This window comes from Nilaparvata lugens, chromosome 9 (genome assembly GCF_014356525.2).
Source record: "Nilaparvata lugens isolate BPH chromosome 9, ASM1435652v1, whole genome shotgun sequence".
NCBI classification, from domain to species: domain Eukaryota; kingdom Metazoa; phylum Arthropoda; class Insecta; order Hemiptera; family Delphacidae; genus Nilaparvata; species Nilaparvata lugens.
The window spans coordinates 24,023,630-24,304,972 of record NC_052512.1 but is presented as its reverse complement, the minus strand read 5'-3'; the positions used below and the strand labels follow the sequence as shown (position 1 = coordinate 24,304,972).

Below are 281,343 nucleotides of genomic sequence, written 5' to 3'. Positions count from 1 at the left end.
TCAATTTTTCCGCGATAAATGCATTTAAATCTTCAACTTGGTGCCAACCTAACAAAGTCATCTCAACTTAATGTAAACCTGACAAAATTATTAATTTATTTGCCAGTTAATAACTGTTTCGAAGAGGTACTCTCTCTAGATTATAGTTCTATATTAACATATGGTATGGACATTTCAATTATAATAATTTTAAGATATTGGAATAAGAAGAATATACATGCTAAAAGAACTTTAAACCCTTAGAGTTAAAATATCGCCAAAAGATTTCTTAGTGCGCCTCTAAAGGGCCAACTGAACATACCTACCAAATTTGAACGTTTTTGGTCCGGTAGATTTTTAGTTCTGCGAGTGAGTGAGTGAGTCAGTCAGTCAGTGAGTGAGTGCCATTTCGCTTTTATATATATATATAGATAAAACAACCTGTTTGCCAATTCGGATGCAATTCACATGATGGGATGTAAACCGATGTAAACAAAACTATACTGGCGCTCAGCAGTCCAAGCGAGAATAGTGTGAATCAACGTCTAATGGGCCAACTCAAAGGGGCCCACTTGCTCCGTATACTGATGTATTACTCCCAGCCAGTCCAGCGCCGCCGGCTTGCATTGCCTTGCCAATACGTTCTTATGAGAGCAAGAAGGGCCTGAATTGTTGGGCCCTGCAATGTGCTACGCAATGATTCGTGGCCATCGTTGAACTCGTACGTATTCTACGATGGCCACGGATGATTTTTGCATGGTATTTCAACAAGAGTTTTCTCCAGTTGACAGTTCGAAATCAATTTATATCGTATATCATTTCTCCTTCCCCAAGCTCGAGCTTGCTCTTTTGGGGAAGTAGTTCCTTATGTTTATTTGTATTTCCTATTGATTCATTTTGTTGTTATATTTCTAAATTGTGAATTATTGTAATGCTTTTTCAAGGAATAAATAAATAAATAAATAAATAAATAAATCATTGAACAACTAACCTAAAACATTTGAAAATGTACTTTACTGTTTCATTTTGGGTGGGCCCGGCCCACTTGGCCCTTATGGAAGCGCCGCCACTGTTCTTTAGCGAAATTTATGACTCCAGTCAATTCATAAGCTATTAAACGATTTTTCAAAACTATTTAAAAAACGTACCAGCCCTGGATTTTTTTATCTATTCATTTCGAATATTATTCCTATGAACTTCCACCCGTTTATTATTTGCAGGAGGATTTTCTACCGAATAAAATCAATATGATAATGACGGTACAATTGTTGTGGTAAAAATTGCTCACCCAGATGATGAAGCAGTAACAGTGGAGGAAATGGAAATATCACACGACTTGATCAGCGTCTCACGGGTGGGAACACAGCCCAAATAACAATCACATACTACAGATCTCATTACAATGAAGCAAAGAATGAAGTCAAACTAGACAGTGGGAATGATTACAGAGATAATTGATTTCCCGTGATTACCTTAATTTTTTATTTTGAGGGTGGCGGGGGGGGGTTGGTTCCTTGGGAATCCCTCCAGGGGGATTTCTTTGGACTTTCGGGAAAATGCCCCTCTTTCTATCAATGGTGAGATAGAGCAGATAGAGCGAGATAGATTCAGCTTCTATCTACTTTTCGAACTAAAAAAACCTTTATCGACTGGGCAATATACTATAGCCTAATCACTTGATGAGGTTTCAATTCCAACATGGTTCATGCAACTTCCAGAACTTTAGAAATTCTAAAATAGATACTGTACTATCTCATTATTAATACTTATATCTTATGTTATTCTATTGTATATTAATAACTTGAATGTTCAAAACTCATGAATGGAATTGTGAATTGACGATGAGGAGCCCCGAATCACTTTCCTTTCGTGTCTTCATTCACCTTTGAGGAAGTTTCCAATCTTGTTTAATACAGTCCCAGTGTATAGCGTCACTTTAGCGTCTTCTGAAAATTATAGATATGAATGTTATTCAAAACTTTAAAATATGGAAAAATCAATTGAATGTTGTGAGACTCAACACTTTTCATCCAACAGATACTGCATAACTGTTGACCATGATACTATTGGATATTTTTTGATGATAATCTATTCTCAATGGATGAATAATATACTATTATTATGAAATATCGTCTAATAAAGCTATTGACGTTTTTCAAAAAAAAATCGATTTATCTAGAAAACTAAGGTCGATATCAGAAACATTTTTGTTGCAAATTTCATGTGGAATCTACAGTCTTCGGCTGTTACACCATATGGGACACTATAAATAGCTGTGATCAAAGTCATCCCGCTATATCTGATCTAATATATTTACAAGTAGTTCTAGTAGTTATGAAAATAATAACTTTTATTACTTGTAGTTCTGTGAACAGTAGACCTCGCGCAGTTATAAACCACAGCCTCATCTTATACTGTCCATCAGAGTAAATCCTGTCTGTATATGACGTGTCGGCAAGATATCGGCGTGAAAACGGCTAATGGCTGTTGGGGTTGGTGTATCAAAAATGCTACAGTAACATCAAAAGCTAATCTCCTTCAAGACATACTGTCAACAGGTCAGCCCGCGAGTTGAAAGCAGAGAAAGGTCGAGAGAAATTATTTGGTCTTTGTTAGACTCTGTTGAGAGGTCTATGTTATTTTAGTTATTAATTGCATGCGTCATTTTTTTAATAGTGAATAAAACTTCCATGTGAATAGAAATAGTTCACACGGCAACTGAATTTTTACAAAGTTTAATTGATATATTGCTGTTTGAATAAAAACTACTGAGCATATGCTCATGAGAATTGGAGGTAGAAGCATAATATAAGCATTTTGCTCATTTTTATATGAATAAGCTTTGCCTTATGCTCCTGAACTCTGGAGCAATAATGCTCACGCATTTTAAAGATTTTTTATCAGCTGATTCGTCTTACTCTGTTTTTATAGTGGAAGCAGGTTAGAACGTGCTACTCACGTAAGCGCTAAATATGCAAGTGTAAACACCGCTTGTGTTTGGTCGTCTGCTCTGTTCTCTATCTATAAATTGGGTTCGAGTTTAATTGATTTCTAAGTTTTGAAATAATAGTGTAAAAAAGTGTCATCTCTACAATAATCTTTAGCATGATCTTATAATCTCAAAAGCCTTCTTATAATCGTCTACACTCTCATCTTCTTAAAAGCCTATTTCTTATTCTGTGATGGCAGAAAAAATCCTATACTATTAAACGAGCAATTTCTGATTATATTTATGTTTATATGTGTAAATTTTTATATATGTTTATAATTATGTATGTATGTGACTGGATCTCGAAAACGATTCTCACGAAATTTGGAACATAGTAGGATTATGATATAAAAATTCGATTGCACTAGGTCTCATTCCTAGGATAATTGGATAAAGGATAATTTATCCTTGGAAAAACAGCTGAGACTTTCTTCGTCTGTGGATAATGGAAGTGAGTGAGCGAGTGTATCTGTGGAAAATCAAAATATCTCATCCCCGAAATTCATAAGCTGACATATTATAAACACAACCTAAAAGATGCAGAAACCTTGAGGATTTGAAAGGTGAAATCAATCAAAAATAATAATCATATTTAAAATAGAAACATATTCTCGTGATGTTTGCAAATTCATCAAATAGTTGAATTTCCTTTTAATTCTTCAACCCTAAACTTTTTTTCTCAGATGCACACAGCTGTTGGATGTGTAGTATTTTGTTCATAAAGTGATGAGACATAGTATTAGCAATGGCCATAAATTTTCAGTGTTCATTCATAGTGGATAACAGTCCTTTTTTGGATAGTAGAATTAGAAGTAATTCTCAAGTGAAAACTTCATATTATATATAGTTGTGAATGTTTGGCTTAATTTTTACTCCTAAAAATCCAAAACAGTATATATCATTTTATAAACTATAAATACCTATATTATTATAATTTCCTCTTCCGTTATAAAATGTCTATGCTTTTGTACTCCAGAGCAAAGCTTGGTCCCCCGATATTAGAAGTAACATGACAACTAGGGCTTTGCCCATTGGAACTCCATACGATAGGTATATTTTGTATTTACTCTTTTGTAGGAATAATGGTGATATATATCATGGTTGAATCTAAAAAGAGTTTTAAATTTCTCAACTATTGGTTGTGATCGTATCTGGTATAGTTTCCTCTTCCTCACACGAATCAGTTGAGCCATTCTACTATGAGCAAAAGGTGAAAAGCTGCTCTAGACTAAACTCACCTTTTTTGAAGCTTCCAAAGTTGAGTAAATGCTCTAGTCTACTCATACAATTTTGAGCATAAGCTTTACTTTTGAGAAAATGCTCAAACTATTTTTTTGATGAGCATGAACAAAAGGTTTTGCTCGCGTTCATTCATAGAAAATAACGCCCAGGGCGGCAGATTTTTGGGGGCGGCAAATGTTAAGGAACGGAAAATTTTAACATACAAATAGAATAATAAATTTATAATATTGAATGTGAATATTGAAATAATATGTATTCAACCTCACAGTATCATATTGATTTTTTTCAATACATCAATTCTATAGTATCGATTGGATCCTTCTCAATCTGAATCTGACAGCCTTTTGTTTCCTCAATTCCAAACAAAATACCTACAATATCCGTTTCACTCCGAATTAACATTATAACTGAAGAATATAAAATCTATTACTAATTTTATGGTGATGTATTCATGTTTTTCTTATGAACTTCAATGATACAGCATGAAACCTATGTCCATTTAATTTTTACTGGTGGCAAAATTTTATATTAAATAATTATTTGATGAAATCCAAGTTCAATTGTAATGAAAAAAACTCTTTCAAAAAATAATTTATAATAAAACGTTTTGAAGAAAAAATTAAGAACAAAAAATGTTGGAAGAATCGGGACTCAAACCTAGGAACTCTCGTTACGAAAGCAAGTGTTCTACCATTACGCTACGGGCTCCGCTCGAAATTGAATGTCTTGTAGCAACATTATAACCTCCTTATAAAAAAACACATTTTAGGCCTACAACAATGTATGCCGTTTGGAACTTCATGTAGCAAATGAAATTTGAACATTAATTCTGAAAAGTCAAGAAGGAAAAATGAAATTTGGGCTTCGAGGTGCACGATATTGATATTTTTAGAATCTATGTGCAAAATTTGGAAATCTGAATCATTCCCGTTTCTCCGGTATGCAATAATCCACAAGTTGACATGTTTGATGCGAACAAACACAACCCCACTCTCTCTTATTATATAGATGGATGCAGTGACACAGCCTCCCTCGCATTTCTATCACTTTGAAAAGTAAGGCCCACTTGCACAAAAGCCGGTTAAATTTTAACCGTGATTAATTTCACGAGAACCAATCAGAGAAGGACGGTTTCTCTGATTGGTTCTCGTGAAATTAATCACGGTTAAAATTTAACCGGTTTTTCTGCAACTGGGCCTTACTTTTCAAAGTGATAGAAATGCTAGGAAGGCTGTGTCATTTTTCTGTTTTCTCTTGAAATTAATCATGGTTAAAATTTAACCGGATTTTGTGCAACCTGCACTAAGTCTCACACCTGGTTGCACAAGTCTGTTAACGTTTAATTTTCTAAAATATCACGAGAACCAATCAGAGAAGCCTTCGGCTCAGAAAAACCTTCTCAGATTGGTTCTCATGGAATTGAATCATGATTGAAATTAAGTAGGCTTTAATGCAACCGGGCCTCAGTGTAGGAAAATGGATCTAGATGTATTCTCTACTCACTTGTCTAGTTTGACTTCGCTTTTTGCTTTATTGTCATAAGATCTGTAGTATGTGAATGTTATTTGGGCTGTGTTCCCACCCGTGAGACGCTGATCAAGTGTGATATTTCCATTTCCTCCACTTCTACTGCTTCATCATCTGGGTGAGCAATTTTTACCACAACAATTGTACCGTCATTATCATATTGATTTTATTTGGTAGAAAATGAAATTCCCCTGCAAATAATAAACGGGTGGAAGTTCATAGGAATAATATTGGAATCAATATATGAATGTGTGTTTGTTTGTTCCCTCCATAGACTTGAAAACTACTTGACAGAACGGCACGAAAACATATTCTTCTCAATCATGAATCGCATATTCTTCTCAATCATGAATCGCATATTCTTCTCAATCGTATAAATTTTATCAGTGAAGTGTTGAATTAAAAAAATAGATAGGTTAAATCAGTGTTTCAAACATGAATTTTACATGATAAGTCATGTCATACTTGACTTTATTTGGTGAATTATGAAATTTATCTGCGACAATCAATATTTTAATTTACATCTCAATACGGACTTCCTATGTGCTTAGTCAGGCAGGATTTATTATTCCGAAAACATATTGTACTCAATCAATTGCTAGTAATATCTATCAGTAAAGTGTTGAATTAAAACAAAATAGATAGGTTAAATCAGTGTTTCAAAGATGAATTTAATGCGTTCATAGTTCTTTATTAACCAACATAATCAAATAACGAACATAAAATCAACGGGTTTTTAATTATTGGAGAAATAGAATTTGAAACTGCCGACATTTTGTTTTATGAATTTAAAAATTCCCATATTTTTTATAGCTCTGTCTTGTCATGAGTGATTGTGCAAAGTTTCATTTCATTATGCTCAGCTATTATCGAGAACTTGAAATGAGATGAATCTTTCCAATATCATAATAAACACTTTGATTAAGACCATGTCAAGATCTTTGATTAAGACTTGATTGCAAGTCTTTATCATGAAGTAGATATAGTCATGACAAAATCGATTCTATAGTGTTGTAGTTTTTACCTCATGCTTATTATAAAAACGCACCAGGAATAAAACGATCTAAATTTCATACAATCTAACATTCTATTGTATATCGTCTCGCACAAAAAGCTATATTAGGAAACAATTGAGAAAATGAAGAGGAAATGTTTGTTTAGAGTTTTGGATGTTTATAACTAATAAAAATTACATTTAAGAGAAAAATTCCATTTATGAAAAGAATTGTAGGAAAAGTTTTTCGAAATATCTTCGTGAAAGAAACGGCGTATGATATCTTAAACGGTTATCAATATACAAGCGATAACAATACCCTGAGAATTTTGGCGGTGATCTTGTTTTGTACCGTAGGTGTTTGCCTGTTGTTTCGACTGATCATTGTTGCGTTTCTCATTATACTATAGTCCGAGAGATATTACTTTTTACACGGCTCTCTCTCGAAGACAGAGAGGCCCGATGGTCTTTCCTTCACTAATCACTGGCACTACCTAACAGCATTCTCCCTACTTTTGTCTCAGCATCCAGCATGCTTACTCACTCTACTCTTACTACTCCACTCTACACTCACTCTGTCCATGCTACAAACTGTGCAACCACAAATCGGTTTCCTCTATCCATGTTGAAAGTATAATATTATATCTTTCGGAATATAGTCCCAAGGAAGAAATTGAAACATCTTTCACGGCTTTTAACCGAAAATGACCACGAGAAGTACCTTTTTTTGTTCATTTGCGCACGTACTTATACTCTTGACGATATTGAGAGACTTCTACAATAAAACGATTTGATTTAATTCAATGGATGACCGCATTAATTGATAAATGAATGAATTTAAAAAATTAAAAATGTTATTAAAAATTACTTTGCATTTCCATGAAGCACAGTTTTGACGGATCTTCAGGTCCAAGTAGTTGCATCCAAACATGAGTATCCTCTTACTATACGATGTGGTTTGGCAAAAGTAATTTCTTTTGCACATACTACCATTAACATGTCTGCAAAGTAATATCTTATTAAAATACAAATTTATTGCAGGTAAAGACAAACAATGGAATATAAATCACAATTTTTTAAAATATTCAACACTATAGTGAGGTCCACGTTATAATGGCAGTGGAGAAAGATAGGAGAAAAATGTTGCCGATCCTCTGTCTTGTCAATGCCTTCTATAGACGGTAGCTGGAGAAGGTTTATTGATGTAATATCCTACTCTAAGAATGATGTATTTAACCTACTCTAGAACATGGTACGCCATAGTAGAGTGGGTCAATTTCCACACAGAAAATCTGGTGTGGTACACTCACACAACTTTCCTTGCTCATATTTGAAACTACGATCAGACTTCTGTCAGTATATGTGTATATATAATTGTTTTCAGAGTACTTTTTCTTTGTGTGAATTGTAAAATTCGATTATTTTTTTCAGTCGTCATTTTTTAAAGTCGTCAAAACAGTTGTTCTACAGATGAAATATCTCGACTATGTGTTCTTTTTATGAACTGCGCTAGAAGGAGGTTACTAAGTCCATTTCCCAAATGGACCCTCCATTCGTTTCCCAGAAAGGAGACTTATGCCAGTTGATAGAGCTGATAAATAACTATACAGGTATGAATTTGAAAAAAAATCGGTCAAGTTATTTTTGAGAAAATCGTGAAAAACATTTTTTTTAGCAATTATCCGCCATTTTTCTCAAGAATATTACGGAGCTCCTGAAATTTCCCCAGAAATGAGACTCATGCCAGTTGATAGTGCTTATGAATATCTATCTATGGTATGAATTTGAAGAAAATCGTTAGAGCCGTTTTCGAGAAAACCGTGAAAAACATGGATTTTCAGTCATTATCCGCCATTTTTCTCAAGAATATTACGGAGCTCCTGAAATTTTCCCAGAAATGAGACTTATGCCAGTTGATAGGGCTTATAAATAGCTATCCATGGTATAAATTTGAAGAGAATCGTTAGAGCCGTTTTTGAGAAAACCGTGAAAAACATTGTTTTTTAGTCATTATCCGCCATTTTTCTCAAGAATATTACGGAGCTCCTGAAATTTCCCCAGAAATGAGACCTATGCCAGTTGATAGGGCTTATAAATAGCTATCCATGGTATAAATTTAAAAAAAATCGTTAGAGCCGTTTTCGAGAAAAACGAGAAAAAACATGGTTTTTTAGTAATTATCCGCCATTTTTTCTGCCATCTTGGATTGAATTTTATTGAATTTCTTATTGTCGGATCCTCAAGGTATAAGGACCTTAAGTTTAAAATTTCAAGTCAATCGGTTAATTAGGAATGGAGTTATCGTGCTCACAGACATACACACATACACACACACACACACACACATACACACACACAGACCAACACCCAAAAATCTTGTTTTTACTCAAGGGACCTTGAAACGTATAGAAAACATGAAATTAGGGTACCTTAAATTTTTTTGGAAAGCAATACTTTCCTTACCTATGGTAATAGGGCAAGGAAAGTAAAAAACTCAACAAGTAGAGGACACATTATAAGAATTTTTGTAACTAACTATTGTATGTAATTGTAATGTATTTTGTGTAATAATTGATGTTGTAGTTTTAGTTTTTTTGGAAATAAACATTTATTTATTATTTATTTATTATTATTTAAGTCAATAACGTTTTGATTGAATGAATGAACAATTACGTTAAATTAAATAGAATTGTAATCTAATAAAAACACTCCAAATATGAAGTTCAATATTAACGGTTCATTCTCGTTTAAAATAATCAATTATATTTTAATAAGCAAGAAATTATATTTTTCAATAATTTCATAATATATTTTCTTAATTACGATTAAATATTTTGTCAATTAATTATTAATTCTACATTGTTGAAAGGCAATCTGGCAACAGAGCAAAGCGAGAAAGAGATAGCGCTATCCGCTTTGTTGAATGATAGACGAGGATAGCAGTACCATTGCTTATCAAACACTGCCATTATAACGTGGACTCACTATAGAGTGGGATTTCGCTCTCCTTATCCGTCTAGCCGCCATCTGGACCCCTGGCTGGATCATTCAAAAAAATCTGGTGTGGTGCACACAACTTTCCTTGCCGTTATGAAAATTGATACCTTGACACTAGTGTTCACGCGCATCTCAAGTCTACTATTCAAAGATCTGAGCCAGCTGGTGACAGGACAATACGCTGGAGACACACGAGGATCCATCTCTTCATAGTGAATGAATCAACAGTTGAAGCTTGCTATTGAATAATCACATTTTCTCGAATTTCGAGCTTATTTTCAATTTTAGGTGAAAATGTTACAATACATTAATTGTAGAGATTTTCATGCTTTTTGCACATATGGGAATTGTGGCAGTTGATAGAGCTTATCAATGACTATTTTAGGTATAAATTTAATAATAATCATTGGAGCCGTTTTTGAGAAAATCGCGAAAAACCCTGTTTTTGACAACATTTTACCTATTTTAGCCGCCATCTTGAATTGCATTTGTTTGTGTCGCTTCCTCATATTGTAAGGACCTTAAGTTCCAAATTTCAAGTCATTCCGTTAATTGGGAGATGAGATATCGTACACACACACACACACACACACACACACACACACACACACACACACACACACACACACACACACACACACCACACACACACACACACAGTCGCACACACACACACACACACACACCAGTGCTTGTAAGAGGGTTATGTGAATAGTTTATATTGAGTAACATGAAAAATTAGAAGGACTTGAATCACGCCTCCAGAGAAATTTATGCTTTAACATTTTTTTATCAAATTCAAATTCATTTATTTGCCATAAAATAATACAGATTGATAAAATAAATATTTTAACTTATAAAATGGCACTACCGGCAAAGAAAACTTGTGCGCCGGCAGTGAGTTCGAACAACTAGGTACAGTAAACATGTCAATAGAAAAAAGAGCTTATTCAAACCACTAGTATAAATGAAACTAAGGAAACCAGGTCACATCTCAATACTTACAAACGATAAGACAAAGTAACAAAATCACAAGCAAATGACAAACTCAAAAAGACGAATTCAAGGAAGCCATGACATATATATGACAAATAAAAAAGTCAAAGTAAAAAGTAAATTAAACAAAGTAGATGAATGGATAACTGAAGATATTCTTACTCAAAGAAATATTGTTAGGGAAGCTTATGAGGAATTTAAATTAGTGAGGGATGTTCCGAGTGAGGTCAAATACAAATGTCTAAAGAAAAACTATGCAAAAGAAGTGAGGAAAGCTAAGTGTAAGAAAACAGCTGAAATATTAACAACTAGTACCAATTTTAACTCTGCTGTTTGGGAGGTAATTAATAGGAATAGGAGAGCAGCTCAAAAAGATACAGTTACTAATGTCCCTAGGATAATCGATGAACATGGAAATTATATGGATGATAGTATAGACATTTGTAACTTTTTCAATAAATATTATCAACAGGTTGCATATAATCTCCAAAAGTCACTGAACACTAATACTTATAATACAACTACATTAAATGCTGAGCCAATTGAAAAGGTATTTAAATTTCATCCATTATCAAGAGATGAGTTGTCAAGAATAATAAAAAATTTGAATAACAAAAAAACAGTAGGATTGGATGGGGTCTCAAGCAAAATTTTAAAAGAATGTGAAAATGAATTACTGGACCCTTTATTGCATCTCCTTAATACTTCACTAGAGCAGGGTATTTTCCCTGATGATCTGAAACAAGGAAAAATTTTGCCAATTTTCAAAAGCGGTGATTCTGAAAGAGTTGAAAATTATAGACCCATTAGTATTCTAAATGTAATAAGTAAAATTTTTGAAAGAGTAGTTTTAAATAGGTTATTGATGCACCTGGAAGAAATTAATTTCATATGTGATGAACAGCATGGGTTCCAGAAAGGGAAATATACTAAGACTGCAATAGTATCCCTTGTTGAAAGACTAATAGATATAATAGATTCAGGTGAGAAGGCAGCCGCAATATTTCTTGATTTATCCAAAGCTTTTGATTGTGTGAACCATAGAATATTATTGGAAATACTAAAAACTGTAGGTGTGAATGGTATAGAACTAAAATGGTTTGAATCGTATCTCATAGGTAGAAACCAGTGTGTTGAGCTTACCAAGGTGGATGGGAATGAAATAGTAAAATTAAATCTCAAAAACTGGAGGTCCAGGCTGGAGTACCTCAAGGCTCAATTCTGGGTCCCTTACTGTTTCTGTTGTATGTGAACCAATTACCAAAAGAGTTAAAAGATCACAGAGCTCTGTTGTTTGCTGATGACACATCGCTTATCTTTAACAATTATTTATTAGATAGTCTACAAATAAATGCTTTTACTGGAGTACAGTCAATTGTCCAATTCTTGAAGCAAAGGCAATTAACAATAAATAGTAAGAAATGTCAATTCCTACAATTCAAAAGTAAATATAATTCAGTAGAGGATAGAGAAATAAATGTGTTTGTAGAGGAAAATGAATTAGACCAAGAAGAGAAAGTAGCATTCTTGGGAATTTTATTGGACAGGAAATTAACATGGCATCCTTACATTGAGAGGATATGTAATAAGATATCATCTGGGGTATTTGTCCTGCGGCAGCTTGCTAGGCTGAATGATAAAAAACTACTGTTAACTGCTTACCATGGACTTATACTATCTCATATTAGGTATGCTATTTTAGTATGGGGTAATTCATCTCAACAAAATATGGACAGAGTGTTTAAGATTCAAAAGAAGGCACTCAGATGTATAGAGAAAGTGAATAGGTTAGACTCTTGTAGGCCTTTATTTAAAAAGCTTGGTCTATTAACTGTGCCATCTTTGTATGTATATGAAGTTGTAATGCATGTGAAAACGAGTGGTGTGATCCAGAATTCAGATGTTCATGAGTATAATACGCGAAACAGAGCAGATTATCATATAATGGGTCACAATAGTAGGTTATTTGAACAAAAACCAGATTATATTGGTAGGAAATTTTATAACAAGCTACCTCAAATCTTGAAAAGTAATGATGATTTGAAGATTTTCAAAAAACAAATGAAAAAATATTTAGTTGATAAAGCTTTTTATAGTGTACAAGAATTCCTTTCAAACCTAAACTAGGTTGAACTACTTAGTGTTAGAATTATTATGTAATAACATGACTTGTCTTATACTCCATGACTGGAGTCTTTAGGACGTAATCTTAAAAAAAAATAAAAAAAAAAAAAAATTTAAATTTATAACACAAGAATGAAACACTACATAATGGATATAGATAATTTAAAATAAACATTTATCCTAATCAAATCCAGTATAAGATTCATTATGAATTTTTTAATTCTATTAATAATGAATTCAGTTGGGACTTTTATTCATAAACAAGTAACACTGATATTCAAACTGACGTCTACATACACTTAAGCTGGTAAAGTCAATATCAAATTGTAATGGATTGGAGGGACGCAAATTATATGGATCATTCCTTAAATTGAATGTATCACACTATTCTTATTAATAAATAATATATGATTCTTTTAACAAGTGTTTGCCTTACTGTAAGCACCTGGAATTCTTAAAAAAGAAGTCTACTAGGGTACAATCTTGGCCTGCATAATGCAGCTCTGATAAGATGTTTCTGTAATGTGAATAATTTGTTTGTTCATATGGATATCATAAGCAGCCCCCATATCTCGATTGATTACTTGGGTTAAATGTCAGAAGAGAAAAAGAACAAGAACTTGGATTAGCACTGCTTGCTTTTGTTAATTATTAATTCTCCGGGAAAATTTTGTAAGGGAAGACGCTCAGAAGCAGAAGTTGAAGCAATTTCTTACATGATTATTGTAGCTGAAATTCAGCAGAAACTTTGTGTAAACCGATGTTTTATTTATTACTTACATCACTGCCAAATATAATTCTAGAGAACTTGTCAAATTCACGAGAATAGTTGGTTAGCTTTGTGAAGTTATGGAAAGCAGTAGGCTCATTTTATTGGGTTTTAACATAGAAAAAGATACCGATGATAAATTATTGATGTAAGGTATGTAAAAGTAAAATAAACCAGGCACCAGAATACTGAGTGTAGCTCATGGAAACGAATAGTTTAATCATGAAGAGATATATTTTCCTCTATAGTTTTTATGCCGGCATAACTTGGATCACAAATATTATTTGTTTTAGAAGGCGGTGGAAAATGTGAATAAAACAAATGACAACAATAATACTCTCCTATAAAATCCACTGATTTAAAATAAAAGAATCTTTATGATATACAAAACTCCACTCATCAATCATATACAATGAAACATCAAATCGAGCTCATTCCGATAAACAATAAGGGAGACATCACCTGTTAAGAAAAACGTTTTTTCAGGAACAAATATGTTTTTCCAAGTGGAGAAATTTCTACTCTCTTTTAATTTTCCAGTCATTGTAAAATTCATGTATCATTTAGAAACCTTTTGAGGAAGTTATTCATAAGACAATATTTTCATTGAGCCTATAATGATTGTAAATTGATCAAATAGTCCGATAAGAAATGTAATGGATTATTAGTTATATGAGAGCTTGATGAGAGTTTTCAGGAACTGGACGAGAGAAATGAGTAGAGGTTTAGCTTGTGAATAAACGAGTAATAGTAATGAATATGAGTAATATATTTTTTTCTGGATTTTTAAATCACCTAGTTAAAGACTAATAACCTATTCTATTTTGACAATTGATAAGAATATTGTTTGTGAAGGTAAAACCCATTGGTTTTGTTCCCCATTTGCATGCAACAGAAAACCAAGGAAAATCTTTCCAATTGGAGAGGAAAACTTTATATGAGTTGAGGTAACTTAGAGATAACTTGAGATATTTAGTCACCAACATAAGTTACTTGAAACAATAAATTGAGAATAATTAATATACTAGTGTTTCATTACATCTCTACATAGTCTAGAGACAATACTTACAGCTGAAAAATGAAGATGACCAGTGCATAAACACCAAACAATAAACTGACAAATAAATATTTATGCATCTGATAAACAAGAGATGATCATCGTTGATGCTTCTAGATTAATCCATCTGATCAGTTACAGTTCGACATTTGGTGTTACAACAAAATGTCGAACCTTAACTGATGGATTAATCTAGAAGCATCAACGATGATCATCTCTTGTTTAACAGAAAGCGAGTGCATAATTAATGTAAAATATTCTATGAATGTCTTCAGCTAAACACAGACTGATTTGATCTACAGCGCGTTTGCATGTTGAATGGTAGAATGCTATGAGAGAAAATTATCATATAGAAAACTTCAAACTGGCAACCACTTTGACTCTGATCCAGTAGCACGGATGTCTATTCAATTTTTAACCACTGTTAACCCTTAACATGGTAAGGATAGGCCTATATTGGAAAAATTATATCTTACTCAGTACGCTGAGGAGGAGTTGTTATGGCAAATTCAATGTGTGGGAGTTATACGCCCTGAAGGAGCAAAAAATTGGATGAAAAGCTGTTTCAACAATTTCATACTTTCAAGAGCGTGAATTTGGTGAATAAGTTTACGAAGATGGGCGCAAAGTAATAGTAGCATTGGGGCGCAGTCAGACTAGTTATACCACTTATGACGTTATTCTTTATATTTAAATAACGATTAGCCTCCTGCTTGGCATCAGTCGGTAGAGCATGAAATATTTGATATAATTATAAAAATTATGTCGTGGTTTTTTAATAGGACATAGTCTCATAAAAATCTTTATAGGCCCAGGTATGAGCTTCCCCTATAACTCTTGTAATTCATTAAAAATAAATAAATATATATAATATATATATATATATATATATATATATATATATATATATATGATACTTATCCTATAGTGTTGAGGAATTAAAATAAATTGCACACCATAAACAATTTGATACATATATTAACAAATATTGCAAAAAATAGATCAAGGCAAAAAATATAAAGAGCGATAAAAATATATAATATAAAAATAGGACAATAATTGAAATCAGTAAAATATCACAGGCTAAACATTATACTCTAAATTTATAGCACGAAACGTTACCATGTGCTTTTATCTTTTAATCATATGCATCCTTTTGCATGTAGCCGCGATATAAGCTTGCTAATACTTGTCGACTTGGACAATTCTATTAAAAATAGGTTCCTTAAAATCAACTTGGTAAATTGGCAACTAATAATCCAAATATATATCTTAAATTCTCTAGTATCTAGTAGATTTCTTTGTAATGAATATATATTTTATCTCAGGGTGCAAGATTCGGCACCTGATGGAATAAGTAGAGCAATTCATTTAGTGAATCAGAGCTACAACAAATTATCGCAAATTATATTGCAAAATTAAAGATCATATGAATATGCATTAATAGCCTAGATTTTATACTTCTTTGATTTATTAGAATTTTCTGAAATGTACTGATTCATTATTCCTTTAATAAAATACCTTTAATACTATATTTACTTGCGCAAGTATTTTTTATTAAATTCTTAATTTATAAGAAAACCCTTTCGACGAGCTAGCTTTGATTTTTAGATAAATTCGAAGCACTAAGGGCGCCCATCACTAATTCAATTTTTTCACTCACGTGTCGAAATCTTCTTATGAGCCGCTGATGTCGATCCAACTCCTGGTGGTCCTGGACTATGGTAGCCGGAATCGTTTCTTCCAAGGGGTTACAAAAATTATTAAAAATTGAAAATGACTTCTGCTTTATAAGAGCATCACAAAGTCTCATAAGAAATTTAATAATTCAATCTAACTTTAGCTTTTACAAGTTATAGCAAGGTATTACGCTCTAAAATATTTAGGGTCCTCTCATGGTGGCATTTGGCAGGCGAGTGTTCGTTCTCCTTCCTCAATTTTACAATTCTTATTTCCGACTTTCAAATTTACATAAAATTTGAATATCCTAGTCCTCCGCCATTTAAGGTTCAAATAGACCGTACTAAAATATTAAATTATTACTTATGTTGTGTGTTTAATAATTTCTTTGCCTTCGGGCCATATCCATAACATAGACTATATAACATTTTTACATAAATCCCAATCATTTATAGAAATATATATAAATATTTTTGAATTGGCATACTATTGCCGCCTATTAACTGCCATTATGTGATTGGTGCATGCAAATTGTTTCAGTATTCATGCGCTTGGTAACCTCCTATTTCCTGGATACATTTAATTATTTTTATTAGGTTTTTCAAGTATGCTCTCTACATGCTAGTTAATATTCTATATACTACTATTTATTTCATGCTTCCTAATAGTTAGCCACGTGACCTTTTATTCTTCCAAATTGCATACCGTTTTGCTGCAATAGATCTCTGCCAAAGGGTTTGGTCAGATTCTACGTTGCATGGCTCGGTCGATTGTTAGGTCGCCGATCACTGAATGTTTATACCTAACCTCAATCTTCAATATTTTATATAATATATTATATATTAGCAAAAAATTATTTCAATTCCTTTTAGGCTATTGTACCGTTTAGCCATGACAAGCTGATGCTATCTAATCTTTATTGTTATCTCTTTGGCGATATTAGCCAGTTACTTTACTCAGACCTATTAATACTTCAGCTAGGGGTTTTTATATCTACTCAAATTTCAAATATGTTACACACTGCACCACCAGGCTCTACATAGTTTATGTTTCAAATTAATCTTTCTTAAAAGCCGTTTGTTTTTTCTCACTCTAACAGAGAGAATTTTTCAGTAGGAGAGGTTCTTAAATAATAATAAAAACAAGTTTCGCAAGAAATATAGATATAATCGAGTAGCATCCAATTCCTATAATAGTTTAAATCTAACCAAAGTATATCACAATTCACAGCAAAGTAAATAAACTAGAAAATCTATTTCAAGTAAAAAACTCTAAAACCTATAGTGAGATTCTCTTAAAACTGTCAGAATTGCTGATAAAATCATCAATTCTGACAGTTAAAAAGTGAACTCCACTTTACAAAATATAAATCAATAACTTAGTATTTAAATGCAAATAAAATGATTCACCTCTTCAATATACATAAATTTATTAATCTACCCTCAATATTTATCTTCATAAAATAATCTAAATGTTTCTAGAGTACGATCAACTTCAAACTGTCAGCATCAACTTATTAATTGGGAATGCTGCCAATTCAAAGTGAATCTTACTATAGATATTATAATAACCGCATAATTATATTCTGAAGATTCTCATTAGAATACAACATTAAAGTATCTTTATCGTTGACGTAATGAATAAAAACTATAAGGACGAGTGCTTGACTAGCAAGCTAAGTCTAACAAGTATTCAAACTCGTGTAAACCGATGTGAATATCTGTTTATAAATCGTTACAGTGAATATATTTAAGTAGAGAACAAGTAGTCCAGTCACTATATACATTGGTGCTTGCAATTTTATTATGGTTCTGATTTTTCAATATATTGTTTGGATACATAAGAAAAGTCCAGAACCAATTTTTTCATGAAAAATTTCCTTGTGCTAGGTACAGAATGGCTCAAAAGCCTCGTATTTTCGGTTCATTTTTCAATTTTCAGCTTTTTCCTCTCCAAATCCTGTTATCGGAGTTCGCTCTCGCTTTTTTTTAAATTACGAAATTCCTAATAAAATGAGATCATTCGGAGCTCTCTTCAATGACTACTGAGTTACAATTTTCCAAAATTTGAGTCAAAGCTTTATAAAAAATCAATTTTGATTAGTTTTAGTTTTTGATCGACAATATCTTCCGATTGCAAGACATAACCTCATTTCGGACTTTTTAAAGTTTAATAAATTTGGGTGAGAAATAGTACAAGGTCTCCTTAGTTTTTCTCTCCCGATCTGTGCTTCATTGTAAAAAAGAATAAATAAATAAAAAAAATTGCTGCTATTCCAATGTATAATTCAAAATCCCTCTGGTATTTTATACCAGGAAATCTACATGGGATAGAGCGCTCTACCTAGTCACAGATTGTAGAGCACAAAATTACGCCCAGAGGGATTTTGAATTATACATTTGAATAGTAACAATCGGGAGATATAGTTGATCAAAAACTAAAATTAATAAAAATTGAAAAAATTTGACTCAATTTTTGAGAAAATGTAACTCAGTAGTCATTTAAGATTGAGAGTTACGATTGATCTCAAATTATTAGAAATTTCATAATCTAAAAAATATGGTTTTTTAGTGATTATTCGCCATTTTTCTCAAGAATATTACGGAGCTCCTGCAATTTTCCCAGAAATGAGACTCAAGTCAGTTGATAGGGCTTATAAATAGCTATCTAGGGTATAAATTTGAAGAAAATCGTTAGAGCCGTTTTCGATAAAACCGTGAAAAACATGGTTTTTTAGTAATTATCCGCCATTTTTTCCGCCATCTTGAATTGAATTTTATTGAATTTCTTATTGTCGGGTCCTCATGGTATAAGGACGTTAAGTTTAAAATTTCAAGTCAATCGGTCGATTAGGAATGGAGTTATCGTGTTCACAGACATACACACACACACACACAGACCAACACCCAAAAATCATGTTTTTGGACTCAGGGGACCTTGAAACGTATAGAAAACTTGAAATTTGGGTACCTTAATTTTTTTTGGAAAGCAATACTTTCCTTACCTATGGTAGTAGGGCAAGGAAAGTAAAAAAAGGCTAGAGCAAACTTTTCTGTCCGATAATAGGATTCGGAGGAAATAGCTGAAAACTGAACCGAAAATACGAGGTTATTGAGACACCCTGTATGTAGCAAAAGTGAGTTTTGCTTGAAAAAAAATGGTTCCGGTCTTCTCTTAAGTATCTAAACAGTATATTAAAAAATCAGATCTACAATATAAATTGCAAGCACACTCCCTAATTTCGTGTCTATTTTGACTGGACCCAAGTCAGAGACCTTCTAAAATTACGAGTACTTTTTCACCATGGAAGTATTTACTCTCGCTGATTCACACCAATCTAGTAGTTTATTTACGGTTTACTTGACTCGTTACATATTCATCAGATGGTTATGATGGAAGTTTGCACCACATTCAATTTGTAGCCAGCTTACGCATTGGTTCTAAGGACATCGAGTCATGAGTCTTCTCAGCTGATGTCTGAATTGAACCCACCAATGTCATCAAATCGGAGCTTCAACACCGCGTGACATGAATCTGAGATGTGACCTATCTCACAAGACCCGTTCGCTTTGTAACATGACGCATCATAAAGCATCAACTCTGCGCATGCGCACATTTCATTTCTATAATAGCTGACAGATCGACCAAAGAAAACTAATATTGTTGGTTTTAAAACAAGGCAATGTTCGTGTCATAAGACACGAGACATACATGTTTCATTGAATTTCATCAGACAGACTTAAGACGTATTACTGCCTTGTAAAAGTACTACAAATTCGGTTGCGGAAAATATTAAGGATAAAGGAGTTTAAACGGAGTTTGAAATCATTTCTAAAGGAGGAGTGCTTTTATAGTCTGAAGGACTGTTTTGACAACTGTAATAGAGTCGGAGACAAATAGTAACTATATACTAGACATAAAATTCATGTAACATGAATGGTGTGTTGCTTTTCTGTTAGCACTTTGACTTGTCTGACGCCGTTGAGGCCAACCAGACGTAATGTCTATTTATCTATGACACCAATGTGTAAGCTGGCCAGTCAGCATTGTATTGATATAACACATTGGGATTCAATTTAAATTGTCATAAATCCTTATGAATAACATTCACGCTTTCCATTCAAACAATGCTGACAGATTTTAGTCAATCTTACTGTAGCCTAATACCAGTTATTTCAACATGATAAACCCCGTTTTTCTATCACTATAATTTAGATAAATAATACACCGGTCGATAAATAATACCTTATATAACAAGTCAATAAGAGGCAGTACTGTTAAGATTTTAAACCGACAGCATTCCTTGCAAAATACATCAATACTTTATATTCAAATAATGATGACAGTGTAAAGTGAATCTGAGAGAACATTCCAATAGGTTTTACAATTCTACAAGAATACATGTTTTATAGTGAAATAAATTCACTTTCAACTGTCAGCATGAATTGATGTTATTTATAAGATCAAAGTGAATCTCACTCAAGTCTAATGATCAAATAATATTATGAAATCTTGCAAATAATCTACTTTTTCAAAGTAAAATATTTAGTGTTGGTTATCCATCTTGTTTTCACTATTATTATTACTATCGTATTTCAAAAAAACTTTAAAGTGAAAAACATTCACATTCTTTGATGTGGCGACGTCCGTTTCGTGCTGGTATCGCACATTTTCAAGCCAAACAGAAACTGGGCTATTGCTGATAACCTTAAAATACTTCAGTTAAATACTTCTGTTTGGATTGAAAATACCAGCACGAAACGGACGTCGCCACATCAAAGAATGTGAATGTTTTTCACTTTAAAAGTTTTATGAAATACGATAGTAATAAAACATTTAGTTATTATAAGACCTCTAAAAGTTCTAGACAAAAGTTCAAAGTCAGTTTAATAATATAGAAGAAAAGTACATGTACAACAATTTCTAAATCATGTCACTTATTCCTTCTCTCAGTTTTCTACTTCTTCTGTCCCAAAATCTTCTTGCTTCTCCTTCCTATAACTTTTCCCCTAGTTCTTCTTTGTCCCTTCTTTTTTCAGCTTATTTTTCAACATACAATGCGAAAATTACAGTTAACAATGGCATTGTCACTTTATGAAACGCCCTTCTTGTAAAACAACAATCCATTACTTTTCGAACAACCCTTGTAGAGCAATTAAAAATTGGAATCTTTTGGCATCAATATATTTTTAAATAACTCTTGTAAATAACATTGCCACTTTACTGGCTTTTCTTGGATGACACTTGTGAACCTAAAACCATAACCTCTTGTCTATAGATAGCATTAGGCTCATTTAATTCGAGATTGAAGCTGTTTTTGGAATAAGCCTGTTGCACCATCTCACTTGTAATGTACATTGTTAGAAAAATAATTTGAACAAACATTAATTTCTTGAACAACTGATTCTGAACAATCCTGGTATTCAATATAACCGGTAAACTCATGCCTGATATAGAACATAATTGCAAAGAGTGTCAGTTTCTCAACTCTTCTAAACCGGCCCTTGTAGAACAGCAACCAATTATTTTCTGAACAATCCTTGTATTCAATATAACCGGTAGCCATAACTCATGCCTCATATAGAACGTAGTTGCAAAGAATGTAACTTTCCTAACTCTTGTAGAAAAGCAACCAATGTGAACATGCCTTGAAGTTTCATCATCATGAACTGGCCACAACTGGTAATCGAAACTCGCGCCTTATATAAAACATAATGTAGGGCTTGCATTTGGCCACTATGTCCGGCTGTGTGGGACGAACAGAACTGTCATTGAAGTGAAACCACTGGCCGTCATTCAATGCAAATGCAGTATAATGACCCGATCCGGCGCCGGACCCATGATGGACGATAACTGCGGCCAAATCGTACAGATTCGAACCACCGGACACATTTTCTGGGCCATCAGACAATTTTTCCGGATCATCAGTCAGTTTCCCATCTGATGCAAGACTGTCAGACAGTTTCCGATCCGATGCGGGACCGTCAGACTCTGGACCATCAGGGACCATGTCCGCTGTCATATTGTTGGACAGACTTTGTTTGCCATCAGCTGGCAAAGTCCGGTCCGGCATGACCGGTCCATCAGACAGAACAAACTTGGACATGTCCAGTGAGGTGACCGGGAAACTTATGCTCGTGTCCACTTTTGTGTAGAATGTGTGGTTCCAACGGAATCGTTTGAAGTGCAGACAAAGAACCTGAGAAAAAACAAAGTCAAAATAAGATATTGTATTATATAATGATAATAGTTATCTGTATATCTAGAGTGGAAAGTACAATTTTTTCTCCCCGTGGGAAAAAGTTTGAAGCCCAAGGCGAAGCCGAGGGCAACAATTTCCCTGAGGGAGAAATAGTTATTTGTATATCTAGAGTGAAAAGTACGACTTTTCTCCCTGTGGGGAAAAGTTTGAAGCCCGAGGCGAAGCCGAGGGCAACAATTTTCCTGAGGGAGAAAAAGTATTTTTCGCTCGTGATGTACACAACATTTTTCCTCCATCAACATTTTTTTATAGAAACTGCAAATAAAATCATTTTAATAACTTACGTATTGGTGACAATGTTTCCTAACAACATAACCTAAAATCTAAAACCGGTCGTATGATTGAAACTGCCGATTGCGCTATCTATCGGCAGAAGTTTTAACAATTATATCAGCTGGGCAGCTACCAAAAATGGCTGACTCCAGATCATGCCTTTCAGATTTGAATTGCAGATGAAAAATATTTGTTGGCTGGTATTTTGAATAGAATAAAATATTTTAAAAATTGTATAAATTTTTATTGTCTACTAATATTAAGAATATAATAATTATCATACAAACATATATTTCATGAGTTAATCAAATTTCTGGTTGTGGTATTGAATTCAGTTGACTCAATGACAGACACCTCTATTATGCTTTCTCATCTGAGCTTAGACCTTCTAACCTATTACAATGTAAGTTTCAAAATAGAGATGCTCCCCATGTTATTTAAATGGAGTCACTTTTACTCCCTAGGGAGTTTTTCTGTTTTTTACTACTAAGAGCGAAAAAGTGACACTTTAGTATTAGGTTTCAGGGAGTAAAATAAGTACTTTAGACAGTAGGTGGAGGAAAAAGTATTTTTCGCTCGTGATGTATACAACATTTTTCCTCCATCTACATTTTTTTATAGAAACTGCAAATCAAATCATTTTAATAACTTACGTTATTGGTGACAATGTTTTCTAATAACATAATCTAAAATCTAAAACCTAAAAACCGGTCGTCTGATTGGCACTGCCGATTGCGCTATCTATCGGCAAAAGTTGTAACAATTATCAGCTGGGCGGCTATCAAAAATGGCTGACTCCAGATCACGCGTTTCAGATTTGAATTGCAGATGAAAAATATTTGTTGGCTGGTATTTTGAATAGAATAAAGTATTTCAAAATATGTATACATTTTAATCGTCTACTAATATTACATATGTAATACCATACAAACATATATTTCATGAGTTGATGAAATTTCTGGTTGTGGTATTGAATTCAGTTGACTCGATGACAGACACCTCTATTATGTTTCCTCATCTGAGCTTAGACCTTCTAACATATTTCAAATGTGAGTTATTAAAATAGAGATGCTTCCCATGTTATTTAAATGGAGTTACTTTTACGCTCTAGGGAGTTTTTCTTTTTTCGTCCCGAGAGCGAAAAAGTGACACTTTAGTATCATGTTCCAGGGAGTATAGTAAGCACTTTAGATAGTAGCTGGAGGAAAAATATTGTATCATATAATTACATACAAGGAAAATCCACCAAAAATAAATTAAACTTGAATTTTAAAAACACTTATGGTATGAATAGTATATTTCGCACCTAGAGCAGAAAATGAGATTTTTGCCCATTGGTGCGAACAATATTTTTCGCCACACTACAGATATTGCTGACAAAATAAAGAATACTTGTTATCGTACCTATATCTTGATTTTAGTGGTAGAAGATTTGCAGTCAGGATTTCAGATTCTTTTAAAATTTCACTTGGAATATCACGGGCGTCGTCATCTTCAAACATTTTTGAAAATTTGGAATGTGCTAATCAACAATAAATAATTGAATAAAACTGGTTGCGAAGCGAATTAGTTTGATTCGAGACTCGAACTGAAATCATGGCGACTTCAGCTGATGAAGAAAGTGGACACTCACCCGGTCTAGCGGATGACTTATTAACTACAGACTTCCATGAGCGGCTGGAAAGAGACAACTCTCTGGCTTAGACCGGAAAAGAAACCCTTTTCTGACGTCAGACGAGAGTCATCTGCAAACAAGGTCTTTCAGATAGATCTACGTAGGGACTGGAAAACAGCTGCTTTCTGTGCAGTGTGGCGAAAAATGCATTTCATTCATTGATAGCATTGAATGTGCATTCATTGATAACATTGAAAATGCATTTCTACATTGGTAGTTACGATCGTTTCGATCTGTTGTTGGTCATCATGAGACTCAGAGTCCAACAACATGATGACCAACAAAAGATCGAAACGATCGTAGCTATGCATTTCACTACATAAGTGTTTTTTAAAATCCAATTTTAAATATTATAGTGAAAAAGTATGGATATGCAACTGAAAAATAAATTTTTCAGGAAATCAATTACTAATTTCCAACATCAATCATAATTTCCTTATAGTGATTTTTCACAAAATAATTTCATACTGCAAGAAATTAAATATATGCTTCATTTGTTTGATATTTGATTATTCAACATCCATAGTTTATAGAATTAATTAAAAACTAATAAGAAATCAAACTTTTGAAAAATTGGACTTAGTAGTGCATTTCCTTGTACGCCCACGAGTATAATGTCTGTCTCAATTTTCAATACATGAAACAGCCATAGACCAAGAAATGGGAAAAAAGCATACAAACCTACAGGAATAAGCGTTCACAGAAACCTATAATGAGGTCCACGTTATAATGGCAGTGGAGAAAGATAGGAGGGTTCGCAACAGCGTTGCCGAGGATAGCTGACACCGAGGTGTATCTGATGAATTATCAACTGTTCACTCTTGTTCAAGTAAAATAATCTATTTTAATTTATTTGCCAAGAAGATATATTTTTCATCACATAATGATGAATTTTCATGAATGAGACTGAAATTTTGGAAATTAACCAAATTTCTACATTGTTGGAAAATGATCAGTCAACGTTGCAGAGCTAGAAAAGGACAGCGCTGCCTGCTTTGTGGAATCATAGACAAGGATAGCAACACCAATGTTAATCAAATACTGCCATTATAAAGTGAACCTCACTATAGTAATTTCTTATGCTTATTCAGTTTTGGATTTTGTTTATTTCAAATTTATAGTATAATCTGATTGAATTTATTATACAGAGTGTTTCAGAAGTAGTGTCGAACATTTTAGGGTATTGTTCCTGGATGATAGGATACCTTATTTAAGACTGGTCAAAGAATAACGAAGAACCACTTATCAACATTTAAACATCAATGTTAAATTGTCAATACCAATAATTATTGTATTTAAGATGAAGCTTTGAAACTCGTTATGGCTCCATATGGCCATCCAGCTGATTTTACAATGTTTTTCAGATGATCTTGTTTGTTCATGATCATGCATGCTGTACGAAAATAATTAATTTCTCTGTTATTCTCTGACCAATCTTAATAAATGAAATGGTATCCTTGAAATTTTGATAACATTTGTCAACTTTTTTGTCTCTTGTAAATTTTCTGTTAAGTGAACGGTGAACGGTTTTCGTGAAATTTGCAATCAAAAATTTAAAATGGCCGCCATTTTGAAAATTTAGATCGAATTTTCTTATTTCATTTTTTTAAATTTGAGTTTATAGCATAAATATTCATGCCAAATTCCAGATCAATGCATCATCTCGTTGTGGAGATGAAAATTCTCAAGTGAAAAAAACAAAATGGCAGCTATAAAGATAACCGCTGAGTTTTGGACACTTAAAATACGACATATTGTAGTCTCCTATCATCCAGGAACAATACCCTAAAATGTTCGACACTAATTCTGAAACACCCTGTATAATTTTGAAGACATCCCCATTGAATTTTCACATTGTCCTATATGGTTCATCCTCAATCTCAGAGCTTAAAAACAAAAAAAGAATACCAGAGATCTTATGAGTGTGTACACACTTTTTCATTCTATCAACGTTTGAACTCTACCATAAGCATCAATCTATATTTTTGCCAAGGATGACACAGTGCAGGTATTTCTTTTCTTCAAAGTTGAAGCTTTTGCGTGGATAATGGGAAGGATGATGAGTGGAGCTACAGCCTTAGTGGGTTCCGAACCGGAATGCAAACTTACATTGGGCAGCCGTCTGATCCAGAAGCGTTTTGTTGACCTCTGCTTCCCCTTGCAATTGTTGCAGTAGTAAAGTTCCGACTCAGCGAATTCCTCAACTTCTGTGAAATTTGTTAGACAATCTGAAATACAAACATAACAAGTTGGAATTCAATTCTTTTAAAATTCAATTGTTGAATTTCAACAATTCTTTTCTGTAATGTAAATAAATTATATTCAAATGTATAGTTACTAGCAGAGCTTCCGTGCTAGTAACTAAAGGTAATGGTTAATTTTCAAGAAATAGTTACAGGGTTTAAACTTCAAAATCGGACTTTGGCTCTCCTCAATTTACCGGATCTTCTAAAAGCCCATGTATTTGACATTCTTTCGTTCTCACTGTAACTTGTAACATAAATGATTGAAGATTATTGACAATTGACATAATATGACTACTGCTAGAAATTCTTTATTCATTTAAACAATAAGTTCATCATCGAAATTATAGGGAGAGGAAAAAAAAGGTAACCTAGTGCTATTCCTTTCCTAAATTTAGGTAAGGTTACACATAGTCCGAAATAGGTTAAATTTAAAAAAATATATTTTGTTTCGAATATTATTGGGGCGTTTCGATTATTTTTTCTTGAGTAGTGGTAAGCTCCTTTCCAACTACAAAAATACTCCATACTTGTGCCAGACTATTGATATATCTTCATATATCAATATAATATATCAATCAATGTGTACGTTCTGGGAACAGTAAATTGTCCCAGTTCCAATCGTAAATTGTTCCATCACGTGACACTGGTTGTTCCGATGGAACACTACTTCAGATCTTCGGTTCAAGTTTTTGGCGCGCACTTTTGAAATAAATTTCCACCAAAAAGTGTCATAGAATAACTGCGTGAATTAACAAAGGCCGCTGTAGTGTATTATAATAATAATTATTTCAATTATTAAATTAATTTTATGATTAAGCAACAGTACAAACTCAAATCAAGTATCTGGTGCTGGTGTAAGCAAATATTCTACAACAGATATGATGGCTATAACAGATCAAAGAATACTTTAAAGGTTCTAGGTTGGCTATGTTGTAAATGGAAACATTTTATTATTATCAGTGCCATTTAAATCCATTTAAGTAAAAATGTTGGTAGTAAGTCGACATATTGGTTGGAGTTGGTTCTAAAATGATGTGGAGGAAGCAAATAATAGATTGTTTTGCCTGCGCATGCGCAGAGAAGGAAGCAGACTACAATTCAATCGACCAATGAATCGGACAATTTACCACATTTTATGTTCCCAGAAAGGGCCCAATGTATTCATATCAATGGATGTTGGTGCCTATTGTTCAAATATATTGCGACTTGAAAAAAAAACAGTTAAACATTAAAAGAAGCCACCATGATTCTTCACAATTAAAAAAGAGACCGATAATATTTTATAATAACTTTTACACACACTAATCTGTATTATTAGTATTTAATGATGAGTATACTAAAAATATTACCGAAAATATGGCAAGGAGGGGGTTTGTGTGGTTCATCAGGCGGCGTGGGTTCGTCTTTATCCTTATCCTTGTGAGAGGAGGACACCTTCCTTTGCTGAAGGTATTTATCGGGAATCTCCAGTGAGAGATCCAAAAACGGGTCGTTCATCTTAGACTCCATGCTACAGTTGAGACATCGCACCTACACATAAAAACAGAAAATCTATATACAAAATGCATCAAAGAAACTTACTTATTTGAAAAAATTCCCGCGCGGTAAATTGGTCATGGGCAGGAGGGGGCGAATATGGAGGGGGAAGTTCCCAATTTTATCCTCCCTCAAGTAAGTAGCCATCATGCTCTGGTCTAGAGAGCAGCGGGCCTTCGCAGTTGAGAACTTCTTTACCAATGGTCGCTCACTTGTTGATACGCAAAGTCCTTCCTTGCTCGATTTGAAATTCCTCCTCACAGACTCGTTCCTGGCCGTAATTCAGTTCTGTAATGATTTAACTCATTTTGGGTGTGTGGAAGTGTCGCTAAACCCAGAAATGGACTTGAACGAACCATCAGAACTCCATAAAATATCGAAAGAGTGAGGCAGTCAGTTGTGCGTTCTCCCCGGCGTTCGGCGCGCAAACATACAGCTGCTATGGCAATTTATGGCTCCACTGTTCGACGAATTTTCCATGAAGACCTTCAATTTCATCCCTATGAATTGGCTGTTAGAATTGACTGAATTGCCCGTCTTTTGCCCGTCAAAATGCATGTGATATGCTGATTGACAACCTGCCTGATGACGCGGTCCCTTTTTTTCTGTTACGAGGCTCATTTCCACATGTTTCCCCAATGCTATTTTTCTTTATGGGGTTATTTGAAATCCCTGGTTTATGTTGATCGACCACGGACCATAGCACACCTCAAGAACAACAATCGCGACGCCATGGCCAACATACTGATTGATATACTGCAACGAGTGGATACAAATTTCAAAAATCGACTTCATCAGTGTATGCGCAATGGGGTTCGCCATTAATCTGATGTCATTTTCATCCCTGCATGAAAAAAAATGGGATATTGTATTCTCACATAAAAAATAAAACCAATAGCTAAAGTACTTTTGTTCTTATTTATCTTTGAAATAAGTTTCTCTGGTGCTCCTTGTAAATATATTTTAAAATATAATAAAGGAAATGAGTGACTTATACACACACGTACGGGATAGAAAATTCACGAATAACGCATCTTCACGTCTAAACTACTTGACTGATTAACTTGAAATTTTGCATATATAGATTCTTAATTTACCGAGGATGTAAATAAATATACGAGTGCTTGGTTTCGATTAGAGAGAATTCATTTGTACACCACAGCTAATCTGGTTCACATTCATGTCCATACATTCAATCTTACCCAGGGTGAGATTGGAAAGATCCACGAAAAACTTTCCCATAAATGGTATGGATTTCTCAATTACCTTTCAAAAATATCAAGGTGAACAATTTTGTACTTCAGAGTTATGGCCGGGACACACATAACCGCACCGAGCCCGCGCCGCGGTACGGCCGAGTGTCGGACGTACTATGGCGAGTGAGAAAACAAATGCTTTCAAACGTGTAGGGACACATACTACCGCACCGCACCTTCCCAGTGTTTGTTGCCCGAGCCGTGTCCGCGCCGTCACCGACTAGTTCAGTTTATTTTTGACGGTGACGATGCGGACTAGTTTAACATAGAGAGTAAAAAACTTATTGAAGAGATACGGAATTTTCCAGTTTTGTAAGATCAAAGTTATGAGAAATATGGTTGAACAGAAAAATAAGTTAAACCAAAAGTAAAAGTAGAACCAGATAAGCTAAGCCAAAGGTATAATAGACATAATATAATAAATAATAAAATAAACAACAAAAAGTATAAAAGAAGGAACCCGTGACTGTGTATTAATTTTTAAATTTAAAACTGATTACGTTTAGATACATAAGGCAGAAGATAACAATTTTATTGCTGATATATATTTCCGATACATGCCTGATTCTAATATTGTTATGCATCGAAATATAGGCTATACCAGCACTATGATTCTCATCTTCTGTGTCTACAGGTAATTAGTTTAAAATTCAAAAATATGAATTTAAATCAGATGTAACAAGCTTTTATAGTGTTATATTATTAACAAAAGTTTAACACATTCAGAAATCAGACCACAGTAACACTACAGAACTGAGACAGTGCTGCCGCTCGGCTGTTGCACGGATACGTGTGTTCTCCTACCACCATCACTGTGTCGCAGGCATAGCTCGGCCCTACGTCGGCGCGGGCTCAGTGCGGTTATGTGTGTCCCGACCTTAAGAAGGACGTAAGTCTCAAACAGCTGATTTTACAGGAGAGCCCAAAAAGTATTACACTCCCAGGTGGGGCTAAAAGGGCCAAGTCGAATCAGCATTACACTTACTTGTGAATTATTGGACTCACATTGTTTCCGTTCAAATGCTTACTGTACTTACACTCTTTCAGCTCTGGAAAGTGATCTTCAAAACAATCAACTGCAGAGGACTTACGTCATCTTGATTCTAAAGAGTTTGAAAAACTGAACAAAACCTACTAAAACATCATTTTGTCAAAAAATGGACTTGCGCTCCTCTAGCTCTGAGGTACAGAATTATTATATGGTTGATGAAAACCTTTTTACTGTAGTATAAATATCACTGTTTCTAAAATAGGTGACTATTTACTAAAAAAGCACTAACCTCACTCTGCAGTACGCCGCCAAACACACTGGTGACAATGGAGTGGCCAAGCGAAACATATAGGTTATCTTTCAGTGTATTCTTCAAGTCTGGCAGCAGATGCAAAAGCTCCGTGTGAACGCGACTTAGCATGTACAGAAGAAATTCATGGGCGTCTTGCTGCTGATAGCCTCTGCAAAACACAAAAAAGGTTTTTTAGTAATTATCCGCCATTTTTTCCGCCATCTTGGATTGAATTTCTTATTGTCGGGTCCTAATGCTATAAGGATCTCAAGTTTAAAATTTCAAGTCAATCGGTTAATTAGGAATGGGGTTATCGTGTTCACAGACATCATGTTTTTGGACTCAAGGGACCTTGAAACGTATAGAAAACTTGAAATTGGGGTACTTTAATTTTTTTGGAAAGCAATACTTTCCTTACCTATGGTAGTAGGGTAAGGAAAGTAAAAATCTATATATTATAATAAAGTAAAGAACTGGCTTATACACGTATGAGATAGGAAAATTATGTTTGACGCATCTTCACGTCTGAACTACTGGATTGATTGACTTGAAATTTTGCATTTAGATTCTTAAATTAACCAAGGATGGGTATAGGCCTATTTTTAATTCTTCAAGATTTCATTACGTCAAGTTTTCAATTTGTCATGCTCCCAGTTCTTATATAGAAACAGCTGAGCATTTCTTTTAAAGGGGAAATTAGATGATAAGGTATGATCGGGGATCCTTTTCGAATAAAAATAACTGATTTTCTGTCGCTTAAAAATTTTTGCCTACCATCTTGGAGACGCCACTTTGAATCCAACTTAATTTTTTTTTTTAATTGGAAGGTGGTCATATAATACATGATTTCGATACAGAATTTCAAGGGAAAATGAATGGTGAATACCGCACATCGATATCTTAAACCGTTCAAAAGGTATTCTCATTCAAAGATACTGATAAATCATCCATCTATCCATCATCCATACTACTGTATAATAAAGTAAAGAACTGGCTTATACATGTACGGGATAGGAAAATTATGTTTGATGCATCATCACGTCTGAACTACTGGACTAATTGATTTGAAATTTTGCATATAGATTCTCAATTAACCGAGGATGGTCATAAGCTTATTTTCAATTATTCAAGATTTCATTACGTCAAGTTTTAAAATAGACCCTTGCGGAGCACGGGTTACCTGCTAGTTTCGAATCTACGAAACCTAAGATTAATAGATAGATGGGTGAATACTAATCGGTTATTAATGACGATTCATTGAATTTCAATTAGGTTACCATTATGGACCCGCCAATAACAAACAGATATATTGATAAAACTTGATATCAAGATATAATTCTACAATTACTATCAAAAGAATAATCGATTAACCTTGATATCAAGATATAAATCTACAACTATCAAAAGCACAAATCGAACTGCGATGTATGAGTATTATTAAAACCTGATCAAATCGTGAAAACTTCGAAGCGAACAGAATACAACGAATTGTCATTATTTCACTACGGAGCAATCTCTTTAGTGAGATCAACTTCTAACTGACAACATGAACTGTTCATTCCGAATTTTGTAATTATTGCTTTACGAATAACAAAGAGTGGGGTTGTGTTTGTTTGTGGTAAAGACTCGTGGCTCGAATTCCAAGAAAACAGAATTGATTCAAAACACCAAAATTTATGTATAACTTCACCAAATATTGAATTAGATATGTTCATAGTCTCATTCAGCGTGGAAGAAAATATTAAAAAGTTTTTGAACTTAAAAATATACTTGGTTGCAAAGTGGAAGCACTGAAGAAGGCCAACCTGATACCGCAATGCAAACGATGCCAAGCATACGGTCACACACAAAAATACTGTAACAAGGAGCCTAGGTGTGTAAAGTGTGCAGGTAAACATCAAACAAAAGACTGTACAAAACCCAGTGATGCTTTACCAAAATGTATTCATTGCGGGGAAGCACATCCAGCCAGCTATCGAGGCTGCACTGTTGCAATCGAATTGCAAAAGATTAGAAACTCCAATAAAACAAAAAATATTCCAGATTTACGGAAGAACACAGTGAAGAATATTCCACCAAAAATCACAGAAAATACACAAACCCACAATTCAAACAATGAAAGCGCGGTTAAGAAATTAACTTTAACAGCCATATTATCAGTAGACAGTAATATTCATATTGCAACAGAAAAACTACAGAGATCCATCAACAAAATTCAAGATTGGACTAGAAAATGGAGGATGAAACTAAATGAAGCAAAGTCGATTCACATCAATTTTACCAATAAGAAGGACCTGCCCATACCAATAACTATCAACAACCAAGTTGTACCATATGCTAATGATGCCAAGTATCTAGGTATGACCTTGGACGCAAAGCTTCGCTGGAAGGCCCATGTGAAGAAGAAGAGAGAGGAGCTTGGAATCAAATATAAGAAGCTGTCTTGGCTGATCGGAAGAAACTCCATTCTTTCAATCCGAAACAAAGTACTTCTGTACAAACGGATATTAAAGCCAGTATGGACGTATGGTATACAACTTTGGGGGTGTACCAAAGACAGCAACATCAATATCATTCAACGTTTTCAAAACAAAGTGCTAAGGAACATTGTGGATGATCCTTGGTATGTCAGGAACAGCGATCTTCATAGAGACCTGCACGTCGACCTGGTGTCCACCGAGATCCAGAGGCATGCGGAGAGGCACGAGGGACGACTGCACCAACATGACAACGTCGAGGCGATCCAGCTGCTAGACAATGGAGGGTTGGTGCGGAGGCTCAAAAGGAGGAAACCGTTTGAACTAGTGTAGTGCTTGTTCAAGTAGTGTCCAGTGAAAGAGCAGAGCAGTGATTGAGTGAATCTAGCTTCTATAGTGCAGTCAATGAGTGTACATATTAATTGAACAATAGCAGTAAGAGTTCCTAATGAGAAATTCACTGTTCAATTTTTCAAGTAGTAATTTAGGATAGAAAAAATTAGCTCATTAGTCTTTTAGACTAGATGGCTATAGTATTGACTAATAGGAAAAAAAAATAAATTGAATGAATCAACATTTCTTATAAATTGCATAAATGCAACACATATTGAACCAATGCGGCCACTTAAAATGAATATCACTCTAATTTAATCATTATGTATTGGCATGAACAGCGAGACACTAATTCTACACACGCGTCGCTTACAGTGTCAATTCATTTGAAACAATCATACTACTATATTATAACATCATCAATAATCAATATACATCAATAATACAATTTCATAATTTCAATGCTAATTCAATCATTTATTTATTTCAGATTGTATAAAATTATAACTTATGAAATGGCCCAACTGGCTTGTGTCCAAAACTGTTCTCATTTCAATTTATACAACATTCCAAATCTAGGTTATGTACTGTGTCACAATTTTAAATATTTATAGTCCAAAACAGTACAAGATAGAATTTCACTTTAAATTATAAAATGACATTAATAGCACAATTGTTGCCAAAAAGAAATTGACTGTCAAAAATAATGTCATAGTTTTCAACGATGCTAACATTCAATCAATTGGTTCAATAAAAAAACATCATAAAATATTAAAAACTACTGTCTTGCTTGAAAATGTGTGTTGATCTAAGCTTTTTCCCACACTTCAGTATCAGAGTCCGGTTCAGTGAAAATAATATTCTCATGTGTTTTAATGGGTCTATTCCCACTCAGCCTGGCCGAGCGTGTATAAATAGTTCCATTAGAACATATGGGAAGAATATATTTACTCAACCAGATACAGACTCTGATAGGTTACTGACATGTGGGATTTCCATCTTCATTTGATTTAGGCAGTACACAGTCTTATCATAATATTAGAGTTCAAAATACAGCAGAGTTCTTGCTTCTAAATACTTTTAGATGAGGCCATCTGTATTTTGACTACCAATTTCATCATTAAAAGAATATATATACTAGTGACCTCCTGGGTTGGAAAACTCGCTCAAGAACTGGTGTATTGTAATCTTTGAAACCGGCAACTTTTAATAATACAGAGTTGGTGAAAATTATGGAAACGGATAAAAGTTTATTTTACAAGAATAATTTAACAGTATGTCGAATTCATTGGGGATCCTATTTGGAATGAGAAATTATTCTCGAAAACTACTCTGTCGTTTCAACATCTTTGACCCTCATAAATTTTATAAATAAGAAGGTGGTCATGTGATACATGATTTCGATACAGTGTTCCAAGAGAAAATGAATGATGAAAACCGCACATTGATATCTCAACCCGTATCAATTTGTTGTGTAAATTATGTTATATTAACCAGCTAAAATCATGTATCAGCACATGAAGATCTGTCTGTGTGATACAAAGACCTTAAAGAGATAAGGCATCTTTAAGGTCTTTGGTGTGATAGCTTCTAAATATCCTCAGCTGATGTTATAAATGAATGAATGGGAAAGTGTTGTAATTGCATGCAATGAATTCTTCAGCTGACTAAATGATAAATCACAACAATTTTTTTCTCATGCATTTTCAATGTTATTTTTATATCCTGAAAAAGGACGAAGGAGTGAGTCAATTATGTTGTCCAACGAACTTGACCTGTAAAAAGGTTCGAAGAATATGTGTTTAGAATTTGAAGCTGGTTGATCAATTCTTTATAAAGTTATTGTAGAACAAACAAAAAGACGGACAACGACTTGGGCCTTCAGTAAGCTGAAAGTGAGAACTCGCTAACGCTCCTTCAATTGTAGATGTTGGCAAAATTTCAAGAATAACTGCTCACCGAAATCGTGGCACCACCTTCCAAATCACCAAGAACAAGCTCTCAGGCGAAATAGCACTGGTTTTTGACTCATCACTCTGATCCTTCAAGTTGATCAACACCTGTTGATAAAAAACTCTCGTTAATAAAAGTCCTGTTCAAAGTAGTATAGTCAAATCAATCAAAATTTTATTTACAATTCAAACAATTTAGGGTCCTGCCAAACCCGAAGGTTTTTCGGCGGGTGCCTAGTTATAGAAAAACAAGTTAAAAAAGTTAAATAAACTTGGACTAAATAGATATGACACTTCAAAGATTTCAAGTCAAGATAAAAGAAAACAAATTTACAATATGCAAAAAGAAAATAAGAAATATACATAAGATGTTGATATTGTATTAATAAAAAAAAAAGGAAAATAACAAAAGAGAAATAGATTAAATAGATAGATGATAATATTGTAGTCCCAAAAAAAGGATCAGCAGGCCTTACGCTGCTGCAACTTCAACCTTAGGGAGCAATTCCTTAATGTGCGTACAGATTTACGCGCCGCGAACATGAGCAATTCACTTTTAATCAGCTGATGCCAAGCTTTTTATATCTGTATCTTACCGTTTCTGTAAAAATAAAGATATAGTCAGCTGATTAAAATTGAATTTCTCATGTTCGCGGCGCGTATATCTGTACGCACCTTTAACGTTTGCGGCGTCCGGAGACGCGTAGTTAGAGCCGCCGCGGTTAGAGCACATAACCTATAGACTCATTAGATTAGATTATTCATAAGATATGAATTGTGTTACAGTAGTAGCCAACACTTCTAATTCTGCCGCCTTAACGTTCATACAACATAAAAATTCAATGAGTCATCGAATCTAATGAATTTTTAGTTTATATGCTCTAGACGCGGCGGCTCTAAATAACCACGCGTCTCGAGACTCTGCTGAGGAATTGCACCTTTAAACTGCTGTAAACTGAACCACAGAATATCTTACAGAAAGGAAACTTTCAATCTAACCAATGTAATTCACAGAGCACCAAGACGCCATCTTGAAGGAAATTAGATTTGCTCCAACTTCCCGACAACCACCTACCCTAATCGAAGTTTGGCTCAACATATCAACAATATTTACATGGACATAAATTTTAGAAGTTCAAAGTCAAATGTGTAGAAAATATATATCAACACATTTTTCTAATCTCACCACGTATGCAATCTGCGAGTGTTTCATGAATAAGTAGCTGATAGCTTGTTGAAATGGAATAAACATGTTCTATATTATCATTATCAAATTTCTAATCACTTAGTTCCGGCTACACAAAAGCGGGTTAAACTTTTATCGTGATTAATTCCACGAGAACCAATCAGAGAAGCCGTCTCAACACCTTCTCTGATTGGAAATTAATCAATATTATAATTTAACCATATTTGGGCAACCAGACATTAACTCTTTCAATATATCTTCAATAAATTATAAATATCAAAAATACAAACTCCACACAAGTTAAAACTGCAGCGTTATTTTCAAGTGAGCTTGAATTTTTGCTTGACGAACCAGTTTCGATGAGTGCTTGAAAGTTTGATAACTTCAGTTCAAGAATGCTTTTATTCATGTGGATTTGAGTATTCAAGGAGCTACATAACTAAGAACGCTACAAAAATAAGGGCCGGTTTCCGAGCTCGGGATTTAGCCAAGTCCTAGACTTTCAACAGCTGGAGTCAGAAAATTGGCTTCCCGGAACGGGGCGTAGTAATAATTTTTATGATAATCTTTATTTTCTCATTTCTATATTTGGAAACGTTTTTTGACGAAATAAAACATTCCTAAATCATTCAAAATAGCTGAAACTTTACACTATTTTCTCTTTATTTCATTTTATGATCAATTTTCTAGTTTTTCGAAATTTAATTTAAACGTAGACTACAACTACGCCCCGTTTTGGAAAGCCACTTTTCTGACTCCAGCTGTTTAAAGTCTACAACTTAGCGATATCCCAAGCACGGAAACCTGCCCTGATTGTCTCTAAACCAGGCCCTTGGAGAGATTTATTCAGTAGTATCTATCTATAATATTATTGCAGGGTAGATTTATGGAACCGTTCCCTTTGAATCGCCTTTGTAATAGTAAAAAGTAAATTCGTATGGCTTTTATTGGTGGGGAGTCCCTTGCGGGAAGGTCCCACCGCCTGAATATATAATTTAAGCCGTCAATGGGCCTTACGACTGTCATACTTCAGCCGGGACCAATAGTTTAACTTGCCCATCCGATAACACGGGAGTGATCTGGTTAAAAAACGTGAGAGGGTTGAACCCGGGATCTCTGTGCTGCTACGCAAGCACAATAATAATAGTAATATTTGTGATAGAATTTTACGTCACATGGACGGAAAGAGCCCTGCAAGAGACATTCACGTCCAAGTAACGTACACTATTTTTTGTCATAATAATCTAATAAAGAATAATTGGGAAATAGAAAACATTACCTGCTTGTGCTGAAGTTACTACTTGCATTCTATTAACATAACCTAGTTTACAATTTCCGAATCAGGAATTTCTTGATTGCAGTTGACAAAACTTCTTCCTGGAGCGCTAAAAGGCGGTTTTTGAAGCAGTTTTGCTGTTCCGGAACTACGAAACATACTCGACTGTAAAGAAAACATATGATTTTATCACAGTACAGTATGCTGTAATGAGAATCATGTTTATTTGTTCTACAATCAGCTATTTACCGGCTTGATATTTCATGCATGTAAAACAGCTGAAATCGAATGACTATGACAAAAATGAATAAAGAAATCACCTTTCTCAGTTCTTCGGCCATGAGTTCGTCACTGAGCTGATGACTGACACTCCTGCTGCTACGGCCGTGATACACCTTGGCCCGTGTTGTTGTCGTGTTGCTGTTGCTGTTGCTCTTACTGTTGCTTCTTACCACACTGTCCAGCGAAGGCAACCGCTTGAAGTACAGACAGAATTCATCGATGTTGCTGTAACAGAAACGAACGCTGAAATCATACCACAGAATACAATACAGAATGGAAAGTCGGCTAGTAGGCCTATCCTGACGCCAAAATCCGCCATCTTGAAAGAAAGTCTAGCATTGTAATAGTAGCGGTAATTTTAATTTTTAACAAGATGGCGCAGTCAGGTGACGTGGTCTTGGTGCACTCAAGCCTTGGCGTCATGTAAAATGCATTGGTTGGATTGATACTTTCCATTCTGTATGTATTCTTTGATCATACCCTTCTTGGAGAAGGAGAATGAGGAGAAGGGGGAGGAGGACGATGAGGAGGAGGAGGAGGAGAAGGAGGAGGATGAGGAGGAAGAGGTGGAAGAGGAAGAGGAGGATGATGAGGAAGAAAATGAAGAGGAGGAGGAGGAGGAGAAAGAGGAATAGGAGGAGTCAAATACAAGCGTTCTAATAGGATTACTCAATAACAACTATTATTAATTGAATAATAAATTCAAATTGATGTGTAGGTACGGGATAAGGTGCGTACAGATATACGCGCCGCGAACATGAGCAATTCACTTTTAATCAGCTGATGCCAAGCTTTTTATATCTGTATCTTACAGTTTCTGTAAAAATACAGATATAGTCAGCTGATTAAAAGTGAATTGCTCATGTTCGCGGCACGTATATGTGTACGCACCTATAGGAAATACATGATTGACGCATAATTTAAACAACAGAATGCCTAAAAGCAGTCGCTGGGACCCTTAAAATTGATCAGTTGCGACCTGAACTTCACCAGACCTGAGCCAGCCAGGTCACTTAATATTATTTTTTTCATTAACACATCAATTCTGACCTAATAATTGAATTCATTAGTTATTTCCTACATAGCTCAAGTAAGAGAAAAGTACGTTCAAATCGTGCATCCACCCAGTGTAGTGTCAACGTGCGTGACACTGGATCTTAAGATCTCCAGTTTGATACCAGACCGAGTCAATATTTTTGTGCTATTCATTTTCAACTTCAATGAAGATTATACAAGTAATTTTGTAATTTTGAAATGTTCCTGAAAACGTACAGCAGTATGTGACAAGCTTGGACCACCCGCACGTCCATTTCCGTAATAATGCTCTACAATAAAAGTAGTTTCTACAGTTGTTAGCACCATGTTAACAAGAACTAGCCTCATAAAATCTGGTGTGGTGCACTCACACAACTTTCCTTGTCGTTATGAAAATTGATCACCTGACGCTTGTGTACTCGCGCTTCTCAAGTCTACTATTCAAAGATATGAGACAGCTGGTGATAGGTCAATAACGCTGGAGACACACGAGGTCTGCTATCTCTTCGTAGTGAATGATTTAATAGAACCAACAATTGCCAACAGTTTGCAATTTAATAATCACATTTTCTCGGATTATAAGCTTATTTTCAATTTTATGTGGAAATGTTACTGGACATTAATTGCAGAGATTTTCATGCTCAATCTTTTCCACTTGAATTTTTTTGTTTAAATTGTATATGAAGGCTGATAGTTGAGAATCTAAAATCAAACTTTGCATAGATGGGGCAAAGCTCCTGGAATTTTTACAGATATAGGTCATGTTGCAATTGATAGGTAGAGCTTATCAATGACTATTTCAGTTATGAATTTGATAAGAATCGTTGGAGCCGTTTTCGAGAAAATCGCGAAAAACCCTGTTTTTGACAACATTTTCGCCATTTTAGCCACCATCTTGGATTGCATTTGATCGAAATTGTTCGTGTCGGATCCTTATAGTGTAAGGACCTTACGTTCCAAATTTCAAGTCATTCCGTTAACTGGGAGATGAGATATCGTGTACACAGACGCACATACACTCATACACACACACACACACACACACACACACACACACACACACACACACACACACACATACAGACCAATACCCAAAAACCACTTTTTCGGACTCAGGGGACCTTGAAACGTATAGAAATTTTGAAATTGGGGTACCTCAATTTTTTTTGGAAAGCAATACTTTCCTTACCTATGGTAATAGGGCAAGGAAAGTAAAAAGAAAGAAGTAATGCACGCGAAGCCGTGGCAACAATCACCAATTGAATCAGCTGATCGAGAAGGCAACTGTAGCTGATTCAGTTTCAGTACAGTTTATTTTGGCTGATAGGGTATAATCTTGTTTGAAGTTGCGCTAAATCTACATAGCTTTACAAAATCTAATAAAAAAATTACCTGAGCGACTGTAGCACAGCATTCATAAAACAGGTATTGCCGAGATTTCTCAATCCAACCACTTTTTTCTCCTTTTTCGGACTCTTTATAGGCGAGGACTGTGAGTTGTTGGCCATCTTGTGTGGAGGAGTAGGGGTGGGGTTGTTCTCCGAACCCCCACTGCCGCTATCTGCCGAGTGCGACCTGTAACAGACAATGCAAGAGGCTCGGTCAACGTTTTGGGAGACTATTCACAGACCTAACCAGAAATCCGCTCAAAATATACCAAACACATTTGGTCACCATCAAACTGTCTTGTTTTCTTTAGGGCTACTTTTGAATATACATTTAATAAAAATAAAAATTCAAGTACACTTTTTAAAATTATTCAGTCATAACATGATTAATGTTGTCTAAGTACTAACATATAAGTACTCTCTTTATTTACATTGTTCCACATATTGAACGAATTCCACTACAAATAAAGCTGGATTTCCGTTTGTGCGTAAATGCCGTCGTCAACCACGATAGGGTGAGGATCTCAGATTGGTTAGATTTCAATTTGTCTGAATTACCTAAAAAATTGTGTTCAATTATGTTTTAATGGTGGAGGTATAATTTTTCATACTTTTAATAAATGGCAATATGTTGATATTATTAGGAATGTTTCGACTCTTGTATAATAAAGACAAATAATGAAAAGCTATTTGATGAGATGTTTAGCACACTTGGAATTTGTACAATATGAATGTCAACACTGCTTGTCGTCGTAGACTGCGGAAATTTACGCACAAACGAAAATGCACCTTAAGAGCCTGGACACACAGAGAGCAATCTGTGGGAAACGATCAAACAAAACAGTCTTGGTATAGTAACGATATAGACATCTAAGATATAGATATAAATAACGCAGCCGGCAAATCACTCACTGTGTGTACAGGTGCTAAACTTAGATCCTTGCATCCTAATGAATATTCAATTCATTTTATTTGCAATACATTTTTTTCTACAGTGCATCCTTAACCTATGACAATATAAAAATATATAAACAGAAATAATGTGATAAAATTTGAAAACAAAAACAAAATTATACATTCTTTTAGACAATAATTAGTCTGTTTGCTAGCAATCGAGTTAAATATACAGTACTAGGTGGTAGTGCCCTATCCTGTACTGAACTGCTTTATTTGTAGAGACAATTATTATTTGAACTTGTATCCAAGTTAAGGTGCAACATTCTCTGTAAAACATTTCAAATTTTCAAATGGAAAATACAAATAACAGAAATTATCTCGCTTGAAAATAATTCGATATTTATATACATGAAAATAAATGAGAAATTGCATAGTTCAAATGCTAATTAATAAATACTTATTATTAAACGAAAATCCCAATTAAATGCTGTAAATCAGCCCGAAAACTTCTGCTATTGCAGATATTGACAACAGGGTGAACAGCTAGATGGGAATTCGATGAGAGCTACTATCTATTTTCAAGGCCAGGAATCGAATCAGGTACCTCCTAATTGCTAGTCAGGAATGCTTACCTTTACACAAAACTGACCATTATTGTTATTATTATTATCTCTGGATAGCAGCGCTCATTTTATACGAAGCAATAGCTTAACCCTGTTCCAAAACAATTATTAATGTTCAGTTAGTAATTTTCCACAAGATAGTGTATTGAACTGATCTGGTGGATAGTTAATATTAAATAAAATATAGAATACCTTTTCCGCGACCTGGGTCGGAGCGTGCGTGTACGCGCAGTGGGCGGAGGGGATTTGGGGGGGTGCTGAGCCCCCAAGCCCCCCCGCCACCCAGCCACCACCCGTCTCGCCTGCTCAACCAATCCACCGCCCACATCATTCACAACAAACTCGTCACAGTCATAACTGCCAACAAACATCGATAGTTCAAGTATCAATATTGTAAAAATCGAAATTCAATATTTTTAATTTTAGAATTAAACCAATAGAAATGTAGATGGAAATTTATTACAGTCTCAACTGAAAACAAAAAAGGTATTATAAATGAATCATAATAATAAAAAAGTCATACTATTTTTTTTAATAGGCTGAAAATAATAATAGACCGATATATTTATTAAGGTCTCAACTAGAAAAAAATTGAATAGAAAAAACTTTTTCCAAGACAAAACCAGATTAGTTAACTTCAAAGGAGAGGCGTTATCAATAGTAAATTTCAATACCATTCAAGAATTACTTGAATATATCTATACTGAACGAAGAATATACTTGTATCAACTAATGATGACTTAGATATGTGTTTTTTGTTTTTTATTTGTTATTCAAAAAATAACAAGCCAACAGATTAAAAATCCAATTAACTATCGATAGAATATATCTCGGAGGTTAACAAGATTTTTCTCACGTTGATGTATTCCTTATAAGATACACTACTTCAATTATTTATGCCTATTTAAGTTGTAATTATTTTGTTTTATTCAAAGTTGTAGTTCTGTTGTTGTATTGCTGTATTTGTGATATCTGAGAAATTAATGTATTTATATATTAGTAATAATTTTGACATTTAGAAATTTAGACAATTGATACTATCAAATGAAGACCTATACCCTAATACATTAATTTGGGCATTAAACATTGAACGAGCCTTAACGAGTTCTTACTTTTGACTCACTCAGGGCCAAAGTTGTTGTCCGTCTGTTTGTATGTTTTAAAATAATTTTAAAAGAATTGATCAATCAGCTTCAAATTTTAAACACCAACTATTCGATCTTTTTTACAGGTCAAGTTCGTTGGACAAAAAAATTAACTCACTCTTTGATCCTTTTTCAGGATATAAAATAACATAGAAAGTGCATAAGAAAAAATTTGTTGATTTATCATTTAGTCAGATGAAATTAATTGCATGCTATTTCTGTAATTTTTCATTCCAAAAGAATTTGAAAAAGCTGATATTTTTAGGGAGTTATCACACAGATTGTCCTTTATGCGCAGACACATGATTTCAGCTGAATATTTAACAACATATTCAATTTAAAAATTTTATATTAACTCGCTTCCGTTAACGTCTGTCTGCCTGTAACATACGCGTAATTGATAATACTACTTGTGATAACAGTTGCTATGAGGTTGACAAATTTGCAATGACATTTTTTTCAAAGTGTTAAATTTTGTGAATAGAAGCTACTGTTAGTGTTCACTAACACTTGATTATTCAATGTAGGTACTCATTATTTCATTTTTTTATCATTTATTAGTATCTTCAAATACTGAGATCATTTAAAGGTTTTGAGATTTATCGATGTGCGGATGAACATGATCACGTCCCCATTTGAAAAAATGAAGTTGGATCCATATGACGGATCCAAGATGGCGGACAAAAGATTTGAAGCGACAGAAAGTAGTTTTTTGATTGGAATAGGATCCCCATGAAATCTACATTCATATCATACTTGTAAAAGAAATATTCAACTGTTTCCATAATAATTCTCACCGGGTCGCCGCCAACCTGTCTCCCCGACAACTAGTCTCCTCGCTATTTTGATCACAGGCGTCAGTCAATCCCCTGGCAAAATATACCATTGCCGCCAACTAGTCTCCCCGACAGTAAATCCCCTACTAGAACGAAGAAGCCTAGTTGTCGGCGACAACTAAGCTCCTCACATGCTCACGACAACTAGTCTCCCCGACAGTAAATCCCCTGCTGGATAGGCCTATGAGGGGTCTGGTTGTCGTGATCGTACCCGACAACTAAGCTCCACGAAAGCTAATACCCTATTGAACATTGAAACCAGCTTGAAGCGGGCGGGGGAGTAGTACAATCACAGATACTGTTGTACACATTCTATGAATTCGATTATTAGAAGAAAAGCTTGTTGGAGTTGTCACTTCTCCCACTGCAAACATAAAATTAAAAAATAAACTATTTCTCTTTCCGAATTCAACTGACTTGGAAATGTTCCTTATTGAACTGGCAAGCAGTTTCAGAATGAGTTTGTACGTCTCGCAAGTGATTCCTGCATGTATGCATAGAATATAACATTATTATATCATCAAGCAAAACTCTGATCTTCTGTTTAGTCTTCAACTTAGGGCATTCAAAACTTCAGATTGAAACTCTATACTCTTATATTTTTGTTTTTCCAAGTAATGTGAATTGTAGGAATAATTCTACATTGATTTGTCACTGTTCTCTTTTGAATAACTATTCATTAATTTGTAACTATACTCTTTTCATTAATTATGATTAATCAAAGTTGATCTTGATTTTCTAATATAGTATGTATTTTCTTCTAATATGAAATGTAAAGGGTTGTGTGGCAGCGAGTCCTGAGGCCCGCCGCAAAGTAGACCCACGCTAATACACGAAAAGCAACCTACGCCATGGGATGTTTTGTAAACCATTGCAATACAATTATTCATAATCCATCAGCTGACGAGTGGAATCATATGATTATGGGCATACAAGGAAAATCCACTAAGTCCATAAAAGTAAAATTTTCAGGAAATGAATTTCTAATTTTTAACATCAATCGTAATTCCCTTATAGTGATTTTTCACAAAATAGTTTCGTGCAAGGAGCTTGGTTGTCGGGTTCGTTGACAACAACCAATCTCTTTGCGTCAACTAGTCTCCCCGATAGTAAATCCCCTACTGGTTCAGAGGGGACTAGTTGTCGGGACCGTAGACGACAACTAAGCTACTTGGACGCTGACGACAACTAGTCTCCCCGACAGTAAATCCCCTACTGGTTCAGAGGGGACTAGTTGTCGGGACCGAAGACGACAACTAAGCTACTTGGACGCTGACGACAACTAGTCTCCCCGTCAGTAAAGCTCCTCTCTCAGGAGCTCAGTTGACGCCGTCAGTAAATCCCCTCGAATGTTTAGTTTTAGAAGGAGCTTTACTGTCGGGGAGACTAGTTGGCGCGTTCCCTTCTCACCAAGCCGACCTAAACATGCCCCACCTAACACATAACAAGAGCATGCTCAACCCAATCTAACCATGCTCAACCCGACCTGAACATTACCTAAACAAGCAATTAAGAGATCAATACAACAGTTCATGAGCGAGTTCTTCAACCTGTCAATGAGTACCTAGAATATTTCAATGTATATGTGTAATTTTGTTCGTTTCTATAGTCCAACTCGTGATATTTTACTACAATATTTCAATGTGTATTTGTAAATTTGTTCGTTTTATAGTCCAACTTTTGATATTTTACTTATTATTGACGAAGCCTATTGCTTACATTTTTGTAATGTTTTATGGCCAATAAAATTCTTGATTCTTGAACCCAGGATGTCACTAGTATAATCTAATAGGTAATGGATTTTCAACTACTATACAATCTTACTATCTACAGCTATAATATGATTAAATAAATTCAATTTAAATCAATTTAATAAATTTATTTCAATCAATTTGAAGATAAATGAACAACAAAATGACAGAATATTAAGCTACAACTTCATGATCAACACCGAAATTATCGATACTATCAAATTAAAATTCCATGTTTCAACAATTGATTTGTTGAGGCTGTACCGCTTGTCTTGAATAATTAAATTTATAATAAATAAATGAAAAAAAAAACGTCTGAATCGCTTACCAAAATACGGCCAAACTCTCGCAGTCCATACAGACATTGTGACAGGTAATACTTGAGGAATGTTGTAGGGCATGACCGTTGACATATCTGCCGCAGTGTATTTTTCCGCAATGTAAGCAAATCCACGGGCTACGATCCGTAGAACAGTCTGCGAAAATGAATTAAAATTTGATAGACTAAGTAGAAAAAAATACTATAATATGATATAATAGATTGAAATTAAGCTTGTATTATAGAATAGGGTAGAACTACTACCATGTGCCGAAGCAGAGGAACATGTCACCGATTCAAACATAATATAATATGTGATGATAACGGCCTGGAATGTAAATAACCACCATACGATCATCTCCCCTCCACCCACCGAAATGTCGGACATGGTAAGGATCGAAACACTGCCTGATAAAACCAATTCCTAGGTAAAGGAATATGTTATCATTTTGTAAGGTAAAATTGGCACTAACTGGGAACAGTAGTTGGAGAGAATCTAGGAAAGACTGGACAATTTATTACCCTATCAAGTTATTATACAATTATATTTCTTAATTGTTATAAGAATTAATAAATACTCTTTAAACTTATATTGTGTGTGAATTATTGAGTGTCTCTAGTGTTGCTCGTTGCTCATTCAGAAAAGGGCTCAGAGGATCCTTTTTGGTGCTGAGAGTCTTGCCTAATGTCGTTCCCTCTTTGAGAGAAAGGAGATCCTCTCTCTCTCTCTCTGTATTTTAAACTCTTTTCAGAACTTATGCAAATATGGGGGAGCTTGTAACCAGGCAGAACATCCAACCACATGAGACCAGAGACCATATGAGACAGACTAGATGTACCTTACCAATGACTGAGCAGGACTTGGCCCATCTGTCTGTCAGGCTCATCCAAAGTTGCCAATGGTGGCTAGGAATCTTCCTGTCAATTGTGGAGGGCTTTTGGAGGCTTATTGGTGGATGAGCCTCAGTACTCACTACGTGAGTTTTTCATGTTGAAAACAGTAGCTTGGTAAGTGCGTATTTTTGACATTTCGTTCTGTGTTATGCCTGCATTTGTTTGATTTTTTTTGACTTGGGATTTGTGAGCAGGCCTACTTGTTTTATGTTTTCTTGAAGTTGTCTCTGAGATTCCCAATGCCGACCATATGGACTTGAAATGAAATAACTCAAGTTGAAGAAGCATAATAAATAGGATAGGCCGTGAAATGGCCTAGGTCAACATTTGAAATAAACTTTTACCTACACTACGAGATGCTTGAAATATACTAGGCCCTATACTGCAAATAAATAAATTATGTACCTTCTCACTCAGTCACTTAAAAATTCACATTTTTAAAGCAAATACATCCTTATTAGGCTGGGATAAAATAATTGTAGACTACCTAGTTAGGCCTATATTTAACTGAACTGAACTTTGAAAATTACTAACAATTCAATAGATCAATTTTACACTATGCAAATCCAAAATCTAGTCAATTTAAGCCTATACTGTTAGAGAAATAATAACTAGAAATTAAAATTTATCAAAATATAACGTTTTATTTGACGTTTAAATTGATAACCTACAAGAAGCAAAGTAGTTTCAATTCTGTTCTTCATCACTGACCAGCCGTTCTTTTGGGATAAAATGTTGTCATAAAATATTTGTGTCAGTTAGTCAGTTAGGTACAATAATTATAATGGGGGATAAAAAATGAAGACTATACAAAGACCTTATTAGTCTAATTTTGAAACATAAAGCAATATCAAATAAAAGGTGTAGGATAGGTACTAAGTAGCATAGGCTAATATTTATTCAGACACAATCTCTATTACGAGCTATTGTAATGGATGATGTTGATTGTAAATTATTTAACATTTAAAATCAACAATAATTTTATCTACCAAAAATTGAATTCATTTTTTAAATTATTATTGATTGAGCTGTCATTGTTGAAAAAGCAAGAAGAACAAGACTATAAGAAAAAATAAAACAAAACAAATGAAATTAAATGGATGCTCTACAATGACACCATTTCAAACCAAGTAAAATGTATGGTCTAAAAACCGAACAAAGTACTCACCTGAGCAAATCAATTCCTTTGTTGCGTTTGTTTTATCAGTCAAATTGTTAGTTTGTAACTTTACACAGTTGATGAGATGTGGGCATTCCATGTTTGAATGTAGTCTAGGCTATCGCGTACAACCTACCCAAGAAATCTTAATTATTGATTGAATTTGGAATACTTATAAAAAAACAATCACAGTCAATAGCCTAGCTTTGTCACAACTTACTAACACATTTAGCTAAAGTATAAATAAGCAAAGAATTAAGTAATTTTTGAATCCTATTTTTACAATAATTCAGCAGGACAAACCCGCAGAAGAACAGCAGATCAGATCAGTCTGCCATTTTTAAAGCCTTCCAAATCTCTTGCAATGTATACCTATGTTTATGATCATGATAGATTCTATATACATATTCAACCAGTACTTTCAAAATAAGAGCATTGCGCATGACCAAAATATTGAACAACTACTATACAGTGGCTTCAATGGGGAACCACCATAGCCTCGACAAACTATAGCATCGACACGACATAGCCTCGACAAACCATAGCACCGACACGACATAGCCTCGACAAACCATAGCATCGACAAGAAAAATAAAGTTAAGCCTGCCACCACAGCCTCGACAAACCATAGCACCGACACGACATAGCATCGACAAGTCACGTGACACATCTATGGAAGTATGGCCAACCTACCAATTAACATGCAAATTTATTATTATTTAATAATATTATTATAGTTATTGATATTATTATTATTTAATAATATTATTTGAATTTATTTATTTATATTCATCATGCAATGTAATTATATAACATGAAAATACGTTAAGAATGTACTGCACATACTTTTGTTCTTCTCTAGGAGTGAATCCCCTTATAGTGAGATCCACGTTATAATGGCAGTGAAGAAAGATATTATGAAAAAACGTTGCCAAGTCTCTCGATTTTGCCAATGAGTGTACACAGCTGTTACTATGTATTCATCCCATTAAATTTGATCTAGTAATAATTATCATTTCTTGATAGAAAAATCAAATTAATCAAGAAATATATTTTTCATAATTTGATTCAATAATTTGCTTTCATAATTGATATTAGATTTTTATTTTTTTTACAAACCTGAAATAGCGGCTAATTTAAAAAGCTGTGATGCAACAATCTAAATTTGAAAACAACAGAAATCAAGTCATTTGGTGGGTATTCTCTATCCCAATTTCTTTTAAAAATACTTGAAAAATATATATCCTATTCAAAATAAGTAATTTTAATGAAAATAATTCTGAAATAACCTTTTAATATTATTTTATACCGGTACGAGTAGATCTAACGTGTAGGCTAAATGAAGAGTGGATCAAGCTTAGCATGGCTAGTCATTTCAGGTATTTCAATTTGTGTTTCTCATACGATAATGTCTAAAAATTATTTAAGTTCAAGTGATTTTAATGAAATCTTATTTTACTCACGCAAGTGCCACTTCCACTTCCTTGGAAAGAAATCCACTTCTTGGCACAAATTACATTGAGGAGATGTCCTTACTCAATATTTAACTCGAATTTTTCTTCTAAATTGTATGAGGAGAAGCAGAGGATGTTGATTCGGTACCGTACGTATGGAAAGTGTAATGTTGAATTACGGTATGGTAAGGTATCTTTTATGTTAGTTGTAAAATAACACCTTTTTTATGAAAACAACTTTTTTTCATATAAAATACAATACCTAACAACTAGTTTGTTAGGAATGTTGGATCCATTATCAAGTTTTTCTTGAACTTTTCTTAAGAGAAACTTGATAATGGATTCAACATATTTCGAAATTAGTTATTGTATTTTATATGATCAAGTTTAAAAAAAGGGTAGCCTACTTTAAAATTATTTTCAACTAACAAATCAAGTAGCCCTGATAAAATAGGCTACTTAATTAGAAAATGTATGTCATTTTTTGCCATTACACTTCTTTCACTCCCCATGTTAATGACTTTTTATAGCAGGAGAAAAATATTTGTATGATTGTGAAAAAAGACAGTAGGCCTATTAATTTATAACAACATAAATTTCACATTCCTTGCCCTACTGAGGCTACTAAAATTTGCATAAGCATTTCTAAAGGAGGGATGAATAAGGTATTTCCTGTCACCACTGTGCTATGTGTTACCATACCAATAAGAACTGGCATTTGTAATATTTAAAGGAAATGAGAAGAAAGAGGAATTGGTTTTGGTGGGTGTGATTGATGACAACTCTAGGAGAGGAAAGGTAAACACTTTATTTTACTTTACGTTCACTGTTAAACAATAGGCTATATAATAATATTATGCTAATAATCACACGGACAGAATTTATTTACTAACTTTAATTATTATTGAAACTAGAAAAAACTTGCTATGGATGTTAATTAATATTGGATTGAGCTTAAAATTCCTATTATCTAAACTCCTACACCGTATGGACCCCGGTTTGCACCCAGCACATTTTTAAAGATTTTTTCTTGCTATTTGTCTTTTATGAACGCAGCGTTTCTAATAAAGAAAAAATGGAGGCTTTTCCCTGGATCGCTGACCTGGCTTTTCAACTGGCTCGCAAACTCTATTAGCAACTTGATAAGGTACATGGATTTAATCATAGACTAAGTTAGATCTGTGATTAAATAATGTCAACTTATTCAATAATAATAAGATTTCTGAAAGTGAATCCATATCACTAATATTGTTTTCACTTAAATCAATCGAATGTTACTGGTGGTATAAAAGTTCAGGAGATACATATGTAGCAATAGTTTAATATCTTGTTGTCTCACTTGTCAAGTGCCTGATTAACATATTCATTTCAAAATTGTGATAATTATTGGTGATTGGGACTTATATAAGTACTATTAGGATGACACAACAATGACGCGTACACGTCGGACATGCATCATCCAACATCATGGGAATACATGCCGTGCAAAGGCGCTAAGTAGGCAATGTGCATCACACGTTCATAGAAAATAACGCAGGTCGGTAAAATGTTTCATGTCAGAATAATAGAAAATCCTTCAAATCCATGCTACGATATTTTTGGATCTTAACTATATTTCCTGAAAACTTACCAATCTTCAAGCGTTTGATTTCAAAATTAATAGTCAGGTATAGAGGTGGGTTCAACTGAAATACCAAATTTGCAAGGCGCCAAGTAGGCAATGTGCCTCACAATAAATTTTCAAGTTTATTCGGATTTTTGGACATTCTCAATTATTTAATTTTTATTTCAATCTTATTCTATTATGTTAATATATCAACTATTTCAAAATACGAAAGTTATTTTCTTGGTATGGTGATGTATTGTATGATCTCGATTGAATAAAATTCTTACTGTATTGTCCTACATTTATAATCAAGACATATAAAAGGTAAACTAAAACTTGTATACTTACCCTTTCCCAATTATTAAAATCCATATCTTGCGAAGGACAAACTAAAAGGTTAAAATGAAAGTTTAATCAATGATTTTGTGGAAGTAGGTACCATTCAATAATAAATTTCATTCTTATCATCATACAACCCTGTCAATAAGAGAATAAGATGAAATTAGGAGCAGGATAATTCAAATAATATTTAGAAATAATGGTATCATTTTTTCGTATTAATACAGAATTATGAGAATAATGTAGTTAGTTATTATAATCTAATGGCTTTATAGGTGGGGATCCCTGACGGAAGTTCCATCTTGCATAAATAGGTATTTAATTTACGTCATCAATGAGCCTCACAACTATCAGTCGGGACCGACGATTCAATGATTGTCACCCATCTGATAACATAATCATCTATCTCTACAAGAATGATCTAAAAAATAATTCAGGAGCGAAAGATGTTCGAGCTGGAAGTCTAGTGTTACATTTGCAAATAATTGTCAATGGATATTACAGCAGTATAAGCAGTGGCGGCGTGTCCATGAGAGCACAAGAGCACGTGAACCCCCTATGAAATTGCTACAATAAATTAAAGTTCAAATCAATAGAAAATTGATTGAAGTAATAGTAATACTCAAATTTCTTGTAATATTAAAACAATAAGGAGCGCACCAAGCAAGGTACACGCATTGAGATAACCTTTTGAATTATGCGCTACAGCAAGCAGGATCACTGCTCCAAGCGTTAGTATGGGTTCAAATGGTAGCTGGGCGAGTTCAATTCCCTCCCCGTGGGGGGTGGGAGACTATTTACATTAGCTTTACGGTGAGCTGCTTTCCAAGCAGCTCATAGCTGTGATAGTGTGCTTTGCATTGGCGCCATTGCCTTCTAGAGCCGTTTCCACTTATGAACTGTTCTAGCTGGCACTGGCTACTACTTTGTTTACTGTTTGCAGTTTTGCGTTCGCACTACATGTGTTGTCGATTTTGAGGTTAATTCTTGTTTCTTCTTTCTTGTGTTTTGAAAAGTGAGAATGGAGGGTTCAAGAAAGGTTTCAGTTAGCTATTTAAAAGATATAGTGTTCTCTAATTTATCAATCGAGGAAAAAATATCGATTAAGGAAAGTGGTAGGCCTACACCGACAATTGATATACATCAGACTTCTACATCGAAATCCAGGACATACAAGAGAGATTTCAAAGACCAACAATATGAAAAGACATCTTGGCTGTGTGGTTGTGAAGAAACTAACAAACTTTATTGTTTTCTGTGCTTGTTGTTTGCTCGCGAAAAAGGCGATCCAGCATGGATTAAGAACGGTGCGTGTGATTTAGCTCATTTGATTCAAAAAATTAAAAAGCATGAAAACTCACATGCGCATATTAGTGCTTCATTGGATTTCAATTTACTTGGTAAAATTGATGTTCGTCAACAGCTTGATAGTGCTTATCGTTTGAGCATCAGAAAACATAATGAGCAAGTCACCAAAAATAGGTATGTGCTTTCCAAACTTATAGACTGCATTAAATTTTGTGGTGCATTTGAGTTAGCTCTTAGGGGTCATCGAGAGGACGACAATGCTTTAAATCCGGGAATTTTCAAAGGCCTTGTGAATTTTACTGCAGAGCTTGATTCGGCTTTGAAAGAACATTTAAATAGTGCTACAGTTTTCAAAGGCACCTCCAAAGACATTCAAAATGAATTGCTGGACTGCATGCTTTCTGTGTGCCAAGAAAATATCAAACAGGAGATTAAAAATGCTCAATATGTTTCTCTAATAGCAGATGAGACAACTGACATTTCGTCTGCATTTCAGTTAGTTTTAGTTTTTCGGTATATTTTATCAAATGGTCAACCAGTAGAGAGATTTTGGAAGTTCGATAATCCTGAGGGTCATGATTCACAATCGATTGCAAAATGTATTTTTTCAAGTTTGGATACTGTCATAACAATTCCAGAAAAACTCATTTCTCAAAGTTATGATGGTGCGAATGTGATGAGTGGACAACATGCTGGTGTGCAGACAATTGTGCAACAAACCTATAAGCATGCTTTTTTTGTGCATTGCTATGCACATCAACTCAATTTAATTGTAGCACAAGCAGCGAGTCAAAATCAAGATGTAAGAATTTTTTCTCAGATTTGAGTGATATTACTAATTTTTTTTCAAATTCTCCTCAAAGAATAGATGTTTTAGACAGAGTAGTCGGCAAACGTGTACCTAGGGCGTCAGCAACAAGGTGGAATTTTAAAAGTAGAACTGTGAATACAGTTTTTGAATATAGAGAAGAGCTAATCGAGTGTATGGAGGAGATTCAATCCACATCAAAACAACCTTCTAGTATTATAAAAGCAGGTGCTATTGCTCGTCTTCTCAAAGATAATAGATTCATTTTTTGGCTCTCGGTTTTTCACAGGCTAATGCCTCATGTTGACATTTTATATAATCAGCTGCAAACAGTTAAGACAGATGCTATGAAAATCAAATCAAATGTTGAACATTTTATCAAAGCTGTTGAAGAGGAAAGAACTAAAATGAATGATTTGATGGAGATGGTAGCAGACTGTGCAGGAAGTGTGCCCAAACGTTCAAGGCGCGAAGAGGACACCTACCTCAGTAGAACAGTGGCTGCCAAGGAAACCTGTGACATCATCACCACTCAAATCAAAACCCGGTTCTCATTCACAACATTCTATTCAGCAATCTGTTTATTGGACTCACAAAAATTTGAACATTTCAATAAGGATTTCCCAGATACCTTGCTTGAAGATACTGTTAAGGTTTACTCATTTCTTGAGAAAAATCGCCTAAAAACAGAACTTGAAATAATTTTTAGAAGAGTAGACTTCAGAAATTTGCTTGGTGCTGTCAGTTTGCTACAATTTTTCATTGAAAATAACTCAACTTCGTCATTTTCCGAAACCTATAAACTTTTGTTGATAATTTCAACCATCCCAATGACAACAGCTGAAGCTGAGAGGTGTTTTTCTACACTAAAACGAATCAAGACGTTTTTGCGCTCCACAATGAACCAGGACAGGCTATCAGCATTAGCAATGCTGACTATTGAGAAGGAAATGATAGCAAATATCATTAACTTCAATGAGAAGGTGATCGATGTTTTCGCAGCAAGGAAGGAGAGGAGGATGGATTTTATTTTCAAAAAATGCTCTGTAAATGCCAACTAGAAGGAGGGTGAGTGTTAACAAAGTCTCTAAAAGCATGTTAATCCTTATTTCTTTGATTGGAAATTATCTTACATTGAGGAAAAATTATTGCTGTTTTCTGTATAATTTATGATTTGTACATGAATTATTCAATGGGAGTATGGGAGTACATCTTCTAGGTTGAGAATCCTGAGTATATCTAAATACTTATTATTATTAAACGAAAATCCAAATTATTATATAGGTACTTAATATAATACAACCCATTAGAATATTTTGTTACCTACGTAATAATATGATAGGCCTAGTACTCTTCTAGGAATAAAAAATTACATTCTACTACGTGAAACGAACAAAATTCACTTGAAACATGGGGTTTAACAAATTATTAAAGATCTAGATCTTGTTGCTCATGTTAAATGTGAACCCCCCATTAGTATTTGCACGAGCCGCCACTGAGTAGAAGGGAAATAACGGATGCGGCAGTGAATTTTTAAGAATAGTTCATTATGAAGAATATTCGGTCTTAGTGAGATCATTGTTACCCTGAAAGATGCATGCCCGTTTTCGTATTTATTGAGAGTGTGCTATGACATTTTCTCCGGTTCTCATTCAGACATTTACCATTAATTTCATAATTTTATTATGATGAGAGCTACACTTTGTACAACGAGAACAATTTCCTCTCATGGAGGGAAAACCATTTGGCATGGTTTCGAACACCGTTGAGAACATTCAATGCGACGAATAATAATAGTAATTTATATTTGATGGTGTACAATCTACCACTTATAGAGGTGCGTACAGTAATGCGCCATGAACACGCGCATTTCACTTTTAATCAGCTGATGCTATTCTTATATCTGTATTTGTACAGAAACAGTAAGATACATACATAATAAGCATAAACTGATAGGACGGCATGCATCGGACAATTAGATTTGATGCATTGTTTTCAATTGTAGTGTGCATGCCTATACAATGCAGATAGGTATGCATACTCCAATTGAAAACAATGCATCAAAGTCTGTACTCACCTTTAGAAACAAAATCGACATCGAGCGTACAGCCTAACGGACACAGTTAAAATTATTATAAAAGCTCAAGACAGGGTATTTAGTAAATAGAGTTTTTAATAACAATTTTATGCAATCTATTACACATTATGAGAATTATAATGAAATTATATAAAACAATTTCAGAGTATAAAATGTGACAAACTCTTTACATAAACAGACAACATTACTTTTCAAGTGTTAATTTCGTTTGTTCAAATACACTTATTATTTATTATGTTTATTGATAAAACACTTCATAAGTGTATAAAAAATATTGGATTGCTCTATGTAAAACAAATAATATGGTGAGGTATCAGTGGAGTTGGCACGTTCATCAGTCTGAAAAAGAGAATGAAAAATTAATAGAGAATAAATAAATGAATTTATTTCTTCCTTGAATTAACATATTAAAATATTAAATTTACATATTATAAGTACAGATGAAATATTAATCACGTCTTCAGTTGTCCGATCAGTGATTAAGTGAAATATGTTTGAGAACGTAAAATATGCATGAAAATAACATAATAATTATAGAGGAAAGAATTGGCTTATACATGTACATAATGGAAAATACACGTTTGACACATTACCACATGAACTAATGGAAGAACTGATCAACTTGCAATCTTACATGCAGATTATGAATTTACCGAGGTTTGATAATAGGCTTATTTTCATTGTTTTCAATCAAGCACTTTAAATGTAATAATTAAAACAAATTTATCAACAAAAGTCCATCCAAACAGAGCTTTCTCCAAGAGAATCTTTAGCGTAATTGGTAGTACACGCGACTCATGAATCAAACATATGTTGCGGGTTCGAGACCAATCAAACTCACTTTTTTCCTTTGTTAAGAATTTTCAACTCTGATAAAGATTATCCAACGGTATCTAGAGAAAGCAGCGGTGAGACCAAGTGTCCTTCTGATGAACCTATGTGAAAGATACAAGTATTTTTCTCAAATATTCCGGACCAGTACCCTCCACAATTATTTTGTAGGTTTCACATAGTATTGAGTACTTTAGTCTTTGTCGTAATTTCAGCATATCAAGTTCTCTGATGAGGTGTTATGTAATTATAAATTATGTGGTTATATCATTGCATAACTTTAGTCAACAGAGCATCCTCTAATGTGAGGAGACTCCCTCTCTTGGCGGCTGATAAACTCCAAGGACGAAAACGGACTCAGCGCCCACTCTCACATCAAGTAGAAGCTAGAAGGAATTCGGGAGAATGAGAGTGCACCGGCTTCAGAGACATTACCACTCAGGGCCGGAATAGAGTATCTTACATAGATAATCATTCCCCCGCCACCTTTACTAATGGTCGTTCCTAAGAGTAAATATTCAACAAGAATACCGTAAGCTTACGATTGTAAACTGGGTTTGAGTCAAGACTCGCTTAATACTACAATATCCAGAGGAGCTGAGGATATCATTGAGTTAAAATGCGCCGGCATAGATTGAATGTTTGTATGACATATTTTCAAGGAGTTGTTGATCATTGAAGAATGCATCAACGACATACAGTCAAACATTTAGAGAGATAAAAGTAGCCTGGATAAATTTAAAACAGATTGTTACATTCTTTCAAGAACTACTACATTACTTTGAAATGATAAGAAATAAGAATAGATTTGAAAGATAAGATTATAGCATAGAAATCAACACGGACTCCTGCTTAAATAAAATGTGAAATCAACATAGATTTTTATTACTTTTTAGGTTTTATTAAATTTTAGTTATTATATAAGTGTATTGCTATTTTTTAATGTTATCCTAATCATCCTGCAAAGAAAAAGTTGCCAACAGCAACGGAGATCTGCAAGGTGAACCTGTGCTACAATCAAATAAAAGATTCAACTACAATGACACAAGCTTATATTCTATCATACCTAACTTCTCTTCAATTTTCCCGCTTTCTGTTTACCCTCACATTAAATGATTTTCTGGTTGGCCGAGCGAAGTGAGGTCTAAGATTCAAGTCGACGGTTTGGCATTTCTCTTTATGTTTAAATGTTTATATATGTTTATATGTTGCCCATTTACAGCTAAACGTGGTAATAGATTTTCATGAAATTTGACACGTATGTTCCTTTTTAAATTGCGCGTCGACGTATATACAAGGTTTTTGGAAATGTTGCATTTCAAGGATAATATAAAAGTAAAAAGGAGCCTCCTTCATACGCCAATATTAGAGTAAGATTACCTATAGATTATTCATCATAAATCAGCTGTCTAGTGGACTATAATACTACCCGTTCAAAATCGAACATCTTGAAAAAGTATCTTTCCATCAACGTTAGTAGACAACGTTAGTAGACAGTGTTGTCTACTAGCTTTGTCTTTCCATAAGCTGAGGCCATGATTCTAGTTTAGAGTATAGAACACATTTTTCTTTTTTAATCTGATGATCAAGATTACAACAAATATTATTGAAAAGAAATTGATTTCTAAAATCATGAAAAGTGAGAAATGAAGTTTGTAGGAAATCCACATTATGGTAGTTTATTTTTTAATTTCAACACACCGATTTTTCGCCAACACGACAACACAGAATGTTCACTGATGGGTTGATTGGATTGGCGTATCGACGGCAGCCAGACCTGATAACAGCGCTCACACTCACATTTCGGGACGACACATCACGATACGATAGGACAGGAAGCTCTATGTTTATTAAAGATTTTTCTAGACATTTTAAATTGATAAATAATTATTTATTAATTTTTAAGGAAACATAACAACAGGTCAATGTACCTTACTGAGCGCGAGGTCTACTATTAACAGACCAAGAAATTTAGTTTGATCTTTACAATCCAAAAGGGTGTTATTCATAGCTACGCTTGGACACAATTCACTCCTGTTCTGCCTTGTTGAAAAGGGGACTACAATAGACTTACTTGAGTTCAGCAAGAGATTTCGGCTATTCAGGTATTCATTAATAGAGGACAGGCCTACAGCAGATGAGAGTTCTACATCCTCAATCGATTTTCCTGAAAATATGATGTTAGCATCATCTGCATAGAGACACACAGAGGCATGTGCTCGAACCACATCAGGCAGACCCTTGATGTAACATAGGAATAGTAAGGGACCCAAAATGGACCCTTGAGGGACACCATACTTTAAACTTCTTAGGTTAGAGCGATAACTGTATTTGTAACTATGATGTTTTTTCTCTCAGTATGCTCTATTTCAACAAATTGCCGTCTGCCAATCAAATAAGATGAGAACCACTTCCTCTCCTTATCATGTACTCCCAATTCCTCTAATGCGCGCAAAAGAACATTATGAGACACACTATCAAATGCACGTGTCATATCTAAAAATATGCCAATAATTTTCTCACCTTTATCTATTGTATTAATTATGGTATCTATGAAATCCACCATTGCTGTAATTGTTGACTTTTTTGAGCGGAAACCATGCTGTTCTTTATCCAATAAATGGTTTGCTTCTAGGTATTTCATTAATTGAATATATACCACACGTTCAATGATTTTTGAGAAAACTGATAACAACGCTATTGGTCTGTAGCAACCTGGATCTTTGATGTCACCTTTTTTAAATATTGGAAAAACTTTAGCTATCTTCAGTTTATCAGGAAATTGACCTGCTATAAGGGATGAATTTATAATGTGTGTTAATGGCTTGATTATAGCGCGTAAAACTCGTTTCACTACCGTTATTGGGATATCATCTGGCCCAGAAGAGTGTTTGTTCTCAAATGACATCACTATTTTATGTAATTGACACTCAGTAATAGGTTCAAATCTAAACCTCAATGAAGATTGACAACAACGTGGATTTTGTACAGTTACAGGTCTAGAACCATTGGGAATATCTGGTTTAACAAACCTATCAACAGCCGAAACAAAAAAATCGTTAAATATATTGCTCACAGTACTAGGATTCGTTGAGTGTATACCATCGCTTATTACACTTAGATTTGAGTTGTTCTTCCTATTCTTACCCACCTCAGCATTTATAATTTTCCAAGTTACTTTATTCTTATTTTTAGAATTAGAAATTTTCCCATCAAAGTATTTTTGTTTATTCTTTACAATCATAAGTTTAAGAGCTTTTCTATTATTTTTTATTTGAATCTTTAATTCTTCTCTTTTTGTTTGTCTATGTAAATTCTCTAACTCTAATAATTCTCTTTTTTTATCAGTGACCTCTGGACTCATCCCGTTCCTACTATCAGTTTCTTTCATAGTTCTCAGGATTTTTGGAAAATTAATATTAAAATAATGTGAAAAAGTCGAGATAAAGACATTGTACTTTTCATCCACTGGTGATTGATAAACCTCCATCCAATTTAAATGAGCTAACTCTCTATAGAACACTTCTAAGTGGCAGTCATCAAATCTACGACAAAATTTCCTGATCGGCTTACCGCGGAACACACTCATACCTCGGATCTCGAGCAGCTGCGCATCGTGGTCCGAGATATGAGTGATTATACCCGATATCTTTAAACTATCATCAGCTATGTTGGTAATAAAGTTATCTATCGCTGTTTCAGATGTGGTAGTAATTCTTGTAGGGAAATTGACTTTATAAATCATATTATGCATTTTCAGTACATTCACGAACTTATTATATGTGTTATTTTCTCCAGAACATTGATATTTATGTCACCTGCAACGATAACTTTTTTATATTTTTTACATAGAATTTCAAGAAGTATTTCTAACTTTTCTAAGAATGGATCTAAATAACAATGCTGAGGTGTTCTATATAAGCAAGCCAGGACAAAATTAAAATTATAAAGTGAAAACTCAGTTAAACAACATTCAAACTCTTTTTCAGTCGTTATTGACTGAATAGCAGGTAGATTTACACGTTTACATATTGAGAAAAATTTATTGTGCACTAGAATCATGACCCCACCCCCAGTACTGTTAAGTCTAGAAAATTGTGAACTTATCAGATAGTTTGGTAGATTTAGTATTTCTGTTTCAGCACTTGACATTTTATGCTCTGAAATAGCTAGTATCTCTGGCTCCAACTCCTGTAAATTTATTTTCAACATTTCCAATCGTGATGGTAGGTGTTGAACATTTTGATGTAATATAGAAATCTTGTCAAAAACTGATCTATTTTTATGAATAGAAGTCTGATTAGGAGAAGTAACTCTCTTTTGAGCCTTGTCATTTACTGTCCGTTTAAAGTGCGTCTATGTGAGTGTAGTGTACCATCAGCAACGTTATCAGCCAGTTTATCAGTGGAAATAGTATAATAATCTACAGTGCTAGAAGAGTCAAGATCCAGTGACAAATTATGATACGCTTTTGCTATAGAATCCGATATGTAGCGCTTTCCCATGAAACTGAAATGCAATCCATGGCGGGTATGGAAACGACGGCCAATGTAATATAATATAAAAGTAAAAAGGAGCCTCCTTCATACGCCAATATTAGAGTAAGATTACCTATAGATTATTCATCATAAATCAGCTGTCTAGTGAACTATAATACTACCCGTTCAAAATCGAACATCTTGAAAAAGTATCTTTCCATCAACGTTAGTAGACAACGTTAGTAGACAGTGTTGTCTACTAGCTTTGTCTTTCCATAAGCTGAGGCCATGATTCTAGTTTAGAGTATAGAACACATTTTTCTTTTTTAATCTGATGATCAAGATTACAACAAATATTATTGAAAAGAAATTGATTTCTAAAATCATGAAAAGTGAGAAATGAAGTTTGTAGGAAATCCACATTATGGTAGTTTATTTTTTAATTTCAACACACCGATTTTTCGCCAACACGACAACACAGAATGTTCACTGATGGGTTGATTGGATTGGCGTATCGACGGCAGCCAGACCTGATAACAGCGCTCACACTCACATTTCGGGACGACACATCACGATACGATAGGACAGGAAGCTCTATGTTTATTAAAGATTTTTCTAGACATTTTAAATTGATAAATAATTATTTATTAATTTTTAAGGAAACATAACAACAGGTCAATGTACCTTACTGAGCGCGAGGTCTACTGTTTACAGAACTACTAGTATACATTTAACCTTTATCAGAAAAATCCTTACAATCCTCAATCCTTATTATTATTTATTTTTTGCTGAGGGCAAAGCCTACATGAGCTATTAGCTTGTGCATGGGTAATGAGGCGGATGTTAATAAGAGATGAGTGGAACTACAGTTTTAGGAGGCTTCCGAACCACCAGGAAGCGATTTTCCTACTCATGAATCATATTCAGAGGAGTTGGCTCAAGTGGTCACTCTTCCAAAGGGAGAAGCAGACGCATGATTCTCAACGTATCTAAGCGATGGCTTAATAGCGCAACCACTGAGTCAAACCGCTTCTTAAATTTTGCACGAAACCTTAATTAGTATTTAATATATTCTATTATGAAGTTTCTTCTTGAAAATTTAAATAATTTTGAATGTGAATTTGCAACTATTCATTGAAAGGATATCCATTGCTTCTCACAAGAGTAGGCCTAGATAATCATTTTGTTATTATTATCAGCAAGGTGGAGTGGCCATAGTCGAGTGGATGAGATGCTGGCTTAATAATTCAGATGCCCGGGTTTAAATCCTGGATCGGGAAATAATTTTTTTCGGGCAAAAACCTTACACGTATATCGACGCTCAATTCAAAAGGAACATTCCTGTCAGTCAATTTAATGAAAAAGCTGTTGTCGCGTCGATAAAGCGAAATAAAGCGAAAAATATCGCACGTTACTTGGCCGTGAATGTCTTGCGTTATCCTCAGGGCTTGCATAAAACATCATGCTCTCCCTGCTAACGGCCACTTCCGGTCACGTGACTTGAATAGTCAGTAAGTTCAGTGTGTTATTTTTATTGTAAATTTTTTATTACTACGAGGGTGAATCAAATGAAAACATTAAAAGTGTTAAGTTATAGGATTGATCCGGTAGTTGACAGGGATGTTCGTTGAAGCTTACACAATGACTACTAGGTACGTTAGTGACCTTGCTACATACAATTAGCAGTGACTTCAGTTACAATATGGCCGCCCCATTATCAATATGCACCGCATTAGATCAGCGATCAGTCACTCGTTTCTTGAGCAGTGAAGGTGTCAAACCAATGGAAATTCATAGCAGGATGACAGTACATATGGTGATTCATGTTTGTCCAGAAACAAACATTGTCATCAACCAGATACACGAAAAGGAATGGTGCCATAGCTCATCGCCAAAATAAAAAAAAAACCTCCGAAATCAGCGATCAACAGGAAAACTCTTGCTGACTCTCTTCTGTGATGTGAACGAAGTAATTTTGGAGCATTACATTGACAGGGGGATGACAGTAAACATTAATTCTTATTCAAATCTCTTAGAAAATCATTTTCGACCAGCAATCAGGAGTAAATGGCGAGGACTTCTCCTTTCATGTGTTTTGTTACAGCATGACAACGCCCGACCACATACAGCCCGTCTCTCGGTTCAAACTATCCAGAATATCAAATTTGAAAGCCTCATTCATCCACCTTATTCTCCAGACCTCGCCCCTAGTGACTTTCATGTGTTCGGAAATCTTAAAGATGCAATGGAAAGCATTTCCAAAGTGATGAAGAAGTGAAAACCGCGGTGCACGAGTGACTACAGGCACATAAAACTTCAAGGAGACTATCTCAGAAAATTATAAATATAAGGTTCACTTAGTTATCAAAATAAATTATATATAACCGTTTTAAGGTTTTCATTTGATTCCACCCTCGTATAAATTGATTGCAATACATATTTTTAAGAAATTCACTGTAGTATTAGAGAGCTGTTGAAACGTCGATGAATAAAAAACCCACGTTTGTTGAAAAACTATTTAAAGTAGGTTCAACTTACAGAATGGTTAGCCTCTTTGTTATTAGAAGTAATCCACTTGTATAAATCGCTCGGCTGAAACTCTGGTTCTGTCAAATTTCTCCTTGATTGGATAGTTGTATTTGATCCCTTGCTCTATGTTTGCTGCAGTATAAATCGAAATCTGTAAAAATAATAACAGAACTGACTAAGTAATGAAATTTATTTTTCTCAATTACAACTAAGTGTAATTACAACAAAAATAGGTGAATTGGAACTTTCTAATTGAATAAAAAATCATTAAAATAAACAATTACGTGTCTAAATATTAAGGTTACGGCATACAGAAGGCAAGCGTTAGGTCCAAACTTTACAAACATAACTTTTTCCGCTGAGGCGCGTCTATTCCGCTCGATAGTGCTTTCCATAAAATACAATGCATCTTGTAAATTAACAGAAAATTCCTCGCTTCTGTACAGCTCTTTTACTTTGTGCCGAAATGTATAATTCCTAATCGATGACTCTAGACGCGCGTCTATGCTAGAGCCGTCGCTAAGAAATTGTACCTTCGGCATATACTCTAATAATAAGATTATGAGTATATAATAATATTAGTAAAATTAAAATAATACAGGTAATGATGTCATTGTACTTGACATCATGTGGAACTAGGCTATTTATTTTCAAAAGTCTTTCATTTCATGTATTAGTACCGGTAGCATATTAAGCTGGGTTTACACCAAAGTTATTAACAAAATGTTAATAACTTAATCCTTATATATTCTATTAGATTGAACGGATCTTGACAAACACATATGATAAGATATGTTCAATCTAATAGGATCTATTAGGATTAAGTAATTGAAATTTTGTTATTAACTTTGGTGTAAACGCAGCTTTAGCCTATTCATTCCATAGTAGAATATTACATTAATCTACATCAATATAGAGAAATTGGACAACATTGCTGTTTCTAGCGTGAATAATATTAGTAATTTTTATTAGGGAATCTTCTTGCTACATTGATACTCTGTTGGGTTTTGATTACCAACTAAGACTTGATTGAAAACTATTTCCAACCTAAATTCATCATTTGATCATTAGTTAAACTGAAATTGGATGAAATTATTATGTATTATTTAATTAAAATTGTAATTAATTTAATGAAAATTCTAATAAGAATTACTGTTATCAATATAATTTAGAATCGTCGGTTCTTCAAAGTAAGGTTAGTTTTGAAACAGCTTTTTTTAATATTAAAATTGAATTAGATTGTATCAAAATAAGCTAGCACGGTTTATTTTTCACCCCTGTTTCATTTAAAAAATTGAGTCGATAACTTTAATAATAGCCTAACTGAGATAACAGTGATAGCTGACCAGCTAGACTTTAGCTCATATTCTTTCAAACTTCCTGAATCGGATTAAGCAAAATCACATAATTATTTCAACTATAACCAGTAGCTACAAGACCAATAGCAAAAATTATAAGAATTTATCTACTTGATATAAACAAAATAATAACATAAGCTTACATACCTGAAACACAATCCAGACATCGTCTAGTAACTAGGCAAAGAAGTATAAAATAAACTTTATAGAACATTTCGTAGTTAAATGGTCTACCTTATTCAATTTACATAAACATATAAACTTTGTAGAAGAATAAAACTTCAAGTCAATTTATTTTGAAATTTAAAAACTTTCAAAATTGTGATAATTTATCGTCAATCAACATGTAACCTATAAAATTGAACAGTTTTGGATTTGGAGTTAGGAGTTTTTCAACGGTCAAGACACAAGCCCTACAACACAAAAAAATCAGAATTATTCGGACGTCAAATACGTGACAAGTGAAATGTATTATTAAATAACAAATATGGAAAATTTCATTTTAAAAGTTGTTGATAATTGATTGATTGTTTTCTATTTATCATTCTACTAAAAACTTTATTTATTATTATTATCATCGCATGTTTATTTAGTAGGTTGGCCACATTTCCATAGATGTGTCACGTGACTTGTCGATGCTATGGTTTGTCGATGCTATGTCGTGTCGAGGCTGTGGTGGCAGGCCTAATTTTATTTTACTTGTCGATGCTATGGTTTGTCGAGGCTATGACGTGTCGGTGCTACGGTTTGTCGAGGCTATGTCGTGTCGATGCTGTGGTTTGTCGGAGCTATGGTAGGTAACCGGCTTCAATATTATGGTGTTGCTACATTTGTCTATCATTCGACAAAGTAGATTACGCTATCCTTATTTAGCTCTGCAAGGTTGCCAAATCGTTTTCAACAGTGTAGAAAAATAACCAATAAACAAAATATTCAATCTCAATTATAAAAATTTATTATTCAATCATTGAAGAATTTAAATTACTGACGAATAAAATATAATTTATTATTTTAAGCAAGAATGACCAGTTGATATTACATCGGCAATCAGCCATCCTATATAGAAGGCAATGACAAGACACAGAATCGGCAACGCTGTCCCATCTTTCTTCACTGCCATTATAACGTGGAACTCATTATAACAATATTATAATAATATAGTGAGGTCCACGTTCCTTATCTATTTTAATAGTCAACTATTATTAAATGATAAGAATTATAGATTATCTATTATTGAATAATAGATAAGGAAAGCAGATAGCGCTATCCTTTTCTAGCTTAGCAACGTAGGTAGACATATAGTTTTTTTAACAATGAAGAAATAATATAATTGGCCTATTAACAAAATTTTCCATTTCAATTAAGAACGTTTACTATTGACAAAAAAAATAGCCTAATTGATTATTTCAAACAAGAATGAACACAGTTTTGATATTACATCGGCTCCATAAGACAGGTATCAGCTATCCTATGAAAGGACTTACTTAAGGCAGTGGCGATGCAGAAAATCGGCAACGTTATCTTATCTATCCATGGCAAGCTCATATGGAATCGGTGATTTAAGTTCAGCTTTCAAGTAATTCCATCTTAGTCCAACCTCACCAGTGTATGGGTTCCGTCAGGGGAGATCAACCACAGAAGCAATGCCTTATCTAGTGGAGTCGGTACTTGGGGGGCAGGCCGTCGGTCTCTGTTTGCTTTATGTGATTTGACCAAAGCATTCGACTGTGTCTTACATGACATTCTGCTGCGTAAGATGAGGAGTTTCTCTGAGAACCATAGAGCATTACCTCTTCAACAGAATGCAGGTGAGATCGGTGAATGGGGCGGAATCACGGTCAAGGGAGGTGATCTTCTGAGGATTATTGGTCCTCTGCTGTTCCTTATTGGAAAAAAGTGAAATAGCAAGTGTTGGGCCAGCCAACCAAAGTGACACTAAGGCCAACAATTTATAATTCTGAAACAGTTATGCTCTGGGTTGGGAAATTCAACTAAAGCTTCAATTATTGGGCCAACACCACTACCCCACTTAGTTGGATTTCCCATCATGAGATCAAAAAACTTAAAATTCAATATTGTGTTAGAAACTCTGTATCAAAAATAGTATAGCTACAGATGAAAATTAACGAGAAATTGCTTTTATTCAAATGCTAATTAATAAATAACTATTAAACAAAAATCCATTATTTTCTTCATTAGTTCTTGACCCTGTTGTCAATATTTGCAGTAGCAGAGGTCTTCGGCTGATTTACAGCATTTAATTTGGATTTTTGTTTATTACTTAGTATTTGAATAAATGCAATTTCTAATTAATTTTAATCTGTAGACTCACAGTCAGCAGCCTGAGGTCCACGTTATAATGGCAGCGGAAAAAGAGAGAACAGCATTGCCGTTTCTCTGCCTTGCCATTGCCTCTATATAGCTAATATGTATGCCTGATACAATATTAACTGTTTAATTATTCAATAATACATTCTCATTATTGACATACTTATTATTAATATGATAAAATATTTAGTCAATTATATTTTGGCAACGTAGCAGGCAGAACAAGAAAAGGATAGGGCTATCTGCTCTGTCGAATGAGACAAGGATAGCAACACTAAATATTAATCAAAAACTGCCATTTTAACGTGCACCTCACTTTCTTCATGTCCGATTTGGAACGTGAGAGTAGGGATGTTGGTCTAACCAGCCGGAGCGTAAGTGGTGAAGGATCCAACGTGGTGGCCCGCTTAATGTAGACGCAATGCTTCCTTTCCAACTAATAATAACAGTTCAAAGTAAAATAGCCTTGAATGAAATTTCTTTCAACAGAACTTTGTCAACTTGATTGGAATTAAAATGAAACAAATTTTTTGTATTTTATAAATTTTTATTCATTAAAAATAACAGTGAAAAACCTATGGACGTCTGCCAAACTGTGTCTGTGTCAGCTGAAGCCCATTGATGTTTTGGAAATCCTGAAAAATAAAACAACTTTTATAGACTTTATAAAAATATATATTGTGTCAAAATAGGCAAAAATAATTTTATTCATTATGTAAGAGGTTTGTTTATCAACGTTTTTGTGGGTGCGTTAAACACTGAGTGCTGTGATGTCTGGAATATCATGAGCTCTAGGCTTGTGCGTGGGTGATGAGGCGGATGATGAGGGGTGAGTGAACCTATAGCTTTAGCTGGGTCTGAACGAGTGATTTTCAAACTCATAAATGGTATTTGAAGGAGTTCAACTCTTGAGGCTGTCACGAATTCAAATTACTTCCCTAAAGACCGAGGATTAAGACGTAAATACAGTTTCTCATTCAATTCAGATCATCATAATTAATATAATGTCATATAAATTGAAAATAAATAGTATAAAATTTTATTATAATAGCTCGAATTGGATATTTTGAATAATTATTTCTGTATTACTTACTACACTACTTAACACTCATAGAGAATCAATCAAATATCAGGGAATGATTATGGAAAATACAGTTTTCAAGATAGAGACAAACAAGTTCTTGATACACTAGATAAAGATCCATAGTAAGATTAACGTTATGAAGTCAGTTGAAATTATAGCACTACAGTGTTGCGCATTTTCTTATTTTCTTCAATATCTTAATAATACGATATCTAACTAGCCGTCAGGCTCGCTTCGCTCGCTATGTCCGTCTAGCCAGGGGGCTCCGCCCCTTAACCTCCGACTGGATCGTCCAAAAATGAGATCAGCGGGCTCGCTTAGCTCGCCTGCATTTTTCATTTTTAACGTTGGAAAAACTCTGATTTTGGGCGTATCTGTGATGAAATATTAAAGTCACCTTATCACAAAATTTTTAGACCCTAGCTAAACCTCTGTACCAAATTTGAACATTTTCTGTCTAATACTTGATGAAAGAACTGAGAAAACGCAAAAAACAGCTAATTTTTTGCGTATCTTTGGCGTTATTTTAAATTCCTTCCAACACAACATTATTTTAGCTTCTGTACTAAAATTGAACAATTTCTGTTCACTTGTTCTCGATAAATCTGAGAAAAAGCAAAAAACGCTGGAAAAACGTTAATTTTGGGCGTATCTTCAACGTTATAGCAAATTCCTTCTAACACAACATTATTACACCCTAGCTGAGCTTCTGTACTAGATTTGAACATTTTCTGTTCATTTGTTCTCGATAAAGCTAAGAAAACGCTGAAAAAACGCAGATTTTGGGCGTACTTTGGAAAATTTTCCAAATCCGTTCTTCGTGCGCCTCTAAAGGGCCAACTTAACATACCTACCAAATTTGAACGTTTTTGGTCCGGTAGATTTCAAGTTCTGTGATTGGCACTCACTGACTGACTGACTCACTCGCAGAACTAAAAATCTACCGAACCAAAAACGCTCAAATTTGGTAGGTATGTTAAGTTGGCCCTTTAGGCGCACTAAGAACGGATTTGGAAAAATTTCCAAAGATACGACCAAAATCTGAGTTTTCCAGCGGTTTTTTAGCGTTTTCTAAGCTTTATCGAGAACAAATGAACAGAAAATGTTCAAATTTAGTACAGAAGCTCAGCTAGGGTGTAATAATGTTGTGTTAGAAGGAATTTGCAATAACGTCAAAGATACGCTCAAAAGTAGCGTTTTTCCAGAGTTTTTTTTTGCTTTTTCTCAGATTTATCGAGAACAAATGAACAGAATTTTTTCAAATTTAGTACAGAAGCTAAGCTAAGGTGTAATAATGTTGTGTTAAAAGGAATTTGAAATAATCCCAAAAATACGCCCAAAATCTGCGTTTTTGGCGAGCGAAGCGGGTCCGCTGATCTCATTTTTGAACGATCCAGTCGGGGGTCCAAGGGGCGAAGCCCTGGTTGATATGGCGAGCGAAGCGAGCCTGACGGCTAGTCGATCATATTGTAGATATTCCCTGCGATCGGTTTGTGGTCTACGACCGATTGTTGCAAACCGATTCTGAGCCAGCCAGACTATAGGGAGAAACTAGACGGATATTATTACATGTCGCCAGTAGCACCATTGTCAATTAGAACTATACTAGTGCCCCCTGGGTTGGAGAACTCGCTCAAGAACTCACTGTTGTATAGTAATCTTTAAAATCAGCAACTTTCAAACAGCTAAATATTTCTTCACAAGTATAATTTGTCAGATTTCATTGGGGATCTTATTTGAAATTACTCTTCAAAAACTACGCTGTCGCATCAACATTTTTGTCCCTCATATGAATCCAAACTCATTTTTTTAATGAGAAGGTGGTCATGTAATACATGATTTAATACAGTGTTCAAAGAGAAAATCAATGACGAAAACCGCACATTGATATCTCAATTTTTATCAGTTTGCTGATGTAAAAGTTGTAAATTATGTTGTGTAATAACCAGCTGGAATCATGTGTCAGCGCATGAAGGTCTGTCTGTGTAATAGCTTTCAAGTAACCTCAGCTGATGTTATGGATGAATAAAAGGAAAAAACTGTTGTAGTTGCATGCAATGAATTCTTCAGCTTACTAAATCACAACAATTTTTTTCTCATGCACTTTCAATGTTATTTTTATTTTCTGAAAAAGGACGAACGAGTGAGTCAATTTTGATGTCCAACGAACTTGACCTGTGAAAAAGTTCGAAGAATATGTGTTCAAAATATGTAGCTGATTGATCAATTCTTTCTAAAGTTATTGTAGAACATACAAAGATACGGACACCGACTTTGGCCTTCAGTAAGTCAAAAAGTGAAAACTCGCTGACGCTGGTTCAAAAGACCGTGGTTTCGAAAATAAATAAACTGTCGGGAATATTAGCTCGATCTCAATTGTCGGGTATTTGCTACTTACCATCATCTTCAACATGTCCTTGGTCTCCGCGTCCACTTCGATGACATCCTGCTCGAGAGCCGACACCTCTGGCACGTAGTTGTCTCTGCGCTCTCTCTCTTCCTCCTGCAGCTTGATCGAGATGCCACGTACCTGCGAGTGACGGAGGCGCTTCATCAGGTGGGTCACGAACCTGCAATTCAACATACAACATCAGTTCAGTTCATTCTTTGGCGACAGAAAAATAGAAGTTTATACAACGGTTTTAACATAAGGGTATTTAACGCACGAGTTAGATGTGGAGACAAGACAAAAGTAAGTGTCTTAAACATCTCACGAGTGCTTTAAAGATGATATAAAACTGTTGTATACACTATTTTATCTAGAAACCATTCAAGCAAAGTACCTATCACATAGCCGACTTGTTGTAAGGTTAGAGATCAACTAACAAGTCTATATGGTAAGGATATTGAAATAACAATAGGTATAATCGTATAAAGCTACTAAGAGAGAGTGAACAGTAAACTTGAAATACTTGAAACAAGACAAAATGATAACTTGACAAACTGAAAACGTGACGTACTGAGAAATTGATGAACTGAAAAATTGATGAAATGAGAATTTGAAAAACTGAAAACATAAAAACTTCAAGAAAATCAGAAGGACATGTATGCTCTTATAAAATATCATCATTTTCACTCATGTAATTTAATGAATGAAATAACTTAAATATTTCAAAACTGAAATTCGTAATTATCCAGACTCCATAAATATACATAGGCTAATTGAATACAGGTACAATTATTTGGTTTTGATTAAAAGATGTAGAATATACTATACAGGGTGAGCATAAAGTCTTTTCCTGATTTTAAAAATCTATTACAGAATAACCGTTTGACATAATAATTTAAATCTGGCGCTGTTACATAGGTTAGTGTTTGACCAATAGATGGCGCTAGTGGTCCTAAACAATGACGCTGATAGTGCGTAATTTCCTAGATGAAACATTTCCGGAACGGTGGATTGGAAGGGATGGTCCAACACCCTGGCCACCCCGCTCTCCAGACATTACTCCCCTTGACTTTTTTTATGGGGATATATCAAGGACAGTCTTCGCCACACCAGTTGCTGACATCGACGAATTGAAGGCTAGGATACAAGCTGCTGTGGGTACTGTGACAGAACACATGTTACAAAACACCTGGCGAGAACTGGAATACCGCTTCGACATTATCCGGGCTACCAAGGGGGCACACGTTGAAGTTTACTAATGTAAGTGATATTAAAAAAAAACTACTAACACTAACCTATGTAACAGCGCCAGATATAAATTGATATGTCAAACGGTTATTCTGTAATAATTTTTTAAAATCAGGGCAAGACTTTATGCTCACCCTGTACTTCAATTGTGGAATTAACTGAGTTACAAAACGTAACAATTTGAATACTTAATTGCGGAAGGATAAGTTAGAAGGACGTCATAATAGTATTAGTGTGAAGTTTTCTTTCAATGTAAACTGTTATTTTTTAGTTTAAGGTGAGAAATTTCAGTCATTTAACAAAACAAGAATACTCTAAAATATGAAAACTAAAAACACATTTTGATCACCAATTTTCAGTGTTATTAATTTTGTCAACCTACTATCATAGAGAAAATATAGTATAATAATATATGTTCTCTATGCTCCTATCTATCAACCTTGGTGAAGATCATAGCTTATCCATGATCCAACAAAATATGTAGCCTCCACTCTCACCACAACAAAGCATTCAACTTTGATATGTTAAATCGCAAAGGCAATCAATGTAAGCACTCAATAGAAGTACACAGATCAATCTGATTCAGTATACAGGGTTCAGGTGCTCAAAACATAATAAAAATACATATAAAATATTATAAGAATATATTATGGTTCATAAATTAATATTCTAGGCCCGGTTGCACAAAAGCCGATTAAAATTCAATTGTGATTAATTTCTTGAGAACCAATCAAAGAAGGCTTCTCTGATTGGTTCTTGTGAATTTAACCATGATTACAATTTAATCGGCTTTCGTGCAACCGGCACCTGGTCTTGCAAACGGTAGCAGCAGTTGACCGTAGATGGGCACACACTAGTCACTACCTCCGTAAACAAAGCCTTAGTGCATTCTGGTGACGTCAGCACAGGTAGGGCTCCTACACCAATAAAAATTCTTTGATTTCAGCTTATCTATATCGGCTAGTGTTTTGATTTGTGTAGAAGCCCTCCCTACCTGTGCTGACGTCACCAGAATGCACGAAGGCTTTGTTTACGGAGGTAGTGCTAGAGTCCACTAAGATTAAAGTCAGACTGCCAGCATTGGTTGAATGGGCTACCCTAGCCCCCCCCCCCATTACGCTGGTCACTAACATTAGGACATGTATGATAAGCATGTGTGTACATGCATGTAGCTATCATGCACATACACACATGTTCATCATGCATGTTTTGTCATCAGCCAAATAAACAGCCAATAACAATGAATAAACTACTGAGAAATAACAAATTATAATGATACAAGAATAATTTAAACTCAAATAGAGCAGAGAAATAAATTTGAAGAAACAAAAACAAAACCTCAAAAAGATTCGTTGTGATGACACAACAATGTATGGCAGGTGTACACACATGTGCATCATGGATGTCCTACCGTTGATGGCCAGCCTTAAGCGAGCAAAATATGTATTATATATATATATATATATATATATATATATATATATATATATATATATATATATATATGTTTGAATGTCAGTGTTAGTATATCCGACAAAACTGTGAAAACTCGCTGAAGATCCTTGAAAAAATATCAACAAGTAGCAGCTGATCAAGAGTGATTTCAATCCTGAGCGTGATATTTTTAGTGTTTTATATGAATTGAATACTACTCGATACGTAAAGATCTACCTTCTGATCCGTCCGCCCGAGTAGTGGCCGATTTAAAATATTATTATTAATCTCAAAATAAGCGGCAGTGAGATTAACTTCAAACTGACAGTAAATCTCACTAAACTGTGTCCCACGAAAGAAGTAAGTTAACAGCCCAGAACCAAAGATTCTACATGGAATTTGCAACAAAAAATGGTGTGAGTGTACGCCCAGTGACAAAACACCTTTCATGAAATTTTTGGTTGAAATCAATTTAGTAGCCTATGTTATTTTGAGCACAAAATCACTAAAATTAAACGGCGGCCACTATTGTTTTTAAAATGAACTAAGTTCAAAGTAGCACAATTTTACATGCATTTATCCTATAAGTAGCAGCCATTTTGATTTTGATTATTGAAATCATCAAATAAAAATGATATTTCTAATCTAAGTTTTCCTAACCTGAGCTTCCCTAACCAAAACTTTTTTAACCTAAAGCTTTTCCTAACCTTAGCTACTTAAAGCTGCTAACTATAGGTTAAATTAAACAATGGTGACCGCCGTTTAATTTTTGCAATTTTGTGCTCAAAATAACATAGGTACTAAATCGATCCCAACCAAAAATTTGATGACAGGTATTTTGGCACTGGACGTACACTTTAGCCCAAAAAATGTCTAGTAAAATTTTCTTAAATTGTCGATCTTAGATTTTGAGACATATACATATCGATTTTTCGATATTTTTGAAAAACGTCAATAATTAACTAAAAAACTCAGTCAAAATCTAATTCTAAGGATGGCCACTGAAGGTTAGGACATGTAAGTTATGTTTATCATGCACACATACATGTTTATCATGCATGTCTTGTTATTAGCGAGAGGCTCCTAATACAAAATAAACCAATAGAACATAACAAATTATAGGTAGACCTTACAGAAATATTTAACGTCAAATGGAGCAGCAAAGCAAAAATAAACAACAAATAATCAAAAAGAGAGATAGAAACATGAGTCAAGTAAAAGGAATGTAGCCTTCAACGACAATAAAATCAATAAATATGTGGTTGATTGTAGGAAATTATATCAGAGGCGATTGATGTATGCACACATAAGAAGTACAAGGAATATGACAATTCAAAATACAGGGTTCTGGTGCAAAGAAAATTTACAAAAAACTATAACTTACCCAGCGATCTTATTCCTCAGTGGTTTGGTAGGTATAATTGCGATTTCTTCACATATTCTCTTGTTGGTATCAAAATCCAAAGTCAGCTTTGTGTAGTATTTTTCAATGATCATACGAGCTGCTTTCTTGACGGTTTTCGTCCTGACGCGACCCTAAAAGAGTAACAAACATTTCTAAAATCGATCATTGGAATACATTATAAAATAATAAGTGATTGAAAAAACCTGATTACATGGAAATTGGGGAGGGCACATAGTATTACAATGTTCTGGCAACAATGGACAAATGAACAGAAGTCATATTAAACTATTCATTATATTTAATTCAATAAATTGAATTTATTATTAGTATTGCTTGAATAGTAATTATAATTACTCTCATACAACTTGAATTATTATTCAATATCTAGAAATATGAAAATCCTAACCTATAGCTAACAGAATGGAATTTTCAATCACAGTGATAAGGGAATAAACAGTTCTGAGTATAGAGAATCATTAAAAAATTACAATCAAAAAACAGATAAATAAGAGAATTTGTTAAAATTTAGGATTAATTTGTATTATAAAGATAAAAATTACCATTATGACAGCTTAACAGCACGGCGTTCTTGAAGGAAACTCTCACCCAAAGAAAAACGGAAACATCAACCAATGCCAGGTTGGACAACACAACAAAAGTACATATAAGTTAATTGATTTCTGAAGAAATTTGATTTACATCGGAATGGACATTTTTAATTCCACAATAATATACTAGGAAAATTATATTCAATCTCAATTTCTCATGAGAAACTGTTATTGAGACGGGGTGTTTATTGAGTGCTTCTTGACTGTACACATCACGTCATAATTGCTCGAATGTAAAGTAGACGTCTGTCAGTTGCGCAAAAATAGTGAATCTGTAGTAAGATCCAAATAATGAAGTCGGCGATTGATTAACTGCCATCTGCACTGTTACAGTTTTTTTTCATGTGTTTGTACGGGGCCGCGGAATTGGAAATATCTGGAACTCAAAATATCAATGTTAAATGTCCTATGCTTGAAAACTGTTGCTGGGTGGAACTCAAAATATTTGTCAGACAGCGGAATTGGAAAAATCCGGAAATCGAAATATGTTGCTAGGCGGAGTTGGGAGTATCTGGAACTCGAATTATTTGTTTGTCTGATGGCGGAATTGGAAATATCTGGAACTCAGAATATCAGTGCCAAAGTGGGAGTACTGGTAATGTGTTTGTTATTGAGAAATGGTTCAAGTCTGACTCATTTTCTGGAATGATATGGACTAATTAGCGTAATTCATAGCTCATTTTATATTAATTTTCAATGGAAATATTGGACTTGAACTTTAAACAGTAGAAACAACTTGGCTGATCTTTTTGGACTTGTTTTTCATTATCAAAATTTGGGAATAGAATACTTTTGGACCTGGTCTGTTGTTCTTTTTCAATTATATTCATTGTATTCATATATTATGCAAGCTTTCAATACTCTGTTATCTGTTTCAACAAACAAGACTGACGACTGTTGATGTGTTGATGAATTTATTTTAGGTTAACTATAGAACCCTTCATTTGTTTTGCGATAAATTTGTTTCATCCCACACCTACACAGTCTTGCTAATAACGATCGATATTGTGAATTCGATATATTTCCAATTCCACATACTTCCAATTCCACCAGCTGACAAGATATTTTGAGTTCCGCGGGTCTGCACAATATTTGGAGTTCCATATATTTCCAATTCCGGCCAGCTGCAAGATATTTTGAGTTCCAGATATTCCCAATTCATGCGACCCGTTTGTATGTGTTTTGATTTTTTGACGCCATCGATCCCACAATTGTGGGTAATAGATGAAGCTGAAGGTATTAAGGTATTAACATTGGTTTGCTATCCTATCGAAGCAGAAAGCTTTAACCTCCACTATTACCGCAACCGCAATATCAACTCCAAATTGTTTATAAGCACAAAAGCACATAGACTAGTTTTATTCTTTTCTATAGTGAGGTCTACGTTATAATGGCAGTGGAGAAAGATAGGAGAACAACGTTGCCGATCCTCAGTCTTGTCAATGCCTTCTATAGACGCTAGCTGATACAGGTCTATTGATGTAATATTAACTGTTCATTCTTGTTCAGAATAATCAATTATATTTCATAAAGCAAGAAATTATATTTTTTAATAATTTCATAAATTAATTTCCATAATTAAGATGAAATTTGGTTCATAATTATTTAATTACTTAATTTCAATGAAATGTTACAATTTGACATATTATACACTCAACTAATGTCTATAGAATGTTTTCAAATCCTCCCAAATATTCAATAAAAATATTAACTGCTTCTCATATTTTTGGTAGAGCTTTTCCTGAATCAGCGATCCATAATAGAAATATCGGGGCACCAAGCTTTGCTCATTATTTTTATTTATTGATAAACAGAACACAATTCTCTGAAATGATCGTTTTTATATTTTACACCTGGCTATACATCAGCTTATGAATTTTGGGGATTCAATATTTTGATTTTCCACAGAATCACTCCCTCAATTTTTACTATCCACAGACAACAAAAGTCTCAGCTGTTTCAGCCAAGGATGAATTATTATCCTTTTAATGTCGTTCAGCAAGTTTTTCCAAGGATGAGACCTAGTGCAATCGAATTTTCATATCATAAACCTACTATGTTCCAAATTTGGTGAAAATTGTTAGAGCCGTTTTCGAGATCCGTTGAGCATAAATAACAACCTTATTATATAAAAATATAAAATGTAAACAAATATTGCTCACTTTATATAATAGTATAGTGTGCAATGTGTCTAATGGCCAATTTTTTCAACTCTCAGGTACTATGTGGGGAGGGAATGATGGTTTTGAATTTTGAAGACAAGGACAAGAGCTTCTTCCATTCAAGCTTCACTTCACTACAGTTTAAAGTAGACTAAGTAGAGCACATTGAGCTCCAGTAACCTAATCCAGTTGTTGCTGCTGTAATCCAGTGTGATACAATAGTTAAGGAACTATATAGACTAATAGTTATTTGTGCAACTAGTGTGCAAAATGACAGTTTGCTGCACTGAAAGAAATGTTTATGCCTGAGCCATAGGTGAGGGCGGAATGGCTTCATGAGTGCAGCAGAGGAACTTTGCACATGTATTTCACATTAAATTTTTCCTACAGTTACCATTGAATATGAAAAGTGGGTAATTATGGATAAAATGATGGCTGAAATCTATCACATGTTTGTGTGTGTGATGCTGTTATTAATAACAACCTCAATTCATTCAAAAATTAATAATTCAATCGAAGTTCAAAATTCTCAGCCAAAGTTCTCATTTTTATTCATTCAAGAATCAGAAAGAATACAGATAAAACAATAAATTCGCATTCAAAATACACGCCAACAGCTGGTTGGGATTACTGCAAAATGGCTGAACCGACAAGCACGCGACCTAGTGGGAAGAATCGTACCTAACTTCGTTTCATCCAGGTAAAACCAGTATTCAGATATTTAGTCTTATGGTTGACTAAAATTACCAAAAAATACTATGAGTAAACTAAAAAATATTTATAAAATAACATAGACAACAGAAAATATTTTATTGTAGTATATTCTAATGTTATTTTATTGACATGGATTTCGAACGGTAATTATTTAACCTGAAAATTCGAATTTCATAATGTGTGTTTGCTATATTTCTCATTGCTTGGAGTTGGAATAATAATTATTACTGTCAATAGAAAAGAAACATTATTTATCATTAAATGATGAGAAGTTATTATTTAATTATGATTTAGATAAACATTATTATTGTTTTGGATTTCTAGATTGGGATTTTATCATAAATATGTAGCCATACAGCCATTGATGATCTTATCTAAACAGACATTGTTACCAACTTAATTTTTATTTTCATCCACTGATGCTCCATATAACCTACTAACTATTTTGCATTGTCATGCTGCAAATCTGGAGTACGCAAAGTAATATTTTGAGCACTAGAGCGGAAAAGTGATACTTTGCAGCCTGCAATCAGTGCAGAAATGGTCACTTTTCAAGGTATCTGTAGGAAATAGTTATTTATAGTTCCCTACAGTAGTTAGTTATAGCACGGAATAAGGAAATCAGTGTTCTTTATTCTGTGGTTGCTGTAGTCACAAAGTAGAAGGTGATAGGCAAGGACCTTAAAGATGCATAGACTCACATGCAGCGCTAGTGTCTTACTTGGAATTGAACATGTGGAAATCGGCCATTGAGGGGTCAACCTGGAAGATTATTACAAGCCCATAAGTGGTGATTTGTTTGTGGATGGTGAATTAATCAATGATAAATATTGAATTATTTGAAATTTCCATAAAATCTGGTTACATAGTACGATGGAAACATAGCTGGTTAGATTACCAGCAATGACAAAGTTTTGTTCAGCTATAAATTGTAGAGATCAAATAGAACTGTCAAGTGTCAACATTTTGTATCACATGTAACTACAAAACAAATACATTTAGCAATACGTTTAATAATTATTAAGACTAATTTTAATTGCTCACTTTTTGTTCATTCATGATAGTTTGAAACTTTGCAACCACTCATATTTATTTTTTGCAGGTTTTGTTCAAATAAATTGATTGTAATAAGGCCCAGGTTAGTTCTTACCTAGGCCTGGTAGCTTAGGTAAGTTTACTAACACAAGTTAGTAAAAATTTATTTTTATACATTTAATGTCTGATTATTAGAGATTTTATTCTAGTTCTATCCTTTGTATGCAAGTAGCAGTACTGTTAATAAAAGAATATGCTAAATTACTAAAATGGCCTAAATATTTTGGTAGCCTACTTGTTTTGTAAACAAGAATTAATACAAAAAGTGTGGGTGAGGAAGTAATATCTCTATTAGGCTAACTGATTTAGACTATTCAAAGAATCTTAAATGTGATTTATTAGGAATATAATAAATAAACCTTGGAATATAATAAAATAGACCTTGATGCCTGTTTTGTGCTTGGAATATCTTGAATACTTTCACATGATTTGAAGTCTGCCTAATCATCATTCATGCTTAACTCCACTACTAGAGCTCATATTACATATCTGAATTTGCCATTTTGTAAATCTTGATATGAGGAATACGAATAAAGTAATCTCATTTTGAAAAAATGAGATATCAGGTTTATTCATACTAGCCTACTGCATTTGTATTTCTTAAATACAGTAGAACTTTGATGATTCGAACCTTCTATAATTCGTAATTTCTATAATTCGAAGTAAGAGCTCTGGTCCCTTGAAAAAACCTCTTTAATTCGTAGAAAAACAATGTATTTTGGTCCCCTCCATAATTCGAAGTAAATCTGCTGGTTCTGGTCAATCCTGAGACTCTGTAATTCGAAGTTACCAAGGAGTGGGAGTGATGGCGTATTTCTCTTGCAAGAGAATGGGAGAGAGGGCTATGCGCGCATGCGTTCAGCAGCTCCAATTCTCACAATTCATACAAAATTTTGTGTTGATTAATTTGGCAGAACTGCCAAAATAATTCTCACCAATTCTCCAGTGCTGAAGTCATAATCTAAAAATAGATCAATGCATTCTTCAGTCATTGAGCTTCGACCTTCAATTCAGTTCAAAGTTCGACTTGGTACGGGCACAGAATTAATAATAGCACAGAAGGCTAGCGGAATAGGACTATCTGTTCACGCATAATCGAGTAGTTTCCTTTGCCAGATTGTAGATAGCGCGCAGAACCCTACTCCGGTCTCGCTCACCCCCCTTCCGCACTCCATCATCACAACAACTCTATCACCCACTCCACTGACAGGTAGTCGCCCCTCACTCCTTCACACACACACACACACCACACAGATGCACACACACAGTCAACTCGGCACCAGACACCTGTCAACATGTGAAGCAATTATAGGACTATTGTGATAATAATATTATTCAACCGCCTTCTGTTTTCTTTGCATTTCATCCCAACATTTTCCTGATGATTGGGAAACACAGCTGAATCATGACTGTATCATTTATATTACTCTGTGTTCTGTAAGAATGAGAATGCTATGTAAAGAAGAAGTAAAGGAATAAGAAAAAGAAAAGAAGAAGAAAATATGAAGTTTTCAGTTCATCATCTTCTAAATATTTATTATTTTTTATCACTATTGTATAGTATATCTTTATCTTTCTTATCCTCTTCTCCTCCTTCATTGATCCCTAATTCTTATTTCTCTCATATGCTACTCCTTCTTCTTCTTTTTCTCTTCCTCCTCCTAGAAGAAGAAGAAGAAGAAGAAGAAAAAAGAAGAAGAAGATTTCTTCCTTCTTCTTTCACTATCTAATCTTCTTCATGTTCTACCACTTCTTATTTCTATCTTGCTACTCCTTCCCATTCTTCTCTTTCTTCAATGGGAAGAAGAAAAAAGAAGAAGATGAGTAGATGATAAGAATAAAATGACGATTTTGAGTAGAAGAAGAAGAATAAATAATAGAACATGATGACAAAAAGATAATAGTAAGAAGCAGAAGAAGGAGAAAAAAAAGAAGAGCTACATCTTGATGATGAAGAAGAATAAGTTTGAAGATGAAGAAAAATAGGTAGGTGATGAAGAGAATAAGATATCATGAGAAAAGAAGAAGAAGCTGATGTATTACCATTATTACATTCATTTAAACTACATAAGTCACCCTATCCATAATATTGGTGAAGCTGAATTTTTGCAGGATGTTAGTATACATAGTTAATAGCCTGGAATCACAATATTCTCATTTTTCTCTCACTTGAGAAAAGTTTTGAAAGAATCGATAAGGTCAACTTTTGTAAAGATATCCAATACTCCAGAATCATTACCCGAAAAATGTTGCGTTTTTGGAATTAATTATCAAAACTGCCCTTTTTCACTATCTCGTAACTAGACTATTATTAAACTAATGAGCTGTTTAACATGCATTTCAAGTACCACCAACAACTACAATATTTATCTCAATTTTTTTTAGAAATTCACTTTTGAACTCTTAGATCTTCCAGAATGCTTGATAATGTGAGGGCATACCGGTTTGGAGATAGAGAACTATCATTTGATACTACGAGAAGAGATACTCTATAAGATAAGGAATTAATAGATTCAATCATAGAATTAATATAGCAAATTATTATAGAAGATTTCTCTGATTCAATTTGGCAACATTTGAAAAGATGAATGGCTTCAAAGGTTTTCTACTGGAGGTTTTTTATTCAAAGTTTTAATATCCCAACAATTATATAAAGTTGAAAAAAGGTACTGAATGTATTTCTCCTAGTAATGTTTTGAATGATATAATATAGGCCTATACTTTTCCAATCACTGTTTTATCATCATAATAATTAGACTTGGCTTGAATACTTTAATAGTTATCTTGAGCTTTCTCGTTATTTATTAAGTTTTACACATTTGAGCTGTTTCCTTTGTTCATTGTGATATTCTTCTGCAAGCTCAACCAATATATTCTATTCTTTTAATATTGATTCTAATACCAATCTCAATGCAGAAGACATATAAAGGGAAAGCTAAGATTAATTTGATAAAAGTGAATTCAAGAGCGGATGCAGAGAATAAAGGTTGCTAGTGCAGGGCATTCCATTAGTAATTTGGAAAGAGAATGTGGATAATCAATGGATGAAGATGGTAAGCGTGAAGATGGTAATAATAATATATTTGATGATTTTGTTTGTTAATCAATTGGATTGATCAACAATTGAATTTTCGATAAAGAACTTTGGTTTCAAAATTATTTCTACTCAGTGACCAAGGCACAATCTGGAAAAATAATTTTTATCACATATACATCACTCACATTATATGTGATAGAAAGCCCCAATATGGAACAAAAGAGAGTATGGGGTGATAACACTCACATCATAAAAGCATCATAAACTGAATAAACTGCAATTTTAAAAAAATATCTTAAAATATGCCCAACTATTCTCTCCGATTATAGGAAAATAATGTGGAGTTTGGAAGAAATTGGAATTTACCACACATTATCCTGTTTTAAGTGTATGGGAGTTTAGTTTCTAGAATAGAAATGCCCTCCGAGTTGGTTGAAGAGGTTGTCATTCTTTCGTAGTCTTTCAAACAGGCATTCAACCAATCCACTTGTCTTAGAGAATTATCATTTTTTTAGAAGGAATATATATTGTAGGGTACTTATAGTATGAATTCATAATCATACATATACTTTTCAATTAATGATTCATTTTTATTAAATACATTATTATTGGATCATGAAGAGTTGGTTTTCCTTTTCACAAATAAAAAATAAAGAATGAGAGTTTAACAATAAGAGAACAAGTATCATTTGAGAATTCCTCTCACAAATTATAAATGAGAAATATGTGTTTCACAATACGAGATCAAGTATTCAATACAATTCTCAATAATTACTGAAAATTCCCCACGCGGTATGCATGCTTTAATAATATATATTCACCCTTATATTTTTTTGTAGTTTCTAATTAGAGAGATTAACCAGAAAACTATTTCCTGATCAAGTATATGAAGGCCATAATTTTTCTGAAAAAAGAGATTCTCCTCCTAATAATAGTTAACAATAGTTAACACTCACACATCCTCCTACTCCATCACCTCCTTCTTCACCTTCTTCTTCTTCTTCTCCTTCTTCTTCTTCTTCTTCTTCTTCTTCTTTTTCTTCCTCTTCTTCTCCTTCCTCTTCTTCTTCTTCTTCTTCTTCTTCTTCTTCTCTTCTTCTTCTTCTTCTTCTTCTCTTCTTCTTCTTCTTTTTCTTCCTCTTCTTCTCCTTCCTCTTCTTCTCCTTCCTCTTCTTCTTCTTCTCTTCTTCTTCTTCTTCTCCTTCTTCTTCTTCTTCTTCTCTTCTTCTTCTTCTTCTTCTTCTTTTTCTTCTAGGAGGAGGAAGAAGAGGAGGAGAAAAATAAGAAACAAAGAAATAGCAGAAGAAGAATAAGGAGAAGAAGAAGAAAATGAAGATGAGAATGGAGGAAGAAGAGGAAGAGAACGTGAAGAAGATGAAGAGCTGAGAATAATAGTGGAAGAAGAAGTGAGAAGAAGGATAATAATTATGAGAGGGAAAGAAAATGATCAGAAGTTCTTCACTTTCTTCTCCTTATCTGTCATATCCCATCATCACTCCTCCTTCTCTTATTATTATTATCATCATTATTATCATCATTATCATCATCTCATCCTACTCTTTTCTACTCATGATCATCAAATAATATTTTCTTCTTATTTTTCTCATTATTCTTATCATCCTCCTTTTCTTCTCCTTATCATATTGGAGAACTTATCATATCAACAGATTATAGCAAAATAGAAATTATATATATTCATAATTCAGCTCTAGAGTTGTCAGAGCAGAAAGCTACATGTCACAAAGGAATGAAATTGTTTGTCTTTTATAATAGGCCACTAATTGGCCTTTGGTTGTGCTTGCAATATTATTGTTGAGGCTTCCTCAGAAATGAGTTGAAAGCCTGGCAGGCTGCCAGATGCAGCTATAAAAAACCGGATCAAAAGACTGACACTCTCCTTCCATATTCCCATGCCAGCCCACTTTTCTCCTTCCACTCATTACAAGCCGTTACAAGCGACTGTTGACATGCTTATGCAATCTGGTGGGACAATGCAGAACTAACTTATGCTAACTTATGCGTGATATTATAAATGCACTACGTTGTTATTCTCATTATAGGAGTTTTCTCTGGTACGGGTTACGTAAACTGCATTTCTGCTTTCACGTTTTGTATACACATTTACATCTTTTATTCAGTTATACGGTAGTTCAAAAACCGATTATGAGTTCGCGACCCCAATATAAGTGTTTATCAGTTTTCCAGAAAAAACAAGTCATTGAATTAGTTGCGAGTGGTGTAAAAAAAGGATGTGGCAGAACATTTTGGAATTCTGCTATCAACGTTGAGTGGTATTCTTAAAAAACGAGACGTTTTAGCTGCTTCTTCATCGAAAGCAATGTGGAAGAGACAGAAACTAAGTGAACACCCTGAACTTGAGCAGTGTTTATTAGAATGGTTTTCCCAATACCATTCAAAAAATGTACCAATTGGAGGCCCTTTGCTGAAGGAGAAAGCAATATTTTTCACGGAGAAACTGGGTATTACAGGTTTCAAGGCAAGTACAGGATGGCTTGATAAATTTAAAAAAAGAAATTCTATCAAATTTCATAAAATTTGTGGGGAGAGCGCTTAAAAGGTGTATGCATTAAGTGGAAAGAGAAACTGATTGAAATGATTTCAGAATATGATCCACGAGATGTCTTTAACACAGATGAAACACTCAGCTTCAAAACTGACAAGTGCCACGGTGGCAAGAACAGCAAAGAACAAATTACGCTACTGTTGTGCACGAATATGGACGGTTCCGAGAAACCTAAACCATTCATAATCGGGAAATCAGCAAAGCCACGCTGTTTTAAAAACGTCCGATCGTTCCCTATCATGTACCGATCTAATAAAAAAGCATGGATGACAGCAGAACTGTTCAATGAGTGGCTCTTGGGACTTAACAACGACATGATGCAACAGAAACGGAAAATTTTATTGCTGTTTGATAACTGTACAGCTCATAATAATTTGCCTGAACTTGAAAATGTGAGAGTGGAATTTCTTCCACCTAATACCACTTCTCGTCTGCAACCACTGGACCAGGGGATCATGAAAAAACTTCAAAGTTTTCTACCACAAAGAAATCGTGATTCGACTGTTGGATTGTATTGATGATATGCGAGAGCATAGAGTTTCGATTTTGGATGCCATGAACATTGCTCATAAATCCTGGAAAAACGTCTCTCAGCAAACAATCAAGAACTGTTTTGCACACTGCGGATTCTATGGTGATCAGCATCCAGAAGCAGAGGAACTGCCCATCGTAGCTCCTGCTGACTGGTCTCGTGCTGTGGGTGAGCAGGAAGAAGACAACTTGACATTCATGGATTTCGTTCATGTTGATGATGATGTGGCTATTTCAAGTGCATTGACTGATGATGAGATTTTGGCTCAACATAGTCGGGACAATTTGGAGAATCAAAATGATGATGATGATGGAGATGACGACAATGATGACCAACCTCCTCAGCCAATTTCGTTAAAGCAAGCTCAATCTGTAATGTACAGTTTTTATGCAATAAAAATATTTATTATTATTATCTCACTTTGCTGAATTGAGTAATTTCTTATCAACAAGAGATATGTCGACGATTCAGTTTTCTCTGCCTTGGTATCCATTGAAAACGCAATTGATCATGCTAGAATGGACCAATTTAAGCAGTCAAAAATAACTGACTTTTTTAAATAAGATAATCTTGATTTTTCTCATAGTTACTGTATCATATATCTCTTATTTTTCACTAGTACTGTATAATTTAACTACAATTCAAAAAAACTTTCAAATTAGAAAAATACACTTACTTTGAGTAATGACGATCGTTTCGACCTGATATTGATCTTCATCGGACTGAGAAACAGTTAAATCTTGCAACAAGGTTATAAATTATTTGGTAACAAGAGTCAACTGTTTCTCAGTATGGAGAAGATCAACACCAGGTCAGAACAGTCATCATCATTCAAATTCAGTGTCTTTAACTGAATTATAAAAGTGTTTTTTAAATGAATGTTTTCATACAGTGATTATTTTAGTTTATCTCTTTGCCTCGTATTCAGTTTGTTACATTGTTTGTTATATCCCTGTGAGAATTTGGGGTTTTTGCGTTCTTTTTCCTTCAAATTATGTGCTTGTACAGTTGTAGTGGTTCTGTATTCCATTTATCTGAATCATTCCATATCTAATCTTATCTTGAAAATACAGTTTAAAAACTAGGCATAGGCTATATACATAGGACATTTGGGCTACTTTGATTATTTTTGTAAAGTTATTACAGTATTTTAATTTATCTCTTTGCCTCATTTTCAGTTTTGTTATATTGTTTGTTATATCCCTGTGCGATATTTTTTGTGTTATTTTTCCTTTAAATTATGTACTTGTACAGTAGTGGTACTGTATTCAATATCTGAATCATTCCATAATCTAATCTTATCTTGAAAATATAAAAACTAGGCGTAGGCTTTATAGGACATTTTACTTTGATCATTTTTATACAGTAATTATTTTAGTTTATCTCTTTGCCTCATTTTCAGTTTTGTTATATTGTTTGTTATATCCCTGTGAGAATTAGTATGTGAAGACAGGAGAATACAGTACTTTATATACTACCTTCTATAATTCGTATTTCTTTCTCTAAAACCTTCCATAATTCGTAACTTCGATAATTTGTAAACTTCCATAATTGGTAGTAAAGCGTCAGTCCCTTTAACTTAAAATTATCGAAGTTCTACTGTACTGTTACTTCATACTCTCATCCTGTATATTTATTGAGTATAATAATGTCAAGCTATCCATTGATCAATGAGTTAATCTAGTTGAACAAGGATTGTATCATTAAAATAATGATAAAGCAATAATTTTAAAATTATATATTTTTTGAAATTGTTCAAATTATCACTTTGATTACTCTAGGTACCACTTATATACATAGTTTATTGAATGTTATAGGCTACTCTAATGTATAAAGTAAAATACCTATTAATTTATTTTGGCTGTAAATTTAATTATAGCACTAGTGTTTCAGCTCGTGATTTGGTATTTGTATAAAAATGTAGAGCTTTAATGCCATGAGCTTATGAAATAATAGTTTAAAGTTTGCCAGGAACTTATGAATTCTACTACTATACAAATATCAGTTTGATTTATTTTTATGATTACAGAAATAATGTACTAATTGATTCATTTATTTATTGGAATTATAATTTTATTCAAATTCATAAATTAAAAGAAGTATAGATGAAAAATACAATACTAAAATATGGCACAGAACACTATCAATGATCGAAAAAATTGCATTTTTATAAAAATTCAAAGCACAAAACTTTTAAAGCCTATGTTATTAGATGAATAAGGTTATTTATAATAACCTTGTTTTAAAACACTGCTTGTCTGTCATGGAAACCAGAAAAATTAAATAGATAGCAGTTAACTTACATTTGAGTAAAGGCAAAATGTTAATTAACTTACCATACACTTATGTCAGTGAATTATTAAAACTATATTATATTTACTGGACTATCATTTTATGAGGACTTAAAGAATCAATTATTGGTAACTTCAAAATCGCTTCAAATCATATAAATGATATTCCTTTAGTTAAACAGCCTAATTATAATGATAAATATGCGCCTGATATCTATCAAAATAACTTTTCTGGTAGCAAAATTAATAGAGGACCAGGTAGGCTGAGTCCTGAATACAACTCGTCCCACCAAAACAATAGGTAATGCGAATAATTGCAAAATCAATGAATAATTGTTATTTTTATTGTTGAATTAATTGTGATGTAAGTTTCAAAATACATAAGTTGAATGTGATGCCAATTGTAAAGGCTTTCAAATTGTAAAGAAACAAATTCAAAAAAAATAAATGATTTTGTATTCAAAATTTTGAATATTATTCAATGTCCTGAAATGACAAACTCTTCGATTGCCTTTGTAGGCACAGCTCATAAGTAAGATAAATCAATATAAGTAAATGAACAATAGCAGTATGAATGATAATGAATGAATGAAAATAGATAGATGAATGAATAAGAATGGATGATATTACAAATTTATGATGAATATACAATTACTCAACCTGAGTATCTTGAGGATGTTGAAAGCTGTCGAAGATTGTAGGCATTTGTAAGAAATGCTCCGGCAATGGAAATCATCATCACCATACCGGCCAGAGAGTGGGAGGGTATATGTAACCCCAAAGTGGAATGCTAAATTGCACAGTCGACCAAGTGAGTGGGAGGGTATAATTATGGAACCCCAAAGTGGATGCAATTTCGACTGTCAATAGAGACTGCAGACCTTTATCGGTAGATTCGATCGTAGGTAGAATTGTAGAACAGATTCGGTAGCAGATTGATTCGAGAGATGTAGAGAGATTGATTGAGTTTCCCAAAATCCAAACTATGGACAGAGGAAAAGAAAATACCCTACGGTAAGAAAATATGTTGACTGTAGCAACAGCGCTCTGAACTACACAGAGTTCAGAGTACAAAGAGTTTGAAAACAAGAATATAAATAAAGATTTGTAGAAACATCAAGCAATCTTGATGATCTTGGATTTTTGCAGAAATGCAATGGAATCAAAATGCTAAATTGACATTTTTTTAAAAAAGATTGAAATAGATGAACAATGTAAAATTGGAAAGAGCTTTAAACTAAATTCTAAAAATTGAGTTCAGAAAAGCGTGTTCAAATGGAAAGTGAGGTTACACCTACCAGAAGTTTGAGATTCAAACAAAATCCGTGAAGACATACAAGTTGTTTGATTGAATTAGGCCAATATTTATCGCAAATATGCCAATGAAACATGAAAGTACTGAATATTCAGCTGGAATAAATTCAAATTCGAAAATTGAAAACAAGAGCTGGCCAATTCCCACATTCCGGAATCGAGTTGAAACAAAGAAGCAGCACACCAGCGCCACACAAGCCGAGTGGAGCAAAACCTACCTACAACGATTTCCGCAAGTGAGAAATGCAAGAATAAAGATACAAAACACAAATATTGTTCAAAAGCAAGTGAAAAAGGACAAATTTGAAATTAATCAAATAATACTAGACAACAAATTGAAATTATTACAAAGATACAAATATTGAAAACAATGCAGACTAAATCTGCCAAACGTTGGCTATACTGGCAACGCGCTAAGTTCAAAGATCAAAGATGATGCAAATTGAGTTTTAACAATTAAATTGTATTGCAGCGCCAAAACAGCATTTTCTCCCCTATGAATTTTGAATTTCTCGCGCTAAAACACCTCAATGGCAGCCTTCAATTTCAAGTAAGAGCTGGCATTGGGAAGGCATAGTGGCATAGGCATTGTGGGTCTATACCTCTATAACGTCTTTTGTTTACAATACAGTGCATGAGTCTTAGTTTGTGTACGCTCTTGAAAAAGTTATTAAAAGCTATTTTATCTTAAATTGTGGAAGTCAAATTCATCCAATTCGCATGGAATAATATATGATTTATCTATTTTCGGTGAAAAAGTGCCATTTTATCAATCAGTAGTGAGCAATTCATTGAAAATAACAGCTGGACTTCTACGTCCCGTCAGGCGAGTAGCATGTTTACATTGCAAGTTCTAACCTAGCAATGTTTTGATGTACAAGACAGACAATAATTATTCTATTTTTTCGAAGACATAGTTTTCTAAATTTATTCTAGTGCATTATATTTATTTTCTTATGTTAGTAACATAAAAAAACTTCATAGAGCACTATAGTAAATGAGTGATAGTGCTTATACAGTCTTTATTTTTCTTAGGAAATCTCGTGGTACCGTAGTACATTATTAGTTTTTTACTGTTATCAGAGACTTGTGTAGTATTATATATTATCATGATTATTTTTCTGAATCAACAAAATGAAGCTGAAGAAGTTGATATTGATGAACCAGGTAAGATTTTACAGACAATTGCTAATATTTACTATAATCTTGGTATGAAGTTTTCCATACATAAGTTTTATTCAGTTCTCATGATTGTAAGTCATTAGCCTATACTATTTTATATTCAGGCACAGTTTTTCATGTTAGTCAAAACAATCGCTGGTAGGCTTATTTATGTTATATTGTGGCTAAATTCATCAAATCGTGATTCCACAATTGATATAATATACTTCTCAAATTGAAAGAACTGATTCTACTAGTCGATTAATAAATTTCATCATTCAGACTATAAAAACCACAATACAGCATGCAATAAAACCTCTTTTTTGTAAATTTCGTTCCTATTCTGGATTTTATGGTGTTCCTGAAATTTGAAAAATGAAATTTATGATAAGACTAGTAGAATCAGTTCTTCCAATTTGAGAAGAATATTATATCAATTGTGAAATCATGATTTGATAATTTTAGCCACAATATAACATAAATAAGCCTATCAGCGATTGTTTTGACTAATATTAAAAACTGTGCCTGAATATAAAATAGTATAGGATAATGACTTACAATCATGAGAACTGAATAAAACCAAATAATGGAAAAGTGAATAACCAAACTAACTAACTAACTAAGTAAGTAATTAACTAACTAACTAAATCATGAACTAATAGAGAATAAAAACAACCATTTGTTATTCTCTATTATTCTTTATTATTAAGATTTAGTTAGTTAATTACTTAATTAGTTAGTTTTTTATTCACTTTTCCATTATTTGGTTGATCAATCACTTAGGTCAATGGTTGGCTATAGTTCAGTTTTTTATTATTTAGTTGATTTTTCCTCACATACATGTTGTTTACATTTCATAAATTTATTTACTACAATATTTTTCAAAACATGAAATAAATTTAGTTCTTCCATCAACAATGATATGAATCACTTATAAATTCCCAATTCGAACTACATGATGGATAAGGAGCACAGTGTATGAATTATGATAACCCAGGTGAGTAAAGCTGAATACAAATTCATGTTTCATATTTCTATCCATAGATGCCTGGCGGGACGCCTGAGTCCCGGATTGGTAAAAGCATGAAAAAAAACTTTTTTTTTAATCAAAAACTTCATTTTTGTGATATAACGCGTAAATGAACCATAAAAACAAAAAAGAAATCATGAAAATGAGAAAATATGTAAACTCAGGCTTCAAAGGGTATATAACTGATTTGCACCTTGTCTTTTATGCAAGTTTCCATTATATCAATAGGGCCATTCAAATTTTCCGCCGCTTTTGCCTCTCTCTGTCACGGCTGCCCATGTGCAATTCGTAACAGGAATAGCGGCCACCCAGCTATATAGTTTACTATATTTTAGCTCGTTGTTAGTTGTTTAATAGGTCTGTGAACATGCAGGTCTGTGAAGATGTGCAGTCCCCGGTATCCATTTGTTTAATTATTAAGTTTCTATCTGTTGTTTTTCCTGTTTCTCTTCATTTTTTTCTATGATGTGATCCTCTTCGTTCCTGAGTCAAGTGCAGGTAAATGAAAACTACAACCATATTTTTTCAATACTTACTCAATTGTATTAAAAACAAAATTGTGTTTGAGATTCGTATTTGATGTCTTCAGATCCAGTATTGTCAAAAGTTTTAAACAGATTTAAACTGGAAAATTACCAGATAATTTTTATTCCCAAGTATAATTCATCAATATGAGAGAAAAAAATCCCTCTCTGTGTTTCGATGATGTAAAACTGAAATTCATCAGAATTGATTATTTCTTCTTAAAATTTTACTCGTTTTTCAAAAATCAGTATCATTAAAATCACAATCAGTATATTTTCAAACTCAGTATCCTACTCATTGAAGATAGAGAGTTAAATATAACCTAATATCATTTATTCAGAATTTCATAATCTTGAAAAAAAGGCTTAAGAGAATTTTTCTGTCCAATTATTGGATTTGTCAGAAATAGCTGAGAACTCGACAGATAACTGATAATACCTGGTTTTTGGGCCACTCTGTAGCCTATCTATAGTAAGGTCCATGCTATAATGGCAGTGTAAGAGGATAGGAGAACGGCGTTGCTGATTCTCTGCCTTGCCAGATTATATTTCCACATTGTGAAATAACGATCTGATAGAAATGAATAGCGATATCTGCTTTGTGAAATGATAGACTAGGATAGCAACACCAATGCTGATCAAATACTGACATTATAACATGGACCGCACTATAGTACAAGAATATTTTGCATGAAAAAATTGTTTCAGGAATTTTCTTCTGTATCCACACAATATATATCAAAAAATCAGAACTACAATATAAATTGCAAGCACAATTGTATATAATGTGACTAGACTATTCTGGTAATCACAAGTAAGACTTGCGCTTCATGCTCGGCAGGGGGTTTCGCCTCCTGCACCTCCTGTGGGGTGAGATAGCAGCCTCTGCACTTCGCGCTCCGGCTGGGAGGCGGGCTTCACCCACCCAATTGCCTTTTACAACTGTATAGGGGTGAGTAGCAGCTTCTGTGCTTCTCCCGCCTTTTATGACTGTACAGGGGTGGGTGGGATAAGTAGGTTAGGGGTGTTGGTGGTAGGTTAGGTAAGGTGGTTCAGTCAGGATAGGCTAGGTAGGGTAGGTTAGGCAGAGTAGGTTATGTAGGTTATAGAGGGTGGGTTAGGTAGAGTAGGTTGGGTAGGTTAGGGTAGGCTAGGGTAAGTATGATGGGTAGATTACATAAGGTGGTTTAGGTGGGGTAGGTTAGTTAGAGTGGTTTATGTAGGGTAGGTTAGTTAGGGTGGTTTATGGTGCTTTAGGTGGAGTAGGTGAGGTAGAGTATGTTAGGTTGGATATGCAGATGTGGTGGGTAGATGACATGGTGGTTTGAGTAGGGTAGGTGTGTTAGGGAGCTATAGGTGGAGTAGGTTAGGTAATGTGGTTTAGATGGGGTATGTTAGGTAGGGTAAGCTCAAATATTTGTATCCCCCAAGTCCCCCTATTGAATTGAATTTCTCCTGGTTTAGAGGTTTTCCAGCTACCAACTTTGTGTCCTCTTTCCAATGAGATGGTCAATTTGCACCTGTCCCCACAGCAGTGCCAGTCATTTTCGTGGCATTTTAGAGTTCAAATACTGATCCCTTATTTGAAATACCAGATAAGTCAACTTAAAGTCTGTGAGATATTACTTTTAACATGAAGAGGAGAAACCCATTTCTCCTTCCACAGTTTGTAGAATAAGACGGTCATCCTGTGGTACATTTGGATGCGCCATGTGATTTTGCTTAAAGTTCTTGTGATGAACACATCTCCGTAATCACATAAACCAATATACCTACCATACCTGCTGCTAGTAAACAATTTTTGGAATAATGCTAGGGAAGAGATAGAGGGAAGTGTTGACGCAAGGAAGGTAGTATGCTGCTAGGTAGAGGGAGTGATTAGTGGAGGATAGAGCATTCAGACCTCTCTGTCTTCGAGAAAGAGCCGTGTTAAAAGTAATATCTCACAGACTTTAGTCAAAATATTTAATATTTTTTCTAACCATCTGTGGACATCCAGTCATCATTAGACAATAAAAAAACAAGATGAATAAATTATGTATTTGTGAAAAAATAGTTTTTCATTCTTGTAAGTAATTTCTGTTGAAATTTCACACTTGCTAATGATAGTATAATATTTATTGAATAGCTCTTCTGATATCAACAATAATATATAACCTACAGATTAATTTTCTCACCTTGATAATAAGCGTTTTATCACTTTCCTTGCCCTATTACCATAGGTAAGGAAAGTATTGCTTTCCAAAAAATTAAGGTACCCTAATTTCAAGTTTACTATACATTTCAAGGTCCCCTGAGTCCAAAAACATGATTTTTGGGTGTTGGTCTGTATGTGTGTGTGTATGTCTGTGAACACAATATCTCCATTCCTAATTTACTTATTGACTTGAACTTTTAAACCATGAGGATCCGACAATAAGAAATTCAATAAAATTAAGTTCAAGATGGCAGAAAAAATGGCGGATGATTACTTAAAGAACCATGTTTTTCACAATTTTCTCAAAAATGACTTGACCGATTTTTTTCAAATTCATACCTTGTATAGTTATCTGCTCTATCAACTGGCATGAGTCTCCTCTCCCTGAGAAACTAACAGGGGGTTCACCCCATCCTTGAGAAATTTACTTTGTAACCTCCTTCTCGTGCTTGAGATAGGTGGGAAGAGCAGTTTATTCAAAAGAACACACGTCGATATTTTATTTGTAGAACAGCTGTTTTGACAACTTTTATTTCTGAGAAAATTGCAAGAGCTCCATAATATTCTTGAGAAAAATGGCGAATAATTACTAAAAAACCATGTTTCTTACGATTTTCTCAAAAATAAGTTGATTGATTTTTTTTGAACTCACCCTGTATAGTTATTCATCTGCTCTATCAACTAGCATGAGTCTTTTTCCTGGGAAACTAATGGGGGGTCCACCCCATCCTTGAGAAATTCAAGTAAGTCACAATACATTCTGGTTCATACACGAATCTACAATAAATTACAGTACAACAGCCAATTATGCAACAAATTTCACATATCATGAAAACTTATTAATTACAATGAAGATTGAATGCAACATTAGAATATTGATAATATAGTATTGTAATATAACTACATAAATCAGCGGTGTTTCAACAATGAATGAATGATAATTTCAATGAATAAATATACACCCCACTATATATTATATGTGTTGGGGTATAAGTAATTAGTTGCTTATTGCGTGTAATAATTACTATTCACAAACTTCATTCACTGATATGGGATTAAAGTTTTTTATAATAAAATTAGTAAAAATGTATAATACAAACAAACAAAATTATGGAATTAGTAAATAAATATTAATGTTCTATTAAGGATAATAATAAGAAAGGTTATTTTTAGAAAAATGAAAAACAGTAAAGAGTGGAATGAAGAATAAATAGTTTCAATATTTACAGTCTAACTAAATTTTCACAATTTTCCACTCCAATATCAACCAACCAGGAAAATAAACTTTTCTTGAACCTGTGTCTATTGAATTCTTCCCTAATGTAACTTGGTATTGAATTATAAATTTTCGGTCCCAAATATGTGTAGTTTCTTTGCCCAAATGTAGTGTTCATCCTTGGTACTATTGAATACGTGTTTCTCTGCCTTGTTTGATGGTTATGATCTGCCAGTCTTATGTGTTGTTTCTCCTCATTCGCGTGATGATAGCCTGGATGTAGAGTTGTCTTACACTCAGTACTTTACTGTCCTTGAAAAGAATGTTCGTGGGGAATTGATTCTCCTTGAAGCCTATTATTTTTAGTATTCGTTTTTGAAGTTTATAGAGAGGTTCAACATGTGTAAAATTCGTAGCTCCCCAGATAATTATGACGTATCTTAAAATTGATTGCACTAAAGAAAAATAAACAGTTTTTAATGTCTCATAGTTGAGGATTTTACGGAGTTGATAGAATTTGTAGAGAAGCTTCCTGATCCGGGTAATTGATAGATTAATGTGCTTGTCCCATTTGAATTTGTTGTCCACTATTGTTCCTAAAGATTTTATTTCATTGACTTGTTGAATTGAAGGGCAATCACACAGGTTGTTGGTGCTTCCACAGTGATGCAGGATTATTAAAGATTATTGAAGATAATTGATAATTGACTTTACACAAAGGAAAAGTACTCTGGAAACAATTATAGGGTGAAAGAAAGGGGACAGGGCCGCGCTACCTGTGCACTGGGCCATTGTTCCAAAAAGGTGCATCCTCTAACTCTCGACTAGCATACTTTATTGTCCTCTGATTCCACTTCATTACTCTCATTAGTGGCTCCATGTGCGTTCTTGAAGGCAATTTTAGCTGGTAGCTCGTAGCTGTTAGCACCAACCTATCTATTACTTTGCTCCTTACTTCTGTTACTTGTAATTATTGAATGTAATTCAGTGATCAAGTACTTGTAACTATTGTATTATTTCCAATGGTTTATTTGATGAAACTCAACTTGCTCACAAGATGTTTACAGACTAACTTGAGTCAATACAATTCGATACTTATCAAACATACGATTTTTTGGCATCCTTTCAAATTATATTAGATTGAACACAACTTGGCAAACATATTATGTATATCATGTGTTTGTCAAGTCCCATTCAATCTCGTAGAATTTATAAGGACGGCTAACAAATGTATGTCTAAAAATCGATTTGGGCTTCACACACCACGTACGTTTGACTAAATTTGTACTTGTCATTGATAGTAATGTGTGTGTTTATCCAATCACTGTATGCTACCACTGTTCCTCAGCTGAAAGTGCCTTCAAGTAACCACACTGGTCCACCAATATATTGCTCGGCGGCATTGTTTTCGGCGGCCCCATCTCATTTCTTCAACCCCAAAAATATACAGTAGTCTGATTGTAGTTTCAAATATGTTGCCGTCAATCGTCATTATGTTATTCCCCTAAATTATTATCGTTTAAGAATGAGGCTGACAGTTCAATGAGCAAGGAAAGTTGTGTGAGTGTACCACACCAGATTCTTCCTCTATGTTTCTATATAAGTAGGACCATTGTCCCTTTCATCAAAATCTATTTATCAGATTCATCATCCAAAGTAGCAAATATATTTCATCATCATCCATTTCAGTAATAATAGGAATAATAATAATATCTTTGGGTGTTGGACAACACATCCAGTAGAGGAGTTTATTCATGAATTCAGAAACATCACATAATACTTCTATACATTTTCAATAATAAAACATTTCAAGTTTTCGAAATGATACCTTACTATATAATAATATAATATGTATGTAGGATATCATCAAATGAATACCTAATTATAATGAAATCAGAGTTTACAATATTACAAGAGAATAAACAATCTTACATGGACACAAATCCAGGCATGTGTCATCTGAAAACTCTCCTGCTCCAAACAACTGCAGTACATGATATCAGCTGGGTTTTAGTGCAGGATTCAGTCAACGTTAGTAGACAGAAGGTTGATCACTCACAGGTGTGAGATTCAAAGTGGTGGGGGGAACGCCAGCGTGATGTCACGTGTAGTAAAGAAGTGATGAGTAACTACACTGAGCAAGCTATGTCCACTTGCTCCTCGTCATCAACAAAACTAAAATTCAATTACACCATATTTTTATACCTTTTTGCACCACCAAGAAAAAATTTTGTACCACCACCCAAACAGAGATAATAGCAAATTGAAGGTCGGGACGCAAGTGGACACTCCCTCCCCGCCATCAACGAAACTGAAATTCAATTACACCATATTTTTGTACCATGGTGTAGTTGAATTTCATTTTTGTTGATGGCGGGGAGCAAGTGGACATAGCTCACTGAGCATACAGTTTATTCATTGTAGCTTCAAATACATTGTTGTTTAACACCCTTACAATTGAGATAGAACATTGAAATTCTCTGTACTTACAGCGAATTAATCAATGTATCTAATGATGTAGTTTGATTCACAAATTTGAAGTTAATTCAAATTGTATGAATAAAATAAAGTATATTCAACCAATAACGCACTGCAAACATTGCCTAACACTGCATTGTTCAACACACTACTCTATTCTGTTAATTATAATAATATATACGCCGATAATAAAACGAAAAAATAATAAACCAATAAACTGATCCCGATAAATTCAAAGCATTGCATTCATATAATATTATGCATTGAAGACATGCTGGAATCGAACACATGTTCTTTTGTTCTACAATCTGTACCACAGCCTACGTCACAGCTGCAGTTCCCCCACTCCAATTGCATTTCAACTCCAATACATTAGATGAGTGACCAACCTTCTGTCTACCAACTTTGGGTTTCAGTAGCCTACTATCTTGTGGTACAATTGATGGCTAACATGAGAAAGAAGGCATGAACATTATAAAAACGTATATATTCTTCTATATGTACAAGAAAGTATTTTTACATCTAAACGAATCAGAATACATTGATACGTCCATGGCATTCTAGGTTGGACCTAGGATGACCTGGGAGGGTTATCTGGAGGGATTGGGTGGGGAAAGGGGAATCTGCAACTTGCGCCCAGCGGTCAGAGTGTGTCTGGGCACTCACAGAGTGAACGTCCATGACGTCATCAAGAGTGATGCCATTTCACTCTCACTAGCAGTCGACATTACATCCCCCGACTGATGGAGCAAAATTCAAATTCACTACAGTATCCTAAGCATGCTTCAAGCAAAACACTACAATACGTTGTATTATGACAAATACTTTCTGGAAGAAACGATCAAATCAGCTCCAACTCCTTCTGAGGAGATAGCAATGGATCAAGTGAACCGCTTCAAACCACCATCAGGGTTGGATGAATTGTCTTCTGACCTTATACGATTTTGCTCACCTGAAATGGCTTATCCTCTGGCATTCCTCATAAATTGTTCTTTTTCAACAGGTAGATTTCCAGAAAAACTCAAATTTACTATAGTCAAACCATTGTTCAAGAAGGATAATCATATGCAGTTCAAAAACTACTGACCAATCTCACTTGTTTCAGTTTGTCAAAAATATTCGAAAGAATATTCTTAGCCCATTTGACTTCTTTTCTTGACAAATCAAAAAATGTACTCAACTGCTCTCAGCATGGCTTTCTTCAAGGAAAATCCACCGAGTCGGCCATTTTTGAGTTTACGTGCGCAGTTTTGGGGGCTCTGGATAGATCCCAGAAGACAATAGGAGTCTTCTGTGATCTCTCCAGGGCTTTCGACTGTGTTGATCACACACTCTTGATAAGGAAGCTTATTAGATACTACGGAATAAGAGGAGTTGCGGTGGAGTGGATTGAGTCTTTTCTCACAAACAGGAAACAAACTGTCAGCATTTCAAATAACTATTATGACCCCTCGGTATCCTCAACTTGGCTTGACATCAGGAAGGGGGTTCCACAGGGATGTATTATATCGCCTGTCCTGTTTCTTTTGTATGTGAATGATTTAAAATGGTGACCAATCCAAAATATGCTTGTATGCGGACGATCTCTCACTGCTAGTAAAGGGCGATACTCATAACTCTCTCCTCTCTAATTTAAGCACAGAATTAGAAAACTTTAACCTTTGGTTCAAAGCAAATGGCCTTATTCTCAATTCTTCTAAAACGACCGCAATGAACTTTGTTCTATCATCACGGACTATGAATCCTTTGAATGGTTCAGAACTCCCTGCTCCAAATCACAATATTTCTGTCGGAACAGATACAAAATTTCCAGGAGTTACTATAGATGAGTTCCTGTCATGGAATACCCACTTACAGCAGCTTTTAAAAAGACTCAGCTCTGCATCTTATGCCATAAGTGTATTGAAAGACACATGCAGTCTGACTGTCTTATTAGTTGTTTACAGAGGATATTTTGAGAGCTTAGTCAATTATGGGATAGTATTTTGGGGTGCTTCATCTCAATCAGACATAGTTTTTAAAGCTCAAAAAAATTTAATCAGACGAGTTTTCAATTTGAGGTGACACACATGTAGGGACTTTTTCAAAAACAAAAAAATTCTCACTGTTCCCTCACAGATGTGTAATCTGTAATTCCATTCGGATTGATAATAAAAGATTGGGCAATAACCATGATTGTTCAATCAATCATTCATTAAGAATCATCTTCAATGAATGATCACTGTCAAATTGGTTGAAGCAACATATTGTCTCAATCATTCATTCTAATGTTTTGATTTTTTATTCCATTTGTCTTTATGACAGAGACAATGTGACAAAAATTATCATGATATCTTCTCAATCATGGTGTTTTATCACTCCATTTTTTATTTCATTTTATAAAAAAAGGAAATTATACAACCGAATGCTGCACAACTCAAATAAACCGCCGATTCAATCAAGCCTTCAAGTATCTACTGAAAAATGCAGGTGAGCGAAGCAAGCCTGCTGGTCTCATCTCTTGATAATTTAACAGGAGGTCTAGGTTGAACGAATAAGGCGAATAGGGAGGAATAGTTGTTATACAGCAGATGGTTATCAAAAATCATATATAACCGTTATCTCTTTGACAGAGAGTGAGTGAGTATGAGCGGGACAAATAATGGAACTGGCAGTGATGACGTCACTAGGTGAACAGTGTACTTGTGTAAGGGAGCCATGTATCACTCCCATTTGACCGCTGGGCCCAAGTTGGGTATGTCCGGGGAAAGAAGCAGGACTATGCAAAATATGAGGAGAATGGCAGCGGATAGGACATCGTGGAGGAGGAAGAAGGGAGGAAGAAAAAGAAGCAACCTTTCCTGGATCACTCTTTAAATGTGGTCTAAATTTAGCCAAATCTATAGACTGATCATGGCGAGCTGAATGAAAAAGCTTCTATTACATGTGGGAAGAAAATTTACATGTTTCCTAAATATTTGGGGGTGCCCAGGGGGGTGAGTGGGTAGAATTTTCAAGGTCTGGAGGTTTTCCCATAGCCTCCAGTGTACTATGCAACAGATTTGGTGTTCACTTTGGTGTTTCAGTGTAGGTTTCAGTACTTGTGGTGAGATCTAGTGGTATAATCGATAACTAACATGGATGATAGAGAAGGCAGACTGTCAAGAACATATTATTTCACATCTGAACGCATTAGAATGCATTGAAAAGCAAGGATGTTATATTGTTAAGTTCATGGCATTCTAGAGAAGATTGCCATGGACGTAATATTACAGCTTCAACTGTGGCTGTGAAAACTTAGATGAAATGAACAGCACACTAAAGTGTAAGTGTTGAAATTGGTCTCTTCTGGGTCGCCCTTTGAATCTGGTCGATGGAAAAAATACCATTCCTGGATCACATTTTGAGTTTAGTTGAAATTTAGCTATGGCTATAAACTTATCTTGGTTAGCTGAACAAAAACGCTTTTAATCAATTTTTGTGGTAAGCAAATTCAAAAATGTTCAAAATATTTGAGTGGACCCAATTGTGCCAGGGGGCAGAATTTTAAAGGTCTGGATGTTTTCCCATAGCCTCCAGTGTACTATGCAACAGATTTGATGTTCAGTTTTTACAGCAAACTCATAGTTCTGACTGAGAATTTTTCACATCTGAGAAAACTTCAAATTTTAGATGAAAACTCCCTTTCCTGGATCACCCTCATTCAACTTCTCGTTTTTTCATCTCCATAACACAACACATCTCCATAACATTCATACAAACTAATATACCTGCTGACCAGTGAACGACTTTGGAACAATACCAGGCAATAGCTGGAGGGGAGTGTTGGCGTGACACGTACTGATACAAAAAAGGAAAATGCTGCTAGATAGTGAGAGTGACGAGTGAAGGATATAGCATAGAGTAGGATCCTCAATCACAACCACCTTCAAATTACCTTTGTGTATGAGATTTGAAGCTGTTCTCGGACTTTTCACCCACTCTGTATAACAGTTATGTCCGTAAGATACATAGTTATCGAGTTATATGTGAGAAACCAAAAAATGGTACCTTTGAACCACCCCACCCCCATAGCACAGGGGGTAGAGGTGGGGACTTTTCATATGTTTACCTCCTTACTACCCTTAACAGAAATGCGGGGTCAAAAATTGTCTTCCAAACATTTCCCTCTATACCCTTTTTTGAGCATTCATTGCCTGGACTATTATAGAATGCATGTAGTAACTTCAGCACAAGCAGGTAATGTTTTCTATTTCTCAATTATTCTTTAAATTATTATGACAAAAAAATATATAGTCCAGTCAATATAGACATAAAAAAGGGGGTGTGCTTGCAATTTATATTGTAGTTCTGATTTTTTAATATATTATTTGGGTACATAAGAGAAGTCCAGAACCAATTTCTTCATGAAAAATTCCTTGTGCGAGATACAGAGTGGCCCAAAAACCTCGTATTTTCGGATCATTTTCCAGTTTTCAGCTATTTATGTCAAATCTCGTAATCGGACAGAAAAATTTGCTCTCGCCTTTTTTCTAGATTATAAAATTCTGGATAAAATGAGATCATTCGGAACTCTCTATCTCCAATGTGTAGTGAGTTATAATTTTTCAAAAATGAGTGAAATTTGAAGAAAAAATCAATTTTGTTGAATTTTAGTTTTTGATCAACAATATCATCCGATTTTTACCATTTAGATTTAAAATTCAAAATCCCTCTGGGCGTATTGTTGTATTCTACAATCTGAGATCAGGTAGAGCGCTCTATCTCATAAAGATTTCCAGGTAGTACACCTGACAATAATGCTCCTTGTATTGTGAAAACACCTAATTTTCAGCTTCAACCATCATCACCAACTACATTGCCCACACATTAATATTTTTCACAATGATATGAGTTCATGAGATTATTTTCTACGAGAATCACCCGTTAGATACACTTCATTTCAGTATTTCCTAGTGGAGAGGCGCGCTTAAGGACACCTCAAGGATCAAAATTTCAAACCCTCATAACTTTCGACAAAATGTTCAGATTCCATCGTACTACACTTCATTCTTCTTGGCTTGTCAAGGCAGTCCAAAATCATGCATCATAAGGCAAATTCGGTCAGAGAATGGAAAATTTATTGTTGAGTGTACTTAGCCCATACCAATACACAAAACATGGCCAATTTCTATATTCAATGAATAATACTTTCGATTCCAATACAATTCAAAAGTTACAGAAGATTTTAAAAATGGCGATTTCAGTTTTTACATTTTTTTTGTGATTTTACTGTTGATCAAGAGTTTCCAAAACGAGTCACATACATCATAGAAACTCACGATTGATTCCAAATTGTAGATAAATTCATCCTCTACGAGCTCAGTTGCCTAAAATCCATCTTGAATCACCTATCCCTATCATAGAACTAATCTACGAACATTCTATCTCTATCTGACTACGAACATATTTTCACATAAATCGTTTACAGCAGATGAAAGAATAAATTCTATTGTACATTTCAAGATAAAGTTATGATTTTTATAATAAGGGGTTACCGAGATACATAGCTTTGAATATAGAAATTGGCCATGTTTTGTGTATTGGAATATGGGCTTAAGTACACTCAACAATAATTTTTCCATTTTTCTTCTAACTACCGTGATTGCACCCCAGCTGAGCTTCTGTAGTAAATTTGAACATTTTCTGTTTATTTGTTCTCGATAAGCTGAGAAAACGCTAAAATACGCAGATTTTGGGTGTATCTTTGGAAATTTTTCCAAATCCGTTCTAGTGCGCCTCTAAAGGGCCAATTTAACACACCTACCAAATTTGAAATGTTATGTCATATTTTTATCATATGTTAGGACGATCCAGTCGGAGGTCCAGACTAAACATCTGGCTAAACGGATATGGCGATTGAAGCGAGCCTGACGGCTAGTAATATAATATTCCCAGGAATAGCTCTGATTGAAGAAGCAGTACCCAATCAATTTTTCCACGATAAATCAGGACCTCCTAAATAGGTATTTAGGAGGTACTGGATAAATTGGTATTTAGGAGGTCCTGGATAAATGCATTTCAATCTTCAACTTGGTGCCAACCTAATAAAGTCAACTCAACCTAATGCCAACCTGACAAAATTTTTAATTTAGTTACCAGAACAACTGTTTCGAAGAGATACTCTCTCTAGATTATAGTTCTATATTAACATATGGTATGGACATTTCAATTATAATTTTAAGATATTGGAATAAGAAGAATATACATGCTAATAGACGAACTTTAAACCCTTAAAAACCACCCTTAGAGTTATAATATTGTCAAAAGATTTCTTAGTTCGCCTCTAAAGGGCCAACTGAACATACCTACCAAATTTGAACGTTTTTGGTCCGGTAGATTTTTAGTTCTGCGAGTGAGTGAGTGAGTCAGTCAATGAGTGAGTGCCATTTCGCTTTTATATATATAGATTGACTGGACTATCAGTGCTCAAACGAAATTCTAGTCTCGGCTAACGCCTCAACTAGAAACATCATTCTCGCCTGCAAGAGGCCCCTTCCCGTCCACGTGACATAAGATACTATTTCCGATTGCATCTAAACATGATTATTTATTTATATATTTTTATTTTTAGCTTACAATGATATGTTATTTTTGCAGGTTACTATTAGAGGCCGTCTGGAGTAGGTACCTCAAAAAAGCTGCCAAACAACGAAATTGTCCGGCATTAATGGATTTGATAAAATTGAGATGTTCTATTAATCCTCATTGCGATCCGAACCCGAGTGGGCCAAGGCATTAGAATATGAGGATTTTAATACAAATATCCTACCCGAATGGCATCTTGGTATATTTTCAAGAAAGACAATGTTTTCTGCACCTGTTACCATCTGAAGAAAGTGACTGACGATTATTTTGCTAAAGTAAGTTGATCAATAATTTTAATATTCATCCAACTGAAACTATCATTCATTAATAAAGAGTCAGACTCGCGCTCGGCAGGGGGCTTTGCCGCCTGCACCCCCAGTGGGGTGAGTTAGCAGCCTAAAATTTAAAATTTTAAGACAAGAGTATTTATAAAATAAAATTAAAATCAACTACACTCTTATTGAAATGATATTTTTGTCATAAAATTATCCATAAGCTATAACTAGTTTTACAATTAAAATCATAACAATAATTCTTATGATCCATTGTAAGGCTGAACTTATGCTGATTCTTGCTCATTGATGCAGCGGGTCAGGGTATTGCTCAAATATTTTCATTTTCATAACATATGAGAATGTTATTTCATTAGAATTCTTTTGTGACAATTTTGCATTATTTTTGCATCAATAGAATTCTGTGTTTCTCTTGAGTTGAATACATTTTGACTTATATGGTTTGATTGTATGGGTTGAAGTTTGAAAATCCCTTTTTTACATTCTAAGCGAATCAAAGATTTTGGTAATCTCCAAGAGGTATATTTCATCATGAGTTCAATAATATTGATGCAATTCTTGTAATTTGCCACCTATTTTGTGAGAATGATCTAGTAGCCTATTGCTTGCTATACTAACACTATGTCTGCATCTATCAAAGTATTGCTATATTATTTCTTGTCCTATTGTGTTACAATTGATGTTCAAACTCTGGTGATATTACTACAGAAGTAAAATATGAATAGTTGGCTTCGAAATGGCTTCAACAAGCCAGAACAAGGGGGTTGAGTAAAGGTAAGTGAATAATTTTTTATTGTTTAAAATCAAAACGAAAATTATTTAGCCGGTCAATTTTAACCGTGATTTTTTGTTAATGATGAGAAAGGATGGAATACCGTAATCATGAATTAGCAGTCCCAATCCATCTGGAAAAATCAGTTATATGAATCAAAAAAGAGTTCATCGTTTCGTCCACTTCACCTCATGCTCCCAATATTTTATTCCAATTTCTTCTACATGTTTGCCTTTTCACATCCAATCACTGCTACCCAAAGACGAAACCGAGTTGTTTTTCAACAACTTTGAAATTTAATGATAAATATGCACATATATACAGAGTGAGTCATATGTATGGGAACCCTTCAATAATTTGAAGACTTGTAGATATAATACTGTAACTTCCAGGATAAGTTATTAATCGAATACCATACCTTTTAACATACAACTAAATTCCAACCCCTCATAAGGGGGTGACTTAGGGGTTGTTACTGGAATATTTTACATGTAAACACCCATTGTGTGGTTAATCATTTTAAAAGTCTTTAAAAAATGAAAGATGGCATCAATAAGAATGTTCTAGGATACTTGTATCCAAAATGACGGCTGATTGAAGTTTTAGTTTTTAAAGAAATGAGAGGTTGTACGTCAACTCAAATATTTTTAATGTAAACACCAATTGTGTGGTACATCATTTAAAAGACCTTTTTAGAACAAGAAAGATGATATTAATACAAATTGTCTATGATACTTTTATCCAAAATGGCAGTTGATTGAAGTTTCAGTTTTTATAGAAATCATTGGTAAATGTAATAAAACTTGAAACAACACTTTTTTGAATGAATAACGAAACACATTGAAAAAACTGATTATTTATTTAGTAATCTGTTTGGTACTTTTTACATTTCACTTCAAAAGAAGCTCAGAATGCTCTCCTTCTTTCGTTTGACAGTATGCCAGTCTGTCATGAATGTAAATGTGATGTAGTATGTAAAATGAAATGTAAATAGTCTGTAAATGTAATATAGCTGTGTAACAGATAACTAAATAGGCTAGATAAGCAGTTTTTCCAACGTATTTTGTTATTCATTCAAAAAGTGTTGTTTTGAATTTCATTACTTAACCAATCATTTCTTCAAAAACTAAAACTTCAATCAGCCGCCATTTTGGTTACAAGTATCATAGAACATTTTTATTATCGTAATGTCATCTAAGATGAAAATCGGAGCTGGAAGGGGTTTTCCTCAAAATGTAACACCTTCGAGAGCTCATACCTAGAAAACCAAGAGATATGGGAGAATGTTTTAAATCAAACTTGTAGGCTAATTTGTAAGCTTTAATATTGTATTTGACAAAAACTACTGAAAGACTCATATTGTTTGAGATATGTGCAAAAAACTAAAATATGCTACTTTTAAACCACCTATGATATGTTTACCCCCTTATTATCCTTAAGAGAGCTGCTGGGGTCAAAAATTATGTTCCAAACTTTTCCCTCTATACCTTTTTTTGAGCATTCATTGCCTGGATTACTTAAAGAATACCGTGGTTGTGGTAGTACTGATTTATGTATTTTTGGGACACTGTATGAGTTAATAAGCTACATAATCAGCATTTTGAAAATTGATCACCGAGAAATTATATTTTACACATAATAACCTATTGTCCCACTGAACTGCACATTTCATATTTTACAGGACCAGGAGCAGAGAGGCTATGTCACATAAACCTCAAATTGAAGATAATAGCAGTCCTATTAGAAATTAAAAATATATATTAAGTAGTTATAATGTGAAATTTAATTTTTTGTAATATTTAATAAAACTCGGTGCATTTTATTGAAGATAATGTTTTCTTATTTACATTTTTTGCTCATAATGATATACTGTGAAATAAAGCTCTGAAGAAAATAAACTTTTGTCAATGTAATAATATTGATGTGTTACTCAAAATGTATACTCAGCTGTAAATGAACTATATTCCAATTGAGGTGTTGCAAGCATAGAGGACTGTATGAACTAGGTATATATGGGATTGCATCCAGCTTGTGTTTCAAGCCTGAGTCGAGTCTGCATCTCAAACCTGATTCGACCTTGCTTCTCCAGCCTGAATCGAGCTTGCAACTCGACCTTGATTTTAGCTTGCAGCACCAGCCTGATTCTAGCTTGAAATTAGCTTGAATGATGAGAAAAATGAGCTATTGAATTGAACCTAATTCTAGCAAAACCTTGAATCAAGCCATCACGTTTGACAAAATGAGTTTCTTTTGATTTCGATTGAAGTTGATTTTGCTGATTGGGGTATTATAATGTATACACTCATAATGTATGTATGCTATAGACTCAACAATCACGATTGGAAAAGTCATATGGAATGATCAAATCTGTACATACATAACTGATTGTGCCGGTTCTTCCACGTACTGTGGCATGTTGCAACTTGCTAATTCTCACATTGAAATAAACTTTCCAATAGCTTTTTTTTTTTTTTTTTAAGATTACGTCCTAAAGACTCCAGTCATGGAGTATAAGACAAGTCATGTTATTATATAATAATTCTAACACTAAGTAGTTCAACCTAGTTTAGGTTTGAAAGGAATTCTTGTACACTATAAAAAGCTTTAGCTCACTGATTATGTCCTGAAAATGTGTGAGCTTAAAGTTAGTTTCCAGTTATATGCGAGAAACCAAAAAATGGTACCTACCTTTGAATCACCTCCACCCCCTTAGCACAGGGGGTAAGGGTGGGGAATTTCGATATGTTAACCTCCTTACTACCCTAAACAGAACTGTGGGGTCAAAAATTGTCTCCCAACTATCCAACTATTCCCTCCATAATCTTTTTCGAGCTTTCATTTCCTGGACTATATGTGTATTCATAACTGAGATGTATAGTGCATGCCCAAATCTGATACCACGGACAACCTTGTATGGTACCTAAGAAGTGTGCTAATATAGGCTATCACTGTTTATTTATTTCCTCATGAAGCTAAAATATTCTAATTATTCATATGCAAATACAATCCAGGTACAACAGGCATTTGCCCAAAGCTGCTTCAAACCTTAATTTGGAATAAACAGTCTAAAGGTTATGTTACTTATGTGACTTGAATGATAATTTAATTCACACACAATTTTGAGTCTAAAAAAATGTATCCTAGATTGGAACATTTTTGTGACTAAATATTCTTTTCATAGTTTCCAGTTTTCTATTGGTGCGTAATTTCATTATTGTTTAAAAATTGCCATGTTCATTTTTAGTGTTATTATGTATTTGTAAAATTCATGATTATCAAGCACGCTTCAAGCGAGGCTTGATGGTAATTGATTTGTGTAAGATTTATAGGTGTATATATTATGATTTACTGTATAATATGATTTTCCTTTCAACTTCATACTGAAGAAATCGGTTATGTTATAGCATGATGATAATATTATATCAATTCATCACAATAGACTGTTCAACATTTTGAGCAACCCTCGCTTCAATAAGTGCTATTTTCAAGATTTTAAAGAGTTGATGTAGTGAGATTTAAACTGTCAGAGTTTTGTTACGAATAACATGGATGCTTCCCGTTCAAATAATGCTGACGGTTTGTAGTGAATCTCATAATCGAATGACAGGTTTTTATGAAGGTGAAATAAAAACGATGTCAGTTGCACATAATTTATTTGAGCCAAACTTCAGTTTCAATGTACTAAGGCATCATCTTCAGTGGTCTTTTGGTGGAACTGACAACATCGTTTTTATTTCACCTTAAAATAGAGAATTTCCACAATATCTCTGATGTTTTATAGTGTAAGTAGGTTTTCATGAACATAAGATGAAAGCTATTAATATACAAGATAGTATAGAGATTTGCAGTATCCAAACGAGTTTTTAATTTACCATCAGAGCACAAGTCATACATGATAACTTACATGGCAATAAGCTATACAAATTTATCACTTTTCGCTATAATTATATTCAGATCAACTTACAACCACAAAAGGCTTATTATATAAACTTTCAACAAAATGACTCACATTATTATTGAAATCAATGAACGTGGAACGATCATCTCTATTATATAGATCATAATCAATTAAGGCCAGCCGCAAATTAGACCCACACTAATCCACGAAAAGCAACCCACGCCGTGGGATGTTTTGTAAACCAGTGCTAGGCTTCTCTGAACATCTGGATAATATATATGCAATGATTAATCCACTTGTCACCTGATTGATTATGAATCATTCTATAGCAATGGTTTACAAAACATCCCACGGCGTGGGTTGCTTTTCATGGATTAACATGGGTCTACTAACTCTCTAACAAGGTTCCTAGAATACATTCTACAATGTATTCTAGGTACATTGATCTCTATTCTCCGGTTTTACCAATCTCGGTCACGTCAGCTCGAGCATGGTCAAGTCAGGTAGGTACGCTTTACAATGAGTGCACTGGAACATATGATTTCTTTTGCAATAGTAGGCTATATAGATAATTCCAAGGTACCTAGAATACAATATCTGGTACAATTCCAATACCTGTATTCTAGGTACATTGGATAATTACTAAGTGCACACTTGCTCGTACGGTACCCGGCTTGACTATATGTTCAAATGTCTTGATCAAGCTTATATGGTAGAACCGGAAATAAAAGTGAGAGAAATTTAAAACAGGCCAATAAATTGAACATTCTTAAACAATACGGTATGTATTTATATGAATAATAAGGTAATACGCATATCTAGGTAATACAGTAAGAGTCTAAAAGAGATGGAGTGATTAGAAAAATTGCAAGAAAGAGAAATAATTGTATCAAGTAGAATAATTTGTGAGATACATTTTGGACTGTCAGTGTTTTTGCAATCAGATGCTTTGATGTTATTTGGGAGGATGATATTAATGTAGTTCAAAGTGGATCTCTCACTAGAGCTGGGTTTTCGTTTTTGCGTAAATGCCGTCGTTGACCACGACACGCGGCAAGGATCTCAGATTGGGAAGATTTCAATTTGTCTAAATAACCTAAAATATTATGTTCAATTATGCTTTAATGAGGGAAGTTGAGTTTATATTTTTTATACTTTTAAATGGTAATATGTTTATACTATTAAAAATGTTTTGATTCTTGAATGATAAACACAAATAATGAAATAGTATATTTCGCACCTAGAGCAGAAAATGAGATTTTTCCAGCTCGAAATCGGTTTTCAAGTCCGAGGCCGTAGGCCGAGGACTAGAAAAGATTGAGAGCTGGAAAAACATTTTTGCCCGTGGTGCGAACGATATTTTTCGCCACACTACAGGTATTGCTGACAAAATAAATAAAGAATACAAAATAAAGAATACTCGTTAAGCTATCGTACCTATCTCTTGATTTTAGTGGTAGAAGATTTGCAGTCAGGATTTCAGATTCTTTTAAAATTTCACTTGGAATACCACAGTCATCTTCAAGCATTTTTGAAAATTCGGAATGCACTAATCAACAATAAATAATTGAATAAAACTGGTTGCGAAGCGAATTAGTTTGATTCGAAACTGGAACTAAAATCATGGCGACTTCAGCTTATTATGAAAGTGGACACTCGCCCGATCTAGCGGATGACTTATTAATAATAATTAGCGCGTTGTTTCCAGCCATAAGCGGCTGGAAAGAGACAACTTTCTGGCCTAGACCGGAAAAGAAACCCTTTTCTGACGTCGTCTGCAAACAAGGTCTTTCAGATCTACGTAGGGACTGGAAAACAGCTGCTTTCTGTGCAGTGTGGCGAAAAGTTATTTGATCAGCTGTTTTAGCACACTTGAAATTTGGACAATATGAATGTCAACAATGCTTGCCGTCGTCACAAAGTAGGACAACATTCTCCTTCTTCTCTGTGCCGCCGTCGACTGCGGAAATTTACGCACAAACGAAAATGCACCTTTAGAAAGTATCAAGGTTTGCTGATGATCAAGAAAGTTACAGTGTCTTTAAACGCATGTATTTCAAATCATGAAATTACGTTTATGGAACTTTATTATAACTTAGGCACTACACTATAGATAATAAATATTATTTTTTTGTGAATCTAAACCTGGACATGTATAAACATGTAAACCCTCTAAACCTGGACATGTAAACCTCAAAACCTGGACATGAAAAACTCTTTTTATGGTTATAAAGAGATTCACTCTATCTGAGCATTCCTTCCCACACAGCACAAAAAGTTTAAAAAACGTTTAATAAATGTTTAAAATGTATAAATCCGATAAACGTTATGAAAACAACGTTTAATAAACGTTAGAAAAGTTTACTAAAATAAACGTTTACTCTATAAACGTTTAATAAACGTCTAGAATGTATAATGCTGATAAACGTTATGAAAACAACGTTTGATAAACGTTAGAAATGTTTTACTAAAAGAAACATTAGAAAGGTTGGTACAGTATGGAATTTTTACAGTACCTACCTAGTCAACACACTAAGTGAAAATCAAACATTTTTTTTCAGAAGGTGTCTCCTCCCCCCCTAACCTTTGTAACTTAATCCCTAAAAATGTCTCAATTTAGGCTTTCTAACCAACAATTCTCAAGTGGAATTGAATTTCAACCCCTTTCTATCTTCTTCAAAAATCGTCTCCAACACACCGTTATCCAGATAAAAATAATGTTTTGCACCAATTAAGTCTGAAATTTTTGTAAGTTTTCCAAAAAAGTTCACTTCAGGCTTTTTGTTGATCAATTCGGATGCAGAATTGAATTTCAAACACTTTTTGTCTCTTGAGAAAATCGTCTACAACGCACTGTTGATTATATAATAGACCTTTTGCGCTAATTTTAATACAGATAGGGACTTAGAAATAAATTTGACTGATTTTCAAGTTTCCCAAAAATGTTCGAAAAAGCAGTCTTTTATGACTAATTCGGCTGTAGAAGTGAATTTCCAGCACTTTTTTGGTATGCAAAAATCCCGTGAAACGTGCCGTTGACGGGCTACTGACGTTTAAAATTTTAAATAATTTGTAATTATTGATAAAAAATTTTGAAAAAAATCAAAAAACATTTCTGTTTATATTATCAACATTGTCCTAGAATCTCAAATAATTCTAACCAATATTGAATAAGTTATATCATTTTTTCATATTGGATTCCAGTTTATGCTTGAAAGAATGCCATTTATAATATAACACACCAAGACTTTGAAATCATTTTCAAGTTTTCAATTCGAAATATGATAACCACTTTTATTATATTGATTCCAACAATATTTCAAGTGTCAATCACAAGCCACTTATGTGGCTTCACTTAATTATGCTTAATATTATGTCAATTATCCTAAAAACACGGAATCTATGAATTCTCCAATATTCAAATATCGCGCAAAATTGTATTCAAGCATGCGCAATGAAACTGCTCAACTCAAAGAAAATACAAAGTTACCAACGACCAACGGTAACCTCGCATTTTTAAAGCTGTGAGTGGAATCGTGGATGTGATGTGATCGTCTATTTTTGTTATCTCTATCCGTTGAATGATTGAAAGGTAAGTTAAACATTTACAAATTATTTATTATATTATGTATTCATGTATATGATACATGAAATTCACATTGTTACCCTTTATAGTTTTCTGTGATTGTGTTAGGCAAGCATAAAATTAACCTATGCTGAAAACGTTACCTTGTGGTATAGTCTCTATTATTTATTTAAAAAGTTGAAAAAATAAGTCGTATTATATTACCATCTTTCATAATATATCATCTTATTTAATATATTGAAAACATGAAGAACCTAATATTATAACCTATAAACTTGAGTGTTGATAGGAAATGACAATGGGTAATACCAATACGGCAAGGCAGAACATCCAAAAGGATCTCTCTGCCAATGAAAGCCATCTATGAATAAATAAATAAATTTAATAGACCTATATTTCATTCTCAAAAATAGACTATGCTTTGATTAGTAGTCATCATCTACAAACTTTCAAGCTAAACTTTACTAAACCAGCCTAACTTGGGCTAAGTTACCGTACCAAGAACCTGCCTAGTTGGTTGTTGGTTGTTTTCAAAGTGGGCACATAATTATGTTACTGTATTCTTATTCAATTTCTGACAAGAAAATTCTAAAATTATAATGCAGTACACACTTTTATTGCTAATTAGAAAAGAATAACTAAAATCCATCTTGAGTTACTCACATCACTGAGTTTAGTACCCGTACCTAATTCAAAGATCTGTGAATTCTTGATTTATAGACTAGGTTAGGTAGGCAGTTCAAAATGATACTCTAAAAACAGAAATTTATTTTAAACTAAAAAAAAGGTTTGAACTTTAGCTTAAACTTATACTGTGTAAACGGGCCTTAGTAATAGGCTATATCAGTGTTAGTCTATGTTATTTGAAATTGATTTATTTTTCTTCACTAGAATCTTCAATGAGTTGACTTGTTCCCACAATCTTCCCCAACTTTTCTACACAGATCAAGTTCGTAGCATGAGTAGGTATATTCATTATACAGAGTGAGTCATATGTATGGGAGCCCTTCAATAAGTTGGAGAACGTTGTAGTTTTAGATATAAAAAGGGTGTTTACTGGAACCGCATGGTTTTAAAAAAGCCACAAATTTTAAATTTTGATCAAAAACTTTATTTTTTACACAATGTGTTCTACAAACTTTGAGAAAATTACAAGTTTCATGTTTGTAGAACACATTGTGTGAAAAAATAAAGTTTTTGTTCAAAATTTGAAAATTGTGGCTTTTCAAAACCATGCGGTTCCCAGTGAACACCCTTTTTTGTAAATTCAGGATTTACAATGTTATTCTACCTTTTAACATATTTATAACTGAATCCCAACCCTCGTAAGGGGATGACTTAGGGATTGTATCTCGAATATTTTAAATGTAAACACCCATTGTGTGATACATCATTTTAAAGACCTCTTTAAAACAAGAAAGATGACATCAATAAAAATGCTCTATGATACTTTCATACAAAATGAATAGAGTATAGAGTATAACTACTAAATGAGTACTACTAAATGATACTAAATGAGTATAGAGTATCCTGAAAGTTACAGTAATATCCACAATAGTCTCCAAGTTATTGAAGGGTTCCCAATACATATGACTCAAACTGTATATATATTCATATATAATATCCCATCTCAAACTCATCTTAATCACATCTCTACTAACTTCAATCCCACTAAATTTTTCTTCTGGAAAAATATATATAAATTACATGGCAGTTTTCAATTTAAATATTGTTTTTCACAGTGGGTTATAAATTTTTGTTTTCAGGTGCAGTGTGGAACATCAAGTCTACTTCCAGTGCCCCAAATGAAGAAATCCATATAATAATCCAAAATTGGTTTTGATTCTCCAAAGACCATGATGGAGGTCGAGAAAAACGGAGAAATGATCCAGCAACCAATCACATGTAACTAGGCCAAGTGCCAATAAGTAAATTTTCAGAGAATCTCAAACATCCATAATCTTTTTTGTAATAATTTTACAATATACAAACTTTTCATGCATTTAATATTCACTTTCTTTATTTCACACTACAGAGAGACTGTATAATAACACTGTGGCCATTTGTTCTCTCAGCATTTTGATTGCTGGCTAGCTTTTTCAAATCCACCAAACTTTTACCATAATTTAGTAGCCTTCTCAAACAAATGGCCAAATTGTGATTATAGTCTCTTTATTCTATACTAAATAAGCCTCTCTGTTACATTTAGTTCATGTTCTATACAGCTAGTGCTTCTACTAAAACAAAACCAATTTTTACTTTCCTTGCCCTATTACCATAGGTAAGGGAAGTATTGCTATCCAAAAAAAATTAAGGTACCCCAATTTATGAATTTCTCTATACGTTTCAAGGTTCCCTGAGTCCAAAAAAGTGGTTTTGGGTATTGGTATGTGTGTATGAGTGTCTGTGTACACGATATCTCATCTCCCAATTAACGGAATGACTTGAAATTTGGAACTTGAGGTCTTTACAATATAAGGATCCGACACAAACTATTTCTATCAAATTGAATTCAAGATGATGACTAAAATGGCAAAAATGTTGTCAAAAACAGGGTTTTCGCGATTTTCTCGTGAACGTCTCTAACGATTCTGATTAAACTTATACCTAAAATAGACATTGTTAAGCTCTATCAACAGCCACAAGTCCCATATCTGTGAAAATTTCAGGAGTTCCGCCTCATCTATGCAAAGTTTGATTTCAGATTCTCAATTATCAGGCTTCAGATACAATTATTTAAACAAAAATTTTCAAGTGGAAAAGATTGAGCATAAAAATCTACAATTAATGTTCAGTAACATTTTCTCATAACATTGAAAATAAGCTCGAAATTCGAAAAAAATTGATTATTCACTTGCAAACTGTTGGCAACTGTTGATTCTATATTTATCATTCACTATGAAGAGATAGCAGACATCATGTGTCTCCAGCGTTATTGTCCTGTCACCAGCTGGCTCAGGTCTTTGAATAGTAGACTTGAGATGCGCGTGAACACTACCGTCTGGTTATCATTTTTCATAACGGCAAGGAAAGTTGTGTGAGTGCGCCACTCCAGATTTTTTGAAATGTCAATACTGTATCTATTGCAATTTTTATTGGTATTCCAATTACAGTCAACATTTTTGTTTGAATGTATACATAACTTTTGTATATTCAGTTTTTAAAATTAAAAAGTGGTTGGATGTAGTGTGATAAGCAGTTTATAAAAGTGTTTCACTGTAACATGGTAATGAAAAATATTTATTTCGTATTTCATCATTCAATATAATATATAATAGTTTTAAGTTCTGTTTCTTACAGACATAAAATATTTTTGAGATTTTAGCTATACAATGGCAGAGTATATTAAATTACCATGGTAACCATCTCAGTTTTTTAAACAACTTTCATCATAATAACTTTTGTGGATCAAAATTGAAGTAATATGGTTTTTATTGTGTTTTTATTTCACCTTACCAATGTACCGCATTGCATGCACGGTAATATTTCTGTTACATGAAATCATATGTAAATAAATGGAAATATGATTTCGTATTTTCATCTCTTTCCAAATGATTTTAGAAATATTATCATGTAATTAATAAGGTACCGGTTAAAAAGTATGGCTAATTCAACGTCTGTTGATAGTTGAAAATAATGGTTACCACGATGTTTTTTCAACTGTTATTCAACGTTGAAAATAATGTGGAAACGACGGACATTTTTTCGTGTTTTCAACGTTAAGGTATTACGTGTTTCTAACTTTATTTCAACGTTTCTGTGCTACCTGGGAAAGAATCGAATGCTTAACTAATGGTTGATTATAATGTTCATCAAAACGTTTATTGAAATGTTGACTGTAATGTTTATCAAAACGTTGATATAATGTTTATCAAAACGTTGATATAATGTTTATCAAAACGTTGATATAACGTTTATTGAAAGTTGACTATAATGTTTATCAAAACGTTGATATAACGTTTATCGAAATGTTGAATACAACGTTTAAATAAATGTTTATTAAACGTAAAGGTCAGTACCAAACTAAAGGTTGAATAAACGTTTAGAAAACGTTATGGCCAACAACATACAACGTTGTCTAAACGTTTCAAATGTTTAAGAGATAACGTTTATTAAACGTTTTATAAACATCAGTGTGCTGTGTGGGTTATAAATACTCTCAATGATTCTCTCATTCAAACAATGCTGACAGTTAAAAGTGAATCTCAGATCTTACAAGGCTGACAAAAGGCCTGATTTTGAACGAAATTCTTCTCTACATGACAGAAGAAGAATACCATTTTGAATTTTATAGGACACATTTGACAGTACACGGTACTACTCTGTAATTACATGTAGGCCTACACTACACACTACCTTTGTATGAAATGGAACTAGGAGGAAGCCTGTGAGATATACCTTAAATCGTCAGCACCCCTTAAGAATCATCATCAATGATTTTAATTCAATCAATGCTGATAATCTTGAAGAAGTGAATGTACTATAGTATTAAAGTATCAATTTTAAATGTAATCAATGCTTCCAATTAAACTAATTCTAATTACAGTTTAAGTGAGAGCATTCCTTATAAAAATGAATAATAAAATCTGTACTTTCCACTTCACCAAATGCTGAACGTTCAAAGCGTTGAATATACCACTGTATGATTCAATAAAACATGTGCACAAGTTGTTTGAAGCATATTTACGAGGCTCAACACTCATTAAAAACTATCTTGACGCTTAATTTAATTCTTCTCAAAAAGCTGATGTTACATTTTTGCATTGTTTTTGAAACAGTATATTGGGGGTCATTTTCTTTAGTAAGTTGATAGATCAGCTAGAGTCTGACCCATTTCCTCTGAGATGAACTTGTAGCGTTCTTTCTCCACAATCAAGTCATCTGAAAACAATGTAAAAGTGTTAGTTTATCAAAATAATTAGACTTTCAACACAACTGCTCACCTCTAAAAATATAGAATGCCATGCTTAACGAGTCGGCAACACTTTAAAATTTTGTTTAGATTCTGCCAAGGTACCTAGAATACATGTAGACCTATTCTCTAGGTACATTGGATTCTGCTATCACTTTTTGTGTGGTTGAGAAGTTGATATTGTGGTAATTATTCATATTAAATGAAAAAGACTAAGAAATTGTCAAAAAACCACAGATTTATTGGTACCGTACTTAGAAAGACCGGTTTCGGTTATTACACCATTGTCAACCTCTCAGTTTATCAGAGATTGACAATGGTGTAATAACCGAAACCGGTCTTTCTGAGTATCAATAAATCTGTGTTTTTTGACAATTTCTTAGTCTTTTTCATTCAATTCAATTCTGCTATCAGCCACAGCATTCGTTGCATAAGTCAATGCATTTTAATTTATGTTGGAATCTGCATCCTTTTAACTTAGGCTCAACTCACACTTATGCGACTCGGGTCGAGAAGGCCCTAGTCTTCTAGGCTTAGGGTATAAATAGACCCTAGCCTAGGTCGACTCTAGTCGAAAGCATGTGTTTTCAACTGGTGACACTCAGGCCAGTCGATTCTAGTCCCCGCGACGTCACCATTTGAAAACACATGCTCTCGACTAGAGTCGAGTCTCTTCTCGACATGAGTCGCGTAAGTGTGAGTTGAGCCTTAGATTGCTCAGTAGGCTATACTAAAAAGCTAACAAATCAAATTTTTTTCAAAGAGTGAGAAAACACTAAACTTAATCTAACATATAGGTATAGAGTTGATGAAAATTATAGAAACAGCTCAATATATTAGCTTTACAAGAATAATTTGACAGTAGGACTCATTAGGGATCCTATTCGAACTAGAAAGCACTAGGTACTTTTCTGTCCCTTCGAAATTTTGGTCAGCCATCTTGGATCAAGGTGGGTCTGATTGGGAATCCTACTCAAATTGAAAATACTACTTTACTATGACTTTAGAAATCTTGTCTGCCATCTTGGATCCGCCATTTTGAATGCAACTTTATATTTTTAAATAGGAAGGTGGTCATGCGATACATGATTTCGATACGGAATTTCAAGAAAAAATGAATGGTGAAAAACGCACATCGATATCTCAAACAGTTCAGAAGATATTCACATTATCAATCAATACGGTACCACTTATGTATTTCATTTTCTGATGTGCATGGTATTGGTTAATAATGTGAAGATCTTCGACATTGTTTAAGATATCGATGTGCGGTTTTCGCCATTCATTTTTTCTTGAAACTCCGTATCGAAATCATGTATCGCATGACCACCTTCCTATTTGAAAATATAAAGTTGCATCCAAGATGGCGGACAAGATTTCTAAAGTCATAGTAAATTAGTGTTTTCAATTTGAGAAGGATTCCCAATCACACCCACCTTGGAATCATTTTTTTTATGAGATACTGAGCAACTGAGCCGTTCTCGGACTTTTTTCTTTCCTTTCTGCTTTGAATAGTATTGATTAATAATGTGAATATCTTCTAAACGGTTTGAGATATCGATATGCGGTTTTCGCCACTCTTTTTTTTCTTGAAATTTCGTATCGAAATCATGTATCGCATGACCACCTTCCTATTTAAAAAAATAAAGTTGCATTCAATATGGCGGATCCAAGATGGCAGACCAGATTTTTACAGTCATTGTAGAGTAGTATTTTTAATTCGAGTAAGATCCCCGATCACACCCACGTTCAAATTACCTTTGTATATGAGATATTAAGCCGTTCTCTGACTTCTCACCCATTCTGTATAAACAATACTACCGTAAATAAATTCTTCAATGATGTTTTCCATCACAAACTGCTTACTATTAAATCACTTTTTTTTTTATTAAATAGAACGACTAGCAGTCAAATTTCTTCAAAAAAAAAAAGAATTTATTCACTCGAAAACGAGAACGAAATATTTTGTTCGGCAAGACCGACATCATCAGACACAACCATGGAGATCAAATCAAATAATCTTTATTCACAAAATGAGTAAATGTAGCAGCAGAGACAAAATATACTCTTTGTTTTCCATCACGAATTGCTTATTATTAAATCACTTTTTGCTACGGTATTAAAAAGAACGATTAGCAGTCAGAACTTTTTACAATAAATGAATCACTCAAGATCTCGTTGTCACAGTGAGTGATTCATTTGTTGTAAAAAATTCTGACTGCTAGTCGGAAAGTGACAAAATATATATAGGTAGTGAATATACGGATCTGCCGAAAGATCTCGTTGTCACAGTAAGTGAATAAATTCATTTATTGAATGAATTTGACTGCTACTCATTCTATTTAATAGCAAAAAAGTGATGCTATAAATAATGTAACTATTACTATTAATTTGATATAGTAAACTGCTGCTTTGCTAATCTTGTAATCAAGAATCCATAGTAAATTTTGCTCTTTATGTAAATCTACACACACCTTATATTCAATACATATTCACTTACCTGCCAATAAAAACGACCAAACAGTGAAAATGAGCTGTCTGATACATAATATCATTAGTTCTTATGGGAGTGTTCACACATTTTTGCAGTCTGCCAATGTGTAGACACTTTCATAAGAATCAATAATTTTTTCTTCCCTGAAAGTTCATCTCCCAGGTACCACCCTGCATGATAATATGCAATCATGTAGGTTACTGTAGCCTATAATTTACTATTGGAAATTAGATTTATGATTTCATCATTTCTATTTCTTTTTAGTTTGACATTTTGTGGATCACTAAATTTTCTTATAATATTCAATACATTCCTCTGGAAATTAAAAACTCAAAGTACCCATCTTTTAAAACTTTATTTCATCACTGACGACATTTTTCGACTTATTAATACCATTTTCAAGTACGGTATTGAGAATGACATTAATTACGTCGAGACATGTCCTGAGTAATAAAATAAAGTTTAAAAAAAACAGGTACCGTACTATAATTTTACAATTTCAAGATCAATACGAGTAGCCTTCACAATGAATACATTCCTGTATGCTCATTAACAGTTTAAAATTAATCAATTCAGGATCAAATCAAGCGAAGGTTGCTTTCATTGTAATGTTGTACATTCTGAGTTTAAACCACCAGCTCATGAAATTGCGTTGAAACTTGAAATTGATATGATACTGAATGATTTAAAATTCAAGTGCCGGTTGCACAAAAGCCTGTTAAATTTTAACCGTGATCAATTCCAGGAAAAACAATAAGAGAAGCCGTCTTTTCAAAAACGCCTTCTCTGATTGAAATCACGGTTAAAATTTAATCAGGTTTTGTGCAACCGGGCCTAAATGTAGGAAAATTGAAGTGCTATTATTATTGGCTGCTTCCTTCTAGAGCAGAGGCTCCCAAACTGTGCGCCGCGAGCTAGTGCCAGGTGCGCCGCCGTTGTCTATCAGAGTCTTACTACAAAACAGAGCGGATCTGTCAGTTGCGCGTGCGCCGTGCAGCTCAGGCTCTGCGGCTAGCGGCTAGGCAACGAAACTACGTACCTTCTGACAGTTTTATTTCAGAGAATGATATCAACTGGGAAGACTGTGTTGGGGTGTGTTGGGGCCGGTCTATGTCGGGCCACTACCGTACCAAGGACTGCAATATCTCATTCAGTCAAAAGTTCCAAATGCTGTTTGGGCACACTGTATTTACACCGAGAAGCACTGGCAGCAGCAAACTTCAGTCCAGAATTAAGTGCAGTTATGAAAGTTGTAATACAAGTAACTAATTTTATCAAAACCAGACCAAATGAAGGCCCGTTTTTTACTTTCCTTGCCCTATTACCATTGGTAAGGAAGGTATTGCTTCCCCAAAAAATTAAGGTATCCCAATTTTAAGTTTTCTATACGTTTCAAGGTCCCCTGAGTAAAAACATGATTTTTGGGTGTTGGTCTGTGTGTGTGTCTGTGAACACGATAACTCCATTCCTAATTAACCGATTGACTTGAAATGCTGAACTTAAGGTTCTTATACCATGAGGATCCGACAATAAAAGAAATTCAATAAAATTCAATTCAAGATGGCGGATAATGACGAAAAACCCATGTTTTTCACGGTTTTCTTGAAAACGACTCTAATGATTTTCTTCAAATTTATACCCTGGATAGCTATTTTTCAAACCCTATCAACTGGCATGAGTCTTATTTCTGGGAAAATTGCAGGAGCTCTGTAATATTCTTGATAAAAATGGGTTTTGTTTAATTTCTATCACGATTTTCTCAAAAATGAATTGACCGATTTTTCTCAAATTCATACCCTGTAGTTATTTATCAGCTCTATCAACTGGAATGAGTCCCCTACCTGGGAAACTATAACAGGGGGTCCACCTCATCCTTGAGAAATGGACTTTGTAACCTCCTTCTCGTGCATGAGGTAGGTAGGTAGAGAAGTTTATTCAAAAGAATACATAGTCGAGATATTTTATTACGTATAGAACAGCTGTTTTGACGAATTTTAAAAAATCATTAAATTTCACAATTTACTCAAAGGAAAATGTACTCTGAATACAATATCGTACAGATCGTATAGTTTTAAATATGTAGACGCCAATCGTCATTATGTTATTCACCTAAATTATTCTCCTTTAATTTTGAAAAGTCTGACAAAGGTGTTCCGATGCAAAGCATAATTATAATATTAGTGAGAAATATTTGATCATGGCAAGGAAAGTAGTGTGAGTGTGCCACACCAGATTTTTTTAAACTATGTGATGACACAGGTGCTCAACACTCATCGGCATCGCTTTTGTAATAACATATTAGTGCACGATGGCTATCTCTGGGCAAATCTCTGATAAAGCTACGTTTACACCAAAGTTATTAACCCTACAGAGACACACTTACTTTATGCTAACACAGTAGACACACTGGGGTGATGAACACCCCAATTAATTTTTGCATTTTTCTTTGAAAAATATGAAAAAAAAGTACTTAGACCATACTTCATAATTTCTTAATCATTTTTGTTCCAAGTGCATACAGAAATCAAAAGTAAAGCACTGCTTATCAATATTTATACTAATTTTTGAAGTATGTATGTTCCGCCTTAGTGTTGGAGCTCCTAATCCGGTTTGAACGAATGGCTTGATCAATGCCAATGACAACTTCATCAAAAACTCACGTCTCTTCATTTTATTGTTTTGAATCTCAAGTTGTAGAGAATCATAGCATTTATTCCAATCTGATCCATCATCCCATACCACATTCGTAGTGGCAATACAAGTAAATCTTTATAATAAAAGGGTTTGATAAAGTCCTATGTAAAAGACACTCTGGGGTGTTAGACACCCCAAACGAAGAACAAGATGAGCTGGTGACATTGTAGAATGCTATTACTGGCTGGAAGTGGTGGACAGTAGTTGACAATACTACAAACCTAATTTAGACTGGGCATAAATTCCCATCTGTTTGATATTGTCAACTGCAGAACAGAAAAAAAAATCCCTGGGGTGTGAAACACCCCAGTGTGTCTCTTTAGGGTTAACAAAATGTTAGTAGCTTAATCCTTATAGATTCTATTAGATTGTACGGAACTTGACAAACAAATATGTTCATCATGTGTATGATAAGTTATGTTCAATCTAATAGAATCTATAAGGATTAAGTTATTAAAATTTTGGTAATAACTTTGGTGTAAACGCAGCTTAAGAGTGTTTCTACTGAAGCAAGAAATCCACATAGTGAAGACAATTGAAGACAAGTTCTTGCTGACAAGTTTAATGATGAAAGTTTTCTCCTTAAACTGGCGTTCCTGACAGATATTTTTCATCATTTGAACATTCTAAACAAGTCTTTGCAGGGGAACAATACGGATATTTTTCAAATTACTAGTAAATTTGAAGCATTCAAGAAGACATGCTTTGGGATAACAGTTTGAAAAATTAACTTCAGGAACAGAGAACTTATAAAGCCAAACAAGTGCATCCCTCCCATTAAATCAGACTTTGCTCATGACTGCTGCCATGTACTTTGCTAATCTAAGTGTCACATTTTTCAAGTAAGCACTACATTTATATTTATATCATACAATTTCTATAGAAGTATATTATCAAATATTGAGAATATATACTGAGAATTTTATTATAATAAATAATTCAATGCAAAACAGATAAATTATACTAGGTGCGCCGCCAAGCCATGTCTGTAATCATAGGGAGCCGTGGGTCAAAAAAGTTTGGGGACCTCTGTTCTAGAGAATTCCTTCAACTTTGGGTCTAAAGTGAGATTCACTCAACACTTTACACTGTCAGCATTCCTCAGGAATATCATAAGGCTTTCTCATAAAGCCAATGCTGACAGTATGGCCTGAATCTCACTGCACTCTCATTTGCTTATCTAGACAGGGAGAGTGAAGATATTATGGCAAATTGCTGGAGGCCATGGAGGCCATAATCTTTATTATGTCACTTTCCATCAAAATTTCTCTGCGTGTATCATGTTTTTCATTAAATACAGTTTCTGCTTACTATTCATAAGTCTATTTTTTGAAAATATTTTTCTCATGACTTATTTATTAGGAGCAGCATAAGGCCTAATTTATTATACAGTAAATAGAAATACAAATCTCAGTACCCTTTTTGAAGTATTTACTACCCTTTTTGAGTTGATGTACAGAGTATACTATATAAATGAAAATAGAAATTCAAGTACCCTTTTTAAAATTTATAATTATTATTGAACGAAAATCCTAAATAAATGCTGCAAATCACCCCGAAGACCTCTGCTACTGCAGACATTGACAACAGGGCTAACAGCTAGATGGAAATTCGATGAGAACTACTATCCAAAAATTAGTTGCCAGCCCGGGAATCGAACCCGGTACCTCCCAATTGCTAGTCAGGAATGCTTGCCCTTACACCAAACTGACAATCTCTGGATAGCAGCGCTCATTTTATACGAAGCCATAGCGGCCAACTAATTACAGATGGAATTAAATAGAGAATGCATTTTTTGACAGACAGACAGACAGACAAAAGATATTTATTTCAAAAAAATGCACTTTACATACAAAGTAATAATCTTATGTACTCATTATCAATATAAAACAACAACAAAGAATAAAATCAACCTCATGAATACAGTAAGCCAAGTAAATCTTTAGAAAATGGTCTGCATGGGCAAAAAATGCCTGTGCGCAAACCAGAGTTGCATATTATAAGTTTGTTAGAAAGAAAGGAAACACTAATTTTGCTGCATTCAGAATCCTATTTAATATTATTACGTACAGAGGATTATTGGATAGCTCAAAAAAATAATAAAAAGGTTAATTATTGTAATGATGCATACAGATTCCAAGAACAAATGCTGCAAATAAATGTCTGCAGTAGCAGAGGTCTTCGGGGTGATTTGCAGCATTTATTTAGGATTTTCGTTCAATAATAATTATAAATTTTAAAAAGGGTACTTGGTGTAAGGGCAAGCATTCCTGACTAGCAATTGGGAGGTACCGGGTTCGATTCCCGGGCTGGCAACTAATTTTTGGATAGTAGTTCTCATCGAATTTCCATCTAGCTGTTAGCCCTGTTGTCAATGTCTGCAGTAGCAGAGGTCTTCGGGGTGATTTGCAGCATTTATTTAGGATTTTCGTTCAATAATAATTATATATTAATTAGCATTTGAATAAATGCATTCTCTATTTAATTCCATCTTTTTAAAATTATTTAGTCACAACATATGTTTCGGCTATTAAGTGATTGGAAAATAAACAAATAAATAAAGTGATTGATTTATTCTCCAATCACTTGATAATGGCATTATGTAGCCAAAACATTTTGTGACTAAATAATTTTAAAAAGGGTAGGCATACTTGGATTTCTATTTTTATTTATATTTACGAGTAGCCCTAAAGAAAAAAAGACTATATATACTACAGTTTACCTAACAGCAAAGCATGTAAGGCACCATTCAATTTTCCAAAGCAAACTTGAAATATATACTAGAACTAGATTTACTAAAAATATTGACATTCAAACTGAACATTACTATAAAAAATTGCTGGAAATAGCAGCAAAGTTCCATAACAACTATATAAAAATACGCAGAGGTGCAAAAATTATTAAAAAAACGAAAACAAGCACACCAACAATAAAATATTTTTTAATAAATTTTCAGATGTACATTCATTTTCTCTTTCATTGTCAGCAGTCATTACCAGTAACATCAATGCTTTGCATTCAGTTAAAGCTGACAGTTAAAAACAAAGCTCGATATACAAACATTGTTTAATATCCAAATTATTTATAGGCATATTAATAATATTTTTCACCTTCAATATCAAAAAGTTTGATTGGTTTAAAAAGATTACGCTAATATATTTATAAATATTTCGAAAAGTCTGGATACTGATGGATCAATGAGTGATATTATGAGAACACCTATAATAACTATTGACGCTAGTTCATTTTTGATTTATAGCAATTAAAATTTGTAAAACTAAAAATTCTTCACTTCAAAGATTAATTGGATATATTTAAAGTTTTAACATAATGTGTGCAATTTGTCATCAATTAATAATGTAAAAAACGTGAGGAAATTATATTCTACATTAATTGAGACTTTTCTGCTGCTCAACTAAAATTGTTAAGCTACTTCTTTAAATTAACTTAAATGCATTCAATTTTCAAAATAAATATTCTACTTTAAATGCTTTGTACGTTATTACATCTCATTTGATTGATTTTATACATTTTTAATCTTTTGTATTATGTTTTGTATATTTATATTTTATTGCAGGTTACATGTTTATATTTAGTTTGATTACAAAATTTTACATCTTTGACTTGTGTTATGTATATTGTAGTCTATATTATTGTAGGCTACATACATATATAATTTACTTCCAATTTTTTACCTTCTTCTAAATGTTGTGTTTTATGTCTCCCTTACAAATCAGGCTATTTCATTTTATTGTTGTCGCCTAAATTTTTTTCAGTTTCTTTCAAAGGGCTTGGACATTTTATTGAAATTTTATTCATTGTTTATAATGAAAAAGATTTTTCACTTTCTATTATTGTCAAGTGTTTTGCATGTGTGTATTTTGTTTTTATTGTTTGATATGTATTATATTGTGAGTGTGTGTGTGTATATTTTTTCGTGTTTCTACTTGTTTGTGTGTGTGTGTGTGTGTGTAATTGTACGTGTTGTTGTAAATCAATTGGATTTCCCCTAGATGTTTCATTGTTTAGATTTAGAGAAATAATTTTACATAATATTCTTTACATTTATTTGTAATAGGTACAGGTTGACACGTCTCCCATGAATAAATATGTATATACAGTTCAGATAAAGCATTGTGGCGAAATGATGTATATAGATATATTGTTTTGAAGCAGTAGATCTACCCAACAAGTTCTGAGAAGGTTTGGTCGAGGTCGTCGCAAATATATTTGTATTTCTCCTTCTCGTGCACGAGTTCATCTGTTTTGCGCAGAAAAAAAACAAACAAAAATCAATAAAATGAAACAAAAACTTACACACCAAAATAGCAAAACATAATAATAACAACTGTGCAAAGAATGTCAAGCAAAATATATTACATAATATCATCAGCTAAAAGCCTGCTTCCAATAAATTTCATTGTGGTGCACTGCTGCGTAGAAAAATTACTGTATACAATTGAGGCGATTTTCATGTTTACATATTGGTAGAATAAAAATGTGTGAGCTTAATCCTGTAACAGTCAATGGTATTATACATTCCATTGGTTCTTATGAGGCACAATATACTATAGTGTGTTCACACTGTAATAGTATTGGTTCTTGTGGGGTGTTCACCCTGTGCCACATCTTCAAATCATTCATTCTTATAGGAGTGTACACACTGGGCCCCATCTTCAATATCATTGATTCTTATACGAGTGTTCACAATGAACCATCTTCAATATAATTGATTCTTACGGGAGTGTTCACATTGAGCCACATCTTCAATACCATTGATTCTTATGGGAGTATTCACATTAGGCCACATCTTCAATATCATTGATTCTTATGGGAGTGTTCATACTGTGTGAACACTCCTATGAGAATCAATGGTATTCATCTCAAGAAATTTATCGGATAGCAGTGCTTTAGCCTACAGGCCTGTTGCTTCATCCTACTATAATCTAATTAAATCAATGAAGAACTAAAATCAACTACAGGAGTGTTTTTTGGGGAGTTTTTTTGAAAAAATTATTCTATTTTTCTACTAATATTCAAAAATGAAAAAATTGAATGTAACTGAAATAATAATAAATTAAGCTTAAACAATCAAGAAGAGCTGCTTAGTCATGGTGGTCTAAAATGTTTTCGACTAAAATAAGGCACAAAATAATAAGCGAGAAAATTTAGGCCAATATTCATTGGGTTCAATGAGTACACATTTATTGTCATTCAAAGCGCCGACAAAGAATACCATTCATTCACATGTGAATGGTCACATATTGGAATACGGTACTGCCAAAGTGTAAACTCTACCATAAGAACTATTGGTATACTCTCTCTGCTCAGCTGATCTAAAATGCAATGAAATGCAGTGCTTAACTTTTGCAAGACTGAGTAAGTCATTTTTCAAATGATTCATAAATTTTCTCAATCAATTTCATGATTAGCAACCAAAATTAGTTCCTGACCTTGGTTGCCACAATAAATTCTTAGTGAAATGTTTAAAATACTCAACAGTTAATTAATTAATGTGTTCTGTATAGCGTGATTAACTAGAAATTGTCAGCACTGCTTATAAGTAATATTGATACTATACTTTCCATTCAATCCATATGGTGACAGTTAGCCCTGAATCTCATTACAACTATAAAATGTATAATTGTATATTGTACTTATTGAAGAAAGTTGTTAATACCTCCATTTATACACTTACTACAGTGAGATTTATTTCTTTACTTCAAATACTGTCAGCATTGGTAAGTACCTATCCATATTATTTATAAGCAGCCCCAACAGTTTTAAGTGTATCTCACCATTACTAATTTACTATGAGTACTAGATGGATAATGGAGAGATTCAAGGAATACTCTGTTCTATGGACTATGAAAATCTACAAACTTATTAATACAGGCTAGACCATCAATCAATTGGAGATTTATAATAAGTTCTTTATACAGAGTGTTTCAGAAGTAGTGTCGAACATTCTAGGGTATTTTTCCAATGTCATATTTGAAGTGTCCAAAACTCAGCGGTTATCCTTATAGCTGCCATTTTGTTTTTTCACTTAGGAATAAATTTGTATCTCAAGAACGAAATTTTGTATTGGTCTGAAATTTGGCATGAATATTTGTGATATAAATACTTGACTTGAAAAAATAAAATAGAAAATTTTCAAAATGGCGGCCATTTTTAATTTTTCATTGCAAATATTTCACGAAAACCGTTCAATTTATAAAACATTCACAAGAGACAAGAAAGTTAGCAAATTTTATCAAGATTTCAAGGATAACTTTAAGATTGGCCAAAGAATAACAGTGACATTGATTATTTTTGTACTGCATGTATGACCATGAACAAACAAGATAATCTGGAAAACATTGTAAAATCAGCTGGATGGCCATATGGAGCCATAACGAGTTTCAAAGCTTCATCTTAAATACAATTGGTAATGAAAATTTAACATTGATGTTTAAATGGTGAAAAGTGGTCATGCATGCAGTACGAAAAGAATCAATTTCTTCGTTCTTCTTTGACCAGTCTTAATAAATAAGGTATCCTTGAAATCTTAATAAAATTTGCTAACTTTTTTATCTCTTGTAAATTTTTTTAATGTGAACGGTTTTCATGAAATTTGCAATGAAAAATTTAAAATGGACGCCATTTTTAAAACTTACATCAAAAATTTTTTATTTTATTTTTTAAAGTTAAGTATTTATATCATAAATATTCGTGCCAAATATCAGATCAATACAACATTTCGTTCTTGAGATAAAAATTCCTAAGTGAAAAAACAAAATGGCAGCTATAAGGATAACCGCTGAGTTTTGGACATTTCAAATACGACATTTGTAGTCATCCAGGAACAATACCCGAGAATGTTCGACACGACTTTTGAAACACTCTGTATATCATCTAAGTTAATCTAGTAAAAAGCAGGGAAGCGCTTTCAAATCTTCAATTTTTGTAGCAAAAATTGTGCTTTCGCAAAAAAACGCTTTCAAATTTTTTAATCAACCTCAACCCAGGGTCAATATGCGAGCGAGGCTTTTATATACGGTACCGTATTCATATTTTATACTGTAGTACAGTATTAATAATGATATTCATTCATTCATTTATTAAACCGTGATGGCCTATAGGCTTTTTGCCTATACTTATATAATGTTTTCTATTTATTTTCATATTATTTTGTACAACTTATCGAATACTGTACGGTAATTTCCAAAATATTATAAAATATCATGTTATACATCCATATTTTAATCCTTATCAACGTTTGTTTCAAATGAGTCACTAATGAACACACAATACCCAATGAATCAAAATAATAATCACAATAATTAACATGAAGAAAAAACTGTATTAATCACTTACCAAGAAACCTAGATAAGAAGAATAGCTGGATAGGGTACTAGCATATAAAGAAAAGGTAGCATAATCTATCATTATGCTATTTTTTCTCTATGGCACTAGGTTTATTGGGATGGATACGAATAGAATGACTAATTTATTTAATATTTTGGCGGAGATTGGACATTAATGTAATTTCTATTACTAAATCTCTGTTCCAATGAATTCTGCAGGGCAGAAAATAAATGACATTGACTCTAATGGGAGTGTTCAAACGGTGTCTCATTTTAAAAAGCATTTGTGAACTCTGAACACTACCATAATAGCCAATGGAATATTTTTGCCCGGATAGAAATTCATTGGAAATCAGGGTTTTCTTGCATGAATCAAGAATCTATTCATGGAATATTTCATTGATGAAGAACACATGTACCATGATATGGGACGGAGGAACACAAATAAATTGTACAGGTCATGAATAATTGTATTGAAAAGATATAATATGGTAATGACTAACAAGATTCTATTTTATATGATAAAAATATTACACATCAACTGGAATAGGTATAATGAATAACGAACCCATTACACGGTCGAAGATATATATCTGTTCGTTCATTGTCACCAAATATTTGATGATATATTTTATTTGATGTTGCTTTCCATGACGAAGCACTTTATAATAACTTTGTTGTAGTTCTGACACTGTGCTACTTGTAAATATTTGAAAAAAACCACTTAATCCTCTTGGAGTATTGAGGAATGCATTTCACTTCTGAGGATGAGCTTAATCAGCGCTGATTAAGCTCATCCTCAGGAGTGAAATGCATTCCTCAATACTCCAAGAAAAGTGTTTTTTTTCAAATATTCACAAGTAGCACAGTGTCTGAACTACAACAAAATTATATTTTATTTCATATCAAATATTCGATTTGAAAAGTTTGTCAAAGATCTTTGATCAAATCGTATTCAACGTGTAGTGAGGCCCTAAATCCGATATATCGTCAAACATTAACAATTTTCTATGACATAACAAAAGTAGAGCCCTTTTTTCGAGGGCTGCTATTTCAAAATAGTATAGCCTAGAAAAACGAAAAGCCTAGAAAAAATAGTCTATTGTTGACACATTTTTTTAAAAAATATCTTGACAATATTGGAACACTGTCACATTAGGCAAGATGAAAAAATAATATGAATTGGATGATTGTAAAAAAATATAACGTAAAATATGTTTGAAAAATTGCCAATAACAATCTTTGTGAATTGTAAAACAATGCAACCTGTATTGAGTTCAACTTGAAACTGTTAAAGAACTTTATAAGAATAATTAATAAAACCAATATAAAGACCTTGTAGTACCCTTTATTATTAAAAACTTTAATATATTTAAACTTGAAAATGACCTAAAATGGGGCAAAACTAGTCGTTGTTGAAATATTATAAAGTTTTTAATAATATAAAGGGTAGCTAACTACAAGGTTTTTATATTGTTTTAATTAATTTTTACAAAAGTAGCCCATGTAAGTGAAGTGTTTTTATGAAACTTTATATGAATAACGTGAATACATTTCATTGGAAAAATGCTGACTTCTTGAAGTGAATCTCTGTATATGGTTTCAACAGAATAGAGGGAGTTTCACATTAAACCATCAGCATTTCACATAAAAGTTATTCATGCTTCCCATTCAAATGCTGATAGGTTGAAATGAATCATACTATGTACCGTATATCTAAGGTGTAGGTGCCTTGGAACAGCTAACAAAACATGTATAAAACGATTTAGCCTATGGTGCAGTATAATATAATAATATATTGAGTAAAATTCCAACCTCATCTTGGACTTTATCACCTATAAATTTGGAAGAAAAATAGCACGAAAACTACCTTATTATTTTATCTGCCAATTTTATTACATTAGTGTCATTTGCATTGTAAATAAAATAAAAATAAAAATAAAAAATAGTGAGATTCTCTTCAAACTGTTGAAAGAAAAGCACTGGTTGGAAGAAAATCATGAAGCTAGATTCCCATCCCACATATCAGTGACAGTGAAAGTTACCAGTACAATGATAATATTATTGAACGAGCGTTAGCGAGTTCTCACTTTTGACTAACTGAAGGCCAAAGTCGTTGTCCGTCTGCATGTTCAACAATAATTTTTTAAATAATTGATCAATCAGCTTCAAATTTTGAACACATATTCTTCGAACCTTTTTACAGTTCAAGTTCGTTGGACATCAAAATTAACTCACTCCTTCATCCTTTTTCAGGATATAAAAATAACTTTAAAAGTGCATACGAAAAAAATTGTTGTGATTTATCATTTAGTCAGCTGAAGAATTCATTGCATGAAATTACTACAGTTTTTCCATTCATTCATAACATCAGCTGAGGCTATTTGGGAGCTATCACACAGACCAATTTACTTAGAATACAGGTATTCTGGGTACCTTGACACAGACAGTCCTTCATGCACAGTATTATGATTTCAACTTTACACCAACAAACTGATACGGGTTGAGATATCAATGTGCGGTTTTCGTCTTTCATTTTCTCTTGGAACTCTATATTGAAATCATGTCTCAGATGACCACCTTCCCATTAAAAAAAAAAAATTAATTTGGATTCATATATTATGAGGGTCAAGTATGTTGAAGCGACAGAGTAATTTTCTATTTCAAATAGGATCCCCAATGAAACCTACTGTCAAATTATTCTTGTAGAAGAAATATTTAGCTGTTTCTATAATTTTCACCAACTCTGTTTAATTGAAAGTTGCGGGTGTCAAAGATTACAATACAACAGCTCATGAGCGAATTCTCCAAACCAGGGGGTCACTAGTTCCCATCATAACTCATAGCTTCCAATTCATACTTGCTCAGCCGTGCTGGGTAGGAAGCAGAGACAATCGAATAATTATTATTTTCTCTATGTTAGGAACAAGAACTCATTGATAATTATATTGTGTACCAATCACATTCAAAATGTTTGTAAGAATCCAGATTTAAGTTACGGTAATGTTATTTATGAGGAATACTTTGACAAATCAATCATCAATAATTTTCATTCGAAAAAACAGAATCTTGATCCGACAGAATTTTCTATTTTTTTTTTTGCTGAAGATGATGCTCGCATGAGCTCTAGGCTTGTACATGGGTGTTGATGAGAGATGAGTGAACCTACAGCTATAGGTGGGTTCCGAACCACCGGGAAGCGATTTTTCAACTCATAAATGGTATTTAGAGGAGTTCGGCTCTTAAAAGTGATCACCCTTACAACGAGAGTAGCAGGCCATGAGGCTTACCCTATTTTTTATAAACAGAAGCTCATAATTTGCAGCAGAGGGGCTTGATTTCAAGTTTACAGATGGAAACCACTGAGATAGGTATTGCAATTATTCAAATACTAATGAATTATTAATTATTATTAAACGAAAATCCAAATTACTTATTTAGAAATTTAAGGGTGAATTACAGCATTTAATTTGGATTTTCGTTTGATAATAATTAAGATTTCAAGTTTTTTTTTTCGGGCTCCAAAGGGCAGCAGCAGACAGATGTATGCTGACATGTCTGCATGTTTTTGGTCAACGCAGACGAATAGGGGATCGTTGATAAACTACTCGTAGTTAGCGCATGCTCGATATGAAACGTAGGCATAAGACGTTAAGACAATCGCCCTTGGAGCGATTATAAAACGTCTGCATGCAGACGTCGAGAACATACGCAATCAGAAGGACGTCTATATGCATGCGCCTGTTGCTGTGTGCTTTGGCATTTAAAGAGTTTCAATTCAAACCGTCCGCATAGATTGAATGGGATAATTTAATGTAATTCTGTAAGGAATGCTGACAGCCTGACTATAGAAATAAACTTTGATTAATCGATAATACAGATATTTCATAAGGATGAGTATGATGAAACATAAAAAAATATGAATTTAGTCAAGCTTAAGCAGATACTCTACAGCGGATAGCTAAGCTTTCAGCTTTAGAACATACCACAATGAGACAACTACTTCACAACATAGCCTAATCTTACAAAAGCCAAAAATTGTAAAATATAAGCAAACATACAACATGAGTGCAAAAATAGTGTACAGAATTATTACAGCCAGAAATAAATTTATAAAATTGAAAAATTAATCATTTTGTAAAAATGTCTTATGAAACAGAGACAGTGCATAGCAATAGGTGTCCACACTGTTGTGAGATCCACTTTAAACCAACAGCATTGGCTGAATGGAAAGCGATAGAGTTATATAAATGCTAAGGTCCGGCTACACGAGTGCCTGTTAAATTTTAATTATATGATTTAATGTCACGAGAACCAAGGAACCATTACCAAGAATCAGAGAAGGGGTTTTTGAAAAGAAGTCTTAAGCTGTGTTTACACCAAAGTTATTAACAAAATGTTTATTTTTCCGTCCTAATAGATTCTATTAGATTGAACATAACTTATCATACACATGATGTGCATATGTGTTTGTCAATCTCTGTTCAATCTAATAGAATCCAAAAGGATGGAGGAATAAAAATTGTTGTTAATAACTTTGGTGTAAACGCAGTTTTACTCTCTGATAACCTCTCATGGCATTTAATCACTGATGGAATTTAACAGGTTTTCGTGCAACCGGAACAGTTTAGAGTGAATCCAACAATAGGCAAACTCTAATTTAATTTGAATAAAAATTATTACATAACATATTCTTGATAGTATTATTGAAATCTATATATTGATAATATTGGAATCTAATAGCAATAACTGGAATAGAAAATAAAATAAAGTACACAATAATAAAATTTTAAAATCATCTTTTATTTCAACATCAATTCAAGATGATAAAGATATATATTATGGAATAATGCAAGAGGACAATGACCGAATATTATCCAATAATTAGTAAAAAAGTTTGCAATTTGAACATATTGTTACAGATAGTCATTTAAAATAAGCATAGAAATAATGTCCAAATTAAGTAAAAATAAAAGATGAAAATATCATGGGAAGAATAGGAATTGTTTGTAGAATTAGGCCTATTGGGAGTATATGGTATAATAATTATAATAATAAATAGCGTGACATGAAAAAATACATAATTATCAGATATAATATATTCAATAAAAAAGATATATAAATAAATAAGTTAAAGTGATTGCTGACAAACATAATTTATTGATTTAAATAATTTAGATCGACCAGCGTGCGTGTTTTCAATTTTTAATTTAATAAATATCATGAATAAATATATATTATATATAAATTATAACGCAATAACAACAACTTATGACAATTTCAACATAAAATAAGATGATAATAAATTAATTAAGATTAGCAACTTGAAGCACATGATTTCATCAATTTTATTGCTATATATTATGTTGAGTATTTCCTATCAAAAATTTACTTTAATCAATGTAAATTTTCCTAATTGAAATTGCAACAAAACTAAAATTGACAGATATTGCAAAATTTGAGCTACAAAACTCAGCTACAAATTTGTGTTGTGAGTCAAAATTCAAGTTTAGGAAAAGTCCAATGTGAGAAAGCACACACACACACTAACAAAATACTATTAATAAAATAGATAAATATACTATTAGCACTGATGTTTTACTAGAATGAGCGGCATATATCATAATATTATGTCCCATGGAAGTGAACATAAATTGAATGGATATACAGTACATAGATAATAGAGTTGAATAAACAAAAATAAAATTTAAATGAGTTGGCGGGGAAAGAGAGCTGTTGAATTTGAACTCATAAATGATTGATGTATGAACAAAATAATATAAATAGAAATAGCTCATGATTCTAGAAACATCTAAAAATCAAGAAATTGGTCTAGAACCAGCTAGTATATTGCTTACATTGTCTTGCAGCAAACTTTTTTCAATCAATCAATTTTATAAAATGAATTTGAATTTCAGAAAAATTCAAGATTAAAAAGTTACAATGGCGTATAAACTTATGAAAATAAAAATAGTAGAATATATTCCCTTTCAAAACGATTTGAAAAAATGCAGTAGAATAAGGGAAAAGTTGCATATATTACTGTCTAAAAAATAATATCATTAGGTAGGTACCTACTATATTGTACTGATCATGGGTTTTATGTTACCTAACCCACATACATATTCAAAAATAATATAAGTAGAATATAATGGGTACTATAGATGTGTATTAATATGTTCAATTTAGAACAATGTTTTGAAATATTTTAGAATATCTTCAAAGAGACCAAAGGGTTTGTTAGGTCAGGCTTCCTAACCTAATCCATATACATGTATACAATTTTAGGTGTCTTATTTAAAGAATAAAACATATATAAAAAATAATATCGAAAGAATTCATGAGTATTATAGACATATACGGTTGATGTAAAACAACATTTTAACCATGTTTTGATATATTTTGATGGAGTAATGATGATTTTTTGTTTTAATATAATAGAAAATGATTTAATATCCATATAATTCAACAAACGCCAAATCCAGACCATCTCCAATGACACGGTATTTCTCCTTCTCAATAACGAGCTCATCTGCAAAAAATGACAGCGAAAAGAAATAAAAATAACGTAGCGAGATGAAAAAGAAAGCAAATTTAGCAATTTTTTGGCGAATATGTGTTGAGTATTTGGAGAAATTTGTTCTTTAACAATATATTAACATACGTCTCAAGGTTAATCCAATCCACTGATCAGAGCACGCTTTCTCTTGTTTAAACGAACGTGCTTGGATAAGACTCTGTTATAAATTAATATGATCCTTCAAAGGCCAAGCCACATGAGGTGTTTTTCAGACGAGTCGGCAGCCCAGGAGCTCTCCGATTGGCTGATTGGATTGGCGCTCGGCAATCAGCTGATAATCAGCCAATTGGAGAGCTTCCTGCCCTGCCGACACGTCTGAAAAACGTCTCATGTGGCTTGGCCCTAAAGGTTAATGGAAGCAAGGTTAGATCTGTCAGCTTTGTTTAAATGATAAGCATTTATGAGGAATGCTACCAATTATCAAGTCTGAATTGAATGCTATTCAATTTTCTAATCTCACTATATAACGCGATCATTTCTGTATTTATTGGATTATTCCTCATTTGCAATTTTGTTTCGTTGATGACTCAGTGGTTCAGTCTTTGCTGTTGAACTTTGTCTCATTCATTTCCTCTTCTCTCCTATCATTTTCACTAATTTCACTATAGTATTCACTTTAATGTCAGCAATAATTATAATTAGAAACATCAATGCTTCTTGTTCAAATATATTGTTGTGCATCAGGTGTTTGGAAACTTTCACAAGTTATATTTTTCAATTTTTATACCATCAAGTTACCAAAATTGAATAATTTCTATTCTAAAAAGGAAACCTTTTTCCATAATTTTTACTTTTGAGATATGGGCGCCTATCGTTGAAAACATTAGAATGGTCATTTCATAATATTTGTAGTGAATGAATTCATGGAAATTTTATGAGAAATTGTCACGGTATTTTTCATCAAATGACATAGGTAGGCCTACTTGACTTCTCAGAATATTAATATCAGAAAAGAAATATCCAGTTCAATACTAATTCAAAATATTTTTCTTCTTAGATGGAACATAGTTCATTAAAATATTTTGAGAATTAAATTACGTTGCATTTGTTGGAAAACACATTGAAGAAAGTATCCTCAAAACGTCATGAATTTATTTGATACCAATTTTGAAGTAACTCTTAAAAATTGCAAAAAAGCCGGTTAAATTCTAACCGTGATTAATTTCACATAAACCAATCAGAGAAAACTTGTTTGAAAAGACGGCTTCTCTAATTGGTTCTCGTGGAATTAATCACGATTAAAATTTAACCGACGTACATGCAACTATAGAGAAACAATAGGTTGAGTAGATATCCCATGGTATAGGGCATTTATGTCGCAACTTTTACTGTTATCCCAAGCCGATAGTTCACGTAGTTCTTTTCCATGCAGCTGTGTGACGCTGGTAGTCTTTCAAATTGTGCCGTTCCTACACTTTCACACCAACAAAACAGTAAAAATTGACAATAATCGACAGTAATCGGCTTGAGATAACAGTAAAAGTTGCGACATAAATTCCCTTATACCATGGGATATCTACTTACGCTATTGTTTCTCTAGCATTATATAGATAATAGATCTAGCATAATGATGCAAGAGAAGTCTTATGCTAGATATATAGATCTAGCATAATGATGCAACCGACACATAAAACTCATGTATCAAAAACTTGAAAGTACAAAAAAGCTCCATTTTGGTAACTTGATAGTATAAAAATTATCCAAAAAAAATTACATTTATTTAAATTCATCGGTGAAATATTTTCAAAAGCCTGATGCACAACCTTCACGTTAATCTTACTGAAGCAACCTACATTATCTAAATTTATCACAAATAAAGCGGTTGAGATAATATTTGAAGTCGATCTATTTAATGTAGTATAATTGTTCTAGTAATATCACTTCACTTCTAAGTGTCAGCAGCATTGGTGTTATTTATAGGGAATAGTGACATTTAAATACAATGAATTTCATTTTCTTATTGTAAGAATTTTTCTTAAATTGAAGACATTTCTCAATTTGAGAAATAAATTTCAAGAAACATTGCTCTACCCCACATACAACCTCTAGGCAGTATGATGCTTCAAACGGCAAGGAAATTCTCAACGTGTGGTTGCAGAATTGTCTCACAAGTGCCTCCTCCACCTTGAAGCTGGTTTCTCACATTTCAGTATCAGTCACCATGATTGTAAGCTACAGTAATAAAGCTACTCCCAGAAGGCGGCGTTCACACCTATATGTTATGCGATTTATCGCAAAGGAAAAATATAATTGAGATTCATACCTTATTAGAGAGAGCTATATTGGAAAAACACAGACTCTATCCAAGTGAGAACCTATTTAGTGAGCTGGATGTTTCAACTGTCAGGCAGCTTTACAAAAATTAATCATCTACATAAATAAACATGTGAATCTTCACAACCTGCGTATTTCACCTTATAACTTCTGTCCCCCATCTATTAAACAGTTACAGATACTGCTTTATCGAAATGCCAAACTACCATTGAAAAGTATCTAATTATGATTTTGGTATTATTTATGCTTAATTTTTATTTTATTATTTTATACTTTTGATTATAAAATTATGTATTTTCTTTTATTATGTTTTGAATATGTATTTATTGTATGGCAAATAAATGATTTGATTGATGATTTGATGAAGACTGTTTTCAAAGCTCATTAATGTTATCCCAAACTATTTTATTACTAGTAAATTTAATAGAAAACTGGTAATTTTGATTCATACATGGATAGTCTTGAATAATGACATTTTAGTATAAGATGCTTAGTGTAGACGTCACATGCTTCTTATGTAATTTTCAACTATTCTTTACTTTTCCATAAGCCTCAACTATGCTACTTTCTCTTCCCTTCCTCTCATCCTGTTTCTATTTCCGATTTTCTCAATAAATGTTAGACAACAAAGCTTAGTTGCATGTTACCTCATCGTTATTTTCTTACATTCAATCATTGAACGAACACTCGGCCTCTGCGCTCAGATTTTTTCGAACCTTGCAGGGGACTTACAGTTTAATATAATTATATTTTATCCTACTCAGTAGTAGGCCTATTTCATTTTTCATTGTATTCTACGTTTTTCTTCTATCACAATTCTCATTGCATTCATAATCATTCCCTGGTAATCATGTTTTTCGGACAAATAAAGATTTGAATTTGAATACTGCCGGGTGCCGAGATAAGAATGTGGAGGTGAACAATAAGACGAGTAAGGGCCATATGCTAACACTATGTTTAACGCTAAACTATGTTTACTAGAAGAAATGCTTGCATTTATCATAATGTGTTTCATACGGGGTTTAAAAGAACAGCTGACATTTCTCCGTTTAAACCGAGTATCTGCATACGGGCCTTAGTTCTTCTTTTGTCTCTGAATCTGAAAAGTTTGAAGTGAACCTGACAAGGGGACATTTTGCTTTTGTATCGTATCATACCAAGTTTTGTATTGTATCATCATATCGCGTGTATCGATAGCATGTAGCACTATATCGTGTACGATATATCGCTGCATCGCGTGAATCATTTGTATCACTCTACATTATTTCAAATATCTGTCTGTGCATTTAGCGTAAGATACATCGCGTACCGCGTCGGTGTGAACCTCGCCCAAGATCTAATGGGAATCAGCCCGGCTGAGGGAGTGTGAATCTCATGGGAAGAATACGTTCGCGGAACCGGACACGGACTCGGACTCTGATACTGATATGTAGGAATCCATTACTTATTCCAATCCCTGCTTTCCAATTAAATTCTGCTCTGAAAAAGAATACGATTATTTCTATGGGAATGTCCCACATTAGCAGCAGGCCAATATGTGAACACTCCCATAAGAACAACGGGATTCAACTGGATTTCTCGGCTACTATACAAATATTCGCCAAAAATCACTGATGATTGCAACTGAAAATAGTGAATAATGATGATAAAGAATGAATAGAGAGAGAGAGAGAGAGAGAGAAAGATACAGTGAGGGTGTGAGAGGAGGATGAGGATAAAGAATGGATATGTGAAGGAGAAATGTGTTAAAAGTCAAGCCAAGCAGAAACAGCATGCAAAATAAACTAGTGATAAAAATCGTCACAAAGAAAACAATTGGAAGATTCACTATAGACTGTCGGTATGAGTTGATTGGGAAATCTTAGTGTTATAAATACAGGATAAATGACAGTTTGATGCGAGTCTTACTATGGAAAGGCCAATCACACCATACAAAAAACCATCAATAATCATTAAAATCATATTTCAAATGATGATATTGAAATTTTCTATCCAAATTTGGGAAAGGAACAGTTTTGGGCATTAAGCCTGTTTCCTTTCCCAATCATTCATAGTTGAGAATGATATTTTATCTATCAATCTATAAATGAATAATTTAATTTCCTACACTATTAAACGAGCAATTTCTGTTTATATGTTTTTATGTTTATATTTATATCTGTATTTGACCGGATCTCGAAAACGGCTCAAATGATTCTCACGAAATTTGGAACAAAGTAGGTTCATGATATGAAAATTCGATTGCACTAGATTTTAACCCTGGGATAACTCGCTGAAGGACATTAAAAGGATAAATACGTCCTTGGAAAAACAGCTGGAAATTTTGTCGTCTGTCGATACCGTAATGGAAGTGAGTGAGCGAGTGCATGTGAGGGTTATTTCTCAGCTGATCTCACGAGAAGAAAAATTCAGCAAGAAAAACTAATTTTTGTTTATTTCTCTTTTTTAAGAAAATATGTTTACTTCAGAAAGTCCAAAATAGTAACTAGATGCTGTTAGTGTAGAATAGTACATAGTATATTAACAAATATTGTAGCAAACATAGTATATCATTCTAAATCGAATTCATAGTATATCTATTTGTAATATTGATGTGTTTGTTTTTGAAGTGTGAATAAATTGTTATTTTGATGAGTGATAGTAGCTTAACCTAGATTTTGATTTGGACTGTAGTATAAATTTGAAAAGGGACAATTTTGATTATAAGCCTGTAGTGGTGCCTCCTCATATAACTGTAAAAATAATTGTACGACTGAGAAGATGAATAAATAATATGAACTAAAGGCCGGAATTCAATCTTTCGTTACAAATGGTCTATGCTTTTACACTCTAGAGCGAATCTCGGTCCCCCGATATTGTATTATTCATAATAGAACCTTGGTGAAAGTATAAAGAAATAAAGGAATAAATAACAAGTAAAAAAATAGTTTATTTGAGTAGCATCACATATAAAATAATTTAAAAAACCTAAGTGATTCACAGGAAAACCTGCATAGAATTCAATTCTAGATTTAACAATTTTGTTACAATTTTATTCGATAGATGAACAGTGAGCAGTGTATCAGCCTGATTGAATAGTAATATCAACTTCATACTGGCAGCATTGGTTCAATGAGAAGTACAAATGTTATGTATATGGAATGCTGACAGTTTAAACACTCTAGTATTAAACATAGTAATATCATCATACTAAATGCAAATGTAACAAATGAATTATGCAACAAAAGTATTTTCCAGCTTTTGTAATAATTATAATATGCCCAACCGCCATCATAAAACAATGTGGATAGCTATTATTATTTTAAACAATGAACAGCTAAAAGTATTAAATGGCCACTAGATTTATATTTACAAACTATAGGCTACATTTTTTGTATATAATGTTATTTATGTTACAGGATTGCAAAAACCAAATTTGTGCAACACAATATTGGAAAAGCTAATTTGATTTATTTATTAATGCATATTAAACAAAGCAAGTAATTCTATTCATTTTTATTTTTTCTGTTTATGTTTGTCTTTGCAGTGTTTCTATTAAAATTCAAGGCAAAAGCAAGATAACAAAACAAAAACTACAGAGATATAATTTTCTGTACAAATCTTTCAATATTCTTACTGGGTCACATTTTTTTTAATAATCTTTATCTAGTGAGATTCACTTTGTACTGTAAGTGCCGGTTGCACAACAGCCTGTTAAATTTTAACCGGGATCAATTCCACGAGAACCAATCAGTGAAGCCGTCTTTTCAATAAACGCCTTCTCTGATTGATTCTCGTGGAATTAATCACGGTTAAAATTCAACCGGCTGTTGTGCAACCGGGCCTTAGCATTCCTTATTAACATCAAGCAATACCAACCGTTCAAAGTGAAACTCAAAATAGTTTCCAATAATAATTTAGTGTTATGAAATTGTTAAAAAGCTGCCTGTCACCTTTATTATCACTTAATAAGTGTGTATCTTGAATTAGTTATGAATTTATTAGTACTAATATACTGACAACAATATGTAAGTTCTACAGTGTATGTATTATGAGATTCACTGCAAGCTATCAGAATTGTTTCAACAAATGCTTGCGGTCCTTGTCAGTTGTGCCAACCTCTAACCTCTAAATAGTACCTACTGTTGATAACAATCCATTTGTTGTATTTTGATAGGTTATTTCTGACTTTATAACCTTACATTGTTGGTTTGAAACAAGGTCTATAATATAGGTCGTGACACGATCCCGTGATGCATTGCAAAACGGCCATTTTGTGTTGTTACAGTTCACCAATTTGTTCATCAGCTGTTATTTTATCCATAACATGATGTGTTATTAGTATTTTCTTTAATGGGATATTGCTCGGCTTGAAATTTTCAATTTCATTCTTTTGGCAGAATAATAGTATTCAGATTCCAACTACGGACTGAACTGTTGATTTTTAGATTTAATTGATTGGGAACTTTAAACTGCTTTTGAGGTTAGCCTCTTGTCCAATGCCTTATGAATCATAACATCACTTTATTATGTTACAAGAATAAGAACAATTTAATTTTAATAATAAATAAATATATTTCATGTTTTTATGATAAAAAATCGACTACAGAGTAAGCTTAAGTTTTCCATACATTTTGATAGTTGGCGTGAATTTTACTACAGAAAGTGTGTCAATTAGTGCAATACTTTGAAGTTCTTGTGTTAGACAATTGACTGCAAACGGTAAGCCTATTTGTGCAAGCTGATAAAATATTTCCATTAGTTTGCATTTTTATTACCAATATGATAATTGACTACGCTTGTGTGGGTGTACCTGCACCTTTCAAGATGTAAGCAATATGTGCAATCTCTTTGTATCAACTTTTAAAAATTATGTTACATGAAGCTTCAAAGTGTGAAGTTATACTACTGCAAGTAGCTTGCACTGATAGTGAATGGGGGCAGGATAGGAAAATAGGTCATATAACAAGGTAGATAGATAGAAGGTTGAATCGGCGACTCATCAGCTGTTCAGTGATTTGTGCTGGCGGTATAGCATTATAATTGTTTCCATTTCGGGATCTAAAGGAGCTTACAGACTATGCGCCACGAACACGCGCAATTCTTTCCATCAGCTGATACCATACTTATTATATCTACAAATACATTTATAAAATAGAATATTATGGTACCCTTTGAAATTAATAAAATAATAGATTAAAATACAAATTATAACTACTAGTTTCAGTGTTCACACCATCGTCAGGTAATAAAATGACTTTTTTAATAACTAGTAGTTATAATTTGTATTTTAATATATTATTTTATTAATTTCAAAGGGTACCATAATTCTATTTTATAAATAAAAAAGAAAGTAGCCCTGAATTCATACATTTTAAGAAGATATGGAACCACAAATTCCTACATAGGCCTATTTGAACGAGCGAAGTGAGGTCTAAGATTCAAGTCGACGGTTTGGCATTTCTCTTAATGTTTAAATGTTTATATGTTGCGCATTTACGGCGAAACGCGGTAATAGATTTTCATGAAATTTGACAGGTATGTTCCTTTTTTAATTGCGCGTCGACGTATATACAAGGTTTTTGGAAATTTTGCATTTCAAGGATAATATAAAAGGGAAAAGGAGCCTCCTTCATACGCCAATGTTAGAGTAAAAATCAGACTACATATAGAATTATTTATCATAAATCAGCTGACAAGTGATTACACAGATGTGTGGAGAAGCCAGTCTATTGCTGATGTATTTCCATAAGGTCTATAGTTTCAATCAGGTACTTGTGGATGAGAATACTGTGTGAGGTCTACTGTTCACAGAACTACTAGTACAGTATGAGCAAATGAATACTTATATAATAAGCCGAACTTCAGCTGATGAAATGCGAAATGCGCGTGTTCGTGGCGCATAAGTCTGTACATATCATGTACTCTTATGGGATTAATACTAAGCCCTACTTACGTTCAACGCAAATCTACGATTATAAGTTGCATTGGTATGGTTGCATTTACTATAATGCGTTTCATTCCAGGTAGAAACGAACAGCTCATCGATTTAAACTGAGATAACATTAGATGTTCGTTCAAACCCTACTAAAATCACATAGTTAAATAAATGCGATTCATGTAATCGTAGATTATCGTTAAACTCTACAGTTGAATTTTAATCGTGATTAATTCCACGAGAACAAATCAGAGAAGGCTTTTTTGGAAAGAGGGCTTCTCTGATTGGTTCACGTGGAATTAATCACGATTAAAATTTAACTGGCTTTTGTGCGACCGGGCCTGTATCTTACAAATAAAGAAGGCCCCCAAAAAATCAAATTTCCTTCAAAAAGAAGCCAGTCAGCATTGGTTGAATGGTATATTGATGTTATTTTCATAAAGAATGCTGACAGTAGAAAGAAAATCTAAATTTGATGATTTAGTTCAGAATGAATTGCCAATCGACGTGAATCTAACTATATACGACTATAGGCTCAGTTGCACAAAAGCCGGTTAGATTTTAATCGTGATTAATTCCACGAGAGCCAATCAGAGAAGGCTTTTTCGACAAAAATTCGAAATCGAATTGTGAAATTAATCACGATTAAAATTCAACCGGCTTTTGTACAACTGGCACTATGTGTTCTTGATTCATGTGCAGGTATAACGAATCTCAAATTAAGCATATGAGTTGAATCCTCCTATGGTAACATTCTTTCAAATAATAAATAGACTGAAATAAACTAAAAGAAATCTGATAGAGATAGTAATATCTAAAAGATAATACGCGGTGAATTCAACCATCCAAACATTTATAAGAATTAAAATAGAAAAACATTTTACTTCTTAGATTTTTTCAAATAGAGAATTTCTTTTGCTTTAGTAAGATCCACTTTCAACATCATTATTCATTTTAGTTATTCATTCTTGAGAAACGCTGATAGTTTCAAGTAAATATCATTTATAACTGAGAAGGAAATTAATTCAATTGGTTATTTCATTATTTTAAATTATTCTATTAGTGAATACGTTGAGAGCTCAAATGGGGCCATACTGCCATACAGTATGAAGTCATATTGGCAACTGAAGATTCTGAATGCATCAAAATTAGTGTTTCCTTTCTCTCTGTAAAACTTGTAATATGCAACTGTGGTTTGCGCACAGGCATTTTTTGCCCATAAAGACCATTTTCTAAAGATTTATTTGGCTTAGCGTATTCATAAGGTTGTTTTTATTCTTTGTTGTTGTTTTATATTGAAAAAGAGTACATAAGATTTTTACTTTGTAAATTGCATTTTTTTAAAAATAAATATATATTGTCTGTCTGTCTGATGGATATTCAACCTTCTACCTATTCACCATGCTATTTCGAATCTCATGTTGGAATATGTTTTGGTCAGGTGGGATGAAATGTGTTCCTTGATGATGAAATAACATAAAATAAATAATAAAATAAAAATTAAATCATTACATGTTCTGAATATCATGAAGGGTGGCCTCCATTTCTTCTTGCAGGAGTTTGTTCTTTTCTTTTTCCAAAGACATTTCATCTGCAAAAGAGGAAAAACAAAAAACATGCACGTGCAGTTAATTAAAAAACACACAGAACACAAACAAAAAGTTAACAAAATCATAAAATGAAACAAAACAATACAAAGAAATAAATGGGAGGAAATAAAAAAAAATATTTGGATAAAATTGATAATAAAATAATTGGGAATTATTTTACAAGAGGGAAAATTGTCTATGACATAATGTGGATAATTAAGGTATGATAATTTATAATTATTATCAAATACTTTGAGGAATGTGTGATGTAAATAAATAGATAAATAATGGAAAAGGAAATAATCAGAAAAATTATTTACAGCATAATTTGGATTGAGCACTGAATAAAGAATTAATAATCAGCTCTTATTGAGGATAATAAAATGGATATGAAAAATATAATGAGATTTCAACTGTCAACAATGAGAAGCATTAATTAGGGGTTTACAATATTTGATGTGAATCTAACAACAGTATTGAGACGAATTTTGATATAACCGAAAGTATCATCTGTTCAACACAAATAAATATATAAAAAATAGATCCAAAAATATGCTCAGAATTATAAAAAAAAGGAGAGAGGGATAACATTTTAGGTGAGAACAACAATAACAATAAACACACTCTCACACACACACATTTAAATTAAAAAGAAATTAAAATTTGCAAAATGATATTAGGTTATACTAAAAACAGACTACAAACAACGACTAGCATCAACGCAACGCTGTATTAAGCTTATTATGATGCAAAATGAAAATTGACTAAAAAATGATGAAAAGTTTGCCTTTCGAACAGTGTTCCATAAGTTGATATAGTGAGATTAACTTCAAACTGTCAGTACTAATTGAATTAGAAAGCTTCGATGTTTTTATGAGAAATGCTGACAGTTTAAAGTTAATCTCACTACAGATATTCGACTAATTCGATTAAAATCCCTCATCTGCTTTTCAATCACAATCACTTGAAACTTCATTCATAAGTTCTTGCTTAGACCCTGCTATCCAATGTATTTCTGCTCAACTGGACAAAAATAGAATACCATTAAATCTTATGCAAGTGTTCCTACATTGACAGACAGCCAATGCGTGAGCACTTCCATACAAACCAATGCTACTCCATTTTTTGGACAGAGAAAGAAACCCATCCTTCTTACGGGAGTGTTCACACACTTCCATGTGAACACTCTCATAAGAGCCAATGAAATTCATTGGAAAGCAGAGCTTTTTCTTTCAACCTTAAAACTAAACACTAAGTCACATAGTTCTAGTAGTATTTTGCCCTTGAAATACTTAAATAATGAGTATAGTTGTTTTTATAAGTCTAAAACTATTCCAGGGTGTAGGGTAACTCATATGCTAGTCTTTTGTAGTATTATTCAGGAAGGACACTGTCTATCATTATCTCAAGCCTAGCTTTCCAATGAATTTACACGAGAAAGAATACTATTGGTTGTTATGGAAGTATTCACACTGTGGCAGTCTGCCAATATGTGAATACGCCATCTAATGTAATGAAACGTATTCTATTTATAAAATAACATTATAGTACCCCTTTTTCAAGTTTTTAATGTGAATAACAAGGGATTCTTTGTTATTTTACATAAAAAAACTAAAAAAGGTACTATAGTGTTATTTTATAGATAAAAAAATAAGTAGCCCTGAATACATACATTTTCAAAAGAATGTATATCTAACTTATGAAAGTTTTCACACATTGCCACAATGAAAATGTATTAATATTGGCATAAGATAAATTGTATTCTTTTTCAGAAATTCATTAAAAAGTAGGGTTTGTGAAAAGGTTGGTGGAAGGGGGACGTCAACAACCAATATTTAAACACCATATCAAGAAAAAAAATTAGAATTGATGGAATGAGGCGGGGGGGGGGTGTAGAACAAGGAAAAATATAAATATAAGGGAAGATAAACTTTATTATTTGAAAATACTTTAGTGAGATCACTTCAAACTGTCAGCATTGTTTGAATGGGAGGCATCAATGCTATTTATAAGGGATGATGACAGTTTGAAGTGAATCTCACTAAAGCTTGTCATAGGCCCGGTTGCACAAAAGCCGGTTAAATTTTAACCGTGATTAATATCACGAGAACCAATCAGAGAGACGGCTTCTCTGATTGGTTCTAGTGGAATTAATCACGATTAAAATTTAACCGGCTTTTGTGCAACCGACACTTAGTAAGTTGGAGTAGCATTTAATACTGCATCACAGTTATATAGAATAATGAAGTACAGTTGTAAATTAGTCTTGAATTACAGTACCATTACATTAACCATTATAACTACAGTACAGATCCTTTAATACTGTTCTCCAGTATAATGTAATATCATACTATATGTAAGTAATAATTTAATGCTGTACGTACTACACAATACATGATTACTGTTTCAAATAACTACTGTAAATAATATTATAGCAGAAAATATGAATGTAACTATTGTCAGATTTTGAGAAATTTCAAAATTTAATCTAAAGGGTACTGCTAGACGAATCTTCCTAATGAATCCTGCATAGCCAGACTGAAAATAAATACCTTTGGTTCTTATGGGAGTGTTGACACATCGACAGAAATTTGATAGAAAAATGAACCACTTTTTGAACTTGTGTTTCTGTTGTTCTTTTGAGGATTATCAATATAATGCTTTTTCCCCCGCTCAAGAGCTAAATATTTTTCTGTCGTTGGACTGCTCTGCGTTTTCACTTTTTTGTACATTATTTTGGGTTTTAGTCAGCAAATTTGGAAGCCATATCGTCTGTGTAACCATGAAACCTTTTCAACAGTATAACCTCATTCTTTTGCAACACTCGATTTGGTTGCAATTTAGACCTGTAGTGGCAATTTTATAATTGATTGCTATGAGGGATTGAATTTAGAGGGAGTTTTAAATGAATATTTTAATATATAGCGCCCTAAATTTGTATTTTTTAGATTCTCGAACTTTTTCCCCAAAATTTAGAGTGGAGCAGAAAAACGGGAGATTCTGAAACGTAATTTCCACGAATAAATCCTTGGAACTAGTCCATTATCAATGGAATGTCATGTATTTGTCATGCCATTTATGTACCTAAAATCAAAATGTCCAAAGTGCCTTTTATTTTCACTTTTCAAGATGACATAGGAAAGATGTACTACATTCGGCGTTCACAGTCTGTTATGGAAACTCTGGAATGACAGTGTAGTAAATCTTGGGGAATGACAGTGATTTTGTTTTAAATGTTCTACTTCAGTTCATGGATTGTTAGGGAGAAGAAGAAAAAGAATGTAACGAAGAAGAAGAATGAGAGGAATGAGGAGAAGAATAAGAAGAAGAAGAAGAAGAAGAAGAAGAAGAAGAAGAAGGAAAAGAAGAAGTAAAAGAAGAAGAAGAAGAAGAATTAGAAGAAGAAGAAGAAGAAGAATGTTGTAGGACGTGAATAGTGCACTTAGCCTTTGATATCCCAACAGCGATACGGTACGTTAATAACGTCAATGAATGATGCTGATGCTGTCAAAATATTCTCTTTGGGGCAGTTATATCACCATTTTTGTAAAATGCACGTACCATAGCAGTCCAATAATTCATAATTACTAAATAACAATGCATTCATATCTATTGTGCAAAAAATGTGAACTATCGACTCTACAGTAGCCTACAGTACTGCGAATTGTATCATTCAAAATTTCCTGTTCCCTTGCGCCACTCTGTATTTCAAATTCACCCGATCTGGTCTATTAATTCTCATTCATTTATACATTGATACATATAATATAATTCTCAACTATGAATGATTGTGAAAGGAACAACAGGCTTAAAGCCCAAGACTGTTGCTTTCCCAAATATGGATAAAAAAGTGGATAAATTTTTATTCAAATTTGGATACAATTTCCCAAATTGTCCAAGAATAGGATATGTTTATGTTATGAATATTTTATATTTCAGCCTCAAATTTGAATTGTTTTAATTTGTCAACATTTTTTCAGAATTTATTTCTAAATCAAATCCTCCAGCTCTGATTTCGAACATCCTCTGTCGATGTGTGAACATTCTCATTAGAACCAATGGTATTCTTTTTCTGCCCGACTGGGCGGAATCCATCGAAAAGCTCCTCTCAAGTTACACTAGTTTTGAAGAAAGAATTTGATAATTGATATTACTGTAAATTTTCAAAATTAATCGTGTAATTAGACTAGAAATAATAGTTTTTGGAATGAATAATTGACGGCACTTACCCTCGAGTCTGTCAACCTCCTTCTGCAACTTCTGCACTGATCTTTCAGCGAATTCAGCGCGGGCTTCAGCCTTTTTAAGTGATAAAAATGAAACAGAGAACAAACAAATGCATTAGACAATTTATACTTCCAATGATATCGCTCTAGAGAATTGAAAAATATGAAAATATTCTAGTTTTGAAATAGCAAAGTAATGAACAAGTTTGAAACTTGAATTCAAAAATCTACGAGTGTAACTCAATTAATAGACTGTTTCTTCAAAATTAAATCAATGACAATTTATTCAAAACTGTTGATTAAAAACCATTAAGTGTGAAAATACAAACTTTATGACAGCGCTATTAACTATTCGTATGCCTTTTTTAGGCTTTCCCTTACTGAAAGGTCCCATCTAAACTGAATACATATAAATTCTAGCTGTCAATGGGCCTCACGGCTTTTGTTCGTCAGGCTGCTAAGCGCAAGTCCTTTAATCACTAACTTGAGGGCATTTCTATCTATCTACCTTGCACTTCTCTACCAGAGCTACAATATAATTATATAAGTTCAGTATAAAACCAATTCTATTATTTATGAAATAATAATATGGAACCGTTTTGAAAACTTTTAATATAAAATAACAAATTAAAAAACAACCAGTTTCGGATGCTTACTTCATTGAAACTGGTTGATTTTTAATTTGTGTTTTTAATTGTATATGAAAGTTTTCAAAATGATACTGTGGTATTATTTCATAAATGAAACATTTAGTAGCCCTGAATAAATACGTTTCCAGAGAAACAGTTATACATCTATAGAACTGCTATTTCGACAACAGAGGTTCAAGTTAAACATATGGTAAATACTTCAATCAGATTTCATATCAACACTGTTTTAATACATAGATAGGGATTGTAACAATAAATAATTTTTATAATTTATTTCAATTTTTGGTACTTATAAACTATTTTTACTACAAACAGACTAATTACAAATAATTTAGACGGTCTAACCATGCAAATATTATATGCTCAACTAACAAAACAATATTCGTTTGAAAAAAAGGATAAAACAGTCAAAGGCCCGGTTGCACAACAGCCTATTAAATTTTAATAATATGATTAAATTCTAAGAGAACCAATCGGAGTTTTTTTTTTTAAAGAAGGCTTCTGTGATAGGTTCTCATGGCATTTAATCAGGATTGAAAGTTAACAGACGTTTGTGCAACTGGGTGTAAATTTTCATCAAGTCACATGGAGAGTTTGATGAGTGAAGAGTTTTTCATGAAATGAAGAGTTTGATCAAAATTATAAAATCAATTTGAAAAGCTATACTATTTATTGTATAGCAAGCATCCAAGTCTATGGAGAGGTTCACATCAAACAGTCAGCATTGCTTGGTTACATTCAACATTGCATTAATGTTGTTTATGAAGAATGCCAACTGTTTGCAGCAAATCTTACTATAATGTAATCAAAATGTTTAATTTAAAGGTTATTTATTAGGAAAAAACATTATACTCAAATTATCAAACCACGGAAACTTACTACTTATTCAATAGGATTTTGTTCCATTATCACCTCCTTTATTAATTTATTGGATGGTGTAAATAATACTTTATCATGAGACTTGATGAAAAATGGAACGTGTAGAAATACTAGAAGATGTATTCAAGCATAGAGAATAGATAGTATAAGAAGATATACATCGTATAGGTCGTTTATGTTCCAATCTTCAAGCTGATTTTTAATCTCAAGCCGATTACTGTCGACTAATGTCTATTATTACTGTTTTGACCGACTGAGAGTGCAAGAACGACACTAATGAGAGACTAACAGCGTCACATAGCTTCACGAAAAATAACTACTTGGACTATCGGCTTGAGTTGACATTGAAATTTACGACATAAATGCTCTATATCATGGGATATCTTCTTATGCTATCTTTTCTCTATCATTCAAGTTAAAAATCATTATTTACACTGGCAAAAGTAGAGGGAATCATGCAAAAATTATCTCCATTTTAATAGAAACGTTTGAAAAAGCAAAAAACACCATCCATGCTTCTCTCTTTCCTATGATGTCATCTAATTTACAATTAATTTATAATAATTGAACCTCATTTTTTTACACCAGTATTGGTTGAATGTGAAGCACCAAACACTGGTGTAATTATTTACAAAAAAAGCTGACAATTAAAGTGAAGAGCAAATGTATCAGGCATAAGTGAAGTAAGATAGTACGATAATTATATTATTGAAAAAATTTTCTCTACTATTCAAAAGGTTCAGCTGGCTGGGCAAAGACTAAAAAATAAACTTTCTACTGGTGATATTTTTCAATTTTTTTCGATTTGTATACCATCAAGCTATCAAAATGAAAAAGGTTTCTCAGGAAAACATTTTTTTCCGATTATTACTTTTTGAGATATGAGCGCCTAAAGTTTAAATTTTTGGGACAGAACATTTCAAGTTCGGTAAGAGATAAATTCATGAGATTTAGATGATAGATTCTTCATGGTATTGTTGATCTAGTAAAACAAAACATTTCTGAAAATATCAATTTTTGAGAAAGTTATTCAATTTACCAAAAATAACTTTTAGTTGAGTTATTTTCGGTAAATTGAATAACTTTCTCAAAAATTGATATTTTCAGAAAAAAAAAAAAATGTTTTATTAGATAAATAATTCCATGAAGAAAGGTATCCTCTAAAGCTCATGAATTTATCTCTGACTGATCTTGAAATGTTCTATCCCAAAAATTTCAACTTTAGGCGCTCATATCTCAAAAAGTAATGATCGGAAAAAAGTATTTTCCTGAGAAAACTTTTTCATTTTGATAGCTTGATAGTATACAAATGGAAAAACTTTTAAAAATATCACCAGAAGAAAGTTCTTTTTTAGCCTCTGCACAGCCTTAAAATTCACCTACATCAGCATTGTTTGCATGAGAAGCAATGTTGTTATTGATGAGAAATGTTCACAGTGAAACTTAGTTTCAAACATGATTAAAACTTAGTTTTAAACTGAAGTAAAACTTAGTTTCAAACTTAAGTAAAGCTAAGTGAAACTCACAACAGATACTTGTATCATAATATAGTGAGAATCACTGTCAGCATTCCTCATAAGATTGAATCAATGCTCTTCATAAGAACGATTCTGACAGTTTGAAGAGCATCTCACAATGGCTGATTTTTACAAATTTCAATGATTGAGAAATAATTTTTCAAGTTTTTGAATAGTTTTCTTTCGGTATTTACCTGTTTGAATTGTTCTCCTAGCGATTTAACCTGTTCTTCGAATGTTTCTTCTCTCTGGGTCGCCTTTTCGTTTCACAAGAAGTGTGCGTGAGAGATAGAGAAAAAATAAAAGAAAGAAAACGGATGGTTAATGAGAACACAAACACAACACAAAATTAGTCAAGAAACACGTTCGATTAACAAAATTATTATAGAGAACCACACACAACAAAATTAAAAATATCGCAGGAGAAAACATTGTTGTTATATTTATACAGTAAAAATAATTGTTATTGTAAATACAAATTGAAAAATTAGAATCATCTTATGCCATTATAAATGTGTGGTGCATATTTCATTGTACATACTTTTGTTAGATTCATTTGAGTCAGCATAGGTTAAATGGAGAAATGCTACCCTTGTTTGACACAACTTGTTTAAAACAACATTTTCCATTATTTTCAGTTATATACTGTAATAGAAATGTATTTTTTGGAAGAATAAATCTAAATTTCAACTTATGCCAAAGCAGTCTCGCATACTGAATAAGTCTCTGACTCGATTTTAGGCTCCAACTATACAAACGTAATAGACGCGCAGAATTTATTCCGCTCGTCTTCCAAATGCATGAACTCTTATGAGGCACATGTAATACGCTCGAATAGTTTTCCCCATGAGAGAAGAAAAAAGAAAAGAAACAAAACGGATGATTAATAAAAACACAAACACAGTAAACAAGCAGAAAAAAATCCGCGCTTCTATTACGCTTGTATATTTGGGGCCTTACGCGTTACGCCGTTATTATTTTCAACCTCAAAACAAACAATTATTATCAACTGTACTCTTTGGTTGTATGTTTAAAGCTTATTTTATACTTTATAACTTTTCATAACCCTAAAGTAAGTAAAGTAGATTAATAACACCAACTAGTAAAACATTTATTTGAAATTTATTTTTAAAACCTGAAGATGATGTAAAACTATGAAACTAGTAGTTATTAATCTGTCATTTTACATTGAAAACTTTTGAAAATAAGTGTACTATGATGTTATTTTATAAATGAAAAATAAATAGCCCTAACTAGTTATTTTATCAAGCTGAGTTTTGAAAGGGCTTTGGATAGAAATTGAAAAACAGTACCCATCTGAATGTTCTTAGAACTGATATAACCTACCTTCAAATTAAAGGATGCGTAAATGAACATTGCTTCCTATTTAACGAATGCTGACAAATTTATGAGAATCTCACAATAGAAATATTGCTACTGCGCATACACTTCATGACACATAATCTACTTTTCAATAGAGGGATATATTGTAGTAAATTAGTGGGATGGATAGGAAAATCAAACATGTTATGACAAGCATGGTCAACACTGATATATGAAGCACGAGTTTCACATCATGCTCGAGTGGCACAACAGTTTCCAAAAACATTTTTTCCAAAAATTTGGAAATTATTCCAATCTACCTCCTTCAGCCTGGTGGTGAGAGTCTTAATCTGGTTCTTGTACTCTTCTTCACGTTGGTTTGCCTAGAGAGTGATTTTCAAGTTTATTTCAAGAATATTGTATAATTATTAATAAAAGCACCACAAAGCAACAATTTTTTGACCATATTCATTGGCTCCAACCCCAACATACTGGTTGATATTTAATTCGAATCATTTTAAAATACATGAAAATAATTCCGTGGTCCGGTTGAATGTAATTCTATCAAACTTAACCGTGATTAACTGCTGAAGTCGTACGTCATACGCTTCTCGTGGATTTCGATATGTATTTATTTATTCCATTGACAATCACAAATCATTATTACAATATACTATTATAATTGGGAGAAGACAACAGGCAAAGACCAAAACTGTCTTTCTCCCAAATTTTGATGAATAAAAGTTTCGAATAAAGAATGAGGTTATGATTTCATTTATCACTTGAAAGTCTACATGCATGAAGGAAGGAATCTGATCATCAAGTGAAATTCGAGAGAGAAATATATATAGGGTACGTTTGCTTTATCTCTCCCAACCATAATTTTTAATAACATTATAATCTAGTAGAAGATGTATGTAAGATCGTTAAGACGCTCTCATGCAAGCACATGTGTATCAATATAGCACCTTGCACGTAGGCTTGCATGAGAAAATCTCGATCTTAATATTTTTTAAATTATTGAAATAATTACGTTCGTTACATAGTACAGTATTCAAGTACAGTACTTTCAAGTACAGTATTTTTAATAAATGATGAAAGCTACAAGATCGGATAATTTACCTTTTCTTCTGAGACCTCAAGCGATTTCAAGTTATTACCGACCACTCTGAGTTCCTCCTCAAGCTCAACAATCTTCCTGCAAAATTACAAACAGAACAACATCTCAGCAACAATCTGAATTCAAACACAACATTTCTGAAACTTACTTACGGCTAACTGAGAAGTGAAAGTGAATTTTTCTCAATTCAACAAATTTTCTTCCCCAATACTAGATCCATTACAATAACGCACTCAGTAATGACATAGAGAAACAATAGCGTAAGTAGATATCCCATGGTATAGGGCGTTAATGTCGCAATTTTTACTGTTATCTCAAGCCGATTACTGTCGATTATTGTAGAATTTTATTGTTTTGACCAGGTAAGAGTGTATGAACGGACAATATGAGAGACTACCAGCGTCATAAAGCTTCACAGAAAAGAATTACGTGAACTATCAGCTTGAGTTAACAGTAAAAGTTACGACATAAACGCCCTTTACCATGGGATATCTACTTATGCTATTGTTTCTCTATGGTAATGACAACTTTTATTATCTTAGAAAAATAACATGAGAACTGTTAATTTCAATCAGAGATTGAAACAGTTATGAAAAAATGCCTGTAGTAGTCCAGTCACCCGGTACTAAAAATGAACGTTTCGGGAATGAATTCCGGACCAACTGAATTGATTCCTGGGGTATTAGACAACTTAAATCAACAAAATTTGACTTTCTTAACCCTGGAGCTTCATTTTTTGAGGTACCCTCTAGGAAGCTCCAGAGCTAGAAGTCAAATTGTTTTATTCAAGTTGTTCAAAAAAGTATTCCAGAATTATTGTTAGTTTTGACATTTTCATGTATTTTTTGAAAATGAATGACTGATTGCCCGAAACGTTCAGTTGATCCAGAATTCATTCCTGTATAATAAACCTTATAACCGGACTATAGTTGATTCTTCCAGAATTACATTAATTCTCAAAAAAATTGAAGAAATGAAAATAATAGAGAATATGCAATTATTATCCTTCACTATATTATAAAATAAACAGATACCGTATTACAGTTTCAATATCTTTCACTTCTAGAATATGATTTCCAACATAAAAATAAATAACCTTTAATAAATTGTAGATTTTATAGTTGATAATAGAAATTAAGCAACTAGTATTCTAGTATTGACTTTAAAAGAACTGTATTGACTTTCAAAAACTACAAATAAACTACATAAATAGATATATAATGGAAAATAATCTCAATTTTGATTGAACAATTATTATGAAAATAGCATCTCAATACAGTACTAAAGAAATATATTCATGCTTGATAGAATAATTATTGAAAAATAAACACAAAATACTGTAGTACTATAATACACAACATTGTATTAAAGAATTGGAGCATGCAATGCAATCAAGTAGTAATTAATTATAGAAAATCACAAGTACCATTGTTATATTTTTACCCTTGTTTTAGAGTGATTTCGACACTACAAAATGGCACAAGTACTCGAAACTAGAGTCGTGTCAAAGAAAAACAAAACAAAGGTATTGGTGATTTTTTATCATTAAACATACAAGTAACCCTATTGAAATATGATATTGGAAAGTAGTAATTGTAAAGCAGAAAGTCAAGCTTTTTTTAATGGAATGACAAACTGTTAACACCAGTTGCTGAACTCAGAAAGAGAATACAATCAGATCTTATTTATTTATTCAACAATGACAAAACAACTTAATCATAAAATGATTTGAAAAAGAAAAACAGGCGAATAGCCCTCACTATCCGATTCCCGAATTTTTATTGCATATTATACTTTGTCCAAATAGGCATGAGCTCTGAAGGATTAGGCCGACCCTCCTACTACTCACACACACAAGCGCAGTCTCCTTTTGTGTGTGTGAGTAAAGGGACGGTCTGTCTACCTGTATACTACGTAGTATCACAGAATACAAATATAGCAGAAGTAAAAAAATATTAAAGAAGTTTTCTCTGGCACTACGTTGTGTTTCTGGTAGTATGCACATAGAATATCAATGGCGCAGGTAGGCCGGGCGTGAGTGCCTGCGCGTGGGGAAGCGAGAGTCGGCTTAATCTTTCAGGGCTCATGACAGTTTGGACAGACTATAGTCCAAAAGAGGTTATGATTCTTCAGCATTTTCAAACACATACTTTTTCAACTCAAAATAATCACAAACGATTTAGCATTTAGGATGTTAATATAGGGGATTAATTCAAACAATCCACTGTATAGTATCAAGTCAAAACTTGGAAAATATTATAATCGTACACACATTGCCAGACTCCATATTTTATATGTTTTGTGTTGATATAATATGTTAGATTGGTAAGAACCAATGTACCCAGAATACCATGTATTCTCTTGGTAAGAACCAATAGTATTCTCTCCCTGTCCATTCATTAGAAAAAGGTTTATCGAAGTTAACACTTCAAAGCAACTAACAGAAAATATCGCCGGAATAAGATGATTTTTTTTTGTAGTTGAGAAGTTGATATTGTGGTAATTATTCATATTAATTAGAATACTGACAAATTGTCAAGAGCCACATATTTTATTAAAAGTGGAAAGACCGGGTTCGGTTGTTACACCATTGTCAATCTCTGATAAACTAAAACTTAATATAAGAGCAGCAGAATTTATACTAGTAGGCGAGTACCGCTATTGGTCCAAGGACACGAACGCCAGCCATTGGCCTAGCTAGACACTCTCCTCCCACTTAATTAAATTCTATATATACTCAATAATAATAATAATTCTATACTTGAATTATATTAAATTCTAAAGAAAATAAAAATCTCAGTACCCTTTTTTTGAAATATTTTATCACCACGAGAAAAGGGTAATATTTCAAAAAAGGGTACTGAGATATTTATTTTCTTTATATTTATATTACAAGTAGCCCTATACAGAAAAGAGATAAAAAAGTTGAATTATATTATTTGCACCGCTAAGTGGGTGGAGTGTCTAGCTAAGCCAAGTGTCTAGCTAAGTGTCTGGCAGGCGTTTATGTCGTTGACCAATAGCGGTACTCGCCTACTAGTATAATAATTCTGCTGCTCTTGTATTTAGTTTTAGTTCATCAGAGGTTGACACTGGTGTAACAACCAAAACCGGTCTTTCTACATTTATTAAAATCTGTGGGTTTTGAAAATTTCTTAGTCTTTTTATTCAATAAGATGAGAAATGATTACTTCTATATTTATATCCATTTATAATGATTTAGATTTTAAACATTTTTCTTAATTTTTCTCCTTCAATTGTTGAAATTATTATTTTCAATTCACTTACGAATCACTTTGCTCTGCTCTCTCTTCAGCTCTTTCCAAATCCTGTTCCATCATAATCAATTTTCTCGCGACCTGATGCGTTTTCCGACAATTTCCAATTTTTCCGAGAGAGACAGTGAGTGAGTGCGAGAGATAGAGAGTGAATGTGTCAATCAAAGTGCGCCACACAGTTGTAGAAGCGAATAGAACAGACAAAATCAAACAAGCCATGCGGTGAGAATGTTGCAAATACTCAAATACATACACAAACAAGTAAAAAACTAAAAAATATAATTAGTGAACAAACACAGAAATAGGTGGAGAGTGAAGAGGTGAAGTGGAGGTAAATGGGATAGATATTCATGTGGATAAGATAAAAGGTAAGAGAGGTAAATAAATATGATTTAAATATGAATACGTGATAATGATGAGGAAGACGGGAAAAAGAGAAGAAGAGAAAGAGAAAATAATAAAGTAACGAAGAAGAATAAGAAGAAGTAGAAGAAAAAAGAAGGAGGAAGATGAAGTGGAGGAGGAGGAGGAGGAGGAGGAGGAGGAGTTGGTGGAGGAGGAGGGAAAAAAGAAGAAGAAGAAGAAGAAGAAAAAGAAGAAGAAGAAGAAGAAGAAGAAAGTATCGCCGAAGGATAAGCAAAGGAAGGAGAAGAAGAAGAGAAAAGGAAGAGAAGAGGAGAAAAGGAGAAGAGGAAGAAGAAAAGAGTGACGACGAAGAATAAAAAGAGGAAGGAGCAGAAAATGTTGAAGATATGGAAAACAGAAAAATTAATAATGAGGAAGATAAAGGAGAAGAGGATGGAGGATAGGAAGAAGAAAAACAACAACAAAAATAACATGCTCGGCTTTTCAGTTGATTCAAGTTTGTAAAGATCATACACAGTGTAAAAAAATTACAAATGAAGAACACTTGTAAAAAGATGAGAACACAGTTCACAAAAAGTGGATAAAATTTGAAGAAAGTGTGGATTAGATGATACAACAAAAACAAACAAATTAGATGAGCAAACAAGGAAGAAAAAAAAGACACAAACAAAATATATCATTCCATCAGGCAGAAATAAAAATTGCTTCAAAGTTGCAGAACAGAAAAAGTGGATTAAAATCAAGTTGAGTTTAGAAAAAATACACAAAAAAATATAAATGGAAATATGATAATGAGAATCAGATACACTAAAATTAGTAATGAGATCCACCTTAAACGGTCAGCATTGGATGAATGGTAAGAGCTGGCCATATATTTATGAGGAATGCTGGCATTACAAAAAAAGACACAAAATGCCAGAGACATCCATTGGTTGAATGGAAAGCGTTGGTATTATTTATATAAAATTTATTGCCGGTTGCACAAAAGCCGGTTAAGTTTCAATAGTGATTAATTCCAAGAGAACCAATCAGAGAAGCTGTCTTTTCAGAAAAGCCTTATCTTTTTGGTTATCGTGAAATTAACCACGATTAAAATTTAATCGGCTTTTGTGCAACCGGGCCTTAATGCTGATACTTTAAAGTAAATCTCACTAACACAAACATTCCAGCAAGCAGGCTTGAAGATTTCAAACAGAAAAATGCACAACAAAGAACAAACTTGATTTTTGCAAACGTCAGACATTTTTTTCAAAAAAACGCTTACGATTCTCCTGACTCAGCACGTTCTTCTGCTCTTTCAAGGTCAGCCTCAACCATGGCCAATTTACGGGCGACCTAACCAAGATTAGAAACAAAAAACATTTTTTTGATTTCAAAACATCTAGGAACACACACTGTGAATTGTCACTGATATATTTGAAATAGGCTTCAAAAATACTCTAGTTCAACAACATTGATGAAAAACAAGAAATATGTTTCAAATTTCAAAGCATCTTTGCACAGAGATTAAGAATTTCCACAAATACAATTTGGATTATTATTTTTATCATTATTTAAAATGGAATTATGAAAATATCTTGAAGCAATTGAAATTGACAAAACCTACATAACATTTGAACATTTTGAGAGAAAAATTGGAAATTATTGAAGATGTTTTGGGCAATAGCCTGGTTTTTCTTTTCCAACTATTTTATTGTTTGCTCTATCCAATAAATAAATACTACCCAGAATAGTGTTTTCCAATGAACTGCCCAGTCAGGCAGGAAATTAATACCAATTAAATGTTTCTTAAGGGAGTGATGACATGGAAATATGTGAACTCTGCCAAAAGAATCAATTATATTCGTTCTCTGTCCAGAAGAGCAGAAATCGATTGGAAATAAGTTGCTGTAGTCAGCTTCACTATAAATTGTCAGTATAGGATCAATGAAAAGCGTTACAAGGAACCATTACAAGGAATGCTGTCAGATTGAAGTGAAACTCACTATAGCTCTTGATTTCATCATATTTTCTCTTAGTTCTTATCAACATTCTTTTATCCCTCATATTTGCCAATTTTTCTCTTCAGAATAGAATTTATAAACTACCAGATGCACATTTTATCATATAGGCTAAGAACAAACAGTATTGAAGCCCCTATTCATATAATATTCTATCATTTTATTTGTGTTTCTTCTCATGATTATAATTCATAAACTGAATATTTCTAAAGTTTTCATAAAACATATTTCTCTCTTCAAAAAAGTAATTATTCAATACATTAGCATAGTCTAGAGATGGGAATAAATTAAAAATCGCATTTGTTCAAAAATATAAGGATTCTAGTTTAATAATAATTATAAATTAGCATGTTATAATAACACAAAACAGACAGACACTCCTGTTAACAGGATATAGAACCAGTGAAAACAAATAATGCCAAAGTTATCAAATACAAAAATACACGATTAGCTGGAAAAAACAAGAATATAAGAATAATTTTAGTGTTAGAGAAATAAAACAAGATTGTTAGAGTGAAAAAAAACTACAAACAGCAAAAAAAATGTTTCACACAAAAATTGTCAAAATATCGTCACAACTATTATAATACCATTGGTTTTTATGAGAGTGTTCACCCATGTCAGTGTGTGAACACTAATAAATTAAATTAAATGAAACTTATGAAACTAAAAATAAAAAAAAAACTTGGATCTCCTCTTTTTAATTTGACTATTAATCATGTTTCTTATGCATTGTTATAGGCCTACATTCATCATACAATGTTTACATGGGATACAATGTGCCACCATAGTAGTAATAATTCATTACACTAACTTAATACAATTTTAGCAAATAATACAATGGTTCACGATACAATACATATTTGTCTCTACAATAACAATCTATAAAAATATAATTTACCAGTCATATAATAAGAAAATATGATAATTTTGCTAAGTAGTAGTAGTAATAATTCAATATACTAACTTAATACAATTTTACCAAATAATATACAGTAATGCCACACGATATAATACATATTTGTTCTTATAATAACAATCTATGAGAATACAATAATTGTATAGTAAATTATTTACTGTAGTCATATAATAAGAAAATATGATAATTTTGCTCTAGTGAATACTATTGTATTGTTATACAATGAATTTTACAAATTTAAAAATACAGTTAATTATATTTCACAGATCTTTATAGCACACTACATACTAAATCATAGAATAACTTAACATATTTTCTCTTGAGAAAAAAGATTTATGTAAGCAAGGAGTTTCATAATTTTTTTTCATCTCATTAATGTTTTTCATGAAGTAATACATAAATGTTATGATGAAATCAGAATTTCCTCTGAAGAAAGTGAATTAAATGGAGTAAGAAATTGAATATAAAATGAAGAACACTACCACAATTTAAACATTTTTAGCAATATTGGTTGATGCGCATCCACACTTCAGAAAGATGCACTTCACTTTCTAAAGACAAAAAATATTTAGCTAGAGAATACCTTTGATTCTGATAGGTCAAATCCATAAATCACACATAGGTAGACTGCACATGTGTACACTTCTATAGTGAGGTCCAGGTTATAATGGCAGTGCTTGATTAGCAATGGTGTTGCTTTTGCTATCCTTGTCTATCATTCAACAAAGCGGATAGCGCTATCTCTTTCTCGCTTTGCTCGGTTGCCAGATCGTCTTTCAGCAATGTAGAATTAATATTCAATTAACAAAATATTTCATCATAATTATGAAAATTCATTATGGAATTATTAAAAAAATAATTTCTTGCTTAATAGAATAAAATTGATTATTTTAAACGAGAATAAACAATTAATATTACATCAATAAACCTGTATCAGTTAGTGTCTAAAGAAGGCATTGACAAGACAGAGGTTCGGCAAAGTTGTTCTCCTATATTTCTCCACTGCCATTATAACGTGGACCTCACTATATCAGAACTAATGTTATTATTTTTCAGTTCAGCGTAGAAGAAATCCTTTTAAACAAGAAATCTTCGTGCCGATATCTATTATACAATAGGCTATTATTCAAAATATATAATTGAAGAATCATTCTCGAGAAAATTCTTAACCAAGCACACTTTTGTTGCGTAGCAACCAGCTATCGTCCGATTCAATTCAGATTTTAGCATTTGTGGAGAAGTCGGTCCCGACTACCCAAAAAGTAGTCGTCATCTCTCATCATCATCCCTCTCACTCATTATCCACGCACAAGCCTAAGAGCTTATGTGGGCATCACCCTCAGTATTATTATTATTATTGTTTGGGAAGCGCTAAGAAATGGCGACAGTTTGAATTATATCTCACTACAGACAACCAAAGTGTTGGCTAAAAAATCCTGGCTGAATATGGCTCTTAATGTACACTTCTTATCCATGTTATATTTTTCATAATTTCTATAAATCCTAAATTGGAACAAATTTTTAAACTACTGCGTTTATTGTTGATCATTTACCTGATGTCAATTTATTTCTTCTTTGTAGTTGATTGTTGTCACTGCCAGAAAATTTGTGGTTCAAAATTGATCCTTTTTCATATCATGATATTCTAAAAGGTTTAGATATAAATTTACACACACTCAGCAACGCTACGCTGAAATACGTGTCCGGGAGACGTAACTGTCCTATCTCCCTATGTTAGATTCAAGCTACGAATCTGTCCCGTTCACACGTAGCTTTCAATACTGGAATATAGGACGGCTACGTCTTCCGAAGACGTATTTCACCTAAGTGAGTAGGTTTTTGATTTTGTATTCAATTTTTTTTAAATAAGTGCAATATTTGTAAAGTTTTTAATTTATTGTGATACATTCTGTGATTCATTTAGAGTATAAAATCAACCTTCAAAATTCAAAATTTTAAATCATTATTTCTGGACCGAAAATCAAGTGACGAAGCAATGTGTGATTATATAACCTTATCTTTTGGACAACATTAACATTTTATCAAAATTTCTGGAGAGAAATAGTACAGGCTTAGCCTAGTTTTTCCTCCAATGTCATAATTGTATTATGATTATAGTATTTAATACAATAAATAAAAATAAAAATAAATAAATAAATAAGTGTGTAAACAACTTAAGGTACTACAATATTAAATGTATCCTAGTTGAATGAATATCCATTCTATTAATAAGAAATTTTGACAATTTGAAGTGTATAGGCCTACTATTCTGTCACCAATGGTATTATTTATATGAAATACTGACAGTTTAAACTGAATATAACTTACTATAGACTTAATAAGAAAACCTTGTACTAGTGTGAGGTCCACGTTAAAATGGCAGTGTTTGATTAGCAATTGTATTGCTATCCTTGTCTATCATTCAACAAGACGGATAGCGCTATCTCTTTCTCGCTTTGTTCTGTTCGTCTTTTAACAATGTAGGATTAATAATTAATTAATAAAATATTTCATATTAATTAGGAAAATTCATTATTAAATAATTGAAAAATATAATTTCTTGCTTAAAAAATTATCGATTATTTTGAACGAGAATGAATAGTTAATATTACATCAATAAACCTGTATCAGCTACCCTCCATAGAAGGCATTGACAAGACTGAGGATCGGCAACGCTATTTTCCCATCTTTCTCCGCTTCCATTACGACGTGGACCTCACTGTAGGTATTTCTCTTCCAAATTTAATTTAGATAACATTTAACTAAACGTTCAAAATACAGCTGTGTAATCATAGTCATAGTGAAGTTGTTTCTTTTCTGGCTCAACATTTTGCAAAATTACTCGAAAATTTCCAATTTATAGAGATTTGAGTGAAATATTTTTGTTTTTAATCAGTTTTTAAATATCAAAATTCAAAATTTTTAGTTTAGTCATTAGTTTTGGAGTGGAAATTGGACTTTTTAAAGTGAAAGTGTAATCTTAACCTTATTCTTTTTTGAAACATTTATTTGTAAAAATTTGGGAGAAGACAGTTTTGGGCAATGCCTGTTGTCTTCTACCAATCATATTATATTAATTTATTATAATTATGATTTGTAATTGTCAAAATAGAATTGATATAATAGATTGATAATTTTTTCTCTGCCTCAATGGAACAATTATAATATGAAAGGTGAGATTTAATCTATAGGAGTTGAACATACGATATCCTAGTAGGATTTACTTTAAATTATTATATATAAAAAATGTTTATATAATATATAAACATTATATTCTTCAAATATAACACAGTATAGCACATTTATTAGTATTCCTTATAAATTAAACTAACCATCGCTTCTTATTCAAGCATTGCCGACAGTCTGTAATGAATATTCTTCAGCATTTGACCACACCCATTAAGGAAAGGATAAAATAATGGAAAGGTTATTCTCAACTATTTGAGATTTGTTTTTGCAACAATTGCGTTACTAAGTTGGGTAAAAATCATTCAGGACTTGAGAAATTAGCCCTGTATTAAAGATTCAATGGAATATAAATAGAAATAATAAATCAATTCAGGTGAGGCTACATACTGTGATTGAGTGGCGATGAAGTTCAAACCACCTCTCACATAATAAATGAATGTCCAGTCTACAAATTTAATGGAGGGATTGAGAGTTTAAATAGACTGACAACTGAAGCCTTAGAATGGCTCAGGTAATTAAATGTAGAGCTGTGACATTTCAATCTATATATTTTTTTGTGTTTTCATGCTGACATGACATACGCATATAATAATGGAATACGACTTTCAGAAAGTTAGAATTTATTGAAAAATATATGGGTGAAGCTTCACCCAGACTAATATGTCGTGGTAGATACCCTAGTAATTGAGGGTTTAGAATGGACGGTTAAACTCCGTCAAATTATGTAGATACAAAACAATATTATATGTAAGTTGTAGCTCATTGAATTTCAACTTCAAATATTGAGTTCATACTTTATAAGATTCATTGCATTGGTATGTATAATTTATGTATAATGTTTACCTTTTGTCTTTGTCAATAACATGTATTTTTTTCGACAGTAAAAGCATTTTGATTTGATTGTGACCGTAATTTTATTGAAATGTTATTAGATCTATAATTTAGTGTATAAGCACAGCCAAATCCAATATGGTATAGCCATGGCTATGTTATAAGCCAGCAAAATATATTGCAATCTTGAAAAATGTTCTAACTGAACTAGGCCTATTATATTATTATTCAATTCTAACTGTTAACATTCCTTATGGATAAAAACGATGCTTTCCATTTAAACAATGCTGACAGTTCTGAGGCGATACTCACTTCAGCTTTCAAGATTGAGCATTTGCTTCTTTTGTGAAGATACTTCAAGGTAATATTTTCCAATAAATTGTCTAAAAATGAAACCTTCAGAGTAAATATTAGATTTTCCTATAAATTACGGTACCTAAAATAAAATTTTCATTTGAATTTTTGTTGATAATTCCTTTCTGAGCCCATGAAGCTTTGTGCGTACAGTTGATGAGTTGAAAGTTTCAAATAATTCCTAGCAAAATTGGAGTCGAACCTGCATGCTGCATTAGTATAAAAAATGAAAAAATATGATCGATTTTGAAATATTTTCTTGTAAAACTGTCATTAAACTATAGAATAGACATTTACAAATAAATGTTGGCCCTTTTTCTTATTATTCAATGCATAAATAGATAAATGTATTTATAAAGGCCATTGTGACCCGTTTGGTAGGCTATTAATAGACTGTAGCCACGGTTTCATATCCAGAGTGAGTCATATATAAATTGGAGACTGTTGTAGATATAATACTGTAACTTTCAGAATAAGTTATTGGTCAAATACTCTACCTTTTGACGTACAAATGAAGTTCAACCCCTCATAAGATGGCGACTTAGGGGTTGTAACTCGAATATTTTTAATGTAATCACCTATTGAGTGGTACATCATTTTAAAGGCCATTTTGGATACAAATATCATAGAATATTTTTATCGATGCATCTTTCTTGTTTTAAAAAGGCCTTTTAAATGATGTAATTTATGGGTGTTTACATCTAAAATATTCGAGTTACTACCCCTAAGTCACATCCTTGTGAGGAATTGAAATTCAATTGTACGTCAAAAGGTAGAATATTCGACCAATAACTTATCCTGAAAGTTACAGTATTATATCTACAACAGTCTCCAACTTATTGAAAGATTCCCATACATATGACTCACTCTGTATATTGAATTCAATGTAAATAAGTGATGTCATCTAAAAATGCCATTGCCACAACCGATGGTAATTATGAATAAGAACGTTATTTATTTTTCCTACAGTTAACCTTGAAAAGTGACCATTCCTGCACTGATTACAGAACGCAGAGAATTACTTTTCCGCTCTAGTGCGCTAAGTATTACTTTGCGTACTCTTAATACTTTGCGTATTATCTTGCAGCCATTACAATCAGCGGTCGACATTGTTGGCGTGAATTTTGAATGCGAATTTGTTGAATCTATATTTTTTCTGATTTTCAAATAAATAAAAATGAGAACTCATTAAATTATACATTTTGAATATGATTAATTATTATTTCAAATAATATTTTTTTCATTCATGAATTGATTGGTTGAACAATTATTTAGAAATTAAGATTTACTCAAAATTATTCAAATTTTCAAATTGGATTAATTTAATTTTTAATTTGAATAAATTATCGATTATTAATTTGCAATTGGATTATCAAGTTTAAAATGAATTAAAGTTGTTATTAATCACAAAATTATACAGACAAACATTTAATGGATTTCAGCCATCATTTTACTCATAATCAACCACTTCTCATATTCAATGGTAACTGTAGGATAAATTTAATGTGAAATATGTGCGCAAAGTTCCTCTGCTGCACTCAAGAAACCATTCCACCCTCGCCTACGGCTCGTGTGTAAACGTTTCTTCCGGTGCAGCAAACTGTCACTTTGCGCACTAGTTGCACAAATAACTATCTACTTATACATTCATAGATACAATATCAGTCTTAACTCATTGGGAAAGGAACAACAGGCTTGAAGCCCAAAACTGTTCCTTTCCCAAATTTAGATAGAAATTGTCCAAACATGGGTTATGTTTATAGCCTTATAAGTTATGTCCAATTTTACGTCCAAACTATAGGTAAACTAGGAATTTCGAATTTAGGTAAGTTGAAAACCAAATCAAATAAAAATATGTCTCTAAATCAGCACTGATAACTGGAAAATACTGTATTAATTGAAAAATATTGAAACTTGAAGAGAAACTCAGACTAAGGCCCATGTTATAGGAGCGCTAATGCCGCGGCGTTGGCAACGCTTAACCAAGTTATACACAGCGTTTTTGGCGCGCACTATGAAAGTACTATTGCCCAGTTAACGCGACGCTAAAAACGCCGCGGCATTAGCGCTTTGTATAACATGGGCCTTACTTCTAAAATAGTTTTTTATGTATGAAGATAGTATAGGCTATTTTTAGTTGGATCAGCAGCTATACATTTCGAACGGTATATTTCTCAATTCCCGTAGCGAAGCACGGGTAACCAACTTGTTTTTAAAACAAATGAACATTATGAAAGATACATAGAAGATAACAAAACTTGTAACATTTTACTATTTGTTTCAATTGAAACAAATGCAATTACGATCTCTGACCTCAAATTGAAGATTAGAAACAAATACTTATTTGGAAATGACGTTTTAAAACATAATTCTACTTCCTACAGTGACAACCACTTAAAACTGTCAGCAATTTAGTTAGTTGTATGAAAAGATTTGATGTTATAAGAGATTCTGAGTCTAGAGTTAATCTCACTTGAGATAATAAATATAGATAGTTTCACTTCAAACCGTCCATTAAATCCGAAAAGATAGTATAAATGCTTTGCATTCGACTCAAGTGAATCTATCAATAGCAAAGGTCATGTTTTGCTAAAATCAGCACAGTAGGTTCATCGATAAACAAGCATTAATTTGTTGAAATTTTGTTGAGTATTCAATTCATATAGCCTATAACTTTTTTATATAACTACATTAAATGAAAAAAAATTATGAACTAATATTTCCGTAATTTCAAATATTATAGTCAAAATCAAATCGAGGGGGAGGGGGCTTAAAAAGGTCAGCAGATTTTAGAATGACTACTGACGATTTTTTTCGTTTCCAATTCAAGAGGGGTAGCAGCTGAATTTTTTATTTCAGGAAGGGGGGGTGCGTCTACAATCCTATATTTTAATGCGTTAAATAGACCACTCCCTTCCAGTAGAGTTAGTGAAAGTCGTTATTTTGCTGTCAAGATGTTAGCCAATGTGAGTTGAGTAAGATTGCATTGAACAACAAATCACAACTAACCAATAACAAAGTGAAATAAGAGTTTTTATTTTTATTAAAATAAAGTGGATTTTTTGACAACATCTCAAGTCTCTTCAATTATAATCAGAAAGTAGATTTTTGTCAAGACGATTTGTAGAAAGCAATGGGAGTTGAGTCAGAGAGAATTAGAACAATCATCACTCAAATATTGGACGGTAATCTGTTCAAACTCTGGTGATTCATTTAGATACATTACACTATCATTACAATTATAATTATTCTTGAGATTATCTTTTTCCATTGAAATAAATTTTATTTTTGTGATTGCTTGTGTTGTCTACAAGCAGACGATTAGTCTTTGTGAAGGAATTCCGTAATATTGAGTTTGTTTCTTGTTTCAGTGTTAAATACTTGAAGGAATAAAAAATATTTGAATTGAATTAAACATTATGCCTACTGTATCTTCGTATGCAGTAGGTAGTATGAACTTACATTTCATATAGTTCTGTGATTCTTCAGTTGAAGCACATTCAAGATTCATTGAATAGTTAGCTATATTGTCAGTTATTATGAATCAATATATAAGCAAACAAATATTGCACATGAATAAATAGATCTAACTAATCAAATATTTGTTTCATAGTTGGAATAACTCATCATTATTGATGAATCATTAGAGATAAAGGTAAAGGCGGTCATTTTGACAAAGATAGCCGGGCTCTCTCTCCCATTGCTTCAATTGAAAAGATGCATTGATGTCATACAAAAATATATCATGTTTATATATTTTTTTAGACAAAAATTCAAGCATTATCTTTGTTTTTGGACATGTTATTCATTATGAAAATTTGGAAACAGATTAGTTCTGGGCCAAGCCTGTTGTTTGATCTTGGTCATATTTATATGATTTGTAATAGCTGTATCCACAAATGAATAAAATAAGCATAACTTGTGTTTTTAATAAATACTGATACTGTACTTTAAAGTTACTTTACTCACTATATTGTAATATAGGCTACACCTCGGAAAAGTATTGCTCAAAAATAGATTATCTATTGAAGTTACAGTGCTATCTAATAGCTAAGATTAGATAAGTGATGAACATTCTGACTCCCCACTTCAGAGTTGTAATAGTGACTGCTTGAGATTTTTCCAACCCCCACTGACCGTTAGGAACTTGAAAATTACTTCCGATGGTTCGGAACCCACCTGAAACCATGGCTCCAATCATTTATCATCATCACACCTATCACGCACAAACCTAGGGCTCAGTTCGGCATCATAATCATCAGCGAAAAAAATGAACTAAATTGGGAAAATAATCAATACTATCAGATTTCAACCAAGAAATGAAAAATTGAATTGTATTATAATAGGTATTAATAGATAATATAATTGGACTTTAGCAATCATTCATTAAATATGTTTGTTGAGTGCATTTGTTTCAATTTCTTGTGCCAAGTTTCTAGGACACTTCTTGTATAATTAATTGCATTGAACTTCAAGATTTAATGATAGATTTCTACATAATTTCACAATGCTAAAATTATGTTAAAAATTATTATAGTACTTTATGAAAAATGTTCAAGATTAATAAGAACATCTAGTGATATTGCAGTATTGCAGAGTAATTGATCGGAAATAGCCTTAAAAAGAACACTAATATTGTTCACTTTTATTCTTTTATAATATTTTGATTCGGTTAATCATTTACACAGACATTCCTCTCGTATGTTTTCAATATTCTAATGATTATTATACTTTACTAAGGAATTATTGCGTTTCTTTCATAATGAATTCATTTACTGCATTCTTAGTCTTTTCTATACAACTTTATATTTCTTCATGTGTATTATTTTATAACTAACTGTTCATTACTTCTATTTTTCATGTCCTTTTTATTGAAAATTCTATTTTCTATAATGTTGGAAATTATTGTATTGTGCGAAGGACGCACAATAGCTTTACAGTATTCCTGTTGTCTCCAATAATGATTATTATGATTATCTATACTATATAATAAAGGAAAGTACTGCGATACCTTCATTCCAATACCACGTATGAGAATTTTTAAGCAATTTCGGTTTTTAATGGTTTCTAAAGGTAATTTTGGCGCTCTTTCCAATGGTTCTAATCCCAAGTATCAGAAACGAACGGTTCAGCTGTTATTCACAATTTCCAATAACACGTATTAGAATTGTTTGAGAATAATTTCTAATAGCATGTATCAGACAATTTCGAATATCACGTATCAGAAAACCCACATGAATCTGTTACCTAGGTTTCCAATGCAACGTAAGATCACCAATTCAAATAACATGTATCAGAAAGCACATGACGTTGGGAAAAAACAGGTGATTCTGTAGTCGTTGATATAGTCAGCCTGAAATATCAAAATGGGATTGTATTCTATAAATTGAATTTCAATGATGATTATCAAAATTTGCCAAGAAGACCTTCCAAAGTGAGGAATGATGCAGAAGCTCCAGCATTGTATGAGGGTCCGATTCCTATCCCACTTTCCAAATGGAAACACCTTCAAGAATTGAAAAACGTGATACCAATTGACTTTCATAGCTTTTACGATAATCTTCCACATAAACTAACAGAGAATGAAAAACGTAAGAAGAAGTGAATTAGAAAAAGTAAAAATCTGGTATGGCGCACTCACACAACTTTCCTTGCCGTTATGAAAATTGATCACCTGACGCTAGTGTTCCCGCGCAACTCAAGTTTACTATTCAGAGATCCAAGCCAGCTGGTGACAGGACAATAAGGCTGGAGACACTCGAAGTTTGCTATCTCTTCATAGTGAATGATTTAATAGAATCAACAGTTTGTAATTGAAATAATAACATTTTCTCGAATTTCGAGCTTATTTTCAATTTCAGGTGAAAATGTTACTGAACATTAATTGAAGAGATTTTCATGCTCAATCTTTTCCACTCAGAATTTTTGGTTTAAATTGTATCTGAAGCCTGATAATTGGGAATCTAAAATCAAACTTTGCATAGATGGGGCGGAGCTCCTGAAATTTTCATATAAAATAAGTTAATAATGATAATGATTTCTTGAGTCAAGTTGTAAAAAATATATTTCTCTTCAAATAATTATTTGTCTCAACTTTATTTCTGAATGGAAATTCAAAGTCAACTCTTATAGAATCATTGTAATTATGAATTTTATGAATGAATGCATTGTTATTGTATGAGCCTATGCAGGAAATAACACGTATCAGAGCTGTTTTGCAGTTCTAATACCACGTATGTGATTTAAAAATTTGTAGGATAATCATTTGAAGATTTATTTGTGAAAAAAGTTCAAAAAATGTACTATTATCCATAATTGTAGCTTTTCACATGGGTAATTATAATAATAATTGCTAAAATCAGTTTTTTGCCCTCCTGAAAAATTTGCTTTTCTGTACATACGTGGTATTAGAATGAAGGTATCGATCTGGCTTATACACGTAAGGGATAGGAAAATTCAATTACGACGTATCATCAAGTTCAAACTACTCAAGTGATTAACTTGACATTTTGCATAAAGATTCTGAATTCACCGAGGATGGATATAGGCCCACTTTAAATTATTCAAGATTTCAGTAGGCCAAGTTTTTCAATTAGACCCTTGCGGAGCACGGGTTACCCGCTATTTATTAATATTAACAAGCCAGATTTTGATAGTTTCACAAAATAAAATTTCAACGATAAGCAATCTGATAAGATAGTTTTAACCAACTGGTGAATTATTCACTAAGAAACCGGGCATCATAAAGTGAAATTAAAACAAAATCAATTAAAATATTTGACAGACTTTATTCAAATAAAGATTCTACATTGTATAACAAATGATAGCGATTGGTTACAGAATTGCACCTTAAATACAGTAGACATTTTTAACTATAATATTACAAATAATCAAATTTATGAAATATGGATATACAAATAGCGAATTATTTCAATGGTCTTATTTTCACAAATTTCATTTAAAATCTAAATTTCCAAATTTTAAAATTGGAGCATTGAAAAGAAAAGATAATCATTATCAACTGTGTAATTTGCTGTACTAAGATTTACTTTAAACGGCTAGCATTGGTTGAATGAGAAAAATTGATGTTATTTATGGGGAATGCCACCAGTATGAAGTAAATCTCACTATAAATGGTAATTATTAGAGATTCATTCGTCACCCTTGAGTGAAACACCCTAGTTTCTCATTCAAATAATGTTGTCAGTTCGAAACTAATCTCCATAGTATATCTATTAATTTATCTAGATTATATTTATTTATTAGTAAGTCACATTTTAGAATTTCTGACAAGTTCACAAAACGTTTACAGCAAATCAGATTCGTTGTATTTATTGCACATCAACATTTTTGGTAAAAATTAGATCAGTATATTATCAAAATTCCATTTATATTGGAAAAAAATAAAATTTCAACGATTTGAATAATCTTTCATAAGCACATTGACGATTAAAGAACTATATTACAATTTACTTACTATAAGTTGATTCTTTTTTTTCTATCAACAGTTTGTAATAGATATCAAGAAAAGCTGAAGCAACTAATTATTTATCAGGGGATTAATAATGATAAGGTAAATCAAGAATATTGATTAGAAAGAATAGAATATGTAATATTATTGTTCAGAAATCACTTTGCTTATATGGGATACTTAATTAAAATAAAAACAATATTAAAACTTTTAGTACCCTTTTATTAAAAACTTGAAAATATTTTAACTTATTTTTAATTTAATATTTCGTTAAAATATTTTTAAGTTTTTAATAAAAGGGTACTAAAAGTTTTTATATTGTTTTTATTGTTTAGAATACTTTCAGCGTTAAATAGCGAGTATTGATGAAATTTATAGAATATACTAATAGTTTAAAGTGAATATCAATATAAAAATGTAGTAAATCTATGATGAAATTTCATCCAAATTCGTGAATAATATTTTTTAAATACATCAACAATTTCATTTCACGGTAAATAACCTGAAAATAGTGTTTTCATTATAATATTTCAACCTATATTACTGGTTAACTAAGGCTAAGGGTAGAAAAATAAATATTATTGAAAATATTTTTCTACAACTAAGGTTTTTGAAGGCACATACATTTAAGACACATACCGTACCGTACTGTAGAGAGATTCACTTTACACTTTCACTATTGGTTGAATGAAAAACATTGATATTTGAAAGGAATGCAAACAGAGTCAAGTGTATTTTACTATAGATCATTCCTTACCCTAGAAGGGTAACCATGAGTAAATTTTACTCACACCGCATGGAACTTGCAAATATGTTTTTATAACGAAATATCTGGGTGCTCCCTACCAAGGCTAAGGTTCCCCTCACCATTTCTGCATGAGACAGCATCAATAAAGATGTTGGATATGAAAAACAATCTACATTGATAAAACTAAAAACTAGTGAGTGAATTTCAATCCCTTTGAAGGGAAGTGAGTGAATTCATACCCTTACACGTTATTTTATTTTTTTTAATAATATTTACTTATTCATCACCATCAAGAAATATTTTCATTGAGTAATCCTACAAATATAAAATTGTTTAAAGTAGTTTTTATGCAATTACCATCTTTCTATCTAAATTCTATCACAGTTGACAAATCAGAATAAATTATTTTTAGAATATTTTATCCATTGAAGTAGATTTTTATACTTTAGTCCAAATTTTAGAGCATCGGTATACAATCTAGACTCCTAAATCAACAATATCGCCGTTGAGATATTATGGAAGGATCCTTTGAGAAGGAGATTGTAAATGTTTAAACTAAAGACAAAGCCCCACTTTGTGGTTCCTTGAATTTATTTAGTGTTACAATGTTAACAATTTTTTTTTTTTGTAAATTTAGTTTCTTAATATTCATTGTTATATTATACTTTGTGAAATGAAACTGATATTTCACTCTGTGGTTAACGTTATTTCTCTTTTCATGGTTACAGAGACATGAAAATAATCATTTTACCGCCAAATGTCAAAATTTGATATTTTACTCATTTATTTTTAGCATTTTATTGCTCTTTACTAGTAAATCACAAGCTTATTTTTCTTATTCTCAAATGGAAGAGTTCCATTTGTGATAATTTAATTAGTTTTTTTGATGAAAACTGGAAGGTGAGTTAAAATTTACTCATGGTTACTCTTAAGCGCCTATTTTGAAAGGTTACATTTCTACTAATGACGTTAAGGTTTCATAATTCAACCAAAGTTGAGAGCATAAAGTGAACCTCATAGTGTGAGAACCATAGATTATAACTAAAATTATTTTGCTATTCTTTGGATTCAATAATTATAATTGATGAACGAATTAATAACAATAATATTATAACTAATAGTGATAAGTTTTTCCTACTTATAATATAAAATTACTACATAAAGCGACGACATTGTAGAATTTTTTAGAGGATCAACTATAAAAGTATTATTATTATCAGTATTTATTGGATGAAATGAAAATCTTCAAATAATCAACAAGTTAAATATGAATTTATAAGCAATCTAATAATGGATGTTTAGGAAACGTTAATATAAACATTTTGAATAATTAACAAAGATTGACTTTGTTTTCGTACTTATCAATGATGAAAGAGCCAATATTAGTGTTGAGATTATTATACCAACTGTTTCATTTTATTTGACACTTATTCATCATTTTATCTTATTTGTCGCTTTTTCAATCACTTTCCTCTTAGTTATACTAAAATTGACTATGAACCTCACAAAATATATTTCAAGGTATAACTAAACCTAACACAATTCACATAGATGAATTACACAAGTTACTAATGCAAAAGGGTTTTTTTATAAAACAATAGAGCATATAAATCATAGAAACATATTGGTTCTTATCACACATTTTATTTTAATATATAATTACTAGAATTATTTCTAAGTAGGTTTTTAGTATGGACTTCAAAATTCTATTCTCTTAAAAATAGCTGCCATTTATACCTAGCAGAAATTCCAACAACAATAGTAAGTAATTATTCTGTTATGAATGGAAAAATAGGATGAAATTAGTCCATGAACAGCTGCAGTTACAACAATATTTCAACACGATTTCACATGATATAATAATACTATAAAAAATAGTTCTATAATAATATTATACAACAAATTCAATAACTTACATTAATTTTACAAAAGAAAACCCCAAATATTCTATATTTTAATTTTTTTTCAAGGTACAACATATTATTTATTATATCTAGATATATAAAACTTAAAATTTCAATTTGAATAGATCGACTATGAATAAACAGTTCTGAAGAGAGATTCAGTTGAAACTGTCAGCATCCGACATGAATGCCTTCAGTAGATGCTGCCAGTCCCAAGTGAATCTAAGATAATAGATTTTTTAAATCTGGGATTCTTGGAAGACAAAGGTAAATTAATTCATTTGAATAATTGAAACCCATACAGGCAGAAGAAAAGTTGAATGTACTATAGACTGTTGTGGATAATAAATTGTCTCCAAAAGTGAGACAACATTTATTCGAATTCACTCGAAAAAAATACAAACTCAACACTTTTCAATCATACATATAAAGCGTTCAATGAAAAACAAATCTCGGAAGCCCCAAAATTATCAATTATAATTATAAGTTATTTTCTCCATAATAGACAATAGTATACTCTACTAGAAAACCATATATATTTCAATTTTGAAGTTTTATTTTGTCCCAATGAACTAAATATAGTCTTCTAATACCATGGTATCGATATAAACATTATCTTAATTATAATACTACCAAAATACCATTGATTTGAATGGTAATACCAGCAACATTATCAAAATAATCAAACTTTACAAGGCAGTGTTCAGACTAACCAGAGAATCAGCTGATATGGTGAGATTGACTTCAAACTCTCAGAATTCCTTGACAATAACATCAACGCTGGCAGATTGATATGAATCTCACTGGGACAAGAATATTTTTTCTCCCTATCTGTCGATTAATTGATTCTCGCTATCAGTCATCAATGAGTCGAACACAATAATAATTCTATTACAATCTCCACTAAATGCTTCTCAAGCCTTTTAGGATTCCATTGATCTCAAAATGGAATTGGTGGAAAGTGATATACCAACAGTAACATACTGTGCTGATTGCACAAAAGCCTGTTAAATTTTAACCGTGATTAATTTCATGACTTTCAGGCCTTTCTTATAAAAAAGGCTTTTCTGATTGGTTCTTGTGGAATTAATCACGATTAAAATTTAACCGGCTCTTGTGCAACCGGCACTCTGTCTCTACTTTGCCTGTGTGTATAAGCAGCTTCAGATTAGCTGATGAATATTCAGCCTTCTATCTATTAACCTTGGGATGGTTCAACCCACCAACAGTAATCAGGTATGTGTAAAGAATTTCTACTGTTCATCTCAGCAATAATTGTTAATCATAATACCACCTTGTATTTTAATTGAATTTTGGGTTACATATTACAATTCTCAAATTCTAATTGAATTTTGGGTTATATATTACAATAATTCTCAAATACACATCTTTTTGTGAACACTGCCTTGAGGTAAGTTTTAATTTGTATGATCACAGCCAACGACCAAGGAAGAATGAATACCTTTGGTTGTTATGGGAGTGTTCACTCATTTTCAGTATGAGAATCTCTCAAGTCTCCTATAAGAATCAATGGTATATACTTTTGGTTGTTGGAATTGGTCACAGAAACTTGTCTTTATACATCAATCATCTTCGATAGTATCACCATACTAAGCTATGAGTATATGTGGCCTCTATACTTCAATCATCTTTGATAGTAACACCATACTAAGCTATAAGTATAGTACAAGTAGCACACCTCATGCATGACACAAGTTTCAGTTAGGCTACAAACAATAATTCGGGTTGGATTAGTAGCCACCATGAGGAGGCCAAAAAGGCTACTCCACATGTGACATGTCACCTCAACGCATGGTTGGGTCAGATTAGGTGAATGTAGATCTAGGTTGGTTTAGCTTCAGTCAAGTTAGTATCCGGGCCCAGAGGGACCAAAAAAGGCTCATCCAAACTGGCAATGCGGCTCGTCACCTCATCATATTTCTTGTCGGCCTCCTCAGCAAGGAAGCGAGCCTCCTTCAGCTGGTTCTCGAGGGCGTCCATTCGCTCCTCATCAGCCAAGCTGCGATTCTCAAGAATCTTTCGTTGCCTGATGCGTCCGATGGGGAGAAGATGGTGAAGATGATACGGAAAAGAGAAATTGCACACAATAAGTACTTGCTGTGAGGTGTCAAACGCTGTCAAGAGGAAATAACAAAATAATATGGAGAGGAGGAGAAGTAAGAGTGAAAGAGAGAGAGAGAGAGAGAGAGAGAGAGAGGAGGAAATGAAACAGGAAGAAGAAAAGAGGGAGAAGCATGAGAGATAAAGGAAAATAATGATTAGGAGTGATAGGAGTAGAAGTAGAAGAAGAAGAAAAATTAGTTTAACAAGGAAAAGGAAGGACAGACAGGAGAAAGATGAGAAGATGAGGTGGAACAGGACAAGGAGGGGAGAGAATGATAGGTGGAAAAGGATAAAGATGGAACGAGAGAAAAGAAAGAAGCAAGAAGAGAAGAATGAAGCAGGAAGAGAACAAACGATTTGAAAATTTGAGAAAAGTGGGAAGAAATAGGTAGAAGAGGAAAGTGGGTGAAACACAATTAGCAATAATGGAAGAAAAATTGAACAATAAATGTACCACAGAATAAATCAAAATAATTCTTCCAACTCATGAAAAAAATAAACACATGCGACTGATGAAACTTGTAAACCTGTAATGAATGCTCAAATAGGTACACCCAACCTCAAATAATCACTTACTAGAACCTATTGATCTGAAATTCAGATTAAAAATGATGTAAGATGTAAATTTCACCTGAAAACAAGCCTGAAATGAGAATTCATAATGGAATCTGCAAAGGAGGACGTCGAATCTGCAAATCTGTTAGTTTATTGGAGAGAAATGCAACAATAAGAACACACATAATGCTGAACAAAGTATCTACAACACAAATTTTGTTTATGCAAAAGTATACAATTATATTAGACAACCATAATTGTTACACCAAAATAAACAAACTGAAAGCCAAGAGCATGTTTTAAAATAATTTACCTATTTTAAATATATCATACAATTTTTTATTAACTCTTAGATTATAAACTACCACCAACTTAATATTATAGTGAGATTCTCTTTTTACAGTCAGCATCAATGAGAAGCATTGATGTTTTTAAAGTGGAATGCAGTCAGATTGAGAAGAATCTCACTATAGATAACTGCTATGCAAGACATACTTTTTTGAAAATCAAGATTTTTGTAATTAATGCCACCCTCGAATTGAGCCATTAACCCCAATCTCAATAATATTATATATTCAAATTATAACAATGGAATTGAAGTAGTATTAGACAGTTGAGAGGGAACTGCAACTATAATAATTATTATTAAACGAAAATCCCAATTATATGCTGTAAAATTTATTAATTATTTTCGTTTAATAATAATTATTCATCAATTAGCATTTGAACAAATGCAAATTCTAATTTATTCCTATCTGTGAATATAATAGTTAGTTGAAGGGAAGAATACCTTTGATTTTTATAGTAGTGGTCACTCATTTTCGGTTTGAAAATATGTCAAGTCTCCTATAAGAATTAATGGCATATATTATTGATTGTTGGATTTGATCACAAAATCAAAAACTTGCCTCCATACAAGAAACTAAATAGTTTGTTTGTCTTTCCAGTCTTTTGTGTTTTGAATTGTAAATTGAAGTGAGTAATTGAAAAATGTGAAAGTGACACATAACCTACATTTGGACTGTTGTATAATTTAGAATTGGAAAAGTTTTGAGTGTAAGCCTGTGGTACTCTTCTAAAGTTGTGTGATTCTGAATGATTAAATAAATCTATACTATAATAAAGAAAAAAACTGGCTTATACTAGTACGGAGTATTATGTTTGACGCATCACATCACGTCTGAACTACTGGACTGATCAACTTGAAATTTTGAATATAGATTCTTAATTAACAGAGGATGGCCTATAGGCCTATTTAAATTCTTAGAGATTTCATTATGTCAAGTTTTCAGTTTGTCAAGTTTTAAATGAGACCCTTGCGGAGCATGGGTTACCTGATAGTAAATAAATAAATAGCCTAGCAGAGATTCTTAGCCTTGCCTATTCCATCAAATTATATAAATTTATTCATCAATTGAATCAGATGGAATTTCGATCCTGTAAGGTGAAAATCTCTTATACAATCCTATTGGTATAAATACTACTAGTATTAGGAATAAATTGGTGTATAAAAAAGGAAGCTTTTTAAATGGTTGATTGGCATAGGTTGGACTGGAACCGAGAGCTTACTAAATTCCTATGCTTCTTTAATCTATACAATTCAATAAATAAATTGTCACAGTCTTGAGTCCTCTTGCTCTTTTTTATATTTTTCTTTCCATTTGAGTACTCTTCACAAATGGTGACAAAAACAGTGATAGGGAAGTGCAATAGTCTGTAGATTGCACTCTATCATACTAGCATATATGTTTGGTTGAATTAGTATTATAAATATATATATTATTTTGCTTATAATTATTTCAAATTGTATTTACTTTTTGTTATTAGCTTATAGGAACTCTCCCCCATTCACAGACGTATATTCTTCTTGGGGGATTCCACTTTTCATAATGTTACAATTTTAAACAAAATAGTAAAGTAATTTATCCTTATATTTGATATTTTATTGTAACTTAACTATATTGTACAAATTTGTAATTTCATGTGGAAATAAATTGTATTGAGTTGAAATTGAAAAAAATTATTCATTTTATAACTCCCATATTTTATTAGTTATTTAGCATCATTCTATCATTTAGTCCAATGAATTAACCTTACTAATCTACTAGTTTTGCCCTTGTCATCAAACAACTATTCAAATATAAATTTGGTACAGTGAGATTCGGATCCAACTGTTAGCATGATTTGAACTGTCACCATGTATTGATGATTTGAAGATCTTCAAAAAATTTAGTTAATAGGGTATTTGATAGTGTACAAGAGTACCTTTCAAACCAAGACAGGGTTTGATTTATTTTAGTGTTGATTATGTATTATGTAAAATTCAATTCAATTCAATTTATTTCCATCAAAAAATACATCAATAAAACATTTACATCTCAATTCAATAACAAATATTTTCAGGAAATAAATATTCCCCCACATAGACTATTGGTCCGTGTGTGGGGGAAGAATTCTATTACAATATTGGAAATATGTTATATAAAGAAAAATAAATATAAATTATTAATAGTTTTTTTAATAAACAGAGCATGATGTCGTGGGTTTCTTTTATTAAAGACTTAGAATTATGTTGGAGTACCTATCTCCTAAAGTTTTCAAATTACTTATAATGTTCAGAGTGCTGCATCACAGTACCAGAGTTAACAGAGTTTGAATCAGAATCTACATATAGGGCGAGTTTATGAGGGCTTCTGATGCCTCCCGACCAATACCAAGCAACCATGTGACTATCTTCTTTTTGTAGTTAGCAACACTGCATCCCTCAGCCTCTTTTATTGTGATTGGAAGATTGCGATGAAGTAGGTGAGCAATACGAAATGGGTTGTTATCGACCGATGTAAAGGTAGCTCTAGGTGTATTAAACCCAAAATTCAGCATATGTCTAGTGGGGTAGTTATGGTTTAGCTGTGTAAAAATTTCTGTTCTGTACGATTTGATAAAAATAAGAAGAGTTTTAATGTAGATTTGTCTTATGTCAAGAACAGGAAATTCGGTGTAGAGTTGTTCAGTAGGAAATCGAATTATTGACCTGACTTGTCTTATACTCCATAACTGGAGTCGTTAGGACGTAATCTTAAAAAAAACGTTGGTTGAATGAGGAGCATTAATGTTATTGATAAGCAACGCCGACAGTTTAAAGTGTCTATAATTAAATGCAATTGTTGAACAATTATCACAAAATGTCTGTCGAAAAAATGAGACCTCAATTATTATTAGTACAAACAAAAAACAAAACCTCCATTATTTCATTTGATTAGAGTTTGTTGATTGTTTTCAAAACTTTACTATGGTGTGGTCCTCTTAAACTGTCAGCATTAATTGCATGGGATACGTTGATATCAAGTTGAGGGATTACTGACCGTTTAAAGTGAACCTCACAATAAAAGTATGTCACCTATTATATACAGTGAAATTCAAATATTGGCAGCATTGGATTAACGGGAGGGGTTTGTGGTTTTCATGAGGGATACTGACAGTTCAAATGAATGTCAACTACAGTTGAAGATAGTAGTACCACACTTTAAATGAATTGCATAACGGTGAAGGAATTTCAAACGACCTTGTCTTGAGTTGTAACAACTATAAAGGCTATATACAATACAGTACTATTTGAACCGTCCTTCAATTGTTAGATACCTATCCATACACGTAGGCTTATCAGTTGCATTAATTTGCATCACCTAGTGATTGAAATATATTTCTACATAAATTATTAGAACATTCATATCCCACATTCTACTAATGATACCTACATACAGAATGGGTGAAGAAAGTTTGAGAACGATTTAATAAACAAAGATGATTTGACGGAAGATATTGAAATTTACCCTACACTAATTTTGACTAATTGATCTTCAACAAACATTCACTTTAAATAATACTATAGTTGATACTACAGAATAGGGACGAAAGAATACTGTGATATTGGGGATTCTACTAAAATTTAAAATGTTCCTTTCTCTGAGTTTGAAGTAACAATTTCGATTAGGAATACTACATGATTCCATTTTAATACAGTAAATATTAATGAAAAATAGTAATGGAAAAGTAGGTCTTGCATAGCATTTAAAATTTAGGTCATTAACTATAAAATCCTGGGTTGATTTCAAATTGCTGAATTACGTTAAACTCGACTCAATCTTTAATTAATTTGAACTTGACTTGATCCTGGATAAAGTTGAACTTGCCTCAATCCTGAATCAAGCTTGACTTAGGCCCGGTTTCTAGGACACTTATTAAATATAATGGACCATTACATCTTAAGATTTAATGGTGAATTAGATTTAATGAATGTTGTAGAAACCGGGCTTCATTTCACCTGGATGAAGTTAGATTGAAATTAAACAAAGATAAAGTCAAACTTAATCTTGTCGAATTTTGAACTTAATCTTCGAAGCCTTACCTTTAACCTCCAACTAGCCTTGGATTCTCAACCGATAAATCTCAAACTATCACCTGAAATAAGGTTGAATATTAGCTCAAGTTTATTTGCTCACCTCTTCATATTTTTTGTCGGCCTCTTCGGCGATTAGCTTTGCTTGCGCAAGTTGAGCCTCGAGAATCCCAACTCGGTCGTCTTCCATATTAGTTCTATTTTCCAGAGCTTTTCTTATCCTTTTTCGGTTTTGTTTTTAGAAAAAAAGCATGAAAAAACACAAACACAAGTTTTTGGTTTTGTACATCGACACATGCACACACACACACGTACACACGTAAAAAGTTCAGGTTAGGTATTAGAATTGGAGATTCAAATTTCATACACTTTTCTAGCAGTGAAGTAATACTAGTAGCTGTAGACGTACTCTTTCTATAGTGACATTTATCAAATGTTTTTTTATATAAATAATATGTGTGCTATCGGATTCTGTCACAGACGAGCATGTCGTTTTTATAAAAAAACGGTGATAAGGTCCAATGTACCTAGAATACAAGTATTATGTATATGTATTCATAGGTACTTTGATAAGGCCTGTAGGTTTGATAGCAGTTCAAACTCGGAAAGTAACAAATTATAATATTTATGCTACCATACACTACAACCTAAATTAACAAAGTCATATTGTTAGGTTGTGACGTCATCAGTAGTCGATAGAATTATCCAATCAGAGAACTGCAAATCGAAAGTTTCAATTCAGCTGATTTCTAATCAGCTTTCTGATTGGATAACTTCATCGACTACTGATGACGTTACAACCTAGCGCAGTGGCTTTGAAAATCTAGGTGATAATGTATAAGAGATACAAAAAGAGACAACGTGACGTCATCACGTCAACTCGCCTTTTATTCTTGTAAAATCAGTGATCAGTCTTCTATGTTCTATCAACTACAGATAAGTGGAATATTTACAGATAAAGAAAAAAAAATCAAGATTTTTCAGGGGAAAAGGAAGTAGCTAGAATGATTACTCAATTTTCTCTGACTAGACAAAGAGAGTCAGATAATATGACGTAGACAGATTATGATGTTAATGGCCTCAAAATAGACGAATGATCATATCAAGAAAGTATGCGAGCCAGAGTCGTGGAGAGAGAGAGAGAGAGACTGATTGAATGGAGTAACAAGACAGAGAACAAAAATGGAAGAATCAATGATGAGAAAGACTAGAGGGGAATTAAGATGATGAGCAGAGTAGGAAGGAAAAGACGGGGAAGAAGAAGAGAAAGAAAAAAGGGAAAAGCAAATTCAGATTGACATAGCGGCCTCAGCAATTACTGTAGAATAATGGAAAAAGCCAAAAACTCTATTACCTTTGAAAAATTATACAATGGAGCAATGCAGATGAAATGTGGAAATGGAAGAAGAAAAAGAAGAGGAAGAAGGATGAGAGAGGAGAGAAGTGGAAGGAGAAGAAAAAGGACAAATAGTGGAAGAATAAAAAGGGTAACAAGTAGAGAAAGAGAAGAAGAAGGAGGATAAGGGGTCATATAAATGATGATTATTATAACAAAAATACATTTCTTCATAAACGTGTTGATGACCGATGTTGAATATTAAATTGACTTGTGTCAAATGGATACAGTTCCATCCAAAACCTGACAATACGTCAGCAATATTAAACGGACTGTACTGAATAAACCTCATGATAGAAGGCAAACAAAAAACTGATTGACAGAAATGATCTCCACGAGTCAACACAGATATTGGTCAATACGACAATTTAATAGAAATGACCTAATTCGAAGGAACCATTGGTTACATCACTGATTTCCTTTCAAACTATGCTGACAGTATGGTGTGAATCTCTCTTTAGTATCACTTATAGTTGTAGGAATGTGGTCGCACTTTGTCAATAAAACAAGACTTCAGCTATCAGCGTTGCCAGATTGTGCGAAATTTTCATTTTCAAAGCTGCACGGCTGAATATAATCAACGTGACAACGCTGCATAGACCAGCAGTACTGTCAATCAGTCACAAGGGCTTGGAAAGTCTCAATCTAGCAAAATCAATATTTTTTTACAATAAAGTACAGATCGAGGTTGAGTGGTAGAGAGGACTAAGTCCTAACTCCACCTAACAAAGATTTTTTCAATTTCATTTCAGATCGGGGGAGAAAAAGATAAGGATACCTGATACTATTTCTCTCCCAAATTTGGTAACATTAAAAAAGTCCGAAATGGGGTTATGTCCTCCAGTCCAAATTTTGTTCTCAACTTATTAAATTCAGTCTTGAAGAGGAATTTTATTAGTCAAGTACAAACTGCAAGCCTTCTACTATATTATATTCAAACAGTATTACTATTATTATAAGAAAGGGTCACGTATTACTTATTCAAACAGTAAGCTACACAAACTTATGAACTCTCATTCACAACTTGAATTCGATAATCGATAATTATTATACTGGAATAATGTAGTTCAAGTCATGTGTTAATCAAGAATAATGCTTTAGTGAGATACAATTCAAACTGTCAGCATGTGTGTTATTATGGGGCATGCTGAAAGCTTGAAGAGAATCTCACTACAGTCGATTCAATTCTAATTGATTTAATTCACAAAATTGTATCAAATGGTAAAATTTTTTACATTGTATCAATGGTGAAAATGGTATCACGAACAGACCAATTATATGATTATGTGAGACAAATTTCAATTTATTTCGTGAAATAGCTTAAGCATAGATATGATCCACTCAAACCTAGTTGATGTTTTATGAATCTGAATTATGTTTGAAAACAATAAACTCAATTCAATTAGTACCTAGCAGAAAATTTGTGGTAGTTCTAGAGGCTAATTATGAGAATAATATTATTGGGATTACTATGAGAATTGGATGCAAAATGTTACAAGGTTTGGTAATTCAGACGTTGAGATGAAAACTGGTTGAAATTCAAATTCAAGAGCAAGCAGGTATTACCTTACTTCACCAAGTAGCCAATCATCATGAACTGGAATGTGGATTGACGTATTTACACACATTGTATAAATTCATACATTATAATTCAACTGAATAATCATTTTCTTCATTGGTATTAAATAAAATCCATTTCTGATGTCACAAATGGGGAAAATTACAAACTAATTTGAGTGAAAGTAAGAGGATTATAATGTAAATAAATTGTACACATTACACTTATTTGACGGGCGTTCTCTTTTCAAATCTTGATAAATATTTAATTCTAGAGTGTTCCACTCTTAATATCGCACAAGCACATTATTTGTGGGAAGTGCACTAACTTTTAAACTTTAATTGTAATCAAACAGAGTATGTAATTATAATTGAACAATTATGCCACAAGAACCAATCAGAGAAGCTTTAACTTTATAATTCGAAGCTTCTCTTTTTTAGAGAAATAAAATGAGGAGTGCTGAGTTAATAAGTAATTCGCTATATAACTCCTCCATCCCTAGAAATAAATTCATTTTCTTTTTATTTAAATAGCCTTCTCTGATCTTCCTATGTTCTCGTAGCGTTTAATCGTGATTAATATTCAACAGGGTTTTGTGCAACCGGACTTAAATGCACGCACTCCTGTCAATAAATTGTAAGAATTATTATACCTGGTTTGGTAATACAGTAAAATTCAGGCCATTTCTGACAGTAGCCCATATACTACACTTTATGGGACTAAAATACATCAAGGGCTTTTTTGTCCTAAATAGTTCACATTTTTTCAAAACTAGCTTTACCAAATCCAACTGACCAGATTTTTATAAGCCCATAAGTGCACTACAGCCCCAAATTTTACTGGAAATGAACTATCAGCTATTACCATGAACCTTACTCTACATAGATGTTTTGGGAAATGAAAACAAATTCTAAAGCATAATCAACAACTAGATAACAATAAATAAACAACATGGAAAAAAAGATTCTCAGATTGATCATAAATAAAAAAAGAATTAATCTAATAGATGATATGTCTGAAATATTGTGGTCGAGTACAAAATACAGTACTTCCCATGTAGACACCTGAACTGATTCAATTTGACACAGAATACATCTTTATAAGTTAAAAGATAGCCCCAAAAGCATACATCAAACATCATCGTCGGCTGAAAAATTGATTCAATGTGACGCAACATACATCTTGATGAGATAGGAAAGGGATAGCCCTATAAGCATACATCAAACATCATCGTCGACTGAAAAGGGATAAGACAAGCAAACAACAGAAAACATGTCCTAGTAAAACTGGCGCATGATTTGTATGCACGAGCCGTTTAGACGAGTGTGTAATAGTTGGTCGAGTGCTGTAAATGATGGTAAATGGCATCGACTCACCGTTCAGACTCGTCGGCGGCCTGTGAGGCTTCAGCCAACTTGGCGGTGGCGGTAGCCAGACGCTCCTCTGACCGCTCCAGGTCCTCCTCCAACAGCTGGATGCGACGGTTGAGGGCGGCCACCTCACTCTCGGCCTGCAAACGGCAAAGTGCTCATAAGTATGTTGCAGGTGACGAGTATCACACACAAAAACATTACAACATCGTGCTGAATTTGCATCATAATAAGAGATTTGCCTCACAAGATAAAAGGACAAGTGAAGGTGGAATGATAGGAGGAGGAAATGAGGAAAAGGAAAAGAATGAAATAAGGTGAATAAGTAATTCTGTGATTCATTCAAAATCCGAAAATTTTAAATCATTATTCCTCGACCGAAAATCAAGCGAGGAAGCAGTTTGTGATTTCATAACCTAACCTTTGGCCAATATTAACATTTTATCAACATTTTTGGAGAGAAATAGTACAGGCTCAGCCTAGTTTTTCCATCAATGTCATATTATGATTATAGTGTTTTATACAATGAATGAATGAATTGAGATGGATAAGGAAATGAAGGAAACAGAGGAGAAAAATGAGGTTAGGAACTAAGATGAACAGGCAAAGAGAGAGAAGAAAAAGAAGAGGAGACAGAAGATGAAAAAGAAGGTTGAGAATGAGAAAATAAGGGGAGGAGGTGCAGAAGAATAAGGAAAAACAGAGGAAGAGAAAGAATAAAACAGTGAAGAATCAGGAACAAGCAAGCGTGTAAGAGAAAGAAAAGAAAGGAAGTGGATGGGCAACAATAAGAAGTTGGACGTTTAGGTTTAAGCATAGACTATCAATAAATAAATCTTGAATCTGTTGTAAAAGGTTCTGAGAAAGAACCTGATGAGACTGGAGGAGGAATAGGAAAAAGAGGAATAAAGAAGTTAAAAGTACCAAAGACAAAAAAGGAAGGGACTAAAGAATGAAGAAGACTTGATAGGAGTGTGAAGCGAAATGTGAAGAAGGAGACGGGAAGAGGATGATGAAGAGGGTGAGCGTAAAGAAGAAGAGGAAGGAAAAGTAGAGTGGAGGACAAGCAGGAGAGAAAAGAAAGATAAGAAAATTAAATTGAGAAGAGCAAGACATTGGAGGAAGAAAAAGAAAAACATAATGATGATAATAGGAATATAGAAAGATAAAAAATGAACTAAAGGAGGAAATAAAAAATATAATAAAGAGGAAAACACAAGGAATGTGCATGGGAAACAGTAAGAGGTAGAAGTGGCACATGTGATGGGAGAGAAGTACATGATTCTTTATCACAAAAGACAATGTATTGCCAGGTCTTGCAAGATATAATAAAAAATAATATGAAAACAAGTAGCCGATAAGGAGAATTTCAAAAATGAAGAGCTGAAACGGAGGTAGTGAGCATACTAAGGCAAGAGAATTACATGACTATAGTGAGGTCCACGATATAATGGCAGTGTCTGATTAGCAATTGCATTGCTATCCTTGTCCATCATTCAACAAAGCGGATAGCGCTATATCTTTCTCGCTTTGCTGTGTTGCCAGATCGTTTTTCAACAATGTAGAAATATAATTAATTGACAAAATATTCAATCTTGATTATGAAAATCCATTATGAAATCATTGGAAAATAGAATTTCTTGCTTGATAAATTAATATAATTGATTATTTTAAACGAGAATGAACAGTTAATATTACATCAATGAACCGTTACCCTCCCATAGGAGGCATTGACAAGACAGAGGATCGGCAACGTTGTTCTCCTATCTTTCTCCACTGCCATTATAGCGTGGACCTCACTATAGAAATATTGCCAGTGGCGTTTGACAGTTTGAAAATCACTGATTCAAGAAGGAGGAGTGATGCGAATAAGAAGTTGAAAAAGAAGAAGAAAAAGAAGGAGGATGATGCGAGGTATGAGTAAAACAAAGAAAAGTAGTAGAAAACTTAATGATAGTGATGTATTGAACTTTCACATTATTTCATGAAGTCATCTTCTTCTTATACTTCTTCTTCTCCACCTCATCCTCCTACTCCTCTTCTCCTCCACCACCTACTCACACTTCTTCTTTTTACTTTTCTCATATATTTCTTCTTCAAGTGAAAGCTTCACTGAGGCTATTCAATGTGTATTCTATCACACTCACATTCACTACATTCCATACATGCACATAACACTAACACATCCACATAAGGTAACGACTAACTCGCTTTATAGTGAAATTCACTTCATACTGTCAGCATTACTTGAATGCAAAGAATTGATGTTAATCATAGGGGAATGCTGACAGAGTAAAGTGAACCTCAATCTTATTGACTTCATAATCATCACTATCCATAGAAGGCAACAATGAATATTTAATGAAACGACAGGTTTTGAATAGTTACGTGACAATTTGTGTTCTAATCTAAGACAAGGCAGAGAAACAGAAAATATTCCATAAAGTTTTTGTCCACATGTCTATGGATAATCTGAATATGTGTTTCTCCTTGTTTATTGTAAAAGGTTGCCAGTATTGAAAGGTTTTGGCTGAGGTAACTTTAATTTTACAAAAATTATTCTACAGTCAAATTCTATTCAGGTCAAAATGTCGAATTAATGCTGTGTTGACTAATTTTCATTTGGACCACTGAAACATTTCTCTTGTACTTGGGACTGTACTCCAGTATTCTCTAGTATATTATTTGTACAGTGAAAATGAAAACGTTCATCTTGAAAATATCATTAAGAGTGTACCGATTTCAATTATCGAATCATATTTTATAATTCAAGAATATTGTTACTATTGGTCCATAATTTATATTTCTTTTTAAACACGAGTCAATGTGGGCGAGGAATTTCAATTTGAAAACCACTCAGATTTTAGTAAACTTCATTTCCTATTAATATTTTATTATTTTCCCTTATTTATTTTTTGTGTTTTATTCTGTTATAATGGCAGTGGAAAAAGATAAAACAGCTTCATCAATTCTCTGCCTTGCCACTGCCTTCTATAGAGGATGGCTGATACAGGTACAGTATATCTGTTGCAATATTTTTAAAACTGTTATTTCTTATTTGAAATAATTGGGTAATTATATTTCATTCGTCATAAAAATATATTTTTCAAAAATTTTTCAATAAATTTTCATAATTGAGATAGAATATTTTGTTAATTAATTTTATTTCTCAATTGTTAAATAATGACTTTCACATTAAACTTTCACACAATATTGCCATCTGGCAACGTTGCGGAGCTAGAAGAGGATATCTGCTTTGACGAATGATAGACAAGGACAGCAACATCAAATACTACCATTATAACGTAGACCTCACTAAAGGTTATAATGGTTACAAACCAAACGATTCTGTTAAAAAACAGCTATAAAGAGGTCCACGTTATAATGACAGTATTTGATTAACTTTGATGTTGCTATCCTTGTCTATCATTCGACAAAGAATGTATTACTATCCTTTTATAGCTCCGCAACGTTGCCAAATCTGTTTTTGGCAATGTAGAAATATGATTAATTAATGCAGAAAATAGGCAACGTTGTTCTCCTATCTTCCTCCACTGTCATTATAACGTGGACCTCACTATAGCAGTTTTTCAACATAATATTCAGAGCACAATATTTTTGCACTTGAAACATTATGTCACCTTACAGCAGTGACGTAATTTATTATTTTTGTAATAAATTACAAGATTTTTTTGTAGTTTAGACATAAAAAATTGCATATTATCCAATTCTTTAGATGTGAAAATTTAACTATGGTGAGATTCACTTAAAATTCTCAGCACTGAAGCATTGATATTATTTGTAAATAAAGTAGCTACACAGTTTCAAGTTAATTCTCACTATAACCAAAACTAATATAACCAATAGCAATGTAGGCCTACCAACCATGTGATAACAATTACATGTAAAAATCGAACAAAAGCTAATCTGACAATGCAGGGTGTAACATCGTGGTTCCTATAGTTTACCAAACAAACTCCTCTATTGCCATTTTATTGCCATGCTTCACTGGAAGCAGCTAGAATCACACATTTAACAGTGCGTTTCAGCCCAGGCCTACTACTGCTATTTAATTTGATGCCTAGAATAGCCTTCTATAGTGTGCTATGGACAATGAATGAGGCGGAACAACCTTTGATGGAATTCACTTCAAATTGACAGCATTCCTTCACTGTTCCCCATTCAACTAAAGCTGCATTCGCTCATACTACGTAAAACCATAGAGAAACAATAGCGTAAGTAGATATCCCATGGTATAGGGAACTTATGTCGCAACTTTTACTGTTATCTCAAGCCGATTACTGTCGATTATTGTCGATTTTTAATGTTTTATTGGGGTGATAGTGTATAAACAGCACAATTTGAGAGACTACCAGCGTCACACTGCTGCATAAGAAAGAACTATGTGAACTATCGGCTTGGGATAACAGTAAAACTTGCGACATAAACGCCCTATACCATGGGATATCTACTTATGCTATCGTTTCTCTATGGTAAAACCAACCAGCTACAACTGAACAACAGCTCTATAGTAAGTTACACATTATAATGGCAGTAGAGAAGGATAGAACAACGTTGCTGATTCTTGCCTTGCAACTGCCTCCTATACAGGATAGCTGATACCGACATACATGTTGTGATATCAACTGTTCATTATTGTTCAAAGTAATCAATTATATTTTATTCGTCAAGAAATAGTTATTTGTGCAACTAGTGCGCAAAGTGACAGTTTGCTGCACCGAAAGAAACGTTTACGCCCGAGCCGTAGGCGGAATGGTTTCTCGAGTGCAGCAGAGGAACTTTGCGCACGTATTTCACATTAAGTTTTTCCTACAGTTACCATTGAATATGAAAAGTGGGTAATTATGGGTAAAATTGCCTGAAATGCATCAAATGTTTTTCTGTGTAATTTTATTATTGATAAAAACCTTAATCCTAAAATCCTAAAGTCCTCGTTGTCGTTGGTTATAATATATAATGTAATAATTAGCGCGTTGTGCTTGGTTGCACGTCTGCTCACTATAGCAGCCACAGCAGTCACTGTTACCAACTTCATTTTGATTTTGCTGCACTGTTGCTCCATATAACCTACTAAGTATTTTGCGTTGCCATGTTGCAAATCTGGAGTGCAGAAAAATTTTTCCCGCACTAGAGCGGAAAAGTGATTCTTTGCGTTCTGTAATCAGTGCAGCAATGGCCACTTTTCAACGTAACTGTAGGAAAAAATATTTATCAATGATTAAATAATACATTTTCATAAGTTAATTGAGATTAAATATTTATTATATTTCTACATTGTTAATAACCGATTAGGCAACGTTGCGAAGCTAGAAAATGATTCTGATTTTTTGAATGATGGACAAGGAAAGAAACACCAATGCTAATCAAAAACCCATAACATGTGCCTCACTATATCCTGTCAATCCCAAATAAAACCTAAAATTTAGAAGAATTGGTTCCATGGATCTTCTTTCCCTACCTTATAATAATAATAATTTATTTCCATTAATATACAAATAAGCAATATAATCAATAAAATGTACACAATATTCAAAAGTACAATATATAAAATTCACTTCGAATATAAATAAATTGCATTTCTTCGGAAATTAACCCACTCAACTGTGGGAAACCCAGTTCTAGAGCAGGTGTAGTAGTAATACATTAAATTTAGAGTGGGGGTGCAAATACATTGGGTAAGTGAGCTCACTTTGAATTAATGTTTGAAAAGAATATGTAAAAATATGTTATTTCACTTGAAGAATTTCATATTTATTGTTACATTAATATAAGTTTTGAATAAATGCTTATTCATCTATTTCACTATGTTTATTTTCAAGGTATAAAGTTTTTTCTCAGTCTTCCAACTAATCGAAACCCAAAGTTGTCATAACTAAAATGACTTTGTGACAAATAATATTGAAGTTCTCCTAATTTCCTATGATTCGTCGTTCATATCATTTTACTTCAGTATTTATTGAATCTCAATTCATTCAACTCTATTCCCTCTTTATGTTTCATCGTTCATATAATTTTACTTCTGTGTTTATTAAATCTCAATTCATATAACTATATTCCTCTTATTTTTTTATATTTTAAATTATTTTTTATCTCTTTACTCATGTTTGTTTTGGCCTAATTTTGTACTACGATGATCTTGTATTCCGTCATAATCTCGTTCTCTGGGTTCAGGAATAACCAAAATATGATTTTGGGTTATATCAATTTCATCTTAAAATAGAATAATTGAGGAGAAATGAGATTTAAACATTCAAAATCAGAGCAGTCATGGAATCTCAACACGTTCAGGTTCTATAAATGGGATGGCAAGATAAACGGGATATTATGCTACCTGCCCACACAACGGAAGTGCACTGTCCGGGGTCCAGCGAGCGAGCGAGAGAGAGAGAGATATTGATGGAGAGAGAGAGAGAGAGAGATTGATTAATGAAAGAGTCCAATGGAACCGGAAGTAGACCTACAAGTTCTCACAGACCCGCCCAGAATAAAAAATAAATAGAAAAGCTCAGTGCAAACAAATCGGGACCACAATGTCGATATTATACTATCAAATATTTCATTTCGTACAATTTATTTTTGAAAGATTGCAGTTAGTTGTTAGACTATGAGGGCTAAGCCACATGAGACGTTTTTCAGACGAGTTGGCAGGGCAGAAAGCTCTCAGATTGGCTGATTATCAGCTGATTCTTGAACACCTACCTAATCATCAGAATGCCAGTAAGCAGTCGTGCAGATTGGAAAAACGCCTCGTGTGGCTTGCCCAATCGTGAATGCTTTCTACCCTGCCGAGTGGCTTGGCCCTAAGTTTGTTTCTGGTAAACCGTGCTTGATAATTTTTCCCATTTCACCATTATAACCATGGTTTCGTGACCACACCGGTCACATTTTCAAGTTGACAGTCAACGAAACCTGGTCGTGTACCGAATAACACTATGTAGAATTTGACAACATATGTGTTTTTATTCAATTATGGAACGGTTCTACAATAGACTCAGTTGAATTATTATTATTAGAAATGGGGGAAAAATGTTATCATTAGTCTACTATAGTTGAATTAGAAGATCTTCCGACTTGGATGAATATGAGGAGCAGAGAAAGTAGGGATACAGCGGCGACGATGTTTCCGTGATAGAGCGGAAGGCCTTGTAGTCTTTAGTGAGTGTTCAACACCTCATGATACGCATACCTAGTTTCCTCTATGAAAGCACTGCATCAACTGAACCTGTTTTGCAAACTTGGCAATCGCGCTTGTCTCTATGACGTTATTCATCACTGTAATTGGCTGGACTCGTTCACCATCTCCCTCCATCCGCATATCCCTCCAAGGCAGAAGCCAGAAAGAAGACCTTTTTCTGTCTTGGATGGATCAATACATTGATAGATACAATATCATTTTCAACTATGAATGATTGGGAAAGGAACAACAGGCTTAAAGCCCAAAACTGTTCCTCAAACTATAGAAACTCTTCATGCTCTGAAACAGCGACTATTTCAGCTGATGAATAGCGTATTATAGTCCAGGTTATAAGGTTTAGGGGGAAATATTTGAAAACACTTTTTGACCCCATAGTTCTGTTAAGTTAGGAGTTAGGGGATGCTCATCAAAAGTCCTCACCACTAAAACTTGTGCTAGGTGGAAGGGGGTGGTAACCATCCTCATCCTACTCCTTCTTCTTCTACAAATACTATTTCTCTTTCTTCTTAACATCTATTATTCACTCCTATTTTCCTCCTTTTGATTTCTTCATCTCACTACCATCCTTGTACTGTACTGTTTTGCACCATTTGCCAGTAATAGGCTACACTGTTTCTGTACCATTGATTCTCCTGTTTCTCTTCTCCAGACACACATCAATCAATAGCCTGGCGTCAATGGTCTAGTCCGTCCGTCCAGAGCAGCACACGATGTGTCACGAACAATACCGATCCAAACACGCCAGCAACAAGAGCCCGTTATCACGCACAGTCAAACAATATCTATTACTCTATATTGGAGAATGTTGTATTTGACTGCTCAACAGTTTGTAGAAGCAAATCTCTAATAAAAATACTTTCTGAATGGAAATTGTGTGGAAGTGAAGACTTGGTCTTATTCCGGTCTTTATTATTCTCTCTAAATTCGCAAGAGAAATAGGCAATTATTTTGTTTCCCTTACTGTCATGATAGTCTTTTGTACAAAAATAAGGAATCTATAATATAATAAAGGGAAAAATCTGGTATGGCGCACTCACACAACTTTCCTTGCTCATATTTGAAACTACGATCAGACTTCTGTATATATATATAATTGTTTTGAGAGTACTTTTTCTTTGTGTGAATTGTGAAATTCAATGATTTTTTTAGTCGTCATTTTTTTAAAGTCGCCAAAACAGCTGTTCTACACATGAAATATCAAGACTATGCGTTCTTTTTATGAACTGCGGTACCTACCTACCTCATGCACGAGAAGGAGGTTACTAAGTCCATTTCCCAAGGATGGGGTGGACCCCCCATTGGTTACCCAGAAAGGAGACTCATGCCAGTTGATAGAACTGATAAATAACTATACAGGGTATGAATTTGAAAGAAATCGGTCAAGTTATTTTTGAGAAAATCGTGAAAAGCATGGTTTTTTAGTCATTATCCGCCATTTTTCTCAAGAATATTACGGAGCTCCTGAAATTTTTCCAGAAATGAGACTCATGCCAGTTGATAGGGCTTATAAATAGCTATCCATGGTATAAATTTGGAGAAAATCGTTAGAGCCGTTTTCGAGAAAAACGTGAAAAACATGGTTTTTTAGTAATTATCCGCCATTTTTTCCGCCATCTTGAATTGAATTTTATTGAATTTCTTATTGTCAGATCCTCATGGTATAAGGACCTTAAGTTTAAAATTTCAAGTCAATCGGTTAATTAGGAATGGAGTAATCGTGTTCACAGACATACACACATACAGACCAACACCCAAAAATCATGTTTTTGGACTCAGGGGACCTTGAAACGTATAGAAAACATGAAATTAGGGTACCTTAAATTTTTTTGGAAAGCAATACTTTCCTTACCTATGGTAATAGGGCAAGGAAAGTAAAAATCTGGTAAAGTAAAATCTCACACAACTTTCCTTGCCGTTATGGAAATTTATCACCTGACGTTAGTGTTCACTCGCATCGAGTCTACTATGCAAAGATCCAAGCAGCTGTGACAGGACAATAACGCTGGAGACACACGAAGTCTGCTATCTCTTCTGCTCTTCATAGTGTATTGAATGTACATAATGTATAGACTAATCAACAGTTTGCAATTGAAATAATAACATTTTCTCGAATTTCGAGCTTATTTTGAGTTTTAGGTGAAAATGTTACTAAACATTAATTGTAGAGATTCTCATGCTCAATCTTTTCCACTTGGAATTTTTTGTTCAAATTGTATCTGAAGCCTGATAATTTGTAATCCAAAATCGAACTTTGCATAGATGGGGCGGAGCTCCTGACATTTTTAAAGATATGGGACTTGTGACAGTTGATATAGCTCATCAATGACTATTTTAGGTATAAATTTGATCAAAATCGTTGGAGCCATTTTCGAGAAAATCGCGAAAAACCCTGTTTTTGGCAACATTTTCGCCATTTTAGCCGCCATCTTGAATTGCATTTGATCGTAATTGTTCGTGTCGGATCCTTATAGTGTAAGGAACTTGAGTTCCAAATTTCAAGTCATTCCGTTAATTGGGAGATGAGATATCGTGTACACAGACGCACATACACTCATACACACACACACACACAGACCAATACCCAAAAACCAGTTTTTTGGACTCAGGGGACCTTGAAACGTATAGAAATTTAGAAATTGGGGTACTTTAATTTTTTCGGAAAGCAATACTTTCCTTACCTATGGTAATAGGGCAAGGAAAATAAAAATCGGCTTATACACGTACGGGACAGCCGTATGTTTGACGCATCATCACGTCTGAATTGAACTACTGGTCTGATCAAGTTGAAATTTTGCAAATAGATTCTTAATTAACCGAGGATGATTATAGGCCTATTTAAAATTCTTCAAAATTTCAGTAGGTCAAGTTTTTGATTAGACCCTTGAGGAGCACGGGTTACCTGCTACTATAAAGTAGTGTGTTTTACTAATTGTTAAAAGTAGTCTGTAGAACGTATTGTGGCCTCTCAGGAGTTTCAGAGTTGCATTATCAGATTACAAAATATGCGATAAGTAGTGATATTTTACTATAATTATTTTCTCAAGGACTCCAATTTTATCCTGTTATGTCCTCAAAAATATCAAAGAAAGAAGTGATTGAATTCGTTGGCCAACAAGCTTGAACGGTAGAATAGTTCCAAGAGTATCTGCTCAAAATCTGAAGCCACCGTCAGTTATTGTAAAACATGCAAACATAAATCAACTCTACAACGGAACTTCGTTCAATAAATTTATGTAAGAAACACATAAAAGGGTAACATAGAACCCCACTTCAGGGGGTTTCATATAGCTTTTGACAGTTGATTACGGCCGTATAGTTGACACAAAAGTGTAAAATTGGTTATCTATTGAGTATGTCTTGCCAAATTACCTTGATAAGTTATAGCGTCTAACAACAAGTGAAGATGATTGAATTGTTCAACCAAAACAATAGTTTTTACATACAAGTAACATTTCAAGAGCTTAGCTCATTTTAAGGTCATAATAATCGTCCTATCGAGATGACTAACCGCAGTGTGGTGAACAAGCTTGAGGAAATTGGTCCGGTAAATGTTTAAACAACACTCGTATGACAATAAATCGCAAGAAATGCCAAGAATATTGTCGTTGTTCATGAGGAAGTGCAAGAGAATCAGTGACAGACACAAGATCGCTTCAACTAAAGTTATACGATCATCAAGGATATTGATCAATAACTCTTCAGTCCTCTAGTCCATACTTTGTGAAGTTCATTGATCTGATAGCTGAACTGTAGGCTACTGATAGTTATATTATTAATTGCGTAAAGCAAACATACACTCAATTAAAATCTAAAGGAATAAAACGATCTAATCTAATCCAATCGCTCTCTCTCTCTCTCTCCCGGTCGTGTGTTGATGGGAAGGATATTATTTTATATCCTCTTCAGAGAATCGACAATAATTATTTGTAGAAACACCGCCGATTCATGAAGTTACATCACAATATTATAGTTATTCTAATTGCATTCAATCTTTATCCTCATTAATTAAGTTTTAAAACAGATCCTTGCGAAGCACGGGTTCCTGCTAGTAACATCATAACTTTGATAGAGTGGGAGCGAGAAAAATGTGACAAGCAGTGATGACGTCACGACGTACAAAATGTACGTAAGCGTAGGAGCCATGACCCGCTCTCATTTGACCGCGGGGCGAGTTCGTATTGGAAACGCAAGTGATATTGTCATTAGGAAACCCCAGCGTAGTCATAGCACACCCCACCACTTCGCACAATAAGCCGGCAATTCAATATAGTGAGATTCAGTACTTACCGTCAGCATTCATTAATCGAGATGCATAGACGTTATTTATAGGGAATGGTGACAATTCAAAGTGAAAATCTCACTCTAGGGACTTTCACCAACATGAAGGGGATTATAATTAGACCCTTGAAGGATTGGGGTCACTGGAACCCTTCAATTTCACTGGAAACCCCCCCCTCCCACAGCCTTCTACAAACATAAATACACAAAATCCTGGGAGAGATCCTTCTCCAAGAAGGAGAAATCTTCTTTTCCTTTTTCGGTTGTGTATTAATGGAAATGAAATAATTTCATACCATTGTATTATAAAATGTATTATTAGACGAATTTCAAACTGGCACCGTCTATATACACTATTACTATTGTACAGTATAATACAACTGTCTATAAAGGGTGAGTGAAAAGGGTGAGAGAACGGCTTAATATCTCATACACAAAGGTAATTTGATGGTGGTTGTGATTGGGGATCCTACTCAAATAGAAAATACTACTTTACTATGACTTTGAAAATCTGGTCCGCCATCTTGGATCCGCCATGTTGAATGAAACATTATTTTTTTAAATAGGAAGGTGGTCATGCGATACATGATTTTGATACAGAATTTCAAGAAAAAATGAATTGCGAAAACCACACATCGATATCACAATTCGTTTAGAAGATATTCACATTATTAATCAATACCATGCATATCAGAAATTAAATACATAAGTCGTATTGATTAATCTTCTAAACGATTTGAGATATCGATGTGTGATTCTCGACAGTTGTTGAAACTCCGCCGATTTATTTAGTTAAGCAACATATTACAATAGTACATTATCAAATTTCAAATTGCAGTCCTCTTCAATTCGATCAATAATCCCCCAGGCTTTGTAAAAATTATTATTGATTTAATTGGCTGTATTGTCATTTAATGTGAATTAGTGCATAAACCAGCATTGTTCTAATTGTAGTCTAATTCACATTAAATAATCTAATCTTTCTTCGTCTTATTATACTTTCCATCCTACTTCTCGTTTTCTTCTACTCTTTCCTACTCCTTTTATCCTTCTTTACCTCCTTTTAAATTAATTGACGCTACCTTTAATAAGATTAACAATAATTGATGAATAGGTCGTCACTGAACCCCAGTTAGTTACAGTAAAATTTAATGGACGTACGTGCAGCCGGGTCAATGTATTTCTATTTCAAAAGTTTTATAATTTGTAGGTCTCCTGGGCAGCCAAGCTCAGTCGAATAACGGTTATGCACAGTTCGATTCACTTGAAATGTCAGTATTTGTCGATTGGGAAGTGCTGGTGTTATTTATAAGTTATGCTGTCAGTTGAAAGTAAACCTCACACTTTAAACAGAAATATAGCCTCTTAATTAATATTCTAGAGGCCTGGTGCCATAGAATAATTGACAACTGCACCACTATTGTTGGATATATACTGAAAGTATTACAATACAATAACCTGGAAGCTGGAATATTGCTTCAAGCTTGAGAGAGAGCATCATCACTGAAGCAATGAGTGAAGGAGGAGGAGGAGGAGGATGATGAAGACGAGGAGAAAGAATAATAGGAGGCAAGGAAGAGGAGAATGAGGAGGAATGGAAAAGATGCTCAGTGAGGAGTAGGAGGAGGAGGATGGATGGTGGGAGGTGAGGTGGAGGAGGAGAATGACAAGGAAGAGTAGAAAGAAAGAGGAGAAATAGGAGGTAGTGGAGCAGGAAGAGGAATACGTAAAAGAGGATAAGGATGAGGAGGAGAGGAAAAGAAAGTGTGAAGTGTATTAGGTGAAAGAGGAATGGGTGAGGGAGATATCTTAATTCCTTGGAATTAATCTATAATATTGTGAATAAAAGAATTGGCTTTATTTATTCATTTATTGGCTGACTTTACGTGATAGGCATATTTTCATTCTTATTAATAAATCAATTTAATCTATAATATTATAAAGAAATGAATTTTACTTTATTTATTTATTGGCTTTACGGGATAGGAAATACACGAATGAAGCATCATCACGTCTGAATTACTCAACTAGTTTAGTAGAATTTTTTAGACGTTTGGAATTTAGTAGAAGTTTAGTAGACTGGAATTTTTCATAAAGATTCATAATTTTACTGAGGATGGTTATAGGCCTATTTTCATTCTTATTAATCAATCAATTTAATCTATAATATTATAAAGAAAATAATTGGCTTTATTATTTATTCATTGGCTTTACGGGATAGGAAATACACGAATGACGCATCATCACGTCTCAATTACTGAACTGGTTTAGTAGAATTTTTTAGAAGTTTGGAATTTAATAGAAGTTTAGTAAACTGGAATTTTTCATAAAGTTTCATAATTTACTGAGGATGGTTATAAGGCCTATTCTTATTCTGATAGATCAATCAATTTTAATTTAATAATGAAAACAGATTTATTCAATTTGTGATTCAAGTTTACGCAACGATAAAAACCCAACCAAACAGAGCTATCTTCAAGTGATTCCGTGGCGTTATTGCTAGCACGCGTGACTCACGAAAGGAAGATTGCAAGTTATAGACTGATCAAACTCATTTTTATTATTGAGAATTTTCAACTCTGATGAAGATCATCCACGAATTTTGACAAATGATAAATAATAAAACTATTTTTCGATGTTCCCTAGGCATAAAGAGATTGCATTTTACAACATAAAATTTTCCCCAGTGCAAAGAGCTAGTACTGGATGGAGAACAGTAGGAGAGAGTATGTTGGAATAAAAAGGATAACATAAATAATAAGAAGAGGGAATGACGGAGCAGAAATAATTGAGGAATAAGAGAAATGTAAGAAATGTGAATAATAGATGGGACCGAATAGTACAGAAATAGAAAGGAGAGAAAGTAATAATAATAATGATAATGCGAATGAATGGTAGACAAATGTGAAGAAGAACAAGAAGAAGAAGAAAAAAAAGAAGAAAAATAAGAAAAAAAGATGAAGAAGAGAGCGAATTGCTAGTGGGAGGAGAGAGAAAAGGAGAAGAAGATGAGTAAATTATGAAACACAAAAATTATCTACATCATCTGTCTCAATAGAAATTTGAATTTGAAAAAACACTCTTCAAATACACAATAAGACGAGTGGAAAAGGCTTCTCAAGAGTGTTGGTAATTAGTCATTGAGGGTGTTTTTCAATCACCAAAAATGCCACCTTTACTGCATGGACTCAGGTAGTTGCTACTGTCAAATGTATTCAAAAGGAGGGAGAAGTGTCAAAAGAGGTGGTTCTGGAGGAGGAAGAGTGGTAGAAGTAGGTGGAGGAGAAGAAGTATGACTGAGAGGAGCAGAGGAGGAGGAGGAGGAGGAGGAGGAGGAAGAAGAGGAGTAAACGAAGAAGTACACAAACTCTTTGGTAATTAAAGTGTCAAATGACATCTCAGCTGAGAAAAATAATCTATAGACTGATCTATATCATGTGACAATCATCTATTATTAAAAAATCATCATAATTTTTTTAAAGCAAAAAGTACAGAATGCGACATTGGCAGCATTTTGTTCAAAGAAAAATTTGAAATAATATCAAGATCATAAATAGAAGGCCTAGTGAAGCTTGATTTCTCGTACCTAGTGCTATTAATTTGAAAGAAATTAAATTATTAATTGTATTTCTTTGTTCAAACAGATTAAAGCGGGTTATTAGAATCAAGCAGAATTATGATAGTTACAATCTTTTCATTGAATTTTCGTCGACCAACTTTCACAAATGAATCATTAACAGAAAATGCTTGCAGATAAAATAATGAAATTTTTATGATACATTCTTTAAGGTATTGTTTATCAAATGACAGTTACACCAGGTTGCACAAGAATCTGTCAACTTTTAATCCTGATTAAATGTCACGAGAACCAATTGGAGAAGCCTTCTACTCAGAAACCCCTTTTCTGATTGATTCTTGTGGGATCTAATCATGATTAAAATTTAACAGGCTTTTGTGTAACTGGGCCTTGATCTAACAGTATATCTGTAAATTAAATAAATTTATTCAATTCAAAAATAAAACCCAATTTGAACTATTCCTTAGAGCTGGAGTACATTTTTTTTCAAATTTATAGTATGTGTAATCAAACTTTCTGGGCCTTTTATTCATTATAATCTTAATATGACAGGCTACTAATTTTTTTTAACCTCTCATTATCTTATTATTTGAAGTATTGTGCTCACTTAACCCTAGTGTCCGGTTTCCCAATGTTTTCCATTGAGGAACTTTGGACTACATACGGCGAGGTGGAACTACCCTTGGGTCTCCCCCACCATTGAAAGCCATACGCTAATAATAATTTTATAAACGAATCGCAAAAAAAGATTTTCCTAAGAAATGTATTTAATTTTAGTAACTTGATAGTATCGAAATCAAAAAACTTCGACACTGTCATGTCAGTGCAAAAACCTGAAAAACCAAAAGCCTGATGCAAAACCGGACGACAATGCCATGACTACTTCCCTTAATCGCGGTTAATTTTTTTAATGAACATACGTACAACCGGGCTGCAAGTTGCTGTAATAATTTCATAAATTCTCCAATCTCAATTTTTCTTCATTGGTAATAATTTACTTCTAATGTAATGTAACCACATTTGATAGAAATGATCCATGGCCAAGTAACGTGAAAGACCAGCAGTAAGTTATAAGCAAGTTTTGTAAAATCATTGATGTTTTAATTTCAGTATCAACTGCGTTTGATGAAGAAACATTTCTATTCTTGGGAGCAAAGTACAATTTCGTAGTCTGTCTTTCATTCTCTTTAGGTATGCGTTCTCTTGATGCTCAAGCCTCAAGGCCGACCGTTATGTTCATCAAGAAAAAGAAGAGGGAGATGAAGAAGAAAAAGAAGAACTACTGGAAGTCTTGCCAGAACAGCCAGCCTATCCCGTTTATTCTTTGTTACTGCAGCTCCACAGCTTATTCGCATATGAATGAATATGCTCTCACTTACTATAGTAAAATTCATTTCGTAATTCAAATTGTAATTCATTTTGTATTTCAAATTCATTTAGCCAGCAACGCTGGCAGATCGAAGTTAACCTCACTAATTATTTTAAGAAACCTAAATTTTACAAAATATTGCACACTTTTCCGAGCTGACAAAGATGTCTACAAATCGATGAGACTTGTGCATGGCCGATGATGAGATTTCTGCTGAGGGTGATGCCCACATGTGCTCAAGGCTTGTGCGTGGGTGATGAGGCGGAAAGTTGATAAGAGATGAATGGACCTACAGTTTTAGGTGGGTTCCGAACCACCGGGGAGCGATTTTACAACTCATGAATCAAGATGATGGGTTACGAGCAAACGGGTTGTCATTTAGAAGCTCCAACTTTCAAACTAACAAGAGAGGAGAGATAGAAATATTGGAATACAATAAAAACAAAGAAAGAGAATTCGAATATTGTGAAAGTTTGAGGTGAGATAGAATAAGAATAAAATAAGAAAAAGAATAAGATTTGTCCCAAGAATAAAGATAAGATTTGTCCCAAGTAGGCCTATAAAGGAAGCAACAATATTCTTGAACTAAATAGATAGAGAGAAAATAGAAGTTTTCAACATTAATACTAGTTTTCTTTATCAAATCAGATTATTATATAAGTAAGTGCAAAGTAAATTGAGACTTGGCCCTACATCCGAGAAAATAACAGCGTTGCCGAATTGTGTAAAAATTGCAAATTAAATTTAACCCCGGTTAAATGAAGTTATCTAACGGATTGAGGCGAACGTAACGGGACTGCAAACGTGTGAAAACTATCATGATAATCAATTTAATTATTGAAATGAAAATGAATACCATGTGTAGCCTACTTATGATAGTATTCACATATGGTAGGTTGGTAAAAAGTGTTCACTGCCATAAGAACCTCTGGTATTATTTTTCGTTCAGTGGACAAGATCTTGATTTAAGGAAATGCACACGAGAAAACCTGTCTTGCCAGGTTGAATATATATGGAATGGTGAGATTCATTACAAACGGTCAGCATTGGTTTAATGGGGTGCGTTGATGTTATTCTTGAAGAATATTGGCAGTTCAAAGTGAAACTCAACATAAATACATCCAACACAACATTAAGCCTAACATAACATAATACATATATAGTTTACTGGCTCCACTCATGCCTCTAAAAGGTTATGAAATTCTAGAGTGAGATCCTCTTCAAACAGGCAGCATTGGAATAATGGGAAGCGCTTATTTTATTCATGATAAGTACTGAAAGTTATATCCCTATACAGCCAGTTCTACTATTTTACATTGAAGCGTTCACACAATGATTTTTTTTATTGCGGATGATGCCCGCTCCCGCATGAGCTTTTTTGCTTGTACGTGGGCAATGGGAAGTGCGAGGGTGATTTGATGAGATGATCAAACGTCCATGACTAATCGATGGGATTCTACGGGATTCGAACCCGCGACCAGGTAGCACTAGCAGACTGAAGGGTGAACGCCCTAGTCAACTCGGCTATCTGGCCGACAAACTAATTGGGCAGACTATTTGACTACAGTGAGGTCTACGTTCTAATGGCAGTGGAGAATGATAGGAGAACAGCGATGCCGATTTTCTACCTTGGTACTGCCTTCAATAAAATGTAGCTGATTCTGGTTTGGTCATGTCAGAGGCCCTGAAATTGATCAGGTGCGACCTGAAAACCCTGACACCAGACCTGAGCCAGCCAGGTCAGCTGATATTATTAGTATATAGCTGATTCCGGGATATCTGAATGTGATATCAATTATTGTTCTTCCTTTTTGAAAATAATCAAATAATTATATTTTATTCGTTAAGAAAATGACGTTTTCAATTATTATTCAACAATAAATGTTTAAAATTCAGATTAAATATTCTGTTAAATATATATCTATACTCTGTCCAAATTGGCATGAGCTCTGAAGGATTAGGCCGACCCTCGTACTACTCACAAACGCAAGCGCAGTCTCCTTTTGCGTGTGTGAGTAAAGGGATGGTCGGTCTACCTGTATACTATGTAGTATACATAGAATATCAATGGCGCAGGTAGGCCGGCGTGTTTGCCTGCCCGTGGGAGAGGGAGGGCTTAATCTTTCAGCGCTCATGGCAGTCTGGATAGAGTATACATCATTAAAAAGGATCTGGCAACGTTGCGGAGCAACGAATGATAGCAAAACCAATGATAATGAAATCTGTCATAAGGTGGCCCTCACCACACTTATCTACTAGATCCACTAGTAAAAATCGAAAAGGAAGCGAGTGAATATCAAGGTAGAATATAGGGTGATTCACTCAGTCTAAAACCGTCAGCATTGGTTGATATGAATGGTTAGCTATTTACAAAGAATACTGTCATTTTAGTTTGTAATTTATATATATGAGAATTTCACTAGATGATTCAGTCGTGATAAAGCTTGATTCAGTCGTATGGGAACCTTATCGATTACCATAAGGCAGCTGCAATTTTATTATTTTTCTCGGGACTCCAACATCTAAAGAAGGTTGAATACTCAACTGTTCGTGGTTTTTATATTTGAGTAATGACGACCGGTTTTACCATTATTTTTCTCACTCATGACCAATGAGAGGCATGCTGAATGGGACGACATAAAGTCTTAAAATATACAATCAGCTGATGAGTACTCAACCTTCTAAGAATCAAGTTCACTTTAAACAGTTAGCATTCTTCAGGTCTCAACTATACAGGTGTCTTAGAATCTTTTTAGCCTGTTAGCCGAATGTATTGTCTCTTTCGAGGTAAACTATACGAGCAGAATCGACGCTCCCCTTGAGAGGCAATGCTTTCTAAAGACGCACGAAATAAATTCAGCACCTCAAAGACGCCCGCATAGTTTGGGCCATATATTTAAAAATTAAATAAAATCTGAGAATAAGCGATTGTTACTATAAAATATTATCCATATATTTTAACAATGCATCCCATTTCAACAATGATTTACTATAAAGTATTATCCTTGAGAGTGCAGACAACAGGTGGATAACTAATCAACTCGTCCTGTGATAAGCGAAATGGGTTCAAATGATATAAAAATTGATCTGCAGTGCAAGCTAAGATCATTGCAGTGCATAAGAAGGGATCTTTTGACACCTGGAAATTTCAGGCCTATCTCCCTATCCCTATCCTGCCTGTTTTCTCAAAGATCCTTGAATGCATCATTGAGAAGCAGGTATGCTGGTACTTTGAGAGCACTGGTCTGTTTTTAAATGCACAGGTTTTAGAGCTTGCAGAACTACAGCCCAGGCAGTTGGAAGGCAAGGGACCACTATTATGAAGGGTTTTGATAGCCATGGTTTCACTGTGTGATCTGAGCCGTGCTTTCGACACAGTTAATCACCAAAGTGATAGTATTATGGAATCACATAGGGAGACATTGAAAATCTCCAAGACATATGTCAGATTGTAACCAGGAAGTTCAGTTTAATAGTGAGTTATCATAAATGAAAGCTATTTTACATGGCGTTCCCCAAGGATTCATACCGGTTCTACCAGTGATGGGTGACAGGTTGGTTGCATTTGCAGATGACACCACAGGTGTAAACAAAACATTGGACAATCTGACTGTAGTAATGGATCAGTTTCTATCTCAGCTTTGTTTGAATTTAATTATTTCAAACTAAATGAGATGATGGGCTTACATCTGGTTTCAAAATCGACATGGACAACTACATCTATGATAAACGTAGACCAAAAAATATTCATGAAGCTACCACCGATTATTCATTTTAACAATTCTTACAGTTCACATTTTTTTAATACACTGTATTCAACACACATAACCTAATCATTTTACACAAGTCAAAGTTAGTGTTAGGGTGTGGCTATTACATAGAATTTGTTGAATTAATTCTGTTTTGTGAATAAATGTATCAAACAACATCTAAACTAAACTTTGAAAAACTATCATTGGTTACAATGAATAATTATAAACTTGAATTTATTATAATTTCGTGAGCACAAACCGTTCCTTGAAAAATATGACATAACCTAAGCCTACTCTAATGTTGCATCCTAAAGATTCAAATAGAAAACAGTTTCCGGAGGAAAACAAAGGTAAAAACACATATTAAAATAATTTGTGCATCATGAAATAAATAAATGAAGTGTTAGGCCTAATACTACAACGGGGCACAGAGGTGTTTGACCTAACACACGAACTCAGTCGAATTGCAATGGTTAGGTTGGAAAGAATGAAGTTGCCTAAGCCAATATTTACAAATTCAAAGGTCGTTTTAAAATAAGTTGTAAGATTTACTCACTTCTTCTCTCCTCATAATCTCAACCTGAAGCCGTTTATGAAATTCGTCACACTCATCTTTATATTTTTCCATTTCTTCTTTCGTTTGTCTCATCTTTTTCTTGAGCACATCAAGTAGGGTACCTTGCTGCATGTTTGTCGTCATGTTTTGTCGATTTTACAGTTAGAATTCTTATAAACAATTTAAAAACACACGCTACTTAAGCTAAATATATACACTGGACAAAAATTTCACCGAAATTCCGCACTGAACAACAAATATGGCTAAATTTACAGACCGAAAATGGAATACTGGCTTAGCTATAACCACGAACGCCAGAACTGAAGAACTACTTTCTGTATTACTCCGCGAATCATTCTCCCACTTCGAGCAGGTGGTTACTACAATGAGATTCACTTTAAACTGTCAGCATGGATAGGCCAGGAAGCTTTGGTATTGTTTATGAGCAGTGCTAACAGTTTCAAGTGAAGTGTCCTCACTATGGGAGAGGAGTCAAACTGTCAGCGTTGATTCAACGGGAAACGTTCATGTTCTTGAACGAGGAGTACTGACATTTAAAAATGAATTTCACTATGGATATAGTCTGTCAGTGTTAGTTGAATGAGAATCGTTTGTGTTATTCATATGGAACACTGACAAATTATATGAATCTCTCTATTAAAGTAGTCCCTTTTGACCTGAATCATTGTACACTTCAAACATCATAGATTTTTTAATAAAAAATTATTGTATTTCCCTGGAAAAATTCTAAAATTCATAAATAAAACTAAATAAATACAAAACTTATTTTATTGTTTATAGTAATAATTAATTTACTGTGAAGGTATCAAATAAAAATAAATAGTCCTACAGTACCTATAACATAAAAAACTTGAATAAAAAAGAATGTTTTATATTTTTTCATCTACAAAAACAATTCAGGTAAGAACAACAGGCATTCACCTATAACTGCTTTAAACCTCAATTTGGAGTACACAGTCTAAAGTTTATGTAACTTACTTAACGTTAATGATAATATTTAATTCGCACACAATTTCGAGTCCAAAAATGTATGTACTACAATTTTGAATTTATCAAAATAAATGTAGTATGCTGATTAAAGAGAAGAAAATGCATTTTCTTCGACTTTATTTGGAAAATTCCAATGAGTTCTATACTTTTTGAGATTTTTCTAAGATTTTTGAGAAGAGCAGATAAACTATTTTCTTTTTTAAGTGGACAGAGAGAAGTAATTTATTTTTTTTAATATTTCTAGTTTTTACTTTTAGGGTCATTTGCACAATGCTAGGGTGTAAACGGAATATTTCTTATAATGGATTAAATCAGAGATTTAAGCTGTATTAAGTTCAAATTGCTATAACGTTTTTTATGTTAAAATTAAACTGATCCAATTCAGTTTAAGCTTTTAGTACAAATGGCCGTTGTTTTACATTGTGTATGTAGCTAATAACATTGAGGAAAGGAAGCATAAAGTATGCTTTATTTCTTTATACTATTACCGTATCAAATCAAAAACATATAATAAATAAAAAATAAAAGCCATGAAACATGTTGTTTACATCCACTTTACTTTTTGAGATTTGATTACACTAAATAATAGTCTACGATTTGTAATGATTGCTTCCACTTTTTCATTTCTTTTGCATTTCCAATGAAACACTGTTATCATAAAAAGGAAGGAGTTGGTTAAGTCTAAATTGCCCCCTGTGGAAGGGGGAGCTTTGAGTCGATCATCGTACTCAAGAATGTGTTGAAAAACAGAATTCACCCACAGTATCCATGCTTGTCGTAACGAGGCGACTAAAATGGACCTCAAGGCAACTCCAGAAGTTACCTTACCTTCAAACACACGGGATCTGCCCCTTCAGGGCAGTTTCGGTGAGGCAAAAAGAAAAACCCAAGAGACCAGAGATGGGTGAAACTCCAGGCACAGATGTGGGTCAAGAGGCTGAGTCGAGGGTGGCCGGGCGCCCTAGAGGCAGTTAGGCGTCCCCTCTCTCATCGGAAGGACCTACAAAAAGACCAGGAGTGGAACTCACGTAGGTCACGAGGACTAATCAGTCTGAAGAGACTGCCAAGTATATAACACTGGATTGCAACAAGCAACTGGGTGATGAATGGGATGATAGTGTAGGGAAAACTCCTGGTTCTTGTAAAGAACACAGGTATTAGTTTGCCTAACTAACATACTTCTTAGGAACACAATAAGCTTCGGTTGACGTGTGGGGTTCTTTGAACCTTTGGATCCTTGAATCCGTCCCTTCAAAAACAATAAACAATAAGTCTAAATTAAAAAAAAAAATGTATGAAAGCATTTCCATTGAGTTCTACCTTCCCTTGAAGTTTGAAGTATATTTAGCTAGTCGGGAAGTGGTCGATAATTGCGTGAAAAATTAATAAGTTACAGACATATGAGGGAAAGTTCATAGAAATAATGTAGATCTTCAAGTGTATACATCAGTGTATTTTAACGAACAAATTTTTGTACATGATTTTGAATAAGATTGATAATGATAGTATATTTCCATGGTTGATAATGATTGTTAAATAGTAAAAAAGTACTAAAATATTTTGAAAAATGGTTGTTTCTTATTATTTAATGGTTATTGTCAGTTATTATTCTTTTCGATATCACTTTCCATAACAAACTTCTTGTTGATGATCACTTTTTACTTTCCTTGCCCTATTACCATAGGTAAGGAAAGTATTGCTTTCCGAAAAAATTAAGGTACCCTAATTTCTAAATTTCTATACGTTTCAAGGTCCCCTGAGTCCAAAAAACTGGTTTTTGGGTATTGGTCTGTATGTGTGTGTGTGTGTGTGTGGTGTGTGTGTGTGGTGTGTGTGTGTGTGTGTGTGTGTGTGTGTGTGTGTGTGTATGAGTGTATGTGCGTCTGTGTACACGATATCTCATCTCCCAATTGACGGAATGACTTGAAATTTGGAACTTAAGGTCCTTTCACTATAAGGATCCGACACGAACAATTTCGATTAAATGCAATTAAAGATGGCGGCTAAAATGGCGAAAATGTTGTCAAAAACAGGGTTTTTCGTGATTTTCTCGGAAACGGCTCCAACGATTTTGATCAAATTCATACCTGAAATAGTCATCGATAAGCTCTATCAACTGCCACAAGTCCCATATCTGTAAAAATTTCAGGAGCTCCGCCCCAGCAATGCAGATAGATTCCCAATTATCAGGCTTCAGATACAATTGAAACAAAAAAAAAATCAAGTGGAGTAGATTGAGCATGAAAATCTCTACAATTAATGTTCAGTAACATTTTCACCTAAAATTGAAAATAAGCTTTAAATTCGAGAAAATGTGATTATTCAATTGCAAATTATTGTTGATTCTATTAAATCATTCACTATGAAGAGATAGCAGACCTCATGTGTGTCTCCAGCGTTATTGCCCTGTCACCAGCTGGCTCAAATCTTTGAATAGTAGACTTGTGATGCGCGGGAACACTAGCGTCAGGTGATCAATTTTCATAACGGCAAGGAAAGTTGTGTGAGTGCGCCACACCAGATTTTTAATATTTTAACGGACAAAGCAGTTTGATTTGCAATAGAATCAGATTGATTTTATTTTCAATAGAATCAATTTACAAGCAGACAATCAGACTACTATGTAGTAATTCAAGTACTGAAAATTTAGTATTCCTCGATGATTAATTGTGTTCCTATTTCCACTATTTATTATGTGGATATTTGCTTCAATAACTTGTATTTTAAGAAATTTAACATCTGTTAGGGCTTTAAAGTTCATGATTTATAAACCACATAGGAAGAAAAAAGTATTTTAGACATAACCAAAAGGTTTTGTCACCGCGGTCATGAATTTTTTTTATTCAATCACAGATATCTTTGTACAATATGGAACCAGTTTGGGCGAAAACCCTCCCATTCTAAAGCGTTATCATTATTTTTTCTATTTTTCGAACATACTCCACATGAAAACTTGCAATCAACATTCACTGTGATCGCGAGTTCATCATGCTCTCCCCATGAGCTTCAACTTGATCTTCAACGTGATAAAAATGTTGAAGTTTGCCATAATTTTGTCAAACTATGGACCAAACAGACGTATACTGTTATCATTATTACAGACTAGCCGTCAGGCTCGCTTCGCTCGCCATATCCGTCTAGCCAGGAGGCTCCGCCCCCTGGACCCCCGACTGGATCGTACAGGAATGAAAAATGCAGGCTCGCTTCGCTCACCTGCATTTTTCATTTGAGCATTTTCATCATATGTTAGGACAATCCAGTCGGGGGTCCAGACTAAACGTCTGGCTAAACGGATATGGCGAGCGAAGCGAGCCTGACGGCTAGTAATATAATATTCCCAGGATTGAAGTAGCAGTGCCCAATCAATTTTTTCCGCGATAAATGCATTTAAATCTAACAAAGTCAACTCAAATTAATGCCAACCTGACAAAATTATTAATTTAGTTGCCAGTTAACAACTGTTTCGAAGAGGTACTCTATCTAGATTATAGTTCTATAGTAACATATGATATGGAAATTTCAATTATAATTAAGAGATTGGGAGAAGAAGAATATACATGCTAAAAGAAGAACTTTAAACCCTTAAAAATAACCCTTAGAGTTAAAATATTGCCAAAAGATTTCTTAGTGCACCTCTAAAGGGCCAACTGAACATACCTACCAAATTTGAACGTTTTTGGTCCTGTAGATTTTTAGTTCTGCGAGTGAGTGAGCGAGTGAGTGAGTGAGTGAGTCAGTCAGTCAGCCAGTGAGTGAGTGCCATTTCGCTTTTATATAGATGATAATTATTATTATCATATGATTTCAATACACTAGTTACCAGGACGTTAATAACAGTTTAGTCTTGAATGTATTAAAATAAAGATGGTTGGTTGATATGAAGAGTATTATTTATTCAATATCTAACATGGCGCAGTCGAAAATAAAATGAAACAAGAATTATTGAAGAATAATTATTGAATTGAGTGTTCAAGTGAGAAGTGATAGCTCAATATTGAAAATGAAGAAGAAGAAACAATTTATTTGACTGCTACCGAGACTGTAAAGAAATCTCGAGAAATACAAGTAGCGAGTTTGAAAAACCTACTGGGACCTGATGGACTTGAATTGTACAACACATTATCAGGGGAGAACGACATTGAAACGGTTACCTCAATTCTTGAAGTTTTGGAGAAATATTGCAAGCCTAAACATAACATGGCAATAGACATCTACAAATTGCTAACCAGAAAACAAAGTCCTAATGAACCATTTGATAGTTTCTATGCAGATTTAAAATGATTAATAAAACAGAATAGAAATCTTGTACAGGGGGACTAAAATAATTGGAATAAATAGCAGATGGGATGCGAGAAACGACTGGAGCTGTGGAAACAATAGCAATCTAAATACGAATTCAAACCATTTAAACTTTTTCATAGGAAAAGTAGATTGAGGGTTTTCAATTTATTTTGACTCATTAGTTAAGAAAAATGAAAAAGTTCATAAAACAGATCAGATGAATTTTTAATAATTAGCTAGATAAATCGGCGGAGTGGACAGATAACCGTCCATACTTGGAAATGGATATCAAAGCATATAAAGGCAGTTTCACATTTCAACAGACTACCGAGGAAGAGGGAGAGAGAGAGAGAGTGTGTGTGTGAGAGAGAATATCTTGATAACTTTCACACAGCCAACACAACCTTATAAAGACAGTTGTTTACTTCAATGCCTTCTGAGATGTACCCTTATTTGGTTAAGACTTTATTGAGACTGTGAAGTTAAATATAGTGAATATATACTAAAGTGGATATATAGATTTTTATATACACTTCAAACTGTCAGCATTAGTTGAATATGAAGAATTGATGTTATTCAAGAGGATTACTGACAATATCAAGTGAAACTGACTACATATAAGTGCCAATATAATTTGATAAGAGCATATGAATATACTACCAAGTATAATGCAAACAAGGTGATAATATACTTGGATAAACATCAAACTGTCATCCTTTAGAAGAGCTTTAACGCTGCCCATTCATCCAATGCTTACAGACTTACTTACAGACTTACAGTCTGAAGTAAAACTGACTATACATGCGAAATATCTATTCAAAAAACGACTTGGTTTTGGTTGCTACATTATTGACCGAACGAAGTGAGGTATATGTTTTAACTCGGATCTTCTTTCGTCTGTATGTATGTAACGCATTTACAGTCAAACACAAGATTTAGCAGGAGTATTCATTCCTTTTTTAACTGTGCGTCGATGTATACACAACGTTTTTGGAAATTTGCATTCTTGAGGATAATATGAAAGGAAAAGGAAATTTCATCCATACTCCGATATCACTATTATTATCATCTACTCTGAAGATAGGTTTAATCAGACTATAGAATTATTCATAATCAATCAGCTGACAAGTGGATTATTCATTGCATGCATTACACAGAAGCCGGTGAACAGGTGACTCCAGATACTTGTGGATGGGAAAACTGCATGAGGTCTACTGTTCACAGAGCTACTAGTAATATTCAGTCTTATTTTAATATATTTATTTATTCATGAACAATAAAGACAATTCACGTGTAAACAACAGGCATTCACCCAAAACTGCTTTCAACCTTCCTTTAAAATAAATTGTAATATTGTGCTGGTTTGTACACTACTATCAATAACAACTGGCCTACAAATATAACTTACTATAATATAGAAAGTATGAAGTGGAGGGTTATTGTTTGATTTGCAAATGAAATGCAATTTGAAATTACAAATTTTAATTTTTCACTGACGAAATCTATCCAGCACAAGCTGGTCATGGAATGATGGAGAATTGAATTGAGATTTGACTACAGTATACTAAGGTTTGTTGTCTCCTCAAGGTGAACAGACTCGATTGTATAGTCTTTGACAGACAGGCGCAAATACTCAACAATATCTATACATCAACAATATCTAAGTTGAACAATACTCTTCATCACAATAGGCTGGTGAAATCCTATTAAGCGAGCAATTTCTGTATTTATATATCTGGTTATTTATGTTTAACAGATCTCGAAAACGGCTCTAACGATTTTCACGAAAATTGGAACATAGTAGGTTTATGATATAAAGATTCGATTTCACTAGGTCTCATCCTTGAGAAAACTCGCTGAACGACATTAAAAGGATAATTCATCCTTGGCTGAAACAGCTGTGGATAGAAAAAAATGAGTATGTGAAAAATCAAAATATCGCATCCCCGAAATTCATAAGATGACGTATAGCCAGTTGTGAAATATAAACACGATCATTTTAGATAATTGTATTCTGTTCATCAATAAATAAAAATAACGAGCGAAGCTCGGTGCCCCGATATTAAGCTTTATACTAGCAGCATTGATTAAAATGGGAAGTATTGATATCTATATCAATATTTTTATATTGCTATATACAAGAAATCTACAGACAGTTTGAACTTAATTTCAATCTAACAAGACACAAAATCATCTTTATTTCACTTACACAACAAACCAATATATTTTAGATAAGATAATACATAAAAATACGGATGGGAAGTGCTTTATCTCTATTAAGAATCATTTTAAACTGTCATTTATTCTCATAAATGGTTCTCTATCAACCAATGCGTACTGTTTAAAGCGATCCTCACAGTAGTGACATTGCAATAAATCGCTCAATTAAGTGTAAACATTGGTTAAATGGGATGCATTGATCTTATTCTTGAGAAACGCTAACAGTTCAAAGTGTATATTGTAACAGGCTGACCATTCGAAAAAAGTTGGAGAGCGTTTTAACTGTTTTACAGTTCATACTAATTGGTTTTAACTGGGTCAAGCTCGCAAAGATTTGCATCTCGTATGCTAAAATGTCTGATTGTTATTAAGAGTGGGTTTCAGTCTCATTCTTTCCTTTAGTGAAATTCAATTCCTACTGTCAGCATACTTATGGTGATAGCATCGATGCTTTCTATTCAATCAATGCTGACAGTATAAAATAGCGAGATTTACTTGGAACTGGATATTCTGACTATTTTTCTTGTCTTTTTGAAAATTATTATATTTTTTAATAAAGCATTGATGTAATTTATACAGAATGCTGAACGTGCTAAGTAAAACATTTTTAAAAAGTGAAATAGTGAAAAGTAGCTATAGTGAGGTCCACGTTATATTAGCAGTGTTTGATTGACAATGGTATTGCTATCCTTGTCTATCACTCAAAAATGAGGTTAGCGCTATCTCTTTCTCGCTTTGCTCTGTTGCCAGATCGTCTTTTAACAATGTATAATTAATTATTGATTATCAAAACATTTCATATTAATTATGGAAATTCATTATTAAATTATTGAAAAATATAATTTCTTGCTTAATAAAATATAATTGATTATTTTAAAGAATGAACAGTTAATATTACATCAATAAACCTGCATCAGCTACCGTCTATAGAAGGCATTGACAAGACAGACGATCGGCAACATTGTTCTCCTATTTTTCTTCACTGCCATTATAACATGGACCTCACTATAATTTCTACATAGGCATTTTACAAACAAAATTGATATCACGATCTTTGGATATTGAACTAAGGAAATGACAAGTGATAATCTCAAATTGCTTTTGAACAGCATATGATTATTAAGTTTAGTGAATAATATCAAAGAATGGAATTATAGTGTGATTCACTACAAAGTGACAGCTTCGATTGAATGTAAAACATTAATGTTCGATTGAATGTAAAACATTAATGTTTTTCATAAGGAATGCTGATTTGAAAGTGAGGCTCACTATAATGTAATAAAAAATTTACGATGGATTACAGAATTGTCAACATTGATTGAATTTGAAGCATTGATGCTATTTTTGTATAGAATTATAGCAGTCTAAAATAAGTCTTACTAGAGCCACGTTTAAACTAGAGTTGTCAATAAAACGTTGTTCAAAGATAGTCTACTTCAAAAAGGTTGTCAATTTTTTTGTAGAGAACAAGTTAAACGTTGCTGTGCTTTTAAAGAAATTAGCAACTGCTGAAACTCAGTTGACCACTGTAGTGTAAACATGGCTTTCGAATTATGTTTGCTGATAGTGAATGTTCCTATGAATGAAGTTTATGGTCAAATGTATTTTCATGTTATGGTCAAATTTCAAACTTAAACAAAGTACTGTTTAGACCACCAGCTGATCTAACTTAGTTGTTAAAATTAAACTCAACACTCAACACTCAACCAAGTAAAAACTTAGTTCTTAACACATTTGATTTAGTAGGCCTAAATCAAATCATTAATAAAAATTTGTCAAGTATCTATGACCATAGAATATTATAATAATAATATGACTGTGGAATAAAACTCTCAAAAGAACATAACAACTTTTAAAGTATTGTGTATAATGCTGTGTTAAAATTATTAGAAAGTTAACCTCAACCAAAATCAACCATTACTTTGAAGTGAGGTTATGTTGAGAGCAAGTAAACTGTTATTACTTACAGCAAACATTTTAATTTTGAATAAATTAACAGATAAGCCTGTCAACACTTTCAAAATCTTAACATTAATATTATTAATTTGATATACAAGTTTATCTCAATCAAAAGTAGTCATACAATCGAATTGAGGTTATGTTTGATTTTCTTCAATCAACAGCTGATCATAGTCGCATCACGTGTGATGCGATGAAGTAATCTAAAAATAGTATGACAAGAAGGAATAGATACCCTATTCATGAGACAACAATGTAACATACCTTTTTGCGGTCACATTTTACATTTCTGTAATCTGTGACAAGTACTAACCCTTTTTAGTTGCGAATTGAGGATGTTGTGTAATTCATTTTTGATGACACTAAGTTTCATGAGAGTGTCAGAACTGAAAACAGATGACCCAAAGGCCAATCCTGGATAATCGGCACATCTCCTTTGTCTAGATTTTCGTCTATTTTCTCTTTCAGCAATAACTTCTGTCCTTTCGCTAGGGCATCGCAATCTTGCTAATTCCTCAATCTCAGGGTCCTCTTCCTTGTCCGAATGGGAACTTCCATCTCCGTCTTGTCTCTGGGCGGGAGGTCCTAGAATTTCTGCATCGATTTTTGAAGTTTTCTTCTTTCTCGGCGATTTCTTATCAACAGTTGTCGAGGTCTTCTTCGGTGACGATGATTGTTCACTGTTTTTAACGACATGATCTTCCCCACCAATAACTAACCTCTCTGTCACTGGCTTTGGAGTTGGTTTTGGAGCACTATTATCACTAGTTTCACAATGATTATCAACTACTGCTGTTGCTACCTTATTAGATTTCCTTCGTGGTCCATATCGATGAACTCTTGACACATTTTTACTAGGATTTGGTGATTTATCGGCCATATTTTTAGAAGAAACATTACTCACAGCCGTGGGTTTCAGCCATTTTACAGCTGTATTTCCACCTCTACTCCTCTGTTTGCTACCAATTTGCGCTTCAGAACTTGACGCATGCGCCATCTTGCGTGACGTAGACAAACTAGAATGCAGAGGCATTCCACACGCTAGCGCACTCTTGACGGCGGAATTTCAAACTAACTTTTTCGCGAACAAATTCAAAGTTAACTCCTGCGTCTCGCTTGAGATAACCGTGGTTAAGCGTCAAGTGAGTGTTAAATGCCACGAAAACCAATGAGAGAAGCGTATGACGTTTTACATCAAAAGTTAAATTTAATAAACCACACCAAACCACACCAACGTCTCTGGAAATGATAAAAATGATCACTAATCGGTGAAACTTTGAGCAGAAGCAAAACTATTGTCAATTACTGTTCCCAAATCGCAAATCTCATGAAATCTAATGAAGAAACGGAAATTTCTACCTATATAAGGTGTTGTACTGTTATTAGTACCAAATATTTGAAGTATTTTTGAAAATGATGTGCAATATCTTCAAAAATGTTGAGATGAGCAGTATCAAGGCTTCAGTATAAATCTTTAGTCTCACTTTTGTATAGGTCTGATACGTTATGTATTTTTTTATCTGTAAGGTATTGCGTATTTTTTTGTTGTTTTACTAATTCAAAAATGAAGCAATATGGTTAGAATTGATGAATCTTCTAAACAATTCCCAACATTTATCTTTAAACTGTATAAAATAAATACATGTTTCCTCCTTTGGACTCTAAGCTGTGAGATAAGTTACAACACCAATTTCTTGAAATGTTCAGAATGGGATTAAAGAGATATCCTACTAATAATATTTTTCAAAGATATCGTAAATATTTCTCCCGAAACATCAGTAGACTTCATCACTATACAATCTAAACGTAAAATTACAAGTCTTCGGTAGAATAAAGAGTAAACTAGATAAGTTAATATCGACGGCTGTTGAGAAGTGTGTTACCAGACGTTTTAACGATGTGTACCGTACGAGAACTTTTTTGAAAATGAGTTTGTAGCTTGATTTTGGCAATGTGTCATGCGAATTAACAAAAATCTAATTGTAAACCATGACTCCTTCTAAACTGAGATTCTCCACAAACTGTCAGACATTGTTGTTACGGTATACAAAAGGACTGCTTTCAGTGTCTCAATAGAATGTTTTACAAAATTTCGAGATGAGTTTGTGCTAGTTTTTTTGCGAGGTTTATAATAGTGAGATCCACTTTGCATTGGTTTTATGAGGAGCATATTAGTGTTGTTTATAAGGAATGCTGCCTGTATGAAAAGAGGCTAAATATATTGTGTTTTTAGATCATGGTTTGCAAAATGGGAGAGGCTTGAATTTCGTGCGGCTGTGTCATATCTTGAAATGAGGCTACTATTTTTGAACCGCTTCTCAACGGTTCTCTACCACTGTTCCTCTCACTCACTTCTTCTCTCTCTCACTTGCTTCCTCTCCCTCTGACACCCCCCGGAAAGAATCCGATGCTCAAATCCAAATTTGGATCCTACCCAGAGCTCTTCTAGAGTTTATATTTTTGAAACAGAGAATCCAACACCCAGCCGAGATTTTCGTCTAATTTTAGATACACGGATACAGTTACGTACTACCCTGAACTGTCAGCATTGGGTAAAAGGGTGGAAATGAACTTATTCAACAGGAATGCTGACATTACGAAGTGAATGTTTCTCTAGCGTAGCGTCCTCCTATCTTCAGCTCATTTTCTACAATACCGATCGAAACTAAATGAGAACAATTTGCAAGATGAATAATTATTTCACTTGCACGATGATCAGCTATAAAGTGATCATTTCAATAAACTGTCGGCATTTTATACCATGAATCAAGGCTTACCATTCAAAATTGCTGACATATATATCTCAGTCTAACTTCATCCTCCAGTGTCTTCAGGGTTTCCCAGTTTAATATACAAACTATGCAATCGAACACTCAAGAATTTGACGAGAATTATTCGCAGGAATTCCACTTATAATCAATGAATAAGATTGGAAGAGGTTCTAGTTTCTTTCTAGAAAGTAAATAGTTTGAAAATTCAAATTTGTCCAATCAATTCTCATCACAATTTGAAATTTTCTTATTTTCCCAATAAATAGATATGAATTATTATATTGTATGATTGGTAGTATTCATGAATTTTACAATATTTGCAGCAGGATCATACACTAGTTTGTGATAGTTAAGAATATTGGAACTCAATCCATGAATCGTTTAAAATTAGAGGTGAATAATAATAATTGAACGATTTCATTTGAAAATGAAATGCAGTTTTGAGTCACGATCATGTCACGGTTTTTTATCTATATAAAATCAGCGGAGTTTGAACAGACGATAGCCGTCCAGTTTTGGACAAGGATATACGGTACAATCCATTCACACTCTGAAGAAAAATATCAGATTTGAACAAAAATTCTGAATGATTTAATCGTAGTTCTGTTATTATTTGAAGATTCCACTATTTAAAACTCACTAGATTCACTTTATACTATAGCTGTGATGTAATGATTCTGTAAGGTTAACATTATTATAATTTATTCACAAATGACACTGAGGTAATAACATTGGTAGATGATGATATAATAAGGTAGTCAGCATTATAGTTTTGAAATGAGGTTTTAAAAAGTGTTATTCCTGAGTCAGCGAATCTTTACTCTAGTAAAAGGAAGGTATTCAACAACTTGTTATTAAAATTGCAAATAAAGCACACGTCAAAGGTAATCAGATATAGCTTATTTATCCCGATTGCCAAATAGCTTTTAATACAAACTATTCTATACTGTCGTCAGCATTGGTTGAATGGGGATAATCGACATTATTTTCTGTATTAAAAGCTAACAATATTAAGTGAATCGACCTACAGTTCTCATATTTCAAAAGCATTGAAAACTAGTAATTAAATTGAATGGAATTTCCAATATTTTAAGAACAGCAGTCTTTGAATTTCGAAAATCTGGTTTCGTGATATCCACTTTAAACTGTCGGCACTCGTTGGATGGGAACTATTTGAGCCAGCTTAGTGAGGTCTACGTTTAGCTCGACTGGATTTGCTTTTGTATGAATACGTATGTAGCATAGAGATGAGATAGCATATAAGGAGTGATACCATGGTATAGGTCACTTATGTTCCAAATTTCAGGCCAATTTTTTGTTAACTGAAGCCGATTAATGTCGACTATCCACTATCCACTATTATTCTTTTCTCTTGTCTATATACTGGTAATGATTATAGTTTACTAAGGTATTACTGTGCATTTTCATATTGAATTTTATTCAGTTACCGTATTTTTATTATTCTATATACGACTGTATATTTCTCTATTTTTCATATTATTTCATTTTTAACATTTTATAATTAGGCAAGTCTATAATTTTTTTTTCAAAATTTTATTAAGTTGAAAGTTATTGTATTATAGTGTGAAGGAGGCAAAATGGGTTTTCACCTGTTGTTTCCATGAATTGAAGTGAACATAATCTACATATTATTTGGACGATTTGTGACAAAATCAGGAAATTGAAGAAGTTTTGGGCAATAGCCTGTTTTTTCTTTTCCGACTATTGTATTGTTCGCTCTATCTAATAAATAAATAAATAAATAAATAAATAAATAAATAGATTTTTATTACTGTTCTGCCCGAGTGAGAGTGTAAGAACGGCACAGTATGAGAGACTACCAGGGTCACGTTGGACAGTTAGCAATCTCATTATAACAGTGAATAAGTAGCTCAATATTGCTGACAAATCATTCCTATAATAGTAGAGGAGTCATTTTCTAGTACCTAATGACATTATCATGGTAGAAAAAAGCTTTTAATAGAAGTAAGAGATGATCTAAATAAAGTGTAATGTCCTTCAAGCTGATGAAATTTCACCAAACTGCATATATTGTGGTAAAATATGAAATATTTCCGTTATATTTTCCAATACCGTCTTATAATATTTTTATGTTTAAAGAGCTGATAAGAATTGACCACAAATTACAGTTTTTTAATTTAGAAAATAAAAATAAATCAGTAGGCTGGTGCTAATGGAAAAGATAGTCTCCATATGAATTTATTAAAAGGAATGTTAATGAAAAGGATAGTTTCTTTAATAATTTATTCAATAGAGCGTTAAAAGAGTAAAGGGCAGACGACAGAATCGACTTAAAATTAACATTGGTTCTTATGGGAGTGTTCACGCATCGGCAGAAAGTTGAGCAGAAAAAATAACCGTTCAAAACAGAGACGTTCATTTTGACGTTTTTTAAGGTCTATCAACACAATGCAATTTCGTTTCGACCGATCACTGCTTGTGAACCGTTTTGAAGAAAACAGAATAATTTCGGGACTCTGTCGACGGGAACAGACAGCTTCGTTTTAGGATAGTCTTCTATATAATTTTCTAAATACGGACGATTAATCTGTTAGTTCTACACTGATTTATGTAGATATAAAACAATATTATTCAGTCTACTGGTACCTATTTAAAATTGCATTATAAGATCTAAAAATTGATCAGTTTATTCTCCAGTTTAAAGCCCGGTTGCACAAAAGCCGCTTAAATTTTAACCGTGATTAATTTCACGAGAACAAATCAGAGAAGGCTTTTTTTGAAAAGAGTGACTGGTTCTCGTGGAATTAATCACGATTAAAATTTAACCGATGTACGTGCAACCTGCACTATATCTAGTAAAATTCATTGAAGTTTGTCAGTCATTATGATTCACTGTAAAATTAATTGAGTGAGGAATAAGGAAGGCTTCCTCGTTTGCGACGAACGTGTATAATAAAAGTGTATAATATTGTAATGTGAATAAACATTTTCTTATCTAACTGGCCAGGATAGACGAGACGTTACACCCTTCAGTCAGCTACTTGATCGTGGATTCGAATTCCTCTGTAGGTATGGAAGTTTGATCATCTTATCACATCACTCATGCACACTTCTCATTACCCGCCACTATCAGCTGAACGCTCATTTAATTATAATAAAGGAAAGAATCGGCTTAATACATGTAGGGGATAGGAAATTCACGAATGACGCATCATCACTTCTGAACTACTGGACTGATTAACTTGAAATTTTGCATATCGATTCTTAATTTACCGAAGATGATTATAGGCCTATTTTCAATTCTTCAAGATTTTATTAGGTCAAGTTTTCAGTTTGTCAAGATCTAAAGTAGACCCTTGCGGAGCACGGGTTACTAGCTAGTCGACAATAAAAATATCTAATCTTGTAAAGATAATTTTTTCTTATTATTTAGTTATCATTCTACTAGAAAAAATGGAACTAATGAATACAATCATATTAAAATCATAGTATGGATTACCGACGGACAAGCCTAGGAGTCATGTGGATATCATACGCTACTCATAGAAAATAGTAACTAGATCAGACAGACCGCAAAAAATTATAAATAGTTTTCAACAATGATGACTAATAACGTCTGAATTCCTGTTCTGAGACTGAGATTCACTCTAAACTGTCAGTATTAATTGAATGGGTATGAGAGGAAAAGATGTTAGTAAAAGTTTGAATAGAATCGTACTACAGTGTCTGTTGCCAAAAAACGTATCTGGGTCAAAAATCTAAATAGGCTAAAAGGCAATGTAGAATGCTTTATCGGCGAATTCATTGCAAAAATCGTGCTAGATGTAATAGGATTCGTATCTCAGAAAGTTTTAAAAACGAATAAATGAATTAAGAGCTTCAGGGTCTCAAATTCTTGAAAATTGAAATTACTAGTAGTTCTGTGACAAGCAGACCTCACGCAGTTTTCTCATCCACAAGTATCTGATATCACCTGTTCTAGTTGATTCAGTTGAATCACAATTCACAGTTGAATCATAATTTACTCTTAAAAACTGTTATTTGTTTTCTCCATGATCAAAAACTCACTTATGTTAAAAAACTCAATTCACGTTTGAATTTGTATCCCATATGATAATTTATCCAGTTCCGTGATAATCTTTCCATCCGATAAAAACATTTCTCAACTATTTTAAAATGAATTTTTTTCAATCAAGAATATTATAATTTCTTCAGCTTTATTTAGTTCATTTAATATTTTTTTATTTTATTTTCAATCACCTATTAAATGTGTTTTTCAAATGTGATAATATTGATACTGATGGGCACGCATAATAAAAAATATTGAAACCCTACCTTATAGAAATAGACACGGCCAGACATCTATATAATGCATGCAATGAATAATCCACTTGTCAGCTGATTGATTATGAATAATTCTATTGTCTCATAAGTCCTATCTTCAAAGTAGATGATTGATTATGAATAATTCTATTGTCTCATTAGTCCTATCTTCAAAGTAGATGATATATAATGGTGATATTAGAGTATGGAGGAATTCCTTTTCTTTTCGTATTATCCTTAAAATGAAAAATGTCAAAAAACCTTGTGTATACATCGACTTATCTAATCCTTAAAAAAGGAATATTCCTGCCAAATCTCATCGAATTCTATCAACGTGTTTGGCCGTAATCGCGTTACATACAGACAGACAAAAGAAAATCCGAGTTAAAACATAGACCTCACTACGTTTGGTCAACTAAATTGTATATATATCAAATTTGTATTAGGAAATGATATGACCAGAACTTTGTGATCAGGAATTTCGGTATCAACTAGGAAAAAGAGGAATTTTGGGTCCAAGTCTGGGGTCTCTCTCTACCTGCGAGGTGATAAGCAAACACTAGTCAGCCTTTCGATAGGCTCACACGCTTCTATCACTCAATGATAACCATTCATAGATTCATGTTTAGAAATAGTTCTTTGTATTGAATAGAGAAACAAACTATTTTTATTACAGGCTTATTCAGAAGGCCTCTATCTCAACATGTTATTAGTTTCTTGTTCTGATGAAAACTAGAAAGTCATACTTTCCCGATCAAGTAGCGGAAATAATCCAACTTTAGAATCTGAATAGATAAATAATAAGGTGTATTGGATAAATATCTATATACAGATAAATAGGCCTGCAACTGACTCGTAAATATTCTATGTGTACAATTCGTTTGTGTTGAAGAACAACCACCTGTTGGGGACCTGCGAAAGTCCATCCTCTCTTATGTCGGAACCCTTTAGTCCCAAAGTTCCTAGCACCTTAGGAAATAGTTGATCCTTTTCATTTTCAATGAGAGTATAATTTTCTCAATAGTATTTATTAAATACTATTAAATAATAGCATCATTGGCCAGTTCATACTTTTTTACTTTCCTTGCCCTATTACCATAGGTAAGGAAAGTATTGTTTTCTAAAAAATTAAGGTACCCAAATTTCTATATGTTTCAAGGCCCCCTGAGTCCAAAAAACTGATTCTTGGGTATTGGTCTGTATGGGTGTATGTATGTCTGTGTACACGATATCTCATCTTCAAATTAACGGAATGACTTGAAATTTGAAACTTAAGGTCATTACACCCATAAGGACCCGACACGAACGATTTCGATCAAATGCAATTCAAGATTCAAGACGGCGGCTTAAATAGCGAAAATGATGCCAAAAACAGGGTTTTTCGCCATTTTCTCAAAAACGGCTCTAACGATTTTGATCAAATTCATACTTTAAAAAAAACTGCGACAAGTCCCATATCTGTAAAAATTTCAGGAGCTCGGCCCCATCTATGCAAAATTTTATTTTAGATTTCCAATATTATCAGGCTTCAGAAACAATTTTGACAAAAAATTTTGAATGAAGAAGATTAAGCATAAAAATCTCTACAATTAATGTCGAGTAACATTTTCACCTAAAAATTAAAAATAAGCTCGACATTTGAGAAAATGTGATTATTCAAATGCAAACTCAAGGAGAAAGGCAATTATTGATTCTATTGAATCATTCACTGGAAGAGATAGCAGAATTGATCTCGTCAGGTGATCAATTTCAAATTATATTTTCGAAAACTCGACTCACGCCGGAGACACACGAGGCGGTTTTTGCCGGAATTTTTATAACGGCAGGGAAAGGTGTGTGAGTGCGCCACACCAGATTTTTGCATTGTAAGTTATTGTATTACCACTTACCAGTAGCGTATTAACCTATCTGTGAAGTAAATCCAATCTCTGACCTGATCTAACCCAATGGAATCCAATCCAGTATTGGACATCAATATAGTTTAAATGATTCAGTAAGCTTTTCAGCGGTACAAATGTGTCTAAAAGATTGATACGATAACTACTGGAATCTTTGGGAAATTCTATTTAATTTTGCGATAGTTTTACTAGAAACCTATTGAGAGGATTCTTTGATAAATTCCGAATGCAAATGGATGCCATGAGACCAGTAGTAGAGCTCGACCGTCAATGTGAACGACAATAGTGTGTATATTTTTATTTTATTTATTTTTATAGTGCTATTCTTTTTTCAAGCGCTACAGATTTAAGCTCTGATGAGTTTCAACCTTGTATGATCACTATTTAGGAGAAACATTCATTCAAGTTTGCAAAATTTTCATTTTATGAATGTGAAAAGCCTGGAATTTTCTGCTTGACCTCTCCGAGATTTTTCCCTACAATACTAGTCAACTAAGGAACATATAAGACTAACTTCACCCTTATCGATTACTATCTATCTATGGTGGGTTAAGTGGAAGAGGGGATTTTATTGCCTCAATTTCGCCCACATCACTTTTGAAATTGTAAAGTGTAAGTAAAAGGCATTTATCTATCTATCTATCTATAATACAATAAAGAAAAGAACTGACTTATACAAGAGTACGAGATGGGAAATACACGAATGACGCATCACCACGTCTGAACTTCTGAACTGATTAACTTGAAATGTTGCAATAATTATCAATTCAACGAGGATGTTCAAAGGCTTATCTTGAGTTCTCCAGTACGTCAAGTTTTCATTTTGTCAAGTTTTAAATTTGTCATGCTTCCAGTTTGCTATACTTTGCTTGAGAGTGTTCAAAGATAAAATAGTTTATTCAACGGTTTTATCTTCTATCTTTTCATTCGACTTATATCTATATCTTCTTCTATATCGATACTACATATAAACAGAGGTATAGGCATAATGTACATGACACGAATTACATGTTTGACGCATCATCACATCCAAACTACTAAACTGATTAACTTGAAATATTGCATAAGTATTTTTCATTCACCAAATAAGTTTAAGACCTATTTCAAGTTCGTTTATCGAATAATCATAATTTTAATAATTGAAACAAATTTATTCAACTTGTGATGCAAAGTTAAAGTAAGATGAAGACCCGATACAATCATTTTTCTATTGTAAATTAATTATTACAGTTGTTAATACTTTCAATATCAGTAAGAAACTATAAAACCAAGTTCAATCTATTTATGCTTTAAACAGACCCTTGAGGAGCACGGGCTACCTGTTAGTCATATTATACATAGAAAAAATTTCTGGCAAAAGTCTTCACCCCTACAGTTCTTCTCAATCTTATTCTATGTTATTCTTGTCCTCCTGCTGTCCCTAATCTTCCTTCTCCCCCACTCACACTCATCCACCTCCTCCTCCCCCTCCCCCTCCTCCTCCTCATCCTCCTCCTACTCCTCCTCCTCCTCCCAAAAAATGGCTTCGAACAACCTCCTCGGAGGCAAATTGTAGAGATTAGATGCAACAGGATAAATAGTGTCTAGATTCACCATATAATATTGTAGCATTTGATTAACAATCCTTGATATCCTTGTCTATCATTCGACAAAGTAGATAGCGCTTGGTTCTGGACTTCTCTTAAGCATCCAAACAATATACTAAAAAATCAGAACTACAATATAAAATGCAAGCACACCCCTTTCTTATGCCTATATTTGACTGCTCTAATAATATTTTCTTATTTTCATAATTTATTCCATCTCAGTACAATAGAAACCAAAATCAAATCGAATCAGCTGTTGCACTTACATTCTGCAGCGCCTTATCCTTCTCCTCCAGTTTCTGCATGACCTGCATCAGCTGTTCCTGTGTCTGGTCAAGGTCGTTCTCAATGGTCTGGATCTTCTTCTGCAGGGCTCTGGCCTCTTCCTCGGCCTTTTCGGCGCGCAGATTGGCGTCGCGTGCCTGCTGCTCGCAGAGAAGCGCGCGATCCATCGCGTTGTCCTTCTCCAGCTTCATCGCTTGCATCTTCTTCTTGATCGCGTCCATTTTGGATTGTTTGTTGGTTTTCGGTTAACTGTAACACACAGATACGAAACAGTTAGACTCAATTGTAACAAAGTTGAAATATTATACTGGTATTACGTCACGCAGCCAGGATATATGGGGTTACAATCAAATGAAATATCGATGGAAACAAATTAGAATAGTATTTTACGTAACAAGTTCGGTAACGACAATTTACCGCATAAGTATGATTGTTTCTGCCCGAAACGTAGTTGAGGGCAGAATTATCATACGAATGCGGTAAATACGTTACCGTACAATATTTTTTGTCATACTTATCTGAGAAAGAATAATATTACTGAGAAACAGAAATCATTACTTGCTGCTGCTCGAGCTACTGCATTCTATAAACATGACCTAGCCTGTAGCGCCTAGTTTATAGCAGACAGACCCTTTGAGCTCAAATAAAATATAAAGGCCTAAATTATAAGATTTCAGATGAGTTCTTATAACTTGAAACTCCTTCAATGAGTTCTTTAATTATTTGAGTTAATATATTAATTACTCAGATGTTATTAGGACTCAGTAGAGTCCTAACATACTCGACTGTAAAGAGAACATATGATCTCTTTACAGTATAGTATGCTGTAATGAAAATCACATGTTTCCTACTTCTGCAAACAGCTGTTTACCGGCTTGATTTAATGCATGGAAAACAGCTGCAATTGAGTAAGTATGACAAAAATAGCATTAATTCAAATGCTAATTAATGAATAATTATTATTTAACGAAAATCCTAGTTGAATGCTGTAAATCACCCCGTAGACCTCTGCTACTTCATATAGTGACAACAGTATAAACAGCTAGATCCGATGAGCGTTACTATCCAAAAATTATTTGCCAGTTTGGCAAATTATTCAGATTGGAGTAAGGAAAAGCATTTCTAAGTGGCGGTTAGGAGGTACCGGGTTCGATTCCCGGGCTGGCAAATAATTTTTGTATAATAGCTCTCATCGAATTTCCATCTATAGCTGTTTACCCTGTTGTCAATATTTGCAGTAGCAGAGGTCTTCGGGGTGATTTACAACATTCAATTAGGATTTTCGTTCAATAATAATTAAGTGAAATATTTTCCATTGTCGTTAACAATAATTACATGTGTATGGACAACATCGAAAAATTAATAATAATAATATCGAGCGACCACTGGCTGGCTAAGGCCTGGTGTCAAGAGTTTTCAGGTCGCAACTGATCAATTTCAGGGCCTCTCACATGACCTAACGACTGCTTTTTAGGCAGCCGGGACCGACGACTTAACGAATTTTCAACAAATTAAAAACATAGATCTTGGTCAATCAAACATAATATTTGTATACGTTTTACAAAATTACACAATGCAATTATTGTAGGCTACAGTTTGCTATATTCAAAATTAAAATCTGCATGCTCGAAAAATTCTCCAAAAAGGGGTTCCAAATAGCCAAATATATAATTTTCCAAGAAATACCTCATGAGTATATTGCAAGCATGATGCTATTCAAGCCACCCCCCTCCAACCACTATCACTGGCTACGCCAATGTGAGTGGAGGGATAGTCATGAATCCCTTTCATGTCTTAGGTGACATTAATTCGGTCGATCTGTGTTAATTTGCCTACTTTTGTATACAAATGGAATTAATTTGGTTGGAGTTTGGTGGTAGACTATAATATATATGTATTTAGACAAGTTTCCAGGACACTTATCACATCTGAAGAACCAACAAACCTATAGATTTGATATATGGATTCAATGGACAATTGAATTTAATAAGTGTCTTAAAAATCGGGTGTTTTATCAGAAAGCTATCAGAAAGAATGAATAAGGCCCGGTTGCACAAAAGCCGGTTAAATTTTAACCGTGATTAATTCCACAAGGAAGACTGGAATTCCAATGAGAGAAGGCTTTTTTGAAAGGCGGCTTCTCTGATTGGTTCTCTTGGAATTAACCACTATTAAAATTTAACCGGCTTTTGTTCAAACGGCATTATGAGTAGGTAAAGGAGAATGGCGGTGAAGAGGAGACAGTGATGGAGAAGAAATAGCAGGAGGAGGAGAAGAAGTTGAGCTTCAACCACATGCTAGTGCGTACACACTTCAGCGTCACGAACACGCGCATTTTGCTTTTCATCAGATGATGCTAAGCTTATTCTATCTGTATTCGTACAAGAATACATTTTGTGGCGCTCAAGTCTGTACACACCTTCACAAATCAAACTAATCAACAAGAAAAATACTGGCGGTAATTCATAGAAGAAAAGTGAATAAAAGTTGAATTCGTGAAAGAGAATATAGAGAGAAAGAGAGAATATAGAGAAGGAGAGAATGAATATAGAGAGAGAATATAGAGAGAGTGAGTGAATATTGAGAGAATGAGAGAATATATATAGAGAGAGAGAGAATATAGAGAGAAAAAGAGAATATTGAGAGAATGATAGAATGAATATAGAGAGAGAATATTGAGAGAATGAGTGAATACAGAGAAAAAGAGAGAATATAGAGAGAAAGAGAGAATATAGAGAGAAAGAGTGAATATAGAGAGAAAGAGAGAATATAGAGAGAAAAAGAGAATATTGAGAGAATATAGAGAGGAAGAGAGAATATAGAGAGGGAGAGAGAATATAGAGAGGGAGAGAGAATATAGAGAAAAAGAGAGAATATAAAGAGAAAAAGAGAATATTGAGAGAATGAGAGAATATAGAGAGAAAGAGAGAATTTAGAGAGAAGGAGAGAATGAGTGAATACAGAGAAAAAGAGAGAATAAAGAGAAAGAGAGAATATTGAGAGAATGAGAGAATATAGAGAGAAAGAGAGAATATAGAGAGAAAAAGATAATATTGAGAGAATGAGAGAATATAGAGAGAAAGAGAGAATATTGAGAGAATGACAGATAATTGAGAGAATGAGAGAATATGGAGAGAAAGAGAGAATAAAGAGAGAAAAAGAGAATATTGAGAGAATGAGAGAATATAGAGAGAAGGAGAGAATAAATATAGAGAGAATGAGTGAATACAGAGAAAAAAAGAGAATAAAGAGAAAGAGAGAATATAGATAGAAAGAGAGAATATAGAGAGAAAAAGAGAGAATAAAGAGAATGAGAGAATATAGAGATAAAGAGAGAATGAGAGAATATAGAGAGAAAAAGAGAATATTGAGAGAATGAGAGAATATAGAGAGAAAGAGAGAATAGAAAGAGAAAGAGTGGCGTCAAGCCATCAAGAGAGCTTGTCCGATAGAAATGAACTACGAAATAGAAATGCTTTTGGAAAGAATGATAAGGTGAAAGAATGTGATCAGTCAGCGGTATATAGTAGAAATACTAGTAGTGTATACATATAATAATATATGTAGAATGTAGTAGGCATACACTAGCTGAAGGTCACAATCTAGATTCGAGCAACCAACCTGAGCTTCTCTACTTTTAGGTGTGGTTCACTTCAATCTGACAGCATTGGATGCATGGGAAGAATTCCCTCTTACTAATGAGAAATGCTGACACTGTAAAGTTATTCTCACAATAGACGCAAGAGCTTCGCCTAAACGAGGGCTGATAAAAGTTGAGTTTCAAGGTAAACAGCGAAGATGCTGGTTCTAGCATCTGTAGCCTACTCACACAACAATAGAAACAATACACTATAATTTGGTTATATAGTGTGATTTACTATGAAATGTCACAGTTTGAAGTTTAAATTCAATCACTCTAATTTATTGGCTGCTGTTTCATCATCTATACTATTATAATGGAAAGAACTGGCTTATACACGTACGGGATAGGAAAATTATGTTTTCCTACAGTTACCTTGAAAAGTGGCCATTCCTGCACTGATTACAGAACGCAAAGAATCACTTTTCCGCTCTAGTGCGGGAAAAAAATTTTTCTGCACTCCAGATTTGCAACATGGCAACACAAAATAGTTGGTGGGTTATATGGAGGATTAGTGCACGAAAACAAAAATTAAGTTGGTAACAATGACTGTGGTTAGATTTAGATAATCATTTCAATGGCTACCCTACATTTATGATAAAATCCCAATCTAGAAATCCAAAACAAGAATAATGTTTATCTAAATCATAATTAAATAATAACTTCTCATCATTTAATAATAAATAATGTTTATTTTCTATTGACAGTAATAATTATTTCAACTCCAAGCAATGAGAAATGTAGCAAACACACATTTTGAAATTCGAATTTTCAGGTTAAATAATTACCGTTCGAAATCCATGTCAATAAGATTAATAAAATAACATTAGAATATACTACAATAAAATATTTTCTGTTGTCTATGTTATTTTATAAATATTTTTTAGTTTACTTATAGTATTTTTCGGTAATTCTAGTTAATCATAATTCTAAATATCTGAATACTGTTTTTAGCTGGATGAAACGAAGTTAGGTACGATTCTTCCCGCTAGGTCGCGTGCTTGTCGGTTCAGCCATTTTGCAGTCATCCCAACCAGCTGTTGGCGTGTATTTTGAATGAGATTTTTTTGTTTTATCTGTATTTTTTCTGATTCTTGAATGAATAAAAATGAGAACTTTGGCTGAGAATTTTTCAACTTCAATTGGATTATTAATTTTTAAATGAATTAAGGTTGCTATTAATGACAGCATCACACACACAAACATTTGATGGATTTCAGTCATCATTCTATCCATAATTACTCACTTTTCATATTCAATGGTAACTGTAGGAAAAATGTAATGTGAAATAAGTGCACAAAGTTCCTCTGCTGCACTCAAGAAGCCATTCTGCCCTCGCCTACGGCTCGGGCATAAACGTTTCTTTTGGTGCAGCAAGCTGTCACTTTGCTCACTAGTTGCACAAATAACTATTGACGCATCATCACATCTCAACTACCTGAACTGATCAACTTGTAATTTTGCATATAGATTCTTGATGTATTAACCGGGGATGGTTATAGGTCTATTTCCAATTCATCAAGATTTCATTACAAGTTTTGAGTTAGTCAAGTTTAAAAAGACCCTTGCGTAGCACGGGTTACCTGCTAGTTTGAAATAATACAGAACCCATTGGATAATAATGAAGATCAGTTTTGCTACAATTCGAATATAGTTCTACAAGTGATTTTTTGCACTTCTAGCATTAAATCTAGTTTTATATGAATGAAATGGATTCCAATCATTATGAATTTTATTTTTCAAAATAACAATGAACATTCATATTGGATTTCAGCTCTATTACAGATTTTGATATATCATTTGTGGCATGGATATGTTCATACATATTTCATGTTCATACATATTTCATGTTCATACATAGATTGTTCCTAGTCATCAAATAATTTAGTCAAAGTCTTTCTACCCAATATTTGTCTATCTATGATCAAAGTTGAGGTAATGAATTTTCGGTTATCTACTATGGTTATTGGCTATTATATGTTTGTAGTCATTTATTTAATCAGAATGACACAACTTTCAACATTCTTTAATTACACACTCAATTTACTATTCAAAACACACACAAATATTTTCCAAATTAAAAAAATACTACTAAATTGAATTAAATTAATTACAATAATGTTTGTATTCAGGTTGTCATCATTATTCGATCCTCTACGTATTGTGATTCTAGTAATCGTATTGGTCAAGAAAATGGAGTCTTTAGAGTGACGTAGAGATGCAGACTTTAGATGACGTGGTCATCAGTCATCAGCCAATGAGAGCTCGCTGTGGGCGTTGCCTTATGTGTACTCTTACGTGATTGGTCGAGAGAGTACTGTATACAGGATGTTTACGAACTCCCTACCAATCAAGGGCATTGTTCCTGGGTAAAAAAAATATCTAAATATCATATTTAAATTGTCTGGAAGTCTTTAGTTACTCATACAGCGGCCATTTTGCTTTTTTCACTTATTTTTTTCCAAATAATGGTTGAACATACGATATTGAAACTTTGCATGATCATTTATAACAACTGTTCGAAGCTACAAAAAAATTACGATAATTTTTCAAATTCATAAAACAAAATGGCGGCCATTTAAAATGTTGTTTCTCAAATAACTCAGAAACCGTTGGTTTTACAAAAACTTTACAATAATAAATTTTATCCGTGAATTTAATTGCCTATCGATTGGTACCAGATTTTTTAAGATTAGACTAATATTAACTGAGATATGGCAGCCTTAGTGAGAGGTGACCACTGAAAGTTTGTTGTAGTGCAAACCAAGGCATGCTGATAGAGTCGCCTCAATGATGCAACAATCTGTATTTGCATTTCATGTTAATTGTTAGCGGTTTTAAGTCAATTCAAACAATAAATTAATAACGTTACATAACCCTCTAACGGTGGGTCATCAACCACTAAAGCTGCCATATCTCAGTTAATATTGGTCCAATCTTAAAAAATCTGGTACCAATCGATAAGCAATTGAATTTACGGATATAATTTATTGATGTTTTTGTAAAATCAACGGTTTCTGAGTTATTTGAGAAACAGCATTTTAAATAACCGCCATTTTGTTTTATGAGTTTGAAAAATTATGTAATTTTTTGTAGCTTCGTCCAGTTGTTATAAATGATCGTGCAAAGTTTCAATTTCGTATGTTCGACCATTATTTGGTTGGAAGAACAATAATAAGTGAAAAAAGCAAAATGGCCGCTGTGTGAGTAACTGAAGACTTCCGAACAATTTAAATATGATATTTAGATATGTTTTTTACCCAGGAACAATGCCCTAGAGTGTTGGTAGGGAGTTCGTAGCACTGTGTATATCTCATCCTCCAATCCACTAATAGAATTTGAGAGAGGCGTAGCAAAATCTGACTTCTTACGAAAATGAACTTTGAAATGCATCTTTGATTTGAATTTGTAATACATCAATCTTATTAGATAAGATTTGATTCCTTATATGAAAAATAAATGGAATATTTTTATCTCATAGTGATATTCACCCAAGTACCAGCATTCCCCATATGTAGCATCAATGCCTCCCATTGAAACAATGTTGTTATGCATCAGTTCTCAGTACAGGAAGATGTACGGCCCCAGTACAAATAATGCATCTTCAAGAGAATGTTGAAAAAATTGCACCTTTAAACCATCTCCATTTCCGTAGCACATTGGGTGAGGTGAGAACTTTTGATCTGTCTTCTTCTTCTTTCAATCAGGGATTAGGCTATTGCCTGTTCCGACTCACATTCAGCTTGTAATTAGAATAAAAAAATAATAATAAATAAAATCTATAAATTAATAACATCAATATAATCTAATATATCTAATAAGCATCACTACAATCTACTGTTTTTATTTTATAATAAATATAATGATCATTGCCATCTTTTTCGTGGCCTGCCTATGTCTCTTTTGCCTACCGGTTTATACTTGAAAATTCTGTGAGGAAGCCATCAGCTGACATTCGTTCCAAATGCTCTTTCCATTGCTGACGAATAAGATGCAACTCTCTCATTCAGGCAGAAGATATTCAGCTCTTTCCGTATATCCTCATTCCTGATGTGATCTCTTCTGTCACAGCCCTTAGTTCAGCGAAGAAATCTCATCTCAGCTTCCTGCACTTTAATCTCCAGTGGCTTTGATGTTACCCACGATTCACTACCATAGAGTAGTAGTGGAGCTGCCATTGTCTTATAAAATTTCATTATCGTGCTTGTGGTAGCTTTTTTTCCCAATGTCCTATTTTTGATATGTCCATCCCGTAACTTACCCAAACAGAGCTGCAGTGTCAAAAATTGTGTACCATCAGATATTTACCCCTAAAACCTTCCTTTGACTGGGGCACTGGATCATTTGTTTAGTCACAAAGTGATAACTAATAACACCGTAGGGCTGGAGAACTCACTCATGAACTATTGTACTGATTTTGAAATCTGCAACTTGTAGTTATTATTGAACGAGCATAGTGAGTTCCTACTTATGACGAGATACTCGAGTAATTGTCCGTTTATGGGTTTGTCTGTTCGACGATTACTCTCAAATAACTTCAAATTTTCAACACAATATATTCCTCGAACCATTTCACAGATCAAGTTCGACAATGGAATAGACTCACTTCCCGGCTTTTTTGAGGATATAACAGGATACGCATTTTTATCGATTTTGAGTGCATGAAAAAACATTTGTAGAGACTAATCATCCACCTGGCCCCTGATGCATGAGAAAATACAAGCTAATATCATAGAGAAACGATAGCATAAGTAGATATCCCATGGTATAGGACGTTTATGTCGCAACTTTTACTGTTATCCCAAGCCGATAGTTCACGTGGTTTTTCCTATGCAGCTGTGTGACGCTGGTAGTCTCTCAAATTGTGCCGTTCATACACTATTACCCCAACAAAACAGTAAAAATTGACAATAATCGACAGTAATCGGCTTGAGATAACAGTAAAAGTTGCGACATAAATTCCCTATACCATGGGATATCTACTTACGCTATTGTTTCTCTATGCTAATATTCTAGTAATTTTCGACTCTAATAGCAAGTTGGCTGGAATTGTACTAATATTATTAGTTTGTATTTTCTCATACAATAGGCCCCTGGCTGCTGATGTGCTGATTTTAAATTATCATACAGACTGTCCTTTATGCGTCGACACGTGATTTCAGCAGTCTCTTTTGAATTTTAATTCTACAGTAACTCTTTCACCCATATAGTTTACTCCATAATCAGTTATCACTACGTGACTAAACAAAAAAAAAATAGTCTAGTTAATGCAAGGAAATATTTGGGTAAATAAGTATACACCCAAATAATTAGGAAATAACTTGGGTGAATAGGTCAGAATCGAAGTTGAAGACAGAGCTGATTTCACAAATCGTTGGCAGTTATCTGGATGATGAGTCACAACCGTATTTTTCTTATGCACTACTTGTAATGTTTTCTGTTATATTATCCTCAAAAAGGACGAAGGTGTGAGTGAGTCGTTTTGTTGGCCAACTTAATCTGTATAATGGCTCAAAGAGTATGTGTGTTGAAAATTTAAAGTTGATCGAAGCATCTAATTTGAAGTTGACAAAAGCAAACGAAAATAATCGTCGAACAAACAAACACACAAATAAACAACGACTTTATGCTCTGGTTACCAGTAACAACTCAGTACGCTCGCTCAATAAGTCATCACTATCAAGTTGTCTTGAGTGATAATAAGTTCACTACCAATTCAAGTAATAAGTATTGTTACGGATTTCCACTCTTTAAAACCAAGTTATTGTGGGTTCTAGAACTATAGAATGAGCTGTCAATCATCAGCCACCCTTTTGTCCCATTCCGGCTCTGCAAGACCCAGCTCTCATCACTCTGTCTCCTTCTATTTGTTTCCATCTCTGTTCCTCCTTCATACAACTCACGAACATGTGTGAAATCCCATATACAGTATATAACACATATAACAGTAAAGTTATATAGCATATATAACAGTATATTACTATGATCGAACAATTAGTGCAGCGACCCGGGTCACAATACATTAAAATTCACCTATATAGAGAGATCCACTTCAAACTGTCACCAATCCTCATAATAAACATCAATGAATCCCATTCAATCAACGCTGGAAGTTTCCTATGGTAAGATTCATCTCACATTGTTATCATTATTCCTTATGGATAACACTAGTGACCCCCTGGGTTAGAGAACTCGCTCAAGAACTGTTGTATTGTAATCTTTGAAACCCGCAACGTTTAATTATACAGAGTTGGTGGAAACGTATTATGGAAACAGCCAAATATTTCTTTTACAAGAATAATTAGAGGATCATAGAGGATCCTATATTTGAAATTAAAAATTACTCTTCAAAAACTACTCTGACACTTCAACATCTTTGTCACTCATATGAATTCAAATTCATTTTTTCAAATGAGAAGGTGGTCATGTGATACATGATTTCAATACATAGTTCCAAGAGAAAATGAATGGCGAAAACCGCACATTGATATCCCCAACCTGCATTAGGTGATTTGTTGATGTAAAAGTTGTGAATTATGTTGTATATTAACCAGCTGAAATCATGTGTTAGCGTATGAAGGTCTGTCTGTGTGATAGCTTCCAAAAAGCATCAGCTGATGTTATGAATGAATGGAAAAACTGTAGTAATTGCATGCAATGAATTCTTTAGCTGACTAAATGATAAATCACAACAATTATTTTTATCTCATGCACTTTCAATGTTATTTTTATATCCTGAAAAAGGACGAAGGAGTGAGTAAATTTTTGTTCAACGAACTTGACATGTAAAAAGGTTTGAAGAATACAATACGTATTCAAAATTTGATGCTGATTTATCAATTCTCTCGAAAGTTGTTGTAGAACATTCAAACAAACGGACGACTTTTACGCTCTATTGAAACGCTCGTTCAATAAAAGATTCTCATTCAACAAATGCTGACCAGTGAGTATAGAATGTAACAAAATGGAATGTTACATTCCATATTGCACTGATGCTGACAGATTAGATGAGAATCTGACTACAGTGACTAATGCTTGCTCTGCACACCTGGTGATCATTTAAGAGCCTTAACCGGCGCCATCTTGTATTTGGGTCAAGTTCTAACTTCTCGTGAGTAAGAAGTTGTCAGCAACTGGCCCCAGTGTCTGCCGCTAGACTTCTAGTCACCTTGACAGTCCTTTTGTGGTCAAAAAACAGAACCGCGCTACAATCTCCAGATTCATTTAAATCTGTCAGCGTTGGAGGCTGTGCTACAATCTTTAACACACTGCACTGTAACAATACTGAAATTCACTTTGAACTGTCAGTATTGAATGTTCGGTAAGCATTGTTGCCCGAGCGTTAGCGAGTTCTTATTTTTGACTTACTGAAGGCGAAAGTCGTTGTCCATCTGTTCGTATGCTCTACAATAACTTCAGAAAGAATTGATCAATCGTCTTCACATTTTGAACACTTATTCTTCAAACCTTTCTACAAGTCAAGTCTGCTGTTGGTCAACAAAATTTACTCACTCCTTCGCCCTATTCCAGGATATAGTAAACAACATTGAAAGTGCATAAGAAAAAAATTGTTGTGCTTTAGTCAGCTGAAGAATTCATTGCGTGCAATTGCAACAGTTTTTCCATTAATTCATTCAATATCGGGGCACTGAGCTTCGCTCGTTATTTTTATTTATTACAAATACAAATAGATTCTATTTCCATTAATATACAAATAAACAATCAATAAAATGTACATAATATTCAAAAATACAATATATGAAATATACTACAAATATAAATGAATAGATTACATTTTTTCGGAAATTATCCTACTCAACTATGGGAAACCCATGTTCTAGAGCAGGTGTAGTTGTAATACAATCAAATTTAGAGTGGGGGTGCAAATACATTAGGTAAGTGAGCTCACATATTGTTCGAAATTATGTTTTCTATATTATGTCTTCCAGTCAACGGCGCATTTAAATTTTCTTGAGTTTTCTATTATCTTGATGTGTACAGGATGTAAATTGTGGAATTTTGGTGCTAGGTGGTTGAAGTGTCGTTGATATAATAATGCCTTCCTAGTAATAAAAAGGTTTCTGTATCTTGTGTTATGATTGTGGTTCCTATGTTGGAAGCTTTCCGGGTTTTTGTGTAGTCTGCAAATAATTTCCAAGGAGTAGAGCTGTCTTATGTCCATCACACAAAACTCATTGTAGAGCTGGTCTGACGGATAACGGAGTGGCCTCTGCTTGATGATCTTCATTATTAGTTTTTGCACTTTTAAGAGGGGGTCAAGGTGCACGTAGTTTGTTCCCCCCATCCTACAATCGCTTAGGTAAGCAGAGACTGAACTAAGGAATAGTAGACCATCTTCATGAACTTCTCATCAATCAATGTTCACAGCATTTTAAACTTGTAAATGATCTTTCCCAGCTTCTTGCAGAGGTTATCTATATGATTATTGACAAACAGAAGACAATTCTTTAAAATGATCGTGTTTATATTTTACAACTGGCTATATGTCAGCTAATGCATTTTGGGGATGAGATATTTTGATTTTCCACAGACCGAGTGCGTCTCATTCACTTTTTTACATCCACAGACGACGAAAGTCTCAGCTGTTTTTCCAAGGATGAATTATCCTTTTTATGTAGTTCAGCGAGTTTTCCCAGGGATGAGACCTAGTGCAATCGAATTTTTATATCATAAACCTACTATGTTCCAAATCTCGTGAAAATCGTTAGGGCCGTTTTCGAGATCCGTTGGACATAAATAAATATAAATAACCAAATATAGAAATATATACAGAAATTGCAATATAATAGGATAACATCAGATTAGGCTATTTGGAAGTTATCATACAGATAGATCTTCATACCCCGACACATGATTTCAGCTGGTTAATATACAACATAATTCACAACTTTTACATCAACAAACTAATGCAGGTTGGGGATATCAATGTGCGGTTATCGATAAAAATGTTCTATGATACCGTACTTTTATCCAAAATGGCGGCTGAATGAAGTTTTTGTTTTTTAGGAAATGAGGGGTTGAAACTCAAATATTTTGAATGTAAACACCCATTGTTTGATTCATCATTTCAAAGGCCTTATCAAAACGAGAAAGATGACATCAATTAAAATGTTCTATGATAATTTTATCCAAAATGGCGGCGGATTGAACTTTATCAATTATTTCTTTAAAAACTAAAACTTCAATCAGCCGCCATTTTGAATAAAATGATCATAGAACATTTCTATTGATGTCATCTTTTTCGTTTTGAAACGACCTTTAGAATGATGTGGGTATCACACAATGGGTCAAAATATTTGAGTTACAGCCCCTCATTTCCTTGAAAACTAGAACTTCTAAAACTAAAACTGAAACTTCTACTAACTATACTATACTTTTTAACTACTTCTATACTCACTCACTATACAACTCGGTTATTAAAAAGTAATGATGAAAAATCACATATCATGTGAAAGTACAATTAATTCTGAACAATATTCCTCGGAAATGTTGTATTTCAGTTTGAGGGGGGAGGGGTTGAATAGGAATACTCGCAAAATAGGGAATCATGTCTTATAGCCGAAATATAAATTTTCCATTGCAACAACTTTTTAAGGCCTTCCTAACCAATCAAATCAATATTTTGAATCACAACTTATGGGTTATACCAGGGTTGTGTTCTATGAGAATTACTCATTATTACGCGACCTCCTTGTTCTCACTTTTGAACAACTAAATTACGACATAGCAGTCAGGTATTCATAAATAAAAGCTATTAGCTCCTACTCACATTAGTGTTCTGTTCCTTCTACTCCTTGTTTTGTGCTCACCTCAACCCCTAAACCCTTCTACCATTATGCACTCTACCTTTACATGCACTCTCACCATAACCAAATTTTTAACAATACAATAGATCATAGATACCCCACCAGAGCATCACATATAAACAATATACAGACTCCAAGATCAAATAAAACATATTCAACAACTAATATTCAGTACCTGTCACACATAATACTTAGAAACTATCTTAGACTATCTTAAAACTTTTCAAAATTACAGATCAGGCCAGTATAAGCGACTTGTTGAGAAGTGGTTAATTATAAGTGACCAAGAGGAGTCTGAACGCGTGCTTCTCTCTGAATATAGGTAGGGAATGTGGATCTTGTCTGTGGTCCTTCGAAATCCAAGTCCCATAGTGCTTATTATTTTTTTTTTTTCTAGCCAGTGTAGTTTACTGTTATAGTATTACATGTTTTTGATTGGATTGTCCATCGTCATCACCATATTTCATTTTAAGTTTGGAAAATTCTTTATAACTTGGTATTTAATTGCATTGCTATAGTGTATCTACCTTTTAGTTTTACTAACTTTTAGTCATTAATTATAACTGGCTGTTTCTGCAGCCAATTATTTGTTTTCTTCCTATAATATCGACATTTACTCATATCATTTTTTAATCTGTATTTTTCTCAATTTAGTTTAATATAATATCAATTTTCATAATTTAGTTTATCGATTTTAAATTCAGCGAATTACGCCAGGCCCTCACAAACACAGGCTTAAGCCTACATGTGAGTCTCTCATAACGTAAGGGTATATATAAATGTACTATAACTGTACTGTATTATTTGTAAATTGTGAGAAAAAAAATTGATTTGATTTGATTATTATGTAGGGTTGTTGGTTGATTCCTAGCCTAGTAATGTGTTCGTTGTCTTACAATTTCTAGGCACGTTGATTGGTCATAGATAATATTAGTATGTTCGTAGAGCTCAATCCATTTGTTTGAAAAAATGAAGAAATTGGAGAACTGCTCTCGCCAGTTCTTTGACAGAAAACAATGTTTTGAGGCGGATATAAGGCAACTGAGCTTTAGAGGATGGCATATCAATGTCCATTTTTCGGAAAAAACATTCAAAGTATCCCTCCCAGTAACTCTCTACCAAAGACGAGAGATAAAAAAAAGAGAGAGAGAGAGTGAGAGGGAGTGAGAGAGAAAGATAAGATTAGATTCGAGTTCTTTATCCATGTAATTTACAAATTACAATATATTCTTGCTTGAACACCGATATCTACAATAAATGATATAGTGAGGTCCACATTATAATGGCAGTGTACGATTGACAATACTGTTGCTGTCCTTTTCTATCATACAACAAAACAGATAGCACCATAATCTCTCTCTCGCTTTGCAATGTTGTCCATTTGCCAGAATATTTCATATTTACTTTTGACAGTGACTGTACAAAACTGAACAAACCATATTTTCAGCCGCTATTTTTTTCTTCATTCTATCAAAATACTTGAGTACACAAGTCGTATAATTGGTTTAAAATGTATTTTTGAAACAATGAAATAATTTTTAAACATTACCTTATGAGAAACACGAATACCTGAAATGACATTTTAAAAGTTGATAACTAACCATCCTAGACTTCATCCATGCTTAAGTTAGCCTACCCGTATAGGTTAGATCTACTCGTACCGGTATAAATAATATTGAAAAGTTATTTCAGAATTAATCCATTCAAATTACTTATTTTTAAATAGGATTTCTTTTTTCTATTATTTTTAAAGGAAATTGAAATAGAATACCTACCAAATAACTCAATTTCTGTTGTTTTGAAATTCAGATTGTCGTATCACAGCTTTTTAAATTAGCCGCCATTTCAGGTTTGTATAAAAATAAAAATCTGATCTCAGTCATGAAAGCAAATTTTTGAATCAAATTATGAAAAAATATATTTTCTCGATCAATTTGACATTAAATTGATTATTTTATCAAGGAAATGATAACTATTATTAGATTAAATTTAATGGGATGAATTGAGTAACAGTTGTGTACAGTCAGTGGCAAAATGGAGAGACTTGGCAACGTTTTTCTCCTATCTTTATTCACTGCCATTATAACGTGGACCTCACTATAGTATAGCTTATGGCTTATTCGACGATTTTGCCAATCAAAAAAAGTATTAATCTGAATGGAGATTGAATGCAATATCGATAATATAATATTGGAATGTCACTACATAAATCGGCGGTGTTTGTCGACTCTTGGACAAGGATAGGAAATATACTATCCTTCCCATCAACATATGACCGGAGGAGAGAGAGAGATAAATAGATAGATAGAGAGAGATAGATAGGCTGCCTTTATTTTAACCTGGAGGGCGAAGTTAGGGCGCAGCCGGCCCTCTCTCCCACTTAACCCTACTATACAATTCTAATGCATCTACATCACAACATTTAAGGAAATAATCTCTTAAACAAAATAATATATGATTAAGAAAATATAAATCTATAATTGAAAAAAAAAAACAAAAAACAATTTCATTTAATTTAGTAGAATATATTTTAGACTGAAAAAAATTTAAAAAAGTTAGAAGATAGTTTTAGAAAAAAAAAGTTTTTTTCGAAAAAGAAACAATAAAATTTCACGCAAACACACACCATTCGCACACGCAAACACACACCTCCTCATCCTATGCCCCGATCGCCCTCCCTCAGCCACGCCAAGACCTCCGCGCCGAACAGTGTCCGCCTTTCCACACTCCTCAAAGAGAGAGAGAGAGAGAGAGAGAGAGAGAGAGAGAGAGAGAAATATATATATATATATATATATATATATATATATATATATATAGAGAGAGAGAGAGAGAGAGAGAGAGAGAGAGAGAGAGAGAGTGAAAGAGTGAGACAGATAGATAGCTTGATTGATCGAATTAATTCATTGTTTCAGATTACAATATATACAGTCGTATACGCAGATAAATAGCTTAAAACAAAGCATATTTTTAGTAAAATAGAAAAACAAGTGAGCATGAATTCGAGAATATTGAACAATACACGATAAAATGCAATAATTGGAAACTACTATGATAAAATATAGTCAGTATTGGCGGAGGTTTGAACAGCTTGGAAGAGAGAGGCAGAGAGAAAGAGAGAGAGTGGGAATGAGAGAGTGTGTGAGAGAGCGGAGTATGATTGGCCTTCCTCAGAATGTGATGATAATAATATTAGTTGCCATGAAAAGTAAGCAACTGGCTGTGGATTTGTAGCGCGGCCTTATAAGGAAGAAATACAGACCCAGACTTGACTTTCTGTGTTAGGATGTTGCCTCCAATTCTCCTATTACTCAACATCAACATCAACATCAAATAGGAAAACGGCAAACAGTACAATGTTGTACACTCACTGGGACTGAAATAGTGTAAAATACGGGGTATCAAATCGGAAAAGTTACAAGAATATTATAGTTTTTCCCTCATCCTAACTTATTGAAACCACTGAATTTATGTCAGAACACACTGTTTTGTAATTGAGTAAGTAATATGTAATCAGAGAATTAACTGATATTCTAGGGAAAGCATTTTGAACAGAGAGAATGTGAGATGGATAGATAAATAGACAGAGAGAGAGAGAGAGAGAGAGAGAGAAAGAGGATGAGAGGGAAAATAAAGAGAGAAAAAGTGAGTGTGTGAGAGAGAGAGAATAAACATTACAGTAAATGGAATACAAATGTGAAGCTCAATGATAAGATAGAGTTTTAAGTTTTAAATAATGAAGTTCAGACACCTTTATCTAAAAATTTTATAGGTATGAGTTAACGTTTTGTTAACTATTAGTGGTGTAGAGTGTATCATTAGCTTAGAATGACTTTTTTATTTATGTTGACGTGGCGAAGTTTGGACAATATTGTCCACTCTACTACTTAACCACGAGCTTCTGAGAATCAGTGAACTCTATATAACAGTATAGAGTTCACTGCTGAGAATACGTCTTCAATAGTCAGATTTATTCAGACTTCAAATTCAGACTCACAAGCTAGTTAAAAAAAAATCGTATGGCTTTGTTGGTGGGGATTCCCTTGCGGGAAGATTCCACCTCACCTAAATATATAATTAAAACTTTCAATGGGCCTTACCACTGTCATACCAGGTCAGCCAGGACCGACAGTTTAACGAGCCCATCCGATAACACGGGAGTGACCTGATCAAAAACTTGATGGGCAAGTTTGTATGCTTTACATTAACACAATGTCTGTAGTATAGCTTAGTGAGATTCACTTGAATCTGTCAGCATGTCTTATGAGTAACATGAATGATTTCCATTAAACTAATGCTGGTATTTTGGAACACTCCCATCCAAGCAATGCATTCCGGCATTCTTCAACAGAAAACAACTAACTACTGTTGAACATACTTTCGTTGAATCATTGCTACCGAGAGAAAGATTCATAAATTATTATTATTGAAAGAGCGTCAGCGAGTTCTCGCTTTTGACTTACTGAAGATCAAAGTCGTTGTCCGTCTGTTTGTATGTTCTACAATAACTTTAGAAAGAATTGATCAGTCAGCTTCAAATTTTGAACAAGTATTCTTCGAACCTTTTTACAGGTCAAGTTCGTTGGACAACAAAATTGACTTACTCCTTCGTCCTGTTTCAGGATGTAAAAATAACATTGAAAGTGTCAAAGTTGTTGAAGCGACAGAGTAATATTTCATTTCAAATAGGATCCCCCCACCCCAATGGAACCGACTGTCAAATTATTCTTGTGAGAGAAATAATCAGCTGTTTCCATGAGTTTCACCAACTCTCTATAATTAAAAGTTGCGGGTTTCAAAGATTACAATACAGCAGTTCTTGAGCGAGTTCTCCAACCCAGGGAGTCACTAGTATAACAAGGAGTCACTAGTATATGACATGTCTTAATCTTCTGTACATCCAATATTATTAAGCGAGCAACTTCTGTTTATATTTTTAGATGTTTAGATGTTTAGATGTTTAGATGTTTAGATGTTTAGATGTTTAGATGTTTAGATGTTTAAATGTTTATATGTTTGTATTTCACCGGATCTCGAAAACGGCTATAGCGACTCACGAAATTCAGAACATAGTAGGTTTATAATATAAAGATTCGATTGCACTTGTTCTCATCCCTGGGAAAACTTGCTGAAGGACATCAAAAGGATAATTATTATTCATCCTTGGAAAAACAGCTGATAATTTATTATCTCGTCGTCTGTGAGTTATGACTCAGCTGTTTAACTTTTGTAATCATTCAATCAGGTACTTAGTGCCGGTTGCAAAAAAACTGGGTTATTTTCAATCTTGATTAATTCCAGTAGATCCATCTTTTTGAAATGGTCTTCTCTGATTTGGTTCACGTGAAGTTAATCAGGATTCAAATTTAACCGGCTTTTGTGCAACTGGGCCTTTGTGAGGAAAATTTTCGCATTCCTCTGGGAATCAATCTCAATTTACTGTGATTAGATAAAACATTTCAAACATTGAAACATTATAGTTTTTTCTTTCGTAATAAATTTTTCATGCTTTTGTACTCGAGAGCGAAGCTCGGTCCCCGATATTAGTATTAATGTGAGCATTCCATTTTAGATGACATTTGAACATTGCGCAAACATACAAAGCTAAGAATCTTAGTTTGAAAATAATAAATTAGAATCGGAATTTTTAGGGTTGAAACAAATTTTGAACCCTCAGAAATCACCCTCGGATTTGAAACATCCTCAAAGTTTCTTATGCGTCATAGTCAGTGTTTCACTTTCTAATTGAACGAGCGACAGCGAGTTCTCACTTTTGATTTACTAAAGGCCAAAGTCGTTGTCCGTCTGTTTGTATGTTCTACAATAACTTTAGAAAGAATTGATCAATAAGATTCAAATCTTGAACACGTATTCTTCGAATCGTTATCACAGGTCAAGTTCGTTGGACAACAAAATTGACTTAGGCTACTCCCTTGTTCCTTTTCGGAATACAAAAATAACATTAAAATTGCCTAAGGAATATTTTGTGATTTATCATTTGTCAGCTGAAGAATTCATTGCATGCAATTACAAAAGTATTTCCATTCATTCATTCATTCATAACATCAGCTGATGCTTCTTGGAAGCTATCACTATGTAACCTACTGTCAAATTATTCTTTTAAGATAGATAGATTCTTTTATTCATTTTCACCAACTCTGTATAATTTAAAGTTGCGAGTTTCAAAGATTACAATACAACAGTTCATGCGCGAGCTCTCTAACCCAGGGGTTCACTACTGTAATTATTGTCGAAAAATGATAATAACATAATTCTGGTTCTTAATTTATTGATGTAATCAATCGTTCAAAAAATACCTGAAAAATTGATGATTCAGGACATCATACTGTCAATAAACGAAATACTAGTATCTTTCACGATTGCGATACCCTTTAAAACAGTAGGTTCCCCTGATCACCTAGATTCACTTCAAACTATCAGCATAGATTGTATGAGAATCATTGATGTTAACCACAAGTAATTCTGACAGTTCAAAGTGACTCTCACTATAGATAACTACCATAGAACAGCTACACCTACTTCTTCAAAATTTGAATTCCATGTGAAAAACTTGATAAATAAGTGAGTTCCACTACATAAAGAATTGGTAGCTATGTGGTATAATTATTTATATCTAGCAGGAAACCCTTGCTCCACAGGGGTCTATTTCAAAACCTGGCAAACTGAAAACTTGACGTAATGAAATCTTGAAGAATTGAAAATAGGCCTATAACCATCCTCGGTTAATTAAGAATCTGCAAAAAAATTTCAAGTTAATCAGTATAGTAGAGGATGCGTCAAACATAATTATTCTATTTTTTCTTTAGTGCTTCTTTTAATATAAATAGAATATTAATATTTTTTGAAAATGCCAATAATGTCCGAGACATGTTGTGATAAAATAATTTAAAAGGGTACTAAGATTGATATTTTATTTATAATTATTTTCCTATCCCGTAAGGGTATAAACCAGTTCTTTCCCTTATATATTCCTTGAAGAAGGAAACTGCATAGACTGCGTGAATGGAAGATGCGTGGAGTATCTTAAGTCATTTAGCAGTGTCAAGAAAAAAATCAGTTTGAAAGGGAATACTGGAGACTGTACAATCCAAATAAGGTGAAATACTGCAGTAGGAGTAATATGGATTGAATAAGTTTGAATTGAATCTATAGTATAGATAATAAATTACTCATACAAGGGAAGAGTATAGTGGTAATTCATCAAATATAGGACTGAAAAAAGGGAATAGTGAAGACTGTACAATCCAAATAAGGTGAAATACTGCAGTAGGAGTAATATGGATTGAATACGTTTGAATTGAATCTATAGTATAGATAATAAATCACTCATACAAGGAAAGAGTATAGTGGTAATTCATCAAATATAGGACTGAAAAAAGTGGGTTTCAAACTGAATAAATACCTCAATATTCTGTAAAATCAGACTATACCAACGTGAGATTTACTGTCAAGGATTAGCATTGCTTCAATGGGAAAAGCTTGTGTATTTATAATCAATGATTACAGTTATGAATGGAGAAACAAGTGATTGATAAAATAGGACTGAAACTTTGAAAATACATGAAATTAAGCAAGATAAATTGTGAAAAATCTAACGACACTATATAGTGAGAATATCTTTCAACTAAACTTAAAAAAATATTTGAATGGGTAGTATTGATGAAATTTGAAAGTTATACTATAAGTTGGAAGTGAGCTGTACTAATACACAATGTATACTATAGATTAATATATTATAGTTTATTATGTATAATACAGATTAATATGTAACATAATCTATACTATAATAAAGGAAAGAGGTGGTTTATACACGTATGGGATAGGAAAATTATATTTGACGTATCATCACGTCTGCACTACTGAACTGATTAACTAGAAATTCTATATATAAATTTTTTATCAACCGAGGATAGTTATAGGCCTTTTTTCAATTCTTCATTATTTAATCACGTCAAGTTTTCAGTTTGTCAAGTTTTAAAATAGACCCTTGCAGAGCATGACTTAGCACCTGCTAATAGAAAATAAATGAATCTAATCTGATTTGATTAGTGGTGAACGAAGACAGTGCATATGGTTCGTACTGATATTATGAATTGAATAACTGATTTCAGAAAATTGGAGAAATACCTAACAAAATGAGCAAAACGAAAACATTATCTAAAAACAAGCGAAAGAATGTAAAAATCAGGTTGTACGTACCTTAAAACAAGAGAGATCACACACACAAGTTTTTTGAGCCCGTAAGATGTAAAATTTCGCGTTCTCGGGAGAGCGATTTAGTTACAACGAGCGCGTAACACAGACTGAAAGAATTGGAAGACCGCACTATCACTTTACCATTTCCAAAGCTGGTAACGTGTGACGTCATAAGAGGCTGAGCACTCAGCTGGCGACAGCACGGCGAGTTCTTATGCTTTAAATACAGCATGAAGTGTGAAGTTGAACGAAAAAAGATGTAATGGAATACAGTAGTAAATACTAATATATTAAGCGATCAATTTCTGTAAATATTTGGTTATTTATAATTATGGTTATATGGTTATTTATTTATGTCCAACGGATCTCGAAAACGGCTCTAACGATTTTCACGAAATTTCGAACATAGTAGGTTTATGATATAAAAATTCGATTGCACTAGGTCTCATCCCTGGGAAAACTTGCTGAAGGACATGAAAAGGATAATAATTATTCATCCTTGAAGAAACATGATAATTTCGTCGTCTGTCGATAACAGAAAATGCATGTGCCTCTGTGGGAGAGAGACAGAATTATGTTCAGCTGTGTAATAAATCAGCTCATCTCACGAGAAATATTATCTAGAAATTTTAATCGACTTGATCAGAATAATCTGATTTGTTGACATGACATGTTATCATTCTTCATTAGAGTATATCATAATTTTCAAAGTTAATCATTATTTTACAGTTTTAAGTGATTGGTGAGTGTTATTTTGTTATTCAATTTGGTTTGTAAACAATCTAAATTAGATATTTTCTAATTTTTTGAGCTAGAGGTAAAGATGGGCAAGAAGTGAAGAGAAAAGACAGAAAATAATTAGAAGAAGATAGAGAAGTAGTAATGGAAGTTCTTTTTTCTCCACGGTGTGTTCGTATTAACCAATAGCAAGAGCCGGATTTGCGATGTTCCACTGTACACAACTCTGTGGGAAAGTACTAAGTACAGAGATTAGAACTCTCAGGAAAAAAGTGTGAAATCAATTCTTTTAATAATTTGTATAAATTAAGTTGAGACTTGGCCCTCCATCTGAAAAAATAACAGCGTTGCCGAATTGTGTAAAATTGTTACTTTCTCAAATTTCTAATTTAACCACAAAATTTTATGTAGAATATCATCCAATAATGCTTAAAAAGTTCCAGTGGTGAATGGTTAAAAAGAAATCTTTTTTTTTGATGAAATTGAATTATGAAAATATTTAAATAATAAAAATAAGGTATTTTTTAGACTTAAAATTGTGTGTAAAGCAACAAACTCTACAAACTTGAACTCTACAAAGCCTCTTGACTTTTTATACTGAATTAAGGTTGAAAGCAGTTTTGGGCGAATGCCTGTTGTTTATACCTGAATAGTCTCTATTGTCTATGAATAAATAAATAAAATAACGGGAAGAATCTCTGCTTTCTAATGATGTCCTGATATTTTTAAGCCGACCTATTGTTATTTTTAATAATTAATGATTATGTCGAGACATTGCGAGCAGAAAACATAAAATTTCCAAAATTGCAAATAGTCTCAAATATAGGAGGTTATTAATACAAATGTTCTTTTCGAATGCGTCTAATGTATGGGGAAACTCGCTGAATTTCCTTTATTGAATGGATTAATTAATGCGTCAAACAGCAACAGATCTAGAGCTTTCCATTGTTTGTTAAAAACAAGACAGAGTGCCGGTTGCACAGAAGCCGGTTAAACCTTAACCCTGATCAATTTCATGATAACCAATCAGAGAAGCCAAAGGTCTTCTCTGATTGGTTCTCGTGGATTTACTCAAGATAAAAATTTTACCGATTTTAGTGCAATCGGGTTAGAGAGTGTGAGCGAGTGAAAAAATATTATTACATCACATCTGTTAAGTTACCAAATTTGGCGACGTTATTATTTGAAAAAAAAGCATGAATCGAGAATGAAAGAATATGCACAAAGAGCCGGGTGAGAAAAAAGCAATGCAAATTTGAATTGATCTTTCAAAACGTACAATAGGTGAAAGTTTGTAATGAAATTCCACCTTCTAACGAAGGTGAAATACTATAATCTATTTCTCCAATTTCTGTTGTATTGATATCACCAGCTGCTCAAGAGAACGCAGTCATAAGAAACAAATACTGTTGTTACATATTTCAAAATCTATAAAACTAAATTGTGAAAAAACATAAAGATGCGAACAGACTTATGCGCCAGGAACACGCGCATTCCACTTTTCATCAGCTGATGCTGTTCTTATAACATCTGTATTCTACTGTTAAGTACAAATATATATATATTATAATAAGCATAGCATCAGCTGATGAATAATGAAATTCACGTGTTTGTGACGCATAAGTCTGTATGCACCTTAATATATCATCAGCTGCTTCAACTTCCTTTGCATGAATCGACCTTCTCATTACATTCAACTACTTATGATATTAATTATCATAAAACAAAAATTCAAATTAAATTGATGTTGCTTTGCTTTGCTTTGCTACTCTGTTATAGTTCTGACACTGTGTTACTTGTAAATATTTGAAAAACACTTACTTTTCTTGGAGTATTGAGGGATGCATTTCACTCCTGAAGAGGAGCCAGCCTGACACCACGGGCGCCTGCTCTTATGGGTCGGACTGTGTGGCCAAAATGTGGGAAAATATTACATTTGATTTGAAGTTAAGTTGATCATTTAATAAGTTGGATTTGTCATAGTGGAGGTGTTTAAAAATTTCGTATTGTTCTAGTGTGTTGAGTCTGGCTTTTTTGAAGAATGTGTAGGATTTCGATATCTGTTTGTATGTTTTTGTGATTGTGTCCTGTGGCTATTAGATGTTCTGCATATGTAGATTCTGAATTTGAATTTACTGCTTTTATGTACTCATTGTACCTTATTTTGAAGCTACGGCCGGTCTGGTCTGTCCAATATAGAGTTTTGGGCATGTATTACATTTTAGTTTATAAATTCCTGTTTTTTCAAATTGTGAGCTGTCTATTTTTCGTATTTCTAGTTGGGTTTTCAAGTTGTTGTTGGTTCTAAATGCTGTATTGTAGCCTGATTTTTGAATATGTTCGCTATGGATTGTGATTTTTGATTGAAATAGGTGAGTGTGACATATTTGTTGGGATTTGGGGGTTTCTGTTTCTTGTTTTTCATTTGATGAAGTATTTTGTCTATTACATTGGATGAGTAGCTATTGTTTTGTGCCAGATATTTTATAGTGTTTAATTCTGTCTGGTAATCTTTTTTTGTAAGTGGAATGCTTATTAGTTTATGAATCAAGTTTATGAATTAAGTTAAAGGCGGCAAGTTTGTGTTGTGGTGGATGTTTCATGTATGAGAGTATCTGTCATTGTGGGCTTTCTGAAAATACTAAATCTTGTTTTGTTGTCCTGTTTTGATATTGAGAGGTCCAGAAAGTTTAGGGCATTGTTGGTTCCATACGAAAATTTAAACACGAAATGAATCAGCACACTAATCCCGGTAAATAAAACGAGGATTAGGAGATGAGGAGGGCGATAAAGAGAAGAAGATGAACGAGAATATTGATAAAAATATTGAAATCAGATGAAAAATGTGAGCTTACAGCCTAGCAGTGTTGGAAATAAGTTTGCAGCAGCCAGGGTGTCATTGGGTGATATTTTTAGAACGGCCTTTTTGAGTGCTGTGATGCTACAAACATACCCGCAAATAAAGGATCGGGAGAGACAGAGAGAAACAGTGTGAGTGAAGTAGAAAAAAGAGAGGGAAAGAAAAGGAAGCGTGAGAGAAACAAAAATAATAAGTGTCAGATTTTTTATAGAGTTCGAGAGATAACATAAATTTTCTAGTAGGGATTACATTCAAATTAGATAAGTTTCATTTATTAATGTAGATTACGATATTACACTGTCTTATACACTAGAAAATAATTATAAAATAACAATATAGAACTTGAGAATTGTTGATCAGTTTGAAAATTCAATGCATTTTGAAAGGGAGACAAACTGAAATCTAGCCGATCGGAGATCTTCCATCCAAAATACGATTTAATAGTGTTTTTTCTACATGGGTACTCGTGTAGATTTTGGAAATGGATCATTCTTGGAAGAGGATATTCAAGAATAACCTCCCATCAAATATTAGGGAGAGAGAGAATGATATACTGATTGCTTTATCTATGCAGATCACAATCTATACCGGGTTATACACTTATGTATTATACTCGTAACTTACAATACAGCATAGTTTTAGATGTATTTAAAAAGTATAAAATGAATAGTTATCAACTGTGACAATATATTGCGACAGTTATTGTGCTGTGTTTTGATGATGATAGTCCGAACTATATGTTATGAATAAATGTAATTCCAAATTAGTAAAAGATGATACTGTTTTGTACATTATTTTATAATTGGCTTAATGAACAGATAACTGCCCATTTATGGGATACGTTTCCCAGAATATCTACTCCACCAAGGAGAGAAAGATGATAGAGAGAGAGAGAGTGAGAGCGTGAGGAAGAGATATATTAGAGAAAGAAAGAGAGAGATTCGATATTTATTCAATACATCTTTAGTCCAGTCAATATAGACATAAAAAGTGGGTGTGCTTGCAATTTATATTGTAGTTCTGATTTTTTAATATATTATAAGGAAATTTTGCATAAAGAAATTGGTTCTGGACTTCTCTTATGTACCCAAATAATATATTAAAAAATCAAAACTACAATATAAATTGCATGCACCAATGTATATAGTGACTGGACTACTTACATTGCCAGGTCTGACAAGATGGGGTGATATGAATGTATTAAATCAGCAGAATTCACAGGGAAGTGGAAAATATGAAAGTTACAAGTGGGAGGATATTAAGGCTTGTTGAGGGGTAAGAGGTAACACGGATCGATTAATGAAGAATAAGATCATTTGAATTAAGACATCATAGAAACTTTTCTAACAATCACTGTGGTAAAAAAGGTAATTGTCAAAGTTCCCTTGTTCTAGGTCAAGAATAAATGAATTTTATCATAGGTACATTCATTTCTAAAATGTTTTTAAATTATCATTATTAGGTTATTTCGAATTTCCGTCAACTCGGATCGGCTCCGTTTCCAGTTAGCTCGGATTATCGAGGTTCTACTATACTAATTTATTTTTCATTTGTTCTTCTATTTTTTACCATTTTACTCATTGTCTCTGATTTTTGTTTACTATCTGATTTTTGTTTTTCATGTTCTTCGCCTTTTTCTTAACCTTATTCCTTTTCTTTCCCTTCTCCTATTACTCCTTCTTCCACTTCTCCTTCTCTACTTTTTCGCTTTATTCTCCTCTATCACCTCCTCCTCCTTCTCTTATGCTGAGGATCAGGATGAAATGTTGGGAACAGATGTTTACTGACATTGACCTGATGTGGCTAGGTTTGGTTGCTGTACCTTACTACATATTCTCTCATTCTCTCTTAATCAATCTTCCTCTCTCTGTCTCGTATTAGCCTTGACACACTGATATCAAATGCACGTAGTGTCGTGCTTTCTGCTGGAACCTGAGAAATAATCCATCAGACTCGGATAGAATGAATCATACTCTGGCGTCTCCACCATCGAAAATTTTGCGGAGAATACTAGTAGTTCTGTGGACAGTAGACCTCACGCACATATAAGCCACAGCCTCCTCTGTCCATCAGAGTGAATTCTGTCCTGTCCTGTCGTGTCGGCGATATATCGGTGTAAAAACTACTAATGGTTGTTGGGGTTGGTATATCAAAAATGCTAACATCAAGAGCTAATCTCCTTCAAGACATACTGGCAAAAGGTCAGCCCGAGTTGAAAGCAGAGAAAGGCCGAGAGAAAATACCTTGTTACTTTCAAGGAGTGACCATAGTGATCGAGTGGATCAGATGCTGGCTTTATGATTCAGTGGCCCGGGTTCAAATCCCGGCCCGGGCAAGATATTTATCTCGGGCCACTCCCGTGTTTCGGATGGACACGTTATCTCGTCGGTCCCGGTCAACGGTCCCGTTAGGTCATGTCAGAGGCCCTGAAATTGATCAGTTGCGCCCTGAAGACTCTGACACCAAACCTGAGCCTGCCAGGTCACTCGATATCATTGTTACTTTCAGTTATTAATTGCATGCAATCAATAATTCACTCGATAGTTGATTTATGATGAATACTTCTAGAGTCTGATTTATACGATAATTGTATGCAATTAATAATCCACTCGACAGCTGATTTATTATGAATAGTTCTATAGTCTGATTTTTACGGTAATAGTGGCGTTCGAAGGAGACTCCTTTTCCTTGTGTATTATCCTTAAAATCCAGAATTCCTAAAAAATCTTATATATGCATCGACGCGCCTTGTTTCAAAGTACTTTTATTCAAAATGATATCCAAATCGGACCATAACTGCGGTACAAACAAACAGACAAAAGACAATTGAGTTGAAACCAAGACCACTTCACTTCAGTCAATAATTGCAGGGGTGCCCACGAGGCGTGAGTCTGGGGCTTGGACGCAGACTCAAAATCAAGTCAGAGGAGTCCAAAAAAAGGGTGGTGGTTGAAAGCCAGAAGCCGAACAGAATTATTCCCAATATTTATGGGGGATGGGGGGATTGCGTCCATGGGGCTTGGGGTGGTTTCTCATATTGCATTCGATCTTCATTGTGAATAATAATTATCCAAACTTTGTAAAATTCGTTGTATAATTAGCCATGATAGTGAATTGATGTATAAACGCCAGACTATATTGTAACTAACAAGAATAGAGAGCTCTCTAATCCAATCTATCTTTCAAGTGCAATGGGAAGGACATCACTGGATATTTTTTTAAGAGATTAGTCATTGATACGCTGAGACTACACCTCATTAGATCACAGTCAAATTGCAACACATATTATTAATATTGTTCAGTTATTGTTGAGCAGTTATATACTTTATGAAGTTGACTTGAACAGATAATCGTCCGTTCTCTGGAAAGGAATTCAAAATATATTTTCCAATAATACATTACTTGCAATACTGCTTTTGAAACAATATAGGTTTTTGTACACAATGTTCTGGGGGGTCTGGGAGGTCTGTCGGTTATTTATTAAGAAGGATGTATTCCCTTGAGAAAACTTTCAAATAAAGCCTCAAAAAGGAGGTTTCTAAGCTATTTTGAAGCAAGAAAAAATTCAAAAAGTTGAAAAAATGTGATGTCTTCTATACTTTTTTGCCACAAGAGGTACCGGGGCTTACCGTCACAAAAACAGCACTGCTTCACCAAAATTCTGGTGTGGCGCACTCACACAACTTTCCTTGCCGTTATGAAAATTTATCACCTGACGCTAGTGTTCACGCGCATCTCAAGTCGACTATATTCAAAGATCCAAGCAGGCTGGTGACAGGACAATAACGCTGGAGACACACGAAGTCTACTATCTCTTCATAGTGAATGATTTAATAGAATCAATAGTTTGCAATTGAAATAATAACATTTTCTCGAATTTCGAGCTTATTTTCAATTTTAGGTGAAAATGTTACTGGACATTAATTGTAGAGATTTTCATGCTCAATCTTTTCCACTTGGAATTTTTTGTTCAAATTGTATCTGATGCCTGATAATTGGGAATCTAGAATCAAACTTTGCATAGATGGGGCGGAGCTCCTGGAATTTATAAAGATAAGAGACTTGTGGCAGTTGATAGAGCTTATCAATGACTATTTTAGATATAAATTTGATCAAAATCGTTGGAGCCGTTTTTGAAAAAATCGCGAAAAACCCTGTTTTTGACAACATTTTCACCATTTTAGCCGCCATCTTGAATTGTATTTGATCGAAATTGTTCGTGTCGGATCCTTATATTGTAAAGATCTCAAGTTCCAAATTTCAAGTCATTCCGTTAATTGGGAGATGAGATCATGTACACATACACACTTACACTCATACACACACACATACAGACCAATACCCAAAACCCACTTTTTTGGATTCAGGGGACCTAGAAACGTATAGAAATTTAGAAATTGGGGTAGCCTACCTTATTTTTTTCGGAAACCAATACTTTCCTTACCTATGGTAATAGGGCAAGAAAAGTAGAAACGAATTGTCTTAAACAGTTAACTTCAAAGAGTAGGTTCACTTATATAAAAGTTTCCAGACCGTAATTATTGTATTGAACGAGCGTTAGCGAGTTCTCACTTCTGACTTAATGAAAGGCCAGAGTCGTTGTCCGTCTGATTATATGTTCTACAATAACTTTAGAGAAAATTGATCAGATTCAAATTTTGTTGTTGGACAAGGATGCTGGTTGGACAACAAAATTGACTCCCTCCTTCGTCCTTTTTCAGGATATAAGAAGTAGTAGTTCTGTGAACAGTAGACCTCGCTCTCAGTAAGTTCCATTGACCAGTTGTTATGTTTTCTCAAAAATTAATTAATAATTTATGAATTTAAAAATGTCAAGAAAAAATCCTAAATAAACATTGAGCTTCCTGTCCTATCGTACCATGACGTGTCGTCCCGAAATGTGAGTGTGAGCACTGTTATCAGGTCTGGCTGTCGTCGATACGCCAATCCAATCAACCCATCAGAAAACATTCTGTGTTGTCGTGTTGGCGGAAAATCGGTGTGTTGAAATTAACAAAATAAACTACCATAATGCTGATTTCCTACAAACTTCACTTCCCACTTTTCATGATTTTAGAAATAATTTTCTTCTCAATAATATTTGTTGCAATTTTAACCAGCAGATTAAAAAAGAGAAATGTAAAAAAAATGTTTTCTATCAATAACTCCAAACTCCAAACTAGAATCATGGCCTCAGCTTATGGATAACAAAGTAAGTAGACAACTGTCTACTAACATTGATGGAAAGATACAGTCATTTTTAAGATGTTCGATGTACTTAGTCGAAAGGTCTATTTCCTTACATGAACCATCACCCTGAAATATTTCATTTGTACCTTTAGTATATTTTCAAATTATAATTTTGTATGAGCCTACTTGCCCCACTTATGTTTTGAATGTCTTATGACCCCTTTCCAAGGGCTATCATTCATCTTATTTAATCAATATAAAATTATCACATTCTCACACAGTATCTATTATTTGAAGATTCAATTTTATTATCATTTAATATTCACTCATTATCAGTTTTTACCCATATTTTGTTTAATCTGTTCATCTACCAATTTGATTTTTGCTATTTGGATATTTTCTTATCATAATACATTTTTATATAATCTATTCACCTCTCTGAATTTATTCCATTATACCTCTAAATACATTCTTTCTCAACTGACACATATCGATCATGCAAGACACGACCTGCTTTACAGTAGTAAGATATTGTTGAGTATCATAAATATTATTAGAACGTTATTTCTTCTGGTGGTAGGTGGTAGTCGATATTCATATCAAGTAATAAAACATTTTATTGGAGATATCCTCACAAATCAGATATGATCGACTGCCATCAATCTACCACATTGAGGTGTATTGGATCCAGCATTGACAACCAGCTAATGCTACAAGGGGAGGTAATTGATAGCATAGATAGCATCAATATTAAACTCGGTACTCGAAGCATCAACTATCTTGGTTTAGCACTTTGCAAAATTACAACCTATAGTATTTGTCAGAGATCCGCCGGTTCGCATGGATTTGCCATTTTGTTTGTTGTCTTGTGCAGTCTAATATCTCCCCCAACTGTAACACAGGTATTAGAATTATTTAAGTATTCTGGTTATCATTTGGAGAGGTGATCCGTTCAGAAGTTTGAATCTCTGCTTGGTCCTGGTGACAGCATTGATTGTAATAGGCAGATTCAAATTGAACTGTATCTAATTATTGAGTTGAATTTAATTTGTATTTATCATATTTCCAACTACAGCGTTAGTTCAGAGATTTATAACCCGAATTTCGGCCACTTTGTAGACCGCCAACCTACCGATTCAGCAAACTACTCTTTCAAATCAATCTTTTTCTATACACCGTTCACTCTGCCTAGATCACAGAGCTTCCTCACCGTTTATGCATTCGCAAGTAGGCGAATATCAACATAACCTACAATTAAAAGATACAGTTACCTAACTGTAAAGTTTTCAATCATTTATTTAGTGCATGTACATTGATTGATTGATTGATTGAGTACTTTATTTATGTAGATTACAATATATACTGGCTTATACACTTACGGTATATACAATAGCTTACAATACAGCAAAGTTATAGATGAATTTACATAATATAGACTAAGAAAATAACTATTGAACTGTATATGATATGAAAAAGCAATTTGTAATATAATAACTATAGATAATAATCATATTGTTATGCATCTACATAAATTGGCGGAGCTTTGGACATATCAATGTCCATTCTTTGGGAAGAATATTAAAAATATCCTCCCCACTAACTCTCTACCAAATTATTACCAAAATTACCCTAACTCTCTTCATGCCCCTCATTTGAAGATAAACATTTAAACATAAAGAGAAATGCAAAACCATCGACTTGAATCTTAGACCTCACTTCGCTCGGTCAATAAAATTGAAAGTACATAAGAAAAAAATTGTTGAGATATATCATTTGGTCAACTGAAGAATTCATTGCATGCAATTACTACAGTTTTTCCATTTACTCATTAATTCATAGCATCAGTTGAGGTTTGAACTATCACACGCGCTGACACATGATTCCAGCTGGATAATATACAACATAGTTTACATCAACAAAATGATATGGGTAGATATAAAAATATCAATGTGCGGTTTCCACCATTCATTTCCTCTTGGAACTCTGTATCGAAATCTTGTATCACATGACCACCTTCTCATTTAAAAAATGGATTTGGATTCTTATGAGGGACAGAGATGTTGAAGTGACAGAGTAATTTTGCATTCCAAATAGGAACTCCAATGAAACCTTTTAAAAAAATATATATTAGCTGTTTCCATAATTTTCACTAACTTTGTAAAATTGAAATTTGCTGGTTTCAAAGATTACATAACAACAGTTCTTGAGCGAGTTCTCCAACCCAGGGGGTCACTAGTATATAAAAGTTTTCAGACCATAATTAATTTATTATTTTCTATCGCACCATGTGTAATGTTCATAATACAAGTACATTGAGAGTGATTAAGGGTCAAGGAATACAAGTTGGGAACAAAACCAACGAGACATCTGTTGGAGAATAATTGAATAAATCCTAATCCTTGTTAGGATAACAGCCTGGGGCCTCGCCATTTCTGATGTGAAATTGTTCAACACTCTAGCAAACAGCTGTTGATACAGACACAAACTATACATGTTCACCTATTCATCCATATCCTATATTGATCGTTGAATTACACACACAGCTCTTTATCTATACCTATCCTTTAATATTACTAGTGACCCCCTGGGTTGGACAACTCGCTCAAGAACTGTTGTATTGTAATCTTTAGAACCCACAACCTTTAAATATATAGAGTTGATGAAAATTATTGAAACAGCAAAATATTTCTCTAACAAGAATAATTTTATAGTAGGTTCCTTTGTGAGTCCTATTTGAAATGAAAAATTACTCTGTCGCTTCAACATCGTTGAGTATGAGGGTCCTATGAATCAAAATTCATGAAACATTATCTCGGTACAGAGTTCCGGGAGAAAATGAATGGCGAAAACCGCACATTGATATTTTCTCAACCCATATCAGTTTGTTGTAGTGAATATTATGCTGCATATTAACCAGCTGAAATCATGTGTCACTGCATGAAGGTCTGTCTGTGAGATATAAAGTTTCCAAATAGCTTCAACTAATGGTATGAATTTGAAGTAAATCGTTAGAGCAGTTTTGAGGAAAACGGTGAAAAACATGGATTTTTAGTCATTATCCGCCATTTTTCTCAAGAATATTACGGAGCTCCTGAAATTTTCCCAGAAATGAAACTTATGCCAGTTGATAGGGCTTATAAATATCTATCCATGGTATAAATTTGAAGAAAATCGTTGGAGCCGTTTTCGAGAAAACCGTGAAAAACATGGTTTTTTAGTCATTTTCCGCCATTTTTCTCAAGAATATTACGGAGCTCCTGAAATTTTCCCAGAAATGAGACTTATGCTAGTTGATAGGGCTTATAAATAGCTATCCATGATATAAATTTGAAGAAAATCGTTAGAGCCATTTTCGAGAAAAACGTGAAAAACATGGTTTTTTAGTAATTATCCGCCATTTTTTCCGCCATCTTGAATTGAATTTTATTGAATTTCTTATTGTCGGGTCCTCATGGTATAGGTACCTTAAGTTTAAAATTTCAAGTCGATCGGTTGATTAGGAATGGAGTTATCGTGTTCACAGACATACACACACACACACACATACACACATACACACACACAGACCAATACCCAAAAATCATGTTTTGGACTCAGGGGACCTTGAAACGTATAGAAAACTTGAAATTGGGGTACCTTAATTTTTTTTGGAAAGCAATACTTTCCTTACCTATGGTAATAGGGCAAGGAAAGTAATAAAAAGGTTCGAAGAATGGAATGGAAATGGAAAAATTCTTTATTAGGCGGAGTTAGGACTTTTAAGTCCTCTCTACCACTCAACCTAAGAATATACGTGCTCAAACTTTGAAGCTGTTAGATCAATTCTTTCTAAAGTTATTGTATAACATACCAACAGACGGACTGCTGTTTGTTGAGATCCCTGTTCTAACAATGACACAATATCAAAGCCTGTTGTTCCTTCCCAATCATATTTATATGATTTGTGATTATATAAAAAATATATAGATAAATTAAATAGAGTAGAGTAAAATAGTACATATTATAATGAGTAATGGTGAATACAATATTGCATTAATGATTGGAGAAATGGAACAATGGAGAGTGTGTGTGTGTGAGAGAGAAAATGAGCTTGAGAGAACGAGAGATTGAGAGACATCCTCTCTCGTCTAATCACTACAAACTGTCAGCATTTGTTGGATGAGAAGCATTGATGTTGATAATGAGGAATACTGTCAGTTCAAAATGGATCTCACTTTATAGTAAAGGATATTTCAGATTTAAATAAACTTATAGACCGTATTCTGCAGGTCCGTATAGGGAAGGTAGTCGTCGGTAAGGACGGCCTTAACTGACCTCAATGACTCAGCCGTCAGCCAGCAGACATTATTACGTATTTTTACCACATTGTCACGCTGCTATCAGCTGTTTTTTATAATAATGTCACACCATCAAATTAAAAGCTCCTTTCAAAGTTGCCTCGTCCAATGTATGCATCGCTGACCCAGAAATAAATTGATTTAATAGGTCTCACTTATTTATCTTCAACGTGAGAATGAATGAACGATCAATAATAGTGCCTAATAAATATTATGTACTTAACTAGTATCATCAGCTTTCAACAAAAGTGTAATATTTATTGTATTAGGTACTAGCAATTGCAAGCGTTATAGCATGCAATTACTACAGTTTTTCCATTTACTCATTAATTCATAGCATCAGTGAGGTTTGAACTATCACACGCGCTGACACATGATTCCAGCTGGATAATATACAACATAGTTTACATCAACAAAATGATATGGGTAGATATAAAAATATCAATGTGCGGTTTCCACCATTCATTTCCTCTTGGAACTCTGTATCGAAATCTTGTATCACATGACCACCTTCTCATTTAAAAAATGGATTTGGATTCTTATGAGGGACAGAGATGTTGAAGTGACAGAGTAATTTTGCATTCCAAATAGGAACTCCAATGAAACCTTTTAAAAAAATTTATATTAGCTGTTTCCATAATTTTCACTAACTTTGTGAAATTGAAATTTGCTGGTTTCAAAGATTACATAACAACAGTTCTTGAGCGAGTTCTCCAACCCAGGGGGTCACTAGTATATAAAAGTTTTCAGACCATAATTAATTTATTATTTTCTATCGCACCATGTGTAATGTTCATAATACAAGTACATTGAGAGTGATTAAGGGTCAAGGAATACAAGTTGGGAACAAAACCAACGAGACATCTGTTGGAGAATAATTGAATAAATCCTAATCCTTGTTAGGATAACAGCCTGGGGCCTCGCCATTTCTGATGTGAAATTGTTCAACACTCTAGCAAACAGCTGTTGATACAGACACAAACTATACATGTTCACCTATTCATCCATATCCTATATTGATCGTTGAATTACACACACAGCTCTTTATCTATACCTATCCTTTAATATTACTAGTGACCCCGTGGGTTGGACAACTCGCTCAAGAACTGTTTTATTGTAATCTTTAGAACTCAAAACCTTTAAATATTATATAGAGTTGATGAAAATTATTGAAACAGCAAAATATTTCTCTAACAAGAATAATTTTACAGTAGGTTCCATTGGGAGTCCTATTTGAAATGAAAAATTACTCTGTCGCTTCAACATCGTTGAGTATGAGGGTCCTATGAATCAAAATTCATGAAACATTATCTCGGTTCAGAGTTCCGAGAGAAAATGAATGGCGAAAACCGCACATTGATATTTTCTCAACCCATATCAGTTTGTTGTAGTGGATATTTTGTTGCATATTAACCAGCTGAAATCATGTGTCAGTGCATGAAGGTCTGTCTGTGAGATATATAGTTTCCAAATAGCTTCAACTAATGTTATGAATTAATGAATGGAAAAACTGTTGTGTTGTAATTGCATGCAATGAATTCTTCAGCTGACTAAATGATGAATCAAAAAACTTTTCTCCTATGCATTTTCAATGTTATTTGTTATATCCTGAAAAAGGACGAAGGAGTGAATCAATTTTGTTGTCCAACGAACTTGACCTGTAAAAATCTGGTGTGGTACACTCACACAACTTTCCTTGCTCATATTCGAAACTACGATCAGACTTTTGTATATGTGTATATATAATTGTTTTCAGAGTACTTTTCCCTTTGTGTAAATTGTGAAATTCAATGATTTTTTTAGTCGTCATTTTTTCAAAGTCGTCAAAACAGCTGTTCTACAGATGAAATAATATCTCGACTATGTGTTCTTCTTATGAACTGCTCTACCTACCTACCTCATGCACGAGAAGGAGGTTACAAAGTCCATTTCTCAAGGATGGGGTGGCCCCCCCATTAGTTTCCCAGAAAGGAGACTCATGCCAGTTAATAGAGCTGATAAGTAACTATACAGAGTATGAATTTGAAAAAAATCGGTCAAGTTATTTTGAAAAAATCGTGAAAAACATGGTTTTTTAGTAATTATCCGCCATTTTTCTCAAGAATATTACGGAGCTCCTGCAATTTTCCAAGGAAAAAACTCATGTCATTTGATAGGACTTATGAATAGCTAGCTACCCATGGCTTGAATTTGAAGAAAATCGTTAGAGCCGTTTTCGAGAAAACCGTGAAAAACCTGGTTTTTGGTCATTATCCGCCATTTTTCTCAAGAATATTACGGAGCTCATGGAATTTTCCCAGAAATGAGACTCATGCCAGTTGATAGTGCTTATGAATATCTATCCATGGTATGAATTTGAAGTAAATCGTTAGAGCAGTTTTTGAGAAAACGGTGAAAAACATGGATTTTTAGTCATTATCCGCCATTTTTCTCAAGAATATTACGGAGCTCCTGAAATTTTCCCAGAAATGAAACTTATGCCAGTTGATAGGGCTTATAAATATCTATCCATGGTATAAATTTGAAGAAAATCGTTGGAGCCGTTTTCGAGAAAACCGTGAAAAACATGGTTTTTTAGTCATTTTCCGCCATTTTTCTCAAGAATATTACGGAGCTCCTGAAATTTTCCCAGAAATGAGACTTATGCTAGTTGATAGGGCTTATAAATAGCTATCCATGATATAAATTTGAAGAAAATCGTTAGAGCCATTTTCGAGAAAAACGTGAAAAACATGGTTTTTTAGTAATTATCCGCCATTTTTTCCGCCATCTTGAATTGAATTTTATTGAATTTCTTATTGTCGGGTCCTCATGGTATAGGTACCTTAAGTTTAAAATTTCAAGTCGATCGGTTGATTAGGAATGGAGTTATCGTGTTCACAGACATACACACACACACACACATACACACATACACACACACAGACCAATACCCAAAAATCATGTTTTTGGACTCAGGGGACCTTGAAACGTATAGAAAACTTGAAATTGGGGTACCTTAATTTTTTTTGGAAAGCAATACTTTCCTTACCTATGGTAATAGGGCAAGGAAAGTAATAAAAAGGTTCGAAGAATGGAATGGAAATGGAAAAATTCTTTATTAGGCGGAGTTAGGACTTTTAAGTCCTCTCTACCACTCAACCTAAGAATATACGTGCTCAAACTTTGAAGCTGTTAGATCAATTCTTTCTAAAGTTATTGTATAACATACCAACAGACGGACTGCTGTTTGTTGAGATCCCTGTTCTAACAATGACACAATATCAAAGCCTGTTGTTCCTTCCCAATCATATTTATATGATTTGTGATTATATAAAAAATATATAGATAAATTAAATAGAGTAGAGTAAAATAGTACATATTATAATGAGTAATGGTGAATACAATATTGCATTAATGATTGGAGAAATGGAACAATGGAGAGTGTGTGTGTGTGAGAGAGAAAATGAGCTTGAGAGAACGAGAGATTGAGAGACATCCTCTCTCGTCTAATCACTACAAACTGTCAGCATTTGTTGGATGAGAAGCATTGATGTTGATAATGAGGAATACTGTCAGTTCAAAATGGATCTCACTTTATAGTAAAGGATATTTCAGATTTAAATAAACTTATAGACCGTATTCTGCAGGTCCGTATAGGGAAGGTAGTCGTCGGTAAGGACGGCCTTAACTGACCTCAATGACTCAGCCGTCAGCCAGCAGACATTATTACGTATTTTTACCACATTGTCACGCTGCTATCAGCTGTTTTTATAATAATGTCACACCATCAAATTAAAAGCTCCTTTCAAAGTTGCCTCGTCCAATGTATGCATCGCTGACCCAGAAATAAATTGATTTAATAGGTCTCACTTATTTATCTTCAACGTGAGAATGAATGAACGATCAATAATAGTGCCTAATAAATATTATGTACTTAACTAGTATCATCAGCTTTCAACAAAAGTGTAATATTTATTGTATTAGGTACTAGCAATTGCAAGCGTTATAGCAAGCAATCAATAGTTCATTTATTTATTCATTCACAATGGAGACAACGGGACTCCCCACATATGTCTCATTAACAATAAAACTTGTACAGATACAAATGAAAAAAAATAAAGATAAGAATAATACGAACTTACCGTATGCAATAATAAATAATACAAACAACAAAAATACCACCTATTTCAAAAATGAAAAATACAAAGATTACAAATACTTATGAAAAAAGTAAAAAAAAACAAATTAGGAATTCAAAATTCCAAAACTTATAAAAATTGAAAAATATAACAAATAATGAACAACATTTTAATCAATAGAATTAATAAAATTTATAACTGAACGACGTCCCAAACCATATGCACATCCACACTGATACACCAACTATTTATTTGATCAGATAATGCTTACACAAGATTTAATTATCATATGGCGCTTTCCGGAATTTAGCGCGAGGAAACCAGAAGTCATCTAGGCGCTCAGACAGCTGTTATAAGTTCTTTGCATCCTATTATTTTCTAAAAGTGCATGAAAATTGCATTCAATGAGGCATGCATTGAGGCATGCAATTTATAGTCTACACAGCTGCTGATTTTTTACCAAGTTACATTGAAATTGATGAATAATATCATAGCCACCTCTAATACAAGGCCCCGGCCTACGATATTGCAACGTCGCAGTGTAGGCCTATACATGATTGGTGAAAAAGATTTTTTTAAATACCAGCTGATCTTTTTCGCCAATCATGTATTATATTCTAGGCCTACACTGCGACGTTGCAATATCGTAGGCCGGGGCCGTGTATTAGAGGTGGCTATGATAATATTCTATAGTCTGATTTTTACTCGAATATTGGCGTATGGAGAGGCTCCTTTTTCCTTATATTATCCTTGAAATGCAAAATTTCCAAAAACCTTGTTTATACGTCGACGCACAATTTAAAAAGGAACATATCTGTCAAATTCCATGAAAATCTATTACCGCGTTTTGCCGTAAATGCGCAACATCATATTAACATTTAAGCATTTAAACGTTAAAACATTTATTCATTTAAAAATTTATTCATTCTAACCTTTAAATATTTAAACGTTTAAACATTCAAACATTTAAACATTTGAACATCCAAACATTTAACAATTTGAACATTTAAACATTAATTGAAATGCCAAACTGTCGACTTGAATCTCAGACCTCACTTAGCTCGGTCAAATAACTTATGTTGAAAACTTTTGTTTTAAACTCTGGTGTGAACGCATTAAAATTTATTTACATTAGATCAGATGAAGATCATTATGTTAAAGCAGTACAAAGGCTAAAAATAAACTTTCTACTGGTTATTTTTTTCAAAGTTTTTTGATTTGTTTATCACCAAGCTATCAAAATTAAAAAGTTTTCTTAGGAAAACATTATTTTTCCGATCATTACTTTTCGAGATTTGTTTATCACCAAGCTATCAAAATTAAAAAGTTTTCTTAGGAAAACATTATTTTTCCGATCATTACTTTTCGAGATATGAGCGCCTAAAGTTTAAATTTTTGGGACAGAACATTTCAAACTCGGGAAGAGATAAGTCGATGAGATTTGGAGGATAGATTCTTTATGATATTGTTGATCTAGTAAAAGAAAAAAAATCCAAAAATATCAATTTTTGAGAAAGTTATTCAATTTACTAAAAATAACTTCCAGTTGATTTATTTTTGGTGATTTTTGGTAAATTGTATAACTTTCTCAAAAATTGAAATTTTTTCTTTTACTGGATAAACAATACCAAAAAGAATCTATACTCTAAATCTCATGGACTTATCTCTTACCGAATTTGAAATGTTCTGTCCCAAAAATTTTAACTCTAGGCACTCGCTCATATCTCGAAAAGTAATGATCGGAAGAACATGATTTCCTGAGAAAACTTTTTAATTTTGATAGCTTGGTGATATACACATCTAAAAACTTTGAAAAATATAACCAGTGGAAAGTTTATTTTTAGCCTTTGTACAGCCTTAATGATCACACACCTGTTTCAATTTAAAGTATTTTGAAGACAATTTTTTTTGCTTTTTATTCCGGCTGTTATTTTATCATACTAGCAGGGCACCCGTGCTTCGCTACGGGAATTAAAAGATAAGATTGTTTTTGTGAAACATTTTTAATCTAAATTCTACCAAAATTGTTATAATAGTTTTTGAGATTAGGCCACAACTTGGCATTATCATACTAGCAGGGCACCCGTGCTTCGCTACGGGAGTTAAAATATGAGATTGTTTTTGTGAAACATTTTTAATCTACATTCTACCAAAATTGTTATAGCCTAATCGTTTTTACTTTCCTTGCCCTATTACCATAGGTAAGGAAAGTATTGCTTTCCGAAAAAAATTAAGGTACCCCAATTTATAAATTTCTATACGTTTCAAGGTCCCCTGAGTCCAAAAAAGTGTTTTTGGTATTGGTGTGTGTGTGTGTGTGTGTGTGTGTGTGTGTGTGTGTGTGTGTGTGTGTGTATGTGCGTCTGTGTACACGATATCTCATCTCCCAATAACCGGAATGACTTGAAATTTGGAACTTGAGGTCCTTACACTATAAGGATCCGACACGAACATTTTCGATCAAATACAATTCAAGATGGCGGCTAAAATGGCGAAAATGTTGTCAATAACAGGGCTTTTCGCGATTTTCTCGAAAACGGCTCCAACGATTTTGATCAAATTCATACCTGGAAAAGTCATTAATAAGCTCTATCAACTGCCACAAGTCTAATATTTGTAAAAATTTCAGGAGCACTGCACCATCTACGCAAAGTTTGATTTTAGATTCTCAATTATCAGGCTTCAGATACAATGTAAACAAAAAATTTTAAGTGGAAAAGATTAAGCATAAAAATCTCTACAATTAATGTTCAGTAGCATTTTCACCTAAAATTGAAAATAAGCTCGAAATTCGAGAAAATAAGATTATTCAATTGCAAACTGTTGGCAACTGTTGATTCTATTAAATGATTCACTATGAAGAGATAGCAGACTTCGTGTTTCTGCTGCGCTATTGTCCTGTCACCAGCTGGCTCAGATCTTAGAAAAGTAGACTTGTGATGCACGGGAACACTAGCGTCAGTTGATCAATTTTCATAACGGCAAGGAAAGTTGTGTGAGTGCACCACACCAGATTTTTGAGATTAGGCCACAACTTGGCATGAAAATTATTGAGTCAAATCATTCGAATAATTAATTGATGTGTTGGAGCTGTTCTGTTGAATAGTAGTCTAATTGCAGCGAATTTTGTAGAAATTTGAAAAGAATTTTGTATTGGGCGGGGCTTGAGTCGACCTTGACTTTATTCATTGGCAATTAATATTTCCCGTTGACAGTTATCAAATTAGCAGTAATCATGTTATTTTTGCTTGATGCAATTGAAGATTAAATTCCAAATTAAGTTGATTCAGAATTTGATGACTCTGGTATCCATGGATCTCTTGCTTAGTCTGGAATTTTTGGCATAGCCTGTCGCTTACTTTTCGTTTCACTTATCCAAAAGTGTAAAAGCTGCCAATCCACTGATTCTTTCTTCCATGAAAGTCCATTCATACATAAGAGTCCATTCATAATAGTGAGTATAACATTTATTGTGGCTGATTTCTCATGTCCTCAACTTTACTATCATAAATTGTAATATTACATTTTTTCTCACATTGGAATCGAATCTTCAATTCGAGATCTATGAAACTTTATAGTAAATATCAGAGTTATCGATAGACGGACAAACTTTTTGACGGAGAATTTTTTATCGTAAATGATTGTTGCATTGTTCCATGGAGGCTGAGAAACAGAATAAATAGTTTATTTAAATCGAGATGATATATAAAAATTTAAAATAACAGTTTCAAAATAAAGTTTTATTGAGAACAAATATAAAATGTGAATTCTAAACTTGTAATTTATAATTTTTTTGGTGACGTGTCTGTAACGTTGGAGGTGTCTCTGTTCTGACTTGTTTTTTGGCCTGTTCTTTCTCTCTGAAACTAATGGCTGGCTATGTGTGTGTTGTAAATTTTTGCTCTGAATCATTTTGCATTTAAGCGAATTTATTAATGTTTTAAATTGAGTTTTAAACAGTTTATAGTGTTCTATTTTGTCCATATAATTTGTTTTGTGTGTATACAAGCCAATAGCCACTGTTTTTTCAACTGTAAACTAGATAAGTATTTTAGCTCGTAGTAACTTTAAATGCTTAGGCTTGTAATATATTGTTCTTTGTGTATCTGTGTATATTTCCAAAATTCTTTTGAAGATTATAAGTTCATTTGCTCTGAAAACTGGATTTCTCATTCATAGGCGATAGATCCATTCATAATTTATCAAGAATCTATTACATTGGAGCCGACAACTATCCTTAGGTTAATAGGTGTTAAATGCTATTCCAACCGAATTAGGAAAAATTGGTAGCACGGCAAATGGTACGCCCTGGTGTGGGACTCAAACTACAAAATATATCCCTGGTTATAAAAAATTATTAGTAGGATAGATATCTTGATAGGTTATGAATGGTATACTGCTGAGTGGGAAATCGGTTCAAGAGAGATCAAGTTTTAATGAATAGATATCAGTGCATATTACAAAATGGCAAACATTAAAAATGATCTGAATCTTATAGCATTCTTAACACAAAAGTTTGATGAGCAAAATGCCAAGATTGATGAGCAAAATGCTAAGTTTAATGCTAGGTTTGATGAGATGAAGCAAGAATTTGCTAGCATTAGACTAGAGCAGGTTAGTATAAACCTTCTGTTGAAAAATGCACATGAAACATTGAGTGATAATCAACAAGATGAAAACAAATTGAAGCAGGATAATAGTAGTGTTAAGATACAGGATCAACTCATTCAAGTTTCAGACAATGTAGGCCTAGTTACTGTTGTTGAAAAAGTCAACCTTAATGAGATAGTAGAATTGAGTAAAGAAGTAGGTAGGGAGTTGTCTTCACTGAAAGTCAACTATCATGAAAGTAATATTGCTACATTGAAGGTTAGGAAAACTATGAACAAAGTGAATGATTACATGAGACAGGTTTCTGTAGAGGTTAGGAACAATGTAAACAAAATGAATGTTGCTTTGAGTCAAGTTGATGAGTTCAACTTTCAACTGAGAATTGAAAAGGTGTATGCAATGCATTCTCAAGTGAACATGACTAACTTTTGCAAGCAAAATGGCTTTGTTGAAACAAATGAACTCATGAATAAAATCATGTTCTTGAAGAAAACAAAGCACAAAGTTTCCATTGATGTATTAGTATTCAAAGGTTGTTTCAAGTTGCTTATTTACAAGATGATGACAGTGAATCACATGATGAAAGGGTATTCCCCAACACACAATGATTAGGGATCCTGTGTTATGCCGGGATTCAGAATAGCATAATCACTACGCAGTGTATGGTAAGAGTCCATAATTGTGTCTTTTTCTTTCCTGTAGCCTATTTTTCTTGGCCCCTAATCTTTTCAAATTTCGATTCTTTCCTGTCTTTGTGTAATGTTCAGTAAAATTCTTCTATGATGCATATCTTAACCAATCTTGTCCATAGTCATTTAAATTTGTATTTTTTCTGAAATAATTTTGGAAGTTAAAATAGTAGCTTATTTTCCTAATCTTTAAATTGTTGATAAAACTTAACTTTTCTAAAATCTATCCATTGTAGTGTAAAGAATTGTTTGCTTGTGGTATATTTTTTCATCATGTATTACATATTTTAATCATGTCTATTTTTTTTTTAGGTATCATATTAGGTAATTAGGTTTTTCAGAGCAATTATGTCCCATGTTCTCATCTTTCATTGCATATCGTGCCATAAGCCATATGTAATTAGGTTATAGTTTTCTTCTGGGCTTTTAACCCATTTTGCATTTTATTTTTTTTTTGCTGTCCAATACTTTGGATTTTTGGTAGACAAGTAGGTGTGATTCTTTTAGAGGTGTGGGCGTGAACCACATACGGCTGGACTCGATTATCTGACCTACTTGTTTGCGATATAAAAACCTTAAGACTGCAACATCAAATGTTTGTAAAAAACTTTTGCATACTTTTGTTTTTGTGGTCCGATACTAGAGTCTGCTATCACATTGCCTTACAGACATCTAGGAACTCTCCACCCAGTCACAATAGTCAACATATTTTTCCTTCACCAGTTGTTTTTGTGGGAGTGATAGCTCACAATTATAACAAATTAGAGTCATACTTGGAATTTACAAAATTCCATAGTAGTATATTTTATTAAATATACTTCCTCATGAAAGTTCAGTACTGACATGTAGGATAGGCTCTAATTAATCTTTCTCTTCTTTGTATTGTTTTAGGAAATTTATTTACCCAGTTTTCTTTTTCTCTTTTTTGTATTTTTTAGGGAACTTATTTACCCATTATTCATCTTGATCATCTTTGTATTATAATCTTGAAATGTTTGTACTTATTATACAGTCTTTAAATGATAAATTATTTTCAAAAATAAATGGTTCAATTTAGAACATGCTGAAATCTATTCTTATGTATAAATTCTTTTGTTATAATCAATAAACTTCAAAATTTGAAAGTATTAATGAATTCTGTAGCCATATATATGTGATGTATTAATGAAAGTTAACTTGAATAATAATGTTTTCATTGAATAAAAACGTTGTGTTATATTATCAATTGAAATGAGTTAAAGGCTAAAATTTTTCTAAAGTGTTTTGTAATTGATATCTTTTTCAAAATTTTTAAAATTGTTTGTTCTATAAATTTTGATATGATTGATTATCGTTTGAAATGGATGCTGGAGTGTATGTAGAATTTTTAGTGGGGTTTGTTGATTAGAATTTTGCTGGTATGTGATTGTTTTTTGAGATGGAAACCCATTATTGCCTAAAGAAGGAATAACAGAGGTTATGACTTAGAGAGGCAGTAATGAGATAATATTTTTTGTGTTGATTACTTATGTTGATTGCCATAGATGCAAAATAATGATTAATAATGTTGATTGCCATAGATGCAAAATAATGATTAATAATGTTGATTGCCATAGATGCAAAATGATGATTACTTATGAATATTGATTGCCTTTGAAGCAAAATATTATTGATGTTTTGAATGATTTCTTGTTTAATGATTGATAGTAAAGTTTTGTCATGAAATGTAGTTTGTGTTTAGAACATTGAAAAGTCGAAATAAACTATAGTATCCGACAAACGATGATTAATAATATTAAATAATTTGCTTTTTATACAATTTTTGAACACAAAGTTAAAACTAAATAATTTTGAAACCCTGAATGATAAATCATAAATGTGAAATGAACTTGCAATAAATGAAATGTTATACTAAATGATAATGAAATGCAGATATATTATGAAATGATTGTGAATAGAAGATCAATTGTCTGAAATTATTGAAATATATATTGAAATTAATTTTTGTTGTGATGATCTGATGTTTTTTACAATTTTGATAATGATACAGGGTGTGATGAAATTCTATTTCTATTTTGAAGAATGGATTAAATTTTGATATTTGAACAGTGAATAGATGAAAATGAATTTTTTTTAAAATTTATAATTGATATCTCCGTATTTCACAATTTATGTATTGCTGACTGTATAATAAGATGTTAACAAATTTCAATTTTATATATACTTAAAAATAATTTTCATGTGTATTAGATTGTATTGATAGCCTAATCAAGATTTTCTTTTTAGTTTATAAGCATTTTAAGATAACAGGTACAGCACAGACATTAACATTGAAATAGTTATCATGTGAATCTCGAAATCAGCAACAAGTGAACGCCATGAAGAGTGTTAAGAACATTTGGGTGATTTTCGAACTAGTGTGACATAACTATGCCAATATCTACGCTGATGCCTACACTAATAACTATGCCAAAATCTACGCCGATGCCTGTGCTGATGCCAACGCCAAAATCTACGCCGATGCCTGTGCTGATGCCAACGCCAATATCTACGCCAATGCCTGCGCCGATGCCAATGCCTGCACCAATGCTGATGCCAAATCTGCGCCAATGCTGATGCCAACGCCAATAACTATGCCAATGTCAACACCAATATCAACACCAATAACTACGCCAAAATCTACGCCGATGCCTGTGCTGATGCCAACGCCAAAATCTACGCCGATGCCTGTGCTGATGCCAACGCCAATATCTACGCCAATGCCTGCGCCAATGCCTATGCCTGCGCCAATGCTGATACCAATGCCAAAATCTATGCTGATGCCTGCGCCAATGCTGATACCAATGCCAAAATCTACGCTGATGCCTGCGCCAATGCCAATGCCTGCGCCAATGCTAATGCCAATGCTGATATCAACGCCAATAGCAATGCCAACGCTTATTGCTGACTTTGTATCTCAAACTTCAACACTACTACATTACCTGGAGGTAATTGTCATCCATGTTCACATTCGCAACTTTGAATTCAGAATAACAGTCACAGTATCATGAAAGAATTGATTCAAAAAAATCCTCTCCTAAATTATTCCCGTATGCAGAACTCTAAACCTTGAAAACTGAAAGTATCAAAAAACCAAACCTTACCTAAATTAATCCTCACCTAAATTAATCCTGTATGCAGCGTCTATCTCTTTTCCAAAAAACGAGTTACATTGTCATTTCAAGCCTGAAATGTACATTGTATAATTACAAATATGATACAAAATTTACGTGACTCTGTATCGAGTTTGGTATGCAGCTGTCTACTACAAGCATGAGGCAATGCTAACTGAGATGTCACCTGTATCGAGTTTGGTATGCAGCTGTCTACTACAAGCATGAGGCAATGCTAACTGAGATGTCACCTGTATCGAGTTTGGTATGCAGCCGTCTATTACAAGCATGAGGCAATGCTAACTGAGATGTCACCTGTATCGAGTTTGATATGCATCAGTCGACTACAAATGTCAGCCCAACACTACGTGCATCCAGATCAGCCCAACACTACAAGTATTCGGATCAGCCCAACACTAACGTCATCACATTGGAGTCACACTTAACTGAAAATCATACTGAGTGCCTTAACGGACTGTTTTCCAAAATGTGCATCGATAAAATCAACTGAGTCAATAGTGAAAGAAATGAACATTTTTTGATTTATTGAAATTTTATGTGAAAATTAAATGTAACAATTCATCAATTCATTTAAAAAAAAATAAATAATAATAATAATAATAATAATAATAATACATTTTTCATTCAACATACTAAATTTTTTTTATGCAATAAAAAATTGAATTTTCTATCTATTAAATTTATGTGCAATTTCAAAAAACTATTCTTTACATATTAAACTTTCTGTTGAGATATTTTCATTTAAATTATAAAGCTAAATCAAAAGTAATATTGATATTCTATACTTTGAAATATTGTTTGGAAACATATAACAAATGCTATTGATGAATTTTTATAATAATTTTCAATATTATAGGACAACATGTAATGTTTTTATAGAAAAATTGTTACTGTTCTCGAATTTACAATTCAAAATTTTCATTAGGGTCAATGTAATTTTTTTCTTTAAATTTTTCAAACAGTAAAATTTTTTTATGTCAAGAGGGGGGTATTTGTAATATTACATTTTTTCTCACATTGGAATCGAATCTTCAATTCGAGATCTATGAAACTTTATAGTAAATATCAGAGTTATCGATAGACGGACAAACTTTTTGACGGAGAATTTTTTATCGTAAATGATTGTTGCATTGTTCCATGGTGTCACCGAGGCTGAGAAACAGAATAAATAGTTTATTTAAATCGAGATGATATATAAAAATTTAAAATAACAGTTTCAAAATAAAGATTTATTGAGAACAAATATAAAATGTGAATTCTAAACTTGTAATTTATAATTTTTTTGGTGACGTGTCTGTAACGTTGGAGGTGTCTCTGTTCTGACTTGTTTCTTGGCCTGTTCTTTCTCTCTGAAACTAATGGCTGGCTATGAGTGTGTTTTAAATTTTTGCTCTGAATCATTTTGCATTTAAGCGAATTTATTAATGTTTTAAATTGAGTTTTAAACAGTTTATAGTGTTCTATTTTGTCCATATAATTTGTTTTGTGTGTATACAAGCCAATAGCCACTGTTTTTTTCAACTGTAAACTAGATAAGTATTTTAGCTCGTAGTAACTTTAAATGCTTAGGCTTGTAATATATTGTTCTTTGTGTATCTGTGTATATTTCCAAAATTCTTTTGAAGATTATAAGTTCATTTGCTCTGAAAACTGGATTTCTCATTCATAGGCGATAGATCCATTCATAATTTATCAAGAATCTATTACATTGGAGCCGACAACTATCCTTAGGTTAATAGGTGTTAAATGCTATTCCAACCGAATTAGGAAAAATTGGTAGCACGGCAAAATATTAAAGTGGGATGATTTTAATGTGAAATTGCATAAATCTGAATAGAGTTTATTCAACCACTTTGATTATTGACTACCATTATATGATTTCTTTCTTTGATCTTAGCTTGAAACCAAAAGCTTAGGGATGAAAATTTGGATGTAAACTGACATATAAATCAATTTAATTTCCATCTAAAGTATTGGGGTACCGAGCTTTGCTCGTTATTTATTTATTGATAAACAGAACACAATTCTTTCAAATGATTGGGGAAGGTCTAACAGACACAGCCCAAAACTGTTTCTTCTCCGAATTTTGTTTTATACACTATAAATAGTCCAAAAAGTCGGTTGTGCTCCATAATACACTTGAATTCAGGTCGAATTTTCAATCAAAACATTTGAAAACAGAAAAGTTCTAATTTACATTGCATACAGACCAAATTGAATAACAAAATAACACTCACTAATCACTTAAAACTGTAAAATAATGATTCACTTTGAAAATCATGATATACACTAATTCAGAATGATATACCATGTCATGTCAACAAATCAGATTATTTTGATCAAGTCGATTAAAATTTATAGATTCAACAGTTGGACATAATTCTTTCTCTCTCCCACACAGACACTCGCATCTTCTGTTATCGGCAGATGACAAAATTATCATCTGTTTTTCCAAGGATGAATAGTTATTATCCTTTTCATGTCCTTCAGTGAGTTTTCCCAGGAATGAGATAGTGCAATCGAATTTTTATATCATAAACTTACTATGTTCCAATTTCGTGAAAATTGTTAGAGCCGTTTTTGAGATCCGTTGGACATACATAACCATTTACAGAAATTGCTCGCTTAATATAATAGGATTGACAACTTTAGTATTTACTTGTGATTTATCAATATCAATAGGTTTGTCTTGTCTCATGTAATGACATCATGAAAGGAATTAGGAGCAGCTGATGGAATATTATGTTTCATCTATTTTGTTTTTAACTGATATTGAAACATGAAAAAATCAGGCCCAGAAGCACAAAAGCCTGTTCAATTTCAATCAGTATTAAATTTCATGAGAATTAATCAGAGCAGGGGTTTTTTCAATAGAAGGCTTCTCTCATTGGTTTTCGTGGTATTTAGTCTGGATTATGAATTAACAGTGCAACTGGCTCTCTCAAGGCCATGGCTGTGTACAAACATAAAGCAACAGAGGAACCAATACAACAGAAGATGAAGAAATTAGTCACAATTCTATCACCTCAAAATGAACATTACATTCAACTACCAATTTGGAGAGATCGATTTTACATTTCTTTTGCTATAATCCGGTAACTTTCTGAACCTATTCTTCCAGATGTTCCATGAATACTGCAATGTTTTAAATTAAGGTCGCCAAATTTGTTAACTCAATTATAGCTATTGTAATCTTTTTCATTTGCTCACACTCTCTCACGTTTTCAACAGACTATTGAAAATTTTTTTCTGATCAGCTGCTACTTGAGGGACCAATTCCTTTCTCAAAGAACTTCAGCGAATTTTTCCAGAGTTGAGACCTGTTCCAAAATAATGTTTCCCTACAGATACCTTGAAAAGTGACCATTTCTGCACTGATTGCAGGCCGCAAAGAATCACTTTTCCGCACTAGTGCGCAAAGTGAGTACTTTGCATACTCCAGATTTGCAGCATGACAACGCGAAATAGTTAGTAGGTTATATGGCGCACCAGTGCAGCAGAATCAAAATTAAGTTGGTAACACTCATAGTGAGGCCCACGTTATAATGGCAGTGGAGAACAGCGGTGTCTTGCCATTATGTGCCTTGATTATAGTCATTTCAATGCTTACATAACATAAACCCCCTTCAAGCAGTCACAGGGGTGCCCACAAGGGGGGGGCATGGCGCAATTTGCGCCATC

At 33.4% G+C, this 281,343-nt stretch overlaps 3 protein-coding genes and 2 long non-coding RNA genes across 40 annotated transcripts; 1 reads left to right on the top strand and 4 right to left on the bottom strand.

Moving 5' to 3' along the window:
- Positions 1 to 20,396: 20,396 nt before the first annotated feature.
- LOC111056251 (ubiquitin carboxyl-terminal hydrolase 3) lies at positions 20,397 to 48,806 on the bottom strand. The gene is made up of 10 exons (XM_039435645.1): positions 48,448 to 48,806; positions 46,395 to 46,542; positions 42,527 to 42,691; positions 40,819 to 41,001; positions 38,430 to 38,616; positions 35,655 to 35,755; positions 30,883 to 31,054; positions 28,160 to 28,340; positions 26,674 to 26,792; positions 20,397 to 22,553 (listed from the first exon to the last, which is right to left on the bottom strand). The coding sequence occupies exons 1-10, from the start codon at positions 48,536 to 48,538 to the stop codon at positions 22,017 to 22,019; spliced, it is 1,884 nt and encodes a 627-aa protein (XP_039291579.1). The 5' UTR covers positions 48,539 to 48,806; the 3' UTR covers positions 20,397 to 22,016.
- Positions 48,807 to 56,122: 7,316 nt separating this feature from the next.
- Positions 56,123 to 66,042, bottom strand: LOC120353083. The gene is made up of 3 exons (XR_005572179.1): positions 65,395 to 66,042; positions 63,899 to 64,040; positions 56,123 to 56,390 (listed from the first exon to the last, which is right to left on the bottom strand). It is a non-coding gene; the product is annotated as an uncharacterized LOC120353083 (long non-coding RNA).
- Positions 66,043 to 68,101: 2,059 nt separating this feature from the next.
- On the bottom strand, positions 68,102 to 76,114 carry LOC111058692 (40S ribosomal protein S17). 2 transcript variants are annotated; one of them, XM_022346249.2, is made up of 4 exons: positions 75,696 to 76,114; positions 75,115 to 75,266; positions 71,058 to 71,229; positions 68,102 to 68,210 (listed from the first exon to the last, which is right to left on the bottom strand). In XM_022346249.2, the coding sequence occupies exons 1-4, from the start codon at positions 75,696 to 75,698 to the stop codon at positions 68,151 to 68,153; spliced, it is 387 nt and encodes a 128-aa protein (XP_022201941.1). In that variant the 5' UTR covers positions 75,699 to 76,114; the 3' UTR covers positions 68,102 to 68,150. The 2 variants fall into 2 exon arrangements, with proteins under 2 accessions (XP_022201941.1, XP_039291604.1); XM_039435670.1 differs by having other exon boundaries at positions 75,542 to 75,963.
- Positions 76,115 to 90,081: 13,967 nt separating this feature from the next.
- Positions 90,082 to 107,587, top strand: LOC111053788. Of its 2 annotated transcripts, XR_005572180.1 has the most exons (4): positions 90,082 to 90,639; positions 93,029 to 93,139; positions 104,697 to 104,959; positions 107,431 to 107,587. It is a non-coding gene; the product is annotated as an uncharacterized LOC111053788 (long non-coding RNA). The 2 variants fall into 2 exon arrangements; XR_002606257.2 differs by lacking the exon at positions 93,029 to 93,139.
- Positions 107,588 to 117,942: 10,355 nt separating this feature from the next.
- Positions 117,943 to 252,159, bottom strand: LOC111054303 (tropomyosin). Of its 34 annotated transcripts, none has more exons than XM_022341297.2 (10): positions 251,968 to 252,159; positions 230,262 to 230,529; positions 189,223 to 189,356; positions 179,747 to 179,864; positions 161,666 to 161,736; positions 156,760 to 156,835; positions 155,958 to 156,020; positions 151,272 to 151,341; positions 146,966 to 147,044; positions 135,465 to 137,214 (listed from the first exon to the last, which is right to left on the bottom strand). In XM_022341297.2, exons 2-10 carry the CDS (start codon positions 230,499 to 230,501, stop codon positions 137,211 to 137,213), a joined length of 855 nt encoding a protein of 284 aa, XP_022196989.1. In that variant the 5' UTR covers positions 230,502 to 230,529; positions 251,968 to 252,159; the 3' UTR covers positions 135,465 to 137,210. The 34 variants fall into 34 exon arrangements, with proteins under 34 accessions (XP_039291582.1, XP_039291586.1, XP_039291600.1 ...); XM_039435659.1 differs by lacking the exons at positions 155,958 to 156,020; positions 179,747 to 179,864 and adding exons at positions 154,509 to 154,571; positions 184,996 to 185,113 and having other exon boundaries at positions 251,968 to 252,112; XM_039435658.1 differs by lacking the exons at positions 155,958 to 156,020; positions 161,666 to 161,736; positions 179,747 to 179,864 and adding exons at positions 154,509 to 154,571; positions 160,046 to 160,116; positions 184,996 to 185,113 and having other exon boundaries at positions 135,467 to 137,214; positions 251,968 to 252,112.
- Positions 252,160 to 281,343: the final 29,184 nt, after the last annotated feature.

Bases quoted from the DNA above. Each gene is read 5' to 3' on its own strand.
- LOC111058692 (XM_022346249.2), bottom strand. The intron at 71,230-75,114 runs GTAAGTTATAGT...GTTGAATTGCAG, and splicing joins CTGAGGAATAAGATCGCTGG to GTTCGTGACCCACCTGATGA. The intron at 68,211-71,057 runs GTAAGTAGCAAA...TTTATTTTTCAG, and splicing joins AGGACATGTTGAAGATGATG to GATTTCCAAAACATCAATGG.
- LOC111056251 (XM_039435645.1), bottom strand. From the start codon at position 48,538: ATGGAATGCCCACATCTCATCAACTGTGTAAAGTTACAAACTAACAAT. The intron at 41,002-42,526 runs GTATTCTATATT...TGTCTGTTACAG, and splicing joins CGACCCAGGTCGCGGAAAAG to GTCGCACTCGGCAGATAGCG. The intron at 35,756-38,429 runs GTGATTTCTTTA...TTTTATCAACAG, and splicing joins TGGCCGAAGAACTGAGAAAG to GTGTTGATCAACTTGAAGGA.
- LOC111054303 (XM_039435646.1), bottom strand. From the start codon at position 220,468: ATGCCTCTGCATTCTAGTTTGTCTACGTCACGCAAGATGGCGCATGCG. The intron at 156,836-161,665 runs GTAAGCGTTTTT...GTAATTTTGCAG, and splicing joins CGTGCTGAGTCAGGAGAATC to GAAGATTGTTGAGCTTGAGG. The intron at 137,215-151,271 runs GTAAGTGCCGTC...CATTTTTTGCAG, and splicing joins GGAGGTTGACAGACTCGAGG to ATGAGCTCGTTATTGAGAAG.